This window comes from Talpa europaea, assembly GCF_964194135.1.
Source record: "Talpa europaea genome assembly, chromosome: 9".
Lineage (NCBI taxonomy): Eukaryota > Metazoa > Chordata > Mammalia > Eulipotyphla > Talpidae > Talpa > Talpa europaea.
Genome location: NC_140076.1, coordinates 102,463,933 through 102,752,290, shown reverse-complemented (window position 1 = coordinate 102,752,290; position 288,358 = coordinate 102,463,933). Strand labels below are relative to the sequence as shown.

At 34.1% G+C, this 288,358-nt stretch overlaps 1 protein-coding gene and 1 pseudogene across 6 annotated transcripts; both read left to right on the top strand.

The window, feature by feature from the left end:
* Nucleotides 1–56,602: 56,602 nt before the first annotated feature.
* Nucleotides 56,603–250,636, top strand: COL11A1 (collagen type XI alpha 1 chain; the record flags this gene model as incomplete). 5 transcript variants are annotated; one of them, XM_084242701.1, is made up of 68 exons in its annotated part: nt 56,603–56,778; nt 73,676–73,843; nt 77,093–77,306; nt 80,688–80,850; nt 105,179–105,307; nt 115,855–115,971; nt 116,233–116,385; nt 116,574–116,666; nt 118,606–118,860; nt 119,465–119,527; nt 120,966–121,007; nt 121,911–121,973; nt 123,564–123,638; nt 124,643–124,726; nt 127,074–127,130; nt 131,220–131,273; nt 133,666–133,719; nt 133,841–133,894; nt 134,103–134,156; nt 135,686–135,739; nt 135,895–135,939; nt 137,128–137,181; nt 137,641–137,685; nt 137,930–137,983; nt 138,551–138,595; nt 141,346–141,399; nt 142,510–142,554; nt 143,848–143,901; nt 144,020–144,064; nt 150,430–150,483; nt 153,625–153,732; nt 156,660–156,713; nt 160,317–160,370; nt 160,503–160,547; nt 160,692–160,745; nt 160,882–160,926; nt 164,913–164,966; nt 170,531–170,584; nt 175,488–175,541; nt 178,230–178,337; nt 178,719–178,808; nt 179,065–179,118; nt 193,642–193,749; nt 196,922–197,029; nt 198,099–198,152; nt 199,205–199,258; nt 199,761–199,868; nt 202,514–202,567; nt 205,258–205,311; nt 206,544–206,597; nt 215,151–215,204; nt 215,766–215,873; nt 216,161–216,214; nt 216,960–217,013; nt 218,079–218,132; nt 227,533–227,586; nt 227,717–227,824; nt 228,628–228,681; nt 237,090–237,143; nt 238,072–238,179; nt 238,649–238,702; nt 238,810–238,845; nt 238,940–238,993; nt 240,727–240,976; nt 246,078–246,190; nt 247,484–247,552; nt 248,988–249,221; nt 250,490–250,636. In XM_084242701.1, exons 1-68 carry the CDS (start codon nt 56,673–56,675, stop codon nt 250,634–250,636), a joined length of 5,574 nt encoding a protein of 1,857 aa, XP_084098827.1. In that variant the 5' UTR covers nt 56,603–56,672. The 5 variants fall into 5 exon arrangements, with proteins under 5 accessions (XP_084098827.1, XP_084098828.1, XP_084098829.1 ...); XM_084242702.1 differs by lacking the exon at nt 115,855–115,971; XM_084242703.1 differs by lacking the exon at nt 116,233–116,385.
* A 23,754-nt stretch (nt 250,637–274,390) lies between these two features.
* LOC311176427 (heterogeneous nuclear ribonucleoprotein H3-like) lies at nt 274,391–275,301 on the top strand (annotated as a pseudogene). The gene has a single exon. The product of its transcript is annotated as a heterogeneous nuclear ribonucleoprotein H3-like (transcript).
* Nucleotides 275,302–288,358: the final 13,057 nt, after the last annotated feature.

The window sequence follows — 288,358 nt, the reverse complement described above, 5'->3', positions numbered from 1 at the left end:
GAAGATCAGATCTCTCATACACAGGTCTGAGATAACTTGAACATGGGAAATTAGGAAAATTGACAGATCTTTACCTTATTCATATTAAACTGTGCAAAGGTAAAATTTTTATATAAAGCTCCTGCTCCTGATCCCCATTAAACCTCAGAAGTATTTACTACAGGAGTGTAGAAATGTACTCAAACCCTCATTCTTCTGATTCATCCTCAACCCTTCATTCTTGACTATATCAAAAATAGTACAAATACATTAAAAATCTAGAGAAAAATGGCAAAATAAAGTAGAAAATAAACCTATGTCTTAATTAGATTTGACTAAATGTAACATATATTTACTTTAAAATGACAAAAATAATATCTACTTCTCCCTTAAAATAGAGACCCTAAGATAAAGGCAATCTATCAAAAAATTCAGTTTTGAACAGCCTGATGATATTCTACATTCAGCATCTTTAATCGTTATATTTCTAGATGAAAATAGCAAAAACAAAAACAAAAAACAAAATAAAACCCAGAAAACTCATTTTGCTCTACTTCACCTGTGCTAAATAAATGTTTGCCCTTTATCAAAATTGAAAAGTACTAAAGTAGTGAACTATTTGCAGTAAATACTGATCTAAAAAACGAAAGGAGAAACTCATGACAAAGCCTGCAGTTCATATCTCTAAAGTGAAAATAGTTTGTACTAAGAAAGGAGAAACTTGGACATAATGCATTTTAAATCTTTCTGCCAAACTTTCTTAGCATCTGCCATGACTGTAAGGTATTCATGAAATTTTCATTTGCTGGAGTAAGTTGATAACCATGTGGTAATGAGTCTGTCACTAGATAACACTGTGTTAATCAGGTGGAAGAAAAAGCCTCTGCTTTCCAACACTCAATGGTTACTTTTGAATTTCCATGGTTGAGTTAGCAGGGAAGATGTTTCTTTTGTGATTGTTCACCCACTTGTGATATGACTGTGAAGAAAGACATTGTACAGAAAGAGCCCCCCAAAACATTATGTAAGCTGCACCTTTTCTGCGGTTTAGGCAGACTTGAGTCCCATGTCTGTGATTGGTGGCTGTTGAAAGGAGGTAGTTTCTGCGGTAACTTAATAAATTTTTTCTACCTGTCAAATATCGTGGTAAATGTCAGGGTGTCTAAAGTGAATAAAGTAGGGGATCTTCTTTCAAGGAAATTCCCTTGCAATGTATGAGATAGATACACCTACTTTTGTAAGGAAAGCAACACCTATTTTTATACGAGTTCCTGTTGTTTTTTATTAAGTCAGCAATTTATGTTAAAAAGTCATTTTTAATCCAGACTTCCCCTGGAAGACATAATTAAATTAACATAATTATTTGTAATTTTTTTTCACTAGTCTTTCTGCTCTCTTTCTGCTCTTTCCTTCTTGACCTCTTGTACCATATGCATTCCCCCCCCCATGTTAATAGCAACTCCCCACACCCCCTAATCTTACTCTGCAACTACTGAAACCCCTTTCAAAACGGTAATAGAAGGGTTCTGTTTAGAAAGTCATTTGAAAAATGTCAGGAACAACCCTTTGCCCTGTTTCCCTGGCATTCTGGAAGTTGCCAGTTAACCTCTCTGCGGTTCCCTACCTAGACCACAGTTTCAAGAAATGAACTGTGGACCCTTGTTCGGTGCCTCCTGCTAAAAATCAGAGTAAACAGCTGAGATCAAAATGGGCTTTCTGAATTCACATTTTAGCATGTTGAGCCACCACTATGGAATGCTTGGGATTCTATTAATACAGAAGCTTTATGACTTTCAAAGAAAGTATTCTTTCAGTACTGAAAAGGTAGCGGCTTTATTTTCAAGTGGCAAAAAAATGGCAGAAAAAATTGGGCTAGGATATAGCTAGTTAGAGTATCATAATTTTGTCTTAAATAAGTGAAGGATTATTTTACAAGCTGTAATTTGAAAATATATACACTTAGGTCAAAAATTATATGTTGGTAAATGTGAAATCCCAGCTATGTAGAAGGGTGCATATTTGAATGCATATGAAGTCTACATGATCTCATGATCTCTGACATTCATTGTCCAGTGCTTTCTAAAATCTCAAAGAATAAAGATCTTTTATAACAATAACTACAATTTCATAGTTATTGCAGTTAAAAATAACAATGGTATTTTACTTGCTGTAGCATTGCTCAAAACTCTACCACTAAAAATGTTTCAGTGATATTTTTCCACAGTGAAGTGTTCCTATTTTGTATTTTAACATGTCTTTCCTGGTATCCACTGCTGGAAATCACATTCCTTCCCAAAAAGTTCTCATGGCATTTTACTTGTAAAGCTTTAATTACACGCAATATATGTAGTTTGTGTTGTTTTTAATGTCATCTTCTCTATTAGAACGCCAGCTTCTTAAATGACATTACACAGTTTATAGCAGTCTTGGTGTCTAGCATCTTACTTTGCTGTCACTTATTGAATAAATGTTGGTCCTGAATCAAGGATTATCCACAATTTTAGGCACATTATTGACAGAGATGAGAAAGTCAAAATCTCCATAATCTGCCTCTTTCATTGCCAAAAGTCATTGGTTCACACTCTTGAACTGGGATATGACTTCAAGTAGTTCTAGAATTAGGGGAAAGACAAATGAACAGAACGCCAGATAATGTTATGGGATATGACAACCAGTACCATGCAAAATATTCAGACATATTGACAGTAGGAAGGAAAATACAGAAGTCTACAAAAAATATATGAAAATTTGGTTTTAGAATCCGTATCTGAAATGTTCTGAGTTAGGAGCCTACATTTAGTAAAAACTAAGTGCTCACTTAGTTTGAAGTATAGACCTATTCATTAGGTTAAATACTTTACATTGAATCATCTTGTTTCCCAGAAGAAGAGTAACAAAAAAGCTCAGCACCCCAAACTTGTTTTTGTTACCATCTCAAATATTCTAGTGCATGTTTGACTTGAGGAACCTCATTTTGAACATATGTTTGCCCCTATCTAGACAGCATGTAACTCTTTTATGCTTCCTAAGAGTTATTCCTTGTAACAGTGGCAGAATTGGCTTTAGATACTAAGACTTCTTTTTCTACACTGTGGTTATTTGTTTCAATCACTTATTCGTGACTTTACTACTGTTTGGAATATTTCACACAAGCTACTTAATAAGCTTCACAAATTTATTATTATCATTCCATTTCAGTTTCATTACATGATACTTCTGCCCTAAAAAGACAGACCTAGATCTGGAAGAAGTGTATTTCCTTTGGTGCTCCACCCAAATTGTGAGGGTGGCCAATCAAATTGACTGGTCTCTTGAACCCTCTACCATATTGAAAGCATGTGAAAACCATTCTCCTGTCAATGCTCGTCATTTCTGCCTGCAGGGCTACTGGTATGAGACATTCCAACTAACTGTTCAGATAGGAATGTGAGTTAGTCTTGGCAGGGATTGTAAACCTTGGGGTGTTTTGCTGTTATTAACCACAGCATGTACATCCTGTTTAAGTCCTCTTATTTGAACAAATGTGTGTGTTCACTCAGTCTAATTCCTTGTTTCCTTCACAACGAAAATGAAGTGACTAACACCAGAGACTAACATCTTAACAAGAATGCAGAAAATTGAACATTTCCTTCTATCACTTAACTTTCAGTAGGTCTGGCCTTATGTCACACTCCATATACATTTGTGTTTGGGTTCATTTAATGCAAAAGCCTACAAGTATAGTTGTCTTTAAATAAAAACATTCATATAAATTAAATAAGTTTCTAAATTCAGAATTCACACCCATTGGCTATCACTTTAAAATAACCCAAGTTTTTAATTCCTGCCTAGACTAACTCACATTCCTGAGTGCAAGTACAATTTGGAATGTCTAGCCTCAGATGTTCATATTTTGTGCAGTTATTTCTCATATATTTAATCCACAAACTGAACACAGTTTAAAATAGCAGCAAAATATGTTTCAAATTAGGTGACACACTTAGGATATTAACAGAGACCTTAGGAAAATATGGAGGCAGAGTACAAAGACTTCGAAATTCAAAATCAGAATTGGCAAAAAGGAAAACACCCTAAATTTCCAGCTACCATTAATACAGATTTTGCAGAAATCAGAAAATCTCCAAGGACTTTTTAAAAAATTCATGCAAATGTGAGTTTAAATTCAGAATAACAAATTTAATTTATGAGAAATATTCTTAAATAGTAAATTTCAAGAAAATTTTCTTAGGGTTTCTAAGAAGCCAGTTTATCTAATGTTTTGAATAAAGAATGTAACATGTATTTATATAAATATGTGCAAACATTACTATAAAAGACTTTTATTCCACAGAGTACAAGGTTAAATAGTTGAAAAGAATAGGAAATAGAAGATGAAGAATGAAATAACATAATTCCCTGTGATACAGTATGCCAGTTAATTTTACAACAAATTAAATGGCTAAAATTGAATTGAATTTAGTCCTTTCTTGGAGAAAACATGAGGGAGATTTCCCCGAATAAAAATCAGTGAATCAAGACCAAAGCAAACTGACCACACCTGTCTTAAATAATAAAGAAATGGGAGCTGGACCAGAGATTGGGCAACCTAAGGCAGGCTTTCAAAACAGTACCATGACTAACCATCACTTTGCAACCATCTGTATGCGGTTCTGTGTACCAGTGAAAAATAGGGCTGGCAAACTTCTACAAGTCTCCTTCAGTGCATACCCATATTACTCTAGGAACCACGCCAAGGGGAATATATAGTCAACTGTGGCTTTTCCCTTTTTCTTTGGCTTCTTTGCATACACATTGGTTACCATTGCTTATAACTGACATGTCACCAGTCCAATACTATTGAAGATATACAAATAAGTCACATTTTTTTCTGAACTAGTACATTAGTTTCTATTTGGAAGAATACCTTTGGCTATTTGGAAACAATCCACAGGTGTCTGCATTCATGCAGGACCCTTCTACATTTAGTTTTGTAACTTTTTTTTTAAGATTTATTTATTTATGCATACAAGAGCTGGGGCACAGGCCAGAGATGTGGGGAGTAAGAGAATTCACCAGAGACAGAGTGGGGAACAGAACAGGCAGACTGGCTGAAATATACTGCTGAGGGGAGAAGCAGGCATGACAGGAGAGGTTGCTGCACTATGTGTGTTGCTCCCTGGCCGGCCAGGGATCAAACTCCTTCTACAGAGGCTGCAGATTGCTTCATAGTGTGGTGCTTAATCCCTTGAGCCACCAGGGAGGCCACATATTTTTTAAACCTTTAAAATTTTTCCTCTCTTCATTTTATTCATCATAGATTTGCATAACTTTTACTGAGTTCCTGTTTCATACAGATGACTTAGTGAGTAGTTGAAGGAAGTTGACAGATAACTAAAACAACAGTTTTATTGTCTTCTCTATATAAAATGTCTGTATATAAATACTTCAAATTCCATAGTTTAAAAAAGAAATAAATCTGTCTTACACTTAAAAGCAGATAAGCTATTAATTTAGAGAAATGGTAATATGCTTTGTGAAGTTATTAATCCATGTTTCATAGTTATAACATATACACATTGCCTTAAAGGATAAAGTGGAAATTTTAAGAATACAATTTATTATACAGTTAATGATAATACAGTTAATTATCAAAATAAATTTTGGATTTTTTTCAGGTCTCTAAACTTAAGTAGAATTATTTTCATGAATACTAGCATAGCTGCCTACATGCACTAATCAAACTGCTTTCTATTCTAGAACAGAATATTTTTAATTGGGATTTGTTATAGGTTAAAAGTACAGACTAGAAAGGAGAAGATTATGCTTGCATATCATTTGGGGCAACTATGTGGAAATTATAATGTCAAAATAGAGCCCTCGAGAAAAAACAATTTCAGTGTGCATTATAGTTATCTATTTTGCAAGAAATCACATGGGATATTAAATAGTGTTCATTTTAGATTGTTTTCTTTATTTTTGCTAAGAGGTATTCAGTAAGTATTCGTATAAGAACATTAGAACAATTGGAGCTGAAGTTTAAATTTTTTAAATATTTTGAGTCCATATTTTAAGTTCCCAATGAGATCCTTAAGAAACCATTAATTTTGACTACATCAAATTAAAGAGCTTTTGCACAGCAAAAGAGACAATAACAAAAACAAAGAGAAACCCCACCAACTGGGAGAACATTTTTGCACCCAACACTAATGATAAAGGACTGATCACAAAAATCTGCAAAGAGCTGATGAGACTCAGCAACAACAAAGAAAATAATCCAGTCAAAAAATGGGCAGAAGAGCTTAAAAGAAACTTCTCTGAAGAGGAAATGCAAATGGCCAACAGGCATATGAAAAAATGTTCAACATCACTTGCCATCAGGGAAATGCAAATCAAAACTACCATGAGATACCATCTTACACCAGTGAGAATGGCACATATTAAAAAAACTAGCAACAACAAATGTTGGCGAGGGTGTGGAGAAAAAGGAACTCTTCTGCACTGTTGGTGGGAGTGCAAACTGGTCCAACCACTGTGGAAAGCTGTATGGAGATTTCTGGACCTACTAAACATAGAGCTTCCATATGATCCAGCAATTCCACTCCTAGGTATTTACCCAAAGGACACAGAAACATCAATTCCAAAGAACACCTGCACCCCTATGTTTATAGCAGCACTGTTTATAATAGCTAAGCTTTGGAAACAACCCAAATGCCCAAAAATAGATGACTGGATCAAGAAGATGTGGTACATATATACCATGGAATATTACTCAGCATTCAAAAAAGATAAACACATGCAATTTGCAGCAACATGGATGGCGCTGGAAGGGATCATGCTCAGCGAAATAAGCCAAAAAGAAAAAGAAAAATACTGGATGGTCTCACTCATAGCAGGAATCTAGAAAACTTAAATAAGGGACCAGGAAAATGAATAACTATAAGAAAGTGAAAATCAAAATCAACAAAAAACTATGAACCAGAGACACTTTTAGGGGGGCGGGGGTGGGAGGGGAGGGATTGGGGTCAGAATGGGGGGGGCTGCAATTGTATGGGGAATATAACAATAAAATTTATAAAAAAAAATAAAAAAAAATAAAAAGTCAATTAGAAAAGTGTAAAAAAAAAAAAAGAAACCATTAATTTTATATTGAATACAGTACATTAGATACATTATCTTCCTAAGCAAATACTTCATCGAGTTGTTTTATCTCTGTTATAAATCCTAAAAGTATACTTAAATGTTAAGCTCAAAAGACATGGGGTAAATGCCAAGAATGATAATAAGTAAAAACATAAATTCTGTGCTGTCTGCTAGTAATAAAGTGGACTAAAAAAGGATTCATCAAAGAAGAAAAATTTAGAAAAATTTAACATGGTGAATGGTTATTTCATAAGCTTGGGAATAGGTTTTTCTAAGATTACATGTGAAGATTACTTAGCATATGCCATAGTAATAAATTTCATTGGTATAAAGAATAAAATTAGAATTTGACTATCACAGTGATTCTGACTTATTTGTGCTGACTGATTCATAATTATTCTAGAAGGTCTGATACTGTATTCATCCCTGGAGTCATTCATAAATGTAGGCAGTCATAAGCATTCCCGATATATAGCATGTGTCTGTATGTCAGCAATTTGATAGATTAAGAAGTGTTCCTTTTTCTTAAGTTGCTCACAGACTAGAGGAAATAGACGGTGTTACTTGAACATTTGTTGAAAGAAAGATTTAAAGAGTGTCTGAGTAATTGAATGGAGATTTAGTACAGAGGAAGACAAACCTAGTAGATTCTTGGGCAAGATGGCAGAAGAAAATTCTGCTATCTAAAGTATGACTGTAGCAATCTAAGTGAGAATTATGTTTGGAATAAAGCGGCACTCAAATATATGTATCAATAGGAAATATATGTATATATATATCAATCAATAGGAATATGTAGCAATAGGAAAATAGGAAAAGCCAGATTTGAGAAACAATTCTGAGGTTGAATTGACCTTTTTTGGTAATTGATTTGATATTGAGGAATATAGAAATGTAATATGAGTTGAAAATGACTCAGAGCTTCTAATTTATAATACTAAAATAGATACAGCTTATAGAATGCAGACTAACTTGATGAGTGGGGGGATGCATGGAACTGAAAGATTATAAATTCAAATTGGGTTATAATATTATGTTTGACATTTCAGTAGACTGTTGGAAATATTTGTGGAACTCAGCAGAGCATATAGGCCAGTGACTTTCAACAAATAGTTTATATAGTTTTTACTTAGATAATAATAATTAGAATTCTCTTCTTTCTCTAATAATAATTTAATAGTTAACAAAAGGATATCAGAAAATGAACTGTTTTCAACTTACCAGAATGTAAGTATGAGGAAAGCTATCAATAAGTATAAGCATTACTATTAAAACAACTTTGCTTTTTGATTATAAAAAGAATGGGAAACATTTGTTTGATAAATTTTGTGACTAAGGAAAATATTTAACCTAAATATTAATAAATCCCTCAAGACCTAAAGTTAAGCCATGCATATTTTTCTTATAAAGGAAATAAATCAGGTGCAGAATAAGATTTCTTTGTTTTACTGAGAGATATTGTCAGAAATCATGAGACAAGCAAATATATGACTCATAAAAAACACAACAAACAAGCAACCAACCAACAAATGAATGTCTTATTGTGAGATAATGCAGAAATGAAAACAAAACTGTCATTAATCAAAATTAGTTCATCTCTTACCAGTCTCAAGTTCCCAACAAAATGTATAGAAAGTGTATTAAAATTATTCAGAGTGAATTTAAGTTAATAAATAACAAGGAGGGGCTTCCCTGGTGGCACATGGGGTTAAGCTGCAGCACTATGAAGCAATCCACAGGCACTGCAGCAGAAGGTTGATCCCCAGCCAGGGAGGTGACCCACATGGTGCAGCAGACCATTCCTGTCTCGCCCACTGCTCCCCTCAGCAGGGTATTTCATCAGTCTCTTAGAAGGGATACCAAGAAGGACAGCATCAAATGTCAGGCTAAGGTCACTATCTTGCAGATATATAATGTATGTATATATGTATGTATCAGGGTCATATTTTTAAAGATTTATTTTATTTATGCATACAAGAATGGGGGTATAGGCCAGAGGTATGGGAGGTAAGAGGACTCCCCAGAGACAGGGGAGCAGAACAGGCAGATTGACTGAAATACACTGCTAAAGGGAGCAATGGGTGCGACGGGAGAGGTCTGTGCACCATGTGGGCCCTTGCCAGTGGCTGGGGATCCAACCGGTGCTGCAGAGACTGCGGGAAGCTTCACAGCCCAGCGCTCAACCGCTGCACCACCGGGGAGGCCCTGCTAAAACATTTTTTTTTTTTAAATACATAACAAGGAAAGAACTGTTTATAAATATTTTACACAGCTCACTTTTCACACATATAAAACATCATTAGGATCTGCTTCAACCTGGCTATTTAAGAGCACACTAGCAACTAAATATAACCTGAGATATCCTTCTTGGTCTGTGGATGGAGTGGGACAGGGATGGCCTGGGTATCACTGCACAGGTCCCCAGAGAGGGTAATACAGGGAACAGTATTTGGAAGTAAGACCAAAACCAAAGCCAAAATTTGAGCAGCATGTTCAACTTAATCAATTTCAAAACAAAGAAATAGAAAAATCCTGATATAAAGCATCCTGCCCCAAAATAAGAAAATTCAGGTAGGAAGAGGGGTTTTGAGCCAGAGGTTTAAAAATGAAGTGAGAAGTCTCTTGGTTTGTATAAATGTGGTTACAGCTGTTTTTTGTAAAGCACTCTTGACTTTGAAGAGCAGGGATACAGAACTATAGGAATAATTCACTACTCGCTGTTGCTAAAATGGGTTCTGAAAGCACCCTAAGATGAATATGTTCTAAATCACACCAAGATTAGTTTACTTATTGTTCACAAGGTGCCAGCAACTGAAAATAAAGTAATGAATGGGACAGATCTGGACTTTCATAGCACAGTTAAGGAGTGTCAGGATCCAAAAAGTAATCACACACAAAAAAATCAATTTAAATGTATGTAACAAGCATATGAGTTAAAAATCATATAGGGAGGGTTAAAGGGAATAGGCTGAAGACTACCAAAGTATTAGAGTAATTTGTAGCTCTGAGGAGCACAAGGTTACTGAAGCTCCCAATGCCACTGTTTCCCAGGTTCTTTTCTAAATAAAGCAGGTTCACATTTTTCTACTCTGGAAAGTTCTTCAGATGCAAGTATGCAGTCAGACAATAAGCAGGATCTCATTTAATGAGACTCATTATCTCTGTTTTTGCTCTGGCCTAGGTTCTCTGCCTTTATTACACAATTCATTGTGGAAGCCTAACTGTCTTCAAATCCAGTGACAGATTTGTTGTCTGGCTGACATAATAACCTTTTTTCATAGGAGCTCATAATGTTTTAAACAAACTCTTGTGAAGTATAATAGGTCGCATAGGTAATCTCTGCTCCAGAACTCCTACAGTCCCCATCTGGACCACACAGTTGAACAGTTGGTTTGCTATTTATTAGTCACTATAAATACTGCTGACTCACCAACTGTGTGAGGTTTTATTGTTTGCTAATTATTTGTCCCCCATAAGTCATACTGCCACAAGTAGAATATAAACAATGTGATGTTCAGAACATTGTTTTTTCCTCTTTGTGTGTCATCACTTAGTTTTCTAAAATATCCAGGAAAAAATGTCTTTTTTAACTTGCAGTATTATTTTTCTATACAAACTGCAGAATGATGTTAATACAGTAGCCATATGAGAGACAAGTGGTAATTTCAGGAAGTGAAGCCAATTACAGCTTATATTGTGATACATCCTTATGTCTCTTTAAAAAAAAAAAAGATGTGGTTCAGAGAGAACCACATAAATCAGAAAAAGAAAACAATGTATGCTTGAGATGGGTAAAAGAGAGAGAGGAAAGACTTGATAATCAATTCTGTTTGAAATGACATATGACTTTGAAATAGGGCTGCATTTGACTTCATTATAAACAAATGCCTGCTATACTTAAATGATGCAAAATATTGGTTCACATGATTATAACTAGGATGTGCAATAGGGATTATACAATTATAATAAATAGTTGTAGAGTTAAATGATTATCATTAACTTTGTTTTCCAAAAATAAAAACTCAGGCTGAGAAGACTAAGTAACTTGCTATTGGTCACTGCCCAAATTGGTAGCAGATATAGCAGAATCATCTCTTCTATCATTCAGCCCAGTGCATACATATGATTTCCTTTTGGTAAACACAAGTTATTTTTAGTCATATTAAATTTTACTAAGATAAAACACATTGTTGTACATAGCAATAAAACTGTGTGTGTGTGGCACTGACATATTTCATTATTTTGAAGCATAACCTCCCAAGTTGTAGATCAAAAACTATTCTAATGTTTTTCCATATTTTACTATGTTAGGAATACTATCAAAAATTTTTTCAGAGTAACCATTTTTTAGAGCAATCATCCATATTTATAAAGTCAAAGTATTTCACTCCCAATTTTTTGAATACTAAATTTAGTGAAAACAAAGACATGCAGAAATAAGTATAGGATAAAGGATGGCTCTTGCTTTTTGTTGTTCTCTAAAGCAAAATACATCCCAGAAATTCAAGAAGTTGTGAAAAATTTGTGAAAATGTGAAAATGTGAAAAATTTTATATTTTCCAATCAGATTTAATATATTTTTTAAAATTATTTATTTATTTATTTATTTATTTATTTATTTATTTATTTATTTATTTATTTATACAAGCACTGGGTATAGTCAGAAGCACAGGAGGGTGAGAGAATTCACCAGAGCCAGAGTGGGGAGCAGAGCAGGCAGAAGGACCAAAGCACACTGCTGAGGGGAGCAGCGGGCGGCAGGAGAGGTCTGCCCGCCATGTGGGACCCTCCTCCTGTGGCCAGGGAGCAGCCGGGGATTGAACAGGTGCTGCAGAGACTACGGGCAGCTTTGCAACCCAACGCTCAACCGCTGCGCCACCAGGGAGGCCCCAGATTTAATATTTTAATCATTAAAAAGGGGAACCTTCTGATGTAAATTGTCCAATTTTTACTTCTAATTCTCTGCCTATTGGTAGATTTTGGATTTTCTTCTATCTTTGTGGAAAATTTATTCTAATTACTTTATAGCAATATTAGCTCATAGGTTAAAAACAAGAAAACTATTGTGAATCCCACTTTTCCTCTTAAGTAGAGAAACACTTTAAAAGGAGTCAGAGTTTTTTTTTTTTTCTGCCAATATCCAACTCATTACATTTTTCCCTTTTTATTGGCTTACCAGAGATAATGTTAGTGCATTATAACATTTGTATAGTGCATTCTAGCTTACCATTTCAGTTTTTTCACAAGCATTACTTCATTTATCCTCAAAATAAGGCTTTGGGATGTCTATTATCATCAACATGCTTCATACAAGGAAAATTCAGAGAGGCTAAGTAATGTGCAAATAATCTTCAGACCACAGTAGCTTCATGATACTGCCTTTAAAAAGTTGGATTTATTGAGAATGACATGGAAAAAGATCATGAAAATAAATAAATTAATTAAACATTACAAAGTCAAACTATGGTTAATAAAACCCAATTTTCTCCTTTCTGCACTTCAGATTTTCCATTCAAATCATTCACTAATTTTTAAAAAATATTTATTTATTCATGCATACAAGAACGAGGGTACAGGCCAGAGGTGTAAGGGGTGAGAGGATTCACCAGAGACAGAGGGGAATAAAACAGGCAGATTGACTGAAATACACTGCTGAGGGGAGCAGCGGGCAAGTCAGGAGAGGTCTGCTGCGCCATGTGGGTTGCTCCCTGGCTGGGGATCGAACTCATGCTGCAGTAAGCTTCATAGGTTGCATCTTAACCCCTTGCGCCACCAGGGAGGCCCAATCATTCACTAATTTTCATATGATTATATCTATAACATTTGTTACTCTCAGCAAAATCAACATTAACCCTTCATGCTGTGTTTATCCACTACCAAATCACTTGACAAAATTAATGTCTTCTCACTACAACTGTAAAGAGACATTTTGGTAAGAATGAAGTCAGGTTTCATCTAACTAGGTTGATTTTTTCATAAAATTATATGGTTTTTTTCCCTGCTGTTTTTTCACAAAATCACTTATTAGGTGTTTGTCAATAGAAATGGTCTAACCAGAGACTTCATTATCTTTAGAAATCCTACATTTTCACATTGTCCTGGAGAGCATATAGGATTAAAAACGGCTATGTTTATTGAATAATTATTTTGCTCTCAGTATTTTATAAAACATTATAATAGGTCAAGTCACTTAAACCTATGACACCTCTGTAAAATTGGTCTTATTTATTAAGCATTTTTAAAGCTCAGAAGATATAACAGGCAATATCTTGGTTCATAGCAGGTAAATGGCAGAGATAACTGAAAACCAGATACTTCTCTTTCCAAAGCTCCTCTGATCCTGCTCTCCTTAAATTGAAAAATGTATGAGTAACCTGAACTACTGTGACCTGAAGCTCAGCCAGTAATCTTAATTTATTAACTCTACTTGTCAACTTCCTTTATTGTTTATTTTAAATTTTAGAAACAAATTTAGCTCTCGATTCTGTTGCTTATTTGTTGATCTGTTGCTATTTGTTATTATACAGATGAATATAAATATACTTTCTTTTACTGGCTTCCATTAGCTAGTCATCTGGAGAGCTGTTGAAAGGAATGGGGAGTAAACAAACAAAAATATCCACACAGTGATAAATTCACAGTTCACTGGGCTTAATGAAGTTTAGAAATGTTAAGAATCAAGAGTCATTGGATTTATCCCAATTATTTTCACAATGTGGAATTTATAAATGGAAGAGAAATCAGATGCCAAACTTCTTTACTCATTAGACATCACAGATCTTCTTTTCATATAATGGAGGTGAAACTTTTGAAGATGCTCTCCGTTTGAGGTTTTAGGCTTTGATAAATTGCTTTGACATTTATTCAAACCTTATTTGAAAAACTGAATTATCCTCTTGTCTTTGTAGCAATAAATTCTGACCCTGCTAAATTCTCTGGAAGGTCATAGGTTTAAGACTGTAATATGTCAAGATAAAAAAAAAAGCCAAGTGTCATGTAAGAACTGAAATGAAGCAACCGCAGGGAACTTACCAGTTTGAGTATTTTCTTTATAATTTCTATATATTTTTATTTTGTAAAATCACCACTCATCACTTTACTTAATTCCATTTTTTAGTGAGTCATTTTCCTCATATTACAATCTATTCTGTTCTTCAAATTCACTTTGCTATAATACATGATAAGAATAATTTTGGAATTTGACAAAGCGTCTGTAAGATTTCACTTATTTCTTTTATTTGCCTTGAAAAGGCTGGCCATCACCCACCAGCTACTCTTTCACATTTCTTTCACTTCAAGTAGAATAGCATAAATTGCCCACTTTTATGTTTTATATGAGTTGCTTTACTTTTTGTATAAAATAAAATGTTATACTATACTTTGTGACTTTGGGATTCAAAATTGCAAATGCAGATCTACAGCGCTTTAAAGGTTCTCATATGTGAACATTCTTGGGTTACAAAGTAACACCCCCTTAGTTCCATTAAAGAGTATGCTTTTCTATGCATTTCCTATTTCCAAAAATTAAACCTTCCAAATCAAAGAAAAAGAATGGAAAAACAGAAATATTCATCATAAGTAACTTTAAATCATCATAAATACTTTGCTGTATGCAATTTCGTTCTTATTACAATGAAGATTTGCCTTGTAAGTAAAAATTTAACCTATAGATTGCCTTTATTGGACCAATTTGTATAATCATAGAGAAATTCTGAAGTTAGGGTTTGGATATCAGGGTTAGAGATATTTTTTTCTCCATTGATTTTGCTTGTTGTTGTTTTTACTTTGTTTTATTTTTTTTATTTATAAATTAATTCAGTGGAAGTTACAAAAAGAGTTCACCCAGTTTCCTCCAATGGTAACATCTAACATAATTGTAGTACAGTAGCAAAACCAGGACACTGACATTATAATGCCAGCCCTTACTCGAGCTTATATATACTCATTTACTTCTATAGCACTTTATCATATGAGTATTTATGCAACCACTACCTTAATCAAGATATGGAACTCTTCTATCACCATAAAAATTTCCATTTCCCTCAAGCTACCACTTCATCGGTTAAAACCACCCTCACCCATATTCACGATTCTTTTTTCTGCCATAGTAGTTTCATTATTTCAGGAATATGTTGTAAATGGAATAATATTGTATGTGATTTTTTTGTGATTGACTTTTTTCACTCAATATAATTTCCTTGAGAGATTTATAAGATTTGTGTGCATCAATAGTTTACCCATTTTATTACAGAGCAGTAATCTATGGTATATATTTCATGTGGATATGTCACAGTTTATTTTGATGATATTTAGTTTATGATTTTATATTATTACAAATAAATCTGCTGAGCACTTTTATGGTATATTTTTGTGTGGACATAGTTTTCATTTCTGTGGGATAAATAACCAAGTATAAGATTATTGAGTTATAGGAAAAGATTTATAAAATTTCATTTTATAAATGAAATTCTAAAAATATTTTCCAAATGGATATGTAATTTACATTTATATTCCCATCAGTAATCTCTGAATAATTCAGTTTCTCTACATACTCAAAAGATTTAGTAGTGTCATTATTTTTTTAACACATCTAATATCTCATTTTTTTAGTAATATCTCATTGAGATTTTAATTATCATTTCCCTAATTGTTAATGATATTAAACATATTTTCATGTTCTTATGTGCTTATTTAACATCTGTATATCATCTTTGGTGAAATATCTGTGCAAAGTCTTTTGCCCAATTTCTAACTAAATTTGTATGTGTGTGTACGTGTGTGTGTGTATGTGTGTGTGTGGTGTGTGTTAACTGTTGCTTTTCAAAGTTCTGTATATATACTAAATAGTAGCCCTTTTTCAGATGTATGGTTAAGAAATATTTTCCCACTGTAGATTGCCTTTTCATCCCCTTAAATAGTATCTTTTAATTTTTCTTCAAGTTAAAGCAAAATTAAAACATTTTATCAAGTGTTTTATCATAATTTTGGTGTCATTTTACGAACTCTTCATTAAACTCTAAGTCCTGAAAATTTTCTCCTATATTTTCTTCTGAAAGTTTCAGTTTTATATTAAACATTTAAATCTTTGGTTCATTTAGAGTTAATACTTTTATAAGGTATGCGGTTTAAATTGATATGTTTCTGTGTGTCTGAGGTTTTTGTTTTTTGGTGTGTATTTTTTACCTATGGCTATTCCATTGCTCCAGGAATTTGTTGAAACCATTCTCCTATAAATAGTTTTAGTAACTTGTTTGAAAATCAGTTGGTCGTTATTTGTGTGAGTCTGTATCTGTCTTACTGTTACATATTTGTATACATACATCATATATATTTCATATGTATAACACATATACATATGTTTGTTAGCACCACTCTAATTACTGTAACTTGTAGCTACATAGTAAGGTTTAAAATTAGGTTGATATCCATTCTATTCCATTATTTTTCAAAATTATTTAGCTATTCTAGTTCTCTTGCCTTTCCATATAATTCATAGAATAAATATTTATAAAACATACTACTGGAATGTTGATAAGAACTGCATTAAGCCTATAGACTAATTTGGGTAGACTCAACATCATTATTATATTGAGTGCTCCAAATTATGAGAATAGTTATGTCTCTCCATTTATTTAGATCTTCTTTGTGTTTGTGTTTTGTAATTTTTAGTGCACAGATACTATACATGTTTTGCTTTATTTATATTGAATGTCTATTTTTTGAGTTATTATTACTAGTATTTATAATCTTGTCTTTCATGTTTATTGTGTGTGTTAGTTTGTATCAACATTTCATTTTTATATAATTTTCTTACATCCTGGAAGCCTGCTGAACTCATTATTAGTTTTAGAAAGTCAGCATTTTTTGGTAGACTCCTGAGACTTTCCTTTGTAGATTATAGTGATGTCTGCAAACAGATAAAGTTTTGTATCTACTTTTTCTATTTGGATGCCTTTAATTTCCTTTTCTTTCCTCAAAAATTATCTAAGAGATCCAGTGTTATGTTGAATAAAAGTAATGAGAGTTGACGTCTTTGACTTATTCCTGATTTGATGAGCAATACAATCAGGTTTTCATTATTAAGCTTGCATAGTTTAGTGACAGACTTTTCTTTTTTAGCTTAATTTTGAATTATTATTATACTACTGTTAACAGCTTTATGTGTGGTTTGTTTTATGACCAGCAATGTTAAGAGTTCTTGTTCCTAGATTTTAGATTTCAGCATAATAAACACTCACCTGCATCCTGGCAAAACTTGTAGTTTTATTGCCTTCCTGTTACTTGGTGATTCCCTAATTTCCAGAGAAATTCAACAAAGTGGAGGAGTTAGGAGTTTTTACCATAGAGTCAATCTGTCTATACTTATCTCCCGACTCATATTACCCACTTATCTCTCAAAACTGATTAGAAATCAGTCTTTGATCCTGGAAAAGTCTGTAACAGTTGAACTTGTCAGAGGAATATTGTATGATTACAGTCAGAATGTATTACATTTTACCTAATTTGAATCATTATCCAAATCTAAATGGTAGCAGAAAGGAAAATGTAGCTATTTCCCATGAAACTCTATTTGAATATCCTCTAATAATATGAATGAAGATAACCATGCCATGAAATATCTATCAGGGCATAGATATCATATATGTTCAAAAATATATTTAACAATATATAGTAGAGTACAATACATTATGTCCTCACCTTGTATGTTGTATATATAACTAATGTAATATTTATTGTTTGCACTTTCTTAACCTTTGTACACTGTTGATAGGAATGTAGACTGGTCTAGCTCCTGTAGAAAACTGTATGGAAGTTTGTCATATTAAAAGTATCTACCTATGATTCTGCAATTCCACTTTGAGGTATCTACCCAAAGAATACAAAAATACTCATTCAAGGGGTTATGTGCACATTTATATTCTTTGCAACACTATTCACAATAGCCAGGTTATGGCAGCAACCTCAGCACCCAAGGACAGATGAGTGAATTGAGAAGTGGCGTATGCACACACACACATACCCCACATATACACTCTGGACTACTGCTCAGATATAAAATATGATGAACCCTTGCCTTTTGTGACAGCATGCATAAAAATGGAGATTAAGGCTAGTGAAAAAAGCCAGAAGGATAGGGACAAATAACAGATGGTTTCCTTCATATGTGGAATACAGAGAAACAAAACAGTCAGTCTCACAAAAACAAAACAAAACAAATTCTAGAAATCTGACTATAAAACTGAGACTACCAGTGGGGAATTGGGGTGCTTTAGAGAAAGGGGGAACTATTGCTGAGGACTATGGAGCCTTGGTGGTGTGTATGGTCTGTTCACACATGTCTAGAGTAAGGATTGTATTTTTATGAATCATATACAATGTTGTAAACCTGTTACCATAATCAAAAAATTAAGAAATCATTTGATTCACAATTTTATTGGAAAATCAGTAGATATGTTTTTAGGTTTTTTTTAAATTAATAGATGTTCAACTAAAGTTCAACTAAACTTTACAGAAATAGGTGTAGTTTAATAAGAGGTAAGCAAACTTTACAGAATTATCAGATATGCTATGGCTATATAATTCCTTTTCCTCACCAAGGAGCTAATATTATTCCTTAAGTATAAATAAAGTGCCTTGAAAAGGTATATTAGGGTTTTTTGATAGTTTTAGGGTATAACTGTAAATGTCTAAGATACAATCTTGCAGTTATGTGATAAATAAGTTTGGAGGGATATAAGGTTTAGGATGTTGACTATAATTACAAAATAAATACATTCTAATTAGTTACATTATGGGGAAGAATGCTAATTTTGAATTGGGACATCATGTCTGATGTATGGTAATACAAAAGTATATTTTAAATTCCTTGACGATATCATGTAATTATTTTTTTGAATATTATGAGATAGTCATCTACCAGGAGGTGAAGACTGGAAGACAATATCTGTCAAATATTTTTTGCAGATCCGAACATATAATTTTTTATTCAGGGAATGCAAGTGGAATTAACCTTTGCTTTTCAGAGTCTTGTATACATTTCAAAATATAGCATCCAATTTTCTTTACTCCTTGTAGGAATTTTAATGCCATGTGTACTCTTGTGTTGAACAACCTTAAAGACACAAAGCTTGGGCCTCCCCTGGTGGCACAGGCAGTTGAGTGCTGCGCTGTGAAGCTGTCCGCAGCCTCCGCAGTGCAGGTTCAATACCAGCCAACCGGCAAGGGTCCCACATGGTGTGGCAGACCTCTCCTGTCTTGCCCGCTGCTCCCCTCAACAGTGTATTTTGTCAGTCTGCCTGTTCTGTTCCCCACTCTGTCTCTGGTGAATCCTCTCACCCTGCCTCACATCTGGCCTGTACCCCAGTTCTTGTATAAATAAATAAATAAATAAATCTTTTTAAAATAATAAATAAATAAATAAAGACACAAAACTTTTAAACCTGTTTCTAGTCATTAAATCTCTCCCCACACTAACAAAGTGAGAAGTTGTAGAGGACAACTCCCCTGCCCCTCCCTGCAAGTAATTGTGTCCCAGTAATAATTTTCTGGATCTGTTTATATCAAAAAATTTCTAAGCACTGAAGAATAAAATTTATTTTTGATTGTCTTCATTTGAATCACTAATGAAAATTTTTCTACAGAAAAAATTTGCCATATTTGATAATTTGGAAAAGATCCAAGGAATATTTAGAAACACAAGTACTTTGATTGTCTGGCTGAGTTTTTAGATTTCATATTAGCTGCATAATTGTGACAAGCCAAGATAATGCCATTTTGGCCATTTAAAAACAAAAAAAGCATCTGTATATTTAAAACATATTCACCAGAGAAACAACATAAAATAGAGTATGTAGTGAGATAATATTTCATCTTTCCTTTCTAAGACAAATACATGCTCAGTAACAACCTTTATTGAAGAATGTTTCCAGATATTTGGTATTATATTTCATAAACTGTATGCTGGAAGTTTTCTTCAGATTACTAGTAACTGAGTAATAAGATAATACGTTTAATGTTATATCTAATGTTTCTGAATCTTTGCTTTCTAGGCAGATGTTAGGATTGCTCTTTTATTTTTCACTGAAGTTGGGTGTGACCATATGAATCCTAAGCAATGCATTGTTACTAGAAGTGGCATTAGTCACTTCTGGACTGAATTATTTGTGGGAATCCTTTTCCTCTGCTTCAGTTAATCACTACTTTTCTGTTAGGGTTTCTTTACTAAGTTGTATCATAGCATGAGCAGATATGATGGAAAGCAGAGATGATAAACACATAGAGCCTCAGTAAGAAAGAATTTTTCCCTTTATAAAACACTCAGCTCTGGGAGTTGTTACTGCAGTCTAACCGAGATAGTATTTACTGTCCCATTTTACACATTAAAATAAACTACACAGTAAGAGAGAGAATTAAGACACAAACTCAGGTCTATTTTCAAAATACATGCTTTCATACAGATGGCAGTTTTAATTAGCATCCTTTATCCCTTGGACTTTCAGTCACTCAGTTTCAATAGAACTCATTGAATACTTCAGGTGTTTTGTGGTATTGTACAACATGTACATCCTTTCTCAGTTTTGAATGTGTTGAAATGCATTACTTATCTAATGCTTAATTTCATAATTCTGCTACTGGTATGATTTTGCATTTGGAGAGCATTAGAAATTATGGAAAACAACATTGCCTGGTTTTGATGTTGCATAATTACCAGCTGCTGAACATATGAAGAAGCCACATAAACAATTGCAAGCCCACAATAGAGGGTTTTATTAAAAATACGTGACTCTGAGGTTGACCTATGACTGGTGCAGCTTCTTAAATGCTTTTGTTTGATTTAGCATATATAGTAAACTCTGGCATGAAGAGCTTAGTTAATATGTAGTTCATCTTTGTTTTTGTAAAATAATAATTATTGGAAATTGTTTCATTGTTCTTTTATTGTATTTTCTATTGAAATTCAGAAGTCCAGGATAAAAGTAGACATTCCTTTGTATTGCATGAGTGAACTTAGTTTATACACAGTCTATTAATTTTGCATCAAAATATTACACTGAATAATGCATTATTGGTTGCTACTTGAAATTAATAATGATACAGTTGTCATGGTTTATACAACAGCTTTAAACATTTAAATTGGGTTTTATGTCCATAGTTCTACACAAGCTAAGTGATATATGCATTTTGTAGTATATCTGTCACTACGTATTTCATTGATCACTGATATGTTTTCACTGCAAGCAATATGCATTGATTTATTTGCTTGAGTGCCAAAGGGGAGTAACTAAGGATATTTTAATCCAAAATCTGTAGTCAAGGTAATTAATATGTCAAATATTCTAAGAGGTAAAAACAAAACAAACAAACAAACAAAAAAAATCAGTCAGATCCCAAAACTTCAAATCAGAAAAAAAAGATTATTATAATGGAAAGTTATCTAAAAAGGATGTGTTTTATAGTATCACCAAGAAGCATGACCTCAAACATCATTTGAACTTCAAAAATATTCTGATTTTGGAAGCTTCTTTTATCCTCTAAGTGGTTTCCTTCTTTTTTAAAAATGTCATTATAATATCCTCCCTCTAGTGTTAATGTATCAAATACAAATATCATTGGGGCACTGAAAAGGACTGTATTTATACAAGTTACATTTTTCATAAGCTTTAGAACATTAAGAAAAGGGAACTCAATGGTAATAGCCCTGGAAGGGAGGATTCTATACTTCTAAAATTCAAGCAACAATGTAAACCAAAGTTACCTTATTAAAAAAAATTAAAAAGAAAAATATAGGATATCACATAGGAGGAATCAACTGCAAAAATTATAGCAGTGATAAAATTATATTCACTTAAATCATATCTAAAAATCAATATGATCAAACACATGTAACTTCCCAAAATGAGAAAATATGATAAATTACATAAAAGAAAAAAAAACATGGCTAATAACCCTTAGGAAGTTTCACATTAAACCACAAATGATACCATCTAATATTAGCATTAAAAAAACTAGAAGACAAATTCACTAGCATTGCCTATTCATAAAAATGTAAATGACAGCAATTCATATACATTGTTAATAACCAGTACCCTATTTTGAAAAACAATTTGGCATGATTTTGTATAGTTGAACCTGTATACGTCTTACATTCAGACAATTTCAGTTTGAGATATACCTCATGAAATCCTGCAGCATTATATTCCAAGAGGCATGCACAATAACATTTATAGAATTGTTTATAACACTGACACACTAGAAACAATGTAATATCTGTTAACCTGAGTATAAATAAGTATAATAAATATAATGTACACATTGCTATACAAAACAGCAATGCTGGGCCTCCCCTGGTGGCACAGGTGGTTGACAGCAGCGCTGTGAAGCTGTTCGCAGCCTCTTCAGTGCTGGTTTGATCCCCGCCACCGGCGAGGGTCCCACATGGCACACAGACTTCTCCTGTCTCGCCCGCTGCTCCCCTCAGCAGTGTATTTCATCTGTCTGCCTGTTCTGTTCCCTACTCTGTCTCTGGTAAATCCTCTCATCCTCCCGCGCATCTGGCCTGTACCCCGGTTCTTGTATAAATAAATAAATAAATCTTAAAAAAACAGCAATGCATGGAATGTCCCTCACATATATCAACAGAGATGCATCATATAATATGAAAACTGGTGTGCAGAAATAGTTACAGCAAGACACATTTTTATATCATTCAAATAAAGTTAAAACATAAAAGAATAGAACCCATATCTGTATAAGTATAATTTATGTGCCATATAGTTAAATCTATACTAAGTATCAAAATTTTTAAATATAACTCATAGATATTTTCCTTCTTAACTTACACTGAAGCATCTCTTGCTACTGTGCATTTTTCAGTTAAATAATCTTTTTCTTATTGAATGTCCATAAGAGCTTTATTCAGAATATTTTAAAAGTGAGAAAGTCGATCAATAAGTGACTGCAATTATAAATTATGCTCTGTTCACCCAATAGAATGCTATACTGTGATGTAAAGGGACAGATATACTCAGTGACAAGGATGAATTTCATAGATGTTGTGTTCCGTAAAGGAAGTCAGGCGTGAATACAGTTGGTATCATTCCATGTGTTCAAAATGATATGCAAAATAATGTTCAGAAACAGAAAAAAAGTTAGTCAGCAGTATGGAAATCAGAGGAAATGGTTACCTCTAGAGGGGGTAGGGATGAATACTAACAGGTAAGAGGCACAGATCACTTCTAGAAGGTTGGGCGTAGTCTACACTTTGATCTGGTGGTGATTATATGAGTTTATACATATAATCAAGTTTATTTAGTTAAGTTATTTAGTGGATTAGTGTTCTTTGAGTACTTTATTTCATCCTTCAATAAAAGGTAGAAATAAAAGTCCTTTTCTATTTAAAGTAGCCATTGGATTCTGTCAGTTAAAACAAAGAACCTCAGTTAAGAAGGATGATAATGTTCTTAATTTTAAAAATGTAATCAATGCTCATTTTCTGTGTCTAATCAACCAGTGTTTCTTGTATAGTTTAAAAGAATGCCTTATCCTAGGTTTCTGTTATGAGCCCTTGAATCCTTTATTGGAAATTGTGTGTGTGTGTGAGTGTGTGTGTGTGTAGATGGATTTACAACTGATCTCTCACCTATTCCACATGTCTCTCTCTGATAAGACAGTATCGCCTCTTCCAAGCAATAGTATATGTTGGATTCAGATGCCTTCCTGACCAAACCATGACCTTCCATTACTTCAGTTATTCAGAGCCTCCTTACTGGTCTTTGTGCTGCTTTTGCCCTTCTTTCCTTTACTGTTTTCTTAACACTGAGATCAGTTACTCAGTTATCACAATCTCAGCAAGGCCTTTTTCTGACCAACCAATGAAAATTTCAACTCAGTACTATCTATGTGCATATGTATTATTTTAAAAACATATTCCACTTATTTCTTTGTCTTTCCCTTAACTACTAGAATGTAAACAATATGAAGGCAAGGGACTCTCCTCATTTTTCTCCTCTTTTATTTTTTCTTTTTGGTGCAGCAATACTAGTATCAGCGCAGCCTCATAGTAGCATTCATTTTGAATGAATTATTCCTGAAATTTCTGGAATTGTGATTGAGGCATTAATTCATAAGAATATTGCAAAACAGAAAATATATATTAAAATAGAGCTATACAACACTCTAAAAACCATTGATACTTGTGATTCCAGAAGGAGAAAGGCCTTTGAGAAATAGTGGCAATACATCAAACAAAGAACCAGGAAACATGAATTGAGTGAATGGATTTTGACATATAAAAAAGGCACACTTAAATGAAAAAGAGAGTACATAATTTTTTGTAATTCTTTTGTATGGCATAGAAAACAAGAATGTGTCATCTGAATATGGGAACAGGAGAGAAATGTGCTGCCGATGCAGTTTTAAGACATCAATAACAATATTTGTCTCACAGCTGTACATGAAGCTGACTCTTTATGTTACTTGCAAAAAGCAAAGGGTTTTTAATAAATTCCTAAAATCTCCACACTCGAAACCACACATGAGATTTTGCGATTGATACCTTTCAAAGTTTTATTTTGATGAACTGTTATAAGAGTAGGTTTCCCAGCTACTGCCATATAAGCACAGGAAATGCTACATAATGATAAGTATCTCAATGCTATAATGGCTATTCTTTTGCACCGAAATTATGTAGTCACTAGTCATTCAGAGAGTCTGCATTCACACATGGTAAACCACAATTGAGGAGCTGCAAGAGTTTGTTTTCAGGGTGTAAAATAAATCATTTCAGGACTGTAATGATTGGAAATTGCTGGGCTCACCACCGCCTGCTTCAGTTATCAGAGCAGCTGAGGTGAAGGCACGGTCAAATAACCCACTTCCGAAAACTAAATATATGTGAAAGACTTATTGACTGTAGAACAGTCTGAACTGTTGTGTGTGTGTACGTGTGTGTATGCAATTACACACACACACATAATAAAGGTGATTAGCCTAGACTACTGGAGCTCTTTTTTAATCACATAATAGTTCTCTTGTATTTTGCAACAGTCATTTTCCAGTGGAGTATTGAACTACTGGGGTAAATTTTAAAATGTAGTCTTGGAAATTATGCCATTATTTCTTTAAATATTAGCTTAAACTGATTATGATGACATTCTTGTCAAACATTGACTGATTGCACATGATTCTAAATTTCTTTATCAATGATGGTGCCATATAGCCAGATGTTTTCCAAATAATGGGGGGATTGCATTTGTATGGGGAATATAAAAATAAAATTTATTAATTAAAAAAAAAGAAAAAAAAAGAAAATAAAAATAAGATTCGGACTTTATGACAATTCACCCCTAAACTCCTCATCATGTGTCTCCTAAGAGTAAGGGCATAATCACAGTGTTGTTATTATTCAATAAACTTAACGTTGGATTGATAATATTAAAAAAAATGCAGATAATTGATTGTTTCATTGCATTTTAGTGTCACTTGGACATAATCTAGAAACAATGTTAAAAATGTCGTAACAAAAGAGTATCATATAATTTTGATTTTAGTATGTAGTAGGAAAGGATTTGGGAACTATGTTGATAATAAAAGCTGAGAAAAAGTCTTCTTTCAGCAATCCTATCTCTCATTTGCTTGGCAATCTGTATTATCTATTCCTCTATTTTTTCCCATTTAACTATACCATTTGAAGGAAAAATAACAAGTACTGGTATATAATTATTCTTAATGTAAAGTTACATTCAGTAATTACATTAAATGCAATTTTTAAGATAAGACAATTCGATCAGCTATTGACCTTAAGCAAACAAGAGTATTTTACAGATTGTTTTTCTTTTTTCCTGTCCACAGGTTTAAGGTTTTTGGATTTTTAAAGATAAGTCACCTCTTTTAATTAAAGCTCCTTAAAAATTAGCCTATTGAGTTACAAGATAGAACAATGAGTGGTATTACTTAAAAAGAATGTGTCTTATTTTTATCATCTGTGTACTTTGAAAGCACATGCATAGAAAATTCAGCACTGTGTTCATTATACTCTATTTGACACCTTCCTACCCCCAGATACTTCTGAACTTCCTACACTACTCTGTGACCCAGCAGACTGATGTCAATAGACTGTATCACGCAGGCCCCTGAAACTTCGGCTTCCAATTAGACTTGGTTAATCAACAGCAACTCAACCTAAACACGGTGGACATTTTGGGATGGATAATTTTTTTGTTGCAATGTCTTGTACTTGGTAGGATACTTAGCATTGCCACTGGCTTCTACCCACTAGATGCCAGTAATACCCCCTTGCTCAGTAATGGCAATAGGAAATATCTCCAGACATTGCCAAATTTCTATCAGATGTCTATCATCTCTTTCTTTCTCCTTGAACATTCAATAGAAACAACACTGCAAAATTGATTTAACATCAGTTTGGGTTAATATTCCTTTTCTGAAAAGATCCATCTTTCCATTCTTTGTATATGTGCTAGTGTTCCTGTTCCCCATGACTAAATTATCTTCCTCACTTCATTTATATTCACCTTCAAAAGTTTAAGATTAATTCCCATGCTCATGGAAAGTGTTTTTAGTCCCTCCAGTCTATATTGAACTCTTGTTTATATGAACCTGTAATTGGGGCACTGCTATGAACTGAATGTTTGTGCCCCACCCCCCCAAATCATACATTGCAACCCTAACCCCCGATGTGATAGAGATCAGTACTTACAGACAATTAGTTCATGAGGGTAGAACTGTTGAGATGGAATCAGTATTCTTATAAAAAGAGACACAAGAGCTATTGCTTCCTTTCTCTGCCATAGGAAGATACAATGAAAAAAGGACTGTCTACAAGCAGGAAAATGAGTGGGCTGGCACCTTGATCTTAGGCAGCTCAGCCTCAAGAACTGTAAGAAATACAGTCTTTGTAGAGGCAGAAGTCATTTCTTTTTTAATCACTTATAGTCTTCATAGTATTTAACATTATACTACGTACTTTGAATAAGTGCAGTTGTTGAATAAGTATCTGTTTTTTGTTTTTAAATAAACAGCTGTTGAGTTGAGGACTTTATAAATATTATACATTCAGAGAAATCCTCTTAAAAGTGTAATCTTTATTCCATTTTTTCTGAACAGTTTTTGTGAGTAATAATAATGAAATGAGCACATAGATTGCTTTAGTAATTCTATTTATATAAACTAAAATTGCCTGCTGAGTAGTTCTAGAATAGATGTCGTTGATGAAAATGAAAGCTAAGAGATAGTATGAGCTGTAGGTACTAAGTTAAATAAAATTATGATATTGTTACTTTCAACACATGTTAAAATTAGAAATACCAATTTCACATTTATCATAGTTACTCTGAATTACTGAAATGAGATTATCATTTTGAGTTATATCATAATGTAGAGGAAAATGTTAGAAAACCAATATTTAATCCACAAATAAGCAGTTGCTGAATATATAATATAGCACTGCACATGGATTAAATAAAGCAAAGTCATTTCTTTTGAAGTATGCACAACCTCAGGGAATGTTTAAATGCTTTAAATAATGTAAATCATTGCATGGTGTCTACTAGGTTTGATATGGCCGATGAGATGAGTAGATGGTACCACTAGCAAGGTAGAAAACCTGTCAGTTGCTGGAACACAGGGCAACCCAGCCTTTGTGAAAAGGAGACAGGAGTAGACTATCCAATAGGATGGATACCTATTCATCCAACAGAGTACCTATTCATATAGGCTTGACTTATTCAATGAAGGTTAAAGTAGAAATGTGAAGCTTCACTGGCTCAGGGTAGCTTCAGTATAAATCATGAGCTCAAGTGCACCTAAGGAAGACAACAAGATTGATTCTAGACCTTACCCACTGGTAAAGAAGGAGTTCCTAATATACTTCCAGATAAAATGTGAATTAGCTCATGCATTTTGATTAGAATGAGCCCACATATAGGATTTCCAAAAGTTGAACTTGAGAACCAAAAGTAATGATTATTCTTTGATTTATTCATATATTTCAGGTTATATTTATTAGTAACTTACTAGATAGTCAACTCCATTCCAGGTAATTAGGATAGGCCAGTAAATAGCATAAATATCTTAATCTTAATGATGCTGACATTCTAAGGGCATGGATGGGCATATTTCTTCTATTGGATTGCATATTGTTTTCCCAGTAAGAAAAAAATAATTGAAGAAGATCTCAGTTAAAAAGATCATATTAAAGTTTTTGATTTAACCTTAATTTGTTCTTAAGTAATCTGTGATTTCCATTTTATTATACTTGTGTGTCTTTAAAACTAAATGGGATTGACCATGAAAAACTCAAAAATCAGGAAAATTTGGGTTTTGGTGCTGCTTAGTACATTTTAGTGTTCCTTGTCCTCATATGCCCTTAAGACATTTTTCAGAAGAGGCCAGCATAAGGAAATAGAAATATGGTGGTTGGGAGTTAGGACTTGCTGGATTTGAATCTGGGTCTGGCACTTAATAATAGCATCTTAATGCTGAAATATCTAGAACCTCAGTTTCTAAATATACACAACAGAGTGTGAAACTGAGATTGTGACTGAAGAGAGACGTGCAGGAGACTATTTTTCTATTTTTCTCTTTTAATAGTTAAAATTCTTACTTTAGCATTATGTTAAGAGCTTTAAAGGAACAAAAAATAGAGGGTTCAGGTATTTGAGCATTTCTAGTTTTTTAGGAAATATTTATCATTTTCTTTTTTATTTACTATAAAACTTTACTAAGCTCTCAGGTATCTCTGGAAAAGTTTGCAATATATTAACAAGAAGTGAAAGTCTCCTTCTGAAGATGAGGTTTTCTAGAACAGCTTATTTATTTTGTGGCAGAGATTACCATCACACGTCCAGGGCTTTGTTTGCCTGCAGTCAATTCCTGTGGTTCCCATAGTTGGAAAGCAATCAGAAGAAGTGGGGAAGACAGATGTTGGTCAAGGCTAACCCTTAGTTGGCGGCAATCGCTTCACATGTTTGAAATCACGTTGTGGTTTTTCCAGTTTGATTTTTACTGTCTGTTAAGTCTAAACACTTGCTACTTTTGTTGTGAAGCTCAGGATCATAAAGAACCATGTCATTAATATCACATAATTTTGATACTTTATTGTTATAATTAGTGCCATACAGAAAATTTTTGAAAGAAAGAACATATTATAATGGTACTTGGGAAAAGCTTACAGTTTGAAGCTCCATTGCTGATTTTGGAATAAATTACAAACAATTCTTTTGTTTTCAAAGAAAAATGAAGATGACTCTTTCAGGCAATTTAATTTTGTTGTGTTAGAGTTTAAAGTTTATTTTTTGTTTTATTTAGCTTATTCATTTATTTTCTTTCTTTATTTCACAAATAGATGAAATAATATGGTGTTTGTCTTTCTCCATGTGCCTATTTCAGTTAGGACAGTGTCCTCTAGGTCCATTCATGCTGTTGCAAATGGGATATTTACATCCTTTTTATAGCAGTGTAATAATCCATTGGGCATATACATAACATCTTCTTTATCCAGTCATCTATCAGTGGGAACTTAGGTTATTTCTAACTCTTTCCTATTGTCAGTAATGCTGTAAGGAGCATAGGAGTGTAAACAGCTTTTTAGATTAGTGTTCTCTATTCTTCAAGCAAATACATAAATGTATGATAACTAGATCATATATGGAATTTCTATTTTTAATTTTTGAGGAATTTTCTTACTTGCAGATAATTTTTAACATTCATGCCACTGAAATCCTGATTTATACCCCATGAAAGTGATACACAGATAATCACTTCTCTCTCAATTATTTTTACCAGTAGGTTTCCCCTACTAAAAGGCATCAACTTAGGTAACATCTGTTTTTGAAGTTGTAGTTACATATACCGTACATCTCCAATCTTTGCTTTTTATTAGCTGTGTGACCTTTAACATATCCCTTAATCCCGCTGAACCTGCTTTTCTAATTTGTAATTTGTAATAGCCAAGAACTATAAAGGAGTTGATATTTTACCCTAATTGCAAGTAATTCATGAGCATGTCTCATTTCCATGATGCTGACAGAAGACACTAAACTACTGGGTCAGAGTAAAAAGACAGTTTATTACTCACAGCAATAGCAGTAGCCAGATAAGCATTTTCCTTTGCCTTTCCCAGCCCTCAATTCCCACAGGCAACACAATGAGGGCTTTTGAGAATCCAGAGGTGGAGGGACTGTTATATTGACATTTACTTAATCTTCAAGGATTTTTTTTTTAAACACAATGTTTCATGCTAAATCTCATCCGTGGCTAATCTCTAAATACAGAAATTGTCTTGATATGTTTTTCCATATTCTTTTGCTAGGGTTGATTGTAGAATGTACCTGTTACTGTTTTGTTTTTTTTAAGAGAATTTTATTAACAAGACATGTTTGTTGTTATATACACTCCTTTATTTTGGTCCTTTTAGGTTTAAACCTATTTTGTTCCCTTATTCTCATTTAGATTAATTTATTGGACAAAGAGTCATATAAAATTTTTACAAGCATGTTTTTAGAAGTCTGTGTTCCTGAGATATTACAAATGTTTTTATACTCATTCAAGTCCCAAGCTCTTAGTTTGTATATACAAACCTGACATAAATGCCATGATATGACATTTATTTTTCCTTAACTTTTTCTCCCCAGATGTAAATTTTATATGTGTGTGTGTGTGTGTGTGTGTGTGTGTGTATGGAGAGAGAGAGAGAGAATCAGTCATGGGGTACTTGTGATACAAACAAAACATTTCTGAATCCTTAAAAGGATCACAATTATTTCATCTTCAGGGTGAAGTTAAGATCATGTGATTTTGTGTAAAATTCTTCTCCTGAGTCTCCCACTAACTGGTTGCATTGTCTGATTTTACCTTCATATGTAAGCAATCTCAGTGTTTTTGTGAGGATCCCTTGAGATATTCTATACATTAAAATTATTTGAATATAGCAAAAATATTATGTAGATGTAGAAATTACTTTAGAATCATCCATTAATCAATAATTTAAAAACTTTTAAATCAGTGCAATTTTTTCCAGGTTATTATTTTACTTAATTGCATTGTATATGCTCCAATTCCTTCATATTTGTCTTAAAATATGTAGATCCATTCTGAATGTAGCATCTTTAACAGAAATTTACTAATGCCAAATACACTGCTATCTGTTTTCATTCATTCCATTATCATGTTGCATTCCAGTATTTTGTTAGTTTTTGAAGTTTATGTGAAATTCCATTTTAACAAATACCATTATAATGTCCAGTTCTCAAAAAGGGAACATTTCTGCATTCCAAAGTAGATGAAAAGAGAGTAGGATAGTTCAAATATAATTTTATTGAGTTGGACACAGCAATCCTATTAAATTAAAAGTTCTGTGTGCAAGATAAATTCAAAATTCCTTAACTAATGATATTTTAAAGATAGATCTTGTCCTTTAAGTAAAGTATTAGATAAAGCAAATTGAAGACACTATGTTACTATTTAATATTCAATATTTTATTTTTTTATTTTTTATTTTTTTTTTAAGATTTATTTATTTATTTATGCAAGCACTGGGTACAGTCAGAAGCGCCAGAGGGTGAGAGAATTCACCAGAGCCAGAGCGGGGAGCAGAGCAGGCAGAAGGACCGAAGTACACTGCTGAGGGGAGCAGCGGGCGGCAGGAGATGTCTGCGCGCCATGTGGGACCCTCCTTTTTTTGGCGGGGGAGCAGCCTGGGATGGAACCGGGCGCTGCAGAGGCTGCGGGCAGCTTCGCAACCCAGCGCTCAACCGCTGCGCCACCGGGGAGGCCCTAATAGTCAATATTTTAAAATGATACTTTCCATGAAAATGTTTCCTTGTATGTACCTGTAAGACCATTGACTGAAGTGTAGTTAATAAGAGAGTCAATGAGAGGATCAAAAGTTGTTCAAGTGGATGTGAATCCAGAATGATTCATTTCCAACGAGAAGAACTGATTCACTTAGTGAATTGAAATCTAAAATCTAAAAGCATCCCGAAGTGTTTCACAGTAACTTTTGTACCGCACACATACTCTACCTCAAAAGCAATGAGGACAGTCTCTCTGTTACTCCTTTTGTCTGTTGCAGTTTTAAAACATTGTTACAAATTCATTGATACCTATTAAGAGATAGTATGTATGTCATGAAGGATAGGCATCCAAAATATGTCATTTGGGGGTGTATATTATATCAAACTGAGGTTAATCAAGGTCCTGAAGGCATGCACACACACACACACACACACAACCTTTTAGCACTCCCTTAATTATCTAGAAGATTAAAAATTGGGGGTCATATACTGAATCCAGGTTATTACCAGAAATAAATTTTCTGTTTCAAAAGCCTATCTAGGGGCTTCCCTGGTGGCACAAGGGGTTAAGACTCAGCACTGTAAAGCAATCTGCAGCTACTGCAGCACGAGTTCGATCTCTGGCCAGGGAGGTGACCCACATGGCACAGCAGACCTTTCCTGTCTCGCCCACTGCTCCCCTCAGCAGTGTATTTCAGTCGATCTGCCTGTTCTGTTCCCCACTCTGTCTCTGGTGAATCCTCCTCTCTCTCTCTCTCTCTCTCTCTCTCTCTCTCTCTCTCTCTCTCTCTCTCTCTCTCTCTCTCTCTCTCTCTCTCTCTCCCTGCACCTCTGGCCTGCTCCTTATTTCTTCTATGCAAAAAAAAAAAAAAAAAAAAAAAAAAGTTAAAGTTGTATAGGAAATTGAATCAAGTTTCTTTTAACACTGTTTCTTAGGAGGGCAGATCAGTCACAACACAATTCTCAGATAGTCAGACCCATCTAAGGCCATATAAGCAACTATCACAAAACCACAGGGTTTGCCCAGGATTAAGCCAGAAATAGAACTTAAAAAATTGAACTACAAGTCCCACTCTCTAACCACTAGCACCACTCCCTTCCCACAGTACATTTAGTGTGAAATAGTTTTTTTAAGTTTCTTTTCATGCCCGTAGTCAAATGAAGAAGGGTGGAAAAAATTAAAAACAGGCCATGCACCAAAAAAATGCATTTTTCTCTCTATTTAAGGACCTTGAAATTAAAATAAGAAATTTCATGGAAATTAGAAATTCAAAATGTAGTTTTCAACTACCACTTCTATGTTTTCTTTTAATAGTGATATTTTTTTTTTTGAAAGTAAGTGTGGAGGCTTTTTGCCTGTACATCTTTGAGAAATGGCATCATTTTGAGAGGACTGTTAATAAAGAACCTATTTTTCTTTAGAGTCTCTGACCAGACAAAACTTCAGGCAAAAGTAATAAAAATATGAAGATAGCTTTTAGATTCTGAGTTATATCAGACTATTAAATTGTATATATATGTATTTACTTTTCCAGAGTAAAGGTAAATTAGCATTTTTACAGGCAAAGAATTCAGGTAAAGGCAGTTTGGTGTTGAGAGAGTCAGTAATTCATGAAAGAGACTCTTTTTTCCCCTTTCATTTCCTGTTTTTGAACTCCTTCCACTAGCACCATTCAAGGAAAGCGTAATACTGGCTAAAAGTGACATTAATTATTTTATTTATTTACTTTTTATTTGTTTGGGCAGCCTGCCCACAGACAGTGGGGCTTGGCAAGCTTCACTGCCTTGCAGTTGTGCTAACTTTAATTTTTTTTCTGACAGAAATGATAGCTTTAATGACACTGATTTAAATTAGACAGGAGATTTTCCTTCTGAAATACTACTTGAAAATATTTGACTCTAGGCTAATCATTCAAAATGAAATATTCAATGGGGGTGGGTGGAACAAAAAATGAAATATTCTATAGTCATATACTAGTACATTTTGAATACTTTGGTGTCAAACCAGTGATTATATGTTTTCAAATTTCAGCAAAATATCGCTATACCCACAAAGTTCACTTTGGTATTTGAAAAGACGGTAATACTTTCAAATGCTCTTCAGTCAGTATTTCTTTTTATTCTTAAAAAGTGTATTGTGTTCCAGGAAGTATGCTTATGCTAATACTTAACAGGACCAAGCATTACATTAACAGCAAATTCACTTTTTCACTTTGAATTCACAATTTCAATTGAAGTATTTGCATCCAGAAAGGAGGAAAAAAAAGTTTTCATTAAAGAATAAATGGTACAACATTTAAGATTATGGTTACAAATAGTAACATTCAGTAAATCCTGAACCTGAAAAAGGTCATTCTAGGGTATGGCCCTTGAATTCTCAGTGTTCAGGCCTAGAGTAATTTACTTTGGTGTTTTAAACCTTACCTCAGACCAGCTGAGTTTTCAAGCCTTTTGAATTCCTCTTTCATAATTTCAGCTATTCATGATGCTTTGAAATGCATATTTTCCAGAAATAGTGTGTTAGTCACAAAGAAAAGAGTCAGTTTCATGATCAGATTCTGCCCCCGTCCATGTTTAGTTTATTGCGTAATAACTGATCTTCAATGTATTTTGAAACAATGAACCTGAATTTCTAGACTCACATATATCCTAGTGGAATCTTCCATATCCCTTTACCTGCTTAAATCCTATACATTTTGGCAACAACTTCTATACATTGTTAACTTTATCCACTCATACAGTTACATTTAATTTTCAGATTACATGATTTTTTTTAAAGATTTATTATTATTTATTTATTTATTTATACAAGCACTGGGTACAGTCAGAAGCACGGGAGGGTGAGAGAATTCACCAGAGCCAGAGCGAGGAGCAAAGCAGGCAGAAGGACGGAAGTACACTGCTGAGGGGGGCAGCGGGCGGCAGGAGAGATCTGCACACCATGTGGGACCCTCCCCTGGTGGCCGGGGAGCAGCTGGGGATCGAACCGGCGCTGCAGAGGCTGCGGGCAGCTTCGCAACCCAGCGCTCAACTGCTGCACAACTGGGGAGGCCCCATGATTTTTCCATTACAATTTATGTTTTATAAACATAGCAAAGATTTTCTGAAAATAGTAAAAATAATTTGCCAAGCAGGATGTCAAGAACTTACTAATTGCAAATGCTTTGCTTTCCTATTATTTTTAGCTCTAGGAAGTAATTCAATGTGCTTTAGAAATCTGTAATAAAAATTTGCTCAATAGGGCCTGCCTGGTGGAGCAAGGGGTTAAGCGTAGCACTGTGAAGCTATTCGCAGCCTCTGAAGCACAGGTTCGATTCCCAGCTGGCCAGGGAGATTCCCACATGGCATGAATAATGATATTTAAAAATTTCCATAATGTGTTTGAATAAATATTTTGAGATAGCATTTGATCATGGCTGATTATTATTAGAAGCATAAAATAATTCAAATTTTCCCTAGAACATAAAATTATGTTTAATGGCTTTGACTCTCAAAACTAAACCTAAAATATTTGTTACCCGTAAGGAAGGAGACAATCTTATCAACAACTATTGATAAACTTCAATATATCAACTAAAGCTTTCCTTATGATTATAAGGAAATATGATTAGCTCGATGATAGGTAGAAAGTTTTGAGGAGCTTAATAATCAGCAACTACTAATTTGAGATAATTGAAAAAACTGAAGAAAATTAAACATTGAAAATAATCAAAATCATAACAAAAATGGGTTGAAAAAACCTATGGTCTATTAATTTGTGTTCTTTCCATGCTAGGTACATATAATTCCAGAAATATATTCATTAAACCGGTGCTTAGTGATCCTCAGTAAAAATTTCAAATCTCTTTGAATTATTCCAAAGCTTCACAACTTTTATATAAAATTTCTTCTAATTTAATTTCTTGATTTGTCTCGTTTGTGAAAATAGTGTACAGTTTATCACTAACATTGATCAAATTGTCCTACAAACAACACAATCCTTTAGAACATTGTGTATTACTGAGTAGAAAAGACTGGATTCATTTCTGTTAACATTTTTATTCACACACAGAAAAATTACTGATCACTTAACCAATTCTTTTCTTGTCTCATTCATATTTACCTGGCTCTGGAATCTTTTATGAATTGTATGTCTGATCATCTGGTGTGTCTGTGTGTGTGTGTGTGTGTGTGTATGAGAGAAAGGGGGGGTACCATTGCTCATATTATCTATAGGTGGAAAAATAGTTCTCATACAGTGTAGGTCATCAACATTAATAGAATTGAACACTAATATAATCTACTATGATATAAAGCTTTAGTGGAAATTGCCTGAGGATTGGAATATATTGTTTCTTTTGCTCACTGATGTATATAGTAGTTGATAAGTTGTAGAATAGTACCTGTTATACAGTAGGCACTTAATTTATATTTGAAGAACAAACAAATAAATAAAACTTCAGAAATAAATGTGAGTGTTTGAGAAGCAAAAGTGGACAAATAAATAATAAAACAACATAAAGTCTTAATTATGTCCAAATACATTTAAGTTATAAATACATGACAAAAGTTATATTTCAAACTGAGGATAGATAAGTAATACAAAGTTTTGGATAATATATTATTTAAAAACTATGTGGTTAGATCATTACCTCAGATATTACTACTAAGTATAAGAAGTTAAAGAGAAAGACATTAAATTAAACACAGGCCTTCTTCCTGGTGGCGCAAGGGGTTAAGCACTGCACTATAAAGCAATCCGCAGCCTCTGTGGCCTCTGCAGCATGAGGTCGATCCCTGGCTGGCCAGAGAGAAACCCACATGACGCAGCAGACCTCTCCTGTGTTGCCCGCTTCTCTCCTCAGCAGTGTATTTCAGTCAGTCTGCCTGTTCTGTTCCCCACTCTGTCTCTGGTGAGTCCTCTCATCCCCCGCATCTCTGGCCTGTGCCCTGGCTCTTGTATACATAAGTAAATAAATCTTAAAAAAATTAATTAAACACAAATAATTACATATGAATATTGATATTGTGCTTTTTTGGCAAAAGCACTAACAAAAATATTGTAAAGCTTTGGTTATATAAAATGTTAAATTTTAGTCCATCAAAAACATCATAACAGAATTTAACAATATGAAAAACTGGAAATTTAGGATATATATTATATATATATATATATACATGTATATAGGGAAAAATAAGGGTTCAAATTTTAACTTATAAAAACCTCATAAATTAATAAAAAGATACAATACCACAGAAAAAACTTGACAATAGATGCTAACAGGAATAATTTCCAGAGTCAAAGGATGGATGATACATAGATAAATACCAGTGTTTATCAAATTAAGTTAACCAAAGTTTTTTAAATTAAAACAATAATGAGTGACTTTTACTATATACCACAAACATGGTTTTAATCGTAATCTAAGAGTCTTAATAGAAGCCTGGTTATAGCCTCTGTTGCTATGGATGACATGGGCTGTCTTTCCATAATTGATAGTAGTGTGTCTTTGTCAGATCTGGAAGACTCGATAGTAACATAGGATTGACCTAGGCTGGGGATCGAACACATGCTACAGAGGCGGTGGATCCCTTCATAGTGCAGTGCTTAACCCCTTGCACCACCAGGGAGGCCCATTATCTTGACCAACTTTTGCTCTCATTGGAATTCTTCATAGCCTTTTTAAGGAGAAAAATTCACCTGCAGTACCAGAGTTCAATTACCCAGTGGGATTTCCTCCCACTCAGCTTTCAAAATGACAAGCTAATCATGGATTCTTTGTAAATATCATTCATATGAAGAGCATAAGTTAGCAAAACATTTGCCTAGATTGTCAGTGATAGATGTATATTTTTTAATTGGGAAAAATACATTATCCAATATGTAAGTTAAATATATCCAGGCACATTGAAATGATGGAATAACATGCAGTAATTAAAATGTTATGCAGGATAAACACATGCTGTCAAGGGAGAACATTATTTTGATGTCAAAAATCAGAGGATAGAAATATATAAAAAACTTTCAAAATTTATTTAAAGCAAGTTATCATGTAAGATCAAGTCTGATGTATAAACATGAGTAGAAACAGAATTCTGAGGAATATACTAAACATCTTATTGTGTGCAAAAGATAGAATTACAGGTAATTTTTGTTTTATTGTGTACAATTTTTGTATTTTCTGTTTTTTTAAAATAAAACATAAAAATGTTATTTTAAGTGAGCTTCTGAATAGGTGGAGAGGCTGCTGAAAAACAGTGTCATCAAAAGCAGATGTGACTGATACAGAGCAAATGAAAAGATCGTTAATAGTCAAATTATATTCCTTGATATCAGGGATAAGAGCTCTTGAATGTTCTACACAGGAGGAAAATGAGTTACATCTTTTGTGGTATGAGTTTTGGCACAAGGAAGATAATAATTGTTGTTCTCCAAGAAATTGAATATCAGTGGCTGTTGGTGGAAAAGACCTCAGGCCATTTGCGCACATTGTTAGAGTTTACAGAGATTAAAATGTTTCCATTTTAAATCTGCATTTAAAATGGCTGCATTTGTTTGAGTAAATGGCACATTGAAACCAAACCCTTTTTCTGGATAAATAAAAAGAAGTCAGTGTTTTGCTAAACACAAGTTTGTTTAAAGTACTAAATTATATATTTTTTTAATATTTTTTATTGGTTCATACAAGAGCTGGGGTACAGGCCAGAGATGCGGGGGGTGAGAGGATCCACCAGAGACAGAGTGGGGAACAGAGCAGGGAGATTGACTGAAGTACACTGCTGAGGGAGCAGCAGGCAAGTCAGGAGAGGTTTGCGGTGCCATGTGCGTTGCTCCCTGGCTGGCAGGGGATTGAACAAGAGCTGCAGAAGTGGGGGATCGCTTCATAGTGCAGTGCTTAACCTCTTGCGCCACCAGGGAGACACATTATCTTGACCAAATTTTGCTCTCATTGGAATTCTTCATAGCCTTTTTAAGGAGAAAAATTCACCTGCAATACCAGAGTTCAGTTACCAAGTGGGACTTCCTCCTACCCAGCTTTCAAAATGACAAGCTAATCATAGATCCTTTGTAAATATCATTCATATGAAGATCATAAGTTAGCAAAACATTTGCCTGAAATTATGAAGAATTGTTATATCTCTAGTAGTTAATAATCACTTCTATGAGATTTGGCAATTTCAAATTGTTTGACTCTATGCAATTCCTATAATTAGGAAGCATGTATTCTAGCGGGAAGACCAAAACATAAAATAGATAAAAATATTGTTGGTGTATAGGGACAAATTTTTCTACCTCTTTGGGTTCTTCTTGGGTTAGACAATGAAACAAATTAACACCAACAGGTTAGTAGGAAGAAAAGAGGAAATTTAATAACTTGTAAGGAGAATTCACATGACTATAAATTATAAAGCAAATGGAACAAACCCAGAGATTTATCTCAAGATGAGAAAATAAAGACTAAGAGGCCTGGGGTATTAAGAAGAGAAGAGGGATCTCACATGTCTAGAAGGGATGATTTCATGTGACAGAACCTTACTTCTGAATATTTGTCCTCATTTAACATAATTTCTCCAATGAAAAGTTATTTCTAGAACTGTTCCTAAATCAAGGTAATCTGCATTCTTAGATTATGATAACAGCTCCTTTAGAGGCCAATGGGGCTTCCTCAATTGACCTTAAATCCACATACTAAGGTTATACCTATTAGAAAAAAGCCAGCTCTGAACATCTTGGAAAAGGGCTGTATAAATATTTTTTTGAGGTGGTCAATCCTATAATGTATATAATACATAAATTACTATAGATATATACTGAGCTATTATATTTGAGTGCTAGCATAAATACACTTAAAATATGATAGATATTGGACTCTACTTTGGCAGGAAGATCTGAATGACACAGGTTCTGTTGTATTATACAAGTCTCTTGAGGAACTCATTAAAATTTGGAATAACAGTACCTGGCTAAGTTGGTAAAAAGGTCATTTTCATTTCTAAGAAATCCAGCACAAATTCTTTTTCTACATGCTGCATTTTCAATATTATCACACAAAGAATTTTCTGAGGACAGATTCTTAGACACATATGTTTTTGCTGGAATTACCCAAAATGTAAAACTATCCTTAAGAAAATGTAATCATCTGTATAATTTTTAAATAGTAACAGTGTGAGACCTAGTCTTTTAAATCTGGACTTTTCCAAATGACAAGTCTACATGTGTATTATTTCTGTATGTGTGTGTACGTGTGTGTGTATATATTTCCCAAACTAAGTATTAGGATAAGGGCTTCAGATTACAAGGAGGCAGGAGGAGACTCATGGACAAGTACAAGGTGACCCATTTGACAAAGACCAGATGCTCTGTAATTAGATGCTTACTCTGACACATAAATAGATGTCTATAATAGAATGGTTATATCTGATAAAAATCCTAATTCTGGGTAATAGCCCTATTTTCACATAGATGAAACTGTAGCCAAAACACCCCATGACTTGTTTACAGTGATGTTTTTGTGGCCTTATTTCCAACAGCAAGAGAAACAAAAGTGAATAAAAACAAATGGAACTATATCAAACTAAAAAGTCTCTGCTCAGAGAAAGAAACTATTATGAAAACAAAAAGACACCCTGCTGAATGGGAGAAAATATTTGTTCATCATACATCTGACAAGGAGCTGATATTTAAGGTCCATGAAGAACTCACATGACTCAACAAAAAGAAAACAAATAAAAAATGCGCACAAGAGCTAAACAGACACTTAGCAAACACATACAGATGGCCAACATGCACATAAAAAATTGCTCATCATCCCTTGTCATCAGGGAAATGCAAATATATAATATGCGCTATATATATACAAATATATATATATATATATATATATATATATATAACAGAAGCAAATATATAAAACAGAAGCAAAAAGTGTTAGCTAGGAAGTGGAGCAAAAGCCATCTTCCAACACTGATGATGGTAATATAGACTGGTCCAGTCCCAACTGAAAATGGCATGGAGATTTTCTCAAGATATTAAAAAATACATCTACCATATGATTTAGCAATACCATTCCCAGGTATCCACCAAAAGAATACAAAACCACAAACTTGAAGAGATGTATGCTCTCCTGTGTTCATTGCAGCACTGACTGCAGTAGCCAAGCTATAGAAACAACCTAAGTACCCACAGACAGGCAAGTTGATTAGGAAGATGTGCTATGTATATATAATGGACTACTACTCACCTATTAAAAAGGAATAATTCTTGCCATTTGAGGCAACATGAAAAGAATTAGAGGGGATAATGCTAAATGATAGAAGGCAGAAAGAGAAACACAAATACCAGATGGATTCATTTATATGTTGATTATAAAGAAACAAAGCAAATGGTCAGACAAAGGAACCAACATCAACAAAAAATTCTAGAAATCTATTGAATTGAGGCTACCAGTGGGGGAGTGTGGAGTGCTAAATTAGTACTTTATGGCGGGTGTGGTGTGATGACATATATCTTGAAGGGATGGGGTTCTCTAACTCTTGACTCATACAGTATTGCTAAACCAATGTTACCTCAATAAAAGAAGGAAAAAATAGAATAATTTTCTGTAGATTCACAGAATTAAAAACCATTAAATATTTAGTTTTGCATATTATCAGAATAATTGAATGTGTTATATCTTAGAGTAATTTGTATTTTAATTGAATTTAATGCTCACAAAACATAGTGGAAACCAAGGAAATTCAGTTGTTGGAACATGTAGGCAGGAAACAGGATATCTGGGTTCCATTATGAACTTCACACTGAATTTCTCTGCCACCTTGAAACTCATTGAGAATTTTATTTTCTTACATATGTTTAAAAGCAAACAAACAAACAAAAATGCACTAAATCTAACATTTAGAAATTTGTAACATGCGTAACTCAAATCTGAGTTTGCATCTAAGTTATAAATAGATGTTTTCTTTGGTTCTCTGGAAAGCATTATGATATTTGAAGTGACCAGCGAGAAGTTGTATGGTCAGGAGCTAGGAACGTTTACATGGAACAGGAGTTTGCTATGTGAAGGAAACAGAAGAGGAAGTTGAATGAGAATTTGCCCATATTGTAGCACTCGTCTATGTTACATGATTTAACCCTGGCAAGAACTCAAAGATTTAGTGATAAGATAGGTTCTAGACTCATAGAAAGCTATAAAAGTGAAGTAGAAATGCTAGATTTTCTGTAGAGGCAATGGAAGAATGCATCAAAAGGTCAGATAAAATAGACATTTGAAAATGGATATGTTTAAGAATGGAATACACTAGAGAGGACTGTTTAAAAAGGACAGGAAGGGCATTCCATTTACCCAAATAACAAGAACTGCACTGCTGAAAAGTGTGGCTTCTAACCCACTAAACATCTTTAAACAGTTTTAGACAGCTAAAAGAATATGTTTCCATTTTTAATGAGTGTAGATATGAAAGTTTTATAGCTAGCACAGGTGCATTTTGGCATTGATTACATAATGACAGAAACATTTCCATATGCATGCCTTCAAAGCACTCTCTCCTTAGCATAATTTTCTATTTAAGTCATTGCTTTCTTAGCTATTCCTAAATGTCATATTTTCCTTGAAAGACTATTTCAGCACACTACATCGAATTATTTGCCAGATTGAACAACACTGACAATCACGTAGTACCAAAAAAATTTAGTGAATTCAGAATAATTTTTTGGGCACAAGTGTGATACCAGAAAAATGTATACTTTTAATTCTGTTTGCCCTGCTCTAACTGTCACCAGATATTTTTATATATTACTCTATTTATTGCGTTATGAATTATAATAAATTAAGTTTGCTTATGCAAGTTCTAATAACATTTATTTATAAAAACAGACATAACATTGCTTTCTTATACATTCATATTGAGTAATTAAAACATCTAATTTGCATATATTTCAAGCAAAAAAGGAAGAGATAGCCTATTCTACAGTCTATCTTTTTTATGAAATTACTCACGTTGATGACTTATTTTTTCTTTTTAGCTACAACTGCTTTACCGCAGTGGTTTGTCTAGGAGTAATTTTGGAAATGAATATTTCATATGGCAATATTGGTGAACATAGCTTCAAAATCATTTTTTCTTTATTGCTGTCAAAGCAGGATACTAAAATAGTTTTTCCAAAAAAATGCTATTTTTATTGAGGATTCTGTAGTACATCTTTCTTTTACTGACCACACACAAAATAACAGTATTTTCTGTTTTATTATTGAGAGAGGTTCTACTAAAATCAGAACTTGAGAAATGTTAGAAACATCTGTATTTTCCCTTCAATAATAACCCTCTGGAGCTGTGCAATTTGTTTGAATTTTTATCCTTCAAATCTTTGGCACTATTTTCTCTTTGTTCTAAAGTGCTTGCTGTTGAACAAATGCATTCTAGTTTTTGTTACATACTGTTTTGCTCATATATTTGAGACATTTTTAATATATCCAAAAAAAGCACCCAAAAATATGAAGTTTATTTTAGTTAAGGTAAAATTTATATGACATAGGCATTTTAAAATAAACAATTGAGTGACATTGAATACAACTATAATGCTGTGCAAACACCACTTCTATGTCGCTCAAAACTGTTGTCCACACCTCTGAAATACATCGCATATACTCATTTAGCAGGTATTCTTCTACTTTTCTCTCCCCCAGCCCATGGCAGCTATACATATGCTTTCTTTCCCTATGGATTTCACAAAATATGACTAGATATTGCATATAAGTGAATGATGCAATATGAGACTTTTTATGTCTTGTTTCTTTCACCTAGCTTAATGCTTCACATAACATATTGTAGTATGATTCCTTTTTATGGCTAAACAGTATTAATTACATATATATATATATATAATCACAGTGTGTTTATCCATTCATCAGTTGGTAGGCATTTGGGTTGTTTCCAGTTTTGAGCTATTGTAGCTATGAACATATGTGTGAACAAATTACAACAAATGTTTTATCTTTGGGTTTTACATACATACACATAAAATTTCTGGGCAGGGAAAATTCCGTGCTTAACTTTTGGAGGACCCAAAAAATTATTTTCCACAAGGCTAAAGAAGTTAACATTCCCCCCAGCAAAGTATAAGTGTCAATTTCAATTACTTCCACCTTGTCAACACTTGTTTTCTTTTTCTTTTTTAATCATATCCATTCTAGTGGTTGTGAAGTGATATCTCAATGTCATTTTGACTTGTATTTCCATAATGACTGATGATGTTAAGCATGTTTTCATGTGCTTATTGGCAATTTGTATATGTTCTTGCAGAAATACTAAAGTAGTTTGCCGTTTTAAAATTGGGGTGTTTGTTGTTGAGGGGAGAAAGTTCTCTATATAATTTATACAGACCTTATTCATATATCTTATTTTCAGATATTTTCTCTCATTCTCTAAGCTGTTTTTCCCCTTTTTTATAATGTGTTCATTCAAGCATGAAAGGTTTTGTTTCATTAAGTTGTATTTATCTGATTTTTCTTTTGTTATTCAGATTTTTGTGTGTCATATATAAGAATACATTGGCGATATCACCGCTGTATTTTCATATAAGAGCTTTATCATTTTAGCTCTTATTTGATTTTAGCTCATATATAATTTTAAGTTAATGGTTGTATATTATATGAGCTAAGGATCTAACTTAATTTTTCTGCATATGTGAATACATTTGTTTCCACACCAATTGTTGAATATTCCTCCCCTATTGGAGGGTCTTGACACCCATGTCAAAAATCAGTGTGTCATAAATATATGAGTTGATATCTGGTCTTTGATTTTATTCCATTCGTCAATGTAGTAAGTTCTCACATAATGTCATGGATATATTCCTGGAAACTGAGATTTTAATTGAAATGACATATGACGACACTAATTTTACCATAGATTAATCGATATAAATAAAGTTAAGTCTCTGTGATATATTTCTGGTGTCAAAAACATCACCAAACTTCTTAATAGAGATCCAAAACACTTTACTATTAAATATAAATTATGCCATCTTGAGACAGGGAGGGTCCATCAAGACCTCACCTAAACTGTGTGGAACTGAGAAAGGGCGGTCCCCATAGTCAGAGGTGAACTCTCACCCCTCAGAAGCCGGGCCTGACACTGCTGCAAGAGGGAGCCCAGAGGGGGATCAAGCCACCTCCAGGGCTGACCGCCCGTGCAGGGGCAAATCCCCCAGACACGCCATCTTTAAGATAGGGAGGTTCACTTCCGACCTCACCAAAATTGTCAGAACTTCCGACATCCCAGAAGGAGCTCACCAAAGAGATGCCAGCTAATACCAGCAACACAATGTCCCAACGCATAGGACAAATCAGAAAACAAGCAGCAGGGAGAAGAAAAACTACAAGCAACCAAGCATGCTCTCAGGAAAAGGACATACCATGAAAAGAAAATCAACCACAAGACTGCAACGACAGTGACTTGGAAAAACTTCTGAGCTTTCCCAATAGAGAATTTAAAATTGCCATGATTAAAAAACTGAAAGAAGTCAAAAATGATATGGGAAAAATAATCAATGATCAGAAGAATGAAATTGAGTCCTCAAAGAGGGAAGGGAAAGAAATACAGGAGATCAAAGGATTAATGGAGGAAGTAAAGAACTCTTGGAAAAGCAATGAAAACAGAATAGATGAAATGGAAGAACGAATAAGTGCTCTCGAAGACACAGAAATAAAAAGAACCAAAACAGAAAAGGAAAGAGAAGTACGATGGAAAAAGAATAATACCAAACATGTTCTATGATGCCAACATTACACTAATAACAAAACCAAACAAGGACAACACAAAAAAAGAAAACTACAGGCCAATCTCTCTAATGAACACTGAAGCGAAATTCCTCAATAAAATTTTAGCTATCAGAATCCAACAATGTATCCATAAGATAATTCACCATGACCAAGTAGGATTTATTCCAGGGACACAAGGATGGTACAACATCCAAAAATCAATCAATGTAAAACAACACATCAACAAAAAGAAACATAAAAACCATATGATAATATCAATAGATGCTGAGAAAGCTTTTGACAAAGTACAACACCCATTTATGATAAAGGCCCTTGAAATTCTTGGGATACAAGGAACATACCTCAACATCATATATGAAAGGCCATATATGAAAAGCTCATAGCCAATATCATTCTCAATGGTGAAAAGTTAAAAACATTTCCATTAAGATCTGGAACAAGACAAGCATGTCCACTCTCACCACTGCTTTTCAATATAATACTGGAAGTCCTAGCCAGTGCAATAAGACAAGAGAAAGACATACAAGGAATCCAAATAGGGAAGAAAGAAGTTAAACTATCACTATTCACAGATGATATGATAATATACATAGAGAACCCCAAACTCCACAGAAAAACTAATCAAACTAGTCAACCAGTTTAGTAAAGTAGCAGGGTACAAAATCAACACGCAAAAATCAGTGTCCTTCCTATACACAAACAATAAATCTGAAGAAGAAGAAATCAAGAAAACCATCCCTTTTATTATTAAAACAAAAAAAAATCAAATACTTGGGAATAAACCTAACAAAAGAGATAAAGGACCTATACAAAGAAATCTATAAAACACTGTTAAAAGAAATAGAAGGAGACACAAAGAAATGGAAATACATCCCCTGCTCATGGATTGGAAGAATTAACATTATTAAAATGGCCATTCTACCAAAAGAAATTTACAGATTCAATGCTATTCCAATAAAAATTTCAATGACATTTTTCAAAGAGATAGAACAAATATTGATGAAATTTTGATATGGAGCCACAAACAACCCTGAATAGCCAAAGCTCTCCTGAAAAAAAAAAAAAAAAAGGGAATGGAAGTATCACACTTTCAGGCTTCAAACTATACATAAGTCATAATAATCAAAACTGATTATTTATCAAAACGGAACAAGAACAGATACATGGACAAATGGAAGTGAATAGAAAATCCAGAAATAAATCCACAGATATATGGTCAACTAATCTTTGACAAAGGAGCAAAGAATATGCAATGGAGCAAAAGAAATTTGTTCAATAAATGGTGCTGGGAAAACTGGGTCGCTACATGCAAAAGAATGAAGCTTGACTACTACTCACACCATGCACAAAAACCAAACCAAAATGGATTAAAGAATAGGCATAAGACCTGAAACCATAAAATATATAGAAGGAAATATAGGTGAAACACTACTTGACATACACCTCAGTAACATCTTTAAAGACACATCACCCAAAGCACTGATAGTGAAGGCAAAGATAAACAGCTGAGACTACATCAAATTAAAGAACTGTACAGCAAAAGAGACAGTAACCAAAACAAAGAGACATGCCACCGATTGGGAGAAAATTTTTGCACACAACACTAATGATAAAGGACTGATCACAAAAATCTACAAAGAGCCAATGAGACAAAACAAAAACAAAGTAAATAACCCAGTAAAAAATGGGCAGAAGAGCTAAAAAGAAACTTCTCCAAAAAGGAAATGCAAATGGCCAACATGTATATGAAAAAAAGTTCAACATCACTTGTAATCAGGGAAATGCAAATCAAAACTACAATGAGATACCATCTCACACCAGTGAGAATGGCACATATTAAAAACACTAGCAACAAAAAATGCTGGTGAGGATGTGGAGAAAAAGGAACTCTCCTGCATTGCTGGTGGGAGTACAAACTGGTCCAACCACTATGGAAAGCTGTGTGGAGATTCCTTAACCTGCTAAAGAGGGAGCTTTCATATGATCCAGCAATTCCACTCCTAGGTATGTACCCAAAGGACACAGAAACATTAATTCAAAAGGGCACCTGCACCCCTATGTTTATAACCACACTATTTACAATAACTAAGCTATGGAAACAACCCAAATGCCCAAAAATAGATGACTGGATCAAGGAGATGTGGTGCATATACACAATGGAATATTACTTGGCAATCCAAAAAGATAAACTTTTGCGGCAACATGGATGGAGCTGGAAGGGATCATGCTCAGTGAAATATGCCAGAAAGAAAAAGAAAAATACCGGATGATCTCACTCATAGCAGGAGTTTAGAAAACCTAAATAAGGAACCAGGGAAAAGACTAATTATAATAAAGTAAAAATCAAAATCAACAAGCAACTATAAACCAAAGACACACTACCAGTGTGGGGGGGTGTGTAAAGGGAGTAGGGAGTAGGATCAAAACACGGTGGATGGGAATTGTATAGGGAATATAACCAAGATGAAAATGCATACATTGTGCAAAAATGAAAAATGATGTAAAAATATATAAAATAAAATTAAATTAAAAAACATAAATTATGAAAAATTTAGTTCGGGTTCAAGAGTGATTCTGTCAGCTCAGGATGCAAGTTGGGAAACAAAGCTCGACAGGATGCCATTTCATCACAGGACACACACACACACACACACACACACACACTCACACACTCACTCACTCACTCGCTCACTCTTATTAGGAGTAGGAGACTTGCCAGTGAGCCTAATGTGCATATCTTTAGAGTATGGGAGGAAACCAGAGTACCTGGACAAAACCCATGTTGACATGAATATACAAACTTAATAGAATCATATGATTTTTCTCTCTCCTCAATTGTTTATTTTTTAAAGAGTTTGAGTAGATTAGGTGTTAGATCCTCTTTGAAGGCTCAGTAGAATTCACTGGGTGTCTTCCTTTTATAAAGAAAGCCAGTCTTATGAAGACACCAGTCCCAGTGGATTAAATACTCACTCTTGTGACCATAATAATTTCTTTACAGAGCATATCTCAAATATAGTCACATTGATGGCTACAAAGATTTTGGGAAATTAGGTAAATATGTGGGATTCTTATCATGAGATGGTACAGATGAGGTCTGACCTGGGTAGGACCTGTGTCTGTAGGACTAATTTTTCTGAAGGGTTGACTCCTGCTTCAGTTAAAAATTCCAACAAACTCTGTTTCATGGACTATGTCAAACTTTGTTTTGATGGGCTACACCTAAAAAGTCTAATTTCATGGGAGATACTGGTGTTTCATCTTCATTACAGGTTGGTGAGAGATCCATGGTATTGCCAGTAACATCGTGGGAGTCCAATCCAACATGGGTCTCAGGGATAGTGTGACTCATATCTAATGTTCCAGTCTTTAAATTAATGGTCAAAATCATGTCTTCTTTAGTTTTTTTTTAAAGATTTATTTTATTTATGCAAACAAGAGCTGGGGTGTAGGCCAGAGATGCCAAAGGTGGGGGTGCAAGAGGATTCACCAGAGACAGAGTGGGGAGCAGAACAGACAGACTGACTGAAATACACTGCTGAGGGGAGTAGTGGGACAGAGAGGAGAGGTCTGCTGCACCATGTGGGTAGCTCCCTAACCCACATGGATTGAACTCATTCTACAGTGGCTGCCAATAGCTTCATAGTGCTGAGACTTAACCCACTGTGCCACCAGGGAGGCCCATCTTTAGTGTTTTAAAGCAGAACTGAAATACACACTTAAGGTTAAGTGTCAAGAAAAGTATGTCTATTCAAAGATATAATACCTTAATTAGATTTATGGATTTTCCTCTTTTTTTTTCTTAAAGATTTATTTATACAAGCACTGGGGTACAAGACAGAGGTGTGGAAGGGTGAGAGGATTCACCAGAGACAGAGCAGGGAGCAGAACAGGCAGAAGGACCGAAATACACTGCTGAGGGGAGCAGCGGGCGTGACAGGAGAGGTCTGCCAAGTCATGACATGTGGGAATCTCCCTGGCTGGCCAGGGATCGAACCAGTGCTGCAAAGGCTGCGGGCAGCTTCACAGCACTGCATTTAACCTGCTGTGCCACCGGGAGGTCCATGGATTTTTCTTTAGACTAAATATGGCCACAAACATTACCTCTCCTTATTTTAAGATTTTCAGTACTGGAGATCTTTTATACATTTTAATAATCTATAAGAAAACAATGCAATAGCTAATGAAATACAATAATTAAATACACTACTATGAAATACAAAAAAAAGTCCTCAAAATACTTCACTTGTAAAAATTTAAGAAGGAGAAATGGGAAAATATACTTTTTTTTACATATTGTTTCTGTATTCCTCATCTGAACTTGAGTGTCCCTTACCTCATCCTGAAAATGAAACTATTAAAACTACCACATTCCTATCTCATGAAGATGCAATGAAAATGAACAAAAAATCCATTAAGTATTTTAAATAGAAAAGTTATTGTTACAGTATTTTGCTTACAAAAGTATACCTTTCTATTAAATTTTGTTTATTATGTAACTCTTTAAGTCCTCTGTGATTTTATGGTCTTTCGAGCTAAGAGTGTGAAAACTTTTGAAATAGCCTCTATTGTTTGTCAGGCATTTGAGTGTGCAATAATTTTGCCATGCCTGTACAGGCAGAAAATATAATATTGGGAGGATTATTAAAAACTGACAATCTGCAAAACAAATTAAGCTGGAGCTATTCATCACAGATGTTTTTAAAATCAGATCTATTTCCATATTTAACCATATTCACCAGTCTTAAATTCTTATATTTGGCATTTGTTGTAGCATCAAGAGAATATATGAAACCATCATAAAAATAACAGAAGGAGTGCATATAATTCCAAAATCTGTTTTATGTAACTGACTCTTCAGACTTTGAAGCATATGCATTTGGTTTCAAGACTAAATTAATTGGTATAGGTGGTAGAAGCACAAAACAGATTACATATGCTTTTCTGCAAATAATATTCATTTTAAATGAAGAATACTGACAAATGTTATTAGAGTTAATGTATAAAGACATGGAAAAAGTGGAAAAGAACAATCTACTTATTTTAGAAAGTGTTATGTAGTTCCTAATCTTGTTGCTTTTTTATTATTTGTTATGAAATAATAGATGTCAAAGAAAAATTATTTGAATTATTTGTATTTTCTCATTTTGCTACCAAAATTAAATTAAAAAATAACTTGTGGATTTGTTCTGAGTAAATTCGTAGGAGTAAATAATCCCTTCGAAGAAGCTAAAATCCCAAACTTATCTTATTAGGAACAACCAGTGTAAATCAAGGAAATACTATTCAAATGACAGTTGCTCCTCCATATATAGTGAAGCATCATTGGGATATATATGCCTTGTGTAGTACTTCCTTTAGCCATGGGCCATGTTTTAATAAAATGTTTAAAATCCTATCTTCTACTGATTTAAATGGTGAAGTCATCCTAAGCCACTTTGAAAAATGTCTTATATTTTTGCCAACACACAGGAGCTTAGTGAGGGCTAAATCCATTCAATTAAGAAGAAAAAGATAACAGAGAAAAACTATCTTGACAGATGTCCAAAAAATATTTAAGATTTTGCTCTAAATCATTGTGTTCCCTGTACCCCCTTCTCTCTTTGGACAATTACGAACAACTATTATAGCTTCCTATGAGTATAGCTAATTAAGAATGTATAAAGATGGGGTCTCCCTGGTGGCCTAGTGGTTAAGTCTCAGTACTATCACCTCCAAGGCCTGAGTGGGTAGCCATGGAGCTAACCTCATGGCACAGCAGACCTCTTCTGTCTCGCCCGCTGCTCCCCTCAGCAGTATATTTCAGTAGATCCACCTGTTCTGCTCCCCACTCTGTCTCTGGTGAATCCTCTTTTCCCCTCATCTCTGGCCTGTATCCCAGCTCTTTTTTGCAAAAATAAATTTAAAAAATTGTTTTTAAAAAAAGAATGTACACAGCCAGAGTCCCTTTCTTGTTTGTGGTTCATTTAGATTTCATTTTACTTTAGAGTCCTTCATTTAATTTTAATCATGTAATTTTTCACATTGTGTGTGATTTAAGGACATAGTTTCATGTCTTCAGATGTATGCTAGGTTCTTTTAAACAGAGTGGGTCTGTCGTCTCTGAGTTGGCTCCTTCAGCAATCCAACAGACTAAATTTTGCATCCGAAGATTTTGTTGTGTCATGGAAATTGGGTTAAATTTGGATTCCTCTGAAGTTATGTATGCTACTCACAGTAAAAATGCTGAAAAATACCCAGTCATCACTGTGGGGTACTTGTGATCTAGGCTACACTATGGAAATAAGCTCTGTCCTCCCTCTGCCCCCACATTATATTATACAATGATCCTTCTGTGAGGTAAGAGGGACTAATTCCACTTCTAAACAGAGACTAACTTTTAGCCACTCGTGTATTACAAAAACTGTAAAGTAAATGTCAAACTGCTTAGTCATTTTTTTCCCTAAAATAATTGACCTGAAGTTCAGAAAAGGACAAGAAATTTAAGCCATTAAGCATAGTAAAAGAGGAATTGTACTCCACAGCAATTTTCTTTTGAACATTTTAAGTATTTCTGATGTAGGCAACAGTTTCCCATCACTATTAGAGTTTTTCATTCAATAAGTCAAATTTAATATCCTGATTTTAGTTATAGTAAAGTGTTTGGGAAAAAGGTATCTCTATCTAAGAAAAATAGGAAAGGATAAAGCATCAATATAAATGAAGAAAAATGACTGACAAATTATATAAAGGTGATGAATCTTTCTTGCTGCCTAATCTAATTTTTCTTCCCCTGATTCTACCAGTACTTATATTAGATTGTCCAGCTATGGACAAAGTTTCTTCAATCCTACTTTGGTTACTGAAACTTCAATACTTCAATTGAAGTTATTGAAACATTGGTGCAGAAATTTGGTTATTGAAACATTAGTGAAATCCCCTGATTCCTAAAGATTCATGGAGAAATTAAGAGAGATCTGTGAGCTTTTCAAAAGATTTAATAAAGTTCCATAAACTCTAAAAATTATCTAGTACATTCAGGTTTCCCTAGTCTGACCTCCTAATCAATTATTATAATATTATTTCAGTTTCTCTGACAAACCAATCTAGACAGTCAATTTAAAATAATGCTACAAAAGAAGTGACTATTCTCTTTTTTCCATCTTGTTTATGAAAGGCTTGCTATCAAAATGAATCTACAAAGCTGAACAAGTATCTTTAACATTGTTTTTTAGTGTGAAAAAACAGAAGATGTCATTTGCTAATTGTGCTTCATATTAAAGACCTATATCAGGAAAACTGTCATAATTTAGTACATTTAAAATTTTTGCTTGAGCAGTTATCAAGGAATGCCTGAAAGGTGGCAGAGAAAACAATAACACTTATAAGTTGTCCCACATGAATTTGAAGCTAGTGAAGTGGGTTTCTTCCAGCTTCTCTCTGCTCCTTTTATTGTTCAGTATTATCCTTTTCACTAAAGTCACCCCCTCTCAATCCATGGACAGGTTCCTGGGAGTCTTTAGATCTGGCAGCTGCTATAGGCTGGAGGGGTTAGGCAAAATTAATTATCCTTACTACGAATCTACTATATTTCTTTCCAAAGGCATTAATTCAGACCCAGGCTATGCCTAGCTGGGAAGTGGCCAGAGGAATTTAGACCACAGTGTACAGAGAGCATAAGGTAGTAATAAGTCTATTCACTCAAGACACTTGGCCTGAAAGGACCCTTTCATCACAGCAAGAAGGTCTGAGATGCGACCAGAAGGAGGGGTCTGCTTGATTGACTGCATCGTTTCTCACCTTCTAGAATAGGATCTGGTCGTGGAATTCTCAATAAATCAGGAGAGCTACTGAGAAACAATTTGGAATACCATTTCTATATGTTACTCTGAGTGCTGTAACTCTCTCTAAGCTATTGAGTTGATTAAAGATTTTGGCAGCCTCACAAATATGTATTTTGAAACTTTGTATTAAGCTCATTTAAGAGAAGATGTGGAAAATAAGCTTTAAGAGAATTGGGCAGAAAAATCAGGCTTGAGAGCTAACGTTTGAGAACTAAAAGTACATATAAATATTTTGAGAAAGTGAAAGATGAGGAGGTGGCACATTGACTTATATTTCCACTGCACAGTCCATGTTCAAACACCATATTACATTGACAGCTTGAGGCTGTAATCTGAAAAACTGGTTGGAGATATTTTTCTGCAGTTGATAGCAGGCATCTTGAACTTTCTTCCAGCAGCATTACTAATTTAAGGTACTTTTTTCAACCTGTTATTAAGGTACTCTTTAAAACCTGTAATTTTTAAAAAATATTTATTTTATTTATTTATGCATACAAGAACTGGGGTGTAGACCAGAGGTACAGAGCAGGGGGAGGGGAGTAAGAGGATTCATCAGAGACAGAGTGGGGAGCAGAACAGGCAGATCTACTGAAATACACTGCTGAGGGGAGCAGCGGGCGAGACAGGAGAGGTCTGCTGCGCCATGTGGGTCAGCTCCCTGGCCTGGATAGCTTCATATTGCTGAGACAACCCCTTGTGCCATGAGGGAGGCAAAAACCTGTTAGTTAAGAAGCAAACTTTATTTTTTTTTAAAGATTATTTATCCAAGAACCAGGGTACAGGCCAGATGTGTGGGAGGGTGAGAGGATTCACCAGAGACAGAGCAGAGAACAGAACAGGTAGACTGACGAAACACACTGCTGAGGGGAGCAGCAGGTGAGACAGGAGAGGTCTGCTCGCCATATGGGACCCTCGCCCAGTGGGCTGTGATCGAACTGGCACTGCAGAGGCTGCGGACAGCTTCACAGTGCGGCACTCAACCGCCTGCGCCACCAGGGGAGGCCCAAGAAGCAAACTTCTTGAGATGGGAATGGTGTTTGTTACAGAGACCTGTTTTCTGTATATTTTTTAATCACCTTCATTTTATGTGTTGTTATTGTGTTCCTTATAATATGTTGTTATACATATGCATTGTAATTATACATGTTCCTAAGCACTTTTGTCTTCCTCTTCAACTTAAATCACATGAAGAGAATATCTGACATAATTTGATGAGTCATGAGGCAGATTTTGATAAGTAACAGAAAACGGTTCCTGGTCTCCCTGGTGGCGCAAGGAGTTAAGAAGCAACCTATGAATCTGATCTCAGCCACTGCAGCACAAGTTGGATCCCCCTGGCCGGCCAGGGAGCTACCCACACGGCACAGTAGACCTCTCCTGACCCGCCTGCTGCTCCTCTCAGCAGTGGATTTCAGTAGATCTGCTTGTTATGCTTCTCCTCTGTATCTGGTGAATTCTCTCACCCCTTCCCCCAACCTCTGGCCTGTACCCCAGCTCTTATATGCATAAATAAATATATCTAAAAAAAAAAAAACCTGGGTTCCTAAGGTTTAGTGGACATAGGTGCCTGATGAACTTAGTTGAGAACTCTCAAATATTTAATTATGTTAAATATTCAGCATATATCCTGCCTAAAACTCCTCCAATCTTTGTCAACAGGAAAATGTATTCATTCATTCAGAACATCTCTATTGAGCACCTTAGGTATGCTGGCACCTTAGTGGGCTCTGTGCCAGAAAATTTTTGAAAGAGACATTTTGGGAAATACTGGGGAGTAATAAGGAGTCAACAGGAGGGAATAATTTAAATGTGGAAAAAGGGGCCAGGGAATCTGTACTCCAGGTTTAAGTGGATTCCTTTGAGGAGGGGTAAGTAGAAGGAATTTAGAAACCTGTTTAATTATTTTCATTGTGGAATGATGGTGTTTTCCATTCCTGAGGCCCTTGGTGTGAGGAATGTGGGCCTAGAAACTTGGAGCTCTCTGCTAGTCTTTTTTCTTTCTTCTCCTTCATTCTGGTTCAGGACAGAATCAACTGGGGAAAAAATCAAATTATTCACCCCCTTAACATACTCATCCCATACATGTCTTTCCTCTGCCTCAGAGCAGAGTTGAGCTCCAAGTGAAGAAAGTGTGAATGAAGCTAATGCAGAATCTAAACACTTACGAGAAAAACCTGTCACTTTCAGGTCTTAAGCAGTTTTCCTGCAAGATAAGGAATGGGTTTTGACCTCTTGGCTTCCCCATCCCCATTTCATCCCGTCTTTCTCATTCCTGGCTTATAAAAAAGAATAACAGTAATTTCCAAGGCAGGCAGAGCCATGAGCCCGCCGCTTCCACGTCTGCTATAAGAAGCAGATTTTTGCACAAGGATAAGGTTTCAGCTGCCAGCCCAGGACTCCAGCGGTGTGGCGGATCAGACACCCGGCTCCTCCCCTCCCCCGCCGACCAGCGAGAGACCAACAAACCGGTGCAAGTAGACAAGTAGCTGCTTTTATTGAATACAGAAGCGCCTTGAAAACTCTGTGGGCTCCGGGGCTCTCCTGCAATTCCTTTCATTCCCAAAGTGCAGGAGCCAAGCACGCGTCCCCCATAACTCCCTCCCACTTCTGCTCCGGGATTTGGGTAGACGAGGGGGGGAGTGGGGAGATGGGGGGGTGCCTGGTGGGCTGGGCTTGCCGGGAGCCCTGATTCTTGGGCAGAGGGAGTCGAGGGGGGCGGGCTCCGGGCAGTCCCAGAGGCGTCTGATTGGGTCTGACCCTCAGGCGGCTTGTCAGTTTCGCCCAGAGTTAAGGGGGGCGCTGGAGGGGGGTGGACGGGGGAGGGGGGGGCTGCCCGGAGTCTCTCGTCCGGCCCACTGACGGCATGAAGCCTTTAGGGGCACGCAGCAATCTCAGATTTTTGGTTGAAGCCCCTCATCTGCCTTCAGTCTGAAAGCAGGGCCCCTCAGAGCACGGATCGGAGGGTCCCGGCGCGGGGCCAGCCCAGAGGGCGAGAAGGGGGCGAGAGACGAGGAAGGAAGCAAAGCATCAAATTGAAAAGAAAAAGCCCTTTGACTTGGCCACCTCTCCCTCCCCAATGGCTGTGTAGCGAGCGCCCCTTACGAGACCGTGAAGGGAAGAAGTTGGTCTGCAACCGCAGTTCCGTGGGTTGAGTGCACAGTTGTGAGTTGCGGGGTTCAGAGATGGAGCGCTGGTCCTCTAGGTGGAAAACGAAACGGTGGCTCTGGGATTTCACCGTAACGACCCTCGCGTTGACTTTCCTCTTCCAGGCTAGAGAGGTCAGAGGAGGTAAGAGAAAAACGGATTTGGGGAGGTGGGAGATGGCCTTGGAGGTTTCCCTCATTCTGTACCCCTCCCACTGCCCGGCACCCTCTCCACCCCCTACCTCCCCCAGCAAGTCCCCATGTAATTCTCCTAAATAAAATCCAGATTGTGAGTGCCACCAGGTTGAAAGTGAAGACCAGAGAGGGAGATGGATGTAGGCGGGACAGTCATGGGAGAGGTGGTAGCAGGAAAAAAGATCTGTCAGGCACAGAGGCTGCTGAAATGCCGGTCACCACTTTCCAGAGTCTTTGAAAAGGGGAAAAATATTACCTTGAACACAAGGGCAGTTGTGCAAAGCTTTTGTTGGAGAAACAGTCCTTAGGCTGCCCTTTGAACACATCTGGTTTCTTCAGATTTTGAGTAATGGAAATACCTTTTCTTTTTTTTTTTTTTAAGATTTATTTATTTAAGAACTGGGGTACAGGCCAGAGATGCGGGGGGGGGGGGGCGAGAGGATTCACCAGAGACAGAGTGGGGAGCAGAACAGGCAGACTGACTGAAACACTGTTGAGGGGAGCAGCGGGTGAGATAGGAGAGGTCTGCTGTGCCATGTGGGTAGCTCCCCGGCCAGCCGGCCGCAGGATCGAACTCGTGCTGCAGTCTGTGGATTGCTTCATAGTGCTGTGCTTAACCCCTTGTGCCACCAGGGTGGCCCAGAAATATCTTTTTAAGAGTGAACCGAGGAGAAAATATAGAGAAAGTGTATGAAATGAACCTTGGTAAAGTTCTTTGGAACAAAGTGAGAAGCAGGCAGTTTAACTTTTAGGGCTATGAAAGCAAGCAGGAGGCTGAATCTAGAAGACTGAGAGCTCTGTGTGTGTGTGTGTGTGTGTGTGTGTGTGTGTGTGTGTTATTTTGAAAAGATTTTAAGTGGAGAAAATTGTCAGGGACGCATTTAGGACACAAACACTTTTCCCTGAATTTCAATCCCCTCCTCCCAATCATACGCCCCCCCCCACCTTCTTGCAGGTTGGACGTGCAGTTCTTTTGCAGAATGATGAAACTCTCCAAGCAAATGGGATGGGGGGTGGAGTAATAGGGATTGGGAGGGAAGGGGAAGGGGCGTGGGGTGGGGTGGGAGGAAAAGTTCCTACGTGGCACCACCAAATATTCAATGACTAGACCTGCTGGGAAGTCTGCAGCCCTGTCAGTACCGGAGGAGGGAGAGCGACTTCACTCCTCTTCTACTCCTCCCTTCTCCTCCCCGCCCTTCCTGCAAAGGCATCTGGCTGGAGCAGTCCGTTAGGTGCCTAGACAGGAATGGCAGCCGATCGCCTTTGGAGTTGAGAGAGTACAGTGCAGTCTGGGGTGAAAAAGCAAGCTTTGTCAGGCATGCACAGAAAAGTGGGGAACGTGAAGCAGGGTGGAGGGGATTGGCTGAGGGAGAAAGAAATTGTCAACCCAAATGCTCAGGTTTTAGCAGAAACCTGAGTCTGGCCAATGGTAGATGCCAAGATCTGAGTTCTCCCTACTGGGAGTTAGCTCTCCCGGAGGCCAAACTCTGAGAACAGGTCTCTATTTCTTCCTCACAGTTAGTGGTGTTCACCTGGCTGAGCCGCAGGCAGTGCTGGATTTTTCATCTGTGTGACACCCTGGTGACAAGTCAGATCCTTATTTGAATTGCCTTTGAATTTTGAAATGAATTATGCTATAATGAATTCTATTGAGTCATTCCTTTCTACTTTTCAGAAATAAATGGCACAGTCTTTGAACATGAAATCCATTTAAAGTTTGTGTTTTACCTCTGGTACCTGGTCACCAGCTGGATTGGTCAGTTCTGTCAGCAGTTCTGCCCTCTGCTGGTTTTATTTATTATTTGGAATTCAAGCATCTGTCTTCCTAAATGAGGCCTCTTAAAATCCTTCTAACTACAGTAATACTGGGAAGGAACACACAAGGAAGAACAGATAGACCTTTTTTTTTTTTTTTTTGCCAGCTTGTCACACATGTAGACAAGAGTATCACGATGGCAGCTATTTATTTAAAAATATATAAAAACTAAGACTATCTTCAATGGAGACAGATGAAATATAAACTCCAAAGAGGCACCTCTGAAGATGTTCAGGGATTATTTCTCTGCAGGTATTTATATTTCTTTGCCACATTGGACCTGCCTTAAAGCCCTGAATCTTTCAGAAAGATGGGATGTCTATGCTTGCAATGCATAATTTTATTTTTTTTCCATCTAGTTACATACTTGAAACATTTTAAACAAACATTTCAGTAGTGCATCAGATCAGTGTGGAAAAAGTAACTTCCCTATTGTTATAAAGCTAAATAATGTGTGAAACAACAAAATTTAAGGCTAATATGTTATTTCTGTTTGTCATAGCTTATCCACTATCTTGAGAATTTTCTGATTGCTTAGCTATTCATATTGTACTATACGGTATTTGTTTCACCTTTCGCTAGGCACTAAGTACTAAGTGGGAGGCAACTTATTTACTTCAACCTGCTCTTGTAAACATTCTCATCACTTAATAAATTTCAAAAAAGGGAAGTAATAGTATACTGATCTTTAAAAGGAAACAATGGCCAGAATCATAATAAAAGGAAAAAAAATCCATCATCCAATTCTCATATTAGCCTTTAGATTTGCAATTGAATAATGTATAGGATTTTATTCTGAGTTCTAAAAAAGGTACTACATACTAGCATCATACTGTAATTTATTGATTTCACTGAAATGCAGTGGTGTGATTTGCTTGCTAAAGCCAAAGATAATTTAAGATAGACCCTGTTTTCATCTAAAATTTTTATTTCTTTGATTAAAAATATTAAAGCCTTAAAAAGTTCTGACTCCTAATAAAATTGAATTCCAAAGAAAGTATAGCTATAATGCTGAAACATCTAACCTAACAGAGAAAAGTTTTTGGAATGAATGGGTTAAAAGAAAATTTATGAGCTTATGCAGTCATATTAATTTTCTTTACAAATCCAAACTCTATAACTTAGAAATCTTATTTGAAAATTTTATAATTTATTATGATTTAGTATAAAGTGGCATTATTTTATAATATACTCATTTGTATTATCTTCAATTTAATTTTCATGTTTGTTTATGTTTAACATAAATGATTTATCTCAGGAATTTATGGATTTCTTTGTCAATTAGTCCCTGAGATTTACCTAGAATCTACAGTGGCTATACTGTGTGTTAGCAGAGATGGCTTAGGAGTTTTAAGTAATAGCTACAATTTTGTACTAAAAAGTAATATTAATTGACATTTTTTCACTAAAATGGCACTCAACTGTTGGTGGTGAAACCAATATTATGTCTTGCAAAAAGTTGACTAATTTTATGCGGAACTTTCTAAGCCTGACAAAATTGTTAGTGAGCCCTGCTAGAGTATTGTTTTGAGTGCCCGGGATCAGCAGGTGAAATGGTGCTCGCTTCCAGAGTATGTGCTAAATCCACCTTTTTAAGGAGCTTGTCCATTTGGTTACTTAATCAGAAATTAGTTGCTTACTCACAAGCATACTTGTTATGCTTCTGACAAGTGTGGTTTTTGCTAAGATGATTAATATTGTATTTCTCTGTCCTTTTTTTATTAATAAATATGGCAACATCCAAAATAGGGAACTAAAATAGGTATCGGAGGAGAAACATCTTCCTGCATGTTTTATACAGATAATATCAATTTTAGGTGTATGTGTGTATTCAGTTAATACAGACACTTTCACATGATTATCTATTAGTTTCGAAATTAAGTTTTTAATCTAAGTGATAGTAAATTTCATAATTAATTCTAGCAGACAGATGACTTTGTAAAAATTACTCCCTAAGAGACAGTCCATAGTTTTAAACAAAATTATGAAATTACAAATGAGAAATGTGTATATTTTATGATTGCTTAAAACTTATTTTTAATTAAACTTTTAGTTTCCATGTTTTCCTCCATTTGTAACTAAAATAGAAGGACTATATTATTCAAGATAAGTTATCCCTAAAACACATCAGGGCAAACTTGTGCTCCTTTTCAGATTTATCTGACCCAGAAAAACTAAGAAGTCACCTCTCTTTTCTAAACCTTTGCTTCTATTCTGAAACAAATTCCTTTTATCCTGGTTAATTTTTTAAAGCACTGACTAGTGGTAACACATGGACTCAAATCAAGGTGGTTGAGAGTTTATAATTAAAAACTGGAATCTTTGAAAGGAAGAAAGGTGTTCATATGAGATTTTGAAAAAAGGAATGCTACAGATAAAAATTATACAAATCACTTTTCTGTTTTACCTTTTCACCATCCTAATAAGGTAATTAAATTAAGGCACAGAGAAGTTGTTATACTCCCATACAAGCATAAAAATCCCCTTTTAATATTCAAGATCTTCTCAAATGAGTAGAGTGAAACCTTGTAGTAGTGTTAAAATATCATTAAGTGATAGTACTCTGAGACTTTGTGGAATAGCCTGATATAATTTAAATGTGTGCTAGTATTTAGATTAGTGAGAAAATGGATTAGGTGAAAATGCCTTCAAAGAAAATTGGAAAAGAAATAGAATTATAATGCATACTTCAATTCCCTAAATTTGAAGAAAGGTAATTTTTGATAATTTATTTTGTTAATATTCCTAAGTATGTGGTTCTAGAAAATAATCTGTATTAGAGAAGAAAGCTTAATAGTCACTGAAATATACTGTATACTGTATTAAGTATATACTTGTAGCTATATTAAGAACACAGATTTTTATCCTCTCTAAAATTGCTAATAGAGGACCAGACAAAAACTGAATTTTCAAAAAGCTAAGAAAATTATATATTTATTGCAAATAATGTCACATTTCTGTGCTTTTCAAGTTGACTAGATTGATTAGATGATTATATATTACATATAATTATATGACTTTTACTAATACACTAGATCGCAAATATATTATTATTTGATATGGGTCAGATAATCTATTTCCAAAAATGTGGACAACTTTGGAAAGCATTTATCCATGCATATTCTGATTAAAGTGCTGCTTCTTTTAGATTTTCAAAGTAGCTGTAACTACATAGACACCTTCTACCTGAGAAATAGGCAGGTGATTTTAGGGAAGTGCTTACTCTTAATTGACTACCATGACCATTTTATTGCCAACAACTATGATAAATTTTATCACCACATGTGGACTTTTGAAAAGGGAAGAAAGACCTATTTTACCCCTCTACCTTTATTTCTAAAAGTCCAATCTTCGGGAGTGATTTAGTATTTCTAGCAAAGGAAGAGTTCTGTCTTTAGGGGAAAAAAAAAACAAAACAACTTCATGTCTTTAGGATTCTGAAAAAGATACTGTGAAAGCAAATATTTATCTCATGATTAAATCTAACACTTTATTTAAGCGTGGGATTTTACAAATACTGAGCTATCCCCATCATTTTGTATAATTTTTTAGTGATTATTTAGGTATTTAAAAGCCAGAATTCTATTGTATCCCAAATATGCCATTCTTTGCTTCCTCCCTTTGGAGAAATAATTAAGGGCAGTTGGTGTAATCATTAGGAATTAATGGCAGGCTGCAGAGTGAGGCTGAGAGCTGATCTGCATTTCTGCTTTTACTCCTCCACTTCCCTCATTTAATACTGGAGAAATGTGACCTGGGCTGGAAGTAGGGAGAGACCAGGGCTTTTTTTTTTTTAACCATTGATGTTTTGTTCCTTAGCAAAAAGAAAAGATGTTATATATAGATGCTACAAAAAGTTTTAGTCTTCCATAAATTCTCTCATTGAAAAGTCAATTTTCAATGCAAATTCCAGTGTAATCTAATGATTTCCTTCAATTTGGATTTTTTTCTTGTAATTTATTTTCAGTTTTATTCAGTCTATTTTTCCCATTTTAAACCACCTTTTATATAATAATATGTCTAAATAATTATTTCTTCTTCTGTCGAAACCCCGGTATGATTTTATTCTCATAGGTAAGTCGGTTTTGTTTTCCTACTTTGAGTTGTGTCAGAACTCCACATCGATAATCCTAGCTCACAGTGCCGATGAAAGTCAATTTTAACATGATTTACTAAGTAATATCTATTTATCAGTTGCAGTCTTTGGCCTACTACTGAGTTGGCTAGTGGTTCTTTAGACATTGGCTGATCACCAGACCTCTACTGTTATCTGGTAAAATAAACTCTTTGCTTGCTGCGCATGGAATTAGAGACAGTGCTATTAATTTAAGAGAAAGAGCTCAGAGAAAAGAAAGGTTATCATATTTCAGAGTAAGTGACCAGCTTAAATACGACTTGACAATTGAGAACTAAAACTAACCTGTGTAAAAGTGCTTTGGCACAATCAACTTTTGCAATCCCCTCAAACCTTTTTTTCCTTAAAAAGCATTTCTTTCTTATTTTAACCAAATTTAATTGCTCTTGAATGGCCCTGTACTGTACTGGCAAATGAAGGTCCCTATTCATAGACTTAGCGAATAGAGTGTCAACTGTAGCTTCCTTCCTCTGTCTGACTGGTAAACTGACATCCGGGCTTAAAAAACCAAACTTTACACTGCACAAGGAACTTTCCTTCCTTAGTAAGATTTTCACATACAACTTCCCAAAAGAATGACTGCTAGAAAGAACAGTGCTTGCAATTCCTGATGGAACTAATAAAAAGCTTTAGTGCACGTTTGTGCTTTGTGCTTTTAGGTAGCTCTGCAGAGAAAGAGGATCCTGAGATAGTACAGAAGTGTTCTTGACTTTTCTTTTTTTAGAGAGTCTGACTAGTGGAGCACAACTTACTACTTGTTATCTTTCTTCTTCTTCTTTTTTTTTTTTTTGAACTTTTTTTTTTCTTTTTTTTTTTTATAGAGGCATGTTTTTTTTTTATTTATTTATTTGTTTGTTCGTTTGTTTCGTTTATACATGCACTGGGTACAGTCAGAAGCGCGGGAGGGTGAGAGAATTCACCAGAGCCAGAGCAGGGAGCAGAGCAGGCAGAAGGACCGAAGTACACTGCTGAGGGGAGCAGCGGGCGGCAGGAGAGGTCTGCGCGCCATGTGGGACCCTCCTCTGGTGGCCGGGGAGCAGCCGGGAATCGAACCGGCGCTGCAGAGGCTGCGGGCAGCTTCGCAACCCAGCGCTCAACCGCTGCGCCACCAGGGAGGCCCTCTTCTTCTTTTTTTTAAAGATTTATTTTATTTATTCATGTATATAAGAACTGGGGTGCAGGCCAGAGGTGTGGAGAATGAGAGAATTCATCAGAAGCAGAGTGGGGAGCAGAACTGGTGGATCTACTGAAATACACTGCTGAGGGGAGTAGCAGATGAGACAGGAGCGGTCTGCTGTACCATTTGAGTCAGCTGCCTGGCTGGGGATTGAACTCCCACTGTGGCTGAAGATAGCTTCACAGAGCTGAGACTTAACCCCTTGCACCACCAGGGAGACCCTCTTTCTTCTTTCTTCTTTTTAAACACTGATGAGCTTCAAAATATTTCACTGGTATTGTCCAAAGGGCTTAGCATGATGTGAGGTGCCCTGTAGGATGTAGCCCCTTGGTATGTCCAGGTTCCTAATAACTCCAACCCCATCCAGCTCACACTGCACTCTAGTCACACTAAACTTCTTGCCCACATTCTCATCTCTTTGACATATTCACTTTTCCTGGAATATCTGTTCTCTTCTCATCCATCTAGTAAACACCTTCTTTGGCTTCAAGACTTAGTTCATATTTCCAGGCAGATGTAATAGTAAGAACTAAAACAGAATGCATCCTTATTATGTACCAGATTCTATTGTAAGCACTTTCCAAACAGAATCTTGTTTCATTCCTACAGTCACCCTGAAAGTAAACTAATATTGAAATCTCCATTTTACCCATGAGGAAACTGAAAAACAGAGAAGTTAATTATTGTGCCTAAGATCACATAGGGTTTGGACGCAGACAATCTAGCATGAGAGGATTTGTTTTTGATCACGTGTCCATGTTTACTTTGTTGTATCTTTTAATGCTTTTATAATTTTCCCTGACTGATGAGATGTTGTCCTGGGAGCTCACAATAGTGCACAAATTAGGTTGTTTTACCACTATAAACATCATATCATTTGTGTAAATGGCTTGATTGCCACCATGGAGAAATACAGAGATCTGGCAAAAGTTGGTATGATTCAGGTAGCTCTTCAGCCTGCTTTGAAGTTCATTAGTAGAAGTCATATCATTCCTACCATTTTATGGACAAACCTAACCCCTAATGATGGTGGGAATCCAAAGTGCAGTTGCTGGAAGTCTTCAAATGCTACTTTGACAACTTTATCCATTGGTGTTAAAGGTTCAAATTGGGGGTGGTGTCCTTTCAGTAAGTAACAAGGACAATTATAGAGTTCTGCTGGTTTTGTTGGGTTGTTGGAAAAGTCACAATACATTTTTGCATAGAAAAAATACATCATGACTTTTCCGACAACCCAATAATTAGCGTTCATTGAAAGAAATAACAGGTCTTGTTCAAATTTGGGGAATTGAACTACAGGACTATACGTTTTCCTTCAGTATAAAAGTGTCAGTTCTGTTTTATTAGAACTCTTTGGAATGCAATCAACTGGGACACCATAACTGAAAGATGCATGGTTTGCCAAAAATCATTATATAAAAAAATGTCCATTTATACGTTAGTCTTTCTCTGGGGCGTTAATTTTATTTTTTGCATCCAATATGTACCAAGATGTCAGGACACATGGTATATAATGTGTTCACTATTTAGATTACTAATTATCTTCTTACTTTGGAAAACTGGGAGAAAATTAGACTCTAGTTAACTTAGAGTGGTGTGACATGACCTTCTAATACCATGTTAAGAGTAATTGTGTCCCCTGTTTCTTCTCTTTCATTGCTCTCTGAAAGTAGAGTTTGGGTTTCTCTCTTGCTTTCTTCGTCTGGAAAACAGTTTGGTATATTCTCTGCAATGATTCCTCCAAATATTCAAAGCTACTCTGACTTTATTGCCTCTAAAACTATTGTTGGTATAAGATAAAAAAGAAACGACAATTGGCACCTCTATCACTTTATGTAATTGTCATTTCTTTTTTAGTTATTGAATAATTAAATGTTCATTTAACAAGTTTGATAAAGATGATCATAATATTGTCTCTATGGCCACTATACTTTGCTTTACATCTCTAGGGTTTATTTACTGCTCATTTCAAGTTCGTACCCTGAAGCAACATTCATCCTAACCCTCTCCCCTAGTATGCTGTATTCCAATATTTTAACCTCTGTTTTATGATACTGACTTCTTTTGGATTCCACATACAAGTTATAAAGGCATAGGTGCTTTGTAAATATTCACAGATAGTTTGATGCACAGCCAAAGGTTTTACAAACCTTCTATAAAAAGACATAAATATACACAAACATGAGAATGTGCCCAGCATTATAACAAGGTTCCAAAAGTCAATTTCTCTGCTATGTGCAAATCATCCGATAAATACATCATTGCCAAATAGCTGTGGTTTTGTAAAAACTGATTTAAGCAGATAAATTCATTAAGATATGATAATGTTTTCTCTTAATTCCCCTATAGTATATAGTATATAAATACCTGTGATTATTGCTCTAACATTAAAATCAAATGCTGTATTCCAAATTTAATTTTAGTTTTATAATACACTATTTTAATAGGATTGGCCACTTGTAAATCAGAAATACCATACTTTTCAAATATCAAACTGTCAATGGTTCTTGTTTTTGACATCCTTAGAGTTGTCATAACTGCAACTTTCAGTTCATATAAGTCTTTATGATATGAGAAAGTTCAAAAGTGAGGTTGTTTCATAACACAAGAAAATATATGGCTGTCTGGTTTGAGTTCTGTGGCCACAATGATAGTACGCCAATCTCCATTCTAATGGAGTAGCTAAGGGAATGCTGGAGCTAGTGGGGTGGTGAGGGGTCACATAACACAAGAACATATGGATATATTTTTCTGCACAGCATAGAAACATGTGACTAATGAAAAATTACAGGGACATTGCTAAGTAGACTGGGTCAGTGCATACTTGCATATCTGTTCATACTAGGTGGCCCTCGATTGCAACCATTGGATCCTCCAGTAACCAGAACACTGGGGTCATAGGGCATTGGGACACCATAACTGAAAGATGCATGGTTTGCCATGCATCCCAGGTAACTTCAGTAGGTTACCTGACCCCAGTGTCAGGTAACCTACTGAAGTTACCTGGGATCTTCCATGAAAATTAGTACATCTCAGTCTTTATTGAAACAATTATGGACTTTATAGACTTAAAACATACTTTAATGATCCTTCTATTTCTTAAAGGAGTACATCAAACAAGTATTTGCACATAACTATAAAATCTGTTATAAAAGAAAGAAGAAACCTAACTTTTCTAACTTATGTGTTTTTATTACTGAAATTATAGCATCATCTCAGTTATTGACAACATAAGCAGTCATGACATTCAAGCTGCAAACCTTAGTTTTGATTCCTTCTCTCATATCCTGCATCTAACCTATCAACAATTCCTGTCAGCACTGTCATCAGAATGTATGCAGAATCTGACATAGCACATCTCTCAGTCCAACATAACAAAATTAACAATATTGTCTGTGTCAATCACAGTTGCTTCTTCTCTGCTCACTGGGTCTAATCCAGTGTCCCCAGGGTCTGTTCTCAATGTAGCAGTGGCAATGATCTAAAGAGTTAGTTGGTTCATGTTCTCCTTCCCACTTAACCTTCCAGTAGGTTCCAAACTTTTTGCAGATCCAACAGGACCTACACAATCTACCTTCAGCATGCTCTTGCCTTTACTTCTCTGGCCTCATAATTTACACCCTTTTTATTTCCTTTGCTGAAAGCCTATTTTTCTTCCTGAATTTCTTTCCAACATGTTGGACCAACTCCTATGTCAGGTTGTTTGCTCACGCTATTCCTTTTGCTTTGAATGTTATTCTAACATTGATAAATGTTATTCTATAAAAATATCAAGATAGAGAAATCTCTTATTATGACTTTCCAGTCTTGGCAAAATCACTTTCTTACTGAAGCCTTTATTTTCTTTCTTATTTGATATTAAGATCTTCGATTCCTTAGCCCACGCCATAATTATTTACCGATTTATTTTTCTCTATAGTACTAATCAAATTCGTGTTATGTATAAAAATAATGATCTATTCAAATTAAAGATTAAAATTCTATATTAAGGTTTTATATAAAATGTAGTATTTGATCATTCTAAAATACAAATATTCCTTTAAATTATTTGGGCACTTTCTATGCCAGATTTGCCCAAGTACTTTCCTTACTTTTTCATTTGTTTTGCATATTTAAACATATTCATATGACAAATTCCAGGCAGTGAAGTATTTTACTTATTTAGTAGACATCATGCACATTTTATTTTAAAAGATCCTAAGTGTGTAAGAATGGTAATGAGACCCTGTACTTTGCTACATTGACAAAGCAGTAATGTAGGACTTATGGTAACCTAGAAAACACATGGAGGATGGTCCCAGCTTAAGGTCTAGAAAGCAAGTACAGAGTAAATACGGTCAAAGAAATGTTTTCACGTGTTGATAATCAAATGCAAATTCATTTATTGTTCCTAATCAATGTAATCTGTAAGATCACATGTTTTATGGACTTTTCTCAGCCTCAAGATAATTCAGAATTGAACAGTCAACAGTAGAATGTAAATATAAAAGATGTATAACAGTGGGGTGATGATATCAATTGAGTTTCCATATAGTAATGGTACATTTAACATAAAAACAGATTTGAGATTGATTTGGGTACTTAAATTTTCTAAATTTCAAGAACCACCTGTGGGATTGTATTTACTTAGAATACCATTGGAATGTGCTGGAGAGAGCACTAAACATTACATAAATTTCATGGGCAGTATCTAATGAACCTTTAGAGGACATCGGTTTTCTGCTGTATTGTACAGAGATTTTCTGAGGTAGTCAGAGGAAATGGAAAATAGGAATCAAGGGAATTATAACAAGAATCGTGGGTGGTATTCCCTGGAATGATGAGAGATGTTCAGAAAGGGAGACATTTTTTGAGAGCAGCAGTTTTGGAATATTAATTTTATTGATTGAGAGCTTTCTATGTATTAGATACTATCCTTGAAGACTAAAATTATTTATCTAATTTAATTCTGAAATTGAGGTTATTTAAGGAAATAGGTCTTAGAAGCGTTAAGTATTTACCCTGAAAGTCATACAGATAATAAATGCTGAACTTGGCATGGGAGTTAGGCAGTTTCAACTACAGAAATGGAATGATTAAAATTGTCTATTCATTTGTCAGTGCCTACATTTTAGATTCCTTATTAAGAATTATTTTGATTTTAATATGTAGCAGGCTATTGGTAATAATTAAATTATAAGAATAGTCATTTTTCTCTCATTTCTTCTTTCGTCAGTCCTGCTTTCCACTACCACATACAGGCACCCCCACACCCCTGTTTTTTGATAGTCATCTAAGAGCAGCAAAGAATTTCATGACTAGGTGGAAGACGGTTTATATATTTTTCTGGTTTACTTTATTTTTATTTCTTTCTGTGATGATACATTTTGTGTATGACCTATGATATAAGTACAAAATAGGTGGCTCACAAAGTAAATGTCTACTAGAAAACAACAGAGTCAACCAGTCTTAGGAAACTCTTTAGGGTGCTGTTGTTAAAGGTCACTTTCCCTGCCCTGCCTTTTCCTTATTAGGAAAAGAAGTTTCAACTCTCAGGCAGGATGTAGTTTCTCACTCATTCATTTACTCATTCACTTATTGATTGCTTAATATGTGTTAGTCTCGACGCCAAGAGAATTTACAGTGAACCTAAGTAGTGCTGACGTCACTATCAGAAGGGTTCACGATCTATCAGGGGAGGCAGACGAGCAATAAATTACAAGCTTGGGGGGAGAGGGAGAAATTAAATGTTACGAATCATCTGTGACAGGGAAGTCATAACTATAATTAAGACATACACTGGCCCACTTCGGGTCAATTCTGTTTGGCTGGGCGTTCGCCCGCATGACTATGGGTAATTTGGGCAGTTTTCCTGGGAAACTATTCTTTGAAATTCTTTCTTCTCTTTCTCTCTATGTACACTAAGTCTATCAAAAAATCACACTAAGAACCTGTTTCCTTTGCCTTTGTGCGTACAGATGGTTTAATCCCTTTCAGAGTGTGCACCTCTTAACAGTTTGGGGTTCCTGAGTGCCCAAGGTGATGTGCTAACAGAACAAATATGACTTCACTATATAATGTCTCCTGTTACTACTTACTGGTCACAGTAGTGTATGAAGACATTTAGAGGAGGAATTAGAGAGGAAACAGTCAAAGCTTTGTGAGATGCTATATATGAGTGATCCTTGTGGGCACTGAAGCAATAAGAAAAAAGATTAAAAGCCCTGGTATGGGCTGGTAAGATTGAATGGGGGTGTTGAAGAGATTGGTGGACATAATAGAAAAATCATCTTAGGTTATCAAAGTTTGATTTTGTTTCAAGGTAAGAGAGCCCTATAGACTTCAGAGGGACGTTGCTTCTGTATGTTATCACATATTTATGTTTCATATTCCACCGATATTTAATGTCATCTCTGTGGGTTCTGTGTGTGTGTGTGTGTGTGTGTGTGTGTGTGTGTGTGGGTGTACCTATTCTCTTCTCATTTGGTGAAAAAAGTCAAGTATGGATAAATAATTAAAGCCAAGTGTGACAAAGTGCTATGATAGAGACGAGCATATCTAATCCAGTTTTGGGAGATAGAGTTTTCTGGAGGGGGTTTCAGTGTGTTAGATCTTAATTATTCTTTTTTTAAAAGATTTATTTATTTATGCGTACAAGAACTGGGGTACAGGCCAAAGGTGCAGGAGGTGAGGGATTCACCAGAGACAGAGTGGGGAGCAGAATAGGCAGATCCACTGAAATACACTTCTGAGGGGAGCAGCGGGCGAAACAGGAGAGGTCTGCTCCATGTGGGTTAGCTCCCTGGCTGGGGATCAAACTCGTGCTACAGTGGCTGCAGACAGCTTCATAGTGCTGAGAGGCCCCTGATTATTCTTTAGGTGATTGGAGGTAATTATTTCAGACTGGGAAGGGAGATTTATAAAGGCCCAGAGGCAGGGGAGAGACATGGTGAGTCTTGGGGAATCGGTATGACTAGAGCACTGGATGAGGAAATAGGAGCAATGAGGGAAAAGCATGGAGATGCAGTAGGGTGAAACAGAATAATTGGATGTATCCAGCTTATTAAGATTTTATATGCAGTGTTTGGGGATACTATGTAGAAGTCAGTGAGTCTCTCTGAAGGAATTTAAATGGTAAATCGACATGATGCATGGAGTTTTGGAAGCACATTCAAACTATGGGGGGCAGATTGATGAGAAAAGCCATGGAAAATAGATGACTGTTGGGAGTGCACTGAGCTCTGCCATCCTGTTCTCCCAATTCATAAATCTTTAGGTGTACAGTCACAGGCAAAAAAGTATTATTGAACAAAATACTGTGCTGAATTTGATACATCTGAAATGCTAGTTATGACCTGTGCCATCAATACTGACAACATCAATGAATTGAAATAGTAAGCACATACAAGAATTGCTGTGAATATGGAATTTTCACTGTTTTAAGTATCTAAAGCTGTGATCACAATAAATTATTGTTTTTAATCTTTAAAATGTTGTAGGTCAGTTAATAAAATATGAACAATCATTCCCCCGATGTTGTTGTTTATATGTATGTATATAAAACAATAAAAACCATGTCATGAGAATTTGATAAATGTAAGATTATGAGATCAAATAATAGCACAGTTTCAGAGTGGGTAATTTGTTATTTTGCTTACTTGAAAGGAACAAATTTTAAGACTTGATGAACTGAATTTTGCATTTTTAACTTGTTATGACTTTTATGTTTATAATTGAAATCTTAATTATATTTTCCTTTATAAAGTTTTTTTGAAGGGTGAATTAATATATCACCCTTTTTTGAAGGATGATATTAATATATCACATCATGTGTGTGTACAGAGAACTTTGGAATGCTTTAACAGTAGTCCACTTATTTTAAATCCTTAGAGGGGATGCATATTTTAACTAGCTTGTAAGAAAGAGGGAACACATGTGACAAAATCTATGCTTTTTGGACAAGGTCACACTGTTAAAAGATAACCTGGAGGCAAACAAAGTTGAATTCCACTTTATTTTTTATTCTTCTTCAGAGAAGTATGGTTTTCATAGCTGTGTTTGTGCTTTACCCCTGAGCCTTTGCCCTATTCAGATATACTTTTGCTAATAGCTTCAGACCAAGATAAGATAAAATAAGCAGAGAAGATGCTGTCACTTTTAGAAACCACCTCCTTCAGAATATTTTATAACCTGAAACATAGGTTGAGTTTAATCTAAAGGATATAAAAACACCAGAAATTAAATAACTGGCTCAAGATAATTTTAGTATATTTATGCTTTAAGCTTTTTATTGATAAGGTTTTTATTTCTAGGTTATAAGCACTATGTGGGTGGTGAAGAGGAAATGTCTATACTTATTTTCAATTAGTGTTTTGTACATTCCTACATATCTACCCTAAGAACAGAAAAACACTACTTTGAAAGAAATCTACAGCTGGTATTTGAACCTGCTTTTGGAGTATCCTTAGTTTGCTCTCTGATTTTCAATTCTTTCATCTGCACAGAGCATAATGATCTGTAAGATGTGTAAGAGCTGATGCCTGGACAGATGCTGGCTTTCACTTAATTTCAAATGATGCCATTACTTGATATGATTTAGATTTTATGAATTGTAATTGAATGCATCAGAATGTTAAAATTCATACATAGGTTAAATTAGATTCTAAATATACACACACACATTCACCCGTGTGTGTGTGTGTATAAAACAAGCAAAACTTCTATTTTGCTTTTCCATGATTTCATTCCTGATTTGAGATATATATTTGAGAATGTTATGATTTGTATTCTACTTCCTGCCCCACTCCTTAAACCTCCACCCAAATGCTAGTGAAAGATGAAAATAAGATGGGCAGAAGAACTAAACAGACATTTCTCCAAAGAAGATAGACAGACTGAAAACAGGCACATGAAAAAATACTCATTATCATCAGGGAAATGCAAGCCAAGACCACAATGCAATAGCATCTCACACAGGGGAAAATGCCCCAGACCAAAAGCAACAAGTGATGAGGAAGGATGCAGAGAAAAGAGAACTCCCCTACATTGCTGGTGAGAATGAAGACCTTCCATAAGGTTCCAGCCTTTATGGAAAGCAAATGTATCTGCCATAGGACCCAGTAACTCTGCTCCTAAGCATCTACCAAAAAAAAGTCAAAGACACTAATTTGAAAGTGTTCATTGCAGTGTTATTTACAATACCCAAATTATGGAAATAACCTAAAAGCCCCAAACAGAGGAGCTGATCAAGAAGATGCGGTATATATACACAGTGGAATATTACTAACGACCCAAAAAAGCATAAACTCATGCCATTTGCAACGACATGGATGGACCTGGAAGGGTTAATGCTAAGTGAAATAAGCCAGACGGAGAAGGATAAATAGGGTATAGCATCACTACTCTGTGGAATGTGGAGAAACCAAACTAAGGGTCAGATAAAGACAAATTTAGAAACCAACTTTTGAATGCTGACTCTTGAACTGAAGCATCCAGAGTGGCAGAGGGAAGAGTAAGAACAAACGGAAGAAAGCACAATGGACAATGTGGTGGGCTGTGGTGGATATGGTGATGGGTGTACCACAGTGTCAGTACCTCATGGGGTATCCTAATATTACCTCAATTAAAAAGAAATTAAAAAAAAAAGAAAAGTGAAACAATAAACTACTCTGTTTAAAATACCCCTTTCTCTAGTAGTTTTTTTATTTAATTGAATTTTTTTTGTTGTTGTTGTTTTTCAGCTGCTCCAGTTGATGTACTAAAAGCTCTGGATTTTCACAATTCTCCAGAAGGAATATCAAAAACAACAGGCTTTTGTACCAACAGAAAGAATTCAAAAGGTTCTGATACTGCTTACAGAGTTTCAAAGCTAGCACAACTCAGTGCCCCAACGAAACAACTATTTCCAGGTATGCTCATTTTATTATTATGTGCTGCCACTTACTATTATTTCTTTTATCATGTGATGTAATGCACCACAATTGGACAGAAATATAATTCATCATCTGTCAGACACCAATACACTGTGATGACTAAGGTGACTTAATGAAAATAACTGAAGATATGATTTGCTGATCTTAATTCAGCACTTTCACAGGCATGTTTATTTGAATATATAATAATTCATTATTTTATTACAAATTGATAACACTTGAAGACATCTAACTTACTTTTGCATTCAATTTAGTAGAATTTATTTATTGGGGGAATGTGGCAATTTTTTTAAAGATTTATTTATGCATATGAGATTGGGGTATAGGCTAGAGGTATGGGGAGGCAAGAGGATTCACCAGAGAGAGTGGGGAACAGAACAGCCAGTCTGACTGAAATACACTGCTGAGGGGAGCAGCAGTGAGTCACGAGAGGTCTGCTGCACCAAGTGGGTAGCTCCCTGGCTGGGGATAGAACTGGTGCTGTAGCGGCTGCAGACAGCTTCATAGGTTGCGTCTCCACTCCTTGCGCCACCAGGAGGGCCAGAATTTGGCAATTTTAACATTAATGTCTGTGTTGCTTTAATAGGCATGCAAATTTAAGCGTGCATGTTTTTCTAAAATGAATATAAAGTTATATTGAAATCCTTTTTCTGTATTATTATAAAATCAATCGTTGTGCATTATTTTGGAATTATATTCTTATCTCAAATGGAATCACCTAACACATTTATTGGAAGACCTGAGACTAGAGATTTTCTGTCTTTATTTGGAAGATTTTCAGAATGGTACTGAAAAGTATTTGATGAATAATTTTTCTTCCCCTAAATGCACTAATTGAACTAACAGCACTAATTACCTAGAAATCATGATAATATAGGGAAAGTGGGTTGAGTGGGGAAATGGCAATGTTTGAGTAACACATTTTCTAAACAGGTAACTCATTACAGGTGATTGATTGATTGTTGTAGCGCTTACGTGGATTATTTACAACTTTACTAAGTTAAGGCCCTCATCATTTCACAGAAGAAGAAACTAGGTCATTAAGGGTCTCTGAGTTGTTCAAATTACATAGTTGTACAAATTACAAAGATTTAATACAGATCTCATATGCTGCAAGGACAGTGTTTTTGATGTTAATAATTGTTCCATTTTGTGACTTTGGGAGATTCTGAGAAATAATTCATTATTTAAATTCTTTATATTGTACTATACTGCCTCTACCAGAAAGACTAAGAGTTCTCTATTTTCACATAAAGCTGTTTTCTAATAGAAAAAATAAAATCAAGGTATTAAAATTACAAACAAGATAATACGATTTTTATGGAGAGAGATTTTAACTATTTTGAAAACACATTTATTTTTGATCATCCATTGGTTCTTCCAAAGTATTTCCTGTTTTGCAATCATTTGCGACAGAGTAAACCAACAAAGTACAAATATGAAGAATGTTAATGCACAATTTTATGACCCTAAAAAAAAGAAAATTAAGGTGGTTATTACGTCCATTTTAAATTAAATATTATTTTTTAAATCCATATTAAATGATTTTAAAATCAATTAAAAATTTTGAATAATAAAAAACTAAGTCATTTTTCTATTTATCTGTACTTTAATACAGAAATAGAAAAGGGATAGGAATTTTCAAGAGAGAAAAACAGAAAATAGGTTAATGGAAAATCTTGGGAAATACTCAAGAGTTAGTTCATAACTTTAATAATTTGTTTCAACATATCTGGGTCACTTTTTCTGACTTTCATTGTCGTAAATAATTGATTTGATTAATTCAATCATTTCTATTGTTTAAGGAAAATTATAGTGCATGATTTGCTTCTAGGAGCTCCTTCTTCATCAGTTAATAGACTTCATTTATATTTAAGTTATTTTTCACTCTCACAATATTGTTGTTAGCCTTATGATTCTAACAATAAGTATTACAGAGTGAAATAGATGCCTATGATAGAGACCTCATTTCTTCCTTACACAGATAATTAAAATCATGCCTTCTGGAGGGTAGAGCTTTCTGTAATATAATACAGAATGACAATAAAAATGACCATGACACATTCACCTTTTAAAAAATCCAAACAGTTAATATGTGGATATTATTCTCTATGAAATAAATAGAACTTTAAAATAATATTTGACATATTTTGTCTACCATTATGGGAAGACTTATAGGAACTTTTTGTTTCTAATGACCAAATTAAGCTTTAACTTTGGGGTGGGGTTGAAGGGTTACCAGATAGTCATCATAATCTTCCTGTAGAATAAAGATATCAGTCTTCCAAATGCCACATTTGAGACCTATAATATTAATATCTGAGAACTTTGTACCTGTCCACTGAATATTAGTGGTAATTTGCAAATTTTATCTGCCCTCTTTAAAAATTCTGCTGTGGACAAATACTACGTAGAAATTTTGTGTGATCTGATCGTTTTTTCATAACCACCGAGTAAGGGTACCATTTAAATCCCAGTTTCACACAATATGTAGCACATGTGTGTTGTTGCACTACACAGTAAATTCTCTTTGATATACTCAGGTGTTATGAACTTTGATTAATATCTAATAGAGAAGAATCTAAGGTGGTGTGTTGCTTAGGGTATAGTGAAAATTTCAACATCAAGTCATGATATTTTTTTTAGCTAAATTATTTATTTTTAAAGGTTATACCTTAAAGATTGTAATCTTTTTAGATTATTGTGATTGCTTATTTTTAAATTGGGAAACATTCCAATTTTTTAATGACATAGCTTTTATATGAAACTACAATGCATAAAAGTAAAGGGTGTCAGAGACTAATCATTTGAAGCAGTGACAAGAGTACCTATGTATACTTGTCTTTGTAATGTTGCTTTGAAAATTGGACTAAGAGAGAAAATACAACTCTTGTACCAAAATTGGTACTTACGTATTTACTATTGGGTTTGATATTTTATTGGCACCATGATCTGGTTTCTGAACTTCAATATTATATAATCATTGTGCTTTAAATGATTAACTTTAAAGTTTGAATATAGCTTTGACCACTCTTGCACAGAAAGTTTAATAGTGGTTCCCTCCCCATTTGTTTTTAAACCTGTGTAACTACTGTTGTAATTACTGTTTGAACTAAGGTGGCGTATTAAGGCACATAATCCACGTATAAAGTTGAAAAATAGTAGGGTAATCCAGGAATTACATGGACATTTGGAATTTATGACTCTTTGTCTCTTTCTTCTCAGGAGGAACTTTTCCAGAAGATTTTTCAATATTATTTACAGTAAAACCCAAAAAAGGAATTCAGTCTTTCCTTTTATCTATATATAATGAGCATGGTATTCAGCAAATTGGTGTTGAGGTCGGGAGATCACCTGTTTTCCTGTTTGAAGACCACACTGGAAAGCCTGCCCCAGAAGACTATCCCCTCTTCAGAACTGTTAACATCGCTGATGGAAAGTAAGTAACACAATAATTCAATGTTTTAGCTATGTTGAAAGCCATTCTTTCATTTGATCATTCAACAAATATTTATAAAGTGTGATGCACGTTTTCTGAAGACTGACAATATAGAAATGAACAAAACAAAATAATCATATAATTTATAGTCTGCATTCACAAAAGATGAACAATTATATTATAAAAATACTAATAAATAGCATATTGGGGTGAGAGAGAGAGAGAAATAGAAGTAAAGAAAATAGGAATAGCATAGAGGGAGAACTTTTAAGGAAATCAGGGAAAATTTCACTAAGAAGGTGGCATGTGAAAGAGGGATAGGTACTTGATGTGCTAATACTTAAGTATTCCAGGTGTGGGGAAGTAAGTACATTATCTCTAATTCCAGTTGTGTCTGATTTGTTCCAGACAACATCAAGGCTACCATGTGGCAGTATGAGTGGCATGTTGAGGGTGGAGAAAAAGAGGATGTCATATAACACATTGTAGGTGTTTATAAGCACTTTGGCACCTTTGCTAAGTGAATGGGAAGTCATTGTAGACATTTTAAATGGAGGAATGGCCTGATTAGACTTACCTATTACCATGTTAATGTTGACAATCATTGGAAGCTTTATATCATACTTGATAGGTACTATATATCATTCTAAACACATTATGTATAGTAAACTCTTAATTTTTTCAGAACTATATGAGAAAGTAATATGAATAAACCCATTTTACAGATGAGAAAACTGAGACACAGAGAGTTTAAGTACCTTTAGTTAAGTAGAGAATTTAAACCTAAGGGCACGTATTTGGAAAGTGGTAAAGGCAGGTCATTTCTTTAGAAAGTGCTCACAGAAGGGTTGAGCTCAGATATTCTGACTCCCCTATAAGTATCACACTCTTCTGAAAGTCACGTTCAGTTCTGAATTTTATGTTGTGAACGTAGTTTACACTTAGGGAACAGCAAAATACAAATAAATATGTATTAAGTTTGCTTTTTTTTTAAAGATTTATTTATTTATGCATACAAAAACAGGGTTGCAGGCCAGAGGTGTGTGGTGGGGAGAGGATTCATCAGAGACCGAGTAGGGAACAGAACAGGCAGACTGACTGAAATACATTGCCGAGGGAAGCAGCAGGTGAGTCAGGAGAGGTTTGCTGTGCCATGTGGGTTGCTCCCTGGCCAGGGATCGAACTCATGCTGAAGTGGCTGCAGTTAGCTTCATAGGTTGTGTCTTAATCCCTTGTGCCACCAGGGAGGCCCAGTTTGCTTGGTATTTTATTGCTGAGTCTAGGCATCTAAAAATAACTGTCTAACTTACAACATTTGGTAATGTACATAAGAAGGAAACAGCAATGTGATGGGAAAACAAAATCCATACTCTGTGTCTTTGTTAGGACTATGCAGAAATATTTGGGTCTTGGGGCTAGGAAAAACTAGATTTTCACATATAATTGAAATTATTATCCTTAATGTGAAGAGTAATGTCAGTGCTATGCATGAAAGTAAATCAGAGTAAGGGATGGAGAGTGGAATGTTAGCGTGTACAATTATACAATGTACAGTACAGTGTATTCTCCTAGGGAAGTTGACGATGGCTGTATTGAGCAAAGTTGTGGAAATGAGGGAGTGTGAGCCATCTTGGGATATGCAGGAAGAGTATTCCTTGCAGAGTGAAGGACATTTTCTCAGAGCAATAAAATTACAGCAGTGTGATTTTAGAGCAGGGAGTCCAGGTGTAGTGAGGTCAGACAGGGCCAGGAAACACTTTGAGGCAGGAAAAAAAACCTCCATCTTTTACTGTGAATATACACTGGTTTTGAGCAAGACCTAAACTTGATCTGATTTATAGTTTAAAATCATCACTGGTTGCATCACAGTGGAATTGAGATAGGTTAGGTAAGAGTTTGGTGACAGAGACTATAACTTTCACAAAGTTGAGACACTGTATTTTGCGCATATTTTGAATATAAGATTGATGGGATTTTGGGATATGACTGTAGTAAGTATACTTGAAAAAATACTTCAAAATAACTTCAAAATGTTAATTTAGTATTGTGACTATGACCTTTATACCATCATCTTGACATACCTTTATTACCACAGTTTAAAATAATTCAACAAAACATCAAATTTAGAGTCTGAATCAATCTTTAGCAAATTGAAATCATTTTCATTTTCTCTGGATAGAAAGCACAAACCTGCAATAGACGGAATGGTTTAAGTTAAAACACTAGCTTCTTGGCAGAAATAAATACAAATTTTGTTCTCACCGTATTAAGTGGTCCCTTACATAAATCTCTGCTCAATTCAAACCAAACACCTATGCTACTAGAATGTGCTGTGAAAAGACCAAAGATTAGAGGTAAATGGAAATATACTTGGCTCTCATCAGTAGTCATGCCAAGTCACATGAAGTAGACATTTTAGGAAGGCTCTAAAACTTTTTGGGTACTTTATTTGATGGATCTAGTCCTAGACACTTCTGGAATATTAATTTAGCACTTTTCATTTGGGAAAAAAACATAAACCAGAGTGGCTTGCAAAATCCATGTGAGTTACACTTAGTGGTTTCTGTTAGCACCAAATACTGTTAATAACACCTACCCTCTTACAGTATGATTAGAGTATGTGTGTTCCAAAGGCGTGGCCATGTCTCCCCCTTAGGTATGTCCTCACTGCTGTAAATTAGCTGAAGCAGTCGCTTTAGAGTGAATTGAGACTCTCACTGTGTGCACGAGATGACTGTGTTTTTTTCTAGTCTTCCCACTTTCCGCCAGCCCTGCAAAGAAGGAAAGATATTGTGTCTCAGTCTTGGATTCCACCCACAATAGTGATCTACAACTGTCTTGAAATTAAAGTGGAAAAAGAAAATGAAAGCCCTTGAAATAAATGTGAACAAAGGCAGAGAAACACATTGTACTTTACAATAAGAACGTTCAGTTGCTCCAGATGGAACAGTCATTCAATTAGTAGACATACCTTTTTACAATCAACCTCAGGGGATTTCTAGAGCAGAATTCTAAAAAGTGGAATTCCACTTTGGAAAAAGCATTTACGTACTTAGCAACTGTTATTTACCCGTATTCTACCTGAAATTGCTATCAAACACCCTCATCAGAATATGGGAGATTAAGCTTTTGTCACAACACAAAGTGAAGCAAAGGATGGGCACTTTCTTATCAACACTGACGGCCAATCCTGCGGCATCTAACATGGCATGTGTCCTTTTGAGTAGTTAACACTGTTCTGCATCAACAGAGACTTACTGATTAATAGATGAATCTGCGCTTGAACAATTGCAGCTCATTTTTACATTATGTCTTAATGTGAATGATGTTTTGGTGACAATGTCTCTGAAACTTCCAAAAGAATTATTTGGCTTTTTTTAGGTGGCATCGAGTAGCCATCAGCGTCGAGAAGAAAACTGTGACTATGATTGTTGATTGTAAGAAGAAAACTACAAAACCACTTGACAGAAGTGAGAGAGCAATTGTTGACACCAATGGAATCACGGTTTTTGGAACAAGGATTTTGGATGAAGAAGTGTTTGAGGTAAAAATAAATCAATCTTTAAGCTGAATGTTTTTAAATCAGGTGGACTGAGTTCATAACAGAAACAATCCACGTATGCTATAAAGAAAAGTTGAAAAACTTTAAAGAATGACCTATTTTCTTCCCTTTTGGCTGCAGTGGTGATGTTTTCTATTGTTCAGTAAGAGAATGACTGGACAATGGCTACTGGAATGCCTGGGAAACTTTTAAGAGATTTGTTGATTTGAACACAGGCTTGCTATTCTCCTAGAAAAGGCAAATGGCTTTCTCTTAGTACTTCTTATTATTTCCTTGGAGAAAAGATTATTTTCTTCACCTTCTCTGGGTGATTTAGAGAAATATACAAGTCAGATTTTCTACCTTTCTTTGTTCTTTCTGATTGTTTCAAGATTAATAAAAATCATATTGCAAAAGATCAACTTCAAGTTTTTATAATCATGTATGCACAAACAGTATGCATTTTCATTGAAAAATAGTATAAATTCAGAGTGTCAGCTAAAACATTGCATTCCTATGCTTATATATGTTTTATGTAATCTATGGCATAATTGTAAATATACTTATCATTTGTGAAAATTTCATATTATTTATTTTACATCCTATTTTTTCTGACATTCTCCATTAATATGTACCCAAGCCTTTGACTATAAAAACGTGTTTTAATATATTATAGCATACTAAATTAAATGAAAAACTGATTCAGGCAATGTATTAATATACTCGTTTTCCAATATCATTCATTAATTACACAGAAATAGTAATAAATATTTATTTATTAGATGAATTAAAATTGTAAATAAATTATTTAATACTTAGTCTTGCCAAATTCTATTTTAAAATAAAACTATGAGCATTGATTTCACAGGCTAAATTTATTTTTGTCACACAGACAACCTTGTTTTCCAGGAACACAGATGAGCAATAGGGAAGAACCATGTCAGCAGATATTTCATTTCATGTATTAGTCTATTACTGTACAAACTAACAGAGCCAGTGAAAGTTAAAAAAAGGAAAATTAAGAGTAGATTTTGTTCATCATGTTTGGCTAGAATATATAAAAAAAATACGGCAAAGAAAAAAGTGAATTTAATTTTCAAATTTATTTGCTCTGAGAGGTGATATTTGATATGAATATATGTAGATATTCATTAGCCATTTTCATGAAATTTCATAACATTGAGAAATTAACTTGAACTTATTTCTAGGATAAATTAATATCATTTATTTGTTTATATTTTACTCCCCCACCCTGCAAATACACAGATACACAAAGACTCCACCTCTTTCCCAGATACTATTCTCCTGTTCTCAGGAGTCTAATTTAGATTTTTTGAACTGTGGTTTCATACTATCACAGTTAATTTGTTTTCTAAAATAAATAATTAGACCTGATGTTACATATTAAAATCTGTAGTAAAACTTCCTGAATTCCTTAGACTGATATAATATCAACCCTTAGAATATTTAAAGGTGATTTCTGTAAAATATTTCTATATGTTTTCAATTATTGCCAAGGGAATTTAATAAATGTCCTAAGATAGAGGTACTGGGAGCAGAGATTATAGCATGATCTTTGAATAAGTATTAATTTTCTTATAATGCAAACCATACTCTAAATCTAGGAGTAATTTTTGAATCCTAGAATCTAGCTTAATCATATTTTTCTCTGAAATTACTATATTTAAATTTCAATTTCTCATTTATCAAATGAGACTAGCAATCTCCTTCATTAGTATTTGTTTTAAAAATGAACTTTTTTATGTAAAATTCTTGATTCACTTATTTGAATTCTTGCTATGTAATTATAGTTTATATATTATGTGCTCCTTTAATTGTGTATTAATATATAGCTTTCTTTTTTTTATAACATTACAATTTTGGCATCTCAGATGATATACATTTTTTATATGGATGACTAACAGTGATCTACTTATCAGTCAAAGTCCTACTGAATCTCTTTGTAAATAAATTCTTTCCTGTGCTACTGCTAATTTGCAACATATGTGCTGGGGATTAGATCAGTTTGCATCCTTGGAGACAGGGCCTTGGTACAGACCTAGTGAACAGAACATGGTCTAAGAGAGCGATACTTTCCTGCTGGCCAAGCGAACTTGAATCAACACCACTGGTTTCTTCTAGAATGATAGTTTGCTTCAATGTTGTGTGAAAAAACTAAATTAGAAGAAGCATGTTGCTTGTGTTCACTCTCAAGAATTACCTTGGAATCTCTCAACAAGAAATTTCTTACTAAGTAACGGTTGTAGCTATTGTGACTCACCTTTGTAATCTCTATTTCAATCTCTCTCCCTCTCTCTCTCATTGTTATCAAACGAAGGTTCTTCTGAATCTATTGCACTTTTCACGAACATCTGTTTTAAGGGAAATTTTTTCTTTTACTTGAAACCATGAGGGGAATATAGTGGCAAATTGAGTAGAAATGATTACTGATTTTTTTTCCAAATTGCTCAGAAAAAAAATTTTGGCTTTAATTTTCGGTGGAGAAATCAATGAAAAACAATATTTAAAAGCAACCTGTTTTAGTAGTTCTACCAGGCCTGAAAACTTACTTTAAAATAAAAATAGCCATCTCAAATATTCTGTGAAGAATTTTATTGCTGCCTTGTGATAGCCATATATATTTTTTACTACATCTGTTTTCCAAGGTACATGCTTTTTAAAGTAATATTGACCTTTAGGTGACATGGTTTTCCTATGGAGCAATAGAATAGCATACAGGTAGCTTCTCCATCCATTCAACTTTCCCAGTATGGATACATTTAATTCATAGCTCTTGGGGTGTTTTTCACCATTTATTTAGGAGTAAATGAAGTATAATACACTAATATTACAAGTTAAAGTTGATCTCTTATGGCTTCATATATGTATCCACCTCTGAAACCAACAACACAAAAATAGCATTGCAATTACACTCAATAGTTTCTACTTGTATCATACTTTATATTCCATGAATTCCTTACCACAACCACTGGCAATAATTTGCTCTCTATCACTATGGTTTGTTTAACTTTTCTAGAACTTTTTAATGGAATCATATAAATGCACTCTTTTTATCTTGACTTTTTCCACTCAGCATATTGAGACTTTTGAAACTTAACCCTTTTGTCTTAGGTATCACTGCTTTGTTTCATTTTTTGTTAGTAACTATATTTCAGTGTTGACTAAACCATAATCTGTTCATGCATTCATCCTGTTAGTGAGTATCTGGATTGTTTCCAGAATTAAACTGTTGTCTATAAAACAGCTATGAACATGCATGCATAAATTTTCTTGGGTCAAACATTTTTTATCTATTTTAGTTAAATAACCTGAAGTAGAATGCCTGAGTTATTTGGTAGATGCCTGTTTAACTTTAAAAAAGCTGTGAAACTGTGTTCCAAAGGGTCATTAATCATTTTATACTCCCTCCAGCAGCAAATGAGAGTTCCAGTTATTCTTCATTTTTGCCATATTGAATAACAGATTGAAGTTCTTTACTTGACATAGCCTGTATTTTTAATTTTAGCCATTCTAAGTGGCTATATAGTAGTATTTCATTGTGGTTTTAATTTTCTTTTCTCTCATGTCTGATGATGCCAGACATTTTTTTGACGGTTTTCTTTTATTTATTGGGGGGATCTTTTATGTATCTTCTTTGGTGATCTGTGCTTTGTGAAGTATCTGTTGCCCTTTTTTAAAAAAAAAAACAAAAACCTGGATTTTATGTTCTGACTTCGGAGTTTTAAGAGTTTTTTATACATCTTCATGCAGTCTGAAAGATGTGCACAGTTTTTTTCTAGCATGTGTCTTGCCTTTTTGTTTTCTACAAAGTGTCTTTCAAATGGAATGTTTTTCATTTAGACAAAGTTCAGTTTATTAATTTTGATATATTTTATACTTTGTGTTCTAAGAAATCTTTGTGAACACCAAGATCATAAAGCTTTTCTCCTACTGTATAATAAACACTGTAGTTTTACGTTCCACAAATAGGTCATGCCCAATTTTGAATTAATATTTGAGCATAGTGTGAGATAAAGGTCAACATGATTGCTTTTACATAAAATTATCTAGTTTATCCAGCACGTTGTGCAAAATGAATTTCCTTTCAGGCATTCAATTGCATTTGCTTTATGTTAGAAGTCAGTTGACTCTATGCATTGGTACTTTCCTGAACTCTCTATTATCCTATTCTATTGATTTATTTTTCTGTCTTGTCACTAATATCAAAACATATTGGTTACTGCACTTTTTAAAATTAGATGGAATAAGTGTTCCTTCTAGGTCCTTTACATTTTTATATAAGTTTTGGAATAAGCTTCAACTTCTAAAATTATAGCTTAGATTTTAATTGGATTTGCCTTGAAGCTAGGCATCAAAGTGAAGAAAATTGTTATTTTTTAAAAAGATTTATTTATTTATACAAGAACTGGGATATAGGCCAGAAGCGAGGGAGAGTGAGATAATTCACCAGAGATAGAGCAGGGAGCAGAACAAGCAGGCAGATGAACTGAAAACACTACTGAGGGGAGCAGCAGGAGAGACAGGCGAGGTCTGCCGTGCCATGTGGGTATCTCCCTGGCCGGCTGGGAATCGAACCCGCGCTGCAGAGGCTGAGGACAGCTTCACGGCACTGCGTTCAATCCACTGCGCCACCGGGGAGGCCCGAAAATTGTTATCTCTTTATAAGCATTGCATTTTCTATTTCCTGAAGATCCGTATATTTTGATTGTCTCTGATTTCACTTGTAGTGTTTAATAGATTTTAGTGTAGCAGCATAGATATCTTTAATTATTTTCTAGATATTTTTTATACTATGGTAAATTGAATTACCTTCCATTTTCATCTTTCAATATTTTGTTGCTAGTATATAAAAATTATAGTGGATTTTTAAGTCTACAACTTTGTAAACATTTAGTAGTTTAGATTTTTTAAATACAAACAATGGCATAAGCTAAATATAGGTACCATATCAGTACTTTTCTATATTTCTCTTACATGGTAATGAATAAACTTCCACCAAAATATCAAATAGAATTGATAAAAAAGGCATTTTTATCTTTTCTATTTCTGTTCTCATGTGGAAAAATTCAGCCTTCTACCATTATATATGATGTTTACTATAACTTTGTCAATTTCAAGAACATCACTCTTGGTCTTAGTTTTCTGAAAGTCTTTATCCCTGTTGTATATTGAATTTTATCAATTTTTTTCTATATTTGCTGACATTACCATGTGCTTTTATTCACTTAAATTGTTGAATTAACATTGAATAATTTTAAAAGGTTTGAAAAAGTTTTATTCCTTAGTAGTCTATACATGGACATAATGTATTATCTTCTTAGGTAGCATTAGAATGGATTTACTAAAATTTTTAAGGTTTTTGAGTCTATATTAATGAGGGGGTAATGGTGTATAGTTTTATTTGTATCAGTAGTGTCTTTGAAGTTTTTAGAGTTGGGTGTACACTGGCCACATGAAATAGTCTGGGCATTGAGCTACTTGTCTATTTTCAGGAAGCTTCTCTGTGTGATTAATGTTATTTCTTTTTTGAATGTTAGTTAGAATTCACTAGTGAAAATGTCAAGTGTCTGCATTTTCCTTTCAGAATTTTTTTCCGCATATTGAATTTCATTACTAGATCTGTGTTAATACATTTTTTCTTATATCAATTTGGTAAGTCTTTTCAAAAATTTTTCTATTCAACTAAGCTATTACATTTATTGGTTTGAAAGCTGAAGTAATTTCTTACATATTTTTTAATTGTTATAAGATTTCTGATGGCAATTGCTTTTATTTCTGATGTTTCCCCAATACCATTGATTAAAGACTTTCCTCTCTATTGTGCTTTCTTGGCACCTTTGATGTAAATTAGTGATTCATTTGTGTGTGGGATTTTTTTCTGGACTCTCTTGTATTCTTTATTTATCTATGTATGTCTGTTAAGGACTTTTGCTAATATTTAATCTGGGTATTCCTTTCCTTATTGATTTTTAAATATTGTTTGTTCATTTTGGATAGTAATCCTTTTATCAGATGTGTCTTTTGCAAATACTTTCTCCCAGACTTGTTCTTTCATTGGTTTTTAGGTTGTCTTTCACTGATTTTTATTTTAACGAAGTCCTGTTAAGCATTTATTTCTTTCGTGTCCCTGGTATTGCATCTAAAAAGGCACTGTTATATCCAATATGATGTAGGTCATCTGGATTTTTCCATTATGTTATCATCTAGGAGTTTTATAAATTTGCATTCTACATTTATATGTATAATCCATTTCAAGTTAATTATTGTGATGGATTAAGATTTGTGTTTTAATTTATTTTTCCTCATGTGGATATTCTGTTGGTCAGCATTGTTTGTCAAAATGACTATCTTTGCTTCATTGTATTGTCTTTGCTCTATGTGAAAGACCAATTGACACTATTTGGGGTATATTTCCAGGCTCCTTGTTCCATAAATCCATATGTATTTCCAAAACTACAATGTCTTGATTATTGTAGCTTTAGTGTATGTTTTGAAATTGCGTTCTCAGTTCTTTCACTTTGTTTCCCTTTTTCAGTATAGAGTTGTCTATTGTGGATCTTTATTACTTGTTTAAACTTTAGAATCAGTTTGTCAATATCCATAAAACAACTTCAGGGATTTTGACTGTAATTATTTTGAATTTATATATCAAGTTTGGAAGATCCCATTTTTGTCTTATCTATAAATATGTAATCTCTGTCAATTATTAAATTCTTTTATATCTTTCATCAAAATATTGTCCTTTTTCTCATATATAAATGGTATTGTGTTTTAAATTTCAAATTCACTTGTTTGTTGCTGGTATTTTTAAAGCAATTTACTTTTGTATATTAACCTTGTACACTGTAAACATTCTATCTTTGATTTTTAGCTCCAGAGGGGGTATTAATTTTTGGTCAATGATTTTGAATTTTCTACATAGAGGACTATGTTATCTGCAAATAAGAACAATTTATTTTTTTCTTCCTTTTCTGTATCTTTTTATTTATTATTCTTGTTTTATTGCATTATCTAGGACTATCAGGACATTTTTGAAAAACATTGGTAAAAGAGATATCCTTATATTATTCCTGACTATAGTGGAAAGCCTTAAGTTCTCACTAGTAACTTTGTTATTAGCTTTTCTTTCTCAGTGAGTTTTTATCCTAATTATATGTTGAATTTTGTTAAAATCATTTTTTATTCTATTATTATGATTATCTGGTATTTCTGTTTATTAATTTAATTAACTTTTATTGCTGTAATTGATTTACAGCATTGTATGAGATTAAAAGATTACGTTTACAACACTGTGTGAGATTAAGAATCACATCTCTCAGATACATGTCATCACACTATATTCACCAATAAAAGCCTCCCAAATAATTGATTTTGAAATGTTGAACCTGCCTTACATACCTGGGATAAATTCTACTTGGTCATGGTGTATAATTCTTTTTATACATTTTTTGATTCATTATTAATATGAGCTAATAATTTGTTGATTTTTTTCATCTTTATGGGAGTTATTGATCTCTAAATTTTACTTTTTTCACTGAAGTTAATATTGGTTTATAATAATACATAGTCATGTAATCAACATATGCATGTAGCTTTCTTTCCCTTTTATGCTTTTGTCTGATATTAGTCATTTGGGCCTATGGACTTTATAGAATAAGTTAGAAAATATTCCCTCTGACTCTATCTTCTGAAAGAGATTGTAGAAGACTGGTATAAATTTTTTTCATAAGTGGTGGCACAATTCCCCAATGTACTAATCCAAGTGGAATGTCATTAATTATCAGTCAATTACTTTGCCACTATAGGCCTATTCAGATTGTCTGTTTTTTCCTATGTGAATATTTGCACATTATGTTTTTCAAATAATTGATTCATTTGGTCTGGGTTATTAAATTTGAGTGCAGAGAGTTGTCCATGTTTTTTAAGAGTCCTCTATTATCCTTTTAATGTTCATGGGTTCTGTAGCAATGTCCCTTCTTTCAATTATAGTTTTAATAATCTGTGTTTTTAAAGGAGTCATATCTTCTAGAAGACACAATACTATACTATGCAACTATAATGTAAATTTATCTAACATTGTACAATAATCCTGTCTAGAAGCTTATTGATTTTATTGATGTTTTCAAAGAACTATTTTTTATTTTTATTGATTTTCTATATTTGTATACTATTTTCAGTTTTACTGATTTCTCCTCTAATTTTTATGATTTGTTTCTTCTGTTTACTTTGGATTTGTTTTGCTCTTCTTAATTTCCTAAAGTGGAATATAAGATTATTGATTTTTCTTATTTTTAATATATGCATTCATTGCTGTAAATTTTCCTCTAAGCATGGATTTTGCTACATCCCACAAATTTTGATAATTTGACTTGTTTTCATTAACTTCAAAATATTTTCAATTTTTTTTAAATATCATTAATGGTCCATGAATTTGAAGTATGTTGTTTGATCTCCAAGTATATTGGAAATTTACAACCATCTTTATGGTATTGATTTCTAGTTTAATTCCATTGTATTCACTGATACTTTATAACTACCATTCTTTTATATTTGTTAGGGTGTGTTTTGTGACCCAGAATGTGCCCCTTTTTGGCAAATGTTCCATGTGAGCTTGAAAAGAGTGTGTAGTCTACTATTATTGGATGAAGCAATCTATAGATATCAATTATATACAGTTGATTGATAGTCCTATTGAGTTCAAATATGTCCTTACTAATTTTATGCAGCGATATTTGTCCATTTCTGGTAGAGAGGTATTAAAGTCTTCAACTATAATGTAAATGTATTTATTTTTTATCTATTGCTAGTTTTCATCTTTCATATTTGAATGCTCTATTTTTTGGTACATAGGCATTAAGTATTTTTTTAGATCATTTAAGAACAATAAAAAAATAATAATTTTACCTTTACTTATTAATTTTATAATGCCCTTGCTTTCTTAATGTAAAGTCAAGATCCCTATCTACACCCTTTTCCTTTTCTCTGAAGAAATTGTTTTTGAATTGCTTGCAACGAAGGTATACTACCAACAAATGACCTCAATTTTTGTTTGTCTGAAGAAATCTTATTCACTCTGTGGTCTGAAAACTTATAAATTGGTGGGTGTTTCATCTCTCAATAGTAAACGTTTTGCTTCACTCATCTTTTGTGTGATTTTCTGAAGAAAAATCCTATGTAATTCTTATTTCTGTTCCTCTAGAGATAAGCATTCCCCCCACCTCCTGGTTTCTTTTAAGATTTTTCTTTTCTTGATCTCCTGAAGTTTACATATGATACACTCAGTTTTAGTTTTTGTGTCCATGTTTGTGCTTATTTAACACAAACTGCTTGGGATACTGTGAACTTCCTGATATTGTGGTTTGCTGTTTGACATTGGTTTAAGAACATTCTAAGTCAGTATTTCTTCAAGTATTGCTTGTGTTCCTTTCTCCTTTATGTCTTCTTTATTTCATCTTCTGCCTCCTTTTTTCTTTTACCCATGTGTTACACTCTTGCATTTTTTTGTTTTAAATATCCTTTTTTTTCAATTTGCTTTTACAGTTTTGAAAGTTTCTTTTGTTATATCCTTAAGCTCAGAGGTTTTTTTCCTTCTTGCCCAGTCTAGTAATTGAGGTCATCAAAGGCAATTGTCTAATTTCGTGTTTATGATCTTTAGCATTTCTTTTTCATATTTAGAATTCCCATCTCTCTGATTCCATATCCATCTGTTTTGCATATTGCCCATGCCTTACTGGAAGATCATTAGTATATGACTCATTGTTAATAAAAATCTTAGTATGATAATCTCAACATCCTGCCATATTTGATTCTTGTTCTAATGTTTGACCTCTTCAAACTGTTGAGGTTTTGTTTGTTTGTTTTTGTCTTTTTAAATGCCTTGTAACTGTTCTTTGAAATATGGGCATGATGTGTTAAGTTAAAAAAATCAATAAATTGATCATAAGTGAAGTGGTGATAAGGTTTGTGAAAAGGACCAGCATTCTATGTTTCTAAAAATAGGTATCAGTATTTAGTGATCCGGTGCCCTTGGATAATAATTTTATCAATGCTATTTAGTTTTTTCCCTCTCTTATGTGGCATAGGATAGCTGCAGAGTGCTGAAGTTAAATACTTCCCTTTCCCAGTTACCTTAGACTATAATAGAACCCAAGTGAGTTAGGTTCCAGCAAAGTATTTTCTCCCGAGAGTAGACCTTGATAAAAAGAACAGGCTACTTGTGGATATAAAAATGATTTATTTTCCTCTCCTCCTTCTAGAAGCATGAGAGGACTTTTCTCCAGTATTTACTGTGTGGACCTGATAGAACTTCTGGCTGTAGAAATCACGAAAGTGTGGGGTACTCCCAATGACTGGGTCCCCTTGGAGTTTTTTATCTTAGAATTTTGATTTTGAACTTACACAAGGTAAGTTCAGGAGCTATTTTGAGACTTGTATGGGTAGTTTTAATCTCAGTTCAATATTCTAAATCTGTCCTAAATTTATTTGAGTCCAGTACAGATGCTTAGTTCTGGAGCTAGTGTGAGATTTTTGTGGTTATCGAAAAATTAGGTAGTTTCCTTCTTCACTGTCTTTCTTCAGATTTCTTCCACACCTTCTAACTGGCAATTTTTTTTCCTGGTTCCTCTGTCCAGAAACACAGGCTTTCCATCAAGGTTTTAGCCACAGCACTGTTACAGTGCTCAGCTACTGGATTCCACCCTAGGGGCAAAACCTTGAGAAGAAAAACAAAAAGCACAGGTAACTTACACATGTGGGTTCACTAATATGAATTTTAACTGTCCTTCACAACCTACCTGCTTTACAAACTTCTCAGGTAGTAGTTTATTGCCTTTTAGTCATCATTTATTTTTGTCATCAACATGAGGGTTGGGCTGACATGGGTTTACCCTGCCATAGGAGTACTGGAACTCAGAAGATATAAACATTTAAAAGTATTAATTTTTTATCATGAAAAACCTACTTTGGAGCCTTAAGCATGGTATTTAACTGTAGCCTCATCTTCCAAGTTTCTGAAACTCTTAAAATTCTCTTATCACAAAATTTATCTCTAAAGCTTTCTCAATCTGGCTTCCTTGTAGATTTTCTTATATTAAGAATGAAAAGAAAAAGAAGTGGTTGCTATATTTAAAGTCTTTATTTATGTGCTTTTAATCTAGAAGTCAAAGCATAAAGCTATAATCACTAATCTTTCAATTTAATTTTTTGTAAATATTTTGAAGATCTTTCATATAACATGAAGTTTAAGAATACAAATGTGGGTATGAGTAGATACAGATGAAAAGCTATTTCTATTGAATAACTTGGGAATTGAAAGATGAAGACAAAGGTATCACTCAGTGTCTAAAAAGTACAGAAATGGTTCAGTGAAGACAGATATGATGATGATTATTAATATTTTGTCTTTTTAAACCATATACATTATAATTAGCAGTAGTAATTCAGGAGTCAGACAGACCTGGTTTGATTTTTCAGTTGGGAACTTAAGTCATGAGCAAGATAGTCTATCTCTCAATGTCTTTTTCTACAACTGTAAAATGGAATTACTGTTACTTCTCATTGAGTCATTTGAGGATTAGTGAGTTAGCATTTTTCAAGATCTTGCATATGCGTCTTGCTTTCTGAGTATTTTATGTTTTTTTTTGAAAAAATAACTTTGTTTTACTAATTACTTCTGAAATTAGGTAAAAACAACAGATATGGCTAACATAGTAGCTACAATTGACTTTGCAAAAAGCCCCTTTGTATAGTTTAACATTTTAAAGAAGCTTTCAACAACTGAGGGGAAAAAATGCCATTCTATAATATGAGTTTATTACTTACTCTTTCAAAGTAGCGTAAAGATAGCAAAACAGAAAAACAAGAACATTTTGAATTTACTATGGTTGTTTAGTTTCACTCATTTCCTATAAATCTTTGGTTAACATGTGCATTTGGGAATGTAACTGGGACTCTTTGTACTTGTTGAAAGCATTGGCTATAAAGCATACTCTGTAATCAGTTCTCTGATTCATGTTTCATATAATTTAGTAAGACATCAAAATTATTTTCTAAATTTCAGGACATAATAAACAATCTTAAGAGAAGTAACAAACTGTAGATGCCAAACATAAGGTACAAATTTGACAGAGTTGATGTTCAAACACAGTCCAAATACTGACTGCAGTAAACACAGATTCAGAGCAATTTAGAGTAAAAATCCCTTGGGGTACCAGACACTCATCCAGCAACAGCACAGCTTAGATTCATGGATATATGAATTTCACACACACACACACACACACATATATGTGAAATAATGATATGCATGTGCTGTTTATTTCTAAAAGCGGATCTTACGATTCATGCAGAAATAGTCCAATGTATCTGCATGACAGAATCTTGTAGCTAAAGATAAATTATTTACAAGACTGTGATAGCAAACATGATTTTCCCCTTTTGATTTCTGTTTTTAGGAGATTCTTAAATTTTACTATTGACCACATGAACAGGAGTATCTCAAACCACAACATCAGTTTGATACTTTTTTGAGAATAGATGTTCTTAGCCAAATGAAAGGAACATCTGTTTTGGGTATTTGGCATGTAGCTATATTCCTTATTGCTGCATGCAATTCTGTAATGACAAGTGTGGTGAGGAACAACACACAAAAATGTATCAGATTATTTATGACCACATTTCACTGATACCATAGGTATTTCCTCAGTTTGCTTTGTAGCCATCACTGGACTTTATGTACAAGCACAGCATGTTGTCCTCTGCCATTTGACTGTGATCATTTCCTGCAGATAGGGTACATTTTGGGGCTGTTTGATAAGCCAGCATAATGTGATGCTTAGGAGGACTTACAGTTGGAACAGTTTCAAAAAACTCAGTGTAGCTTCATGGGACAGATTATTCTTCTTGGTTCAGTTCTCCCTTTTTTCTTAGTGAATACATAGAACAATTCTGATTTTTAATTTTTTAATTACTTAATTTTAAACACTTCTAGAAATTGCTAAATAAAAGTTCTCTATTTTTTGATTAGTACATCTCTGGAGTCATTGCCAACAGTGCACAATAAAAGGTCATACATTCTATTTTGTCCCTTTCATAAATTCTATTTCTAATTACTTTGATAAAAGATGATACTTGTCTTCTTAATTTTTTCCATTTTAAAGTTTATTATTAATCTGTAACATTTTAACTTTTGAAAGAATAAGCCTTCTTTCATTACAATCTTGTCATCTCTATTATGTTGTTTTATAACTCTTGATGTGTAGCTTTCTCATGAGATAACATTTTCTTTAGAGCATTATTTATATCTCACTATTTAAATATTCCAACAATATTATCTAACACAAAGTTTGGCAAAGCATTTATAGCTAGTGGTGCTATATAAATACAATGGTGAATGAGGTACCTGGAGGTGATTATGGCTTGTTAGTAGGAAAGAGGGTAGGGATAGCTCTAGGATAGTGTATGTCATTTGGAAATTAGGTGTTCATTAAGATTACTCCTGGTTGAAGCAAAATAAATATTCTATGCCAAATGTTGTGCTTAAATTATTGATAACAAAACATAAGGAAATAGCTGTAATAAGATATAATTGTGTCCATAACAATGACATAGAAATGTTCAGGGGGGAGTCACAACTGTATCCAAAATAATGAAAAATAAAAGGACACTTAAAGATGATGACATGTGGATTTGGAATAGGCATAGCAGAACTCTTGTTTGGTTTGAGGGTATATGGGAGATGACCCGATTGGATGAGTTAGTCATGAACAATCATTTATACAACATTGAGGGTGTTGAACTTTAAATTTTAGTCCATGAGAAATTTAAGTAGAGGAATTTAACAAGTAAAGAAGTTTGTTTAAATTGAAAAAAACTAAAAAAAGAAAAAGAAAAAAATGATTTATTGAAACAGTGATTCAAATAAAAGTGCTTAGAGACAAGGCTGTGGTAGAAATGGAGAGATGGTTTTTATTCATGATGCTAAAGTAGGGAAGGACAAGTCTTGTGTCCTGACTGGATGTGAGGGGTTCCTAAAAGGAAATTAATCCTTCAGACTTTAAGTCCATAGTAAATAGTTGATGTTTCCTATTTATATAAGCTTAGAAATGTAGTTAATTTATTTTTATGCTTACAAGAACTGGGGTGTAGGACAAAGGTACAGGGGGTGAGGGGATTTACCAGAGCAGAGAGGGGAGCAGAACAGGAGGATTGACTAAAATATACTGCTGAGGGAACAGTGGGTGAGACAAGAGAGTGGGGTTAGCTCCCTGGCAGGGGTTGGAACTCAGGCCATTGTGGTGGTAGTGCTGAGACTTAACCCCGGACCACCAGGGACACCTAAGATATTTACTTATTTTTAAAAGGCTTTAATCTCTTTTTCTTTTCTATAAATTTTGAAATGCATACATTTAACAAAGATTTAAATTTACTAGAAGGCCATAGGATTAACCTGGACAAAATAATCTTAGGTCTCCTTCTTTCTACTCAACATATCCAGTTTGATAGTAAGCACAATTAATGTGAAATTATTAGCTCGAAGGTGTATAATAAGAATATGATGGATTATTTCAATTACCATGTCAATGTTTTTTAAGTGTTAGGAGAATGTCAGGTATCATCAGTGAGTGACAACTAAGTATTATCTTTTATTATAACTATTAGTCTTGTCCTTTGTATAATTGTAAATATTTTCATTGAGAACCCTACTTCTTTCCTGTTCATCTGTTACTCTCTTCTCCAAGCAACAAGCCCATGCCTGTTAAATAGCTCCAGACTGAAAGAATGCTTGAATGAGGGAATGTCAACACTGTTTAGAATCTTCTAGTGGCTTTTTATTTCATTTAGAGTATGAGCTAAAGTTCTTTCAATATTCTGCAGGTTCTTATGTCACTTGATGACACGCTCTGCCCCTTTTCATTGACTTTACCACTGAGTCTTCTCTCCTTTATTCTCTCTTCCTGTTCCTCTAGTCTTCTAGGATTCCTCTCTTTGAACGCATCAAACGTGCTCTAGCCTGGAGGGCCTGGACATCCAATAGTTCTTGCTGGAAGACTCTCCCCTGGATATCTGTGTTCCTTCCTGCTCAGTTCCTTCACTGTCTCTGTCTCAATGTCCCTTTATTGATGGAGCATTTCTTGATCACACTTTGTAACCTAAAATCCTGTCTTCTGAACACATCTCCCTTATCATATTTCATAGTTTGTATAATACCACTTTCTGGCATTTTGCTTAATTTCTGCTTCCCCTTCTAGTATGTAAGCTCCAAGAGAGTAGGCACCTAGTATTCCAGTGTCTAGAATAATATCTGCAACTTAACTTTTTAATAGTAATGAATAAATACACTTTTTAGCACCTGCTAATTCAAGGGGTATAGCTCATCTATGACAAACCAGGAAATAGGAAGGAAGGCCTCTTCTCTTTTTTAGAAATCATGTTATTTTATTGTATTGAATTATATATCTATGTAATATATGTTACATATTACATATATATTATATATTTGGTGAAATAAAGCCTCATTGGAAGTCAGCTTTCAGGATGAATCCTTGATAGAAAGTAAAAGGTAAATGTGCACTGTTGGTGGTAATATTGCACAACTTCAGCATTCTATATAATACTTGGTAAATACTTATTGAATGAATACATTTGAGTAAACTGGGAACATGACTCATTTCTTAAAACACATGTTGTCAGCTGGTTTACACACACTGTGCAATGTAAGGGCGATGTGGGGAGCAGTTCTAACTGTAATTTTGTGGTTTCCTTCATTCTTTCCTTTGAATTATGGTTCAAATGCAATCTCTGATGCATTCCTCAGTTAAACTAAAGTTTTAAGCATTTTGGCAACTTTACTCTACCACACAAAATAGTTGAGAAAGAATCATGAACCATATGGAATGTTTGAGAAAGACTATGAATATGAGGTTAATGTCTTGGAAAACCCAAATGTCTGAGTAGGCAGGAAGCATAGGTTTTCATTTAGTCTGCTGATAATGGTAGTTATTTTTTGAGACTATTTTGCCTCAGTTAGTATTTAATGTCAGTCTTGTTTCTGGATATACAATCAAAAACTTCTACCACACCCACCAGATTTTTCAACAAAGCTCTGAGCAAGTGTGAACAGAAAATTTAGAGTCTAGGAGGTGTCTATGGAAATATTGTATAATTCTGTTATACTATTGTTTTATTGCATTGGCACATGCTGGTAACTGCTTAGCTAAATGTATTTTTCTTTCTCTTCTATTATATATTTTCCTGATGGTTTTTACTTACAGAATAATTACTTGAAGACTCTTGAAACTAAACCTTTTTTTGGGAACAATTACAAATGGATTTTCCAGCAACGTTTCTTAAATTTTATAGATGTACACCTTGTCTAGTATATGAATTTTCCATTCCAAGGCATGGTCTTCTTTTACTGCCCCCCAATTCTATCATAATTATATATTTTATTTATGTGCACTTTACAGTTTAATAAATGCTTGTATATGTTTTTATTTTTATAAAATATCTAGGGGGAAACATAGTGCTTTTCTTAATTTACAGGTGATAGAACAGAGAGAGTCCTGTGATGTTGAATATGTTGGTTGCCCAGAGATCCATTTTTTGTACCAACTGCATGCAGGCCTAGTCCAGATGCGGTGAAAACTTGAGAGAACAAAGCAGACTACTATGGCCATGAAGTTTATATTCCAGTGAATTTAATTGAACTGTGTAGACTGGTTGACTAAATAGTGAACCCAGACTGTAAACTGCGCCTCCTGTCTTTTGCTAGAGATAGCCTGCTTTCCTCACAAAAGACATGTGGATGATTTGAATGTAGACTTAGTACATAATAATGGGAGGTGCCAGTAGCTATTTGGTGTCTTCAAGTTTGTGATCTTTCTTTACATCTTCTACACATCCTCTGTAACTTCATGTTAGGCTCTAGCAGGAAAGAGAATTCTACCCAAGTGACTTCAGAGGCAGATGAACTTAGTGATGGGCATCACCTTCTATAAGACCAAAGGAGCAAAGATCAGAAATAGTACTGTTCAGAATTCATTGAAAACTGAGCCCCTGCAGAAGTGCTTTCCAACAGTAGCAGTCAGGGCACCTCATTGGTGTTAGGAGCCTGAAAAGTCCGAGGAGAAACTGCTTCAATCTCCTTTTCCCACCACTTTCCTGACTTCTGGTGGTAACTTCTTTTGTTGCTCCTAAAAATCAACCCAATAAACAATCTGATGGTGTGGACTACAAGTGACAGATTATTTTGGACCCGGGCTAAGAGGGAAGAGTGTTAATGATTAGGATTTGGTGACCCAACCAAAAATACTAAGTATCCTTTTATTTAAAGGAAAAAAAAAAAACACACCAGACTTTCTTGTTAATTATTTCTTTTGTCTCTTTTGTCTCAGGTCCTTCTAGATCATTCCTCTGATTTTCCTACAAGAAAGCATGTAGTCCTTTCTACCACTTTCTTCCTTATGATTAGAAAACATACAGCATAAGTTTCATATGTATTATGTATTTGTGTAAATTCATCTGCATTCTAGGCTATGGGCTCTCTTGAGAATGGGTTCTAGGTCTGACTTTCACATGGTGTTATGGTCAGGAATGATGCAACCTATGATTACTCTGAGTCCTTAGCTATTTGCATTTATATCAGTCCTTATTGCTTCAGCATCTGCTTAATACCAGTCCCTGGGCAGAATTAGATTTTAATAATATAATTAACCAGAAATACATTTTTTGAAGTGCTCTTTTTTATTATAAAGACAACATGCAGAAGGTATCAAAAACAGGTATTAGCTCAGTCTGTACTCATTCCTCTGCCATAAAGAACACCACAGAGTGAATATCTTAAACAAAAATCTACTTTTTCATATATCAGGAGGTCAAATGTCTGAGATCAAGGTTTCAGCAGGGCTGATTTCTTCTGAGGTCTTTGACCATGACTTTCAGATGGCCATCTTATCCCAGGGTCTTCACCTAGTCTCCCCTTTGCTGTGTCTACACATTTTATTCTACTAAAGAGACCTGTCATTGCTGTAAAGCACACTCAAATGACTCAGTCCTTACTACTCATTATCATAAGAACTGTCCCTTCAACTATGTAGCATTATATGACATCTCTGACTTTGTCATATTCTTGCCTCTAAAATTTTGTGTAATATGTTTATTTTTGCATAATATTATTTATCTTCCTCATCAAGTTAACACCTGTTTGCTCATGACAAATCATCAGACTTTTTCCAAAAAGATTTTTATCAAAGTGTTCATGGCTAGGACAAACTTGGCATGTGGTTCAAGTTAATAGAAGAATGTGCTATGAGGAATTCAGAGACTGGATTCTAGAGAATAGATTTACAGCTGTGTGATTTATTCCAGCATTAAAGCAATAATTTTTTTATTTATTTTTTAAAGATTTATTTATTTATGCGTACAAGAACTGGGGTGCAGGCCAGAGGTGTGGGATATGAGAGGACTCACCAGAGACAGAGTGGGGAACAGAACAGGTGGATCTATTGAAATACACTGCTGAGGAGAGCAGCGGGTGAGTCAGGAGAGGTCTGCTGCGCCATGTGTGTCAGCTCCCTGGCCAGGGATCAAACTCACTTTGAAGTGGCTGTAGATAGCTTCATAAGGCTGCGTCTAAACCCCTTTGTACCACGAGGGAGGCCTGAGATAAAATTTTTAATTTTAGAAACTCCGGAAATTCAGTGAAATACATTAGTAATAGACCCCTGGAGCTTTCTTTTCTAGATTTTGCCCAAAGTTATTCTCTTAGAATATAAATAGCATCCAAGTTTTAATATTAAAAATTTAAGTCTTAAAACTTGCAAGCTGACCTTAGATCTGAGGCATATAGCAGGGGAAGAGGAGGGCAAGTGCTCAGAAGATGCGGGGGGAGCAGAAGGGACTGTGGAGATTGATCACGGGGCTGTGGTGCTGGAAGAACTATGGCACTACACCTAAGGGGAGAAATCAAAACTGTCCAAATTTTTATTTTATTTTATTTTTTTAAAAAAGATTTTATTTATTTATTTATACAAGCACTGGGTACAGTCAGAAGCGCGGGAGGGTGAGAGAATTCACTAGAGCCAGAGCGGGGAGCAGAACAGGCAGAAGGACCGAAGTACACTGCTGAGGGGAGCAGCGGGTGGCAGGAGAGGTCTGCGCGTCATGTGGGACCCTCGCCCGGTGGCCGGGGATCGAACCGGTGCTGCCGAGGCTGTGGGCAGCTTCGCAGCACAGTGTTCAACTGCTGTGCCACCAGGGGAGGCCCAAAACTGTCCAAAAATTAACAATGATGTAAGAAAATAAATAAAATAAAATAAAATAAAATAAAATAAAATAAAATAAAATAAAATAAAATAAATAAAATAAAAATAAAATAGAACACTTTAAGTCTTCCAAGATTCAAAGGGGATTTTAAAGTCTTAAGGGATTGTATAATTACTAGATGTAGGATTTGACATTTAAGATTATTTATGAACTGACTATAAAAAAATTAACATTTATAGTTGAACATTGATTCAACTTCTACATTAGCTATTTTGGTTGTATCTGAATTTCCTCTGCCATTTTTGTGATGATAGTATAGTATGTGCCAAGCACATAATTCATTCACAGGTCACATTATCACAGTTAATTAGTCTGGTTTGTTCTTGCTACTTTTCTGGAATCAGCTGTTGTTCTATACAATTCAGTGAATGCTCATGCTAGGTTCTGACTTCAACCAAGTATTGGCTGACTTTCTCATAGAATGAGAAATTGAATTTATAAATTCAGACAATTAATATTGACACATTGACATGAGAACTTAAGTCATTAGACAAATTTCTTATACCACACTTTCAACAAATATGGTATTTTATATATGCAAAAAGCTAGTTTTATATTGACTTGTGTATTTCACAGAGCATGATATAATTGCAGAAAAAAGAAATACAGATTTATTATATATGAACACACATAAATAAAAATAACCCAAACAAACATTATTAGAATATATGCATGCACTATTATTTACATAATTGGTTTTGATAAAAAAGGCATAGGATTCTTTTTTACTTTGCATTCAGAGGAGTCTTAACTTTATGAATAGGTTCTATTCGGCTTCTTATATTTGCTTTGCTTTCTTCCTCTAAATTCAAACCATCTATATGCAAATACTATAGTACAGACCTAGTTGAGACAGCTGTAGATGACAAGGTTATTGAATCAATTCTACTTTAATCTTGGCTTTGTAAATCATTAGAGGAGTAAAATTTTTTTTTCATGTCTGTGTGTTAGAGATGCCAATTTTGCTTCACCCCTTTCCAGCTGTGGAAATTTTTATAACTATTGAATCTAAATATTTGCAGCTCATTCGACCTGCCAGGATGCTTTTGTTTATCTACAGACTGTATCACAACATGTCATATGATTAGCATAAAACACTGTAAAATGCCTTCTGGGAAAAATAGCTCTATAGATTTTTTAACTGAATTTTCCAGTTTCTTTCCAGTAGTATATTTGAGGACTGAATATTAAACTCCTGAAATAAGAATTTATAGTAGAAAAAATGGCAAGGTTTCATTTTAGGAAATCAAGTGTCTTAGCTAGAATAGTAAGTATTTAGGAAAGCAATATTCTTTTTAAAACTATACTATTTTATTTTTAAATTGAGTTTGCATTTGTTTACATGGTTGTTTATGTTTTTGAGGTATAAGATCTCCACGATCAAGTGTCACTACACCACTCTCACCATGAAAACATCCTCAGTCTGCTCCCATAGTCCTTTGTACTTACTCCCTTATTTGTTCTCACCTCTTTCCCCTTCACTCTCCATCTGGTAGCCTCAGTGTATTATCAGATTTCTAGGATTTGTTGTTAGATTGGCTTTACCTTTTGTTTTGTTTCTCTGTATTCCACATATAAATGCCACCATCCAGTATGTGTCTTTTTTTGTCTTATTTCACCTAGCATAGCCCCTCCAGTTCCATCCATATTGTTGTAAATGATAGGGTTTATCTTTTTTGATAGCCGAGTAATATTCCATTGTGTATAAATACACATTTTTCTGATGCACTCATATTTATTCAAGTATTTGCATTGCTTCCACAGTGTGGCTATTATAGTGCTGCAATGAACATGAGTGTCTGTTCCCCTTTGAATTAGTATTCTTGTATTCTTCAGGCCAATACCTAGAAGTGCTGGGTCATGTGTAGATCTATATTTAATATTTTCAGAAACCTCCATACTGTTTTCCATAGGGACTAAACCAGTCTATATTCTGTTTTAAAAGTACCCATATGCTTATAAGATAGGCAACTTTTTTCTCTGTTTCACTAATAGCTTCTCTTGGTTCTTATATTCCCCATGAGTTAAGTGTGGAATTCTAGAATTTTTTTCTTGGAAAGGACCTTAAATATGGTCTGTAAATTTGTTCACTTTATAAATCAGGGTAAATGAATTGTGTGCTTCCAAGTATTAATTGTAAGATTGGGAGAAAATTCAGGAATCAGTATTTCTCATTGAAAACCTCAGTGAGGCCATTATTCAACAATGCCTCATTATTGTCTTTTCAAACAGGAGAATGAAGAATTCTGTATTCAAGTTTGTGATTTGTGATTATTCATTTACCTAATTCAGTTGTGGCTATTAAATGATCTAAATTGTTCAGTTAACATTTGAGAAATATTATACATTTTAAGAACTTATATTTGTGTGAGCATGTTTAAAATCAGTAGGCATAACACAATATTCAAGACTTTCCTATGTATTTATAAACATACTGAAAAAAATCTGTGAAACAATCTATGTGATTGTATTCCCTCATTAAATATAAAAATAAGTATAATATATATATTTCATGTTGAAAACACCAATCATAGCATGACCATTGTAAATTGTACAGTTTTCAGAATTAATATTTTTAATTGTACTTTATTTCATGTTATACTGGTAAATAAAATAGGTGTCTCCTTATTTAGTGTTCCTGTAACACATCACCATGTCATAATCATTTTTAAAATTCCCTTGGGAAAAAAGGCTGAATGAAATAGCCAAATAATTTGAAAAAATGTAGCAAAATATGAATGATAGAGAAATTGTTGAATTCAAAAATATTTAAGAATGACCAAATATTACATAGTATTTCATGTCAGTGGATTTTTTTATTGGTGAATATGTATTTTTGATATTTTATTCATGATCACTTTTCCCTTGATAATGAGACATTCTAGATAAAGATTTTTATCAGGTCATTGGCAATGTTTATTTAAATATCAGACTATGCCACAAACAAGTGCTAGACAAAACACTCAAAATACTTTGAAAGGTTTCAAGATACTCTTGAGGATCTAGATGGATCATATCTAGAAAAGACTTGAGGAGGCCCTTGCTTCTTGTACATGGCTGCCTGGCTACTTTTGCAGTTCTATACAGCAAGAACTGAGGGCTAAAGCAGAGACACAGAAAGCTTCTAGGCAAAATGAGAGATGCATGTTTATTCAATATAGTTAAGGAAGTCTCTATCAAATTATTTGCTGTTCACTATTATAAATGAGTAGACACATATGGCCACAGACAAAATGAATACTTGCCTAACTTACAAAATTACACTAGGAAGGTCACTAAGTGAACAAGCAGCAATAGCAATAACTGCAAAAAAAATTAACCAATGAAGAGCAATGAGGATGGAATTTAATTTCTAGAGTTGACGTTTAAAATGTTCAACTTTTGGCCAAAAATTGAGACACACAAAAACCAGGGCATTTTGTCCTATATACAGGGAATAGAAATACAAGAACTGTCCTTAACATACTAAAGAATTTAAATCAACAATTATTAATATATTCAAAAAAATTAAGGAAACCATGACCTAAGAAATGCATGAAAGTATAAGACAAATAATTTATTCCTAATAGAGTTGCCCTACCAGAAATAAAAAGGAAATTTTGATTAAAATAAAAGAACACTGGACACTAATTAAAATTCATATAGAAAAACAAAGAACACTGGTACATATGTAAATACAAAATAATATAAACTATATTTTTATAGTACTTTCTTTTACCTGATTCAAAATACAATTATATAAAGAAAATACATAAAACTATGTTGATACATGACATTGTATAAAGCATAATTGAATAATAATGATAGTACAAGAAGGGTGAATGGAGCTATATAGGAACATAGTTTTATATAATAATATTATTAAATTGATATTAATCTGAAAAGCAGTGTTTTAACATGATAGTTGCAATCCCTAGAGTAATCACTCAAAAAAAAAAAACCCTCTGAATATAGTAAAATAAATAAGAGAATTAAAATTGTTCACTATCTCTTTATCACAAGAAAAGGCCATAATAGAAGGAAACTAAAGTAATGAGTTTTAATGGTTTTAATGCATGCTTAGGTGGCTCCAATTTTTTTCTTAATAAAAAGACACGAGACCCATGCTTTTTAATTATAAGTTGGATTTTTCTGGTCTCTGCATTTCTCATTCATCTTTGTAAGCAGTAATTTTATTTTAGATATACTGATTCCTCTAACAGAACATGGTAGTTGGATCTACATATTCATTTAAAATTATCATGTAAATTTTCCTAATAAATTATTCAGATTATTGAACTCAATTCAGTTTATTGAATTCAACTGAACTCTAGTTACTTAATATTAGAAGTACAATACTTTCTATATGTAGAGTTTATAAATGTATTTGCTTTTCTTAAATCAAGTCATTACTTACATTTCATTTGTCTTATTCTGTTCAGCGTAAACTGAATACAGTAAAATGTTTTGGGGTTTTTTTTTTTTTGAGTTTTATTTTTATTTATGCATGCAAGAACTTGGTTGTAGGCCAGAGGTGCAGAAGTGAAGGGATTTACCAGAGACGAAGTGGGGGGCACAACAGGCGAATTTACTGAGATACACTGCTGAGCTGAGCAGCTGGTGAGGCAGGAGAAGTCTGCTGTGCCATGTGGGTTATCTCCCTGGCTGGGGATTGAACTCATGCTGCAGTGGCTGGTGATAACTTGGTAGTGCTGAGACTTTAACCACTGTGCCATCGGGAGGTGGGGGGGGGGCCTAAAGGCAAGTTTTAACAAACAAAAGCCTATAGATTTCCTGAATACAAAATGACAGAACAATAGCAAATATTAAGAACTGATATATAAAACAGGTGTGAGTTTCTCTCTCCTTCCTGTAAGGTATTTCAAACATTGAAATGTAAATAAGTGATTTTCTTCTGATATTTAAGAACAATTGATCTGTTATTGTGTATAAACCTTAGAGACGTGTGCACTCAATATCCACTACTTCTGTGCTTCTTTTTTGGCAGGGAGACATCCAGCAACTGCTGATCACTGGAGACCCCAAAGCTGCCTATGACTACTGTGATCACTATAGCCCTGACTGTGATTCTTCAGCACCTAAGGCTGCACAGGCTCAGGAACCCCAGATTGATGAGGTGAGGCACATCAGGCCAGGGCAGGATTTCTCATGGCTATAGTATAGACACAGTCTTGCAATTTGGAGGTTTATTTCTATTTATTCAATTTTAATGAAACTGTATTTAATAATGCCTTCATATATCTAGGAAGAAGTGATTTTCATACTTTCTCCCTCTCTTTCAAATAAAGTCAATGCATCTTAGCAATGCACCATTAAGTGATCTTGTTGATGTGCCAGTGTTAAGGAGTGTACTTACACAAACCTGGAAGGTTTAACTTACTGCACACCACGGCTGTTAGAGGAACCTCTGTCATATATACAGGCCATCAAAAACTAAAACATATTATGTGAAGCATAACTGTATTTTGTTATTTAAATGCCTTAAAACAGATATATTGTATACAATGTATATAAGCATATTGGGTTTTTTTGGGGGGGAGGGAAAAAGGGGGCACATTTTGCCCTTACTGGTTAAACAATTAACAGTCTCAAAATACGAATGACATACCATATGGGGAATTTGCTATTTTCTCCAGGCCTTTGGCAATTCATGCAGATGAAAAAATGACATTAAAGCTTTCTTAAAGCTTTCAGGCTGTGTTGAATATTTAGAGGGAATTTTTTTCTGTTTCTTATGGGGCTATGCAACATTGATATATACATTTTCTTGTACAAAATTTGATATAAAGAGCAAGGAAATGGAAAACAGTATGAACTGATTGCAGTAACTGAAACTATTCATACACTTTGATTAATGTTATGTCACATTATTGGAAATTCAGGTGTGATATCATCCTCCCAGGGTACTTTTGCAAAACAATTTCACCATCATGAAGTGACTCTATTTTCTTTCAGGCCCAAATTATTTATATCTAAGTTCGTACAGTCATGGCAATTTTACCAGACTTGAATATATCAAAGAACCAAAAATATATTTTGGACTTTCCCCCTGGATTTCTTGTGTAAAATTCTTTGACAAAGATTTTTTTAGGAAATAAATAAGCAAAGTGAAAGAAATTTATACTTTAGTTGGGAACAAAACTACATTGTAAATTTTTTTAAAGATTTATTTATTTATGATCACAAGAACTGGGGTACAGGCCAGAGGTGTGGGAGGTGAGAGGATTCACCAGAGACAGAGCGGGGAACAGAACAGGCAGACTGTCAGAAATACACTACTGAGGGGAACAGCGGGCAAGACAGGAGAGGTCTGCTGTGCCATGTGGGTATCTCCCCGGCCAGGGAGTGAACTGGCACTGCAGAGGCTGTGAACAGCTTCACAGCGCTGCACTCAATCCCTTGCGCCACCAGGGAGGCCCTTGTAAATATTTTTTCAAGATAAAAAAATGTTAAATTTTAGAAGGGAAATGGCATTTTAAAGCATCCAAATTGTCCTTATCTTTGGAAATACCTCAAAGAGTATTTTTCTTACCTTCTGAATAAAACACAAGGCAATACCTTTTGAGTTTTACTTTAGAGCCGGTTAAGATTTTATCTTTTAACTTTAATGTTATTTCTGCATGTGAATTCAATTTAGATTTTATTATTTGAGTGCATGAAATATACATTTTTCACATTACTTTTCTTTTTAACATGATAGTGAGTTCAGTGGAACTGATCTTTCCATGACTAAATATTAATGTTTCTTTTTCAAAAAACAGGATAAAGTCTTAAGCTGACAGGAAAGCAAATATGAGAGAGGAAAGAGAAATTTCTTGGATGTTTGTGTTTGCTTGTTTCACAAGTTTCCAGCACTTCATTCTTGTCATTCCCTCCTTAATTGTTAAAACATTTTTCTGTGAATTCCAAGAGAATGGTAAATTCCCATCATAGTACTATTATATCTTAGAGATTATGTGCTAATTTAAAAATTATAACATTATGTATACAGGCTTTAGAGTGATGAGATTTACTTTGCTCATGTCTTGTTTTTTTTTTTTTTTAAAGTGAGTCTTGTTCTTTTTAGCAATAGACATGATCTGATTTTTGCTGTTTTATTCCCAAGTATTAAAGCTATTAACCAGACAAACTGATTTATTTTTTTAAATAATAAATTTTATTTTTATATTCCCCCATACAATTGCAAACCCCCCATTCTGACCCCAATCCCTCCCCTCCCGCCCCTCACCCCCCAAAAAGTGTCTCTGGTTCATAGTTTTTTGTTGATTTTGATTTTCACTTTCTTATAGTTATTCATTTTCCTGGTCCCTTATTTAAGTTTTCTAGATTCCTGCTATGAGTGAGACCATCCAGTATTTTTCTTTTTCTTTTTGGCTTATTTCACTGAGCATGATCCCTTCCAGCGCCATCCATGTTGCTGCAAATTTTTGCATGTGTTTATCTTTTTTGAATGCTGAGTAATATTCCATGGTGTATATGGACCACATCTTCTTGATCCAGTCATCTATTTTTGGGCATTTGGGCTGTTTCCAAAGCTTAGCTATTGTAAATAGTGCTGCTATAAACATAGGGGTGCAGGTGTTCTTTGGAGTGGATGTTTCTGTGTCTTTGGGTAAAGACCTAGGAGTGGAATTGCTGGATCATATGGAAGCTCTATGTTTAGTAGGTCCAGAAATCTCCACACAGCTCTCCATAGTGGTTGGAAAAGTTTGCACTCCCACCAGCAGTGCAGAAGAGTTCCTTTTTCTCCACATCCTCGCCAACATTTGTTGTTGCTAGTTTTTTTAATATGTGCCATTCTCACTGGTGTGAGATGGTATCTCATGGTAGTTTTGATTTGCATTTCCCTGATGACAAGTGATGTTGAACATTTTTTCATATGCCTGTTGGCCATTTGCATTTCCTCTTCAGAGAAGTCTCTTTTTAGCTCTTCTGCCAATTTTTTGACTGGGTTATTTTCTTTGTTGTTGCTGAGTCTCATCAGCTCTTTGCAGATTTTTGTGATCAGTCCTTTATCATTAGTGTTGTGTGCAAAAATGTTCTCCCAGTTGGTGGGGTTTCTCTTTGTTTTTGTTATTGTCTCTTTTGCTGTACAGAAGCTCTTTAATTTGATGTAGTCCTAGCTGTTTATCTTTGCCTTCACTATCACTGCTTTGGGTGATGTGTCTGTAAAGATGTCTTTGATGTGCAAATCACGTAGTGTTTCGCCTGTATTTCCTTCTATATATTTTATGGTTTCAGGTCTTATGTCTAGTTCTTTAATCCATTTTGAGTTGATTTTTGTGTATGGTGTGAGGTAGTGGTCAAGCTTCATTCTTTTGCATGTAGCGACCCAGTTTTCCCAGTACCATTTATTGAACAAACTTTCTTCGCTCCAATGCATAGTCTTTGCTCCTTTGTCAAAGATTAGTTGACCATAAATCTGTGGGTTTATTTCTGGATTTTCTATTCGATTCCATTGGTATGTATGTCTGTTCTTGTTCCAGTACCATGCAGTTTTGATGATTATGGCTTTGTAGTAGAGTTTGAAGTCTGGGAGTATGATGCCTCCATTCCCTTCTATTTTTTTAAGGAGAACTTTGGCTATTCGGGGTTTTTTGTGATTCCATATGAATTTCATCAATAATTGTTCTATTTCTTTGAACAATGACATGAAATTTTGATTGGAATAGCATTGAATATGTATATTGCTTTTGGTAGGATGGCCATTTTAATAATGTTTATTCTTTCAATCCATGAGCAGGGGATGTCTTTCCATTTCTTTGTATCTTCTTCTATTTCTTTTAACAGTGTTTTATAGTTTTCTTTGTATAGGTCCTTTACCTCTTTTGTTAGATTTATTCCCAGATATTTGATTTTTTTTGTTTCAATAATAAAAGGGATGGTTTTTTTGATTTCTTCTTCTTCAGATTTATTGTTTGTGTATAGGAAGGTTACTGACTTTTGCGTTTTGATTTTGTATCCTGCCACTTTACTGAACTGATTGATGAGTTGAATTAGTTTTTCTGTGGAGTTTTTGGGGTTCTCTATGTATATTATCATATCATCTGCAAATAGTGATAGTTTGACTTCTTCTTTTCCTATTTGGATTCCTTGGATGTCTTTCTCTTGTCTTATTGCTCTGGCTAGGACTTCCAGTATTATATTGAAGAGCAGTGGTGAGAGTGGACATCCCTGTCTTGTTCCAGATCTTAATGGAATTGCTTTCAGCTTTTCACCATTGAGAATGATACTGGCTGTTGGCTTGTCATAGATGGCCTTTATGATGTTGAGGTATGTTCCTTGTATCCCAAGAATTTCAAGGGATTTTATCATGAATGTGTGTTGCACTTTGTTGAAAGCTTTCTCAGCATCTATTGATATTATCATATGGTTTTTATATTTCGTTTTGTTGATGTGTTGGATAATGTTGATTGATTTTCGGATGTTGAACCATCCTTGTGACCCTGGAATGAATCCAACTTGGTCGTGGTGAATTATCTTATGGATACATTGTTGGATTCTGATAGCTAAAATTTTATTGAGGATTTTTGCATCAGTGTTCATTAGGGAGATTGGCCTGTAGTTTTCCTTTTTTGTATTGTCCTTGTTCGGTTTTGGTATTAGTGTAATGTTGGCTTCATAGAACGTGTTTGGTATTGTCCCTTCCTTCTCAATTTTTTGAAAGAGTTTGTGAAGCATAGGCACTAATTCATCTCTGAATGTTTGGTAGAATTCATTTGGAACTCCATCAGGTCCTGGGCTTTTGTTTTTGGGGAGGTTTTTGATTACCATTTCAATTTTGCTAATTGTAATTGGTCTGTTTAGGTGTTCTATTTCTTCTTTATCTAGCTTTGGGTGATTGTAGAGTTGTAGGAATTTGTCCATCTCCTCTAGATTGTTGAGCTTGTTTCCATACAACTATTCATAGTAGTTACTGATTATTCTTTTGATTTCTGCTGTGTCTGTTGTGATTTCTCCTCTTTCATTTGTGATCCTGTTTATTTGTGCTTTCTCCCTTTTTTCCTTTGTGAGCCTGGCTAGGGGTTTGTCTATTTTATTGATTTTTTCAAAGAACCAGCTCTTGGTTTCATTGATCTTTTGGATTGTTTTTTTTTAGTTTCAATTTCATTTATTTCTGCTTTGGTTTTTATTATTTCTTTTCTTCTACTGGTTTTGGGGTTTTTTTGTTGTTCTTTTTCTAGATCTTTGAGCTTCGAGATTAGGTTGTTTCTTTGAGTTCTTTCTTGTTTCTTGGTTGTTTCTTTGAGTTCTTTCTTGTTTCTTGATGTGAGCTTCTATTGCTATATATTTTCCTCTTATTACTGCTTTTGCTGCATCCCATACATTTAGGATATTGGTGTCCTCCTTGTCGTTCAATTCAAAGAATTTTTTAATTTCTTCTTTGATCTCCTCATTAGTCCAGTGGTCTTCCAGTAGTGTGGTTTTTAATCTCCATGAGGTAGGAAAGTTCCTTGCCTTCTTTTTATGGTTTATTTCTAGTTTGATGCCTTCATGGTCAGAAAAGATGGTTGATATGATTTCAATCTTGGTGTATCTGTTGATGTTTGTCTTGTGCCCCAGTATGTGATCGATCCTGGAGAATGATCTGTGTGCGCTTGAGAAAAATGTGTACTCTGTTTTTTTTTGGGTTTAATGTTCTATAGATGTCTGTTAAGCCCAAATGCTCTAGGTCCTTATTTAGAGCTTTAGTTTCTTTACTTATTTTTTGTCTTGTTGATCTATCCATTGTTGATAGTGGTGTGTTGAAGTCTCCCACTACATAGGTATTTTCTCTGATGTCTGTTTTCAGAGAGGACAACAGTTGTCTGATATATTTTGGTGCTCCTTCGTTAGGTGAGTATATGTTAATGAGTGTTATTTCTTCTTGAAGTATTGTCCCCTTGATCATAATGTAGTGACCATTGGGGTCTCTTTTTATTTTTTTTGAGTTTGAAGTCTGTTTTATCTGATATAAGTATAGCTGTTCCTGCTTTCTTTTTTGGTCCATTTGCTTGTAGGATTGTTTTCCATCCTTTAACTTTGAGCATATTTTTATCTTTTGTAGCTAAATGTGTTTCCTGGAGACAGCAAAAGGTTGGGTTTTTTTCTTAATCCAGGCTGCAACTCTGTGTCTTTTTATTGAAGAGTTTAGTCCATTTACATTTAGAGTTAATATTGATATGTTAGGATCTGTATTTGCCATTGTGTTTGTCTTTCCTTTGATTTTATTTATTTATTCTTTTAATAACTTTTTTTTTGGCCTTCTTTTGTTGTTATTCATCCCTCTGAGGTTCCGGCTTTAGGATTCCTTGTAGTATTTTTTGGAGTGGGGGTTTAGTCGTAATGAAATTCCAGAGTTTCTCTTTGTCTGGGAAGGTCCTTATTCTTTCTTCATAGAGGAAGGAAAGTTTTGCGGGATAGAGTATTCTTGGTTGGCATCTGTTTTCTTGGAGTCTGTTGACTATGTCCCTCCACTCTCTCCTTGCCCGTAGTGTTTCTTCAGAGAAGTCTGATGTCAGCCTGATTGGTTTTCCTTTGAATGTTATCTGTTTCTTCCCTCTTGTCAGCTTCATTATTTTTTCCTTGTCCTGGATTCTTGGGAACTTTACTATTATGTGTCTTGCTGTATTTTTCCTTTCGTCGTGGAAGTTTGGTGTTCTTCTTGCTTCTTGTACATCAATTTTCAGCTCCTTCTTCGCGTTTGGGAAGTTCTCTTCAATTATCTCCTGGAATATTTTCTCTGTTCCTACATCTCTCTCCTCTCCTTCTGGAATTCCTATAACTCTTATATTTCCTTTCCTCATGGAGTCAGATAGTTCCCAAAGTCTTTCTTTGTTCTTTTTCCTTCATACTTCTCCTTCCTTTTCTGTTTTAGTTCTTTTTATTTCTGTGTCTTCAAGAGTACTTATTCGTTCTTCCATTTCATCTATTCTGCTTTCATTGCTTTTCCCAGAGTTCTTTAGTTCCTCCATTAATTCTTTGATCTCCTGCGTTTGTTTTGCTTCCCTCTTTAGGGACTCAATTTCCTTCTTGTGATCATTGTTTCCCTTTATGTGTTCTGTCATTTTTTTAATCACGGCAATTTTAAATTCTCTTTCTGGAAGGCTCAGAAGTTCTTCCAAGCTACTGTCGTTGCAATCTGGGGGGTGGTTTTCTTTTTGTGGTGTGCTTTTTTCCTGAGGAGTTGTTAGGTTGTGTGTGGTTCTTCTACTCCCTACTGTCTGTTTTCTAATTTGTCGTATGCATTGGGACACTGTGTTGCTCGGACTGGCCGCATCTTGGGTGAACTTCTCCGCTCCCCCCTGCTCCTCCAGGAGCCATCTCTGGCTTCTGAGGGAGCTTTCTGCTGGTTTCAGGAAGTCTTTACTGAAGAAATGTCCCTGTTCTAAAATGGCAACGCAGGACTCAGTCCCTGAGCATCCGGTCTCAGGCACACTCTTCTGCGCGGCCGGTCTGCCCCGGCCGTGGGTGCCTGTTCCCTCTGTGGGCTCAGACTGCTGGTCGGAAGGGGCCTGGCGTGGGCTAACTTCCCAGCTGGCCACTGTCTCCTCCAGGAGCCTTCTGCCCTTTTCAAGCATTCTTAAGAAATTTCCCTGTTCTATGGAGTGTTAGTGACTTTTTTTCTGGTAGCTAGGTGGCGCCAGAGAGCTCTCCTATTGTCCTTGGAGGGCCGTTTTTCGCCCTCCCCACCCCGTGGGACAGGGAACAGAGCGGGAATGGTAGGGTAAACCTCAACGGCTTTGGGGTGCTGTGTCTGCCTTGTGCCCCACCATCGTGGAGAACCCACGCCCCGAACTTCGTGCCCCGGGTCTCAGTTCCAAAGCCCTCAGGTCCAGGACGTGGGGTGTAGCCCAGTTCAGTGGCGCGGGAATGGCGCCTTTTGCACCCGCTCCCGTGCCTGGGCGCCTGGTTCCTGATTACTCAGTGAGGGACTTTCACCCCTGTGAGGGCCTCCGCGCGTCTCCCCGCAAGCCTAGGTCGCAGGTGCGGGGACCTGGGCAGCAGTGATCCCGAGGGCAAGCTTACCGGCCCGGCCTGGGGCTGAGTGCAGGTCTCCTCCAGAGTCTCTTTGTTCTCTAATGGGCTGGGAGCCGTTCGCTCACTGCTGCGGCGAATCCTGCAGGGTTCTCCACAGCTCCCGTTCACAGGGTGTGGTGGCTGCAATAGTTCCTTTCCACTCACAGTCCCGCTTGCTGCGCAGTTTGTTCTTGTTGGTCGTTTTAGTTTGTTGTTTCCCTCCGATCTGCTGGTCGGAGAGTGCCGACTCTGTGGGCGGGGGAGGGGAGCAGGGTTCCATGCTTTCCTCCCTTCTAGTCTTCTTTTATGGCCACTTTCTTCTTCGGGTAGTTTGCTGGAGTCACCCGTTTATCTTCCGTGTCCCAGTTCTCACTGGGACCTGCCGCTTTTCTTCCCTATTAACTTTTTTAATGGGAGATCTTACTCGCAGCGTCTCCTCGCCGCCATGTTGCTCCGCCCCTCCGCAAAAGCCAAACTGATTTATTTTTAAATCAAAATATAATTTTGATCCATCCAGAATTTATTTAGAAACAAATTTTCCTTTTCCTACTTTAGTTGTTAATATGTCTATTTAAAATTCTGAGATGTAAAACCTGTTTCAATTTAAAACATATGATGAAGAAAATAATATGTTGCTACAATGAAAATCTGGCTGGATGAGACAGTAATCAATACCATTTCTTCTCAGCTCAGTATTGATTATTTCACTATGAAAGGTTTGTTGTTTTTTTTTTAAGAGGACTCAGGTCTCATTCATTTTCCCTATTTCTAAATTACATTGATATTTCAGTTTTAAGATAATCATTCCATGTCTGTATGAAAAAACTATTGATTAACCAAAAACCTTTAGTTTTTGTTTTTATAATTCATTATAGTTGTATGTGATTCTTAAAAGTTTGCTAAGTTTTAAAACACTGAAGTTTAATATTTACTGGCAAATCTTTTTCGTTTTAATTTCAGCTGGCAACTGGTAATTATAGAAATGCAACATTTTTTATTCCAACATAGGTAACCACAGCTACAGAAAAATTACTCATTAGATAATATGTCATCTTCATTAATATCTATTTAATGTATATTTATTTCAGTACTTATTTCACTTAATGATGTTATTAATCATGCTTGCATTAACTGTCCTAGAAATAGTTAGCATTATAACTTGCAGAGGCATGAAGAAACAATTTTAAAATGTTATGTATACATGGATTTTTCTATTTAACCAAATTCTACACAAATTGTAATTAGAATAAACTTTGTTGAAGGGGTTCAAATGTATATTCATTGACAATGCTACCATTAATGGAGAGTTAAAACTATGACACTGTTTTGACAATCTTGAAGCATGTCTATGTTTGTATTTTACTTTGATGCTTAGATGGATCATCTCGAAAAGCTCTCTCTCGGAGGGTATGGCAGTAAGGGACACATTTATAATATTATTACAGGGTTGGTTTTGGTTATATCTTGTTATATCTTGAAATTTGCACACATTTGCATTGCTCTAACCAATAGATCTTATTAGATTCACAGTAATCATAGTTTTCTTAAAGATGTATTAAAATTAATAATAAATTCAAAAGATATTTATGGTATATTTGACCACTGTGCATTTATAGTTATTTTGACTAAATCCAGTGCTTGTTTCACTATATATATATATATATATATATATATATAAAGTATTTCACTATATATATATAGTGTTTCACAATATATATTCCTGCTTAGAGATAAACTTTTTGGTAGAGATATTTGATTTTGAGTGTGAACATATTTTTCCCTCATCATTCAATATGTCTGATTGTCTTATACATCCTTTTGCTAAGAAACATACCTCTTTCCAACAAAATTATTTTAATACAGAAGGATCTAGAATGAAACACTACTATCCAATGTGAGTTTAGTATAAGTAGTTTAAGATAGCTAAGTGGATGCTCTTTTGGCAGAGAAAAAGATCAATCTTAAAAAGATTGAAATTATATATTACTGATTAACAGAATTAATTGTCTTCTAATGCATCACAAGTATTCTGTACTCATTTTAATCTTAAGTAAGTCTAGAGTAAATTAGAGCTTTATGATAAATTTTAGATTTTATGTTCCCATTGGTTCCAGTATTTCAATAAATTATAGACTCATTTCATATTCCTTATATTTCCTTTCCCTGTTCCTTTTCATATGAAAATATGAAGATATGAAAGATATGAAAATCCTTTCATACTTGGGAAGCCTGTTCTCCACATTTTTAAACATGTCGCTAAATGAAATGAATATAATTGAAATGTTACAGTAAGATCTTATAGAAAAGTCTTCTGTATCAATTTTTGTAAATCAAAAATATGAATATTTAACAACTATGTCCGGGTACATAATTGCTATGTTTGAATATTCATTAATTAAAAGTTTGAATTAATATTCAGAACTTTTAGTTTCCTCATAATCATAACTACTATTCCTCTCTTAGAAAATTTCCTTTATCACTTCTATGTCATTATATTATGAAAAGACCATATAATACTTCTATGTAATAAAAATAACATTTAAATAACAGTATTTCCTTATCTCTTAACATTTACTCTAGTGCTTAAAGAAAATGATTCCCACTTTGTTGACAGCATTACCTGCAACTAACAAAACTGCCTGATATTTTTCCTTTGTAATGTAGTATGCACCTGAGGATATAATGGAATATGACTATGAGTATGGGGAAGCAGAATATAAAGAGGCTGAAATTGTAACTGAGAGACCCACTGTAACTGAGGAGACAGTAGCACAAACCGAGGTAAAATAAAGCAATGGCTGTGTATATGGTGTGTCCTGTGTTTGTCATTCTTTGGTTCCTATGTCCACTGTTTCTCAGACTGATCATAAACCTTTCATTCACCTGATTTCTGCTAACCAATAATGGATTTTTATTTGACAGTAGCTGTCCTGAAGGAAATGATGCTCATTTTCTTTGCTTTATCCTTCCTTTTGTCCATGTTCTTTATTTTCCTTTTCACTTTATTTATGTTTCCATTCCATCTTTCATCACATTTTACAGAAAAAGAAATCCAATTTCAAAAAGAAGAAGAGGACAGTGGCCACTAACTCAAAGGAAAAGCCCAAAAAGTTTACGCCCCCTAAATCTGAAAAATTTGCCTCCAAGAAGAAGAAAAGTTATCAAGCAGCAGCAAAAGCCAAACTAGGGGTAAAGGTAGCAAAGAAAAAGCAATCAAGATCTCTCCTAGATAAGCTGGAAGATCTCTGATGATGAGCCATAGTCCTAACCCAACTTGATAAAACCACATTTGGCTAATCTAATATCCAATTGAATCATGATTTCCATAGACTTGGGATTACCTTACATTGTCACTAATTGATTATCTTTTAAATTTATCTTAGGCAAATATCGTTGATGATTTTCAAGAATACAACTATGGCACCATGGAAAGTTACCAAACAGAAGCTCCTAGGCGTGTGTCTGGACCAAATGAGGTAATACAGAGTATTATAAAACACAATCCAACTTTTAATAATGTTCATTATTTTTAAATATACCTCCCCCCTGGAAGATATATAACCTCTTATAATTTTGATAGTTTTTTTCTTTTGCTGAGTTAGGAGAAGCTATAGTTTTGGGTCACTATTACTAAAACCAGTTTATTTGAAATTAATGTCAATTCAGGTTTTGCATGACCCATTGCTTCATGCAAAAGCTAAAATGATTGAACTGAATTGATTGCTATCATTTTCTTGATTGAGCAACCTTCTCAGTATGTTGTGATACAGGGTATTCACAACATGAAGGTATTCTCCCTTCCATGAGGGGGAGAATCCTGGAAAATGAAAATTGTATCATCAAATGATACGATTAGAACTTACTTCATCTGACCAATAATTTTGCATTTTTATGTCAGCAAACATTCCAAGAAAAAGTAGTCTGGGTGAATCTTAATAGCTGTTTGCATATTCACACTCCTTAAGAGTATGAAGTTGATTATGACTAAAACAATGTATCTTAACCTTTTCCATACTTTACTATGAAAATGGTTAAGTGACTATAGGTACCAATTAAACAATGTTCCTGAATTTCATATCATATATTCTGATCATGAAAAAGATGAATATATAATATAGTTTAATTTTGTTAAATACCTAGTAATTTACTCAGGTATATACCTGAGTAATTTAGTTATGAGAAGTTTTATATGACATGTCTCAATGTAGCAAATAATCTCAGAGGTGTATTACATGCATATAATTTAGATAATAGTGTTACTGAGTGAGAACAGACTTTAGATTTCATCAAGTCCAAATGAATCATTTTCTAAACATGGATAACTTAATTTAGGGTGTTTATTAAACCAACTTTCATCCTTTTTTTACTTCAGAGTTATGATTGTAGTAATATTCTGACTCTGGATAATACACAACCTCTATAAATAGTATATCCTCCTGTGTAAGAGTTCACTAACATGGATATTAGACATTTTATTTTACTTAACAATTGATGAATTAATCATTTATCCACATTTTTATTCACATAATTTTGTGTAATACTTATTTTTTCAATATTACTCTATCATCTTAATTTACTATTATAGAAAGCAAGTTATTAAAATGTGAAATAATAAAGTAGCAAGATAAATTACTTAAATTGAATCTCATCAAAATCATTATATGGACAAAGATTGCATACTAAATATGATTCAGATGTATGATACTATAAGGAGATATTTCTGAGAATAAGAAAATTATATTTGATTTAATTTTCTATATCTCAGAGGAAGTATTAGGTGATAGAATTCTTACTTTTAAGGGAATTTGTATTCTCTCCTCTTTATGAGCTCATGTGGTGATACATCCTATTTCATTTGTTAAATTTTGAAGCCTATAACTTATATTTAATTTGCCTTAAAGAATTCTGGTGAAGGGACACTTTTTTACTCCATACTCTGTATATCTTTACAGTGATAAATCTTGATTAATAGTGGCATTTTATTTTATTTTTAGGATTGAACATCTTACATGATTTCTTCTGGTAACAATTGCATTTCAAATGAAGTTTGCAAGATTTGAAAATTAAGCAATGTTTAACTATTTAATTTTATTTTTCAAATATTAAACTAAAAAGTAAACATTTAATTGATTATGGTTCTGCCAGTGGAACAAGCAAATACACATATTGATTCTATGTGGATATTTGCAGTTTATTGGGAAAAGAGCTTTGAAAGCAATATTTCTTTGTACAAACCAATGTACAAATATATTTCTTTCAATGATACTTAGAGCTGTCTTTTCAGCCTAAGACTTGCTTCAGTAGCACTCAAATAATTTTCTATCCCATGCCATCAAACTGTGATTGCAAACACTTTACTTGCTTTACTAACAGTATATTTCATGTTCTCGAATTCCTTGCAACTTAAATGAATAGCCAAATCCAGTTGAAGAGGTATTTACTGAAGAATATCTTACTGGAGAGGATTATGATTCTCAAAGGAAAAATTCTGAGGATACACAATATGAAAACAAAGGAATAGACGGCAGGGATTCTGATCTTCTGGTAGATGGAGATCTAGGAGAATATGATTTTTATGAATATAAAGAATATGAAGATAAACCAACAAGTTCCCCTAATGAAGAATTTGGTCCAGGTGTTCCAGCAGAAACTGATTTCACAGAAACAAGCGTAAGTCAGTATTACGCTGTGTCATATGTCTTATTTTTAAATACTTTCCTGTTCATCTCAGTGTCTTTTCAAGTTTAAAATACAGGTTTTGTTCTTATGTAAATTATCACTTGTGGGGCACTTTGACTTTTTTTTCCTCATGGGAATCATCAGCATTGTATCACACTAAAGGAGTCTTCATTTGAATGTATAATCTTGAATAGAATTGCATTCAGATTTTCTTGTCATTGATAAGATTAAAATATAGTCATTGTTATTCTGAATAGTAAGTTAATTTCTGATTTTTAGGCTATTTTATTAAGTTTAATTTGATAACACTTTCTGCCACATAATGACTTTGAATAATAAGTGAAGTCCACAGATGTCTTTATTTTTCTATGTTATGTCTTTAAGAAACAATTATTCCTTAATACAGAAGTCTGTATTAGTGTTCATTAGCTTTTTATTTTTATATTTTCAGCATTTGGATTATTGATAGATTTCTATTACATACACAAGTTTACGAGGTTGTTTTAAATGTGCTTAGATGGTTAAATTTCCTTTAAAAATACTTACATGATCTTATTTACTTAGAGACAGGCTGTTTGCATTTTTCACTCAACAGATAAATGGTTATGGTACTTATGGAGAAAAAGGACAGAAAGGAGAACCAGCAGTTGTTGAACCTGTAAGTACCAGTGTGCACAAATTTCAAAGTGCTATAATTAGTTAATTTATATTATAAGTCATCATCACCTTAAGTTATTAGGTCATTCATATACCACCATAAATTTTCTAATATCCAAATGTTTATAATTCACCACAAATAAATGAGGTTGTAAGTTCAAAATATAGAGGTTATAGAATTTTTGAATTTGAAAATAGCTAACCTTTGTCTAGCTATTTTAATTACTACATTTTTACAGCTGAGAAACATGAGATATAAAGGGTTTAAATAACTTCTCTGAGGTTCAAATGTTTGGTGTTTGAGATATAATCAGACTTTAGCTCTCTAGTTTTCAATCCAGAATTTTTTCCTCTAAGTTTTATGACTTGACATTTTTAGAAATCTATTAGCTGACTTGGATATTTATTTCATACCAAATTACACATACAAAATATTCATTTTAAATTCCCCTTTTTTTTTTCAAAAAAGCTCTGTTTTACTGCAAAATTGATTTTTAAAATTTTATTAATGTTATGACTGTTCAAGATTTGTTAAGAAATTAATTCTTACTGGAAAACAATTTATGCTCTTATTCCCCCATCAGAAACTTGGGAAAACTATTGGTACTATAAACTAAAGGAAGTATTTTTAACTGTTTGCTTTGGGATCATGAAAGTCACTTCAGAATTTACAAGGACATAAAAATCCAACAGATAAAATAAGGGGAATGATAACAACTGAAAACATGTAATTATCAGGATATTGTCAGCCATCTGCTCCATTACTTCCTAATCTGAGAAATCATGCCACAAACTTACCAAAGCTTTATGAATATTTTTTCAGACTGAATATACTCCTGTTATTAAAAATTACCATCAGCATTTTAAGTGATGAAAAAAATTTCAGCAGTCCAAAATCAAAGAATCAAATTTGTAAGAACTAAGTTCTCCTCAAAATATACTCTATTCTTTTGCCTACTTAAGAGTTTATCTCATAAGATTATCTCCACTTTTTTTACTCAGATTTTTTTCTCCTTACCCTTAAGTACCAATTGCTTTCATTCACACTGAAAATATTTATTAAGTCCTCCTCTGTTCCTAGCATTATTCTTTTGTTTATTTACTTTTAAGTGAGGTTGTTCTCAGCATTATTCTGGGTGCTGGATAAACTGTCAAATGCCTTTCTTGGCAACACATAGGGTATTCTTGCAATATGACTTATCTGCCTATTTATTTCTCCTCTGATTAGCACAAAGCTTCCCTGAGGACAGGAACTATGTCTTTTTTCTTTTGCAAACTGTAATTTGTTTTATGTGGGAGGAGTCGAAAATTCACTTTTTAGAATGCAGTTGTCTGATACTTTCTTAGGGTCACTTTGACAAGAGGTTGGAAATTATATTTTCATGGTAATGAGTGTACTGAGTCTCTGGTTTTTTTTTTTTTTTTTTTTTTTATTACAGGGTATGCTTGTGGAAGGACCACCAGGGCCAGCGGGACCTGCGGTATGTAAATGCCTTAAGATTTTTGTCTTGATTAAAAAAGTATATACAGGCACAATTATATTCTTGTATTTATGTATTTTAGACTGATTTGAGTTTGACTTATAGAGGCAAATATTTGTTCAGAGAACCTGTAGCCTTGAATTGCTTTCTCCCTTGGCTACCATGTGATACTCTTTTGCGAGCACTAGAATTAAACTTTTGTCTTAAATGTTTTTGTTACTTAGATAACTCTGCATCTTCTGACCTCCTATCAATTTTATGACTGAAAATTATGAAATCTTTTTATTAAAAGAGTATATTGAGTGAATGAAGAGTAGGTCTGGTTAGCTGTACTACTTATTTCTACTGCTTAATGGAGTAAATATCATTTACTATTATCACTCAATTTCTACTTATTCTAAGGTAGTTGTACTGATCTGATTTTGTAAGGACTCTTCTGGCTTTTATGGAATTAAATCTCATCATTAGAAACAAGTATGTGATACTGATGCCTTTAATTTATATCCATTAAAGAAAATGTAAAAGTGCTTTCGAGCAAAATGATTTCTGCACTTTCAATGTTGCTATCACATTGTTGAGTCCTAATTGCATAACATTTTTTCATTGAGAACTGGGAACCAACTTCAACCCCATGGACTTTACATTGGCATGCTATCCTTTCCTGATTTTTTTTTTGAATGTCTATTTCAATTTTGAGAGCAACTTTATAGCAGAAGAGTTGAGCTAGCTACAAAGCAGTCTATATATTGTCTTTTCATAGAGAGATAAATAGGACTATTGTTTGGGAGACAAGTGTATACTTTGAAATATAAATGCGCTCTTTGATTTTAGTAGGATGAATTTCCTTGAATAATAATGAGAGTAGGAGGATTTGGACTCAGATCATGATTTATTTCTCTGCAGGGTCTGATGGGTCCTCCAGGTCTACAAGGTCCCACTGGACCCCCTGGTGACCCGGGCGACAGGGTAAGTGAAAAAACTTATAACAAAAGAAGAATGTAACATAGATTAAAAGAATTCAAAGATAGTCTATAAATATAACTCACTGGGGAAGCATTCTGTGAATTCACTGTTGAACAACATTTTGGTTAATTTTTCTAACCACAATTTTATTTACTTATTTTTGTTTAAATTTTACTGACTTACCAATCACGTGCATAATTACGTGATTTTGGGAGTAGAACTTCAAACCTCCATATGTGCATGTGCTTTACTCACCTTCCAGCAAAGCTCCAGTACAATGTCCCATCACCTTCTCTCTATTTCCTCCTCTCTTTCCCTCCTCTGGTAACCAGTATATTTTTCACAGAGTTTAACAATTATATTTGTTTTGTCTTGCCAGTTTTCTTTTCCTTGGTTATTTGTACTTCACAAATGAGTGTCTTTCGTTTTCTGACTTACTTCACTTAGTATAATACCCCCAAAATCCATCTATTTGGTTCAAAAGACACTTTCATTTTTCTAAATAACTAAATAGTATTCCATTGAGGGTACACCCCACAATTCTCTATCCAATTGTCTATCCACGAACATTTAAGTTGGTTTTATGACTTGGCTTCTATAAATATAGTATTACATAAACCTTTTCATATCAGTTTTTATATTCTTGGGTAAATATCTAGCAGTCATACTGCTGTATCATATTATTTTTTGGGGGGGTGGGATTCCCATGAAGTTATCCATGGAAGAACCAAATAACATTTCCACCACCAATGAAAGTTCCTTTTTCTCCACATCATTGTCAGCATGGGTTGCTACCAGTCTTTTTGATATAGACGGGAGATGGAGGAGTGGTGGAGGGGTGAGGTGATAACTTATTGTTTTGATTTGTATTTTCCATATAATAAGGGATGCTAAGCACTTTTTAATGTGCCTATAGGCCATCTGAAAGTCTTTGGAAAGTGCCTATTTAGGTATTTTGCCCATTTTTTGATTAGGTTGTTTGTTGTTGAGTTGTATGACTTCTTTTATATTTTGAAAATTAACCCCTTCTCAGATCTTTTTTTGTGCAAATAACTTCTCCCAGTTCATAGGTTGTCTTTTTATTTTTGTGACTAACTGTAATTTTAATAGTGGGGGTAAAAGATGTAGGTGTTGTAATCAATAAAAAAACTTATTCTCAACAAATTCTATATTGATATTAACCTGTTATATTAGATTCAGTTATTTCATTTGAATCCATACACATTTTCCAGGAACATCCATAAATATTTAGTTAAGATGCTAATAGAATAAGTTAGTATTCTACTTTGAAGATAATTTAAGGTAATTGGAAGATAACATCCTGGGTCACATGTGGAAACTATTTGTGTTAAGTGTCTCAAAATCTTTTTGTAAAATTCCCTTCTCTTTTTTTCACCATCTTTGAATAGCCAGTGGATTTTGTACATTATTAAAATCACATAAAACTGAATTTCTGTACAAGAAATACAACCCTCTCTAGGTATTAATGGAGATAACTAAGGAGAAAGATGTTGACTTCTTTTATTAAAAGTCATTATTTTTATCATAAATTTGTTATTTAATTTATTTTGATGATTTCATTTACTATCCTAGGGGCCCCCAGGACGTCCTGGCTTACCAGGTGCTGATGGTCTGCCTGGTCCTCCCGGTACTATGTTAATGTTACCGGTATGTTTATTTTGTTGTTGTTGTTCTGTTATAAAGATGGAGTTATTTTATCATCATGCTGAAAAGTGTTGAATTATATAGCAGCCTAATCAACTAAAAAATAAAAAAAAAATCATGTCAACTACAGATCTTTGTGTTAAAACAGCCTTTAGAAATTAAGGGAAATTTTGCTGAACAAAATTCTGGCAAATGTCAATCTCTGCATTACAGCTAAGGTTTTATTATTTATTTACATGTTTGACAACAGATCTTGGCAGTTTTCTTGCTATTTCCTGTTATGTGCTTTATCCTGTGTATTATGATTCACATGCTTTATATGCCTTACTTGGTAGAATATTTTCAATGTATATATCATTTATCCCATCTCAATTATAGTTGACACTTTAAAAAGAAGATAGATTGTAATAACATTACCTGTTGCTCAAAACTTACTTATTTTGTCATAAAATTCTTTGTTAAAGTTACTGTAGTTCTCACAGAAAAAAATATGTCCTTTAAATATAATAACATTTCAGGGAATACTGTGGTATGAGAAATTGACTCATGCTGTGTTTTGAATTAAAATTTAAAGGGAGCATTATGATTTTATAGTTTTTGAATATAATTACTTAAGATAAAAAATGAATATATCTCAATGAAGATTTTATCTGCATTCATAAAGATTACCAAAGTTTTGCTCAAGAAAATAGTAATAAAAATAAAACCACCCCTGAACTCGGTATATTTGGAATTTTTACAAATGGCTTAATGGAAAGGGTAGAATTTTTGCAGGTGAAAATGCATAATGACTTATTCCAAGTTTTCAGAGATTATTATGCATAAAATTGGAAAAGGAGTCTTTCATCTCTTGTGAAATGGCAAAGCAAGGGGAATAGTTCTCTATGAGGAGAATTAAAAAACAATGCCATTGGAATTTTGTAAAGTCTTTATAAGTGGTCTTTCATAAATTAAAGAACGTATTTGATAAAGGCTAAATTTGAGCTTCTTTATGTTATTTTTCTTAGTTTCGTTATGGTGGTGATGGTTCCAAAGGTCCCACCGTCTCTGCTCAGGAAGCTCAAGCCCAGGCCATACTTCAGCAGGCACGGGTAAGAAAAGATAAACATGTGATCCCATGGAGTGACGCCATGTCAACTTTGTGCACACCTGTGCACGTGTGTGTATGTGTATGTGTTTGTGTGTGTGTGTGTGTGTGTACATGGAAGATGCTACTAATAGGGATAAAATACTGCTTCATGTATATTGAGTTTAGATTTAAAAATACGATTGGGCCTCCCCTGGTGGTGCAGCGGTTGAGTGCTGGGCTGCGAAGCTGCCTGCAGCCTCTGCAAGCGCTGGTTGGATCCCCGGCCACCGGCGAGGGTCCCACATGGCGTGCACACCTCTCCTGTCTCGCTCGCTGCTCCCCTCAGCAGTGTATTTCGTGGATCTGCCTGTTCTGTTCTACACTCTGATTCTGGTGAATTCTCTCATCCTCCTGCGCTTCTGACTGTACCCAGTGCATGTATGAATAAATAAATCTTTAAAAAAAAATAAAAATGCTAAGATTTTATGTGTTTTTCCAGGGGGATGTTTTCTTTAATTGAATATGATAGTCAAATTAATCCTCATGGTATTTTCATATATAATTCTGTCAATAATACATATACCTTAACACAAATTCTCTTAATTTTTTTCAAGGAGTACTGATTTATACCAAAACCTCTCACTTTCACATATCATTTTCCCTACCAAGGCATAAATCACTTATTAATTAATAAGAAGTAAGAATAATGTTTGAAATAAAGTTTTTCTTTCAAATCTTTTTTTGGGAACCTGACAAATAATCCAGAAAATTAAGTTTACTAGGTGTTTTGTATAGCAACAAAGTCTTCCCAAATGTATTTTAAGCTCTAAACATTGTATTTATATTCTATATCTTTACAAAATCTATTCTGTTCGTGATCCTTTGTCAACTAAAAGTTTCTACTCTCTGTGGAATATATTCTACAAGCTAAAAATTTAGTTTACAAGTTTAACATATTATCCTATAGAATTAACATATAAGAAATGTAATTATATTAACTTTTAAATAAGCATCATTGTAATTAAAATTTACATAGAGACTGACAAAAATGAGTCAATAAAGGGCTGAAAGTCATATAATACATTTGTTTATAGCATAGGTTACTTTTTTAAGGAAAAGGAAATAGATTATATTTGGTATAGATATGGGTACGTTCTAAATGAGCATAAATGATATAAATCATTTCTGTGATAATTTCTATTTACCATCAAAAATTGACAAATGTATCAGATATTTAAAACAATAAAAGGTTGTATTAACATATGATATTTTTATACTCTTATTACCTATTAATCGTAAAAGATGTCTTAATTTAGTTATATCACATATAAAAATGACAGTTGTAAATATTTGTTCACTTGACTTTGGCATAATGCAAATCTAAAAATATTTTTAAAATTTAATAACAATTTCTACAATTTTCTTACAAATGATGTTACTATTGTTTGAACTTAGAAATATTCTGAGGCCATTAATTTCCTCATTTCAAGTCCTTTAACCTACTTGGCAATAGGTAGCAAGCATTATAATTCCAATTTTTCAGATATTTAATCTCAAGGATTAAGAAGTGTATTGTCAAAACAAGGTGAGTTGGTAGTAGGACTTTGGTGATCTCATTGTTTTCGTCTCATACACTTTTCTAATATGACTTCACATGTTATTTTCTATCACAGTATTATTTTTTATATGTTTTGACAATTTATGCATTAATCTTTCTGAAATCATTAATATTAAAAAATGACATACCATGCTAATTTAACACCTAACAAATATTTATTCTTTGCACTCTGCTAGTTCCAACTTTTCAAATTTGCTAATTTCAAATTTCTAATATTTTGTGTAACAACAGTCCATGTAATCAGTTTATCATACCTATGATTATAGAAAATAAATGTATTTTTCCATAGCCATTAAATTTCATATCTGTTAAAAGAAGTATTTTAACATAACACTTTTTGAGCAGTTTTACTTCTTTTTATCTGGCTTTGTCATATTTTTGCTAAAATAATGCTAGAGAAATTTTATTTAAAATACCTTCACTTGTTCACCTCTGAAAGTATTTTCAATGACTGTTGTACCTACATATTTAAAGGAAGTATATACATAATTCTGAAGTACACTTCACAATAGAAAATTATCAGGTCTTTAGATTTTGTTTTACAAAATAATATATAAATTATAGTACTTTAAAAAATGTCTAATACTTAATTAAGTCATTTGTCATTCTAGAAACTTTAATTCAGAAAGTGGGTATCCTTTCTGTTAAACCTGTGTTGATCATTTGTTGCATAAGCCTGTGAAGTGAATATTGTGGTATAACCTTATCATCCAGGAATACATTTTCTAATTTGATTTATTTTGTTTCCCAGATTGCTCTGAGAGGTCCACCAGGCCCAATGGGTCTAACTGGAAGACCAGGCCCTGTGGTAGGTAACCCAATATCATCATGTTTGTTTAAATTCCCATGCTAATAGCTTCCTGTGTAAGTTGGTGCTGGCATTATGCATATATCTGGCTGGTGAACTATTCTACATATATCTACTTATGCTTGGTTTTGTTTCAATCTTAAAGAATCTATTTCAGTTTAGTCCTCAGAAAATTTTGATCAAAAGGTGCCAATGAATATTAAAAAAAAAAATGGGAAGTGTAGTCACATATTCAGCTGTAATTTATTTGCTTACCGTTCAACATTACTAAAATTCAATTTTACATCAAATATGTTTGATTTTATGTTAAGCAAAATTTTCATTAAAAAATAAAGATAATTATTTGTTGCTAATTAAATGATTCCCCAAGCCTAGGAGTAATTAAGATATTTGGCTTAAGCTGCTTGTTGCCTCTAATATTTCCCAACATGCTTAATAAATTAAGGAATATACTTAATTCTTTAGACGTTCTTGAAAAAATGTTTCATTTTTCCCTATAAGCTGATATACTCTGAATAATTTTTCTGAAATACACCAATGTTAAGCAGTGTAGACAATTCACAAGGATATTTCCCAAATCATATTTTTTTCTTAAGAGAAAAGATATTACAGAGTTCTAATAGTGTTCTCATTAATATAAAAATTAAACAAGTAATTTACATTTTAAGATTAATTTTCAATGTAAAATGTTATTTCTACTGATTGTATATGATTTATGTTTTCAATATGCTTTGTTGAAATAATATCTATAAAAATTTTTACTCTGGACATTAAAATATTATTTTTGATTTTTTTACTAGACACATACAACAAATCTGTTTTCTTCAAATTTGAATCAAATTGTCTTCTAATTATCCTACCTGCTTTACTGTCTTATTAGAATGATAGATTTTTTTTCAGGCATTTTATTCAAAGCGGTGATATAGTTTTACATAAATTTATATTTCTTTTAATTTTGAAATTTCATAACTATACATTTTGAAGGGCTACAAGTCAATAATATGGGCTTATGTGGAATTTATATTTTTGCAATATGTTCTAGAAATTTGAATTATACATTTTTCTAAACACATTATCAAGTGTTTGTCACATACTTTTACTCTTTGTCAGATATTTTTACCTTTCAAATACAAGGAAATGGAAAATTTGGCATCACTTTACAAAGGAATAAATGTTTATTATTTAATTACTATTTTGTTCTCAATTTGCATAGCTGAAGTAATTCAAATATATTCTAGTGGAATACTTTGGGTGGAAAAATTAATTTTATATTTTATTGAATATAAAAGATATTGGGGGCCCTGAACTTGAGGCTCTAGATGACAGTTTCATGTGGGAACTGCAAACCATTTTTAAAATCTTTTTTTGAGTGGTAACTTTGATTTACAACATTTCTGTTTTAGAAGAATACGATCACCCTGTTTCAGGTTGTTACCACAGCCATCCCACTACCAAAGCACCTGTCATCCAATACCATTTCCACTGTGCTTCCTCCCCAATTTTTGCTCACACCTCCTCCTTTATTTCACCTCTGAGTGTCTCAGTTCTATAGTCAGCTTTCAAGGGTTCAGTTTTTAAATATGTCTTTATCTAACCCTTTTTGATTTCTGATCAAACAGTTATTTGTTTTTGTTTTTTTAAAGGTTTATTTATTTTTGCATACAAGAACTGGGGTACAGACCAGAGGTGTGGTGGGTAAAGGGATGGGGACAAATTGGGGAACAGATCACTGTTTCTAAGTCCTTGCTTTCAATTGTTATGTACAGGTTTTTTATTTCTTCCCTATTCAGTCTCAGATGGTTGTGTAATTCTAAGATTTTACCCATCTCTATTAGGTTATTGAACTTATTAGCATATAAATATTCATAGCTAGACCCACTAAGAAAATAAATAGGATCAGAAATAAAAGAGAAGTTACAACAGACACTGGAAAACTATTTTAATGAGTGCACCAGGCTGATACTTATGTTTAAGCATGTTTGGAAAACACTTCTATGTAAGACTTAAAAATGTTAATTTAGTATCTCTAAATCTCTACTTTACAAAATAATTTGTTACTAATCACTCTGACAAACACAAGCATAATGATCTGTAGAGGGTAAGGACAGTGAAGAACAAAACCAATAAAAGCATGTTACATTAGCAGTTCCTGTTTATACCAACTAAGTTTCAGTCATTCTTAGCATATTTGTAATGAGAAACATTGACAACCATGTACTCATTCTCGACATCATATGCAAGATTAATTATTTTAGTACTTAATCTTTGTTATGGAAAATTTTTGTTCCATAAAATGTTAAAGGCAGCTACTGTAAAAAATATATTGTTTTGGGCCTCTCGGTTGGCACAGCAGGTTGAGCGCAGCACTGTGAAGCTGTCTGCAGCCTCTGCAGCGCGGGTTCAATTCCCAGCTGGCCAGGGAGATACCCACAAAGCGCAGCAGACCTCTCCTGCCTCACCCGCTGCTCCCCTCAGCACTGTATTTCGGTCTGTCTGCCTGTACTGCTCCCTGCTCTACCACTGGTGAATTCTCTCACCCTCCCGCACCTCTGGCCTATACCCCAGTTCTTGTATAAATAACTTAATAAATCTTAAAAAAAAGGGAGTGATCATTTAAAAAAAAATTCTTTTCACCATTTTCTCTACTATCTTTAATCCAGAACATCAAATTATTACTAATACATTTTAAATATCTGTTAATTTTAGAATCTAAGAAATACCTCTTTTACTTTGAGATTTTAGCAAGAAATTTTTAAGACAAAAATATGTGCATTCTTTCAATGAAAATTATGTAATTCAGTTGTTTTTCCAACTGCTTTTATAGACAAATGGAGGTCTATATTATAAAATGCAGGAAATGGATAAAATGATTGATTTTCCTGTCCTGCTACTGTCAATTATTTCATGACAGTATTTGGAAGAAGTGTTTAGGCAAAGTAATTAAATCCGTTGAGTGGTTATGCATACATACAGAGGATATAAAGTAGTAAATTAATTAAAAATAAATCGACTGTCCTAAAATTGCATTCAATTCAGTGATTACTAATCTGATTTAATGCAGACTAGAACCCCTTCCACTTTTTCTCTTGAAGAAATTTAGTTGCAAGAAATTTTAATTAGTACTTGAAAATCATCATTCTTGTACTTTTCAAGATGAGAATATTCATGTTGCTTGACATATTTCTTGGCAGTCATATTAACAGTTATTTTATTTTGGGGCCACCAGGAGGCTCTAGATATCTAACATTTTCATACAGCATAATTTCATCTTTTTGTACTTTGATTCAATGCACAGTTGAATATGTATTAATTTAAATAAATCAAAAACTTCATGAGCATACAAAGTATACTTCTCAACATGAAGCAACTATTAGTACCTAGCTTAATTGTAATGGTCTAAAGCTTTTCAGGAATGAATCACCAAGTATTTATTTTCAAAACTCCCATCACCTTTATAAATTGGTTTTATATGTTTTCCAATTAGTGTACCAGGTTTTTGTTGTACTTTAAGAATTAAGCAAAACCTAGTTAGATTTGTTGGTCTTAAGGATTCATTCTTATGGGAAAAAAACAAACCTTTCTCAGAAAAAAATGCCTTGATATTATTTTGGGACAATTATAATGATAGTATTAGCATCTGTTCTTGCCATATCTTTATCTGTAGAATTCAGTATCTGAGAAATTTCTGAGTATAAAAGCAATATTTGCCAAGTTCTTGCTGTATAAAATGGACTGTGTATAATTTCAAATCAGTGAAAATGTATTGTCTTTAGTGCTACACATCAGTGAAATAGTAAATAGGGCTTTGTGGTTTGTTATAAGTGCTCTTATGGTACTCATTAAAGAAAATTTCAAGACTGCCTTCTGTGTATTTTGTGTAAAATACAGACTTTTAAATATAACACACACTGAAAAACAATAATCTGAGAAGAGATGCACTTCAAAATACTTGAAAATATTATTGTGTTAATTATTAAAATAATACAAATTTGATGGAATATATTTGAATAATGTTTAAATATTTAAAGTGAAAGGTAGGCTATAAGTTATCAGGGAATTGTTAAATGATTATATCCTTATTTTCTGCAGGGGGGGCCTGGCTCATCTGGGGCAAAAGGTGAGAGTGGAGATCCAGGTCCTCAGGTAAAAGAAAAAGCCATTTCACCTAATTCATTTCTGACTTTTTTTTATCAAGTAGGGTATTGGACATCTGTGTTGTGAGTAAAGAAATTGCTTTCATTACCTTTAAGCTCACATCACCTCCTTTAATTGAAAAATTCCCAGTAGTGTGTTGATTGCTGATAACTTGATTAATTTAAACAATATTAAAAGAAGCTAATAAGCTGTGATGGGAAAAGTCTTGATAGTACTAGCCCTTCCGAATATAAAATCGGTTTGTGATTGTATCGAGCATAGCAGAACTATTATAATTGTACTTATAGTGGGCCTGACACAAACTCATGATGTTTTTGCTGGAAAGTAAATTTAGTATATTCTCTTAGACAGGATATTTATTAACTCAAAGGAAAACTAACTTTAAATCTTTGCAGAGGTGAGGAATTAAGTAAATTAAGAACATCTCAGCTGAAATATTTAAAGAAATATAGATTATGTTTACATGGTGCCAAATTAAAACTATCATTTTTCCTTTAATGGTAAGTAGATAAAAGCTTGTCAATATAAGCATAAGTGCATTTATCTTTCAATGTAAATGTTTCTTGATATACTCAATAAATATAAATTCAGATTGGATTGCAGGAGATCTCAAGTTGCGATCCTATTTTTAAAAATATTGTAAGATCACTTTGAATCTTAATTCCTATATAAGTAAGTTATTTATGACCACAACCACCTTTATCAGGACAGAGAACAGTTCTATTACCCCAAAATAATTTCTTGGGGAACAAGCATTTTATAGTTACATCATCCCCCAACTTCTAATACCTGATATTTGCAGATGTGTTCTTTAATCAATCCAGGTTTATGTTTTCAAGAATTCAATAATTGAAATCTTGCATTATGTAATTTTTGGGATGGCTTCTTTTACTCAGCTTTAATGCTTTGGAGATTCATTACAGGTGATGAGTGCATCAATAGTTCATTCATGTGGCTGAGTATTATTTCCTTGTATAAATTCACCATAGTTTTCTTTGAAATGAGCAAACATAATGAAAATTGAGAAAGAATTTGGAGAGATTCTGAGTGTGGGAGCCTTCCTTCTCATGTTTGGTTAACATTACCATAAAGGGATGAAAAGATTTGCAGCTTAACTGAGAATTGTGTAAGAATATTGAAATGACACTACATAAAAATCTAGGAAGCTTAATATGTTGTAGTTTATGAACTTTACAATATCTTTACAAAATAAATAACTCTGAAAACATGCTGTAGTTTTCATGGAGTTTGTGAATGTCCTTGACTCTCCAAGTCCAAAGAAATTCAATATTAAATGAAAGATCATTTTCATTTAAAATTAATGAGATTTGTTCTGCTATTATTGTCCCTTGCTTTCCAGCTGGGATACAGAAGTATAGCCCATTGATTATACTTTTTTAAATTATAATCTTTAACCTCCAATTATTAAAGAACCTTAATTTCACATTTCTATAAATAACATTTCTCAGTTATAACAAAAATCATTTGTAATTTCAAATGTATGTTACATTTTGACCATACTTGTTATATGAATACTATTTAACTTTTAAAAGCACATAATTAATTATAAAGGCATATGTAATGTTTACTCTCAAACTGTATTTGCTCTAGTATTAGCTGTGTAATTTTTAAAAATTCATATGTATCAATCCCACATGAGACATTATATATGGATATAATGTTATATTGTAATGCTTTGAGAAAAAACACATTGAGAATCTTTAACCTTTAATCTGACATGACAGTCAAGAATTAGTAGTAGGAAACACCAAGTCATCCTCCAGTATTTTTTGGATGATCAAAAGAAGTGTGTATCAGATGTTGTGCTAAGTTGTAAAAATATTACGTAGAAAAAGAAACAAATTTAGTCTAAAATTGCAGCAGTTAACAATTAAAAGGGAGATTCAACTATTTTTAAAATGGTATTACAACCCAATGTGTTAAGTACAATAAAAGAATAGAAGAGAATCTACAAACAATGAAGGGAATGCTATTGGAAAGAGAAGAGGAATAAAATGGATAGTCAAGAGTGTTTTCAGTCAAGGGAAATATAGAACCTCAAGGTTTTGTAAATAAAATTAATAGCTGAAAATTTTTATTAAAGTTAACATATTGCCTTTTATTCCTTTAGCTTAAGTCTAATCATATGTCTGTATAGACTTAATAAAATAATGTGACTCTCTCCAAGAACTATATGCAAAAATTCATTGTCTTGCCCTTTGCTTTATCTGGACATTTCTGTAAGAAATAATTTTCTCGTGTTAAAATTATTATGGTCATGCAAAAAGGATATAAATTTCTAAAACCATATCTTGCAGTATAATTGACTTTATTGATTAAACATTCTGTAAAACAAATTAATCATGATGTTTTGATATAGGGCCCTCGTGGTGTCCAAGGTCCTCCTGGTCCATCTGGAAAACCTGGCAAAAGGGTATGGTTGGTTTTCATTGCGTATTTTGAATGCATCTGAAATCATCACTTACCCTCTTCTTTTTTTAAACACTGTGCCAGTAGGAATCCCTTTGGCTTAGTTATGTTCTTGGTATTATCAGGGTCGTCCAGGAGCTGATGGAGGACGAGGAATGCCAGGAGAACCTGGGTCAAAGGTCAGCCACTCATATATTTGTTGATTCAAAGCTTATAGGTCAGTTCACCCTTGAAAATTTTATATTGTAAAATAAATTTCTTGATAGGAAACATTATTTCACATTCAAATTACAGTACAAATTTTGTAGCTGCATCAGCAGTGATGCTGCTGATGACTTGCTGGTGGTGATGAGGATGATGTTGATGATGATACTGATGATTTTATAGGGAGATCGAGGATTTGATGGACTTCCAGGTCTGCCAGGTGACAAAGGCCACAGGGTAAGATATAACTTTCTATTGCTTTTTATACAGGAACAATAGGATTATCATGAAATATTTGGGATTGATACACTTTAGAAATCACAAGAAAATTGACTCAATATTTGTGAATCTACTTAGTAAATTATTACATTTAACAGATTCTTGGGAAAAAAGAATAATTACACATGTGATGTCAATGTAAGTTGATTTTAGATATTAAATCATATAATTTAACAATGACTAAATTGTTCTTACATTAAAATTATTATTTTATTCAACCATATGCCAAGGAGAGTCTTTATGTACATACATATGAAACTATCATATGTATTGAAGAGCAAGTATGGATTATTAATTTGGATTCTAGTTTTTTGATAATTGCATAAATTTCCCTCTTGTAATTTTCCTGAAAATATATTCAGAAAAACACATCTGTTGGTAGTCTATGCTTAATATAATAATATATTAGGCATTTTCTTATACAAAATTAGATGGCTCAGGTAGAGACACCGGAAGTTATTTCATTGTGCTAATATGAGATTTAACACATTACACAAGCTTACAATTTGACAAGGCTAAATAAACCATCCCATTAAACAATAATCCAGATGATATTTTTAGTAGGAAGTAGAGAATATCTCCCCTCCAAAAAAATCAATTTTGGATCTTTACATTTTTCTTCTCCAGAAGTAAAGAATGAAGGTAGAACAACCTTTAGGAAAGTTGGAGGAGATAAAAACAGGAAAAAGAAAAGTGCACCCTATGTATATCTAGCAAAATATTTAGTATAAACCTACCACTTTTCAATACAAATGTATGTTTTTCTTTAAAAAGTCCAGAGGGCCTCCCCGTGGCGCAGCGGTTGAGCGCTGGGTTGCGAAGCTGCCCGCAGCCTCTGCAGCGCCGGTTCGATCCCCGGCTGCTCCCCGGCCACCGGAGGAGGGTCCCACATGGCGCGCAGACCTCTCTTGCTGCCCGCTGCTCCCCTCAGCAGTGTACTTCGGTCCTTCTGCCTGTTCTGCTCCCCGCTCTGGCTCTGGTGAATTCTCTCACCCTCCCGCGCTTCTGACTGTACCCAGTGTTTGTATAAATAAATAAATAAATCTTAAAAAAAAAAAAAAGGAAGCTAAAATTTAAAAAAAATAAAAAAAATAAAAAGTCCAGAATTTCTTTATTCTTCTAGAGTTGTACTGATTTTATGTATTATTTTAGAAACAAAACACAAATTAAAATCACTAAAGCATGTTTAAAACAATCTTCAAGAAAATAATTTTTAATCTTATTTAAATATCTGATAATTATTTTATTAGTTTTATTTAAACCAACTTAAATTTTATTTAAATTGAAAAACATTTTCCCTAGAGTACTAATAAATGAAATCAGTAATGTAAAATTATGATTTAGCAACAAGGTGTTCTCAAGAGGGCAAATAAAGTATGTTTTCCCACCAATCTCCTGTTATCTTTGATTAACATCTATAAGATAGATTTCTAAGCATTATTTATACCTTAATTCATATTCTAACCAAAGTTCTATTTATTTAATAGGGTGAAAGGGGTCCCCAAGGTCCTCCTGGTCCTCCTGGTGAAGATGGAATGAGGGTACATTAAGCTTCTTTTCATTTCTTTTAAGAAATATTTAAAATTAAAACATAACAGCAAAATCATGTTGAAATGATGCATTGTCTTATCAATATAAGATTTTGTCTTATCAATATAAGACTTTGTCTTTGTCTTATTCACTTTATCATTGACAGGGAGAAGATGGAGAAATAGGACCAAGAGGTCTTCCAGGTGAAGCTGTAAGCAAATTTCTTCCTTTCTTTTTAAATAATACCATGTTTGGAAAGAATAGTGACTGCTATTTCACATATTAAGTCAATAATAAACTCAGGTGACTGTTACAATTTTACCTAAACTAACCAGGTAATTGTCATGTGTAAAAAAAAAAAATGAAAATGAACACACAGTGTTCGTCTTTTGGTATAGAGAAAAATCTCAAAAAACTGAGAGGAAATATGGAATATAGCATCTTGGTCAAAAAGCCATATCTGATTTTTATCACTGTTTCTTTGCTTGTTTTACTTCCTTAATATCATCAGTAGATCCAGAATCTGTGTATTTAGCGTTAACGGATTCTTATTACCAGAAGAAACTAGCAAAAAGATGTGCTTAGTACGTGCTAGATGTAAAGATTAAATATGGTAGCTTTTATCATTTATTCCACCGAATTTTACAAATGAGGAAATTGAATTCCGAAGGCTACCCAAAACTAGTTAACCAAAGAACTAGACTTCAGCAGTCCTCTTTAATTTCAGTCCTGCTTTGCCACATAATAGAGCTGTCAACTTAAAGGCATTATAGCTAAGTAATATCAGAGAAAACAATTATTGTTGCGACTTTTCTCAAGACAGAAAGAAAGGGAAGTAGAAAGAAGAGGGAGAAAATAAGAGAAGAAATCAGTAAAGCTTAAATTATAATAATTTTTAAAATCTCAAGAAAATGGTATCTATAATATACAAGTATAGTTTCCCTACTCATTCTTTTTTGCAGTGAGTATTCTTTCATGATGGAATTTGCCCAATCAGCATGACAATGACAATCAGAACTCTTCTAGGTGTAGTTTATCTGATTCAATAATAAAACTTAATAAGATTCAGTGTTGCCATTCAAGTCAGAAGATGATGCAGAAATGACTTATTTAAATCATTAAACTGCTTCCTTTTTTTTAATTTCCCATGTGATTCAGATGTAAATTTATAGAATCAAAGATATGCAGATACTATTCTGAAGCCTCACTGTTATCTATTCTGGCTTTTGGATTGTGCAAACACTAGATGTTGGTTTTAAATAAAAATGGTGTATTAAACACCATTTTTGGTGAGTTAAAAATATATAGACATTTTTGCATTAATTTATTTTTTTTAAGAGGAAGAGGCATATTTGGAGGACATTTCTTATGAGGATGTGCTTTTATTTTTTCCTTCTAGGGCCCACGAGGTTTGCTGGGACCTAGGGGAACTCCAGGACCCACTGGGCAGCCTGTGCGTATTGCTGGGAACACTCCAGGTTTTCTAAGATTTTCTATGAAAAGTTTGCTGCAGACTTTTTAAAGTTCAGGGGTCATGAAAGCTTTAGTATACATATGGCCAAGTCTTTACTCCGTCTTACATTCTAAGACCTAATGCTTCTGCCTATCAGTTTAATTGATCATTCTACATTCCATCTCCTTTCTTTTCTCTTCAGTTTAGTTTATCTATTTTATTATTCAATGTCAGATTCCCAGAACCCAGTGCAAAGTGCTGCTGGATTGTCTTCAGTGTAGACATAGATAGGATAAAATACCCCTTACCTTTCATTTCCATTAAATCTCAAAATGATTTTTACTCACTCTAGACTAGTGTGTGTCATGCTGTTAGGTTAGCCTTTTTTTTTTTTTTTGCTACATTTAAATTCTGAACACCCCTACATATTTTGTTGTTTTTTTTTTTTTTGCATTGAAGGGTATGGCAGGTATAGATGGGCCTCCAGGACCAAAAGGGAATATGGTACGTACAAAATATCCATTAAAACACTCATTTCAGAACTATGGTTACTAACAAACCACTTGTTAAATGGAAATTTAAGATATCTCACAGAAAGAGTTTACTATGCATATTACCTTCTGCCAGCATTAATGTTTTGCAAGGTTTTCCAGATTCTCTATGGGAAAAACTTATTTCTCAATTGAGAAGAAAAAATCCTATTATGCAAAATAGTCCTACTAAAAAATTTCTATATGTTCCATGACAGGGTCCCCAGGGGGAACCTGGACCGCCAGGGCAGCAAGGGAATCCAGGACCTCAAGTAAGTTCCAGTCACTGCATTGCCAGTGGTTGACTGTGGGTGATGTGATGGTGGGTACCATGTGGTGATGATACCTGGATGGTAGAACAGTAATGTTACCACAATTAAAAGGATAAATTAAAATTATAACATAAAAAAAGATAGTGGGGTAAGATAGTGTCTTTTTTATGAGAAAGTTGACAACTTTAGTAATTTCTATGTAGGCCTAAAGGATTTATAATATGAAAGTAGAAAGAGAATTCTTTTCCCTCGATTCCCCACCCCCTCTTTTAAAAAATGTTGAGCAAATTTGCAGAGTTCTTTCTTCCAAGAGAAAAATGAGTCATTCAGTGTGCATGGAATGCTAAGACGAACAGCCACACCTGCGGAATCACATTACAGTTCCACTGCCAAAAGAGTAGCTTGTGTAAAAATCCTCAGTGTTCCAGAACTTCCTGGAGAATGTGGGAGATATATATACAGATTCTCATAACTCATTGCATGTGGGAAGAGCACTAATAATTTACTATTTTAAAGTCATTCTTATGATAGGATTACTGACATATGAAATAAATTCTTTCAAAATAGGGTCTTCCTGGTCCACAAGGCCCAATTGGTCCTCCTGGTGAAAAAGTAAGTTATTCTGTTTTTCCAGTAACATCTGGTGATCAAGTTTGCATTATCAACCTTACGTTGCTCTGCGGCCTACTCTCTGGTTTTGATAAGATAGTCAGATGGCTCAGCATATAAGGAATTAATTTGGAGTTAAACCAGAAAAGAGAGAGTGTACAGTATGAGGAGAAATCATTCAAACATCTCTGAACTGTAAATGTAGAATATTTCAGAGTTTCCATTTGGATAGCTTCCAAATGTTACAATCTTAGCTATATTAATTTCAAAAATGTACTAGTATGAGTAAATGTCTTCTCTTTATTGTGGTTCTTCCTTTTATTTCTCATTATTTAAAAAATGTAATTAGGTTTGCTTATGACAAAGGGGTTTTAGCAAGATCTGATTAAGGGAAAACTGTGCCTTTATCATTGCCACCATTTTTCATGTGTAAATGGCAAATGATGTTCTTGTTAATAACTCTGTCTGGATCAAAACAAGAATGAATTTAATTAAAAAGATATCTTTTTTCCCCTGATCTCCTCTGCCAGATTCCCCAAGCCATTTTTTTCTGTCCCCTGTAGTCATGAAGTCATAATGGTTCTTTCTATGCTGCTTTTTTTCTTGATTTCTATGAACATTCATACCTATGAATTTCTATATATGTATATTAAAAGTTAACAGCTTTATTGGGATGTAACTTCATATTTTAAAATTTCACCCATTTTAAATATCCATGTCAATGATTTTTAGTAAATTTACAGAGTTTTACACACACAAAAAAAATTATTTTCCTACCCCAGGAAGAAACCTTGTGTCAATTTATACTTCCTGCTCTACCTACATATTTAAATAACCAATGATCTTCCTTCTGTCTTTATAGATTTGAGTTTTCTGAACATTTGATGTAAATAAATTTCAGACATGAATTTTATCATATGAATATAATATGTGACATTTGTGTATGGCTTCTTATGGTTGGCATGTTTTTAAGATTCTTCCATGTATTAGCATAAATCAATACTGTGCTTCTTTTTAATGCTAAATAGTATTCCATTGAATGGACTACATTTTGGTTACCTATTCAGCAGTTGATGAACATCTGAGTTGTTCATACATTTTAGCTATTATGAATAGTGCTATGAATATATATATGTATGGAGAGTTTTCTCTTTTTTTTGTGTACACATAGAAGTAAGAAGTAGAATTATAGGATTATATGACAAATTTATGTTTAAAAGTTTAAGAAGCTGTTTTCCAAAGTGCTGTTGTCATAGAGCTTCTGTTCTAAAATAGATGGATTGATTTCACCTGATATTTAAAAAAATCATCTTATAGAGCAAGGGTTTTAGTATTTCTTGTCTTCCCTTAAATAAATAACAACAATAAGAAAAAAACTGTACTGTATTGTCACAAGGTCATTGTGACAATCTGTACTTTACATTTTGTTTTGGAGAAATAAGACTTCCCTTAAGGGTAAAGGATAATTTAAGTGATGGGCAAATATTGCCATTAAAAACTTGGTGTTTTATAATAGTTGTTACATAACATTAAGTTTCTTGACTGAATATCATTTTGTAGAGTAATGGATGGGACTAAAAGTTTAAAATTCTTTAAATGAGTTGCAATCAATCAATTATTAAATCTAATTTGTTTAATGTAAAGTTTATCTTTAATTTGCTTTTTTGTTCCATAGTGATTTCAGTGAAACTTCTTGTAAAGCTCTATACAGCCTGCATGTGTGATGTTTTTTCTAGACACTTCTGAGAATAGAAAAACCTAAAAATATGTCTAGTAACTGGACTTGCTGATATATCCTTGTCCTTTCAATTGTTCCCAAACCCTGTCTAATAACTTGATCAATAAGCATTAATGACTTGAGGCCTGACTACTTGGTAAGGTTAAGAATTCTTAGCAGAAAGCCTGATTTCCTCCTAAGAAATGACCTACTTCTTGCACTAGTCATTTTTATCATGTTTCAACTCTAGCATCAGTCAAATTAAAAGAGACTTAAAGATATAGTTAAACAAGTAATAAGCTGTTAAATAGTCACTTTGTCATTATGAGTTGCATAATAAAAGGTTATGTTTTTTAACAGCAAAATACTAGACTTATTTTTCTTTATGTCCTAAAAAATAACTGTCATACTGTAACTTATATTTCTTAAAACATTTCGATAATTATTGATGCTTCATCAATGTTAATTTATAGTTATTTGGAATGGTACTCATTAATATCATTGGGGTAATAACCAATGTTTGCTTCTTCAGTGATACAAAGCAACGTGTTTCTGAGCTATATTTTTTCCCTTTTTATTCTTTATACTATAGTTTACTGTGGCATGCACGAGCTAATTTGTTAACTAAAAAAGATACATTTAGGGCTACACTGTAGAAAATCTACTATGTTTTTGGTACATGTTAAACTTGGTTTTATTTTATATCTGTTGAAAACTTCTATATATGATAAAAAGTTATTTAGATGTTTGTGTCTTAGAGATTAAAATCCAGTGAGTGACTCAAGTTAAGAGACACTCAAGAGGAGGGGGAGAGGAGAGAGTATGGTTTAGGACCTTGGGCACTTTGGTGATGGAAAAACTATGGTAACCTCACCTGAGGGGAAAAATCCTATTTTGAGAAAAAATAAACATGGCTATTTAAAAAATACATAAATAAAAAAGGAATTTTATTAGTAGCTTATTCCTATGTACAAAATCAGACTTTTCATTCTTTACATTTTTTTAAGTAAAATATTCTCTTTCTCTATTTCATTAGGGACCACAGGGAAAATCAGGGCTGGCTGGACTTCCTGGTGCTGATGGGCCTCCAGTAAGAGTCATTAAAATTTCTATATCGTCTCTTCAAAAATAGATTTTACATGTGTTTTAGAGGTGATTTTATGAAGTCAGTAATAAAAGCAAATTGAGCCAATAATTAAACTTTGATCTTTCTAAAATATCATTTCATCATGTCATTTTCATATTGCAAAATCTTTAATGAGTTTGCAGTGGTCTTTGGATAAACTTATTCTGGCACTCTAGGCCAGAATCTCATATTTTCCTACTTTCTCATGAACCATCAGCTCCAAACAAACAGATCCACAAACTCTCTCAGCATGCTCTAAACTTTTCCATTGCTATACCTTTCCTTCAGTTCTTATTTTTATATAAAGCACTTTTCCATCCTCTTTCTTTCCAAAGTACACTTTTCTTGAGAGTCCATGAGAAAATCTTCACCTTTGTAAATTTCCTCAGACTCTTCCATGAAAATTTCTCAGTCTCCAGGGATTTCCTCCTTTTCTAAAAATATACTGATGTTTATTACATTCTGATGTGTAATAATAAATAATATAATTGTACAGTCTCTACAGTTATTATTTTTAAATGTATTATTTTGCTTCTTTTTTTGTCTTCAGACTACTTGTTCATATTTTTGGGAATTAAGATACAAAATTTTATTGAGTGATGAAACTAGTCATTATTATTTATGGATTCTCAAAAACTTCATTAACTATATTAGTATGTTTGTTCTTACTATGTTTTCAAATGTCCTTTCCACATGCTGCAGTTGTCTTAGAAAATGCATTTATGATTATTTGATCATTATGCAAATTGGAAGTCAAATTGAAACACCTTCATTTAATCTCTACTGCAGTTGAATTATTAATAAATAATAATATATGTTTGTGTATGTAATTTTCCTAAGGTCTCTCAAGTACATTATGAATTTGATGATACATACCCATCAAAAATAAATTTATTATGTTTCCTTCTAAATGCCAGTTTTCAATGTTACTTAAAGCCACATACTCTGACACATAATATTCAATGTTTTGAAACTTACAGTGTAAGACCTCAAAAGGTTTGACAAAACTTTTTCACAGTATTACAAATAACTTTAATATTGCATCTTACCAGTATATATTTGCATTAAATATAGGGTCATCCTGGAAAAGAAGGCCAATCTGGAGAAAAAGGTGCTCTGGTATGTTACAAAGTATCCATTTAAATGTATTGTTCCTGATGATTTACCTTGGTTTACCTTATGTTACCTAAGAGAATATACCTTCATTTTCATAAAATTTTATTGAATAACTATTGATTTACAGTACTGTATAACTTCAGTAGTATATCTTCAGTAGTGTCTATAAACCTCACCTCACTGACTTAACAAAATTCTGGTTCCCTTTTAACCTTTTAACACCTTTTAACCTTTTCTCCTAGTACCTATTTTGGTCTTCTCTCTGAGATGTGTGTGTGTGTGTGTATTCTTATTTTATCACTTAGAGAAGAAATATTTTCTAATATTACTATCCCCTATCCTTTTATGTTAATATGTCTTTAATGAATTTTGCCAACAAATATATATCATGTCCTGATAATTATTTTTTTTTGTCGGGGTATATAAAATACAGTTGTGTCTTTTAATTTGGTATTAGTAGTTTTGCATATTAGACTGCAACCTCTGTTTTTTAAATATTTCATGGTCAGAAATAAACTCACACTCTATTTGTAGTATATGTAAAATAACTAGAAATGATGATGAAATTGAACAAAAAGTACTGAATATCATTAAACTATGTCATTACAATTTTATTCTTACATATTAATTGCCAGTAACCTTTAAATAAGCAGTGATTAAAATCTAAGGGAAATAAGTATCAATATATCTACACAAAATATATAAATTAAAGCTTATTCAATGTTAATATTTTCGATTACATGGCAAGGGCAGGTTTTTTGTTTAGAATTATTAGTTTCGGAACTCTTAGTAAAATGGCATTAAATCATTAGCATTAGTATAGAAAGTACCTATTATGTTCTATATATTGTTTCCTTTAGGTAGACTGATTAAATAAAGACAGTTGTGAAAATTATAATTTTGATCATATTCTTGATGATGTGAATGGTGCAAATTTATACCAGTGTTTTGTTAGAATTTATTTTGTTATTTAATGTCTAGTTGCTTATTGTAGACATTGAGGAAATCACATTTTTTCAGGTTTAGAGTATTAATTATAATAATATAATTACTTCACTTTACATGCTTAAATGTTACAGATTTTTTGTAAAATATGTAAATTGTTATATGTTTTAACATGACTATGTAATAGAATATGTTTGGAGTAAGTAAAGTTTATTATGACTTATTTATCATATTCTGAATGGAAATTACCCATGATAACTTTACCAATAGAATAAAAATACCTTTTTTATATAAATTATTTGGTAAAACCTCAGTGTATTATATATTTAAATTATAGTGGATCTTTTTCAGGGTCCTCCTGGTCCACAAGGTCCTATTGGCTACCCTGGTCCCCGAGGAGTAAAGGTAAATATTATATTTTTTTCAGTAAGATTTTAATCTTTAATTTAATTTTAATCTAACCTTCAATTTAATTTTAATCTAAAATATCATAGGCATTTAATTATTCTACTCTATTCTACAGGGAGCAGATGGTGTCAGAGGTCTCAAGGGTTCTAAAGGTGAAAAGGTAAAAATATAATTTATTAAGATCATCTTAATTACTGTTATCAAAATTTTAAAATATTAAATGTTATTTATTTCCCAAATACATTGAGTGATTACTTATATACCAGACAATTCTGTACCCGTTAATTGTGTTTAAAAAATGTCCATATACTGGAGTGAGGACCAAATTATGCAATGGAAACAAAGGTATGTCATAGATAGAATTAATCTAGCATTCTTTTTTTCTTACAAATGTTTAACGTTGTAAATCATTCGTTTGGCCTTATGAATAGATTTGCTGCAGGTATTGTGCAACGTACAGTTATGTGCATAACAGAGGAATGTTTTTTCCTTTTTTCTTTACTAAAATCTCCCAGATTCATGAATTGAAACACATTGCAAAATGTGAAAATTGGAAGTACCTAAATCAATTTGGGAGAAAGGAAACCTTCCAATGGGATTTTACATGCAAAGCAAGAGTATTATGAAAATAAAAATGAGGATTAAAACCAATCAGAGGTGGATAAAAGAATGTATAATCATTTAAAGAGTATTTACAATTCAATTACAATTGAAAGGAGAACATGAAATTGTGATTTTTTAAAATATAAATATTTGATATGAATAGTGTTCCAATCCTTCAGTGATTATGTTGAAATGGAATGGCATTATTAGTGGTCAGTATTTGGTTAATTCTTACTACAATATTACACTTTTTAAAATTTTATTTTTATTTATTTATGCATAAAAGAACTGGCCAGATGTGCAGAGGGGGAGAGGGTTTACCAGAGACAGAGTGGGGAGCAGAACAGCCAGATCTACTGAAATACACTGCTGAGGGGAGTAGCGGGCGAGACAAGATAGGTCTGTTGCACCATGTGGGTTAGCTTCCTGGTCAGGGAATCAAATTCATGCCACAGTGGCTGCAGATAGCTTGATAGTGCTGAGACTTAACCCCTTGCCCCACTTGCCCCATCAGGGAGGCCCTACAATATTACATTTTAAATTTAGGGTTTAGTATATAACTTTGATAGATTTGGCAATATCTATGTATATATATATGCATATATATACTATTATTTTTTTAACTGGTTATCTTTTTTTAAAGATTTATTTTATTTATGCATATAAGAACTGGTGTACAGGCCAGATGGGTGGGAGAGTGAGAGGATTCACCAGAAACAGAGCGGGGAACAGAGCAGGCAGAATGACTGAAATTCACTGCTGAGGGGAGCAGCAGGCGAGACAGGAGAGGTCTGCCATGCTATGTGGGTAGCTCCCTGGCCAGCCAGAATCGAACCTGCACTGCAGAGGCTGCGGACAGCTTCACAGCGCTGTGTTCAACCACCTGCGGCACCAGGGAGGCCCTCTACTATTAATTTTTGTATAAAGAATAACTGCTTGTTTCCATAGTCATGGTTTTATCAAAAGCACCTAAGGGGGATTTGTTATCAATCAGGAAAGTTAACAAGAAGGAATGGAGTTATACCTTTTAAATTTATTTTTTATACTTAGATATTGACAATGTACCCAGCTAATTGTCAGTTCTATTTGTATGAAAAATGTTATGCATTTAAATTAACTCAGTTACTTTAATGAGAAACAGTTCATCCTGATCACCACAGAACTTCAGGATATAGTGTCTTACTGATTGGCAAAGAAGCACAGTATGTTTCAGTGAGTGTTGACTTGTAATTATTTTCCATTTGCCTATGCAAACTTATATTTTGTTAGTTTGGACTATTTCTTTTTAAAATATTTAAATATCAATTCAAATATTTGCCATGAATTAATGCCTACCAAGAATATTTAGAAAAGGTAAGGTTTTTAAAGGAAAGGTATTTAATTGTGGTGGGAAATATTGAACTTTTTGCGAAGAAAGTTAGTGGCAAAATGATAGAAGTAAATAAAATTATAGGTGATGAGACAGATATATAGGATATCTTTTTTTTCCACCCAGGGGGAAAAAATGTATTTCTCATATGCAAGAAAAAATAAATAAGTTAACTGACTGTGTTGAGCAGTATATTATCTCAGAAAATCATAAGTGGTTATAGAGGGAAAGAATTAATATATTAAATTGAGAATGAAAGGTTCTGAGTTCTATCTAGTTCTCATACTAATTAGACATGAAAACTAAGAGAGAGACAAATGCTGGGCCTTTTTTTAAGTCTATGTAATGAAGACATTGTCCTAAAAAATATTTAAGGTGTTTTTCAGCTATACCGTTATTTCTAGGTACAAATTTTCCATGTACTAATCTATTAATATATTGCTTATCCAGATTTAGAGAAATTTTATATAAACATTAATGGAAACTTTTTTCTAATAATCAGAATTCTCTATATTCAAATTATGAAGGATAATTAATTCCTTGTTTTAAACATTATATTGTTTTCCTAAATATTTATTATAATCAACAATTTAACCCATAAAACATTAAGGGAGCTAAAACCATTTTTCTTTTACATATACAGTTTTAAATGTTAACTAAAGGTGAACGAGCTAGTTAGCACCTGGACTGGGATTAAATTTCTTCATTGTTGGACTCAGATTTATTCCTTAAAGTTGTACACTATGCCTCCTACACCAAGTATCAGGGATTTCCTCTTTACACATCTAACATTCTGTCATTCTTTTTATTTGAATATTAATTCACACCTGGTCATTTTAGGGCTGGAAAGTTTAGTAACCTGATAATTTCATTTGTTTAAAGATTGTCACGTATTGCAATTTAAGAACCACTTAGTGAATTTCTTTAATTCCGAATGTATTGAAGAAAAAGATGTGACAGAAATAGCATCTAGTTCATTCTCTCCCAAAAAACCTTGCCTGGAAAAAATCCTAAAAGCTACTACTGCTTTTTAGAGTTAGTGTGCAGTATTCTTTAAACTAAATTTGGCAACTGTGTAATTACCTTTCTCTCCAGAGAGAAGGTAATGAAGATAATAGTCAATAGGAAGTTAAGTGGTCATTTTTAGCTCTTAAGCCTTTGTTATTGTCCATTTTTGTTCAGCACAGAGAGAATCCTCATCCCTCAAAACTGCTTTACAGACAGATGTTGAAAACATCATCCTCTTGTCTTAATCTGCCTCTGTCATAATTCTTAGGTTTAGGGAAAATGCAAGATTGTATCCTTTTTCCAGGGTTAGGTCTTTTGTATTCATAATTAATTGATATATTCTGAATTTTATTATACCTTGCCAAACTAAAACTGAAGCATGAATGATGTCCAAGTGTTCATTTAGTAAACATTTATTAAATATCATGATTGTTGAGGGTCAAAATCTACTAGACATTGGAGACCCAGAGTTCAAGTAAGCATGATTCTGCTTTTCTACCAAATGGAAAGAAAAAGACCTGTGATCTACTAAGTGCAGGATGACATCTTGTGATAATAAATGTTCAGTGGGGGCACACAGGACAGAGAGGTTAACCTTATGGAAGAAACAACAGAGGTCAAAACTTCTAGTAGAATCATTCATTGACTATTGAAAGAAGAGCGAAGTAGCATGAGGTAGATAGTTAAAAGTAAAGGATGTGTAGGTTTGTAGGAATGTGAGAGAGAGAGAGAGAGAGAGAGAGAGAGAGAGAGAGAGAGAAATAATAACCGATCCAAGAATTACAAATGGAAATACAGGTAATTCAGGTTTTCTACACATTTCAATCCCAGAATAAATATTGGGAGGTGATAGAAGGGAGTCAAGACTGCAGAGGTGAAAAAAGAGTTAAATCATGGTGTGAAGGTAAAAGGAGATGGCAATTTAAATTCATCATTAGCACTTCACAATCATGAAAATTTTTAATTTTTTTAAATGTTTTTGTGTTGATTTCCTAAAAAATTGTTTTATTCTTACTGAGGTAATGTTCATCTACTTCACGTGATATGACAGTAGGGATGTAGGCTCACACTTTTTCAAATGTATGTTACCAATCCATGCCTACCATCCAAGTACCAGTAAATTTCCACGCTGCTTCACTTTCCTCCCAATCCCTACACCCCGCTTTGGAAATCTTAATTCTTGGTCATATTGATAGGATTTATTTTGGTTTTGTCTGTTCCTTTATTTTATTTCTTCATGGTTCATATATGAGTGAAGTCATCAGTATTTGTCTTTCTCCTGATTTATTTTGCTTAGTTTAACCCACTGCAGTCCCATCCCTGTTGTTGCAAATGGGAAAATTTCATTTTTTTCTATGACTAAATAATATTCCATTATGTATTTAAACCACATCTTCTTAATCCACTAATCTGTCCTTGGACATTTATCTTGTTCTCCTAACTTGCTATTGGAAATAAGGCTATAGTGAACATAGCTGTGCATATACATCCCTTCAAATTTTAATTTTGTATTTTAAGGTAGATACCTAGGAGTGAGAATGCTATATCACTTGGTAGTTCTATTTTTAATGTTTTGGGAACCCCCACACTGTTGGTAAGGGCTGAATAAGTCTGTGTTTCCACCAATGATATGAGAGAGTTCCTTTTTCTTCACACCCTCATCAGTACTATTATTTTTGGACTTTTTGCTATGGGCCATTCTCACAGATGCCTGAAATGTCCTTTTGTCAAATTCTGCAAGTCATATCCATTCTCTAACTACTAATTAAGATACTGACTGCCACAGCAAACTTTCTCCATGTCTTTTTTTTTAAGATTTATTTATTTATACAAGAACTGGGGTACAGTCCAGAGGTGTGGGGATGAGAGGACTCACCAGAGACAGAGTGGGGAACAGAACAGGCAGACTGACTGAAATATACTGCTGAGGGGAGCAGCAGGTGAGTCAGGAGAGGTCTGCCACACCATGTGGGTCATCTCCCTGGCCGGGGATTGAACTCATGCTGCAGTGGCTGCAGGTAACTTCATAGTGCTGTGTCATAACTCCTTGCACCACCAGGGAGTTCCCACCACTTTATTTTTAAAGATTTATTTTATTTATTTATGCATACAAGAGCTAGGGTGTAAGTCAGAGGTGCAGAGGTGTTAGAAGATTCACCAGAGACAGAGTGGAGAGCAGAACAGGCGAATTGACTACAATACACTGCTGAGGAGAGCAGCAGGTGAGACAGGAGAGGTTTGCTGTGCCATGTGGGTTAGCTCCCTGGCCAGAGATTGAACTTGTGCTGCTTTGGCTATGGATAGCTTCATAATGCTGAGACAAGCCCTTGCACCACCTGGGAGGCCCCTCCAGTTCACTTCTTGCCTTATGGACAGCAACAACACCAGCATCAACACCAGCATCATTATCCTATCTGTCTTCTCCTGCTCCCCATTCTACTTCATGTGTCCCCAACAATAATACAAATGTTCTACCCTTTAGGGGTCTCCCTGGTGGTGCAAGGGGTTAAGCACCACACTGTGAAGCAATCCGCAGCCTCTGCAGCATGAATCTGATCCCCGGCCTGCCAGGGAGCTACCCACATGGCGCAGCAGACCTCTCCTGTCTCGCCCGCTGCTCCCCTCAGCAGTGTATTTCAGTCAGTCTGCCTGTGTTCTGTTCCCCACTCTGTCTCTGGTGAATCCTCTCACTCCCCTGCATCTCTGGCCTGTACCCCAGCTCTATGCATAAATAAATAAATCTTAAAAAAAGAAAAAACACCCAAACAAATGTTCTACCTTTCATGTATTGGTAAAACAAGAGCCTCAAACTAGTCCACAGTACTCTGAACAGAGTAATTACTCAATTTTTGCTACTGAGTATTCTAGAAATTTAAAATGGTATTGAAATTAAGAGATAGTAATGTCATTCACAAAATTTACTTATTAAAGTCTAGATTTCAGTAAGAATGGTAGGAAATATTCATAGTCAATATTTCTACTCTCAAAGGCTGCCCAGTTTTCTGTATCATTGGCCTATATTTATGATGTGGCAATGAATAATCTTTGTTTCATATAAAGGATAATATTAATTTGCTTATTCTTTATATGAGAAGGGATTATAATATAGAGAAAAATTTGAGCTAGGAAGCATTTATATAAAACACATGATACAAAATGCACAATATAAAGTTTTAGATGTAAACTAGTAAATTAAATATAAAGATAATTTACTTGGTATTCCATTGTCCTTGTAATCAAAGTTAAAAAGATGATTATATAAATATTCTTTGTTTAAACAGTATAGGGTTTGTATTGTTTAAAGAACATGGTTAGATCCCCAAGAACACAGAAAACTTAATAGACCTATTTGTGAAAAATTTCCAAGAGTAACATAGGAAATATGGGGGAATATTGGGAATTAGTATCAAAATAAAGAGGTTTCACGACTAGGATTACTGTTTCTTGGAACCATTTATCTTATTTATAGGATTCATATTTTATAGAGTCATATCTTAGATTTATCCAGAAACTGATTTAACATATCTTTTATTATATTTTTTTAGGGTGAAGATGGTTTTCCAGGATTCAAAGGAGACATGGGCCTTAAAGGTGACAGAGTAAGTAAAAAGGAAATTTGTATTAGCATTACTTGTATGGGTGTGTATCCTAATAATGAAACATATCAATCATAGGATAAATAATGTTTGCACTACTTGAGATTTTTCTCATTTTAGTTTTTATATGAAGATAATATGTTTAAAAATTTTGCAGATAATTTGCTTATATTGCACTAGATTTTCATATATATGTAGTATAGCAATGCCTATCTGTAGGTATTTATGTTTTTTATATTAATAGCTAGACCTCTCTGTGTAAATAGATGATAGATAGATAGATAGATAGATAGATAGATAGATAGATAGATAGATAGATAGATAGATAGATAGATAAATTTTGTAACCACCCTTAACCAAGGTGTACTCAGTGACTCCAAAATATTTTTTTAAGATTTTAATTTATTTATGCATACAAGAACTGGGGTATAAGCCAGAGTTGCCGGGGGTGAGAGGATTCACCAGAGACAGAGTGGGGAGCAGAACAGGCAGATCTACTGAAATACACTGCTGAGGGGAACAGCAAGCAAGATAGGAGAGGTTTGCTGTGCCATGTGGGTCATCTCCCTAGCCGGGGATTGAACTCATGCCACAGTGGTTTGCAATAGCTTGATAGCACTGAGACCTTAACCTCTGTGCCACCAGGGAGGCCCCAATCCCCAAGTATTAAGGATCTTGTTTTAAAAAGCTTTCAGCTATGCATGTAGGAAAAGGCAAGGAAAGCAAATTTTTGGTGTGAAAGATCTTTATTTGGTGTGTAGAGAGGGGAGAGAGAGGAAAGTAGATGGAGAAAGGAGTAGGGAGGAGATGAAAAGGCAGGGGAAAAGAATTTCCAATAGCAGACTCCTGGTCAAACTCTGAAAATTACCCATCCCCATGTGGACAACAGCCAGGCTCAGCTAAAAGTGGGGAGGCCGAGGCCCAAAAGCTTGCCACATGTCTAAGGCACCCTCCAGCAAGGAACCACAAGAAAGGGGTTTGGCAAACACCAGAAAGTCAGGACAGGAGGAGAGGCTTGAAATTTGAAATATGCCATGTAATCCTCCGGGAGGTCAAGGCAATGGTTGTCACTTACCTGGAGCATCCTCCCTACTTGTCCCTTATCACAGATATCTTCTCCAGTGTCTCTCATCTTGTCCCCTCTCGCTTCTTTGTTCCACTTCAGTTTATGTATCTACCTCCCTCCTTCCTAGCCGCCCCCATTCGGGTAGTCCAGTTCATGGCATTCTGAGTGGGAATTGTAGACCAAGGCTGCTGTATGTAAGTGGGGGCAGGTAAACTGGCACCCCTTCACTGCTCTGCGATACTGCTCCCCCTTTTACAGAGGTGCGTTCTGTAATACTTTGAATGAATTCTAACATTTACAGACATTTTCTAAAATGATGATTAAGTTACTTAAAAGAAGGAATTGTTGATAGGTTTGTTCTAAATTTTGTCCATCTATGTGAGCTTTGTTTCCTAGAAACTATATCTGAATTTTCATTATATTGAAGTCTTGAAGTTTTCATTGTAAGTGTTGTATGCTGAGTTTTCTGGAAATGAGTATCTAGAAAACAAAAAGTAATGTGAGTCACCTAAAGTAAATTAAACCTTTTATTCTGAAGACTTATTTTATACTTAATATAAGAGTACCTGATAAGTAATCATACTGCTGAATATTTTTGTTTCTCTAAAATGCACATAAAACCAAGATGGGAGCAATGGCTTACACATTCCAGTTCCTAACACATTAAAAGGGAAAGCCTAGTGTAAAATAAAAATATTTTGCTTGTGTCCCACTGATTTCCAAATTTGCTGTTGTCTGAATGCAAAACAAATCAACCCGTACCCCTCTGGATATAATCAAACAAGCATCAAAAAGATTGATGAGAGAAGAAAAGCCAAAAAGAAGTTTAATAAGGACATTTATATACTGCCTGAACACATGGGAGACACTGAGCCGAACTAAGGAACTTGCCACATAGCTTCATAGTCTATCTTAAATAGCTTTACAACATGGGAGTTGGGGGGGAAAAAATGGAAGGTCAGTTCGGGAGTTTACCAAGGAAGGCAGAGTAAACAAAGTATATAGACTTAAGTACTGTTTCTCAGGGGAAAATGATGAGATTAGATCTCAGTTTAGTGAGGGAGATGCCTTTACAGAGAGATGTTTCCATATAAATGTCTTTAAAAAACAACCAGCACCCAACCTTCAGAGCCCCCCATGAAATCCCAAACTTTTAGGAAGACTGATTTTTTATTGCCCTTCACTATTGTTGTAGAGGAAAAAATTCATTTTCCTTGTACCCTTCTTTCTAGTTCTCAGGCTGGAGTCCTGCAAAATTAAACTGTTTTTAAAACATATATAAACAAGAGAGAAGCAAACAGAAGTTTACTAGCACATCCATCACATTTACCCAGGGGAGTATTCAAAGATCAGCAACTTAAAGGATTGGTTAGTACTTGGGCTTACATAGTATTTTAGCAAAGGAACAATAACTTTTTAGAGACGTAAAAAGACAAAGGAGCCCAATTTTAAGTTGCTGCTGCTGCAAATTGTGGGAAAGTAGGTATGTGAGAAATTAATTGTAGATAAAGGCTAGTTAGTTAAGTTTGTTGTTCAGATTCCTCCATGCCTGCTTCCTGCTCTGGACTGATAAGAGTCTTGCTGCCTCTAATGATTAACTTTTGTCTTTTAAGTAGAGAGAGTGGAAAAGACACCTTTGAAAATTATGTCCTGCTTTTAGGCAAATAAGACGGGGCGGGGGGAGTTTTTCTTGTATCTGCTGCTTCTCAGTGGCCTTCGGCTGAAAATAATCCTTATGCCACAGTGGCCTAATTGGAGTGGCATATTCTCCCTCCCTGTACTATGTAATTTTTTTTTTTTTTTGGTCGTTCCACAACTCAGATGAATTAAAAGGAGTTTAATATGATATTTAGTTATATTGGGCTTCTGTAGGTTTTCAAATGTCAGACTGTACTCAGTTGTTTATTTATTAATGGAAAGATTGATGAAGTTAACATTTTCCAGCTTCTTTGTCATATATTAAACATGAGCACACAAACCAAGAGTTGAAGAATATGACTTTTTGAGAGACTCTCATCTCTGTCATTCCATCTCCAATACAGTTTATGTTACAAGGATGTTATTATTCTACATTTCAGGGAGAAGTTGGCCAGCTAGGCCCAAGGGGAGAAGATGGTCCTGAAGGCCCCAAAGGTCGGGCAGGCCCAACTGGAGACCCTGGTCCTTCTGGTCAAGCAGGAGAGAAGGTCAGTGAACAGTTTTAAATTCAGAGGTCCTTTTGCCAATGATGCTTCATGGTCATTTTATTTTATTTATTTTTTTTAACAATTTTTTTTTAAAGATTTATTTATTTATACAAGAACTGGGGTACAGTCAGAGGCACGGGAGGGTGAGAGAATTCACCAGAGACAGAGCAGGGATCAGAACAGGCAGATGGACCTAAGGCACTGCTGAGGGGAGCAGCAGGCGAGGCAGGAGAGGTCTGCCACACCATGTGGGTAGCTCTCTGGCCGGCCAGGAGTCGAAACCATGATGCAGAGGCTGTGGATAGCTTCACAGAGTGGCGCTCAACCTGCTACACCACTGGGGAGGCCCTTCATTGTCATTTTAAAATATTTTAAATCATATTAAAAATCTAGAGGATTCAATGAATTTTAAAGCATATCCATATACTATTTAGAAGTATAATCACCAGGTGGGTACATTTGTCATTTTAATTCTTCATTCTTTTCTAGTCCCTTCAGCTCTCTTTGTCCACACTGGGCCAGTCACAAATAAAACTCTTCTACATTGGAGGTTGAGAATCTGATATGATAAGTGAAGGATGAAAAAAATCAGTGAAAGGTTGTCTACTTATTAAGTTAAAACAAGTAGAATTATCTTTGTCCCTCAAACTACTCTGTATATTTTTTTCTCTTTTACCTAAACCTGTCTTTTCACAGGATAAGTATTTTAAAGGTAGTGATATTCAGACCCAAATTCAAGAGATTTTAGTATTAATCTGGGCTAACCCACACAGCACTCACTGTATTTTAAAACATACTGGGTTATATGTAATATTTCAAAAAATACTTGCAACCATTACATTTATATTTAGATATGCTACTAGGCAATATTAAAGTTATGCCTCTGGAAAGTATTTTACAATATGATAAACACCTTATAGTGTACTATAAAGGTATATTAAGAAAAACTAGAAATGTCCATGACAAGTTTTATGCCAGTATGTATACTAAAGAAAAACATAAAAAATAATTTCTCAATTTAATTCATGTGATTTCTTTTTTATATGTATATTTGTTATACAAATTTTCTATAATGAGCATATCATTGTTCTATAATAGGTGGAAATTCTATGCTATTTAAGAAAAGAACATAAGGATTATATATTGTTCAGGGATTATTGGGAATTGGGACTGCACACACACACACACACACACAAGTTCCTTATGTCATTATGACTCTTGTGTAATGGTTCTTCTGATGTAGTAGAATAATTTTGCACTGCAAGTTCCCATGCCATTGAGTTTAGGCCATAGAGAAAAAACTAGAGGAAGTTTGTAAGGCCCTAATATCATTCCACATAGAGTTTCACTTGCTATTAGATTAAGACTATCCTAGAATCTTCTTATTGCTTAACCTCTCTCTAGTCTTTGTAAATAGTCTCGGAAACTAACATGAGACCTCGAAACTTCAACTACCCCACAATTTTTCATCCTTAATGTTTCATTAGTACTTTTCCTTTATTGAAGATGCCTGTCACCACATTGAAAATACAAACAAGTTTTGTCTGGATTTATTTCAAAATGACTCCAAAATGAGTAAGAGTCTACATTCTAATGTTGTAATTAACATAGAACACAAAAGCTTTTTGATCATAGTTAGAAAATTTCATTAACCTTGAAATCAGTGGCATTTAAAAAAAAGCTATGATAACTTAATGCATCCAAGGGGACATCATTTAAGGATGCTTCTTAGAGCTTGTTTGCATATTTCACCCAAAGGCTGCTTACCTATGCAGGACTGATCTTGAATCAGCTAGCTCCTTAGTTTTATCTATAACAAGGTCATAAATTATATTTCTAATTTCTTGCCTTTCTTCATCTTGTAAAATATTTATTTTTGTTCCTAAAGCACTGTTAATCTTTTAAGATTTTATGTAGCTTTTTGGGCTTGTATTTATTCTTTTGTATGAATGTACTTAGGAAAAAATCATACTAAGTGCTTGTTAACTTGTTAATGTTGATAAACAATATTTTATATGTGCAGTGTTCTTTTAGAAGTATGTCATTAAAGAAAACAATTTACAGTAAAATTTCACAAGCATATTTGTTTGATTCATATCTTACCTTAGCTTTTCTCTACCTGTATTATTTTAGTAATTTTTTTTCAAGAGAGTAATTTTCTTAGTGTTTTAAAACTTTCAGTATTTATTAAACATCTTTGAACTCATTATAACTTACTTGTCTCAGTATCTTCAGATTGAGAGGTCACCTCATCCCGCTGGAATAAAGTAGTTGCACATTCAAATACCTACCTGCAGGAATTGCCTTTCTCAAAAAACATTATTTTGCTAAGGCTCTGAACATTTGGTGTGTTTATTAACCTACATTAATTTGGATATATGAACAAAAGAAATAATTTTGCTCAAAAATTAGGTCAGAATTTCTTGGTATAAAGATTTAAATTTACTTAATGAGAGAAGGTTAAATAGTTCATGATAGATGCTTTATATTTTCACTGTGAGAAAGGAAATAATTTTATTAAAACTTCAGCGGGAATGATAAAACATAAATGTAGTTCCAACTGCACCAACTAATTTCAAGTAGTGCTTAATGTTGGAAAAGCTTTGGTGTTTTCTTTAGTAATGCTTTAATGTTCACAGTCAAAGGTGTTTTTTTTTTTTTTTTAGCTCAAGGTTCTATGTCTTCAAAGATGGTACTGTCACTTAGATAACAGAGATTAAGTTGATTAACCTTACAGCATTAGAAATGTGTCCAAAGCAACCTTTTATCATATTCAAATGAAAAAATATAATGAAAGTAAAATATGGTAAGAACTTACAAATCTTCCTAGTGTGCAAATATGTGATAATAACTTCAAGAGAAATGACTATCATCATCATGAAACTCAATTCAATTAGAATTTCTTCTTATCATTATTTTAACTTCAGGGGAAACTTGGTGTTCCAGGATTACCCGGATATCCAGGAAGACAAGGTCCAAAGGTAAAACAGTTTTTGCTCAATTTTTATAGTTTATTTGTCTACATTTTATAGAAACTTAAAATTAATCATAAGCATTACGTTTTTAGTTTGTCACATGTAGATAATGAATCTTTAGAAAGCAATTTTGCAAAGAAAAGTCTTAGGGTAAATGAGCACTTGGTATTACAGGGAGCTCAGAGAGCCTAGTGATTGTGCAATATTTTACAAGGCTGATTCATGAAAGGAAAGTGCAGGCAACTGTGAATAGGAACTATTCCCAAGCAGCGTGCTACATATCTAGAGGTTATAAAGTGAATGACAGATGATGGATATTAGCTTTGGATTTTCTTTCTATACCTTAAAATATTTTAATTCTCATTGACTTCTATTTATTTATGTATTTATTTAATTAATAGAAGAACTGGGGTGCAGGCCAGAGATGCAGGGGATGAGAGAATTCACCAGAGACAGAGTGGGGAACAGAACAGGCAGACTGACTGAAATACACTGCTGAGGAGAGCAGGGGGCAAGACAGGAGAGGTCTGCTGCTCCATATGTGGGTCACCTCCCTGGCTGGGGATGAACTCAGGCTATAGCAGTGGTAGTGCTGAGACTTAACTCCTAAGGCACCAGGGAGGCCCCCACCTTGACTTTTTTTTTTTTTTTAAAGAATTCTTTCTTTTATCCTCTTTATTTCCCTTCATTTCTACAGTATTTATTTCCTTGGGCTACTGTAACTAATTTTCACAAACTCAGTGTCTTAAAATAATGAAAATGCACTTTCTTACAGTTGTGGAGCCCAGAGGTATCAAATAAGGTGTCAGCTGAGCCAAGCTCTCTGCCAAGGCACAAACAAGAAAATCTGTCCCTGTCTCTTTGGCTTCTGGCAGCCGCTGGCATTCCCTGGCCTGTGTCTGGAACAGCATTCTCTGCTCCCTGCTCACATGACCTTTTTCCTGTGTGTGTCTGTCTTCTCTTTTTCTGTCTTTTACAAGGACATTTGCCACTGGATTTAGGGACCACTTGGGTACTCCAGGATGATTTCATTTCAAGACATATAACTTAATTACCTCTCCAAAGACCCTTTTTTCAAATAAGGTAACACTCATAGTTCCAGATATTTACATTTTGGATATATCATTTTTAAGGCTGCCTTTCAACCCACTACACCACTCAAATTCTATTTTTGGCTATTTGAAATAGACATATTTTAAGCATAAAAAAGGGATTTTTTAAAAAATATCATGTCTAGGTCTAATTTTCTCCAAATGAATCATAAAACTTAGTTAAAAGTTCACTTGATGCATTGACTAGTTATTTTAAAGGGGCTAAGTGAATTGATATATATTTTGGTCATTAACATTTAGGTAGTTATACCATTGGTTAAATTGGCCTGCTAATCTCTTTCGAGGGGTTTCAGGATGATAATTAGACACTGTAATTTATCCCATACCTCATTGAGGTATTAAAGTCATAATGCATATTTAAAAGATACACTACCATATGTGTTCCAAAATGATAGCTATTTCAAAAATAAATTCTACTTTCTATTTTAAGATAAGGTTACTTTATATTGAAACAGTATTAAAAATAATTTCTGAAAAATTCATACTTCTTGATAACCTATTTCTCCATTAGCTTTGACTTTATGGCCTTTGTTTGTTTCTTCTATCTGAAAGCACATATTGCCTTTTTATGAAAATTGTGTATTTTGTTGTTAAATCCTTATGTGAGAAAAGAAAAAATATCCAAATAGTGCATACCGTTTAGTTACTAACATTTTTGTTAGTTTCCCATACATTTCTTAGAGCAGAAACTATAAGAAAACACATTTATTAAAAAAATTATTGCATATGAGCAATATGTAAACGTAACTATTTATTATATCAGGAAAACAATATTTATTCTCAAAGTTGATGGAATATATTATTTCCATACTCATCAAATACTAGAATAGTTGAATATCATTAATCTATCAGATGTATCTGGTTGTAGGAAAAATGAAAAGACTGAAAGTCCTTCAAAAAATGTAAATCTGCAGAGATTTTTTCCTATATGTGAATACTGCATGTCATAACAGTTGTTCTCAGATTGATCACATAGTTATCTCTATAGGGAGAAATTAGAATATATTTGCAAGTGGGCCATGAAAAAATACTTAATAGTACATACTTTAGGATATAATTTTAACCATCAGCTGCCATAAAGCTTCACATAAGTTTTCCTGACCTGTGGAGGAAATATAAATCAATAGTATCCATCCTGTATGTATCACCTGGAGAAATTATTAAAAATGTGGATTCTTGAACCCCTGCTGTCAGAGCATTTACTTCAGTAGCTCTGTACTGGGACTTGCAGATCCATATGTGGAGCAATCACTCCAGATATTGTTGATTCAAAGGAGCCATTTACCACTTGGAGAAACATCCCTGGAGGAGTAGATCAGTCCAAATGAGTGAATAAGAAAAGCAAATAAAGTGTTCAAGTCATAGGAGGCTTTGTTATGTATCCCTTATTGAACAGGGAAGCATGTGAAGTTTGAGTAGTTACTAGTCTTTGCTAGATATTTTACACATTATTGCATTTAATCCACACTGAGTTAGATGAGTGTATTTGGAATCCCACTTGTGTTAGCAACTCAGGGACCAGGTATTTGAATCCTAATCTTCAACTTTTCATGATATGATGATGAGTAAACCAATCACAGTCATAATCAAAGCACTGAGCAGTAGAAAATCTGCCTGAAGGTATGAGGTAAAGTGAAAGAATTTGGTTATTGGGAATTTTATTATATTATGATATGGTCATGTGTGGACAAAATTAAATAATATTTCACTGTACTTATATCTTAAGATAGTCATTATCAACTGTTAAGCATTATTATTATTTTTATTCATTGTCATCCTTGTTCTACTTCCCACAAATTTCAAAATACATGTAAGTTCTGTACTATTACACATTTTACAGAAGAAAAAACTATGCTGGAGAAGGAAAAGTTATATATCCAACTTACTGAGATGATGTTTAACAAACAAAATCTTGAATTTATATCTTCGGAATTCTAAAAACATGTTTTGATACTGGACTGTCTTAGACTCTGTTAGATCCAACCCAATTCAAACATCAAGCGGAAAAGGTAGAAGTAGAATTTTAGACTCCGATTTGATCAAATAGTTTTAAAATATAAAAAACTGATAATGATATTAATACAAAAATGTTAATTCAGGAATAACATTCTATAAAATTCCCATTTTAATATTGGATTATTCAGACTTGTGAAAAAATAGTATTTTTCTTCAGATTTAAAACAAGTATGCAAAATTGTCAAAAATTTATTTCATATAATTCCCCTTTGTTATTTTCTATATTGAGTATTATAATATTTGATTAAAGTTCAAACTAAAATGTCTCATCAACTCATGCTTTCAATGCTTCCGAGGATTTCACATGTTGCTCTAGGTTTATTTTCAAATGCCAAAATAGAGGTGAGGTGGTAGAGTTCTTAAAATTATATTTTAGGTTTAATTATTACAAGCTTATGAAAATCATTGTGTTCCAAGAAACTTAGTCTGTGACTAATAAACATGTTAATACCATATTTATTGGTTACTTTTTTATTTGCAGGGTTCCACTGGATTTCCTGGGTTTCCAGGTGCCAACGGAGAGAAAGGTGCACGGGTATGATACGCATGCGTAGAGTTGGGGACTATCTGGTGGAATGTTCTTGCCTGAGCATTTATCTCCCTGCACCAGACTTACTATGCACTGTGATGTACTATGTGTTGAAACTCTTTGAACTGTCTTTGACAGGGTGTAGCTGGCAAACCAGGCCCTCGGGGTCAGCGTGGTCCAACGGTGGGTGTCGATTTGCAATAATGATTTTTTCTTCTCATACTGGATTTAACCTTTCAAGATAGTTTTCTTCAAACCTAAAAACTGACACTATGCCTCTGGGTTTCCTTGTCTTTGGATCTATTTCCTCTTTTGTCTTATATGCAGGGCCCCAGAGGTTCAAGAGGTGCAAGAGGTCCCACTGGGAAGCCTGGCCCAAAGGTATAGAGGTCACTTGTACCATTTGTGCTTTGCTCTGAGAACCTCTTCCAGAGCCTGGATATTATGAGATGGAATCAAAACTGATTTTTTTTTTCTTTGTTTCTTTTTTCTTTTTTTTTTTTTTGGTTATTGCCAGGGTACTTCCGGTGGTGATGGTCCTCCTGGCCCACCAGGCGAAAGAGTAAGTATGATAAAATGTAATATAATATAAAATAAATATAAAATATTTATAATGTAATAAAATATAATATAAAATAAACATTAATATTTTACAAGTGTTTAAATTTCTGGGAAAGGGTACATGTGTCAGCAAGCATATATACATAGTCACCCACAAACTCTTAGTTAGGTTTCTAAAATTCCTATTTTATTTACTCCTTTAGAAAAACAAAACAATCAGTTATGGGCTACTAGCTTTGTGTAAAAAATGAGAAAAATATATGTAAATGACTTCGGATGTGCTTTCATTTTTTTATTATTTTTTTAGATATGCTTTTATACTCAAGCCAAAATAAAGATTTTTTTTTAAAGATTTATTTATTTATGCATACAAGAACTGGGGTATAGGCCAGAGTTTTTGGGGGTGGGGTTGAGAGGATTCACCAGAGACAGAGTAGGGAACAGAACAGGCAGACTGACTGAAATACACTGCTGAGGGGAGCAGTGGATGGGTCAGGAGAGGTCTGCTGTGCCATGTGGGTAGCTCCCTGGCTGGGGATTGAACTTGATTTGCAGTGGCTGAGGATAGCTTCATAGGTTGCATCTTAATCCCTTGAGCCACCAGGGAGGCCCAAGATTTTTTTTTTTTTTAAGATGCATACTATCCTTTACATTCCCCTCCACTGCCATTGCTTTCCATGGCCCTGTTGGCAGCAACATGCTGGTAAAATACAAGCTACCAGTAGCCATTAAGCCACGATCAATATTTATTCAAATCAAGATAAAACATCTATTCCAGTAAATAGGAAAGCTATTTAGTAAATTGATTTTCAACTGATATAAGGTAAAGCTAAATACAGATGAGCAAACTGGTGGTTTATTTATTTTCTTTGGATAAATATAGCATTTTTATAGCCAGATTTTTTGCAATTTATTCTGTATTCTAGAATAAAAGACATTAGATTATTAATATTCTGTAATAATTTTCAGTATTATGCTGTCATGTCAGTCTATTCTAGGTTTTTTTTTTAAATTTATAAGGGATGTTTTACAAAAAGAAAAGCAGAAACACTGTGATATATAACTTAAAATTGAGAATAAGTTACTTTTAATAATTCTATGAAGACAATGTCACTTAATTGCTTAAAGGCTGTAGTTCATATATAATTAAATTAAACTTTCCACAAAAGACTTTTCACTGTGAATGAACTATTCCAAATTTAAATCCATGCTTCACATTTTGAGTTCATAAATAATACTTGCTTTTAAAAATATTTTATGGTCAAAATCATCTTTACCAGACAATAGAGTTAAATTAGTTAAAAAGGCTGAATTGTTAAATCAAGTAGAACCACTTAACAAATTACAGCAAAATAAAAAGTTTTGTTTTCAGAGTATAAATTATTTCCTCTTTACACATTTTGCTTATGCATTACAAAGGTTCATGGTCAACAATGTATCTTTACAAGTGAATGCACTTTAGATGACATTTTATTTTGTAAAACAGTAGTGTGAACCTAACAGCATGATTATTTGTAATTGAGAAGTTACTTTGAGAGTAAGAAAAGTGTGTATTGAGAACCAAAGTAAAGGTTGATTAAATATTCTAGTAAGACAGAAAAAAAAATTCAAAAAACATTTATACATGTGTTAGATTTCCCTATGGGCAGAATTTCCTGTATTCTGTATAGCTGATGAAATATATTCATCCAAATATATCCTCATTTTCTGCAAAGTATTTTAAGTATTGTGAACTTAATTCACAGTAATAATTTAGTTATAAATTAGTTAATTCAGTTGCTGAATAATTTAGTTATGCCTTAAGCACAGAGTTGAAGAATGTTAGAAGTTACATCACAAAGATGTTTTCTTCAAAATTTAAGACTTGGAGAATTCAGGGAAAGAATTGTGTGTTAATGTTCGGTTAGAATGGTAACACCTGTTTTGCTCATTTCAATGGACTTAGCTATAGAGTTATGTATAATATATTAAATGCTAATTAATACATAAATATTATATCTATTTTTATTAGGACATTCTATAAGTTAAATACTTTCATACTCAATAATTGTAGATTATGGATGTTTGTTATTAGAGACTTAGTTAATGCAGCTTATAGTTGGGCTTATAAGAATATCGGACTTAGGAAAAACAAAACAAATAATCTCCTTTTGGTGTGCTTAATTTGTTTTGTTTTTCCTAAGTCCAATATTCTTATAAGCCCAACTATAAGCTGCATTAACTGTCTCTAATAAGTCTCTAAAAAGAAAAATACCAGATGGTCTCACTCATAGCAGGAATTTAGAAAATCTAAATAAGGGACCAGGAAAAAGACTAATTGCAATAAAGTAAAAATCAAAATCAACAAGCAACTATAAACCAGAGACACACTACGGTGGGGTGCAGGGGGAGAAGTAGGATTAGGATCAGAATAAGGGGGGTGGGAATTGTATGGGGACTATAACCAAAATGAAAATGCATACATTGTGCAAAAATAAAAAATGATGTAAGAATTATATAAAATAAAATAATTAAAAAACAAATTAAAAAAAAAACTAAGATACCAGTAAAATTTGAATATACCAACACAATCTATGGCATAAGTATATACCCTGCGATATTTGGAATGATTTAAAAAAATCATATAAACTTAATTTTACTAGGCCCTGGGCATTTTACCCAGTAACCTGAATCAGGGTCCAACTTTACACTGAGTATTCATGAGTTTTATACCTCACCTGGAAATATTTTAATACAGTGTTAATATGTTGACAATTTTCTGTGGAATTTTATAAAGAAATACTCAACTTTTTCTTCTTTATTTTACCTTGAGAAGTGATTTTAAACATTTTCTGCTGAAAGAAATTTAAATTCATAATCAAAATTTACTTGAAAAGCAAAATTTAGTGAGCAAATAAGTAACATTTTAAGAAACTAGCAATATAGAGCTTTCTCTATCACATACAGAAATACTATCCTTAAAACTTTATATTTATAATGAATTTATTATTCACAATTTTAAGTTATTGTGATATATATTTAAGAATGAGTTTCATTAAACTATTCAAAATTTATGAATTCCAAAATTTGTCCAGTGTTTTTGATAATTGCCCCACTGCTAATAATGACACCTTTGGGGATTAGAATTTCAACACACGTGTTTTGGCAAAACACATTTTTAACAGTATCTCTATATCTGACATTTCTTTTAAATTTTAAGATAAGATACAGATACTAACAATAATTTGTACTAATTTCTGAAATGGCATTTAAGAATGGCAATAAAATTTCCCTTGGGAAGAATAAACTGATAAATTAATTCTAGTAAAGACCAACTTTAGTAAACTTTATTTTTAATTTTATTATACATAATATAAATTAAACCTATCCTTCTTTTTCTTAATAAACCTCTATGTATTATCTGCCATTATAATGTATACTTTTGTGTGCGTGTGTGTATTTTTTTTCTTTGTTCTGGACACAGAAAGGATTATTTTTTTACCAATTCTTTTGCTGCCCCCACCACAGTCACTGTTAAAAATTGACTTTCTGCATTTTAAAGTTACATAAATATGGTAATGATAGTATAATTAATTAAGCATCAATGCACTGAATGTTAATGCGAATGATTATTAATGAAGTTCTTTTCATCTTATCTGCAAGTTTATAAATGAATAAAATATAATATTGACATACTAAAAATAAATATATTTTAAATATAGGCATTAATTAAGGCATCCATGTATGTGTGATTGTCACTTATTTTTCCTTTCAGTTTTCTTTCTATGTGTGTTTGTAACTAATGTTGAAAGTATAAAATCTGTGAAACCTCTTGATACATATATGTTCTATTAGATTCTAATATGAATTCTGAATAATCACAGTATTCTAGAGTAAGACCATTGATGTAATGTGCAGCTTTGAGTAATGAGGAGTATGAAAAATCATCCATTTTCACATGTCTTTTAAGGCATATTCTCAAATTTCTTCACTGCTTTTTATTTTCAGGGACCTCAAGGACCTCAGGGTCCAGTTGGATTTCCTGGACCAAAAGGCCCTCCTGTAAGTTTCATAGTTTTTCTTTCTTATTCTACCTTGGACAATGTTTTCAAATTTTTAAGAGCGATAGACTACATTTTAAATAATCTTTGCGTACAAATATTGATAAAATCCCCACTAAAATTAAATCACAATCATGCCATGGAACAGATATTTTCAATTTATGGAGTTTATCAAATGTTTCTGAATTTAATTAAATATTAAATATTTCAAAGTATATCAAAGATAAGACTAGCATGAAACTCTCAGCTGCTTCTCAGCTATAATGAATATCATTGATGACATTAAAATAGATACTAAATCTTTACTATTTTATGTATCTGAATTCCCTTTTTTCTTCCATTTTCCAATATATTACTCAAAATACCAAGTTCTAAACATGTGCCAACTTTCTGATATTTATTTTATATTAAATTTCTATTTTTTTACTCTTTTTTGTCTTTATGATAAATTCTTCTTAAAACTAATGATAACCCTTTCTGAATTACATCATTTGTATTATGTTTAGACAACACTCTTGAATATCTTCATCAAATATCTTCATAAAATTAATTGAAACCCTTTATTTTCATGCTTAAATAGTAACTGGATTATGGGACACAATTAATGCTCAGTTGTTTACTCTGTTTTCTTTCTTTTGTCAAAATATTCTGTTTATTCATGAGAACAAGAATTAGCTTACACGCTATCTTAGTTCATTTAGGTTATTACAACCAGAGTTTTATATAACACTTTCGGTATTATAAACACCAAAGACTGGATATTTTACAGACAAAACAAATTTATTTCTTACCAGTTCTGGAGAAAGGAAGTCTAAAACTGGGTGTCAGCATGGTTGGGTGTGGCATCTTTGGTTTACACAGACTTGCCATTATATATGCAACATGATAGAAGGGACTAGTGACCTGTCTGAAGTCTTTAATCTCTCTCAAATCCCATTCATGAGGGTGCCACTTCACAATTTATAAATCTCTTGAAGGCCCTACTGCTAGTAATGACACCTTTGGGGATTAGAATTTCAACATACGTGTTTTGGCAAAACACATTCAGATCATAGCACCCACTTATTTCACAAAGTTCTCAAAGTCTGGTCCTTAACTGAAATAGCAGCATCTCAGGGGATTTGCTAGTAATGCAAAGTATTGTCCCACTTCACTTACCTAATCAGTGAGACCAGATTATACTTTAAGTAACTCTATACAGGTAGTCCTGTTAAGTTTGTGAACTACTGTTCTAAGTCTAGAATGTAATAAGCATACAAATCACAATGGCAGCATGTTAGTTAAGGAGATTTGGATTCAGTAGGCCTGGTGTGGGCTTGAGAATATGTTACTAACAAGTGCCAGGTGATGCCAATGCTGCTCATCCATGGGCCCTATTTTGAGTGGGAATCTTAAAAAATATTTTCACTAAAAATAGAACCTACATAATTGAATTTGGATATGCTTTCCAGGAAGCTAAATATAGTTAAAATTTCAGCCTGTGATTTAAGAACCAAATGTTTCTTTCATTGTAAAGAAATAACTAATTCCCAGTAAATCATTACTAGTAGTGTTATTCACATCCTGGATGTTTTTATTTAGGACACTATGGTGTATATTTTTAGACTGAATATTTTAAGCTGGTTTTGAGCTGAATCTTCAAAATGTACCTTATAAAACCATTCACATTCATATTACAAAAGAAAATTGCATGAGACCTTATATGCCAATATCTTTAAAAAATTTACAATACAGTTTTCTAATTTATAGTAATTTTAATCAACTATAGTCCAAATACAGTCTTGAATAAAGGAACAATCCAGAAAACTCTAAGAGAAAAATTTAATAGCTATTATAGCTGATATTTTTAAATACATTGAAAATAATTTATAAATGTTCTCCAATTTTTTTGAGTTTGATAACCTTCTGTTTTCCTGACTACATTCAAATGTGACTTTAGCTGACATTTTTAAAAGTGAAATATTTGTTATGAAATACTGGCAAATTAAATGTTGCACAAACTCTTACTGTTTTTAATATTTTAGACACTGCACTTAATATATTTTGAACATAATGGTTTTACTTTATACTGCAAACATATCTAAAAAGGACTGTTACCTATATTACAGGATATAAAAGGATTAATGCAAATGGCTAGCATTAATATAGGATAAGGTTGATTTTATTTGCGCATGTTGTTTAGTCACTATCTCAATTTTGTTCTAAATATAATATTAAGTTATGCAACATTTAGTATACAGAGAAGTGAAAACACAGTTTCAAAAATAATTGCAGCTGAAAAATTAAGTTATCTGAATCTATCGTGGTAATCATTTCGCAATATATGTAAATCAAACCATCATGCTGTAGCCTTAAACTTAGACAGTAATGCATGTCAGTTATTTTCAATAAAACTAAAAATGATTATATCCACACAATTTTCTCATAAGTATTTTAAAATCATATGTATAGATCATTGCATAACAATAAAATCCAGTGATATGTATAACCACAGCATAATCATAACATTTATACTTGTAGATACTAAGAATTGTTTCCTTCAGGTAATGTAATTTTAATGTCAAAGAAAACCATTTACCACATTTTTCCTCACACTTTTTCAGCCCATTCTCTCATGTATCTTTCAACAAGTTTTGAGCCATTGATCATGCATGTATTTTGTATCTAAGAGGTATTAGAAGTATAATAAATGCCTACACTTGAGAAGCATGCAGTCTAGTTGGAGAGACATGACACTTTTAAGGAACATTGCTTTCACTGCTAAACAAAACGATTATTATACTGTTTCTCTGACAAGTGAAACATCAGAGCATGAAATAAAAGTACCTATCATTTTTCTGGTATGCAGTTTTATGAAGTTAAGGAAAGAAAAACATTCATCTCTATGATACCCAAAGGAAGACAGTTTGGTGTAGGACTAGAACCAGACTCTTTCTGCAAATTAATTGGTTCATTTCCATTGCTAATATACATGGGGGTGGGGTAGGTAAAATGGATAATGGCGTTCAAGTGTGAAGTAATGGGTAGAAACTAGATTTTTGGTGGTTGTCATCTTGAAATGTATGTAATGTTATAAACTAATGTTACCTTAATGACAATTCATTTGCATGCATATAGTTATATAAATATATAAAATTGCATATGTATACATACCAAGACATAAGGACTGAAGGCATGAAATGTTCATATTTAGAGTCTATTAATCTCATGTCAATGTTAGCATGTATTTATCTCATTTAAGAAAACTTCTCACTTCATGTGATTCAAATTTAAAACATTTCTATTTTGTGATTTATTGTATTTATAGAAGAAGAAAAATGAACACTCAGTGTTAGTGGGCAGTGAAAAAACATCCTTAACAATTATTTATGATTGTCTCTTCATGGATTGCCTCCATATATGCTTACCCTCATTTGGATGAATTTGTTTCCATTGTCCTTCACCAACTAGATCAAAAAGGCATTCTATTTTGATCAATAGAATTGTTATTTTTAAATAAATTCTATGAAATTGCTTAGTAATTAATCTATTTTACTGGTTAGCAATATGGAGTGATTACAATTATTCAGAATTTTTACTTAATAAGAGTACATACTTAATTCTAAAAAGAAAGTGATGATATGAAATCTTCATGTATCCATTCATACAGCACCATCAGATTTTCTAGAAAAGCCATTGCAAATCATGCTGGATTCACTCTTGGTGACATCATTTAGGTCTAAGATGACTGTTTTAAAGGATTATACTATTTTTTGCAAATCTATGCACCTCACACCAGTAAATACAGTGAAATAGTTTTACTTTAATATTTGTAAATATATTAGGAAACAAGTAAATAGTTTTTGGTGGAAAAAACACTATCATTTGAGATACATTTTAGTAAGATGGAAAGAAAAAGCCGACTCATATTTATTTTCCTTTAGCTGTCACCTTCTATGTTTTTAGTTGAAACTTTTACTGCTGCCCTCAGCTGACAGTACATTTATTCCCATATGTATCAAATAGTGATAAGGTACTGAAAGTGTTTTTTATTTACTGCTTTGAAATACTGTGCCTGGATGATGTCTACTAAGAATTAGCGATGTATTTTTGTGTTTCTTTTCTAAACTGAGGTCAAAACCACACCTTATACATCATCTCTTCATAATACATAGATATGTAATATGAAAGTATTTGAAAGAGAGTGATTAAATATTGTCCAAAAATATTTCAGGCCCTTCTTAAAAATATTTTAGTTTTCATATTTTGAATCATTTAAGGTGATCCTGGAAAACATGAGTCAGCCAATGTGCAAGTAATGATCTTGTGAAATGTCCTAATGTATGTTTTTAATTAAAGATGATAATTAATGACAACTGATATGCCCGTAATGATGAGAGGAAGCTGAGCTGGCACTATCAAGAAGACTTTCTCCTAAAGTATTGTAGATAGCCTAGAAAAAAAGTATTACTCTATTGGGAGAATGTATCTCTAAAATTGATTTATTTGGAAACAAAGCCCTTTGCAAATTCAATTTACAAAAATTGATATTTGAAAATGGATTTACATAAATTATGATTTGTTGAAAAATTCATTGATGTAAATAATTAACATATCATGCAATATATACCTGTTATTAAAGATTTTATTGAAATTTTCGTCTCTTCATTTATCTGGAAGAATAACTGTATTTTTGCTTTTACCTATAAACTCATTTTGATATTTGAGCCTTATACTTAATGGTTCCTTAATAGGATGACTAATCCATAAGACAGTTAAAATAAGTTATCTATTTCTATTAAGTATCTAAAACATAGGGCCCTCACTGTTGTTTACTTTAATTACTTAGTTAATTGATTCATTTATTTCTTCAGTCATGACAAAAACAACAGCCTTTATAGAAACTGGTAGCATAGTAGATTGCTCTCCAATGCTTAATAAATATTATCCTTCTAAGAGGATATTTAAGACACCTACTGGGAAAAATTGGACCTTAAAACTTCTAAAACTGAACATAATGCTGTGTTTATTTGAAATGACTGAGAGGTAAACTACCTTTGCTGGTAAGAGTTCATTTATCTTTCACATTCTTGTCAGGTAGAAGCTCAGATACCCACTAGAGGGCACTCTCTCTCTCTCACTTGGTTAGCCAAGTCTTGATGTATAGGAAATTGAATTAGGAAAAGACTACAGTGAAAAAAGGGGAAAATATTTATTTTCCAAGTACCACAGAACTAACTTTTTTGCAAAAATTAAAATACAAACCATTATTAGGGTGCTTTTAAAACAGACACATGCTAAAAAAATAAAAGGACATATGCTAATGAAGTTACTAAATATTCAAAATACGGTTTTTCTTGGTCTTACTGTTAAGCTATAAAATTACCCTAATAAGATCTCTCTCTCTCTCTCTCTCTTTCTCTCTCTCTCTCTCCAGATCTACATCTATATATATAACCATATATAAATTTTTTAAAAACTTTAAATATGATATCAAATGAAAATATTATAAGTTGTCTAGGACATTATATTCAGACTGAAAAATAATTCATGAAATATTTATGATGTGTGTGGTTGTGATTTCAGGGACCTCCCGGGAAGGATGGACTTCCAGGACACCCTGGACAGCGTGGAGAGACTGTAAGCCCCCCATCCTTCTTACTGAAATTTTCCATTTCTAATGCCTCATCACTTCACAAAGTTACTTTATTATAAACAACTCAATTACCAGTTTAAGTACAAGAAGTTGATTCCATGAAAGCTTTTATTAAATAACAGGCCCATGTTTGTGTCTAATCACTTAAATGAATATGCTGAAGGATATGGTATGTTACTTGATGTGATTTTCAGTTGGTTTGTTGTTAATAACAGCACTCAGGGATGAGCTGATTAAAAAAAAAAAACAAACAACTATTATTTTTTGAGATGCCTCTGTAAAGTTGCCCACCTTAACTTTTTTCTCAAGTCTTTGATTATAGATACTATCCATCCAACCTGATTACTCTTGCATTCGTTAAATGAAGCACATTACAACAAACCATGTGGATAATGCAATCTTCTATCCATAAAAAAGGAATGAATTATTTGCTGATGTTCAAACCATAAGACTATAATTGATCTGGAACTATGTCAAATGTATTCTTTTTCCTCAAATAGGAAAATGGAAATGGAAATATGTAACTGAATTTTATTTAAAAATGATAAAGAATATAATATTAAATAAATTGTCTGAACACCTGATGTACATAACAATGTTTTGGGCAGAGGAGAAACTAGCAACTCAACTACAGCTTAAATATCCTGGTGGGTTTGTTTATTTATTCCGCCTTTGTTACAAAACCATGTGTCTGGCTCTTCCAGAAACATGTCAGACTAATCAGAAGTCTTCAAGGATTAGCACGTTTCCTTAAAATCAATTCTTGGTTCTCACCATTGATTAATTTTATCCAGATTTCTCTAGGAAACCCAGACACAGACTCTCTTTGTATGGCTCAAATCACAGTAGGGCGATGTGCCAGCATGCAAATGTTTGGAGCTGCTTGGTGGTACATAGTAACAAATATGAAAACATGATGACTTTTTTTTAGAGATTTATTTTTTATTTATACATACAAGAACTGGGGTGCAGGCCAGAGGTGCGAGGAGTGAGAGGACTCACCAGAGACAGTGTGGGGAGCAGAAGAGGCAGATGACTGAAATACACTGCTGAGGGGAGCAGTGGGCAAGACAGGAGAGGTCTGCTGTGCTGTGTGGGTCAGCTCCCTGACCAGGGATGGAACTCATGTTTCAGTGGCTGCTGATAGCTTGATAGCACTGACTTTAACCCCTTCACCACCAGGAAAGCCCAAAACATGATGACTTTCTACATAGGAGAAACAGTGTATCAGCAGCAACCCAAACCTCTTTCACTCACCAAGTAACAATTTTTCGTAACAACGTCTTACAGTTAGTCAGATTGGAAACTTCAGATTCTTGGAATTTGAAGCAAAAATCAAGAATAATTTAGTGAAACCAAAAAGTAAAATTGTTTGGGGTTTCTCCTGGGAATGATATCTGCATGAGGAGTACAAAATAAACTCTCTAAAGGAAAATCCACACTCAAGTTTGCAAACATATTCTCATTCAAATCTTGTAGGCCATCGTTTTTACCTAAGCCATCGGGTAGTGTCATGGGAATAACTCTGGAATATTTCCAAAATGTCTTGTGAGGAAATGATATCTAAGGAATCATCACTATAAAATGCTCTTGGTCTTGAATTTAATCAAGAGCTTCTGCTTCTATTCATAGTAAACATTGTATATAAAACATTAAAATGTGTGAACTAAGAGGAAAATAATACCTTAATTAATGGTTCCAAAATGTGATCTCATTTAATAGTTTCTCATTGACAAAGGCTAGGATTATTTCTGTATATTTGTATTTCTTATTTCAAATATGCTTGTAGGATCAATAATGAAATACCCTCCAACCCCAAATCTTTCCTCGCCTTGTTTTGTACTAACTGAGATCCAAGACTATCTTGTATAAAAGTCAGAATCTAGAGGGCCTCCTTGGTGGTGCAGGGGTTAAAGACAGAGCTATCAAGCTATGGCCAGCCACTGCAGCATGAGTTCAATATCTTACTGGCCCCTCAGCAGTGTATTTTAGTAGATCCTCCTGTTCTGCTCCCCACTCTGTCTCTGGTGAATCCTTTCACCCCCTGCACCTCTGGTCTGCACCCCAGTTCTTGTATGCATAAATAAATAAATATTTTTGAAAAGAGTTAGAATCTAGAGCAGCTATGTTTTGCTGTATCTGTGTTATCTTATATTAAATAATAAATTATTTTATTATGCTTGAGATTTATCCCAGTCAGAAATTTTGAATTGAGGTTTCGTGTGACATCTTGCAATCACAGCTTTTAAAGTTTTTCAGGTAATAATTAGAAAGAGGTTCTGTTACATTGATGTAACCTAAATTTGATTCAGAAACAGTGTCAAAACCTTCATCAATCCTAAAATTAACTTACTCCCTAAGAAATGACCGGGAGTTACATTTTTGAAGGTTTTACAGCAGATTTTTAAAATTGTTCATTTATCAAGCGTATTATTCAGGGACTTTGAAAAATATAAGTTGACTTGCTATTCTAAAATTAAATGGCAATTGTAGTCTTATATGACAATATTGAACAAGTACACTTCATGCTTACATATAAGTTTTCTTGTTGGGATTTTATTTATAAAGTCCTGTTGTTAAATATATTAGATACTACAAACACTGAAAATATTACATTAACAGACATATGGGCAAAACTGTCTTCAGTATCCTCCTAAGTCCATCACCTGCTTGGGTATGCTAACACCCAAGCTTTTCTGTTCTCCCCTAATAAATATAAGTGCAAGTATGGATTGCAAAGTTTTTACAGAATTTTCTCAATTGAACATTGGATTTTAATCCAATGATTTTAATGATTAACAATTGTGATAATCATTCTCTGTGCTATTCTTGATCTCATAGTTGCTAGAACAAAGTTTTATAAAATTTTAATTTCTTTTAAGTTTAGCCTTGCATTTGCATTTTCTTATCAAACTTAGTGCTGAGAAATTGGGAGAAGTGTAATTCAAACAAAGGATATAGGCTGTGCAAAGATTTTGCATATGGTTTTTCAAGGAAAGGTAAGAAAATCAACATGGATAGAATTTAGGATATTTTCAATGCAACGACATTACAGCAGTAGCAGATTGGGCACAAATTGTATAGATGTTGGTATGTACATGGCATGATGCATGCCAACATGAATTGGTTAGGTTTGCTTTTGTGGTGTGGTGACTGGCTAATGTGGACAATTGATGAAACTGTACTTGTCAAGGAAAATGCAAATGTTAAGGAAAGTAACGATCGATCACAGTTTGCATAAGACAAGTTAACTAGAGAAAGGTTCTTTTTTGAGAATTTTCTGAGAATACACACTAAGATAAATGACTGAGACTGAGAACAGAAGGAAAACCTGGGATCTGAAGATAATCCATTGAAGAAGGGAGAGAACAGAAGAGAGGATTGAGTTAGAGAGCTCCATGTAGAAAAAGCTAAATTGAGGAGCAAGAATTAGATATAAGCAGAAATGTCTACTTACTGAATTTTCAGGCTCTGAAGAGATTTTGACGTTGAGAAATAGTTTGTTGCAAAGAAGTTCATCAATATTAGGTAACAATTGTGTTCATGGAAGTTATTGAGATAATTTAGACAGTGGCTAGGTTGTAGAACTTAACTCTGTGAAAAAATTGGTAAAAGTAACAGCAAGCTGATGGCATAGATAGACAGACAGACACATATACATACATACATATACATGTACTATACTTGCATGTTTGTGAATGTGTATATGTGCGTGTGTGTGTGTATAAATTTCCAAATCAGTAAGTTTGGAAAAGTTAAAATGAAGCAGTCAATCAACTGGATGTTTATAATATGCAAAACAAAATTCATCCATTTAGCTATTGGGAGTAGTATTTCAAGTAGAACCTTCATGGCCTTAGGATTAATCCATTTAAAAATGGGAGCAATCAGTTTACTTTCCTGGTAACATCAATTTAAATAATAATTAATATATATTTCCCCCCTTTTCCTGCTCATAAAATTTTGTAAAAAAAAACTTAATGTCTTCTGGGAGGTTGTGATACAAATATGGGGTTACCTATTTCTGTCCTTTGCTTTATAGTATTATTGTTTCCAGTCTGATATTATTATGAATTAAACCTTGTAAACACTATTTGCTTTAATTCAGTTCTTTGAAGGTTTTTTGTCCAGTATTGTTTATCCAACTATTGAATGTACATTAACTCACATGAGAAAGAAATTTGCCAATCACTGTGTTATCATGTAGAACGAATAACCTAAGAACCTAATCCAAAGAATTAGATTCTAAAATATATGCCCAAAGGCTTTGGTTAGTGAGTAGTTGCTATTAACATCTTCCAGATTTAATTTTAATGACTGTATTATTTGCAAGTTTCATTTGTAATTATATTCTTTTGCATTTAAAGAAAGAACACTGATAAAATGCTAAAATAATTATGAATCATGTTAGGTATTCCTTATAAATTTGGTTATCTGTCTTGTTTTGTTATTAGAATACAGGAGGGAAATTCATTAATATTATAGAGTAGACCTCTGTCTCAATATATAGAACCAGTAGATTGCTTCACAGAATGTCTGAATCATCATTGATTATCCAAAAGTGTTGCTAGGACAAAATTCTCTATGTTGTTTGACTCAGTAGATCAGGGATAAGAATGTTTTCACTCCAACTTAATCCCATTATCTTTTTAAAGACTACTGAAAGTAATCATTGAAGCATAATGTAAAATAGTGAAGATGCTACATTTTAAAATTTAAATAACAAAAACTGGGATATCATTTAGGTTTGAACATTGAAAAATAAGTATATTCCAATGAAATGTCAGCTTTCTTTTAAATTGAGCCATTCAATTATATCACACAATTTTAATTTATGCTTTGTGCCCTGTGTGGTTTTACAGATTATGCTTTTTTGGTTTTCCTTAGGGATTTCAAGGCAAGACTGGCCCTCCTGGACCAGGAGGTGTTGTTGGACCTCAGGTATGTTTCTCTTCTTTATTTCCCTTTACCTTTCTGTTTACATTAAAATCTTTTCCATGATGTGCAAAATATGCCGATTTTATTATGGTCAAAATAATGTATGTTATTTTTTAGATCACATTTAAATATATGCAGCAAGCCCACATCAAATAAAATTCAGCAAGCTATTACTTAGCCAAAATGATTTTTCAGTTGCCTTAACGAGAAAAGAATAAACTACATATATAAGTTAAATAAACTTATGAAAATAAGTTAAAAAATTCACAATAATTTTAACATGAAAACCTGACATGTCACCGTATAGTAAAAATACCAAAATACTTTATTAAATGTTTTCCATCATCTTTCCATAGATTGTCAAATTGAAAGTAACTTCAGAAGCCTGAGTATAAATTAGATTTAAAAGTATACTATATTTGAGATAAAATGCCTGAAAAACCTTTATTCTAAAAGTTTAATAATAGTAACTTATTATATAATTTTCTATATTTATGATGGGAATTTGATCAGTGATAAAGTATTGGTTTGTAATCTTTGAGTATGTCCAAATACTGTTAAGAAAGAAGCTTTTTCAAGATAAGTAGCAGAGTTTTAAAAAGTGGTGCACTTTCGTGAATTATAATTTGAAATAGTTTTAGAGAATAAGTCAATAAAATACACATTCTGTTTTATACTGGCAAAACATGAGCATGTTTAATGGAGAAAAAAATGTATTTTACCCAGTTGGAATTTTACCTTTGCTAATAACAAATTCTAATGAAAGATTAAGAGCAGTTGAACAAGTATTTTAATTATTTAATTTCTTTAAATAGTCTTTTCTCAGTCTAAAATTAGTTCTAATACTTTGTGACACAGAGGGAAAAATTGCATCTTCTTTCTAGGGATCTGTGTGACATAGCAAACATGAAAAATTCTTAGATTGGTTGATTATTTTACTTGAGAGGTTAATCCCAAATTAAAGGAATGCTGTTTGTTCCTTTTTTTGAGAAAACAGTGTACATGCAAATGTGTCTATTTTTTTATGCTTCAAGTTTCCCTTTTAGCTACTGATTAGTCTGGATTAAAAAACTATTCTCTCAATAATTAGTTTCCCCTAAAATACATTTTCAATTTCAAATAACTCACAAAAGTTTTCTCTGGACAACTTTAGCTGAAGGAATGATTACTATTATATTAAATATTCATGAATAGAAATGGAGTTGGAATCCAACTAGAATAGCAAAATCATGGGCATTACCTGAACACTTCAGGACCTCACATCTTTTGAGAATTCCTCTCTGCCTCATGCAGACAACTGTCTTTTGATACCTGAGATTTTTTGATACCTGAGATTTTTGTTATCTCCCTATGTTAAGACATAAAAGTAGCCAGTATATTATTGAAACACCTAATTGAATTTATTGAATTATTTTCCTTATAGTTATTTTAACAAAGAAAATCTAATTGTCTATTTTAAATGTAATCCTATTTTCATGTGAGGACAAAGGAAGTGATTTAACAGTTCCAATATTGATTGCAAGACTTGATATTCATTTATTTTTTGTCCATTCATGTGAATCATTATTCATTTTTAGCTCAGTGGTAATATTCCTTAAATTAAGATCAGTTTTACATCCCACACTTTTGAAATTCTAGCGCTTAGATATTGAAGGAAAAATTCCTCTGGGAAAAAAAGCTTACACATTCAAAGTAAGTTGAGGACATTTGGCAATAGATAGTTAAAGAAATACACTTTAAACTTTAAAGTGTACACTCAGGTTTGGGGCAAATGTATTCTTTATTCAAGACCAAAAGGTAAGATTCCATTGCATTTTAAGAAAAATAGCAAGGAGTGAGATTCCATAAGCAGTTTCTGTAACCATTCCACTGTCAAACAATCTTAGTGCCTGGAAATTTTCCCTTAATATATCTTTAACTTAAATCCTTCATTTTGCTTTATTCTAAGTGGAGATAGAGAGCAACTGGTCACCATTCTCTATTTATACTTGAAAGTTCATTAAACCCTAGCACCACAAAACAGTACCACTCAGGGGACACATAAATGACCTGACATTTTTCACTTTGGCATTTGCAGCAATTGAAGACAGTGGGCTATTTGTTATAGCCTTCAGCCGAGAGGAACTGCCAGGCCAAACTCATGGCTTGCAGGATCCCCTTGCCACATTCTCTAGACTTTGTCAAATGAATATAGATTAACAATAAGGTGGTCTCCAGTCATGGCAATTCCAAGGAGAACAACTTTGGTTGTTTGGTTTCCAGGAGACCTACACTTATCATCAAGCAGTGATTCATTTAATCGCTACTAATGTGCTACCCATGCCTCTTACTTTTAAATTCATTTGACACATTATATAAAAAAAGGGAATGGAATGAACCTGTGGCTAAAACCACGGTTTTTAACAATGCCTGGCTTGACCACGCTGTGAAGCAATTCTGGTCTGAATAAAGAAACCATCTCTTTGAACTGTATCTTTGTATACCCTTCGTACACTCAGATTCTAACCCAGATTCTAATCCTACCAGATATGCTATTTTCAGTGATTAATATGAAATGTTTTTATAGGACATTGCAAAAATAAATGAGAATGATACATTTTTTGGAAATGAAGCAATATTTAAGTTTGTTTTCGTGTTGTCATTGCCAAAAATTAAAAAGCATTCTGATGAGGTTATGTTTATCCAATTTAGGGACCAACTGGGGAGACTGGTCCAATAGGGGAACGTGGACATCCTGGTCCCCCTGGCCCCCCTGGAGAACAGGGTCTTCCTGGTGCTGCAGGAAAAGAAGGTGCAAAGGTACAATATGCTCAAGGAAGGTTTTTGGCTGAAATTATCCTTTTACTTTTTACTGTTGTTTCTTATCCCTTGGCCACAAATTCCCTAAATGTTAGCATAGTATTAAGTGAATGTCAGAAAAATGTGTCAGTAAAATATCCAGTTTATTGTACATCAAGGCATCTCTCATCAATAATAGTAGACCTGTTAATTATGTTGACCATAAAACCACCTATTTACCTTTAAATATAGATAGTGATTCACTTTAATGGTATTTTGTACAATGTTCTCGTTATGAAAATTACTTTGGCTTCACATAGAGTGGTTAGAGGTAATCACAGTTTTGTTTGTGTACATGTGCAGAAATTACTCTATTTGACAGGTGTATATTATAATCTTTAGGGTGACCCAGGTCCTCAAGGCATCTCAGGGAAAGACGGACCAGCAGGACTGCGTGGTTTCCCAGGTGAAAGAGGCCTTCCTGGAGCCCAGGTATAATCAAAATATAGATGAAGTGGGTCAATGAAATTGCTTAGTAGATGCATTTTTCTCAAGTTTTAACTAAAGAAAAATGCATGGGTTATTCAGGAGAAATATATAAGCATATGTATCAATTATTATAATATATATAACAATATGTACATTTGTTAACCACTTCCTTGCATCCTTTCTTATCAATTATACATTTCCTCCTATTAATATTCAATTCATATTGATTCATTTTCTTTGTTTTTTTCACTTTTCCCAGGGTGCATCTGGACTGAAAGGCGGGGAAGGTCCCCAGGGCCCACCAGGTCCAGTTGTAAGTATGATTATAATAAATAGCCATGCTTTCCAGGGTTGTAAATTATCGCTCCTTTTTCATTAGTCACATGCTGTGAACCCACAGTATGTTCGAGGAAAAATAAACACATGTCAATCAAACCAGTCAATGCCTGGTTTCTGCTAATTGCATGCTCTAATGCATGCAGAAACAGCAGAATGTAGAAGGTTGAAAATATTTACTCCACTGCTGCTATCAGTCCACTCCACTGCTGCTATTGTCCCTTGCAATACCTAAGGAATACATCATAATTTGTAATTGAGAGTATTTAACTTGAGTTTTGTTCATCTTTTTTTTTAAAAAAAATCCTATAAGCATCAGATAGAATATTCATTTATCCAGATTGCTTTATTTATCAATGTGATCTTATAAAATATTGGCAAATGGGGCCTCCCCGGTGGTGCAGTGGTTGAGCGCTGGGTTGCGAAGCTGCCCGCAGCCTCTGCAGCGCCTGTTCCATCCCCGGCTTCTCCCCGGCCACCTGAGGAGGTTCCCACATGGCGCGCAGACCTCTCCTGCCTCCTGCTGCTCCCCTCAACAGTGTGCTTCGGTCTTTCTGCCTGTTCTGCTCCCCGCTCTGGCTCTGGTGAATTCTCTCACCCTCCCATGCTTCTGACTGTACCCAATGCATGTATAAACAAAAAAAAAACAACAAACAAACAAAAAAATAAAACATGCCTCTATAAAAAATAAATAAATAAATAAAATATTGGCAAATGAGCAAAATTCAGATTTTGCCTCTTTTTTTCTTTTCTTGACATACACATCAATTCCTCACAGAAACTGAATGCAGCCTTCACTTTCTCCACAAATTCACCTTTGTTCTTAACTATACTCTGACACCTTACGAGCCATACCCAAACTGCCAGTTTTAGTGGTCTCTCCTCAATCTATATTTTATTTCATGAAGATGAAAAGCTTAAAGTTGTCTTAAATGCTCTCTCAACTTCCTTTTAGAGCATATTGAAGTCCTATTAGTTTCACTTCCAAAATGTTTTTTTAGCCTGTTCTCTTTATTTCATCTTCACTACAGCAGCTACAAGCAGACATTTTTTATTTCTCTTCTAGCTTAACTCATCTACTATGTTCTGACCCTCTTTATTCAGTTTTTGGCCACTAATCCTAGAATTTTAACTAAATATCCTGAACTGTGACAGCCTCTGTTTATACATTTCTTATCATGTATAAGGACCAAACTCTTTAGGACCAAACTGCCTTTAGGACCAAACTCTTTGTCTCGACTAACAACACATCTTCACAATTTGGTCCAAATCATTATATTCCTTAATACCTACTCTCTAATTCTAAATAGTCTAATGCATTGAATATCTTGCTCCTCAAAGGACTATGAACTTATATAATTTTCAGGAAGAATGGTTTTATTTTCCCTCTTTCCCAGGAACCTGATTTTTCCTTTTCTTACCTGACAGAAATCCTACTTACCCACCGAGATCAAACTTATATTTTAAATCTTTATAAAGTCATCTTTGGACAGTTGACCACTATTTTTTTTTAATTAGTAAAATTTCTTTACTTTAAGTAGACTTTGTCTCTCTTGTTAGGTTGTAAGTGCCCTGGATTTTTGTGGTTGCATTCATAGCATAGTGCCTGACATACTGTATTCCATGTATCAAGCTATGTGACTTATCAGACTTATAAAGTCTGATATCAAAGTAAGATGTGTATAAGGTAACTAGTAGTAGGAACACAGTGAGTATAAACCTTGGCAGATTATTAACATTATACTTAACATGAAGATCTTGCAAATGTTGTATCATAGTGATTCAGGTAGTATGAATATTTACTAAAAATGTTTTAATGAAAAAATATATTTATTTTGGGGCCTCCCTGGTGGTGCAGTGGGTTGAACACAGCACTGTGAAGCTGTCTGCAGCCTATGCAGCATTGGTTCAATTCCCAGCCAGCCGGGGAGATGCCCACATGGTGTGGCAGACCTCTCTTGTCTTGCCCGCTGCTCCCCTCAGCAGTGCTTTTGGTCCGTCTGCCTGTTCTGCTCCCTGCTCTGTCTCTGGTGAATCCTCTTACCCTCCTGCGCCTCTGCTGGCACCCCAGCTCTTGTATAAATAAATAAAATCTTTAAATATATATATATTTATTTCACCAACTATATTGGTCTTTCTATATTCATCAAAGCAATAAAATGATGTGGAACATTTCAAAAAAGTCCTTAGACATTTGTTTTAGTAACATTAGCATGAACAACAGTCAAGTAAGACAAAAGATTTTTTTGAGCATGAAATCTTCAAAAATTTTATTGCAGTGCAAACCATTTAAGCAGAATTTTAGGTTCCAAAGTGATTTTATTTTAGAATTTTTTTTTTAAGATTAATGGTTATTGCATGTATAAAACCTGAATCATGACAGTAAGAATTTAGGGCCCAACCAAACAATGCTGTCCCAGGTAGTTGAACAATTGAATTCAATATATTTATAGGGGACATGATATACCAGGAGATATGATTTAACCAAATAATAATCAGTAATTATCCAGTTATGGGTAGAATAATATAATGGATATGATACAAATACCTAATAGGTAATTCATTTATAGTAGTTCTTTATTTGAGAATTACTACTTACTTCTCTGTATGAAATTAAGTTTCACGGAAGATATATCTTTAAGAAACTTATAATGAGAGGCCTCCCTGGTGGCACAGGAGTTAAAGTCAGCTCTATCAAACTATCTCCAGCCACTGCAGCATGAGTTCAATCCCTGGCCAGGGAGTTAACCCCGCTGCTCCTGTCAGCAGTGTATTTCAGTAGATCTGCTTCTTCTGCTCCCCACTCTCTCTGGTGAATCCTCTCACCCCTTGCACCTCCAGCTTATACCCCGGTTCTTGTATGCATAAAAATAAAAGAAACTTAAAATGAGATAGAAAATTTTGAAGAGAAACACAACATAAACTGAGTGAGTTCGTGATTAAATGCCTAATGACAGTCAGTATTAATACTGCAAGGGTAGGGTGAAGTGAAGAGAAATCAGCAGGAGGGTCGAGAGAGAGGTGGTTCTTGAACTTGGCTTCACAGAAATCATTTAAGAGCAAGAAAGTGAAAGTAAGAAGATAATATAGCTGTTAGGGAATATTTGGTCTAACCAAAATGAAACACCTTGGGAGAAGGAATAGAACTTGGATTCTTGCTAGGATCCAGACCCTCTGCTATGTATTTACACCTTGAAAAGCTAAAGCAGGAAGATCATATGGCATGTGATTATTAAAGTTCTAAAATGACAAGTTGAAGTCATTTGAGGACTCCAAGGAGCAAGTGGAGTGAAAAATCAATGTTTTTTGGTGTAAAAAATTTAGGAAAAATCATCAGTGTGTACTACAGAGCAGAGATTGTGAGATCTGATGAGCCTGAAAGTTCAGTGATCAATGTCATCATGTAAGAGTGAACTCATGACTAGGGCGTGGGAAGGCAAAGGACATGGGGCTATAACAAACACTGGGAAGACATGGTAGAAGGGTTTATTACTAAGATCAGATATGGACAATGAGAGTAGATGAAAATTCAATGATGATCTCAAGCCTCAGTCTTTGTGGGAATGACAGTTCAGTGATACCTTCCACGGTTGCAGCAATTTGACCTGCTTAGGAACAATAACAAACACAAAGCACTTTCCTACAAAACCCCAAAACCTTTTAGCTGTCACAAAGGATTTTAAAAGCCTTTCTACTTTGATAATAGGAATGCTTCACAAATGCTTAAAATTTATTTGGAGGGCCTCCCTGGTGGCGCAGCGGGTTGAGCACTGCGCTGTGAAGCTGTCTGCAGCCTCTGCAGCATAGGTTCGATTCCCAGTGGCCAGGAGAAACCCACATGGTGCAGCAGACCTCTCCTGCCTTGCCTGCTGCTCCCCTCAGCAGTGTCTTCAGTCCGTCTGCCTGAACTGCTCCCCGTTCTGTCTCTGGTGAATTCTCTCACCCTCCCCCACCTCTGACTGTACCCCAGTTCTTGTATAAATAAATAAATCCAAAAAACAAATGAAGATTATTAAAAAAATAAATAAATAAGTTATTTGGAATGAACTCCTATCCTTATAATAAATTCACATATCCTATTCTGTAGGCATTAAATAGTTAGTATTTTTTCTCATAATTTATGGAAGAGGAGTCACTGAAAGGAAAGACATCATCCGCATTTTTTAGTTCCTAATGATCTTGCTGTAATTGCTGTTAAAAATAGTGAAGAATTTCATGACAGGGACTCCTGCATAACAGATACCAAGTCAGCCTTGGTTTATTCAATTTAAAATAATTACATGCATATGAAATTTGATTTTGAAAAATATTTATTCCAAATGATTAAGATTAAAACAAGACAAAAATGATTGATTTCCTGTATGTGAACTGTAACTTATTCAGAAAATTTATTCTTCTTATTTTTTTTTTTTGAGGTTTAAGGGATTACCTTGCAAGTGGTAATAACAAGAAATCAGGAGTAGTGAGTTTTTTGGCAAGAGAGATGAGTTCTAGTTTGCAATGTTGAAAAAGAGGTAACATTGAAATATTCAAAGAGGAATATCTTGGCAGTAGGTGAGAGACAATGAAATTCTAAGTCATAAGCATAAAGACATGAATATCCTATAGGGATCCATGATTCTCTAATAGATAGGTCTGAGTGTATATCGATCATATTAACTTCACCACTGAGATATTTACCAAGTAATGGTAAGTACAAGATTGAAATTCGCAGAAATTGAGGGGGATGGAGATTCAGCAATTATTCATATTAAGGAACAATATTAAACTAGAATTCTCTTATGAAAAGAATATCAAGGATACAGGAAATAAGTTTGAAAATAGAATAATCTTAAGAATAATTAATCTCTCAACTCCTAATGCTAGGAACTTTCTAGTCATTATTTTATTTGATTCTTGCCACCTGATCCTATAGATATTATTATTTCATTTTTAGAGGTAAGAGATCTGAGGGTTAGAGAAGGTAAACAACTCTTTAGTTCATAGACCCGTAAAGACAAAAATCCATGAAAACACATTACCTAGACCCATTTCCAGGTATATTTATCTCTTACTCTGTAAACATTGGCTTAAGTTCTCTTTCTCCCACCCTCTTCCTCTCTCTTCTACCCTCTCTTCCCTCTATCCTCAAATCCTCTTAATCCTTTCCTGCCACTGTGAACAATTTGGTGTGCAGAGAGAGGATTAGAGGACTTTATATAGCATCTGTGTGTACTTTAATATTCCTATATGTGCTCTTTATAACAGTTGCCTACTTTGAATGAATCAAAGATTAAACTGCTTAAAGACAGGTTGAATCCTTAGAGAGTATAGATGTTTGTTGTATACTATTGCCTTTGTAATCCTAGAATACAATTTTTAAGAACCGTTGTTGTTCTGTGTATTTCTGGATTACTAGAGAAATAACAAATTCCTTAGTTAAAGAAGATCTCAGTGAAGTAAAACTGAAAATCCAAGCAGAGTTTTTATCAGTGAGCAGTTCCTTCCCACAGTGAAATATGTCATGTTTGTACATGTCACTTTTATATACTTTATACACTACAGCCTTTCTATATATTCTGATGCACACAGAACAAAATATAATATTTCATACTCAACCACCCATATTTGTGTCCCTCTATTAAATTGCAAGTATATTGGCCATCCATTCTCTTTATTTGTATTCCTTTCCATCAAAAACATGGGCTGCATAATTTGTGTCACATTGCTGACATGAGAGAAGTGGGTTTATTCAACACTCTTGGGTTTAGCTGTGATGCCACTGACTTATGGTTAAAGGATCCTGTGATATGCCATATTATATTATCCGAGAGAATCTGTAGGCAGATATAGGAGATTACTTTATGTGATGAATATCCACAGAAGATATCACCTGCTAATCACAGACTGAGAAATTTTATAATTTCTTGAGTAGTTAGCTGTGTTTTTTTTTTTGTTTTTACTGATATGAATCATAAAAATTAAATTTCTCTTTTGGCTTTGGCTTATAAAAATCATAAAATCAAAATCGAGACACAATAGAGTAGAAAACTCTCTTCACTATTTTTGTATCTTTTTCAATATAATTCTATTTAAAAAATACATGTGGTGGGGCCTCCCTGGTGGCGCAAGGAGTTTAGATGCAACCTATGAAGCTATCCACAACCTCTGCAGCAAGAGTTTGATCCCAGGCCAGCCAGGAAGCAACCCACATGGCGCAGCAGACCTCTCCTGACTTGCCCGCTGCTCCCCTCAGCAGTGTATTTGTCAATCCACCTGTCCTGTTCCCTACTCTGTCTCTGGTCAATCCTCTCACCCCCACATCTCTGGCCTGTACCCCAGCCTTTTATGCATAAATAAAGAAATCTTTAAAAAATAAAGTACATGTGATGTACTTTAATATTATGTATTATATTTTATTCTAGTTATTTCTTTTAGTATTGGACATAACCCATTGCATTGACTTCATGACCTGCAATGGAGAAAAACTGATCTATAGAATATGTTTTTAGATTACTTATATTGTTGGTTCTCTTTTGTATCAATAACATTTACCTGCATATCTATTTCTCTCACTTAGTTCTTACTTATATTCTCTTGTACTTCATATCTTCCTTGTAGTCTGCTATATCTTCTTTTCATGGAAAAACTGTAATTAAATAAATATCTGAATATACCATGCAATCTATTTAACTAAAGTTATATAGATTTATTCAGTGGAAATTTCCTGAAAAGGCTTATAGCTTACAAAAGAAGATAGATATGAAATAGATAAATGTAGAAAAATGAAAGCGAGGTAAAAGCAACAGTTTTTGAAATTACAGTGGGAGAGGATTTATAAATAAATATCAGTTTTACCTATGAGAACAGTTTTTGTCTGCGAAATACAGTCTTTACAGTACTCATCACTATATTTATCTTAATAGCCAAAAACTGGTATGTCAATGGCATAGTGTTCTAGAGGTTTTGCTATTAGAAGTGAATGTAGACTGAGAAATCTTTTTTAGGGCTTCCACTCAAGACAAACAAAATTATTACAACACGGTACCGTGACTTTGGGCTTTTAAAGTCTGGTCGAAACCTAGTGCTCGTTGTATGCGTGATATTGTGCGTAAGAGCTGGTAATAGATGCCAATCAAAGCACGGCATGTTTTCTGCTCCCAGGGGTTAGGCACTAAATGAATGTCTTGCTGCACATGCACGAGGCAGAAGCAACAGGGGATTAAACAGCAAGAGAGAAGGCAGTTCGATATTTTTCTCACAAGTTGAACATATTTATGTAAACACTACCTATCTAAATATGTTTTGCCTGCACATTCTCAGGATTTTCCTCCACTGCTTATGTTTTTATAATCAAAAACCAAGGAAAGTATTTTCTCTAAAACAACTCTCCTTCATATATTATTTTTTGATATGGAATCCTCTCATTGCCAACAGCTCTTTCTCTGAAAATGAGATTAAATATCCTTACAACCACATTTCTTTTCTTCGCTGACAATGGTGGCAGTTAATATGGACAAAGAATCTGAAAGGAGACCAAAAACAGAGCTGCTAACAGGCAAACCCCAATATTTCACAATCTTGTAACACATTGGGCTCTCTCCTGAGACTGCCCCCCATGATTCTGACTGTGCTATTATTTCTTCCTATTATCATCTCCTCCTTAGAGTTCACTTGCCCTAAGGTGATAATTCCTTTTCCTTCTATTTTTTTTTTTTTGTCTACATCCTATTCCAGAGAATCTTCTTTTCAGTGAATTTTACTCAGCAAACAAGGGTCTAAACAAGTTTACTTTAAAAAAAAGATATGTGTTGACTAATTGAGTCATATTTGATATTTTTTAATTTAATGCACATTTTCCTTATTGGAATCCAGGCATCTCTTAGTGAACTATTGCCATAGCCAACCTGGAATGAATAAAGAATAGATAGAGATGATGGTGGGAAACTGATGATCGAAGATTAAGGTATTGCAAGACTAGTCTTAATTATTTAAAATGTATGTTTACATTTCAGTAATGCTTGATATTTTATCTGAATTTTTAGCTTCTGTGATCTAAAATATGTGTTACCTGGAGAGTGGAATTGCATCTATTTAATTTTATTATGGTCAACTTGGCTTTAAATAGAAAGGGGCAGAGTTTTTTGTTTGTTTGTTTGTTTTTTACCTTCTGCTTGTATGTATGGGTCTAGTTCCTAAGAACTATTGACTTGTTTTTCTGTTCTTTCCTTGGTGAGATTCCTTTTAACTGAAAGTTAATGAGATGATTTCTCTGTTTATTAATTTCATTTGCTCCATAAATACTTCTCAGAATATGGAACTCACACAGAAATACTGGAGAATATATTTACTGGGTGTTTTCTCCTATTTGCAAATAATTAAAGAAAACACCATTGTTGCCATTGTTTTGTCATCACTCCAAGAACATAAATTGATGTCTTTTTATTGTTTCATTAATGTAAGTTTTAGGGAAAAAGGCTACATAAGGGGATAAAGCTATCATAAAGTTAAAGAAAGATAGGTAAATAGAATAATGTAAGTTCCTCCCTTTTAAATCAAGTAAATGTCCATCTGACATTTGAAACAAGTAACTTTCAGTTGAAAACAAGTAACCTGTGGTGATTATTGGTAATAAAAGAACAGAATAGTTTTATGATACTGTGGCCATTATAATTGATATAACTCAAAACGGACAATTGCCTTTGGAAAACTTTTAATTTATCACATATTATTGCTATTTAAATTGTAAATTGGGAAAATTATATTTCTGTAGTTTTTAGCACCTTTTCTGTGAGTACTTCCCAGTTAAGCACTTTTTTAAAAAGATTTATTTATTTATTTATTTGTTTGTTTGTTTGTTTGTTTGTTTGTTTGTTTATTTATACAAGCACTGGGTATAGTCAGAAGCACGGGAGGGTGAGAGAATTCACCAGAGCCAGAGCAGGAGAGGTCTGAGCACCATGTGGGACCCTTGCAGACGGCCTGGGATCCTGGGGATTGAACCACCACTGCAGAGGCTGTGGGCAGCTTCGCAGCCCAGTGCTCAACTGCTGAGCCACCAGGGAGGTCCCCCAGTTAAGCACTTTTGTTGTGCAAATTATTTATCAATGCTATGGGCACATGATTTTAAAAGCAATTTAAATTAGGATTAATGCTACTTTTATGTCAAAAAGAGTTGTACCTTTTTTTTAACATTTTGAAGTTTAACATTCTATATCATCTTCTAGGTCTTCATATAAAGACGTGTGTTTGTGTGTATTTATTACTTATTTTAATTGAGGCAATATTAGGCACTCCTATCAGGTATTTCCCCCAGAGTGCACACACCACCAAATCACACATAGGTCACCACCAATGTCAACTTTCAAGTAACCTTCTGGGTCTTTGTTTTCTTTTCTATAAAGTTTCACTTTTACAGTTATTTGAGATTTCATTTCTATTTTGAAATACATAGCTGTTCATGTACGATTCTCTAACATCTGTTGTATTCCTACTTTAAGACATCGTTGAAACAAGTTTAGTTGTATTACCATACAGGTACAAAAACCTGATGCCAAACATTTTCTGTCCTCATTTTATTAATGAGAAAAGTGAACCCTGGAGAAGTGTATCACTTTGCTCAAGATGTAAGCTTAACGATTTTAGCTCAGGAAATGATCACATACTCAGTTCATGTACTTATTTAGGACCCGCTGTGTGCCAGGAACTTGAAGTACTTGAAGTACTGGAGATGAGTGGAAGAAACAAACAAAATCCCACCTTTGTGGAGCTGATCATTATCCATTTGACATTTTTAAACACAAACATATTTGTTTTAGATGTGATTGTTTATTTGACAACTATAAAGCCCTCTTCTCTGTTCTTTAATGACCAGTTATACTGCAATGCTATAATTCCCTATCCCTATAAATGTTTTACCCTTTATAGGAAAAATTACATTTGCAATATGAATTTCTCAAGGGCTGATACCTATCATAATACATTTCAAATTCCCTGTCAGAGTCAGAAGAGAGTAGAACCTCACTGTATTTTCTGGTGAATGTATATAATGTTCTCTTTTTAATATTAGGTTTAAATTTTCATTTTTCTTTTAAACAAGACTTCTCCAGTGATTCAATTGGGACTAAAAGATTCATGAGGCTTATCCTTTTAAAAGTTGGCCAGGGAATGTTTAAATAAAATTTGCAAGTTTGTAATAGCATTTGCTTAATCAGTAGATACCATCAGAGATTTTCTCTTTTCATTTGTAGATAGATAAAATAAAGACATTGCAGAGCATGCTGTTATTAAAAACATCTAGACTTATAGAATGCTTGAAAAACTAATGGAAAGGGAAATTGCAGTTGTACTTTAGGGCATGAATGTACATCGAAAAAGTCTCCTCTGGTAGTTTTCATCCACTGTTTCGAAGTTAATGAGCTGTGACAAGATCATGAGTAATATTTTAACTACAGGAAAGTTACATGTTTTGTTATTAATTTTAATGCATCTTGCACAAGCAAGATGGCAATCTGAAATTTAATCTTATGCATGCCCCAAGGGGGAAATTAAAAAAGTTAAGTTTTGTAGTACAAAAGCAGAATATAACATCCACAGAGTGTATACATTGTCATTGATTCAAATCAGCATTCTTTTTCTACTAATATATGTGAAAAGATTTCCTTGATTAATCCTAAATTATTTTTTAAAGATTTATTTATGCATACAAGAACTGGGTTACAGGCCAGAGGTGGAGGGGGGTGAGAGATTCACCAGACAGAGCAGGGAGCAGAAGAGGTGAATTGACTGAAATACACTGCTGAGTGGAGGAGAGGGTGAGACAAGAGAGGTCTGCTGTGCTATGTGGATTGGCTCCCTGCCTGGCCAGGATCCAACTAGTGCTACAGTGGCTGCAGATTGCTTGATAGCACTGTCTTTAACCCCTGCACCACCAAGGAGGCCCCAATCCTAAATATTTGAACACATTTCACTTTACAATGGAGAGGCATTCTTCTTTTAAGTAAAATCCATGTATTCTTTTAATTCTGATGCCACCCTTTTTCTTCAAACATGGAAAATTTCTATTGACTACATATGAGTACATTTAGATCCTAAATATTTTTAACATATCCATCATGGACACACCCTGTATCTCTAATTTTACTGTGCTCATATTTATTACTATTATTTATGTTATAATTATTTAATGTGCACAGTAAGTATTTTATGCATTGGAGGTATTAAGAAAACATGGAGATATTTATAGGATAAAATTCAATATGCCAATGCTACATTAATTTATTCCAAAAATAATGGTAGAAAATATACATGCTATGTTTCACTGTCTAGGGAATAGAGAATAATATCTCATGCTATAAATTCTGAGAATAATCCACCCATTTGAAAAGATGGTTGTTATCCTAGACTTAAAGAATGACTAGAATTTTAATTGTACAGAAAAAGACAAAAAGACAGTCCATATCAAAAGATAAGTTGGGCTGAACACTCAGGGGTAAACGCGCGAAACAAGAGCAAGAAAATAAATCTACTATACCAAAATGTGAGGTAAAATAAAATTCTGAGTATGTGAATATTTTTTCTAGGAAGATTAAGAATAAGCATATTCTCACTAAGATGCTTTAATTTAAACTGTTTTATGGTTCTTCATTGATGAGAATGAAATATTTAACTTGAATCAGAGGTGAAACATGTTGAAAAACCCTGTAGTGTCATGGATAACACTTTTTGAAGAGTTCTCAAAACAAGTAATTCATTGTTGTTGAAAATTAAAAACAAGTTAGTAAACAGTTATAACTAGGACAGAGATGCTAATGAATAGCATAACAAAGGTCAGGTGAACTAAATAAATGGCAGAATGTTTATTTCAACAATGGAGAATGAATTATCAATTCTTCTAAGTTTTCTTATTTAAGAAAGTGTCAATCATTATGCTTATTTTGGTAGAAGTGGCCTATGAAAGCCTATATTTCTTCTACTTATGTAAGATACATTTGATTTATTGTGGTATAAAGATTGAGGATTTTTTTTTTCCCACCATTTATGAAGTGTTCAGTATTGTAGGAAAAGACTTTGTATGAATCAGGGCATATCAGCTAAACCCTGAGTCTTATAACATTTACCTGAATAATAAATAAATTATACAGAAATTATCTTATATCACATATGTAAAGTAGCATGATACTTGTTTAATAGGCTCAAAAACTGGAAAATAAAAAAAAATTCTCTTAATACATGCTTTCACTTTCTAGTGAATCTTCCTTTTTATCTTTACAGTTTCATAGCTGTCAACCTTAACACAGCCTATTGTGATATCTTCCTTGAATAGTCTTCACACAGTTGGTGGCTTAAATTTAAGACAAGATTAAAAAGAAAAATCTTATGGTCTGACAAATCAAAATCATGTCTTATTGTTAGTCATGACAAATAAAATATCTCAACACTTAAATTGAATTTTTAGATTAGATTTGATAACACTAATGGACAGTAATCCTTTTCTGAGATTTTTTACAAGTAAAATGTTAAAACAAAAATGTAATACAGTCACCTTGCATGGACATTGATCTTCAATAAATCAGCTTTTCAGAGAAGTAGAGATTTAACTTCAGGGGTGTTGTTAGTGTTAAGCCAAATAGAACAGAATTGCTCTGATCATGTTATATATTGTATTCTGTTGACATTTTTCTATTACCAAAAGAAAAAAAGTGCTTTCCTTAAGGAACTTTTTTTGTAAATCAAGAAATACCTTTGCATTCCCCTCAATTTCAGAGCCCTATTTGTCTTGTTATTCACTACCTTTGTCCTTGCCTCATTACTTCTCTTTCTCTTTTTCTCTTTCTTTGTCCTCTCTGCCCCCCTCTTTCTCCTCACCCACTCCTCTGTTCCATCCCCTTAGCCCTTACCTTTGTCCTTGTCCTCACTCCTTCCCCGCTAACCTGCAGCTCACTAATAATACAGATCTTTATATTCCCTTCACTTTTAGGGCTGCACTTTTTTTAAAATTCATTTGATGCATACAAGAACTGGGGTGTACCCCAGAGTTGCGGGGTTGAGAGGATTCACCGGAGACAAAATAGGGTGCAGAACAGGTGGATCTACTGAAATACACTGCTGAGGGGAGCAGCAGGTGAGACAGGAGAGGTCTGCTGCGCCATGTGGGTTTGATCCCTGGCCACTGATCAAACTCAGGCCCTCCTGGCGATAGCACTGAGACTTAACTCCTAGGCCACCAGGCAGGCCTAGGGCTACAATTTTTGAATGTAAAACAACTAGAGCCCTCTGCCCTTATTTGTGCCTTCTGCACTGACCACTGGAACCACGCATACAAAGTGTGCCAAACGGGCTAACAGTTATATCACTTGTGGTTGACTTGATTTCATAAAATTAATTTAATATTATTAAAAAGAAAATTTTGACACAGGGTAGATGTTTATTATCTAAAAAATACTAACTGCTAGTTTTCTTTATAATCATTTCTTTTCCTTTAGTATGTGAAATAAAGGATAACTAAGAATTTAGTTTTCATGTAACTCTTGACTAATCATGATGCAATATAAGGAAGAGTTATTCTACACTTTGTTAAATTATGAAAGAAAATAACGGATCATAACCTAGCCATTCATCAGTAGTATATTTGAAGGACAACGGCCTTGTTATGCTTTAATAAATAAAATGGGAAATAGTAAATAGATTATACTTGAGCTTTACATGGCCTAGTAAGTGTATTTCTGAATTTCTTTTATTCTTTCTTTGAATAGTGTTTTCTTAAATTATTGCTACAGATAATTATACAGATGTGACATTCACACAGTTTTTTTTTTAATTTCAAATAACAGATATTTTAAATTGTGAAATGTAAAAAAAAAATTGGCTTCTTTCTTAAACTCAATTGGATATAACATATCATGTGAATTATTTTGCTGGTGTTTCTAATAAGCCTAATGATCCCCACAGGATTATAAGTCTTATTTTCTCGTAAAAAGTCCAAACACTGTAATAGTGATTATCAAATTGTATTATATGAAAAATTATATTTGTAGCCTAATGCAATGATAATTACTCAACTCATTTATAGGACTTTGAATCTGTTATTCAGCATGTTTGAACGGAAGCCCAGAAATCTCTTTGAGAAATGCTACTCTAGAAAGTACATCCTGCCAATCTGTAATAAAATAGAGAGAAAATTGTATAGGAAATTATTTATTGCATTTATGTTTTTTTAAGCACTGTGAACAAACTGAAAACTTTATTAAAGGCAAAAAGTTAATATTTGTGAAATGTTAAAGATATATAACTTTGACAATATTTTTCATCTTACCAGTATTTAACTCCCATATCTTTGCTTACTATGAAGGTTAGCAATTAATATGTACAGTTGTTCATATTTGCTATGTTAAAATTAACTAAAAATGATTTTTTATAATAGTTACTGGACTATGAGATTCTATTGCACAGTAAGTGATTCTTAAGGAGTATCACACTTTCCATTATTAATAACCAAAATATTTCCTTTCTCACACACCAGGGCTCACCAGGAGAACGTGGATCAGCAGGTACAGCTGGCCCAATTGGTTTGCCAGGGCGTCCAGGACCCCAGGGTCCTCCTGGTCCAGCTGGAGAAAAAGGTGCTCCTGTAAGTAATTTCAAGGAGAAATACATTATACCGCCACCCTGCACAAGTTATTACTTTTTATTCAAGGATATTAGCTCTTCATACTCCACTGCATTCTCTCTGCATATGTGTCTGGCATATAAACACATCTCTTTTTCTATTTATAATAGGGAAAATTTCAAATTCAATTAAATGAGATGACATTTTTCCACACTTTATAAAACCCTAATACCTGCAAGGGAGTTGAATATTATTAATGTAAAAGGTCTCTGATTTTGCTCCTTTTAAAAAATAAAGTTGGAGTTTTGATTAAAACTATGCCTTACTGCTGTATATTAGAAAAGAGTGCACTTTTCATTCCTCTTATAATACAACTTCATTTCCAATCACTTCCATAGTCTGCAAATGAAACCCATAAAAAGTGGTTTCCCGTCTCATGTAATTTGAAGTTCGTTCTACTGTAAGTGAGATGAGAAACATGAAACCAATTATTTCATCTTATATTTATTGAATTTTTAAATTTAAATGATTATAAGTGCTATTCCATTCATTAGGTTTATGTTTCTTAGTCAAGATTTCTTCCTTATTTTTGGGCCAGCTTTTGGCTCAATCATGATCATTTTTAAAAGGAAAGGATGTTCATTCTTCAAGAGTAAAACACAAACTCATTCAGTTAATATACATAAAAATCACTGACCACAGCATACAAAAGTCTGAGTTTAATGCTCTTATATGCATATAATCTAGCATAAGCCTATAATTTTTGAAATACTTTTTTATCACTAAGACTTTATTTTTGGCAGGTTGATTCATTGTCTGTGCATGTTTTGTCATCACTGTGATATTATTAAAGTGTTTCCAAATTAAAATGATTGTTTTCTGTTATACATTTCCTTGCAGAATTATTTAGAATAATAGAGTGAGGTCATGCCACTGTGGATAGTATTTTTGGGTAACAAAAAAGCATCTTTAATTACTTGGAACTTTTTAAAAAACAATATATTTCCAGCTTAGTAAACCTGTGGAAATTTAGGTATTTTCTGAGATGTTTGTAAACAATGAAAAATTATTCACTGTCTTCCTCTTACAAGTTATGTATTTTTCTGCTATCCTCAGAATCATTTTTCTATAAAACATTTATAGTATACTGTGCACTGGGTGGAAAGAGATAAAAAGATACAAATTTGAGTCCTTTCATAGAAGTTTATTTAAAAATCCAGGGCACCTGTATCTTGGCACAACACAATAAAGAATGCATGTAATGGAAAAGGATATATGTTGCTTTTTATACAAATCAATAGTCTACAAACATGAGAAGTCAAGAATCTCTTGACTGGTCCTTCCCGGTGGCGCAGTGGTTGAGCGCTGGGTTGCAAAGCTGCCCGCAGCCTCTGCAGCACCAGTTCAATCCCCGGCCGCTGGGTGAGGGTCCCACTTGGTTCACAGACCTCTCCTGCCGCGCCCGCTGCTCCCATCAGCAGTGTATTTCCTCACTCTGCCTGTTCTGCTCTCCACTCTGGCTCTGGTGAATTCTCTCACCCTCCTGCACTTCTCACTGTACCCGGGGCTTGCATAAATAAATCTTAAAAAAAAAAAGAATCTTATGAAGATAATAAATTAAGGCTGGGTTTTAAAGTGGTTAAATACCTTGACTTTATGAAGAAAAAATCAAATTAATGACATGCATAGAAAAAACTGAAAATGATAGCAAGAAACTAGCTTTTTGTGGATTACTGAATTCTGAGAGCTGTTAGAGTAGGTTTTCCTTGGGATTGATAATATTCTGACTAGCAAGAGAGAAGGAACACTCTGCTTACCTATCCTCTCTCAATTATTCCTGCCACCCACAAAAGTTTCAATGTGTTCATTCTATTGTCCTTTTATTCAGCAAATAGTTATTGAGAATAAATGGTGTACATTGTCTTGGGTAGTATTTTTAAAGAAGGTGTCTATACAAGAATAGTAGCATAAAATAGATACTAAAGAAGAGGGGAATAAACATAGATCTGAGACAGGCAGGAGGTTATTTCAGTAGTTCAGATGAAGACTACCAGTATTTTGGAATAAGGTGTTAGAGGTGGAAATAAAATGAAGTGTACACATATATATATATATATATATATATTTTTTTTCCTAAGAGACAAAACAGATGAAACTTAAGTCACTGTAAATGAGTAGGGGTGTGAGGGGGAAAAAGGAGTAAAAAGGTATAATGCATATGCAGGGACTAATATTTGTAGAATCCATTGTTTGTGTTAACAGGAATAAAGGTGGAAGCTCTGAGTGCTATCAAGAATGCACTTTGTGCGAAACTGATGAAATCTTGAGCATTAGGAAATTATTTGAAACTCTGGATGGATTTGTTTTTATGGAAATAGAATTCATTTTCAAAATAGAATATGGGAAAATCCACAAAACATTGTGTTAAAAATAGAGAAAGCCTATTGTAAAGTTGGGCATATAAGCAAATGCATTTTATGACTTTTTAAAAATTTTTATTTATGTTTTAATTTTTTAGATCATTGTTCATTTTGAAACAATATTTGCTCCCCCCACCCCAGGTTTAGTCCCCATAGAGTTTCCTTCACCAATGCACCCGTGCACCATCACCTCAGTCCCCTGTGCTCCTCCCTCCCTCCCACTGATCCGTCTCCCACCTCCCCTCCTGCAGGATGTCTCTGGTTTATAAATGTCTGTTTTTGCTTGGTTGTGTTTTGTATTGTTACTAGGTTGTTTTTTTTTTTTTACCACTAATGTCTTATTTGGTACATTTTATGTCATTTAAAGCCTATTTTCCACTGTCCAACTATTCATTAGCACCAATGAAGACAAGTAAGAGCTCAGAAAGTTTTCATAGAGATCAAGCATCTGATTTATCCATATAAATACTTGATTAGAAAATGTGTGTTTGAAAGAAAACATTTTAAGTTGGGTCATTTCATGAACCATAGCCTGAGATTCATAAACTGTTAACAAGAATAACCTGTTGCAGCATGAAAAAATATAGTGAATATTTTGTGCCCTTATTTGGTTACTAGAAAATATCTTTTTCTTAGGGGTATAAAACAATGTCCTTACTGAATAGGAAATTAGAGTAGGAATGACTATTGTCACTGTACTTAAAAATTGCAACAAAGAGCTAATTTACAAGTTTCTTACAACAAAGTAATGATCTGCTGGATTTTTGATACAGGGTGAAAAAGGGCCCCAAGGCCCCGCCGGTAGAGATGGAATCCAGGGTCCTGTGGGTCTTCCAGGGCCAGCTGGGCCTGCTGGCTCTCCTGGAGAAGATGGAGACAAGGTCGGTGTCCTTAATTCATGTTATTATATTCTGTGAAAAAATAATTTTTCTCAAGAATCCTAGTTTCAATCATTTTAAAGCTGAAAAGCCAAATGAAAGGATATAGCTTTCAGGTCCTCCCTGGTGGGGTAAGGGGTTAAGTCACTGCTCTATAAAGCTATCTGCAGCCTGCAGCATGAGTTCGTTCCTCAACCAGAGAGCTACCCACATGGCACAGCGGACCTCTCCTGACTCACCTGCTGTTCCCCTCTTCAGTGTATTTCAGTGAATCCACCTGTTCTGTTTCCCGCTCTGTCTCTGGTGAATCTTCTCACCCCCCACACCTTTGGCCTGTACCCCAGTTCTTTTATGCATAAATAAATAATGTTTTCAATGTTTCCTATATCTATTATATTCTCAAAAATTCTTTTAAGCAAACTAGCATTTTTATTCTCCAAAGTAATAAGACATTTTTTAAATGTGTTTCTGAAATAAATATAAAATGTATGTAATTAATTGCTTGTATATGTATAGCCCTTTGTCTTGGCTATTGCTGGGTAAGATTAAGAATGAGCTGCATCCATACTTGATGATCTTTTTCTCTGTCTTACTAGCATATAAAGTAAAGATTTGACGTTCTTGGTTCTGCTTATTAGCTGGGTTGTGGTATTTGAATTTTGTATATTTTCTTCTATGAGTAAGTGCTATAATGAAATCCGTGACCCTGCACTCTGATAATGTACATCATTTTAGCATTTGGAAACTAGGGGAAAAAGTAATTGTTGATGAATAGAAGTGCTATTATTGTATAAATCAATGTATTTCCACTATCAGTTTATTTTGATATTTCAGATAAAATTGATTTATTAATTAAAAACCCAATTGCAGCATTCCTTAAAGATGACTTATATTCAACTAAAAAATGGTAAGCAGTGGGAATCTAAGCTTTTAAAATATAATCAGTTATATGAAAGGCTCGCAGGAGATTATTTTAAAGTTACACTTGTTTACTAATGAGAACATAGTGATGACAATGTAATGCAGCTATGGCTTAATGGAGATAAACTTTAACTCAATATTTCAAATACAGGGTGAAATTGGTGAACCAGGACAAAAAGGCAGCAAGGGTGACAAAGGAGAAAATGTGAGTTTTCTATATTTTACTGACAAGGCATTATTCTTGTAACTACTTTTCTTAATAACCATGGATATTTCTTTATAATATCACTTACCTATCTGAAGATTCTAACCTCTGTATTACCTCTCTGGGAACTCTTCAATTTGGAACTCAGTTAAATTCTAATAAAACTGTTTTCAAAGTTATGTGTTAACTTATGCAAAAATGTCTAAAACCTTCAGACTGAGGCTAGCGCACCAGCTGTTTCACCTTCGATTGCTTTTGCATCATTAGTTCAAAATTCCACATGGTATAAAAGACAAATGATACCTAGTGTTGTTGTGGAAAGAATTTTGACCTGTTAGAAAGAGTCCCAGGTATCCCTAGAGTCCATGAGCCTCCCTTTCAAAGCATTTGCCTCAAGCACCGTCCCAATATGCAGCATTTATAGCAAAGACATATAGTCCAATCATTGCGCTTTCTTTAGTGCCTGGGCCGGTGCTTGATCTTATCTATGTAAAAAAAAAATACATTAAGAAAAAATATCTATGCATTCATACTCATGATGGCTATTGAAATCTGTTGCTCAAAATAAGAAATTTTGATATACTAAGTATAACACCGAGTTTTCATGTGCTCATATATGAATGACATTTTTAATTTTCATATCACTACTTTTTGGCTGTCTAGAATCCTCAGATCCTAAAATTAACTTAAAAGATAATGTATAGACAAATTTTCATGAGCTCTTACCACTCATATTTATCTCTTTAAAGAAAACTAATATATTGGAAATTTTCAAATGGAAAACTTCATCCTGATTAACATTAGCATAGAAACTTATTTTTAAATATTCCTTGCATTACCAATGAGAGTGCTTTCAATAACTGCCAGTTTAAAGTTGATTGCAAATATCAGTTTCAAACAGTAAAATAAAGAACAGTTGACTGCACTAAATGCAAAATATTTTTTTCCAGCAAAGATGCTTAATAGATTTTGATCAGCCAAATGTTCTGTGTTATAGAGCTGAGCCTTTTCTCGTGTCAGTTTCAAAATTACTGATTTTTATCTCCTTGCAGGGTCCTCCTGGCCCCCCAGGTCTTCAAGGACCAGTTGGTGCCCCTGGAATTGCTGTAAGTATTCCTCTTCAGCAAATCTAAATTCTTATAGTTCCCTTATTCCATTTATGAGCCATCAGAAAACAAGTTGATTTTTCATGGTGATAAGTTTGTTTGTATGCTTAACATTGAATCAAATTTAAATGATCTAAAACAGCTTGCAGATCCTCTCTTTAAAAATGAAAAACATTGTGACTTCATTTGAAAATGGGTAATAACCAGTTGAGAAATACTTAATTTGCGGTAAATGCTGAACATCATTTTTACCTTGTTAGACAGCTTTTACTTCATTTGGTAAACATGAGGAAATAAAGGACAGTCGTATTTCAAAAACAATGTAAACAAAGCAATCAGGTTTGTGACACGATGGAAATTTAGTCAAAATTTTCCTTGGTTGACTTTGTAAATAGACCTGCTTTATTTGAATATATATATATATATATATATATATATATTAACTACAAGCTTCAAATTCATGATTTTTTGATTTGTGATCATTTGTGTTGCTTTTCTGTAGGGAGGTGATGGTGAACCAGGTCCCAGAGGTCAACAAGGGATGTTTGGCCAAAAAGGTGATGAGGGTGCGAGAGGTTTCCCGGGACCTCCTGGCCCCATAGGTCTTCAGGTAAGACTCTCTGCATTGTGCACATCATTCTACCTGCTTGCTACACCAAGCTTTCTGGTGGATGTAAAACAAACCAGCTTTCCTTTTCCTGTGCAGGAAATTGGGTACAGTGTTCTATTAATTATGCCACACTGGCAGTGTCAGAAGTAGTTAGATTAACTGTACTTAAAGGTAGGCATGGTGTGATAAAAATACCTGAAGAGGTAGGATACTGTATTTGTGTATCATGTAGCATATGGTACACCAATGCTACCTGAATAACAAAAATATTAAAAAACATGAATTTGTAGGAAAGTAAAGAGAAGCTGAATTTATATAAATTCAGTTTTTACCTTTATTTTTAAGTTATAAACTATTGATTTTCACTATTATATAGCTCCTGTACTTAATAATACATTATAATCAGTAAAATTAATATATTATAGTCATTATTGTTATAACACTGGATGTCTGCTGGTGGATATAAGTTTTCTGTTCTTATTTAAATGCCAAAATATTTCTTTAACATGGAAAATACAAAAACTTCATTTTAATATTTGTGTTTAACTGTTTTATATTTATTTTATAATAATGAATAAGCAATCATAAGTACTGTGTCAATATGTGTGCTAAGCACATATTTGATAACAACAAGACATTAAAAATTATATAGCTAATGGATACACTACCACTCACTCTCTGCTTTTTCATTTAACTGATTAGTCAGGATCCTATAAGGATGTAATTTAGGAATTTCATTCTCATGATTAAAGAAGATACCTCACAGATTATATTTATAAAATATTAAATAACATACTACCTTCATTTCCACTATGTAAGAAATGTGCTCTTTGATGAGGATGACTCAAGAAATCATTCATTTAAAAATGATTATATTTTCCCACAGCTACCTCTTTAAATCAGGAATCAAAAAGATGGTAATGTAATTAACATGTTCACAATTGCATCTCCATCCTTTAATTAAGTCTTCGTGGCAGACTAGATATTAGCAATTATAATAGACATAAATAATAATAATCTAGTATTCTGGTTCAGTGACTTGAGTTTTCAATTTGATATTTACTGTTTGACTCCATAAAAAAGAGACATATGTAATGGGAGTTCTTGGCCTAAATTCATTTTTTGATTCATCACTTAAGTGGCATGTGATTTTAAACTGACAGACCTTAAAACAGAACCTCTTCTTGCATAAATTACTCCCTAGGAGAAAGTTAGGACATTTGAAAGCTGATTAACGCTGGAGTGGCATTTAACATGTTTAGTTCCTTGCGACAAGAGAATTTGACTCATTATGTCTCCATTATTTTTAATAAGAAGAACATTCTGTCTTAATCAACTCAAACTATTATCAAACTTCATCAAAAAGAAATATTTCTGTCTTTTCTATTGGGAGCTTCCTATTAATCTAATATTAGGAAGAATCATATGCATATAAAAAGATGACAATGCAGAGCTGGATTTGCTATATATATATATAAAAAAAGAAAACTATGAATATTTATGTTTCATTCATTTTGGGGATCAAAAATGAGATCCACCCTATATTAAAGGAAGTGCAAACCAGGACAAACGGTAAGGAATATGATTGTTGATTTATATGTAGCATATAAGAATTATGTTTAAGTTAAATTCATGTCATGTTAAGTCATCTTAAATTCATGACCATTTAAAAATGGGACTAAAATGAAATGTTTATTTCATCTGTGTTAAATTTTACATGTATAAGAATTTAGATACATGTGTTCCATCAAAAACTAGAATCTCTGAAGTTGTGGACCTTGAAATCTAAGCTTTTCTTGTTGATTTTTTTTCTAAGAATTTATTAGTTCCTCATTTAATCAACATTTTATTAAAATCATTTTGTTGTGTCTCTGCTAGCTGCCAGAGATAAAATTTGACGCCTAAAAAAATTTTGACACTGCTCCAAAGTAGCTCATGATTTTAAGCATATCATTCAAACATGTGCAAAGTATTATGATATAAAAGAGGAAATATAAACAATTTTGCATGAGGGAACTAGTTAGGAAAGTCAAGAAGTAGTCAAATGATTTTACAGAAATATATAGCCTAGTAAAATTTGAATGCAACTTGTTTAGTGAGTTTATTCTGTAACACAGAATCTCTCCTAAAGCAATTACACTGCAATTGAATAAAACAGAAATGCAGTTGACAAAATAAAAATTCAGAACATATTTCTAACTCTGGAAATGTATTAGAATACTTATTTTCAAAGAATTTTGTCAAAATGGTACCTAACTATAAAAGCCTTACCTGGGTAGGGTGTTCTAAAATAATTTGAGGTAATATTCTTCAGAAAATCTTTGCAAAAGCAGCCCTATGGGCTACTCACAAAAGATGGAGTGAATGACAAGGTTTTCTAAATTCCCAGATCAAATTATATATTTTAGCTGTTATAATTAAAATCAAACAGTATAATATTATAAAAAACATATTTGTAAATATAGATAGAAGATTTTATCACATATTGTCAACTCCTGCATTGTAATTATTTTTGCAAATGTTAGTTTCTGAATGTTAATTTCCATGTCCTTGTTTGTCTTTATATTTAGCTTTTGGTTTTATATTAGAAGTTTCTTCTTAAATACATGAGTCACTTTTATTTTTTTCCTATTATATTTTTTTAGGGTCTGCCTGGCCCACCTGGTGAAAAGGGTGAAAATGGAGATGTGGGTCCTATGGTAAGTTCCTGGGGTTTCGTGTTTAATGGATAGTGTGCATTTCCACATTACCAATATTTTGTTAAGGTTGTATAATATGAACAAACTAATCCTAAAGACTATTGCATTTTAGACTGTTGTTTACCATTTCCCCCACTTAACTTACCTCTGCCACCATTAAAGTCTTTCATAATCTTGCATCTCTATCTGTTCTCTTTTTCACTTTGGAATAATGTTACAGAAATGCACAACATTCACTGGTTTATATTATGTCATGTATTTTTTATTTCTTTGTGTGCATGTTAATGGGTTGTGTATAAACTGTCATACTACAGTTATTCATTAGTCTTTAGCCCTGGAATTTAATTTAGAATGGGTATAGATAGATAATAGCTTCCCAAGATTTGGATAATTAGCAGATATTAAACATCTTAAAAAATTGATTATTTAATGAAACAAAATTTTAATTCAATAAGGAATTCTGTCTTTATAAGAATGCTATGGCATAATTAGTTGCTTTTATCGATTTGTGTTTCTTCTCCAAGTGTATGTCAAATAGCTCAACTGAAAAATTTGAAATGCATGTGTTTATTAAGCACTACCTTAGGTAAAGAAACAATTGGCCAAGGTAATTGAAATCTGTAATGAAATGTAGTGAATACATTTCCTATATGAGCCTTCCTTTCAATAAACATTACCCTCAATATTTACTCTCTTAAGAATGTATGTTTCAATATTTTTACACTTGATTGTTTGATTTTTACATCTTTAAATAATAAATACTTGTTATTATAATGAACTTAAAAATAGGGAACATAATCAGCACCACTGATTCAAATAACTGAATAATACTTCAATAATTCTCTCCAACATTAGACACATAGCAAGCTCCCATCTAGATATTATGGCTTTCGTTCCCTGACTCATTAATACTTTCTCCTTAACCTATAGTTAGGGAGAAAGTTAATAGTAAATAAACTTTTCAGTAATGGTATCAGAATAATCCTGACTTTAAAAAAATGACTAATACCTTAATATTCACTACACACTAATTGTGCCATGACCTTGGAGTAAGGAGTCCAGGCCATGCCTATTTTATAAAAAGGTGTCCAAACATAATTTTTATACACAATCAGAAAAAGAAATTCTGTTTTAGGAAGAAAGATAACTAACTAGTTAATCTTATTTCAATTCTAGTATGTAAAGCATAAAAATTGATACAAACTCAAAAATACAATGAAAAATGTTTCTATAGGATTAATTAGTAAGATTAAAACCTACTGAAACACAATTCCTTGTTCCAACTTTCTATTCCCTTTATACTACGGCATTCCAGTATAGTCTAACATAAAATATTTCTAAATGTATAATGATTCATTGTACCAGATATTAGCAATAGAATTTTCTGATTTTTTATGAAATTGTTTTTCTTGAGTCCTAGTTTTCCCATAGCTTTATATAGTCATTTACTAACATGATCTGTCAAAAATTACTTTTAACTTTAATATACTTCCCTGATTATGATTTCACAGGCTGAAATGTCTTTTAGCTTTCATAATCATAAAACAAAAATATTAAGGAATGGGGCCTCCCCCGGTGGCGCAGGCGGTTGAGCGCCACACTGTGAAGCTGTCTGCAGCCTCTGCAGTGCCGGTTTGAACCCAGCCAGCCGGCGAGGGTACCACATGGTGCGGCAGACCTCTCCTGTCTAGCCCGCTGCTCCCCTCAGCTGTGTATTTAATCAATCTGCCTGTTCTGTTCCCCGCTCAGTCTCTGGTGAATCCTCTCATCCTCCCGCGCATCTGGCCTATACCCTCATACCTGTGTAAAATGAATAAATAAATCTTAAAAAAAAATAAGGAATGCATTTGACAGCCAATAGGCATATGAGAAAATGTTCAACATCACTTATAATCAGGGAAATGCAAATCAAAACAACAATGAGATACCATCTTACACCAGTGAGAATGGCACATATTAAAAACACTAGCAACAAATGTTGGCGAGGTTGTGGAGAAAAAGGAACTCTCCTGCACTGCTGGTGGGAGTGCAAACTGGTCCAACCACTATGGACAACTGTGTGGAGATTCCTCAATCTGCTTAAAATGGAGCTTTCATATGATCCAGCAATTCCACTCCTAGGTATCTACCCATAGGACACAGAAACATTAATTCAAAAGGGCACCTGCACCCCTATGTTTAAAGCAGCACTATTTACAATAGCTAAGCTATGGAAACAACCCAAATGCCCAAAAATAGATGACTGGATCAACAAGATGTGGTACATATACACCATGGAATATTACTCAGCAATCAAAAAAGATAAATTCATGCCATTTGCAGCAACGTGGATGGAGCTGGAAGGGATCATGCTCAGCAAAATAAGCCAGAAAGAAAAAGAAAAATACCAGATGGTCTCACTCATAGCAGGAATTTAGAAAACCTACATAAGGGACCAGGAAAAAGACGAATTATAATAAAGTAAAAATAAAAATCAACAAGCAGCTATAAACCAGAGACATACTATGTGAGGTGGGGGAGAGAGGGAGAAGGATCAGAACCAGGGGGGTGGGAATTGTATGGGAACTATAACCAAGATGAAAATACATACATTGTGCAAAAATGAAAAATGACGTGAAAAATATATAAAATAAAATTAAAAAATGCATTTGAACTTGTTCCTCATAAATCTTAATATTCATCTCTTACAGGGTCCACCAGGCCCACCAGGCCCAAGAGGCCCGCAAGGTCCCAATGGTGCTGATGTAAGAACTGTGAAATGGATATTTTTGTTTTATGCAGTGTTGGTATTTAATGGCACATGATGACTAAGATACAATGGAGATAACACCATTAACTAATGTTAGCAGTGGAAAGCAAATCAAGGATCATGTACTTTATTTTGTTGGAAAAGAAACATGTTTTAAGGGAAGTAGTTACAACACATATAAAATAGGTAGAGGTACACATTCAATATAGATTCACTGATAAGTGAGAAATATATTCCGTATTGTAATAAACGGCACTTTCAGTTCAATATATTAAAACTTTACCTTGCATGTAATAACTGGCCAATGAATAATTGCTGAATTGCTTCAAATTTTTTTCTCTCTGACAATATTGAGAGATAATTTGTAATTGGCTTTTGATTATATTAGTCTAAGTCTAGACTCCTAACACTCTATGTATGAATCTATCACAGTGGCTTTTATCTAAAAGGTTAGTCTATAAAATATGGTAGAGTAACATGTGCACTATAATTAGTGTGCCTTTTACCATACAAAATGTTTCCTCTCAATTTCATAAAGATGATTTCCCCAAAACGAAAATCTTGACTACTATTCTAATATTATGGAATCTTGAGATATAATGCCATGTTTATCTTATAGTTATCACTAGCGAGTTTATCAGCTTTTTTTCTGACTTCACCTTTACATAATGGACAAGTCAGTTATTTTTGTCTTTATTGATCTTTGTTTGCTTGTTTTTCATTCTGGGCTAGACCCAGATAGAATAGAAGCAAACTAGAAGCAGATGAACTAAAATAACCTTTAGGTTTTAATTCCCTTATGTAATGTAAATGCTAAGTGATGACATAGTTTTTTTTCATAGATTGCATGATTCTTAATCAGCCATTTTCTGTTACACCACAAAAGTCTACAAAATCACCCTCTAAAAGTGACCTAGTGGGCAGAGAGGTTGAAATTATGTTGCGAGAATCAGCTGTCATGACTGGACTTGGAAAAATTCATGCTTTCCCTTCAAATTTCTGGCAAATTTGAATATCAAAGTAATCTAATAACTTTTTAAATTAAATTTTTGGCTGCCCAGTAAATTTGACAACTCAGTAAAAGGCATCATTTTGTCCCATCCTTCACATGACTTAGAATATTCTTGTTTATATTTCTTTCTTTGAGAATAACAAGATATATACTTAAGAACGCATTAGTTCATTACAAGAATATGGATCAATTGTAATCCTTTTCCTACACTGCAGGGACCCCAAGGACCCCCAGGATCTGTTGGTTCAGTTGGTGGTGTTGGAGATAAGGTAAGGAATGTAGATCTATAGTTTAGAATAGCAAGAATTGAGGACTTTGATAATAGCTAATATTTTAAGTGTTTTTAACAATACAGTCTTTTAAGAAGAGCTATGAATCATAGCTCATTCTCTGTCCATAAAATAAAATGCTTTTGTGATATCTTGCTTTTGATTGCTAGGTATTGTGCTGATTGATGCACATGAATGATTTCTTTTAATCAATATACCTACCCAGTGATAATAGCATTATTACTCAAAATTTTAAGCTGAGAAAGCAGAAGTTTTCAGTAATTTCTTCAGTGTTTTGTATTAGAATATGACTCATGTCAATGCCTCTACAGCTGACTAGTCTGTGTATGTAATGACTTTCATTATTGAAAGGAGTAAAAGATTTGTAGATGCAGTGACTTAAAAGAGAAAAGAGAAACATTAAAATTACAAAAGAATTAATCATTTATTTTATTATATTTTGAATTATATTTTCATTATTAATATTATGACCTGTCTTTGACACTTTTCAAAATCGTTGGCATGTGCCATAACATCTGAGTTCAAAATTGCTTTCTTTTCTCATAAACATGACTCACTTAAAATATCTGCTCTTCTTTTTATAAAAATGTCAAAATGAGTTTCTGATTTCTTATTTATGCATTCATGCTCATTTTTTAACTAGGATTTTCAAGAAGAGCATTGATATTTGCAACATTTAAAAACAAATTGTAGGGCCTCCCCGCTGGCGCAGCGGTTGAGCGCTGGGTTGCGAAGCTGCCCGCGGCCTCTGCGGCGCCGGTTCGATCCCCGGCTGCTCCCAGGCCATCAGAGGAGGGTCCCACATGGCGCGCAGACCTCTCCTGCCGCCCGCTGCTCCCCTCAGCAGTGTACTTCAGTCCTTCTGCCTGCTCTGCTCCCCGCTCTGCCTCTGGTGAATTCTCTCACCCTCCCACGCTTCTGACTGTACCCAGTGCTTGTATAAATAAATAAATAAACAAAAAAATTAATAAAAAAAAAATCTTATTAAAAAAAAAAAAAAAAAACAAATTGTAGAACTAGGCTCCAGAAGGGTGGGTTTGAACTGAATGCAGTGTGGGAAGAGAGCCCAATGGACCTCAGTAGAGGTGCCAACTCCATCGGTGCCAACATTTTTTTAAGGATTTATTTATTTATGCATTAAAGAACTGGGGTGTAAGCCAGAGGTTCAGGGAGTGAGAGGACTCACCAGAGACAGAGTGGGGAGCAGAACAGGCAGATTTACTGAAATACACTGCTGAGGGGAACAGGGGTGAGATAGAAGAGGTCTTCTATGCCATGTGGGTCAGCTCTCTGGCCAGGGATCTAACTCAGGCTGTAAAGTGGTGATAGCGCTGAGACTTAACCCCTGCACCACCAAGGAGGTCCCAATGCCAACTTTAAATTGGTAGTTAGTGTAGTCTGGTAACATACTTCTAAAGAGCTGAGAACCTGTACATCTGGACCATGTAGAGTGTGAACCCACATTATATCAATAAAAAACTAATACAAAAATTGGGCCGCCCTGGTGGTGCACGGGGTTAAATCTCAGCACTGTGAAGCTATCTGCAGCCACTGAAGCAAGAGGTTAGATCCCTGCCCAGGGAGCACATGGGTGCAGCAGACCTTTGCTCCTGTTTTGCCCCCTGCTCCCCTCAGCAGTGTATTTCAGTAGATCCGCCTCTTCTGCTCCCCATTCTTGTCTCTGGTGAATTCTCTCACCCCCTGCACTTGTGGCCTATATCCCAGCTCTTGTATGCATAAACATATAGCTAAATCTTTAAAAAAATACAAAAAAATAAATAAATAACAATCTCTTTGAGAGAATATTAAATTTCACACCATAAAATATACAGTGAAAAAAAAAAGACATTTTCTGAATTTGCTGATTATTAATTAAATGATATCAGAAGCATAGCTTTATCCTAATCTCAAAAATTATTTGTTGCTTGGTCTTAAAACTTCTTGATTTATCAAATGTTTAAATTCATTTATTTAATTAAAGAATTTAAGCCTCAGTGAAAAAATTGTACTAAGGATAGAATGTAGTATTTTGATGTTTATTTCTTTTCATTATCCACATTCTAGTGTTTTGATTGTGATTAATCCTATATGATTAAATAGTTTCTTAATTATTAAATGAGAAAAATTTTAAAGTTATCTATTGCTTATTGCATGAACAGTCTAGTTCCCCCCCGCCCCCTCCCCATGGACCTAGTTATACTCTTAAAGCTTTGTGTTGAAAAGGTGCGCAGATTGTGATTTAATCCTATATGATTAAATAGTTTCTTAATTGCTAGAAATAATCTAAAGTTATCTATTTCTTATTGCATAAATAATCTAGTTTCCCGTCACCCCACCCCAGAGGACCTTTTTATACTCTTAAATGTAAAGTTTTGTGTTGAAAATGTGCACGCGAGTTAGTGGTGGAATTGAAGGAACCCCTTTTATGGAGGTCAGTTGTCATGAGTACAACCAGGGAGATGACTGGTCTAGGCTGGTGTGGCTGTGTTAGGTGAAGACAGTCCCCAGGCATTCTCTTTCTTCCCTTTGCATCACTTCCTGTGGACTCTAATGTCCTTTAAATTGTTGTGTGAGCTAATTGCTAGTTTTAGTTTTGCCTACATAGCAAATTCTAAAACCATTTAATCATTTAATAGCCTTTTTAGCTTATTGAACTTGTTCCCTTAAGTTTTGGGGTGTAGTGGGAACATTTGAAAATACTTTGGTTGCTGCTTTTATGCTTTTATTGTATGTGTTACTCTGGAAGATAGATGTGGATACCAGATGTTTGGAGTTTTGGGGAACTCCCTTTCCATACTGTTTCCATTTGTTTAAAACCTATCTGGTAATAGTTTGCCAACTTTGAATCTTAAGAAAATGATTTGGTCAATCAGAATGGTGATTCAACTTCTTAAAATTCAACTGTACCTGATTTTAAACTTATTACACAAAAAGGCATAGTGTTAATTTTTCCTTATTTAAAAAAACTCTATTTGACAAAGAGGCAATAGATAAACTTGAACTTTTTTTTTTTTTCTCTACTCTGGGCTAATATAAATTGCTATAATTTCCTCATAGACTTTGATTCTGGCCAAATGCTCTGCTATTTCTATTTAGGAAATGTTATTCCAAGTTACTAATTCAATAAAAGAAAAGAAGGGAAAAAAATACTGATATCCTTTAGTCATATTACATTTTGCATAAATATGTTTAATCAGTTTTTCATGTAATATATATTTGCTCTGGCTGGTTTTGTACTTCAATGACCTTCTTAAACAAGAACATATATCAGGGCCTCCCCAGTGGCGCATTGGTTGAGTGGTGGACTGTGAAGCTGCCTGCAGCCTCTGCAGTGCCAGTTCAATCCCCAGCCGCTGGCGAAGGTCCCACATGGCGCACAGACCTCTCCTATCTCACCCGCTGCTCCCCTCAGCAGTGTACTTCATCAGTCTGTCTATTCTGCGTCCCCATACCCAGTGCTTGTATAAATAAAAAAATAAATATTTTAAAAAAAAGAATATATATCAGAACATTACCTAAAGATTTAAACATATTTGATGATTTAGGTATACAAAAAGTTATTGTTCATCTGTATTTAAAAAAATGAATATGAATGCATTATTCTAAAATGAAGACTATTTAACAACCTGTCTTTAACTTTTGACAATTTCTTAAACCCGCCTTTTTGTCACCTACCATGACCCTCATTAAAAAAGTTAAAGTAATCCCTTCATAATCTGTTTAACTTTGTCATGGACACCAATTATAGGGGAACAATGAAATATGTAGTGGGTGGCTATTTTCTTTCAACTAGTAAAGTTATTTTTCTGACTAAATAGCAGGTAACTAAAAGTAGTTATTTCTCTTTTGTCCTAACTTCTGTGATTATCTGTGGGTCATGTGGTGCATAAGAAAATATTTCGTACATGACCAATTGGGTTTTGTTATTTTTTCCTAATATTTATTGAGGTATAATTGACAAATAATAATTAAATGAATTTAAGGTGTACAACTTGATGTTTTAATATATATACAAAAATGCATCGTAAAATAATACCACATTGCCGGTAATTAGCATACCCATCACCCGATATCTTTTGTTTCACTGTGTTGGGAGAACACTTATGATCTATCTATCTGTCCTCTAGTAGATTTTGAGCATATTATTCAGTGTTGTTAACTATAGGCATATTGACCTCCTTTATTTATTTTTTTAAAGATTTATTTGTTTATACATACAAGAACTGGGGTGTAGGCCAGAGGTGTGGGGGGGTGAGAGAATTCACCAGAGACAGAGTGGGGAACAAAACAGGCAGATTGACTGAAGTACACCGCTGAGGGGAGCAGTGGGTGAGCCAGGAGAGGTCGGCTGTGCCATGTGAGTGGCTCCCTGGCCAAGGATCGAACTCATGCTGCATAGGCTGCGGATAGCTTCATAGATTGTGTCTTAACCCCTTGCACCACCAGGGAGGCCCATATTGGCATCCTTTAAATGTCCAGAATGTATTCATCTAGCACAACTGAAATTTCATACTTGTTTTGACCGACAGCTCCCCATTTTCCCACCCCTAAGTCCCTGGGGACCACCACTTTGCTCTCTGCTTACTTGAGTTTAAATATTTAAATTCCAAATATAAGTAAGATCATGAAGTATGCTGTATATGTTGATATATTCTATACATGAATTTTTTAATATGAAATTTTGCAATTGAATGGCAAACTGCTGAAATTTTATTTCAAAGATGAATAACAGGGCCTCCCCGGTGGCGCAGCGGTTGAGCGCTGGGTTGCGAAGCTGCCCCCGGTTCGATCCCCGGCTGTTCCCCGGCCACCAGAGGAGGGTCCCACATGGCGGGCAGACCTCTCCTGCCGCCCGCTGCTCCTCTCAGCAGTGTACTTCGGTCCTTCTGCCTGCTCTGCTCCCCGCTCTGGCTCTGGTGAATTCTCTCACCCTCCCGTGCTTCTGACTGTACCCAGTGCATGTATAAACAAAACAAACAAACAAACCAGCAAACAAATAAATAAAGCATACCTCTATTAAAAAAAAAAAGATGAATAACAGCTTATAGAAATTGTACTTATATATCATTCCATCATGCTGAGATAGCTGAATGATTCATTGCTTTATAAATAATGCAAATGCAATATTTTACTTGTAAGGTTTATCCAAGATATTCACTCGGAAATATTTGCTACTCATCTTGAGGAGAAAATAATTCATAAACAACACAATTAATAAATTTGATAGTGTCAACCATTACATAGATAATTCTGAAAGTTAAAACACATATATATATTATCAAAGATTAAGAATTATGTACATAAAATGTTCTGTGCCCTGGTAGTATGTTTATGTTCACAGTAATACATTTCAAACCAATTTATGAGCAATAGTGGGGATATCGAAAATAGCAGATTAATTACAGGAATTAAAGGAAAATTAATTAAAGTAATTAAAGGAAAATCAGGTCTTAACATTTTATAAAATTTCCTCTTCAAATTTTCTGGTGCTACTGATTTTGTGTAGAAACATGGTAAATGAATATACTGTGTTTTTTCAGTTGAAATATTACTCGTGGAATATGATATTTTTATTCATTTCTAAGTGGGAGGCATTAGTGACAGACCTTCATAAATAAAACTTACTAGTCTAAGAGATTTATTTGTTTGCTGAACTATGAAATAGCCTTCCATATCTATACTGGGAAATAATAAAGGCTATCAAATTTGTAATACCATATCCTCAGATATATAGGATTTAGAAGTTGATTTGTAATCAATAGTTCATAAGTTCAGAAGAGGATTCACAGCTGAATTGTAATCATTTAATACATGTATTGAAAAGCAAGCAACTAAAGACTTTTAGAAAAAAATAGGAGGGATTTAAGCGGTAAAAATGAAACAACTATTGAAATCACTTCATTTTGAAATTTCAATCAAGGCAATAAATGTATAGTGACAATGCTAATATTTGTATATCCATGTATGTGTATTTGTATGTATGATATAAATGTTTGTCAATGCTTGACAAATATCTGGTTAATAGAGTCAGGTAATTATAGTTTTCAAAGTTAACATCAAGATGTGAATAATGAATTTAACATGTGTCTGTTATCTCCTAAGCCACTTTGATGCCAATAAACATTTATTGGCATGCATAATAATACAATGTTTTTCTTAAAATCAATATAAGAAATCTCCCACAAACATGACACTTAATGGTGAAAATTCCAAAACTTTTTTCTCAGCTTGAGACCAGCCAGACATAATCATTATTTTATAGTATTGGAGGTTCTAGGTAGAAAAATTGGGGGAAAAAAACAAACAATAGGTAACTCCTGGCACCCAAGAAATCAAAAGCAAAATAGAGTTTGCGATTGTAAGGTCGTCTTTTTTTTTTTTCCTGGCAAACAATATAGATGTGATGTAGCAATTGCAAAGGAATTACATGCAAAGAACTAGAATTTAGCAAAATTACCTAATTGAAGACCAACATAAAATATAATTTCATTTATATATATTAGTAACAAATAGAAATTAAAATTTTAAATATTCCATTTTGCAACAAAAACATCAAGTACCTAGCTTAATAAATCTATGAAAGAACCCTATACTAAAAATAACATCATTGTGTTATTAAGGAAGATAGAAATAAACAGATATATTATTCATGCATTAGAGACAAAATTTATTTAGATTTAGTTGTATAAATCCATCTCAATCTCAATGAAAATATCAGGAAGTCATTTGTAGAAATGGCAATCTTTAATAATATTTATATAAAAAATAATAGTTGCAACTCTATTTCAAAAAACAGATGAGGAAGACTTATTGTACCTTACATCAGATTTATATAAATCTAATTAAGACCATTGGTATTGACTCAAGGACAAATAGTCTGATGAACATAAGAGAGAAACCAACCCTCTCCTCCAAAGATAACATACATCTGCAAAGGTATAGCCCTATTTCTCTAAATCATATACAGTATTGTAAAGCAATGTCACCTTGATAAAAAAAAAAAACACACAATTTAAAACTAAAATAAAGATAGCAACTTTAGAAAAATTCATAAAATATCTTTTGTGGGGCCTCCCCAGGTGGCGCAGGCAGTTGAGCGCCATGCTGTGAAGCTGTTCGCAGCCTCTGCAGCACCGGTTCAATCCCGGCCGGCTGGCGAGGGTCCCACATGTCGCGACAGACCTCTCCTGTCTCGCCCGCTGCTCCCCTCGGCAGTGTATTTCGTCAGTCAGCCTGTTCTGTTCCCCACTCTGTCTCTGGTGAATCTTCTCACCCTCCTGCACATCTGGCCTGTAACCTGGTTCTTGTATAAATAAATAAATCTTTAAAAAAAATTTAAAAAAATTTCTTTTGTGACCACACTACCTCTAAAAGAAAAAGAAGACATTATGAACTTCATTTTATTAAAAGACACCACTAAAATAGTGAGAAGGAAAGTTTGACCATGGTATAAGGAATTTCCAACTTATATATCTGAAAAAAACTCATTAATCAATAAGAGTTAAAGTGTAGAAAAGAAAAATGGGCAGAAGTCTTGAAGTTGTATTGCACAGAGCATATCAAAATGGCCAATAAAAATATGAAATAATAAGCATGTGAAAACGTGGAAATTTGAAGGCAACTTAGAAGACAGTGCAAATTAAAAGTATAATGCATTAGCACCACATACTCACATGAATGATTAAAAAAGAAAATAAGGCCTCCCCGGCGGTGCAGTAGATTGAGCACAGCTCTGTGAAGCTGTCTGCAGCCTCTGAAGCACCAGTTCGATTCCCAGCCGGCCAAGGAGATACCCACATGGCATGGCAGACCTCTCCTGTCTCACTCCCTGCTCTGTTGCTGGTGAATCTCTCACCCTTCCTTGCCTCTGGTCTGTACCCCAGTGCTTGTATAAATAAATAAATCTTAAAAAAAAAATAGACAGATTGAAGTGTTAGCAAGGATGTAGAATCAACTGAACTTTTAAATACTTCTCTGGGATGTAAATTGGTACACTTATTTTGGAAACTCTTTGGCAATATCTACTAAACTGAAAACACACACAACCTATGACTCCAGAGTTCACTAAGAAAAAGGTACACTTGCATAAATACAAGCAGACAAAGGAGCATTTTTAAAAGGCCATGTGTAGCCTTGTGTATTGTCCTTTGTTGGGATTTCAATTTGGTGGAATAATCAATTAATCACAATATGAATATTGATACAGTACAAATACACAATTGTTAGGGAATATGCAGATATATTTTTGTGCAGTTCGGTAATAACCTGGATTAATAAATTAACTATTAGCTGCTTACTGAAATTTGTAGCACCCACCCTATCTAGTTCTGCCTCTTTACTAGAGAAATAAGTGTATTGAGGTCAGTCATGGAAAAAGTTCTTCCTCTTATTAAAGTGTCTCAAAACCTTTTAAATACTACAATGATTTCAGGGCTAGTCTAAACTCTCATGGTCAGCCATGAATGTAATTTTACAAATGTCAAACATCTTTTCTGTGTTCTAATATTCTTTCTGTCTCTTCTTTACATATAGGGTGAACCCGGTGAAGCAGGGAACCCTGGGCCTCCAGGAGAAGCAGGCACAGGCGTAAGTGCTGTCTTATTGTCAGTTTAAGGTGTAATTGATGCAGGTGTTTATTTCAGCACACTTGAAACTTGTCACATAACTCCTAGCCGCAACTCAGTTATTTGCTTTCCCTGTCCGGTCCATTAGGACTAATCACAAATACAGAGCTTTCTTGTTTAATATTTTTGTGTATCTTCTGTATATTTTGACTGATATAAAAAAAGTCACATTTGGCTTAAGTTAGGAGTTTAATATTATAAGCTATTTATTGTCTAATTATTTTTGGTGGACTGTTTACAAAAGAAACCAAAACACCAAGTAAACATAATTATATAGTATCATACTATTATTTAGGTTATTTTCAACCAGATGTTAATTCATCCCCAGGAAACCAAGACATATTTGCTTGTCAAACTAGGAGGGAAGGCAGCTGTTGATACTTCATTAGTAGAGATCGGGGTGCTGTTTTCATGCACAGGATAGCCCTCCATAGCAAAGAATACTCTGTCCCAATAGACTGAAGTTAAGAAAATCTTACTTGGAGCTCATGAGATATTCTTTCTTTTTTCTTACATTGTATAGGGCCCCAAAGGAGAAAGAGGGGAAAAAGGAGAAGCTGGTCCACCTGGTGCTGCTGGACCTCCTGGTGCTAAGGGGCCGCCAGGAGATGATGGCCCTAAGGGTAACCCGGTGAGTGAGCTTGGTCCTCCTGTAAGTGGCATCTATGTCAAAACCATTATGGAACTTTTTGTAGAAAGATTAGAAAGCGTAGAAGCTGGCCTATAGTTGGTGAAATCAACTTATCATTATTTAATCTATCCCTAAGCATCTCAGTTGACTTCATTTTTAATGTGCTTTGTAGCAGAAGAAATACATTCTCATGTAGTTTGCATGACTTTTACCTCTTCAATTTCAAAAAATCATGATTTTATAAAAATGTTCCATTTATTTCCTTTCCTTTAAAAATATCATACCAGGGTCCTGTAGGTTTTCCTGGAGATCCTGGTCCTCCTGGGGAACCTGGCCCTTCAGTAAGTATCATGGAAAAATAAAGGCATTGTTTTGGTGAAGATGTTTCTATGTCTCAGTGATGAATTGTTAAAGAAATGTCTTAAGTGAACACAACAAATAGAAAAAAAAAAGAAAACATAAACTGCTTTCACAACTACAACAACAAAATTAATGTAGTTGGAGTCTATTAGATCTCTGCTGCATGATTATTCTTTTCATTTGGGTTAGCTCCCCAGACTTGGTTGGGTTGCACAAACTAATTATCTAAGTAGCATTTTCAGAGTTATGGGTTCTTTGCTTTCATCTTAGTCTCTTCTGTAATGCAAATCCTACCTTAATTTTACCATATTTATTCATAACAAAAGCATGTATCATCCCTGAATACAAACAACATCCTCTCCTTTTCTTATATCTAGTATAAACTATATTTTAAATTTAAGATAGTAACTTCCCAAATCTTTATTTGTGAGAGATATAACACAATTCTTAAAAAGAAAGAATATACTTTTGTATTTACCCATCTGGTAATAATTTATCTTGAGAACATTCTAAGACTGTAGTACCTCTTTTTCTGATAAAAGTCAAGCAATAGTATAAAATATCTGATCCTTAAAAAGAAAAAAAATATAGTACATTTTTTATTTCTCCATCTGGTAATAATTTATCTTGAAAAGGTGCAAAGATAAGACTATAGTACTTTTTTTCTGATAAAAGTCAACTAATAATGTGAAATATCTGAATTCACTTTCTACTGCCCATTTATAGGGTCAAGATGGTGTTGGTGGTGATAAGGGTGAAGACGGAGATCCTGGCCAGCCGGTAAGGAAGCACACCAATTTTATTTCATCTTTCATTGTCTTGAGGCACTTTATAGCAGTAACAAAATATGATCAACCATTCAAAAGCATAACAATATATGTAATATTTTTCCAAAAAATCATCAGTTATTCTTGAATTCCAGATCAAAGTTGATCTTATGAAGTATTTACTTGTTACTTTATGTAAACAACTACAATAAAAATGTAGTTACTTGTTATTTAATATAAACAACTACACTAAAAATGGTTACTTGTTATTTAATATAAACAACTACAATAAAAAATGTAGTTATACATTCTATCATGCTGTATCAAAATCATCTATCCATTTGTGTTTTTAAAAAAAACAAGTTATTTTAAAAATAAAAATAAGACAGAAGAAAGCCAAGTAAAACAGCATATCGTTAGTATGAATACTTTAAACACTAACTTAATTTACTGAACATAAATGTAGGACTATTTTTTTTCAATGTGGGGGTACTTTGGCCACATAGATTTTTTAGACAAATAATGGAGGACACTAATTTATGTAGGTGTCACACTATACTCCTAACACAACACAGCTTTGTCTCTAGAGCCTTTCTCACTGAATATTTGCAAAGAGATCTAGGCTTATTCTGGGTGGAGAAGACTCGAAGATCATATCCCAGTGGGACACATACACCTTAGCATAAAAACTTTGCTGGTGCTGCACAAGAAGAACTTTCAAGGCAATAATTTTATGATTTCATAAATTATGAAATATGAGTGGAATTATTGGCCACATGATTCCATTAAGTGGTATGTCTCTTAAATGATTTCCAGATAGAAGTTAGCACTTTTTGAAAGAACACAGTTAAACAGGAGTCTGAGTCACTTTTTTCTAACTAGCAAGAATTTTTCTTATGAATTTACTTGTTCTAACTATAGGTATGCAGAGGAAATTTAGATATCTGAAGTAGGGGTGAGATTTTTCCAGGTGAGACAGATGTGGGGAAATGAAGAAAAAAAATTGGTTTTAGTTCAGAATTTTAAAAGAGCTATGGGCTATAATAATTTCTTTAAAAACATTTTTTACATTTTGTAGGGTCCTCCAGGCCCATCTGGTGAGGCTGGTCCACCAGGTCCTCCTGGAAAAAGAGTAAGTATTAAAAATTCTCTATTGAAGCATCTATTCATTATCTGCTATCTATGGATAATTTGCATATATGTGTATAAATTTAAATATAAGTAAGTTATAGGTAACACATTGTAATTCCTAGAGATAAGGGTAATTTTTAAATTTTTCAAAACACTGATTGAAACAGAACACAATTTACCCATCTGTGTCACAATAAAAGTAGTTTCCCACCTCCCTGTACTAAGGTCTCCCCTTGGTACAAATATCATAGCTGTTGTAAAAGATCCTATGGTACCCTGTATATCAACTCAGGGTATAGGGGTATAAGATGTAGCTATACAGTGGTAGATCATGCATTTTTTTTTATTTTTTTTTAAAGATTTATTTATTTATACAAGCACTGGGTACAGTCAGAAGCACGGGAGGGTGAGAGAATTCACCAGAGCCAGAGCAGGGAGCAGAGCAGGCAGAAGGACCGAAGTACACTGCTGAGGGGAGCAGCGGGCCCAACAGGAGAGGTCTGCGCACCATGCAGGACCCTCGCCCAGCGGCCCAGGATCAAACTGGCTCTGCAAAGGCTGCGGGCAGCTTTGCAACCCAGCGCTCAACCGCTGCGCCACTGGGGAGGCCCCAGATCATGCATTTTAAAACAGTTGAATGCTTAATTTTTTTAAGTAAGCACGATCTTGGCGAAATAGAAAACTGTGAGCGCATCGAAGAGACAGGTAGAAAATAAGGAATTAAGGTAAAGTATTAGCAAAATTTTGCATTTTTATATTAACTTAGATAGGTCAATGGTTTCAATGAAGAGAGCCTAAAAAAAAAAAAAAAAAAAAACTCAAAGAATGTAGAAGCACAATTTGATACAAATTAGACATGGCAGGTCAATGGATAAAGGATAAACTTGAATAAATTATGCTGGGAAACCTGAACATCTATATGGAAAAAAATTAAATTGGAACTTACCTCTCTCTGTTCACAGAAAATCAATTCCAGTTGAATTATAATTTAAATATGAAAAAAGCTTTGGAATATTTTAGCAAAGATTATTGGACAATAAATGTATGACCTCTAGTCATAGATTCTAAGCACACAGATTTGGCCAGAATGGAAAAGATTGATGTGTCAAATATATTAAAATTAAAAGTTTCTTCTTATCTAAAAATTTGAAAAAGAAAATATCCAATTAGAAGAAAGTATTTCTAGAATATAGAAAACTTGCAAAGAAAAAAATATTTAAGTATGTCCAACAAATTAAGATCTTCACAAATAGAATAAATATCAGCAAAAGTCAGGAAGTTATATGACAGAAATACTCCGCAGATACATGAAAAGATATGTGTAAAAGTTCAGATAATTTGTGTTAGAAATGATATTGAGATACCATCTCATATCCATGAAATGACAGAAATTTAAGTGTAACAGGCCAAAGGTTGGAGAGGACAATTTCAAATGTATAATAGAGATTAGTGTGCAGTTATTGTAAGTTAATAGATACAACTGCTTTAGAAAAACTGCTGTATGTTACCTGGTAGAATTGATCATGAAATTTTCCTGCCATCTTGTAATTTCATTCCTAGGTACACATTCTAGGTGATATCTACACACTTTCACCAAGATACACATGTATATATGTGTCTACGTATGTATGCACGTGTGTATATATGTATAAAACAATTATCTATATCACTTTTTCATGATACAGTAAACTATAAAAGTACTGTGATATATCAATAAACTAAGATATTATACAGCAATGAAAGTGAATATATTGCAGACTCACAAATCAATATAAATAAATTACAAATGGCTGATGTTAAGGAGAAAATGTTTATAGTATTTTTCCCCTACTATCTCTTATGTCCCCATTTTTTTCCCCTTCCCCCCTGCCTCTTAACCTCAGAGCCTTCGAATGTTAATATCTATTAGTTTTGAAAAGTATTTTGAGTTGTCTAATTGTGTGCTATGTAAATATCCAATTTTTTTAGTATTATTTTTTTCATTCAATCATCCATTTATTTTTTCATTTTTTATTTATATATTTTTACATCATTTTTTTCATTTTTACACAATGTATGCATTTTCATCTAGGTTATAGTTCCCATACAATTCCTACCCCCCTTGTTTTGATCCTACTCCCTACCACCCCCCCCCCCAGTGTGTCTCCGGTTTATAGCCGGTCAACTAATCTTTGACAAAGGAGCAAATGTCCAGTATTTGTTTTTATTATTCTGACTAGGCTGCACATAATTCTCTCAAATTCCCTCCTTTTTGCTGAAAGTGACTGCACTGCATCCTTTTTTATGGTTGAAAATATAATAACATCGAGCTGGAGATTGTACGTTCATGTATTTCTATAATATGCAAAAAAATCTGCAATACATGATGTAGCATTTAGACATCAGTGGTAAAAAATGACAAAGAAGATTAAAGCCATGATTAATCAAAATTTAGGATGGCATTCATTTCTGAAAGGAAGAGGGTGACAATTATTGTGAGGGAAAAATGGGAAGTAATGCATTTACATGTTGAAAGAACTAGTAAAATACTTAATTGTCTCATTCTCTCTATTATATTTTTTCTTCAGCATTATTTAAAAGTTCTTCATTGGGAATTCTCCCTTTTTGCTTTTTGATGAATTTTTTAAATAGTCTCATAAAAAATTGTGGGGATGTTCTATCCTCTCATTTTAAACAATTTATACAAATACAATGAGCTATTTTAATCCACTCCAGTCACTGTAAACAAAATTAGAAGACTCTGTATCCATGAATTATTAATGACTTGAGAATGGTGATGACTGTGCATTGCCTACAAAGCTATTTACGTTCATTTTAATACAGCAGAAAAATCAACCTTAGGTCAGTCTGACTGAGCACCATCGTGCAGGCTTTTCTCTTTACAAATGTGTCATCATTAAATCTAACCTGAAAGCTATTTAACATGTTGTGTTCAATTGCATCCTATATTAGATTTGGATAAACTGACGGGCTTAATTGACTTTATATGTTTTACACAATAGTCTGTTTTCATCAGCAGAGTAAAGTATATTTTTAATGGTGTGAAAGATTATTCTCGTGTCAACAATCATTGTTAAAACTATTATTTGCTCTCATTTAACACTAACAATTAATGCTTGTACTCTTTTAAATTGAAATCAACCAAATTAGTTAATTTAATCAAGAGTACTACCTTAGCCTGAAAAATAGCTGGCTTAGCTAAAAAATATAAATGCAAATTATTTATTTAGATTTTGCTCAATTTATAAGCTGACACTCTTCACAACTATCAACACATAGAAGAATACTGAATACTGTTGCATTAGAATCTAACAAAACTGGTTTCAAGTCCTTCTTTGCTACCTAGATTTATAACTTAGAGTAAGTTCATTTCTTTGAATATCAATTTTCTCATTTATAAAATAAGCACACTAATTTTTGCTGAAATGAGGACTAAATTAAATTAATAAAATTATATTTGAAGCATCATGACCAATATCTGTATTTATTTGGAGCTTAAGGAATGGCAATATTTAGAAAGTAAATGAACATATTAAACAAAATATACAAGTAAAAAGAAGATTCAGGCATTTTCATTAAATTCCTGAGTTGTGTAAATTGAAATTTTATTGGTAATAAATTCATAATAACTTCCAGGTAGTTTACTTTTGTTTATTATTGAATTTTTCTTTGACAATAAAATGATTCATATTGAACTAACTGGATGACATACAAAAGTCTATAAAAATTAATTACATTTTCAAAGGACTGTATTTATTATGATTCTGTTAAATTGATACATATTGGTATAATGTACATTAAATTTGTACTATTCTTTGGTGCATGTTTATGTAAAATGCTGTATCAGTGTAAAGGAAGTTCATATGAGAACTATTGCCCAAAAAGGGAGGATTTAAATTTTTGATAATTGCATATATTTTGATAAAGTGGATTTGCCAAACAACAGGGTTTAGGACTAATTTGAAAAAACTAGTGATTTAATGGAGTAAAGAAGAAGGAAGTACTTGGGAACTTAAGTGTACTGTACAAACCTGAGGTCACTCTTTTATTCAGTGGGCAAACAAATCATCTTAATCCCCAGGGGAATAGTTCAGTGTGAATTTGTGAGCTGAAAGTCATGGGAAGACTTCTGTTCTCACCAGCCTTTGTTCTGTGAGCAGAGTGATGTCTTTGATGTCATAGTCAACTAAATGTCATCTTAATAGAAACAGTAAGAACAAAGTCTTATGAAATAATGTACAATATATGATCTACACACATGTGATTTGAGAGAATGAACAACTGCCTTACCATATATTTCCCTTTACATGGTTGAGTTAGAACATGTAAATTTCGGTAAGCTTTGTATATATTTTGTGAAAATGAATATCTCTTCTGTCGTTAGGATTAGAGGCAACAGAAAAGTAGACTAATTTAACAGTATTGCTATAGCATCTTATAGCAGAATAGTAATGATTAAAAAAAAGTGTTAAAAAATATTATCACTTTTTTTCCATGAGTGAATATTACAAATAAATGTTAACAAACCTTCCTAATAGACTATTGATCAGAATGTTGTGAGTGGCAGTGATATTGAAAAACAACATTTCAACAGTTATTGAACAAATGGGAAAATTATTTGTCATTTAACGTGCATGAACATTTGTCCTGCATTTGTAAAACTTAAGAATAAATGTATATCACCTTAAGGAACTAGAGTATTATAAAGTTAGTATTGATAAGTCAAGTAATTTTAATACTCAAGTTATTATAGCTGTTTGAAACCAAATTTAATTTCATGGCCTTTTATTGAAAAAAATTTTAGAACAGACTACACTAATTTAAACATTGCAAATTGAAAATTCACATATTAAATAGAATTTTATGAAATCTAACATTTCCAAAAGAAAGTTCAAAATAAAATTAAAATAATAACTGATAATGTTTATTGTACAAATACAGAGGAAGCTTTGCTATATATGTGTAAATATACATATGTATATACATATTTGTAGTTTATGTTAAAATTCTCTAGGATTTTCAAATTTTCTTGTATTTTCTCTTCTCATTTGCAAGAAAGCAGTATTTTTATCATTTTTTAGATAGTTGATGACTTGCTTTTCAAAAGAAAAAAACCCCAGAAATTTATAAATGAACTATAAAGCTCATGTGTTTATATGCAATCATTTCAGGATAAGACCCTATATTTTTATGTCACTAGTGTAAAGAAAAACTTTTAAAAACTAAGGAAAATTCTATTATTCAGATGAATTTAATAATTTCTACTCCTTAATTCTTACTCATTATGGTTGTTTTAGCCACTTTGCATTAGGTTAATATTTTAAACATCACACCAAAATAAAGTGTGACTCAACATTTTAACACTAGGAAATATTTGAAGCCTATGCTTCAATATAGAAATCCAGTTGCATAAATAGTATGAAGCTAAAAAGATGCACTTCAATTTCAATGCATATATTAACATATTGTTCCTGCTTCAACACACTGGTTATACTATATATATTTTTATATAAATGCAATTTCTTAATTTGGGGTTGAAGCACAATGAAAGTCTAATAATGTAAGAAGTTACGGTGATGATGTTGAGAAAATAATTACTAATGATGTCTTAATTTACTCTCTCAGAGATAAATGAGTTCACAGAACTCTGTTTGATGAAGTGCTTGATATTCATTTTAGAAGTATATTTAAAAGACCATATGAAGGTCTAGCTTATATTCACCATTAGAATATTAATACAGCATCTGAAAGAGAGAAAGTCATCCTCTTGCCTCACCTTATTCTCACCAATTAACACCACAGTGACCACTGTCCCCAACCTCTAACCCCAATCTCAGTTGATAATTTTTATTCCAATTCACTGCAAAAATTGAAGTAGACAAATGAAAACAAGAAGTTCTAAGGGAAAATGAAATGCAGTTTCTTGGAGATCATTAAATTTCTTTTTTAATCTTTATATCTGAACTTTCATAGAAAATTTTAACCATCAGATTGAATCTTGACCCCTGTTAAATACAAACCAAAAAATCAAGTAAATAATGGAAATAAAATAAATATTTTAGTCTAACATTGAAATTTTGTATTTCCTGGTATGAGTTATTGTTATGATATATTGAACAGATTTACAGGCCAAAAACACTCTTATTTTAGTGGACTATCAAATCAATGCCCTGCTTATGTTCAGCTGAAAGGGCTGCCTAAAATGGCACAAATACAGTTATGAAGCACTCAGTGTAATTAAAAAACCCAAAATTTAGAAATCATGCTGATTATTATATTTCATTTCTACCTTGAAAAATTATTTTATTTGATTCTCTGAATATTACATAGTTTGTCATTCATTTCTGTTATTATATTGCAAGTTTTAGAATTATCAAGTATTATGTTTCATATATGGCTGCATAAATGTAAGAAGGAAATTAGAATATCAGATATCATGATACAATTCTGTTATAGGCTTGTACTATACAGTATATTTTTAACCTACCTGAAATTTTCTATTTCAGACTGGTTTTAAACATGGAATTTATTTTGTATAATGAATAACATTATAGGAAAAGTAATTCATTGACAAGGTGTCGACAAATGTATTTTGAAAGTCTGTTTTGTTAGATTTTGTTAGATTACTGATATGTTGAAAAGTATAGATAAAATACTTTAATGAAGAATAATGCTGTTTAATAATTTTAGACAATAATGACAGTGTCAATATGTACACAGTGTTTTCTGTGTCTTGGGCACTGTCACAAGCCATTTGTACTTATCAACTCATAGAATTCTCACAATGACTATGGAACACAACCTACTGTTATTAGCAACATTAGGGCAGAGAAGTAAACTGAAGCACAAACAGGGCGTGCAAGTTCTCCAAGACCATGCAGGTAGTGACAGAGCCAAGATCTGAAGTCAGTTATTCTAAGCCCAGCCTTTACATGTAAATTTCCATACCTTTCTTTGATACTGCTACATTAGAACATTTGAAAATATTTTAAAATGTGTGATAGCATTTAAATTTAACACCAATTCTGGGACTCCCCGGTGGCACAGCGGGTTGAGTGCAGTGCTATGAAGCAGTCCACAGTCTCTGCAGGCAGGTTTAATTCCCGGCCGGCCAGGGAGATGCCCATATGGTGTAGCAGACCTCTCATGTATCGCCTGCTGCTCCCCTCAGCAGTGTATTTCAGTCAGTCTGCCTGTTCTGTTCCCCGCTCTGTCTCCGGTGCATCCTCTCACCCTCCCATGCCTCTGGCCTGTACCCCAGCTCTTGTATAAAAACAAATAAATCTTCTTTAAAAATAATAAATAAATAAATTTAACACCAATTTTATAGAAAGAGAATTTTTTTTCAAGATTTTATTTTACTTATGCATATAAGAGTTAGGTTGTAGCCATAGGTGTAAGAGGTGAGAGGATTCACCAGAGACAGAGTGGGGAGCAGAACAGGCAGATTTACTGAAATACACTGCTGGGGGAGCAGTGGCTGAGACAGGAGAGGTCAGTTTGCCATATGTGGGTCAGCTACCTGGCTGGGGATCAAAGTCATGCTGCAGTGGCTGCCAATATCTTGATAGTGCTGAGACTTAACCCCTTGTGCCACCAGGGAAGCCCCCAGAATTCTTTTTATAACATTTGATACCTATCTGAAGTTCAGAAATACTGAAGTTCAGAAATACTAAAAAATTAAGAAATACTAAAAACTGAAGTTCAGAAATACTAAATATTTAGTTGCTAAATATTTGTTAAATGTTTAGTCACAGAGACAAAAAAAAAGAACTAAAGAGAACTAGGTAAATAGAAACTTTACAAAGATAGAAGATTGTATCACTGAACCAATACTTTCGACAGTGTGGGTCTATTTTCACAGGATATTTTTTTCCTCCTCATAGGTTCCCCAGTCAGGGTTTAAACTAACTCTGGATGTCAGATATCTGTTGGCTGAATACACAGATTTGGAACCTGCATATACTATAAGGCTCACTATAAATTACAGTCAACTTTGCTTTATGATTAGTCCAGTACAGGGTCAGCTTACTTTAAGATGAGTTCTTCCTCTTGAAATATTAATCACTTCATGATTTAATATTCACAGAACTATTGCTACCATCTAGACCAGATGGGTGGGCCATTTTGGGTGGGGTATTTAAATAATTGTTAGTCCATGAGCCAATCACAACATATTTATCAGTTTTGTGAACTTTGTGTCACACAGGAAGACACTTTATTTTAGTATAGATATGTTTTGTCCTTTAGTCTTTATGTAGACTTTCATACAAGTAGTAGTTGTTGAAATGCATATACACACTATGCTAAACTGTAACCCTGATTCCTAAAGTACATATTTTAAAAATATTTCAATAAAATTGAATCAAGAAATTATGAAAACACATTGAAGGTGACGGTATGATAATTTGGTTTTTCCCACCAGCTCCATTAGAAATCACTAAGTGATTTTTAATTAACCTTTTCCAGCTTTAGTTGTTTTACTTATTTTTAATTTTATCTTTTTAATGTCAATAAAATGAAATTCAGTATTTTCATTGTTTTATTGCATATATCACAGTATTAGATAAAAAAGCATAGTTGTAACATTTTAAATTATGCCATTTAGAATGAATTATGCAATGTCAATGTATTATTGGACTCATATTTTAATTATACAATTGTGTCTATAGAAGGGATTAGTGTTGCCATTTAGGGATCTGCTATATACATGGATTTTCAACAGGCTGTGGGTTAGCACCACAACCCTTGTATTGTTTATTTAACATTTCTCCATCCATCCCAGCTATGCAAGAGTCATGAAAATAGCAGACCATCTTCTTCAATGCTTCTTCTGACTTCTTAAGTGTGAATATTTTTTTCTGCTCTGACTCTCATACTAGGCTTTAAAAAATGATACTATTCCTATGTCACTTGTTTATGTGAATTACATAGTTCGATCAAGATTTTACATGCTCTGTTCTGGTTTAAACATAAAAATACATGACTATGTCCATGCTCTAAGACTTAGAAAGGTGACACTCATAAAACACATGGAAAGATAGAAGTGAAATCCAATACAATCAGTCCATTTCTATTGACACAGCAAGATATATGGTTTCTGATTATTCAAAAGACTAATTGTGGCTAAGTTATCAGCAATTCTTTAAAAACTCTATCTTTGGTGTTTCCTTACACTGGTACAATGTGATTATCTATGTTCTACCCAATCTGTGGCTCACTTATTTATAATAGTCTTAATATGCTAATTGGAAATATATAAAGGGTTTGGCTTTTCCTTGTGTTTTACACCAAAGAGCTATAGGAAACTGTGATTTATTAGAAACTGTTATAATTTAAATTGTCCTCAACTGTAATACTTTTACTCAATACATATTTTAAATGGAATATTATGTTTTTAGGGTCCCCCAGGAGCTGCTGGTGCAGAGGGAAGACAAGGTGAAAAAGGTGCTAAGGTAAGATATGTTTTAAAGGAATTATGTTTGAAAAGTTTATGCATACATTGACCATCTGTAACAATACTTTTAATAAATCAATGACATCTTCCTTCATTATTAATTGTTTGCATATTTTCTTTTCCAAAAGGGTGAAGCAGGTGCTGAAGGTCCTGCTGGAAAAACTGGCCCAGTTGGCCCCCAGGGACCTGCTGGAAAGACAGGTCCAGAAGGACTTCGGGGCATCCCTGGCCCTGTGGTAAGCATCTGTCCTAAAAGGTGCTTTAAAAAAAAAATTATTTCTGAAAAAAAGTGAATGGGACTTTTTATGGCAGCATTATAAGTTATAGAGTAAATGTTTTAAGGGAATTCAATAAATATGGTGTAATAATTATAGTCCAGATACTCTTAAATGACACATTCAAGTGTGTCATTTTGTTAATAAATTCATCACAAAATTCTAACTTATAGAGTAAGACTAGAAAATTGAACCCTACAATCTCAAAGATGTGAAATTTTTATGCATGAATAAAAAAGGATAGAATTCTTATGTCACTTGTTTGTGTGAATTACATAGTTCCATCAGGGTATATATGTAGATATACTCACATTAAAAAGGCTCAAAATTGCTTACAGTATTTTTTAAAGATTTATTTATTTATGCATACAAGAACTGACGCGTAAGCCAGAGATATGGAGGGTGAGAGGATTCGCCAGAGAGAGTGGGGAGCAGAACAGGCATATCTACCAAAATACACTGCTGAGGGGAGCAGCGGACTAGACAGGAGAGGTCTGCTGCACCATGTGGGTTGCTCCCTGGCCAGCCAGGGATTGAACTCTTGCTTCAGTGGCTGTTGATAGCTTGATAGAGCTGTCTTTAACCTCTGCGCCACCAGGGAGGCTCTTCTTACTGTGTTTGTAGATGTTCTTCATCTAATGGAATTCAAAGGTGATGATTACTTTCTTTCTTGTAGCTCTAAAATTAAAATAAAGAAATAAATATGTCTGTTTTTGTTAATAATACTAATAGTCCTAATACTAATAAATGTTGATTTTCTACAGGGAGAACAAGGTCTCCCTGGAGCTGCAGGCCAAGATGGGCCACCTGGTCCTATGGTGAGTAACATCCTTTCTGTTGCTTAGAAAGGGAAGATTTCCAACACAGTGTTGTTTCTAAGCAATAAGTCAGATCATATTATCTTATCAATTGGTTTATGTTTTGTACAATATTCAATGTACTATGTTAGACTAAAAAGAGGGAAATAACCCCAACTAATAGTTATTTGGAAATAATTCCCCTTAATCAGAATATCTTTCTTTTCTTATATCATTTATATATAAAAAATGGTTTTCATTCAGAGTGAAATACCACTAATGACCCAACAAATCTTTTTCCAAACATGGACAGTTCCCCAGAATGTAGGCAATTACACTGAGTTTCCTGGCTCTTCATTTAAAAGGAATAACATTGGCTCAAATATCCAGTGATTCTTCACTGGATAAATTGTTCTCTTCATGAGTCACACAGGCTGAAAGATAAAATATTAAGCCCCATAAGTGAGGAAAGATATAATTATGACAATACTGAAACTTGATCACTGTCATAAACTATGTGTAAACAACCTGCTTGAACAATGAAATAAAGCATTTCGTTGACCAGCATCTGGTCATAGATGAAGTTTATTACAGGAATCAAGATTAACCTCATGAGAAAATTTTGAAAAAAAATGAGCATACAAGTTCTACTCTTTAAATCACGTTTATTAGATGATATGTTTGCTTTATAAGCAGATTCTATTTCATGGTAGACGTATTTGAATTTAATTGTCTAAATCCAGTTATGTGTAAAAAGGATAAATGAAAACAGTAAAAATTTCATACAGCACTACACAGATGGAATGCTTATTGTTGTAAATAGTTAAGTTCCTCGGTGTAGCAATTTAAATTTTCCAAAAATGCCTCTCATATCATGATTATAGCAATCAACTCAGAGATATATACATACTCAGAAAATGACCAAAACTGGATTCACAATCCTAATTACTCAGGAGGAATTTTAGCCATTCCTTTTAGTAAAAATGCCACACAAAAAAATTCCTATGACATACCAAATATCCCCTGTGTTACAGAGATTAATTTTAAACTTTCACTAAAAGTTAGATATCACTTATTCTCAGAACTGGATAGTAGTTACCCATTTTGAGTGACATCAAACAGGAAATGATTAAATCTGCACCTTATTCCATAAGTCTGGCTGAAGCAGGATCTCCTTAAATAGGGTAAACTCCTAAATGCACAGAGTCAGCGGCTGGAAAAAAAAAAATACTTTGCCTTAATGTCACCTTAAAATTTGCCAGAGATTTTTTTCTTATTATTTCAGAATTTTCCAATAAGTAGTTTGACCTTTCTCTAGATGAAATAAAAAAAAAGCATAATGCTGAAGATTTCCTTCAGCTAATATTAAAAATAAAACCATCAGACACACCACCTGATTCCAGCTTGCAAAAGTTTATGTTTCTGACTCTTAGGTAAATGTGAGTTTGTAGTGTGAGGGGATGAATAACCCTTTATAGCAAAAGTGAAATGAAAAGCATCAGGATGGAACAGCATAGCTTCCTTTCTCTGCTGCTGTTTATTAGAGTACTTATAATGTGAATAGACTGTAGCTTCTTGTAGCTTGTGATATCTCAATTAAGTGAAAACGCTACTTGATCCTCATGAGGTGATGGTGGGCAGGGAAATCATCTTTAACATGCCTTTTACAGCACTTTAATAAGCTTTTCCAGTCAGGTAAGAAGTTTTCTTTTAGTAGATATTTTTTTGTCAGAGTGAGAAGTAGCCTATTGTGGTTTCTCAAGGGTAAGTTCATTGACTCTCAAGCCACACTACTTGAGTTTTATCAACAAGAACTACCCTCAGTTCTCAGGTGTGTTTATTCAGCTCACAGACTCCAGAGTACTGAGGGGTTTCTGGGGCTTGGTGCAGCCACCCATGGGTCTCACCAGGGCTGGGACGGTGATTGCTGTGGCTGGGGAATCCTTCCTCTCCTGTCTTTGGCCCCACACTCCCACAGACCCTGATGGTGTCAGCTACACTGAGTGACTTGGCTTTGGTGTGACTAAAGAACAGTGGAATAGGGGCCAGGACTGCAGTAGCTGCCAGAAAGCGTGGGTGTCTTTCCTGGGGGGCAGGGTGACCTTTGAAAAGGTGGCTGTGTACTTCTTCTTGGGGGTATGGGTCTCCTTGATGAGACTGAGTCACTTCTGAACCACCATTTGATGCTGGGGAATTTGCTTCTCTGAGGTCCTGGTTTGACTACACACTGACTGATGGGCTTGGGGACAAGCACTGGTGAAATCATCATCCTGAATAAGATGTTAAATCTAACTGTCTCTCCCTTCCCTTGATTGTCCCTCTCCCTGTCTGCCATGGTACATTTGTATATTTTAGTATAGATTGCCTTTCCAAAATTTTGTATAAACTGACTATTCTGTTGTGTAGTTTTCTCCTACCATATAATCATTCTGAAGTTCATCCTTGGGTGTAAGGCATACAAACAGATTTTTGTTTGGTTTGGTTTTAGCCCATTTAACTTTGGCATTTGGTTGTTTTCATTTTTGGGCTATTAGAGAAAATGTTGTCACAGACATTTGTATCAAGTGTTTATATGGAAATTTGTTGAACTTCTTTTGAGTTAAGATCTAGGATTATATGTATTTGTCAGATTACGAGTGTGTCTATTGATAAGAAACTGTCCAACTGTGTTGTAAAGTAGTTGAACAATCTTGCACTCTCAAAGAGTAGTGTTTGAGAATTTCAGTTTATCTTGATCCTCTCTAACATATGGTTGAATCAATTCTTTTAATTTTCACCACTTTTATCTGTGTTTCTTGAATCCCCTTACACAAAGAAGGAAGTATAGTATCTCATAGTATCTCATTTGACTTCATGACAAAGCTTTTTCTCTGCTAGGAATTTAATTTTTTTTTTGAAGATTTATTTGTTCATGCATACAAGAACTGGGGCGTAGGCCAGAGGTGCAGGGAGGATGGGATTGAGAGGATTCACCAGAGGCAGAGTGGGGAACAGAACAGGCGGATTGACTGAAATACACTGCTGAGAGGAACAGTGAACAAGACAGGAGAGGTCAGCTGCGCCATGTGAGTCAGCTCCCTGGCCATGGATCGAACTCAGGTTGTAGCAGTGAGAGAGCTGAGATTTAACCCCTAGGTCACCAGGGAAGCCCAAAGTTCTTATTGTTAATAGAATGAATTAATTTTAAACCACTTAGACAATTGATGGCACTAGTAACACCAAAGAATTTTTAAATGAATGAAATAATGATTTTTTTTTAAGGATTTATTTATTTATACAATCACTGGGTACAGTCAGAAGCTGGGAGGTGAGAGAATTCACCAGAGCCAGAGCGAGGAACAGGACAGGCAGACTGACGAAATACACTGCTGAGGGGAGCAGTGGGCTGCAGGAGAGGTCTGCACGCCATGTAGGACTCTCGCCGGTAGCCGGGGATTGAACTGGCGCTGCAGAGACTGTGGGCAGCTTCGCAGCCCAGCGCTCAACCACTCAACTGCTGCGCCACCAGGGAAGGCCAATGATAATGTTTTGAAATACTTTCATAATCCTAATGAAAAGTAAATGTGACCTCATTCATGCATATCTATGATAAATAAACTAGTTTCTAAATCATTGACATCAACAGATCAGCAAACACAGTTAAATTTACTTATAGCAGTTAGGGTATATGAAAAGCACAGTAATAGATCACACTGAGTAGTACTGTTTACCTGCCATCTCTGGCACCCTGCCCTCCTTAGAAGTAGGGTGAGATGATTAATCAAGGGAAGGATGCTCTTCTATGGGAGGCAAATGTAACAGAAGTTTGAAAACTCCAAGTTTACATTAGTCACTAAAATTAATGCACATGGTTCATCTGAATACTTCCTACACAATGTGCTTGTTTTCATTATAATTATAAATATATTTATACCCACATGCAAGTCTATACTTGCTTCCAACTGTATATTATTAGAATCTTGCAACTAGCAGTTGAGTCTGTTGAGTCTCTTTTCCTCTTCTAGAAGTAGCAGGTAACTTCCAATTATGTGCCACACTAATCAGAAAAAGCCTCCATGCCATTACCCTCCTCACTTTAATGTAAAACTTAATTATTCAACACATACAATTCTTCCATCATTCATTCCAGATTGGCAACAACTAATTTGACAATTGAGCTCTCTAATAGGGCAGAGGGAACAGTTAAACAATTTTATATTAACTTCTGGAGATAGTTTAGGATGGAGTAAAACAAACCTTTTTAAAAACTCTTAAAATAATATTTGTTTCTTGTCTGCACCCTCTATGTAATTTGCTCTGCTTAAGTTCAAATATGATATAGTATTTATTTTTTACTTTAAAGGTTACAGATTTCTCATAATAAAAATTAGCTTAAACTATTCACAATTACTATATAGAACTGAAGATAAATAGTATATGTGTGAACTAAAGAAAAATGAAGAATGATGGAATTTAATACATTTTTTAAATTGGACTGATAATTTTTTGAGTCATCAACAAACATTAATTAAGATTGAGTGTTTTTAAGTAAAGAATAGTGTTGGCTACATTTATCCTCTTCTGCATAGTCAAAATTATCATGATTGAATCATCTTACACTAACATTTATTTGATTTTTTGAAGGTCAGATTAATAACTGTTTTAGCTTTGTTTTTATTTTGTTTCATATTCCTTCATTTTAGAAACCTATTTGTTCTAATGTATCAAGAGCTGAAAAATGTTGTGTATTTATCTTTCAACAAGTTTGCCCCTTAGTATTATCATACATTTACAAACTAGTAAATAAAAAATGTGATAGCATTATTTTTCAAACTATATATGCCTAAATAAGAGATAGAATGGGTATTTGAAATGCAGTTTTTTTAATGCTACGTATAAACTATCTCAAAGTGAGGTTGAGATGTGTAGCAATCCATAATAATTAAGCAGACTTAAAGAACAAAGCATTTGCTTTTCACCAAATTAAACATATTTCACAATTTCACATTCTAAATAGACTGTAGTTTCTTTAATCTTCAAGGCCCTGGAGTTTTGAGATGCATATCAAAGCAAATATTCTGTAAAGCATAATACTGCAGGGGACAATGATTGTGCATTCCAGACAAGAATGGATCGTCTGTTTTCCTTTTCACTTTATTACTTATGAATTATATATTTCCCTAGGGTTTTTCAATTTACTGTATCCTAAAGATGAAATAGAAAATATGTTTATTTGGAATAACATTTTTATATGCAGTTGATATTTGTGATAGGTTCCAGGTTTAGATGGTTATTTATAACTGCTATCAATATAATAACTTTACCAGTTTCTATTTTCAGCTGATGAAAATAAAAAACTGTTTTTTCTTGAAAATTCCTCCTTATAGTTCATAATTTCATAAGAAATTATTAGTTTATAGGAATCATACTTATTTCCTCTTTCTTAGTGAATAAAACTGTAGAAGTGATTTAAAACGTGTAAAAAACAAGTGATGTCTAGTATATTTCTCATTAAGCCTAAGCAATTAGAATTACTAATATTTCTTCTTTTTTTTGCCATTTCAATTCATACTACTAGAATGTGATGAGGAAGCTAACAGATGCCTCTGTAGCATATCAGAAATGAATGATAATAATATACATTTACATTATGCTTCATTATGCACTGATTTTATAGGCCTGATTTTTCTTTCACCATCACATTTCTATGACAAAGTTACTATCATTAGAATAATTTTATAAATAAATCTCAAAGATAATAAATAGTAGATCCATGTATAACCCAGTTTGTAAGTGTTAGATTTGGACTGAATGAAATACTTATTGGAATATTGATGCCCAGCAAGAAATAGCCCCACCATCTCCCACTTACAGCAAAATTCCTGTGAAGTATAGTATAGGCCTGAGAGAGTTTGCATGTAAAGTGAGAAGTGAAGAAAGAAAAAGTGTGGCCTTTTTAAATAGTTTTGTTCTTTCAATTTAAGAATGTATTTACTTTTAACTTATTATGCAATTAATATATGTCCAGTATAACCAATATTGTTAAATGGTTTTTGTGAATTTTAAAAGTATATGGTTCTTTCATGCAGTTATGTTTTTATTAGAACTATTTTTTTCATGTCTTGTTTTTATGTCACCTTTGTCTAACATGTAGAGTTTTGGCATCCATCCTGACGATAACAGGAACTCAAGAAATTATTGCTTCCATTACTTATTTACATTAGTTCTTTAAGACTATGAGATTGGGCAAGATTGTCTTCCTAATTAATTCACCAAGTACTTCTGATGAGATCAGAAAGCGGAAGATGCAAATTATTCCCTTAATTTTAAAATTATTAAACTACTAAGACTGAATATGTAATGTTTTGATTTTCAACTAATTGAAACCTTTTATGCTGTTCTGATTTGCATATTGGATTAACTGCATTTGGGAGCTGTTTCTCAAACTTTAATGAAAAAATTGCTGGTCTCAAAATTCAGTGTTTCTGTTTCAGTTGGTCTGGATGATAACGAAGAATTTACTTTTCTAAAAATTCACAGATGATGCCAGTGCTGCTGGTCTGAATTCCACACTTTGAGATCTGCTATGAGAGGGTATTAGTAAACTAGATGAAAGTTCAATATTCACCCTAATCTTAGGATATATTTGAAAGTGAATTTATCAATTTCCTTGCAGAGTTTAAAAAAGTGGCATGACTGTTTATTTTTTTGATAAAAGAGACTATAAACTGAATTAACATATTTTTCTGCAAATATTTTTCTTATAATATTTTAAGCACATTCACATTTTAAATCATACATAATTGCTGTGAAAATTTTTGTCTATTGTTAATTGACTGATGTAAGAAAATTGCCCCTGTCTATATCAATTCTTACAGAATTTCTGAATCATTCATGAATTAAAACAAATACAAATAAATCTAGTAATAGACCAAAATACTACTGTTACACAGAACTAATTGATACTAACACAATTCTCATTTTCTCCTGATGGTAAGATTTTCAGTTTGAGAAATAGATTTGAGAAACTAAGGAAGGAAAGTGCCCATGTGTTCAATCTAATAGAAGCCCCATGCAATAAGAATTACCTTATATATCTCTTAATCTTTGCTTTATAGATGACAAAACTGAAGTCCCCTTTGTCTAGCTGATTTACGTTGTTAATAAGGAAGGTTAACTGTTCTTCCAAGTGTATCCCATCCTAAACCCATAGATTTCATATTGCATCATGCAGCTTGGATCATATCCACAGTTCTTAATAGTTTAAATTCATAAAAACTCATGGGCTGGGATTTAAAGTGCTCTTTCACACTAAACACTTGAAGTGTTTAGGTAGAAGGGGAAAATTATTTATGGTAGCCTTGTAAAAATTATAGTAGTAAAGACTCATGCTATAGCTTGGTAAAGTGAAAACAATTTGCTTTCTGAGTGATAGGCTAAAGATCATTATTGAAATAATTCATTTCATCTAATAATTCAGACTCAGAGGAATAATATATCTTGCCTCTGTATCTTGAGGCAGGCAGTAGTTACCTACATTTGGAAACCATCTTTTAGTTACACTTCTGATAGATCAGATCTTTCATCATTTCACTTGCTATAATTTCAGAACAAGGATATTGTTTTGTGTTGCCTTGAAGTTGGGGCACATTGATTTTTACATGAAAAAGTTTGTTAAGAGTCATCAGTATGCAATATTTCCATGAGCAGAGTCAGGACAAGTGTTAATTGCTAAAGTCATGCCATGATTTCCATAAAAATATAATTTAGCACAAAGGGATGCACAGGTTATAAATGGAATGTAAATGTATGTCACATTTCTAAAATAGAGATGATTCTATGAAAAAATTAAATTACCTTATTATTAAATATACAAATCATTCAGTTAAGATTCCATTCAGGAATTGCGGTTTAAAACACTTTTTTGTGAGTTTACTTAGGAAAAGTGTTTATTAGAGGCCAGTGTATTGTCAAAAGTTTTGGATGTTATTGTTTTAAATAACTTATTTATAATAACATATTTCAAAATAACATATTTTAAATAACATATGTTTTAAATAACATATTACCAGAAATATGATTACTTTTGTATTTGAGTTTAACTTCAGAATATTTGGTTAACTAGCTGTATGGTTTGGAAACTTCTTGCATTAAAAAAATTCCTATAATTAAAAGTATTTTTTATCGTCTAAACTGAAAAACCATATACTCCACATCCTATTTCTAACTTCATATTTATTTAATCAAGCTATTAATATTATATTTTAATATGGTTAAGTATTAAATCATGAAGTTTTAAAATAAGTTAATTTGGAATCATAAAAAGTAAATTAACACTGATCATATTTATTATTTTAATTCGCATCATATTAACAATACGAAACATCCTGTTAAAATTAATGCAATTCTCTAATTCATACTTACTGTGGTTATTATTTCTTATTATTTAGGGACCTCCTGGCTTACCTGGTCTCAAAGGTGACCCTGGCTCCAAGGGTGAAAAGGTGAGAACAAAGAATATGCTGTTATAATTTTGATGTTCAAATGGTAGAGGCAATAATTTTGAAGATTAAAATAACTCAAAAGGAAATTTCAAAGAATATCTTGTCATTATAACAATGAAAAAAAAGTTGTCAATTCTTAGATAACCCACTCCAATGAGTTTAGAAAAGACAAAATATGTAAGTAATAGTTAAAAAAGTACCAGAATTCAGTGCTATATATTTTTAATGTCCCCTTGTAGGAACCATATGGTGAAAGCATATGGTTATACTAAAATAACTATTCAGAAAATAGACAAAGGGAATAATAAAATGCCCATTTTTATGTTTTTAAGCATGAAAATATAAAATTTAAACAAGAATATCTTTCAAATAATAATATTTGAAATACACTGTCTTTTAAATTGATCTTCCAAAATATATTCTGAGTTGTATAAACTAATGAAAGAAAATAAGTCTTTTTTAGAATGGCACTCATAGTTTTGGATTATTTTTAAGTATGCAAATAGCTTTTAATGATTGCAGAGTCTCTGAAGAATAGAAATTATTTCATAAAAAATGAGATGTTTATTAAAATAATGATTTTCAATTGTTTGTTTCATGACTATTGCATAAGGTCATATTGATCATAGTTGAGGGAATACTTTTTAATTAATGAAACACTGGGGATGATATTTTAGAAAAACAGCTTGTTCCATAATACTCCCAACTCTTGATAGAAATATCACATAAGCAGTTAACAGTTCTGTGAGATTAAGAGGAGGAGGTTCTTAATCATATATTGCATTCACAAAGTGATTTTAGAGAATTTTATATAAATTTTTCACTGTAATGCTTCACGGTTTTAATGTGAAATTATTTTATGACTTTCACTTAATGAAATGGTTGTAATTTATATATTCCTAAAATTTCTTTTCTCTGCCTTCCACAGGGACATCCTGGTTTAATTGGGTTAATTGGTCCTCCAGGAGAACAAGGTGAAAAGGGTGACAGGGGACTCCCTGGAACTCAAGGATCTCCAGGAGCAAAGGGAGATGGGGTGAGTAAGATATGGGAGATTTCCTGCTCCTTTCCAATCATAGGTACACACACTCTTCACACATACCTTTAAAGATGACTAACAAAATGATTTAGAGCATCTTTATTCTAATTTCCTTAAATCTGTGATGTTTCAGAAAGAAATTCATTTAACCTTAAATAAATTAAAACTGTGACAAGTGAGAAATCATAAAAATTATAGCTTAATGGTTAATCCTCAATACATGCAAATTTTTAAATACAGACACACACACACACACACACACACATTCCTTCAGCCTTCAGAAATGCAGCAAAATAAAAATAATTCAGATGATCTTGCAAGAGTTATTTCTTAGATTCACAATGGAAAAATTTAGACTTTTCTTAAATATTTTTGAATTCTTTAGATTTTGCAATGTGTGTTGTTATGCAAACCATGCAGTGGAATAGCAGAGGAAATTCTTTAATTTGGATGATTCTCTTTTTAGGGAATTCCAGGTCCTGCTGGTCCCATAGGCCCACCTGGTCCTCCAGGCTTGCCAGTAAGTACAGGAGTACAGGAAACAATTTTATAGTTAACTTGCAAATATATCAGAGACATCAATTCTTTAGATATTTAGCTGTACTTTTTTCTCTTTGCATTGTATAGGGCCCTCAAGGTCCAAAGGGTAACAAAGGCTCTACTGTAAGTACTTCTCTTCAGTGTTTGCATTTTTTCAGTGAAGCCTATCTGAATGCTTTGTCCTCTATTTATTTTGTTCTTTTTTTCTTTTCAACAGGGTCCTGCGGGTCAGAAGGGTGATGGTGGTCTTCCTGGACCTCCTGGGCCTCCTGTAAGTGCATGGCTACAAGAGTAATATTCTGACAATTAACATCTTGATAGTGTCATTGATTTTTCTGAATTTATAAAGATGAAAAATCACATCCCCTTCAAAATACTGATTGTCTAGGAAATAACAGCTGCATTGATTAAGTAATCAGTGTACATGCCAAGTCTTGTCTATTAATTGTTTTACTCTTTAAATGTGATAGTGCCTGATTGATTAATAGATAGATAGATAGATAGATGGACAGATAGATAGATAATAGATATAGATAATAGCATTTTTATTAGTTTTTCAAGAAAATAATATATATATTTTTCTGTCACATTTTCATGAAACCAACAGGTTGTGCTCCACAGCGCTGCATTTATAACTAACACTAAGAATAAAGATAGTTCAGATACTTGATATTTTTTCCTACCACATATAGTGATGATAATAAAAGCAACAATAATTGCTCCCATTTATTAATGGTCACATTTTCCAGGCTTCGTGCAATTACTAATTGTAGATCCATGTGAAAAAAATAGTTTCTTCTTGTGCTAAACAGTTTCCAACTATATGTGTATTAGTTTGTATTAGTTTGTTAGGGTTGCCATAACAAAGTTGCACACACAAGGTGGCTTGGACAACAAAAAAAAAAAAATGTGTTGTCTAAGAAGTCTAGAGCCAGAAGTCCTAGAACAAGGTGTTAGCAGCATTTGGTCCCTTGTAGAGCTAAGGGGGGAAAAATTGATCCAAACCACACCTTCACGTACAGATAACTGTCTCTTCCTCACATCTTTTCACATGGTCTTCAGCCTGTAGGTTCTCTGTGTCCAAATGCCCCCTTCATATAAGAACAGTAGCCATATTGGATTAGGGCCAACTTTGATGTCCTCATATTAGGTTTACTAATTATGTTTATAGCAACCCATTTCCAAATAAAGTCATATTCTGAGCTACTGGACTACAGAACTTCTACATGTGAATTTTTATGGTACACAACTCCACCCATAAGGATATGGATTAATTATTTAGTGCAGATATATTCTTGAATGTGTAAATTAGATCTGGTTGTATTTCTTTTAAGTATGTTAATTTTGAAAGATTTCAGTTATAAATATTTGAAGCAAGCTAATATATTTTTTTTTTTTTTTGTGGGACCCTCGCTGGTGGCCGGGGAATTGAACTGGCGCTGCAGAGGCTGCAGGCAGCCTCGCAACCCAGCGCTCAACCGCTGCGCCACCAGGGGAGGCCCAAGCTAATATATTTTTAAGTTTAATATTTCCCAATATAATTCATCAATTATAATCAACAGATCTTTAGATAGTACAAGAAGCTTAAAATGGTATGCTAAGAGACTTTTGAATCTAGTTGTGGAGCTAGAGCATGCAAATAATAAAAAAAGTAACACATGTTATATAAAGTAACGTATGTCCATACAAATTTGAGTGACACTATTATATAGAAAAAGGGCCAGAAATCATCTGATTTTTATGCTTCCCTCAGTATCTCTTCTATATTCTTTTTTAAAGAACTTAAAAAGTTGCTTAAATATAGGTATATATCCATAAACATACATAGCCTATATGTAAAACTAGCAGCTAGTAACAATTAGAGAAACCAAAACAAATATGTGGAGAACATTGTAAAGCTAAACCAACTATAATTTCCCATAACAATGATATAACCACTACAAACTAACATCTGTGGAATATTTACCTTAGGACACCATTACATGCACATCATCTCTTTTACAGGGTCCACCTGGTGAAGTCATTCAACCCTTACCAATCTTGTCACCCAAAAAAACAAGAAGACATACTGAAAGCATACAAGCAGATGCAAGTGATAATATTCTTGATTACTCGGATGGCATGGAAGAAATTTTTGGTTCACTCAATTCCCTGAAACAAGACATTGAGCATATGAAATTTCCAATGGGTACTCAGACCAACCCAGCCCGGACTTGCAAGGATCTGCAGCTCAGTCATCCTGACTTTCCAGATGGTATGTTAATAATACATGACAAAGCAAATGTACTGAGTTTCTAAGTTACTGAGGTGCATTGTCAGCTCATTAATTCCAGTTAAATGTTTAATATAGTCTCGAAGTAAAACTAAAACAAACAATTATTAATTCCAGTCTTGTCAACAGAAAAGGTAATTTGCACTGCATAATCAAGATGTGCTTTGGAAAATCTTTGTTAAATAAGGTTTCATTTAATTATGACAACATCATTTTTGGATGCTTATAGGTAACACAAATGCATTTTGCGTTGTAGTGACTGTCATGGAATGGGTTTTATGTGTGCGCACACATGAGCATATTTCTATATAATTATGTATGTCTTTTCTCCTAACTTGCCTTACATTAATATAGGCAAAATTGACATTGTTATATAGTGTAACTGAATCATATTTTAACTATCAGTTTAGTAGTACTATGGTAAACAGAATATTTAAGAATTGGGATAGCTGGAGACAAAGATTTCTTTCTTTGATCCACAAATAACCAGAACAGATATAAATAATTTATTAGTGAAACTAATGAGAATAATTTATTATACCTACTGTTTAAAAAAACCTTCATATACCTATTCTGAGAAGATAAGAGTTTCGACTATCCAAGTTAGTTATCTCAGACAATTACTAATTAACATGAGGCAGATCTTTATCTGATTTTTAAGCTCCCACTTTATGTTGGTATACTTTGCCCCACTTTTTACTCTCAAATACAGTTTTTTTATATTATCAGTCATATACTGAATGTTTACAACATAGCTAAATAAGTCCCTACAGATAGAAAAGTTTAATACAATTCAGAAACAGTCACCATCACACAGGAAGAATGTCACAAAAAATCCCTTATCTTAATCAAACACAGCCTGTTAAAACTAAAACACAAATATTTTTTTAAGAGTCCTATGCAAACTGCCATACAAGACCTTAAAATAGATGTTTAATTGAAAAAATATGTTTAGTTTGATATCAATTCCATGATTCTTAAGAATGACTCACACTGATGTAGCTAAGCAATTGCAACTGAAATGTTTAAGATGCCAACATGTACTGAGTTATGAAACAAATATAATGAATGAAAACCTCAAGAAAAAAATATTGTATATTTGGGAATTGGAATGCTCACTATGGACTACAGTGCCTTGTGGTTTCCATATTATGATGAGCTTTAATATTTCATTAATGTGTTATTTATAATTACTGTTTTTTTTTTTTTAACCTACTGACCTACCTTACCTCTTTAACAGTTCCAGGCACTGATTATCCCAGAGACTCACACATAAATAGAAAGAAATCTTTGAGTTAGTTATGTAAGGATGGAGACAAGAAAACCAAAAGTATTGAGAATGGTATACTATGACAGATACTGGGGAAAAAATTGGTATTTAGATAATTAAAGAGCCATTCTAGTTTGGATAAATAGAATGTTAATTTAAGAAGGTGACATTTAAGTTGAAATAGTAGTGAGATAGCCAAAAGTTTATTCCATACAAAGGACATGGGACATTTGCAAAACTTTGAAGAAAAATCTTGTCTTCAAAGAACTGAAAGAAGGTCATTATGATGAATAATAGTGAGCAAAGTGGAAAATGACTTGATTTGGAAGGAAGATGGAATTAAAGGAGACTGTTTAAAAATAAATGAATTAAATAAAATAAACCAAAAATAAACAAGTGAAACTAAATAAACCAAAAATAAACAAATGAGTGAACTAAATAAACCAAAAATAAACTTTTAAACTATAAGACCAATTAGTAGTTACCAGAGAAAAAGGAAGGAGTAGGTAAGTCAGGCAAAGGATCAATTGTATAGTGAAGGGAAGAAATGGACTTTTACTGGTAAATTTAATGTAGTGTATATATCTATATAGATATAGATATATACACATATATGTGTGTGTGTGTGTTTTGATTTTTTAATGATGTACAGTTGAAACTTACATAATGTAATGCAATGTTACTTCTTCAAAGAAATAGAACAAATAATGATGAAATTCATAGGGAGCCAATAAAAACCAAATAGCCAAAGCTCTCCTGAAAAAAAAAAAAAAGAGAGAAGGGAATGGCGGTATCACACTCCCAGACTTCAAACTATACTACAAAGCCATAATAATCAAAACTGCATGGTATTGGACCAACAACAGACACACAGACCAATGGAACCAAATAGAAAATCCAGAAATAAACCCACAGATTTATGTTCAACTAATATTTGACAAAGGAGCAAAGAATATGCAATGGAGCAAAGAAAGTTTGTTCAATAAATGGTGCAGGGAAAATTGGGTTGCTACATGCAAAAGAATGAAGCTTGACTGCTACCTCACATCATGCACAAAAACCAACTCAAAATGGATTAAAGAACTAAACATAAGACCTGAAACCATAAAATATATAGAAGGATATATAGGCAAAACACTACATGGCATATACCTCAGTAACATCTTTAAAGACACATCACCCAAAGCAGTGATAGTGAAGGCAAGGATAAACAGCTGGGGCTACATCAAATTAAAGAGCTTCTATACAGCAAAAGAGACAGCAACCAAAACAAAGAGACACCCCAAGGACTGGGAGAAAATTTTTGCACAACACTAGTGATAAAGGACTGATCTCAAAAATCTATAAAGAGCTGATGAGACTCAACAAAAACAAAGTAAATAATCCAGTCAAAAAAGGGCAGAAGAGCTAAAAAGAAACTTCTCCAAAGAGGAAATGTGAATGGCCAACAGGCATATGAAAAAATGTTCAACATCACTTGTAATCAGGGAAATGCAAATTGAAACTACAATGAGATACCATCTCACACCAGTGAGAATGGCACATATTAAAAAAAAAAAAAAACTAGCAACAACAAATGTTGGCAAGGTGTGGAGAAAAAGGAACTCTCTTGCACCTGGTGGGAGTGCAAACTGGTCCAACCACTATGGAAAGCTGTGTGGAGATTCCTCAACCTGCTAAAGATGGAGCTTCCATATGATCCAGCAATTCCACTCCTAGGTATTTACCCAAAGGATACAGAAACATTAATTCAAAGGTGCACCTGCACCCCTATGTTTATAGCAACACTATTTACAATAGCTAAGCTATGGAAACATCCCAAATGCCCCAAAAATAGATGACTGGCTCAAGAAGATGTGGTACATATACACAATGGAATATTACTCAGCAATCCAAAAAGATAAACACATGCAGTTTGCAGCAACATGGATGGAGCTGGAAGGCATCATGTGCAACGAAATAAGCCAGAAAGAAAAAGAAAATATCAGATGGTCTCACTCTTAACAGGAATTTAGAAAAGCTAAATAAGGGATAGGAAAGAGACTAATTATAATAAAGTAAAAATCAAAATCAACAAGCAACTTTAAACCAGAGACACACTACGGGGGGGAGGAGGGAGTAGGATCAAAACAAGGGGGGGTGGGAGTTGTAATTATATGGGGACTATAATCAAGATGAAAATGAATACATTGTACAAAAATGAAAAATGATAAAAAAATATAAAATTTAAAAAATAATATTTTTTAAAAAAATATTTCTCATACACACAAAAAATAAAAACAAACAAACTAAATAAAACAAAAATAAACATTTAAACTGTAAGACCAATTAGTAGTTACCAGAGTAAAAGGAAGGAGGGGTAGGTAAATCAGTTTACCTAAAGGATCATTTGTATAGTGAAGGACAGAAATGGACTTTTAGTGGTGAATTTAATGTAGTATATATATATATATATATATATATGTTGATTTTTAGTGACAGTAGAAGTAGGAAATTAATAAATTGGGGATGAAATTAACATAGTACCTATAATATATTGAATTTATTGAACAAAGATATCTTACTGAATAAGATATTAATATATTGTTTGAAATGTTTAATGACAATGTTAACTGAATAAAGCAAGATAAAAGTAATGCTTACCATATAATTCAAATTTATATATTCCTAAAAACCATAAGAAATATCAAAAATTAAGATTGTTATTCCAATTGATAAACTATTACATGATTTTTTGTATTTTTTTCCTGAGAATTTCAACTTATTCTAGGTGGGATTGCATTGATGGTATAACTAGGAAATGTATAAATATTGTGGTACATATTATATTCAAATTATCTGATATAATAGAAACTTAATCATTATTATTTTCTAGTTATGCAGTAACAGTAAAAATAAAGAAGATTAGCATTGGCTTTTCAAGAAATCCAGTACTAAACTAAGCAGTGGAACTTTTAAAATTTTGAAAGTTTATAACCAATGGATTGGCATAATTCAAATATGTGACAGTATGAAAAATGATAGGCGGAAAACAGAATAGTCACTATATGTGTATCAATTCTATACCAAATAACTCATGTTAACAAATACCACTTTGTCAATTATTTAAACAATAACTTCACTACTCCCACTACTGATCATTACTCATGTCGTACCAAGTTAACAGTCATGATTATTCACATGACAAATTTGTTCTGCAGTATTTAAATGATTGTATTCACAGAAAACTTCATTTAAATATATAAAACAGGCCTTCCTCTTAGGATCCCATTCAAATGTAGAATGCATTTATTTGCAATGCATTTATTTGCTATAAAGTAATGCAAAAATGTGATTCTTGAGGCTAAGTAGATACTATCCCGTCCATTATTACAGATTAATAAACCTAGAAAAAATATATTCATTATTATTTTCAGATTATTTAAATATTAATGCATATGGTATTTACATTTGTGTGTACCTGATCCTAATATGCATACAATTTATTACACATGGATAAATACAATGTTAATATTTGAAGAGGTGACATCTAAGCTGAAACCTAAATCCAATCGGCAGGCTAAGAAGAAAAAAGGATGTTCCAGGGAGTGTGGGGGGCATTTGCAAACTTTGAGGTGAAAGACACAGTGTCACTCTTTAACTTTTCAAACAAATATCCTCATATGACCAAAAGCATAAAAGGAATTCATGATTCATGTTGAGAAAGAACTATGAATACTCATTTTTCCTTATTTCTTTCTAATTAAATGTGATAGATATACATTCGGTTTTTGATATGTTAACATATAGATGACATATTTTTCTGCCTTCTAGGTGAATATTGGATTGATCCTAACCAAGGTTGCTCAGGAGATTCCTTCAAAGTTTACTGTAATTTCACATCCGGGGGTGAGACTTGCATTTATCCAGACAAAAAATCTGAAGGCGTAAGTACCAGTCCGTTTTGATGGTGACTGCTGACAGTTCCTGCCATGTTTTTGCAATATTGAACTAAAAAGGGAAATTATACTGTCATATTTTCATTTATCTGCTTTTCTTACAGAATAATTAGAACATTTCATGTGCATAAACATGAGTAAGTCACCAAAGTGACGTACAGAGTTGACAATTACTTCTCTCCTTTATTTCTCACCCAGTTGTATTTTTTACCCAGTTGCACTTGCTTGTTCCCTAAAATGTTCTGGTTTCCCATGACATGGCACAGCTGATTCTCAGATTTAGTGCATGAATCTAGTATTCTTCCTTCCAATTAGAATGTGGTAGAACTCACAACTATATAGTATATTCAAAATATGCATTTTTATAAAGAATTAATCTTTACTATAAAAGAAGAGCATTCTCTGAATTTGACTATTTTTTGACTGCATAAGATCTTCAAACATATTTCTTTATTTTCACATAGTAGTATCAATTATTTGAGGTCTATCTTTAAAACTACATGCAAATTAATAGCATAGTAAATCACCTTCTTACTAAGTGGTGTGGATGTACAGAGAAATGGAAATTCCTTAAGGTAAAACTACTAAGTTTCTGTGTGGCCAATAACTTGTAGGAGAGAAGATTATAAGCAAAGGGTCAATAGTAGGGATAGGAGGCAAAGTAATTGTTTTGCAACCACCTTGGCATACAGCAAAGCCTAATAAAGCTTCTCTAGTCTCAGAAGGATGTGGAAAAATGGAAAATGCCTCCCCTCATACTGATGACTCAAATTCCCTATAGTGAGCTGATATACACCCACGTATATACTGATTTTTGCAAAAGTGCAGATCAATAAAAGATTCTAAATATTCTTGCATCCTGCCAATGACTTTTCCATAAAATCCCTTCCTTTACTGGCTGGTTACTTTCAGGATGACTCCTTAGGCTGTGGAATACAGATGGTACCTGAATTGATGACAATGATAAATGCTGACTGGTCTTGTGAGGGTTTCCTCTGCAAGGCCTAAGAGTTCCACCAGCATCCCCTACGTCCTTAGTATCCATTTACAATGTTATTTTTCCTCCCCACCAACCATCTCCCCCATTCAGCCTCCCCTAAATTTGATTAGAATTCACAGGTTCTACCTCAAATTTTGCTTCTTGCCTCATTCTGTATATATCAAGGTAGATGCCTCTTAAAAGTGCTTTAGTATCTTAGTCAATGAAAATTACTCTTGTATACATATATATTATTGTTCATGGCTTTTACCTACCTTCTAATTTTCATTTCTATGCAACAGGTAAGAATTTCATCATGGCCGAAGGAGAAACCAGGAAGCTGGTTTAGTGAATTTAAGAGAGGAAAGCTGGTATGTTATTACCTCCTAATGAAATGGTTTATCTTGAATTTCATGAATGAAGCTAAGTTATATAGGTCTAAATATTGTCTGTAAAAGTCTAAATTTTACTATGCTCCCTAGTTTACTCCATCTATAGTTTTTACCTTTATATATTCTAGAGAAGTCAAAATGTTTGTATCACAATTAATTGAAATATGCTAAATTATTAAAATAAAATAAAATAAAGTATGCATTTCATAAAGAGCAGAGGTAGACATAATAAAAATAGATTGTTATTAATAACAAATATAGAAAATATAATATCTAGTTGATATCTTTGATTCCAATTATTTAATTTTCATTTCACTTGAATCTTAATTTATTTTTTTGTTACCTACTTCAATAAAAACTTTTAGAATGCAATATATTTTTCTGATAACTATATTTGGAAATAATGTGAATGATGGGCTTGTGCATTTATTTGTTTGTAGAACAATTTTATTTAGATATTTCTGTCCAATTATGAATTCATTGTTTATAATTTTCTAAGATTAAGATTATGCCAAAACTAAATTTACATTTTAAAACTTTAAAATAAAATACTTAATTGTTTAATTGAAATGTATTTAAAGTTTTACACATACTGATAATTATTAATTTTTTAATTTTCTTTTAAAATGATATTATTTTCCAATGATGATTATTCAGTTATCCCTATACAAGCTTATACATATTTACAATGTCTGGTGAATTTCTCCACTTGACACTATTCACTAGATCAGTCTTCAAGCTACATATTAAGTATCCATATTACATTCTTATTTGTATGAGTCAATAATACAAACACAGATGGAATTGTGTTTATAGATTTATTTTTTGCTGTTTTGTATTCTTTTGCTTAGAGTACATTTCCCAAATATTTTTTTCTCTATCCTCACAAGGATCCTCATCATCTGAGTCCCTAGTCAGTAAATGAGAATTGCAGAAATATATTTAAAGGTTTGAGCCAAATATTAATATAGCTACACGGTGATATGTTTTTTAATGGACTATACTATGTTTTTTAATGGACTATACTATGCTATACACTGTAGCATTGCACTGACAGTTCTCTTGTCAGTGCTGCCTTATTTCATTAATCTGTTACATACAAAGATACAAAAGTTTTTTTTTTTTTTGTGCAGGTTTTACTGATTAGAAAACTGACACATAGAAAATAATACCACTTTTTTTTTTTTTTCAAATATAAGCAGTGCATACATTAACTCCTGCGGGAATACAATTCTAATTTCATAAAATCCTGTCTCCGTCTTCTGTTGCTTAATGCACATTTTCTTTCATTAAGTTAACATGGGTCCATTTATCTGCATGCTTCTGGGATCATGGTTCACTGTCAACAGTTATTTTGTTTTTTATCACATAACAGAAGAAGCTAATCTTAATGCTTTTATTCCTTTATTCACAGCTTTCCTATTTGGATGTTGAAGGCAATTCCATTAATATGGTGCAAATGACATTCCTGAAGCTGCTGACGGCCTCTGCTCGGCAAAATTTCACCTACAACTGTCATCAGTCAGCAGCCTGGTATGACGTGTCATCAGGAAGCTATGACAAAGCACTTCGGTTCCTGGGATCCAATGATGAGGAGTTATCCTATGACAACAACCCTTATGTGAAAGCGCTATATGATGGCTGCTCGGTGAGTACCATTTCTGCCTGCCTCCTCTCGCAAAGGTGAGAGGGAATGCTGGTGTGAGTCAAGTTTCTCTCCTGAAGTGGTTGCCAATTGTTATTAAAATGTCAGCGCTTAACACTGACATTTTAAAATCCAGTATGTTAGAAGTCACTAATGTAACACATGCAAACACAGAAATTCGGAACCAGAGGCACATTTTTTGAATTCATAGCAGAAGGTAGTGTTGGATCATGTGATGTTTCATGGACATTTGAATAGTATTGGAGCTGGTTATTCCTGAAATAAAAAAAAAATCAAAAAACCTATTTCATTTGCCTCCTAACTCCTTGCTTTTAAGATGATAGATAAATGGATCATCATTTATAGAATTTACACCTGAGGGGAGAAACCAATTACTGTATCAAAATGAAAAAAATGTAAAAAAAAAATAGGAATATAAATAAATTAATAAATAAATAAATATAACAGATAATTGCCCTGCTTTTTTTTCATATAGGGCTTGTTGATATGGGTCTATCTTATGCCACTTTAGGAAACTGCTATCAATTTTGTTATTTTACCTTCTGGAACTCTCTTTCTCAGACATGTAAGAATTTTATATTAAAAATGATGCATAGAGCATCCTAAAGAGCTACTTGTTTTGGCTGTCTTTGACAACTGAAGAAAAGTCACAATTATAAATTAGCAGGCCTATGTCTTCAGCAAAATGAATGGAATACAAGTAGAATAAAGAAGAGTAAATAAAGCAAATTAAAAGAACAAGTGTTTTGGAAGGATTTCCTAATGAGTATTAAGAATTATCCACAAAATTAATAGATAGCAGCAGAAATTTTTTGACTTTTGAACTCTATTATACTTTATATACTGTATTCAAATTTTTCTTACTATTTGGCTGTGTATATATAATTATAATTATAGACAAGGATATATTATTTACATAGGAGTATGTTATGACCCAATACCAGAATCAGTTTTCATACTAAACTGTGTTTATCAGTCTAGTAAGATTTTTTTCAACTATGCAATGTACTAGAGTATTATAGTTGGGTAATTACTATTAAATATAAAATGTAATTTTCAACACTCAAGATTAAAAACTATGTATGACAGTAGTGATAAAAAGAAAAGTTAATTACCACAGACAGTGAAAAATTTGCCTTTCACTCTTTTTTACTTTCTAACCTTCATTCAGAGGCTTAAGAAAAAAAGTGATATATATATTAAAAATAAGAAATGATTGTATAACTTCTCATTTCTGCTTAACTTTACAGTCCAGAAAAGGCTATGAAAAGACTGTGATTGAAATCAATACACCGAAAATTGATCAAGTCCCTATTGTTGATGTAATGATCAATGACTTTGGTGATCAGAATCAGAAGTTTGGATTTGAAGTTGGTCCTGTTTGTTTTCTTGGCTAAGATTAGGAAAAAGAATACATGAAATCAACAGGAAATTTACCATGGTGCCACCAACCCATTTTATGCCACATGCAAGTTTTGAATAAGGATGGTATAGAGAACAACTTGCTACATATGTTGTGCCAATTAGGGAATACTGATGCCCTTGTGGGGACAGGATGATGTGACAAAAGTTTTGAAAATCATAAAAACTGAGATAGTGTGGCTGAGATGGAAACAGGCCTTTTTCTTTATTCCCAGTTCTGATCCCTTCTTTTTCTATTTGGATTTCTTTGGTGCTGTAGAAAAAAAGAGAGAAAAATATATATTCATAAAAGATATGGTGCTCATTCATTCTCATCCATCAAGGATGTGCTAAACAGTGTGTTTAATAAATTGTAATTATTTTATGTACAGTTCTAGACTGTTATCTATGTGTCCATTTCAAAAACTTGCACGTGCCTATGAATTCCATCTGACTCTAATTTTATGACAATTGCAGAATTATGATGGCAATAAATATATGTATTATGAAAAAATAAAGTTGTAATTTCTGATGACTCTAATTTCCTTTCTTTGATTAATAATAAAATGCCTTTGTATATATTGATGTTGAAGAGTTCAATTATTTGATGCCGCCAACAAATTTCTCAGAGGGCAAAAAACTGGAAGACTTTTGGAAGCACACCCCGATCAACTCTTCTACTGACAGTAATTGCTGAATTTCATCCAAAAATATCATGCATTTTGATGCTTTATTTAATGCTATACCTCAACCTTTTTTCTTTTCAGAACCCAAGCTTTTAGAAGATACTTGTATATATGGAAAATAAGCAAGTTTATATTTTTGGACAGGAAAAATGTGTGTCAGAGCTATTTTAACAAATTTATGCTTCCAACAAGCAATCAGATGTACAGTTTTTTTACTACCTTCTCTCATCTTATTGTTTTCAGTGTGCTTCAATGATGCAGGTTAATATGAAAAGATGAAAAAAAGCAATTATTGATGAATTTGTGCAATGTTATATTTTAATCAACTTCTTGAATTTGATTCTCAGTTGCATATTATAATAGTCTCAAATATTATTTTACCTGCACCTGCCCAATAAATAATGGTTATTTCAAAATAATATCAAACATTATTTGACCTATTAATTGCTAAATAACATAAGGGTGGACTGTACTAACAGTGATTGTTTTACAAGTCATTCTTATTAAAAACAATCAAAACATTTTTTTTTCTGCTAAGGTATTTTCTTTCCAGTAGCTTGAAATAGCAGTAAATTTTTAAAATTACAAATTGAACTTTGTATCTATTTTAAATAATATATGTAAGACTTGAAAATAAATGTTTTATTATTTCTTATATGAGTGTTAAATTAACTGATACCAGACTCCTCTGGAACATTTTCAACTGATAATTTATCACAAAAGAGCATACCTGTAATATTGAATTTAAGAAGTGAACATTTGTCATTCAGAAGTTCTTTTATTTTTGAAATCAAGTTTGTAAATGTCCTTTGAAGAAGGGAGATATGAATCATATAAATAAACTCAAGTCTTGTCTACCTGGATTGGTCATTCTCTTTCTTAAGTAGTTCTAAATTATTCTCTATTGCGGAAAATATTTCCAAATCTATTTCTTGACCATCCAGCTTAGAGTAGCTTTACACTTTTTAGTAAGCATATTTCTTTCAGAGATGTTTAATTTTTCCACATGTCTATAATAATAAAAACCATTTGATAATACACTATTTTAGGTAGGTTAATATATTACCTTAATAATGTAGGTTGTATGTTAAATATCAAAGCATATTTTGTAATTAAACATTTTACAATGTTTTGATCATTTTAGCCTTAGAAATATTTCCAGAACTTTTTTATTTTAAATATAATCTCTATTGTATCTCTACTATAAAACTGAGGGTACAGGGCAGGGGGGAGGGAATGGCAGGGAGGGAGCACAATGGACTATGGTGATGAACTGTGGATATCCTGGTGGTGGGTGTGACTTGGTAACAGTATCTGAGGAAGGAGAGCATATACTTGTAATATACAAACAATGATGTGAACCAATGTTTCCACAATTAAAAAAAATGCATATATACACCTGTTCTATATCTTTACACATATATATCTTATAGATCATAGATAAAATATTGTTTTTCCAGAGGGATTCTATAAATCAGACAATGAAATGAATATAAGAGAATAATTTCCATATTGACTTGGGGAAGTTGTATCATTTGTCCATTCAAACAAAATAGACTCAAATTTGGCACTCGATCAAATTAATGAATATACTATCATCTACCAATTCCTATTTCTTTCATGAGTCATATGTGATTTTGAATAACACAAGATGTTTTTCTCCCTTAGAATTTAATCTGGACAACGGGAAGTTCAGTTATTTTATGACACCCACCATAGCCCACTGTTACAGTCCATTCAGTTGAATGGGAAAAAAAGGCTGATCCAAGTATGTGTCATTTATTTACTGTAAATTCTGAAAAATAATATTGGCCTTGAAAACATGGATAGATCCTGGATCTGACACACACAAAATTGGTTGTCTCTTTAAGAAAAAGAATACAAAATTACAAAAAATATATAGAAGTTACTATATAGAATGAGTAAAAAAATTACAACAAATAATTTAAAATGAGCCCATACCAAAAGTATTGGAAAATATCAATGATTGATTAACTCTCTGAAATACTTTGGTAATATTTTAATCCTATGTGGTTCCTTTTAATTTTTTTTTTTTGCTTGCAATCAGTCTCTTTGAGTGCCCTTTTTATGAGAATTGTTAAATTTGAGTTTCCGTAGAAAAGTTTAACAGGTTGTTGTTGTTTTTTTTTTATTTTATTGGTATAGAGATGTTTCTTTCAGTTTTGTATCTTATTAATGGTAAGTATTGCAAAATGTTTAGGTCATTTTAAATTTAGTAAGAGCTTTATCTCATAAATGCACTGTAAATTTGTGAGAGTTTTCCACAGACAACCTCCTGATTATGTACATTTCATACCTTCTTTGTCCTCCACTATCATTAGATTCTTCAGGTTCAGGGCACCATAAAACATACTTGTGTCCTGGTTCCAACTCTGCCCTCTTTTTTTTTTCATCTTTGTAACATAGTGGGTAGTAGGATCATTTCAAAAAATAATTTCTATGCTAGAATTACTAGCATCTATTATACATAAATATGAAATACAAGCCATACAATTATAGTCCACCGAGGAAACATTCTACTAACTCCAAATAATCCCTAATCAAATATCACTGGCTCCTTCCATGCCACCTAATACAGAATAGAATGTCAGAGGGGAATTGAAGTGGGATGACAAGATTCTTAAGCAACCATTTTTAAATAATCTTCTTTTGGAAGGTTTTACCAATTGTATGACCACATGAACATAGTTTCAGGATATTCCTTGAGGTGTTAAGTGCTGCCCAGGCAAGGGAAAAATCCTGAAGCTTAAACTTTAATAGTTTCACAGTAAATAGTCTTCTGCATGCTTAATAATTGCAAAATAAATTAGTTGATTAAGGATCTAGTACACTGATAAAGACTGAGTTCAGTAAACAATTGCAACTGTTTTAGATTTCTTATTGCCACAATTACTAACAGTGCGTAAGTTCATTTCCAAAATGTAACAAATGACACCTGTTATACCTCATCCCCTCTTTATAAATACTTGATTTTTATAAAGTATTACACAAATTGCATGATCAGAGGCCCAAATCAACATACTCAGTTAAGTACAAGCTTTACTAATGATTTACAAATAAAACAGAAAAGCAGCAGCAATGGAAAAAGAAGTAATAATTTCATTAGAAACAGTTTCTCAAATCCCCTTTTACCAGGCTATATTTTATTTTTCAAAAGGATGAACTTAGTAGCTTTCAGGATCTCTAATATTTTATTCTTTGTTACTCCTATATCTGTTTATATAACTGACTCCACAGTGCAACCGAAATCCAGAAAGCTAGATATTGCATCATTTTTGCTATTACAATTCTTAAAAAAAAAAAAAAATCCCACTAAAAGCATTCCAAATTCAGTAATCAATACACAGCAGCCCCCTAAAGGATCCTCATTTTATTTATTTTTTTTAAGACTTATTTATTTATGTGTACAAGAGCTGGGCTGTAGGCCAGACATGCAGTGGGGAGGGTGAGAGGATTCACCAGAGACAGAGTAAGGAACAGAACAAGTGGATTGACTGAAATACACCATTGAGGAGAGTGGGGGTCAAGATAGGAGAGGTCTGCTGCACCATGGCTTAGCTCCCTGGCCTGGGATCAAACTTGTGCTGCAGTGGCTGTGGATAGCTTCATAGTGCTGAAACTTAATCTCTTGCACCACCAGGGAGGACCTCCTCATTAAATTTCTATCTTATAAATCCATCAGTCAATATTTATAAATAATAATGATCAAGGTCAAAGCAGAGAAAGAAAAGTAGCAAAAGGCTATTGTTAATTCTTTTCAAAATTATAAATTGAAATGATTGCAGACACTAGGACATATAATAACTTTTATGGCATTTCTGCCTATAGTAACACTTACATAAAGTATATAAATATACTGATTCTTATTTTTATATATTGTCTCTATGTACCTAGTAAGAAATAAACAAGTAGGCCTTCTTTCCATAATGGAAATATTTGCCTTTCATCAAAATCAAAAAGAAAAACCCAGGTCCCCATACCAGCTCTGACTCTGATAACTGCCCCAGGTACAGAGTAAGCTGACACATCTACTAGCTTAATTTGCCATCATGCTATTAGCTCTCTGATATTAAAAAAAAAAAAAATTGTTTGTCTGCTATTTTTTTGGTTCTCTGAAGGAAATTTGTATTTCCAAGGCCCACGGGAAAATCCACAAAATGACATGCACTTTTGGGCTCAACCCTGTGAGGGGTGGCCAGGCAATATTAAATGGAACAGACAAGCCTCTGAGATAGACACTGATGTGCAGAGCCCTCAGGTCAACCCAGTGGAAAGTTCTATGAAACCAATTCCTTAATAATATGGACTTTGTCTTCTTGTCTATTTAAGGAAAATAAAATTATTGCGTAAAAGTTACTATCACAGTTTTTCTATGAGGTAAAATTTATTTTTAAAACCCTGAATTGTATTTGTACGTAACTAAAGTATCTTAGCTATATAAAATGAAACTAAGTCATGTTAGATAACATTATTACCTTCTATATAGCCAGCAATTTTTTTTAAGATTTATTTATGCATGCAAGAAGTGGGGTACAGGCCAGTGGTGTAGGGGGTGAGAGGATTCACCAGAAACAGATTGGGGAACAGAACAGGCAGACTGACTGAAATACACTGCTGTGAGGAGCAGTGGGTGAGACAGGAGAGGTCTGCTGTGCTGTGTGGGTAGCTCCTTGGCCTGGGATTGAATTTGTGCTTCAGTGGCTGCGGACAGCTTCATAAGTTGCATCTTAACCACTTGTACCACCAGAGAGGCCTTAGCTAGTGATTTTTATGTGACCACTGAGGGAAATAAGAATCAAAAAGGAGAAATAATAATGAAACAAACAAAAGTTGAAAAGCATTGACTATTTAACCAAAGATAGAAAAGCAATATGACTAGATAAAAACTTTTTTTATATATTTTGGTGAATAATTGAAAGTTATTTCATCAGGATATTGAATATTTCTAAAGACAGTCAAATATTTCTGAATGATTGAATCATAGGCCATCAATGCCTGAAAATATGATTATCTAATTGCCAATTAATCAGTGATCAAGAATGAAATATGAAAAGATCATATTTTACCTTAAAATATTTTAGACCAGTCACTGAATTAATCTTAAAATAAGTTATAGTTGCCTAGCCTTTAAGAATATATATTAGGAGCATCCCTGGTGGCGCAAGGAGTTTAGCACTCCACTATGAAGCAATCCACTGCCTTTGCAGCACATCAATCCCCGGCCGGCCAGGGAGCTACCCACATGGCACAACAGACCTCTCCTGACTCACCCGCTGCTCCCCTCAGCAGTGTATTTTGGTCAGTCTGTCTGTTCTGTGCCCCACTCTGTCTGGTGAATCCTCTCATCCCCCTGCATCTCTGGCCTGTGCCCCAACTCTTGTTGCATAAATAAATAAATAAATATTTTTTTAAAAAAAGAATATATATTATAAGACAAATTTAAAAAAGAAAATTTAACTTTACCAAACTCTAAAAACCCAACTGGTCTCAGTGAGATAAATGTCACGTGGCATGAGTTTATCAGTTGACATTGTAGCTCCTATTGCATCACATACTATTGTAAAGAGTAAATGTGGGGGCCTCCTTGGTGCCCTGGGATTGCATCTATGCATTATTACCATGAGAGCCTGAGTTCAAAATCCCTGGTCAGTGAACTAACACATATGGCGCTGTAGACCTCTCCTGTCTCACCCGCTGCTCCCCTCAACAACAGAATCTGCCTGTTCTGCTTCCCACTCTGTGTCTGGTAAATCTCACCTCCCCCCACCCCGCACCTCTGGCACCTCTGGCCTACACCCCAGTGCTATGAATTTTTTTTTTTAATTTAAAAACTGCATATGAAAATAATTTGTGATTGTTTAAAAATACAAGTTTGCAAGGTTACGGGCAAGTGGCCTATTTCCCATAGAAGTTCATATACGTTAAAGCCCAGAAGATACAGATTTATAGGTAAATTAACTGCTAAAATTTTGTTGTTATGTAGTTGTGTCTGCTGATATGGAAATTTTCATAAAGAAAAATTAGCACACAAATAAATAAAAAAGTCTTGGAAATAATGGTATATATTTAATATGAAAATATTATCTGGCTGTAAAATCATCAGGTATTTCAGACATTCAATGTATGTTTAATATACAAATGCAGCTGTCATATCTTTATGTCTTCCCTTGCCTGTTCTTCAAAGTGAAACTTCTTATAGGTGGATTATAAACATTGCCTACACATTCTCACCTGTCATGGGGCAGCAGTGTTGGAAGGGGTGCTTGATGAGGGAGAGATTACTCAAAATCCAAGAGGTGCAATGAGAAGCCTAAAGGGGCTACATCCAAAGTAATGTGCAGCCCCAATTCAAAGGCAGTCTTGTATTTATGAATATCAAGTACAAAGGTGGCACAAGTAAGTAGGGAGTATAAGTGTATGGGAAGCAGTTATTGGGGATGTAAGCTAGGGGAGAGTGACCAGAGACTATTGCCTGGGGGACTCCATTGTTCCTGCAGGTCAAAGCATATTATCTCTATTCTAATACCTGCCTGCTCTTTTCAGCAGATACTGGTTTCTCAGTATATTCCTCATACCAGGACTTTTGCCCTTGGTAAGAGATCCCCTGATGACCCTACACTAGCTGACAAGCAAGAATTATAGGCACCAAGACAATATTCTTGGGAACAAGGAGGCTGGGGATCCTACACTCACCCACCATTTATACTTCTATCCAGTAGTATAGAACTCATACCCTGCACTGTATTGAAACTTTTTGACATTGTAATAATGGAGTATTTATTAAATCCAAAATGCATTTTCTCAGATGGCAAAGATATTTTGTTTTAAACAAAATATCTCATATGTTTTGTATTGATCCCAGCTAATGGCACCACTACCCACACACTCACCTGGCCAATTGAAAACATTTGAGTCCTTGTCAATTGCTTGCTATTCCAGCAAATCAATCATGTATTTCTGGCGATTTGCCTTCTTAAATATCTTTCACACATGTTGAAACTTGCACGTATAAATTTAGGGTAGTGATGTTTTTTCTTACCATAAAATTTTAATAGCTTCCATATTGTTTCCTACTTCCAGACGCCTCTATTCACAGATCTTTCTACTGAGACGATTTCTCTTCAAAAAATGCAAATGCAAGTAGAGTATTGCCACAATACAATTCCTCAAAGGTTTCTTATCACATTTTCTTTGACATTTTTGTTTTCCACATATAAAAAAATGCATTTACTCTCTCTCTCTTTCTCTTTTCCACAGATAATTGTCTCACTTTTTCATTTTTTGCACATATAAAAATTATATTCACAGACTCTCCTAGTCTCTGTTTTTATCCATAGGTACCTTACACAAAACTAAAACAATTTTGTAAACTTATTCACTGTGTTGTTCCAGATATATAATTGCAATTCCTTCCAGAAAATATCAATTGTATCCATTAGACTGACACATTATTTATTCTGGACAATACTGGACAACAGATTAAAGGCCAAATAACTTGAACTATTGAGCAAAGTTCTTTAAAATGCTTTTCTCCCACACTCATCTGTTGGAGAGGAGAGAAAATTTCCTTTGGAGGAATTCAGAGTTGGCTAAAATCCTCTGGATAATTAGAAAGAGTTCCATAGGGACAAAGTCTTTTCCTGGTAGATAGTCCCTCCTTCTGAAAGGGTGATCCCTTTTCCTGTCTTTTTGGTTCCGTGCCAGTGTCTCTTGGTTCCAGCTGTATGACTTTCAGTTTAAATTCATGCCCTGTCACTTCTGTAGAAAAAAAGCTCAAAAGGTAGCTATTCCAAGTGGGGGTAGAATGGCCATAGTTTCAATGTTGGGTTTTTTTTTTTTTAAAGATTTATTTATTTATGCATACAAGAGCTGGGATACATGCCAGAGGTACAGGGATGAGATGATTCACCAGAGACCGAGTGGGGAACAGAACAGGCAGATCAACCGAAGTACACTGCTGAGGGGAGCAGCGGGCAAGTCAGGAGAGGTCTGCTGTACCATGTGGGTTGCTCCCTGGCCGGCCGGGGAACAAACTCGTGCTTCAGAGGTGCGGATAGCTTCATAGGTTGCGTCTTAACCCCTTGTGCCAACAGGGGGCCCCTAGTTTCAGTGTTTTAAACAAAATATCTAAAGCCAAGTCTTTATTTTTGAAAAATGTTTGATAAGCCACATATCCTATAGAAATGTGTTTTAGTTTCCCTTTATTATAACTCCAAATGATTAGATATATTTTGACAAACTAATAAACGAATTGCAACGGGGTGGTCCCCAGGAAAGGGGGAATTTTGATGTTTCCTGCCACACCCAAAGGAGGGTGGAGCTGAGCAAGGAGAACAAGAAGCTGGAGAAAGGACTGGGAAGGAAGGAAGCAGGATGGAGCCAGGAGACCTGGAGGAGGCACATGGAGCAGAGAGACACGTGAAGAAAGTATGTTTGCCTGTTTGCCTTTTGGTCGTGGACTGATTGACACAGATGTAGGTGAGAGACCCGTGGGGAGATAACAATGGCAACCTTTATATTGGTTTTGATTTTGCTCTTTTCTTCCCAAACTTTTCTCGTTGTTTCTGACACTTTTTTGTGGGTCCCCACCGAAAGGTGCTTTAGACCTGTGGCAGGCTTTTGGGCCTTGCTCTGGGCCAAACCTTTTGGGTGGACTTTTATCCGCGAGGGGATGGGTACTTGATTTAGAAACTATATTCTTTGCCTTTCCTGTATTGTTTACTAATTGTATCAAAGTTCCTTTTCATTAAAGTCTCCTATGTTTTGTGTTGATGCGGCGGATGGCAGAACCTATTTAGAGCAGGCAGGTTTGCGGGGTCTGGGCTGCCCCTCTACCTGCCCTGTAACAGATTGACTAAAAGAAATTTCTCATTTGATATATAAAAATTCACCTTAGAAAGATTTTTAGGTGAAAATAGCAAAAGGTTATCATATTTCTGTCAAAATACAAATGAAATTTTTAATTCTCCTTCCCCTCCCATTTTTTTCCATTCACAAGGTTTACTAGTCTTCTCCAAATGTTTTCATGACTTCCTTACTGTATAATTTGATTACTGTAACAAGGTCTTCATTCTGTCTTAGATCAATTTCCCATCAATAACTTATTATAATTGCCCACCTCCACTTCCTACTTCACTCACAAACACTCCAATCCATACTACTATTGCTGCCAGTTTCATCTTTCTTTAATTACTCGAATGTCACGTTCAAATTATCTTCTACTACAATAATATTGCCTAACAACCAACTGCAAAACTTAATGATTTAAATATTATGGGTTTATTAATTTTCATGAGTCTATTGGTTAGAGGGGAGGCCAGATCTTGCTTGGGCTCACTCATGTGTCTGCAGGCAATTGACAGTTAAGCTAGCAATCAATTATTGCCTCATTTGTCGTGAATTTTCTTCAATGGTTTTCTATCCTCGAATAAAGGTACACCAAACTTCTTCAAATTTTGTGTATATTCGAGTGTATATGTTTGAGAGGTGGGGAGACATAGAAACAGAAAGAGATGGAAAGTCTTAATTCACTAATTTCAGGCCAAGGTCAAAATGGCTATGCTATTAACTAGGACATATTCAATTGGCCAAAGTCACAAGTCAGCAGATTCACTTGAAAGGGAAAATAGTCGCCACCTCCTGAAGGAAAAAGCTGTAAAGTCACATTATAAAGTACATGGATGAGAGGAGGAATTAAATATTTTGGAACTTTCTGTATCCTATCTGTAAACTTTCAATCACTGTCAATCTGCTTGTAAATTTTCAAGGACTAGCTATTTCATTTTCTGATCACGTAAAAACTCTGCTCCCAAGATATCAAATCCAAAAACTGTGTCCATAAGCCTAACCTTCATTTTTCATTTAACTTAGCCTTTAAAATTTTTTTTCTTCAACATGTTACTTCTACCTGAGTCAGATCATCTACTCACTCTGACATAAATATGCCTTACATTTTTAATCATTTATACTTCTGTATTCCCACCAAGTTTCCTCGCATATGCCATTTTCATGTTATATATATGATATAAATCATATACATATATTCTATTTTTAGTAAAGTCTACCTTTATTTTTACTAAGCCTCCATTTTTCTTAGAGTCTGGGATGTTTTCTGATTACACCTAGTGCACAATGCTATTTTTATTTTTAACTCCAACACATAAACACAATCAGTACAATTTTGACCCTTGGTTACATAGTTCTTTATATCATAAACTCTTTAATGAGTGTAGTTAGGTTTACCCAACAAGTGTAGGCAATGTATGATCCCTGAGATCTAAAATTAATTATATTGGGCCTCCCTGGTGGCGCAAGGGGTTAAGACGCAACCTATGAACCTTTCTGTAGCCACTGCAGCACAAGTTTGATCCCTGGCCAGGGAGCTACACACATGGCGCCCCAGACCTCTCCTGACTCGCCCACTGCTCCCCTCAGCAGTGTATTTCAGTCAATCTGCCTGTTCTGTTCCCCACTCTGTCTCTGGTGACTTCTCTCATCCCCCATACCTCTGGCCTGTACCCTAGCTCTTGTACACATAAATAAATAAATCTTTAAAAAAATAATTACAATTATATAATAAATGTTAGGAGCTGAATTTTGTCCTCCAAAAATTCATATTTCTACAATATGGGGATTAGATCTCATATGCTAACATCCACTTGTGAGTCAAGCCAATTGCATATGATTACATTATGATTTATTAGAGAAAGCCCATATTACAATAATGTAAGCATACAATTCAATGACAGTAATAGGAGGGAAGTTATGAACCACAAGGGCAGGGTTCTGGAGACATGTGTAAGACCGGCCACATTCATTCAGATCCAGAGTTTCCACTTGGGTCTCAGTTAATGGGACAGGGAGGATTGTTCTGGGCAAAGTCTCCAGGGGCGTTGCAAAAACCTGGAGAAGCCTTAGAAGTCTTCAGGGGCAAAGTTTCTCAGACTGGCTTAATTTACCTCCTCTATATATATGACAATCAGAGATGTATTATCATGGCTATATGTTAGCTTTGTGATTGGCCTCTAGACATAGTCAGGTTCTTATCTATCCTTGTGTCTAGGGCATCTGTTTATCAGAGTCATTTTAAACAATGGTGCTTTAATTGATAACATAATTCTTTTCAGTTATAGTCATGTCTTCCTCAGTTATATAGTATCAATACATAGAATAAGCCCTAATCCCCACTATATTAGAATGTGACCATATTTAGAGATAAGACTTTTTATAGAGCTAATAAAATTAAAAATGATTTGATTGAAGGACATGACCAGCATCCTTATAAAAAGAAATTTGGACACAAAAGCAGACATGCAGAGAAGAAAGACAATATGAAGAGACACAGGGAGAAAACAACTATCTATAAGGCAATGAGAAAATGACTGAAACAGTTCTTTCATAACCCTGGGAAGGAAATAGCATCTTGATTTTCTTATGGTTTGCTTTTTATTCAGGTAATGGGGGTTTATCACAGTATGTGTAATTCAGATGCATAGGATCATACCTGGGCAAAAAACAAATAAATAAAAATTAAAAAGGGTGGTCAAAAAAAAAGCCCTGATAGCTGTTCTTTTACTTTTGGAGTATGATTCAGCATATTTTTCACTTTTCTTCCCTCTCTCACCACACCCAAAATTTGTCTGGTGTGGTTCTGAAACTTTCTGTGTAACAGCCTGCAGCTCCCACAGGCTACTGCCCAACCTAGCCTGACACATTTGAAACAAGGAATAAAATAGTAAGACATGCCTCTGAGACTTGCTTAAGCTTCTCTGGTAAAGAGAAACACAGACTGACCACTGAAATTGAAAATCCAAAGCAGTACTTCAAAGATAAAACGATACCAGAAATAGAAACAAGCGATCATCAAGAGAACGATTTAAAGCACCTGCTGATGATTTAGTCTCACAACCCAACTCAGGCAGAAGAAAATTCAATAGAGTTCAATGAAGTAAATAAAGTATTCAGGAAAATAAAATCCTAGTGCCTAAGATAACAATAGTATTGATGTCTACAGAGTCTGTATGACAGATGCTCTGGACTGCTATTGCAGGGGTGGCTGCAGAGCCATAGACCAGCTTGTGGCATCATAAACTATTCAATATAGACAGTTTCATCCCCAGGACAGAGTGATTTGGCAATTTTCCTGTGTTCTGTTCTTGGGGGAGCCCCAGTGTACAGCGAGCAGTCAGCTGGGCAGTGCTTCTGTGAGCCAGGGGGAGCTGTTTGCCAGACGGAGCTGAAAAAGACATGAGATGATTCTACCATAAGCAGGCTTTAAATTGGCCTGCTCATCAAAACTATCTAAGGGGTGATAAGTGAGCCACCAGTACTACTTGTGTAATTACCCCAGCAATCTGGGGAGAAATCATTAAAGAGATTATGGAAGTCCAAAATTGGTAACTAAATAGCCAAATCTATCTCTCAAACCCGTGATGTTGGTCTGAATAATGTTGACTCACAAACATCATTTTTCAGTTTTGGAAAATTAGATTCTAACCTTTAAAAACTCAGGTATCTGGCTTCTCTTGAAAATTTGGGGAAACTGAAAAAAAATGGAAGGGCTCACTCCTTTTTCTAGGGAGGCAAAGCTTCTCTTCCATGCTGTGCCCTCCAGCGCACCTCATTGTTTATTCATTTCTCACTTGTATCCTGTTGATGTGTTGATTGGCCCCTCTTTAGACTTTTGAGAACTAAACTGTAGGTCTATTATCTTGAACAATAAGAGGTGAAGGACAATGGGAATTGGGAAATCTTGAGAGAGTGAATTCATTGTTCTGAAAAAACAAACACCAAGAAGAGTTGTTAACTCCCCATATGAGGGGAGGGGTGAGGGGCAGTAGAAAAGAGAGAGAAGAAGCTCTTATGTCTCTTATAAGAGCACTTATCCCATCATGAGGACCCCATTTTTATGATCTCTACTCTCCTTAATTTTCTCCCAATGGTACTATTTCCAAATACCATTACAATGGGGGGGGGTGCTAAGACTTCTACACATTAATTTAGAAGGGGAGCAAACACCCAGTTCATAACAGTCTCCATTAAAGTTTTTACAAAGCTACTTTTACAAAGCTACTCTCTAACTTGACCCCATATGGTAAGGAAACTGTATTAGTCAGGGTTCTCTAGAGAAATAGAACAGATAGATAGATAGATAGATAGATAGATAGATAGATAGATAGATACTTTATTTGTAGAATTGGTTTATGCAATTATGAGGCTGAGAATTTCCATGATCTGTCTACAAACCAGAAACCCAGGAATAAGGGCACTGTAGTTCTGTTGGGGGAACATTATGCCCTGAATAAACTCCACCTACTGATGTTTTGTGGACTCCACCCCACCTCCAGGCTATAGAGATCCCAGGTACCAAGGACTACATATCCCATCATGCATAGACATGCTATGACTCTTGATTTTTGAAGTGGGGATTGCTGGGAACCAAAGGTGGAGTTAAGCAGCCATACTTGATACAAATCTGAAAACAGGTGGGCCTGTGGGTGCTCTTGGTTTTCCCTGCCTTCAGCGTTTACCCAGGTTTCCAGCTCAGACGGCATTACCGGTAGGACATATTGATCAACTAATCTCTCTCTCTTTCTCTGGGCTCCCCTCTTCTTATTTCCCTGGAAAATGAACCTTTTATTGACTTTACCCTGTGTGTTTGCCTTTGAGTCTTGTCCTGAGCTTAAGGGGAGGACCCACCTTCAGGCCATCCTGTTTCCCTTTGGGGTAGGCAGCCCTGTAACAGTTACATAACTAAGTTCCATTTATATAATAGCCTTGAAATGACAAAATTATAGAAATGGAGACCAGATGAGGAATTGCCAGAGGTTAAGGAAGGAGTAGATATAGGAGGGTGGTGTATGTGTCTCTAAAAGGGCAGCATGTGATCCTAGTGAAGATGGAAATTTTCAGTATCAAGTTATCTTTACTGCCACTGTCCTGGTAGTGATACTATACTATGTTTCCCAAGATGTTTTCTTTGACAATAACTGTACATAGGATCTCACTGAATTATTTCTTATAGCATGAAAATCTATGATTACTTCCAAAAACAATGTTTAAAAAATTGAATGATTCATATTAAAGAAATAATACAGAAAATAAGGTATTTATGAATCCAACCTCCAGACTTAATACATATTAATTTATTTCATAAAAGAGAGAATAAGAAGTTACAGGTACAGCAAAACGCATGACCGAATTTCTTTCCTTCCTAAGTTGGTAATACCTTTCCCATACATGTGATCCTGTATTTATCTACTGATACAGATAACTAAGATTGTATATACTATTGATTTTTTAATCACCTTTGATAAGGTATAACATAGTGTTGTTTTGTTGAGTTGTGGGATTCATTGAGTAGCGTCCTTGGGTTGTGTCTGAGAAAAGTTTTGGCAGAGCTCACCCCATTTCGGCAGCACAAAGAAAGTTTTACCCAGGAAACAAGGACTTTGCAGAGACACAGGCAGGCCGGGGTTACATTTTAAATGGACAGGTTTACTGGGAAAGGAGAAAAAAGAAGCACCTGTGTTGTCACAGGTGGGCAGGAGAGCTGCCGCTCCTGCTTTGCAAAAGGAAAAAGGTTTGTAAAAAGAAACACCTGCAAAGTCAGAGGCAGGCAGTAAAACAGCATTTTGCCAGAGCAAAAATTGTACTTATACAGTGTTCATTTAGGGCGGGGTTCATTCCTTTCTGGATTTCTGATCGTTTATTATATGAATCACTTGTAGGGTGTGATTGGGTCAACTTGTAAGGACCAGTGACTCTCTACAGTGGCCCTTAATCTTCCACCTCTGGTCTGGGTCTTCAGCTTTCAAAAGTATCTGATAACTTGCTATAGCAGTTTGTCTAAGGATTTTTAAATTCTACAGCTGGTTTAACAACTGAGCTACTCATTTCTACCCTCACCTCCAGTTTCCAGTCTCTAAATTTTCTACTTCTCCACCCTAAATTTTCTACTCTTAGCCGCCAACATAATGTGCATAACGTACATATAAATATAATGTCTGATAAGCTGTGGCAAATAAATAGATTAATAACCACTAACTCACAAATAATATGGAACAGATCTATGATCAAAAAACAAAATTTTTAACTCTTCCAGTCCATCTCCTTCAATCTTGGCCCCACAAAATCATGTGTAACATTTTTTTTTTAGTATGTAAATAGGCATGCAACAGTGTTATATGCATAGAAAAGGGAGGTTTCAGGTTCCCTGCACCACCCAAGGTAGGGTACAGCTGAGCAGGGAGGAGAAGCTAGAGAAGACAGAAAGAAGACCAGGAGGAGGAGGGACAAGGAGCAGAGGAAATTGTAAAGAAGAATTCATGCTGGTTTCTTGGTCTTGGACTTGGGCCAGGGCCTGGGGAATGTGGAAGAAGACATTTATTTTTTAAAGATTTATTTAGGCATACAAGAGCTAGAGTACAGACCAGAGATGTGTGTGTGTGCGGGGGGGGGAATGAGAGGATTCACCAGAGACAGAGTGGGGAATAAAACAGACAGACTGAGCGAAGTACACTGCTGAGGGGAGCAGCGGGCGAGACAGGAGAGGTCTGCTGCACCATGTGGGTTGCTCCCTGGCTGGCTGGGGAATCGAACTCGTGCTGCAGTGGCTGCAGACAGCTTCATAGATTATCTTAACCCCTTGCGCCACCAGGGAGGCCCCTCATGAAGAAACTATTTTAATTTTATTCTTTCTCTACTCTCTGTTGCACTAATTGTATTAAAGCTCTTTTTCATTGAAGTTCTTATGCACTAAGAGTATGTTTGCCTTTATGCCACGGATGGCAGAACCCTTTTAGAACAGGCAGGTTTGGGGATGCCCAGGGTGCCCCTCTCATTCTGCCTGCTAACAGTTACATAGCATACTGGGATCTCTTTTTGCAACTTAGTGTATGAACTAACTTGTCTCCTCATAACGGCACTGCTCAATTTCTCACTTTCTCTCTTTTTCTCTCTTTTATTCAAAAGCTGTGTTTTTTGGGCTTCCCTGCTGGAGGAGGCGGTTGAGTGTCACACTGTGAAGCTGTCCGCACCTCTGTAGTGCAGGTTCCATCCTGGCCAGCCAGCAAGAATCCCACATGGCACAGCAGACCTCTCCTGTCTCGCCCGCTGCTCCCCTCAGCAGTGTATTTCATCATTCTGCCTGTTCTGTTCCCCATTCTGTCTCTGGTGAATCCTCTCAACCTCCCACACATCTGGCCTGTACCCTGGTTCTTGTACAAATAAACAAATCTTAAAAAAAAAAAAAGCTGTGTATTTTGAATTCCTGAAGAACTCACTGACATTGAAAGGAGAAAATTTCCTTTTCCTTGAACCAATTTTGATGTTTTAATTAGGAGAGCAAAAAATACTTGTCTGCAGTCTTCAAATTCATTGGCATAAATTTAGAGATCTAAGACAGCAGAAACAGACTGTAGGAGCTGTACAGTATGGAAGTGTTTTATAGTTTTGTCTCAAAATTTTATTTTTGTATATCAGATTTTCTTAAAACTCAGCAGTCTCCTTTTTTTTAAATGTGGAATGAAAACCTTTGTTAAAAGGAAGTCAAATACACACTAAAGTAACTTAAATAATGAGAATCAATATCCTTACTACTGACGTTTTCAGACACATCTACCAAATAAAAGGCAAGTTGTGACTTTCTAATAAAAGCAGTACACATCATTAAAAATAGAAAGAGAGGGCCTTCTTGGTGGCGCAGCGGTTTAGCGCTGGGCTGCGAGGCTGCCTGCAGCCTCTGCAGCCCCCGTTCGTTCCCCAGCCCCCGGTGAGGGTCCCACAAAAAAAAAAAAAAAAAAAAGAGAATGAGACAAGGTTATTAACAAAAGAAATATTATTTTAGGCAAAACCAACTTCCTCAAGGGAAAGGATAAAATGGGAGGTGTTGGAGGGCGATATGGGGTGGTGAGGGTAGGGTAGGGTGTGGGAGGTGCAGAGAAGGATTTTTTTTAAACATTAATTTTATTTATGCGTAGATGAACTGGGGTGTAGGCCAGAGGTGCTGGGGGTGGGGGTGGGGAGTGAGAGGATTCACCAGAGACAGAGTGGGGATCAGAACAGGAGGACTGACTGAAATACATTGCTGAGGGGAGCAGCGGGAGAGACAGGAGAGGTCTGCTGCGCCATGTGGGTCAGCTCCCTGGACAGGGATCGAACCCATGCTGCCAATAGCTTCATAGTGCTAAGACTTATCCCCTTGTGCCACCAGGAAGGCCCTGTGGGAATATTTTTTCTATCCCTTGTTAGGAAGGAGGAAATAACTCATAAATTGGGGGCCCATGACATCAAGATTCTTATCATGAATGGCAATTGCAGGACTGAAAGTGGCTCTGGGTGTCAGTGAGTGAGTAGTAAAGTGAGAAGCACATAAACTGTACACTTAGGCTATACCAAGTTTATAAAAATAAAGTTTCTTTGATGAATAATCAATTGACCTTAGCCTACTATATTTACTTTATAAATCTTGTAAATTTTCTATTTAAAATTGTTTTACTCTTTTGTAATAATACCAAGCTTAAAAATACAGACTGTAAAACTTTGCAAACAATATTTTTATATCTTTATTCTATAAGCTTTTATCTATTTTTTTAATTAATTTTTAATTTTTTTTTTTTTTTACTTTTGTGATTGTTGTCAAAAGCTTAGATACAAACACGCACGTTAGCCCAGGTTGCAGAGTCCAGGGCATCAATATCACATTCTCTACCTCCACACTTCATTCCACTGGAAGATCTTCAGGGCCAATTACTTCCATGGAGCTGTCATCACCCATGAAAACACAGTTTCCTCTCGAATATGGCCTGGAGGGCCTGCCTGAGGCTCTTGTGAGGAGGTGTTGGCCTTTTCCATGCGGTTTGCGTGGTTGTTTCTTTTTTTTCTTTTTTTTTCTTTTTTTAATCATAGGTGTGCTTGTAAAAAATAATGTGCAATGAATGTTCCTTTCTGTTAATGAAAACCTTTTGGTCTTGGAGTCCATATTTTCAAACATTTTATAGAGCTCGTTGAAATCCACACAAGCTTTTGCTGAGTTCTTCACTTGAATTTTCTTTGGGATTCTTTTTTTTCTCTTGCAGTTTCCTGTTTCTGTTTCAGTTCCAACAACTCTTAATTAGTCAACTCTTTAGGAATCACCTCTGGAGTACTTCAATGGCATCCTCATTTATACCATTTAAAGTTGATAGTCGGTTGATTTTTGCACTCTTCTCATCCTTGGCAAGTGCTTTGCAGTGTCTTGAATATCTTCTTCAAGATATCACTTAAATACTCCCTGGTGACATTGCACCATGCCCAAGTGAGTTTCTTGATACAGTCATAGACATTATAACCCATCCAAAATGGCATCAGTGTCTTCCCAATTGCAGCAATAGCCTAGCAAAGGTCCTTTTTAGGTAGCAGCCCTTAAAAAAGTTGCTTTAACTCATTGATCCATTGGTTAGTTGCAGTGTTTGGAAGTAGAAACACACCGTGATATTGCATGAGGGTTACCAATAAAAGGTGAATGTTAGGGAGCATTATCAACAGTAAACAAAAACTTGATGGTGATATTATTCTCCATAAATTTCTTCTTTATTTCACTAGCATAGTTATTGGCAAGAGTATCTGGGAAAAGGAGTTGGGTCACCCATGGTTGCTTATTGTTCCTGTAGTGCATTGGCAGTGTGTGCTTATTGGTATACTTAAAGTCTTTGGGTTCTCAGTAAGTCAGATATCAAAGGGTTTTAATTTACAGCCCACATAATGCTCCTTAAAAGCTTTATAACCTGGTATTGAGTTGGCCTTCTCACAGATGAAAGCCCTTGCCGGCATCTATTTTCAGAATAAGATTTCATCCATATTGATGATTTGCTCTGGCAAACTGCACAATCATCTAGAGTTTGAAAAAAAAATTTTTCTCTTACCTTTACACCAGTTCTTGCATACTCAACACTCATTTTCACATTTTCTAATAAATGATGATGCTTAAATTGTTTAAAACTCCCAATGGTGGCAGTAAATTCTACACATTAATGGGTCTCCCTATTTCTGTTAACATCACAGACTTTTTGCTTTGGTCATGATTTTGATGTGCAGAGAGGATATATTTGTTATTCTGATCTTCAATTCACATCTGATATAGACTTCCAGCATCTTTGTTAGTCTTTTTTTTTTTTTAATAGAGGCATGTTTTATTTATTTATTTGTTTGTTTGTTTGTTTGTTTATACATGCACTGGGTACAGTCAGAAGCGCGGGAGGGTGAGAGAATTCACCAGAGCCAGAGCGGGGAGCAGAGCAGGCAGAAGGACCGAAGTACACTGCTGAGGGGAGCAGCGGGCGGCAGGAGAGGTCTGCGCGCCATGTGGGACCCTCCTCCGGTGGCCGGGGAGCAGCTGGGGATCGAACCGGCACGGCAGAGGCCGCGGGCAGCTTCGCAACCCAGCGCTCAACCGCTGCGCCACCAGGGAAGCTCATTTTTGTTAGTCTTATTGCTTTCATTGAAACAGATTCTTTATTAGCTACTGTCATGTTGTTCTTGTTCTTCAAGATCATATTTATGGTGGGATGAGACATGGCTGACTGGTGAGCAATAACCATTACTGATTTTCTACTTCTGTAGTCCTTAATCATATTTAATGTGATTCTAGGTCAATCAATCAATGTGGCTTCTTACTGGCAACTTTATCAGTGGATTTTGTAAATTTAGTGTCATGACAAATGAAATAACATGAAATTAAATCCAGAATAAGGGAAAATGATGTTATCAAGAGGAACAGTAAATAGGAGATGTCTCAGGCTACTGTCAGCAGGCTACCACATCAACAGGCAATAGAAATCTTGGATTACCTTTGTCTACATGGCCCATTTGTTGACTGAAATGTTCTTATGTGGTGTATGACTATAATACTAGCTATTCCTTACGATGATTGTGATGCATTATATGTATAGTACTTATGAGATAGTCTATTCCCAATGAGACAAACTAAAAGTTAACCTGTTTGCTCTTTGTCTTGCTCTTTCCTCCTACAGGAAGTACTGATCCACCACTTTGCTCTTTCAAATCTCACTCTTACTCACTTCCTATCTAAGTTTTTATGTGCTCCAACTTTCATTCTGGATTCTAATTCCATTAGTAGGCTTGGCTTGGAAATTCCACCCAGTGTGTGACATTGCAGACACTCACTGATAATATTGTCTTTGTGTGTGGATGGCAGGAACCCCAAGAATGGGCAACATAGGGTTTTCCCTTTAACAGCTGGGGGGGGGTCCCTGGGGACCCCTTGGTTTCATCTGGTAAGATATGGGAATTTGATATTTTAGTTGATTGTGTATCTTTTTCATGAGATTATAATGAGCAATTAGTAACTATATCTCGTCAATGCCTGAAGCCTAAACATTAACAGTGCCTGGTGTAGAACATATGAACACTTTGCTGATTTGGAGTAAATGAATTACAAGTAATTTCAGGAAGTCTTGCCTTACTTTATTACATGACTCCATGCTGGCTCACTTTGGTGCTTTTAATTCTACTTTTCTCTCTTTAGCTTATAACTTTACTGCACTAAGAAGCCTTTGTTTCATTTTTAGATGTTCTTTAAGAACACAATGCATGTCACTGAAATCCTTAAATTCCTTGGGTCTGTAATACTAGCAAAATTTCTAGTGTTTAATGGATGCTCAATGATAATTTGAATAAACAAATGGGTGGATAGTTGAATATCTTTAGAAATCAACACTTGAAAACTAGAAAAACAACATATAATGACTGTTCACCTTTTAAGTCAGATTTATAAATTTGCTATGATATAAAATGTAATGTGTTTTTCATTTATGCTTTATTTGAACCATAAAAGGAGTAGACAAATGATCAAATATAACTTCTTTTTTATCTATCAACTGCTTCCTCTATCAACATCTTCATCACCTTCAAATCAAGTTTTATGTGTCTTCTTATTTCTATTTCACAACTAATGTATTTTACTGACTTTGGAGGGCTGGAGAGATCTAAATTTCCTTTGTCATAATAATGCATTCATTTGGTAGTAAAGACAATTCAAATCTAGTTTTACAATGCTCTTTACATTAATACCAACATAGATTTAAATATGTTGCATTTACTGTTCATAATGTAATGACAGCCCATCCACATAGATAATTATTTAGTGGTTTAAGTCATTTCTTCCCAAATCTAATATGATCATGTTATAACTCAATTTAAAACCAACTGTTATCATTATTCACTGTAGAAGAAAAAAATCAATACAAGCTTCTTAGCATGGCCTGCATGGTTTTTCACAATATCATCGTAAACCATTTCCAATCTAAGCTTCAAAAGCTCCTATGTAATAACTACCCACTCTTCTCACCATTCTTTTTATTTTTAAGATTTATTTATTTATGCATACAAGACCTGAGGTACAGGCCAGAGGTGTGAGGGTAAGAGGATTCACCATAGACAGAGTGGGGAACAGAATAGGCAGATGTACTAAAATACACTGCTGAGGGGAGCTGTGGGCAAGTGAGGAGAGGTCTGCTGTACCACGTGGGTAGCTCCCTGACCTGAGATCAAACTCACGCTGCAGTGGCTGCAGATTGCTTCATAGTGCTGCGTCTTAACCCCGTGTGCCACTGGGGAGGCCCACTTACTATTCTTTACAAACTCTTCAAAAAAAAGGATTATGCCACCTACCTTTCATATCTACTTCTATTTCTCTAATTCAGAAGTACATCTTGTTCTACCTCAATGACTGCAGAAGCTCCCAATTGGTCTATCAGCATGATTTTTAGTAGTTTATAATTTTTTTTTTAATTTTTAAAGATTTATTTATTTATTTATACAAGCACTGGGTACAGTCAGAAGCACAGGAGGGTGAGGAATTCACCAGAGCCAGAGCGGGGAGCAGAACAGGCAGACTGACGAAGTACACTTCTGAGGGGAGCAGTGGGTGGCAGGAGAGGTCTGCGCGCCATGTGGGACCCTCTCCAGCTGCCGGGGATTAAACCAGCGCTGCAAAAGCTGAGGGCAGTTTCGCAACCCAGCGCTCAAACGCTGCGCCACCGGGGAGGCCGGATTTTTAGTAGTTTAACAGAATATCCAGAGTAAACATTTCAAAACAAAATTCTGAAAATTACTTATAATGCATCAAAGAATTCCTATTGCTGGTAGAATAAAGTCTAGTAAGGTTCTAGACCTCATGTGACCTGCCCCACTTCCCCAGGCTCTCCCACGTCCACCTCTCTAGACATTAAATCTTTGCATAGCTACCCTGCCCTCATGACTTCTTTTTCATTTGCTTGAAAATGTCACACTCCCACATAAAATGACCATGTTTCCTGTACTCCAAATTCTCTTTAGGCCTACCCCCTTCACCTAGTGAATTTATTCATCTTTCAAATATCAGTTTAAAAATCATGCCTTTGGACTTCTGCTCTCTTCTTGACATGAAGAGAGCTAAGAAGATTGCCACTCTCATCCTTATAAAAAACAAAAATTCCAGACAAGTTGCACCTTCATGACTTTTCTTGAACCAAAGAACTGAGGCCTTGGTGTGACCAATTAATCCAAATAAAAAAACGAGATTAGTATCTTTAGGTAAAGATAATGAGCACTTCTTCACCTGGGATGATAAAATGAGTTTCTGATAAGAGGAATGCAGCTAGAGGTGGCCAGAGAAATTAGGCAAGAAAAAAAGTAAATCCAACCAAATCAGAGAGAAAGAAATAAAATTGTCTCTATTTGCAGATGACATGGCATGTATTTAGAAGACAATGACTCCATCTAAAAATTGTTAGAGCTAATAGTGATGTCAGAAAATTGAATATATAAAATCAATATGCAAATATTAGTTGCCTTTCTATGTACTAACAACAAACTATCCATAAACCAAATGTTTAAAAATCTCATTTAAAATTGCATTGGCCGGAGACAGTTGAGAGTACTGTTGCAGGGAGGGCCACACAAGGCGGGCTTCTGCTCCCTCCTTAGACTGGACCCCACGAGCATAGGAGTTGGCACTACTGTCACCCAGCAGGGTATCTGAAGTAAAAAGGGGCATTAAAATCAAACAGTATTGAGATGGATTGGGTTATGATACATAATGGTCCAAATGACGCTAGTGATGGGACAGTATGACTTCGTGGACTGCCATTTGGTTGCAGCAAAGAGGAAATAGTTCAGTTCTTTCAAGGTATATTGAGATCTTCAGAAGTAGCAGGAATGAAATCAAAGGATTTTATGATCCTCCAAGAAGATTGCTGGGACAGCGACTGGGACCATATGATAGACCAATAGGCGGAAGAGGGGGTTATTATGGAGCTGGGCGTGGAAGTTATGGAGGTTTTGATGACTATGGTGGCTATAATAATTATGGCTTTGGAAATGATGGCTTTGATGACAGAATGAGAGATGGCAGAGGTGTGGGAGGGCATGGCTATGGTGGAGCTGGTGATGCAAGTTCAGGATTTCATGGTGGTCATTTTGTACATATGAGAGGATTACCTTTTCGTGCAACTGAAAATGACATTGCTAATTTCTTCTCACCACTAAATCCAATACGAGTTCATATTGATATTGGAGGTGATGGCAGAGCAACAGGAGAAGCTGATGTAGAGTTTGTGACACATGAAGATGCGGTAGCTGCCATGTCTAAAGATAAGAATAACATGCAACATCGATACATTGACCTCTTTTTGAATTCCACTCCTGGAGGTGGCTCTGGAATGGGAGGTTCTGGAATGGGAGGCTACGGCGGAGATGGAATGGATAATCAAGGCGCTTATGGGTCAGTTGGAAGAATGAGAATGGGGAACAATTACAGTGGAGGATATGGCATTCCTGATGGCTTAGGTGGTTATGGTCGTGGTGTTGGTGGCAGTGGAGGTTACTATGGCCAAAGTGGCATCAGTGGAGGTGGATGGCGTGGGATGTATTAAAGCAAAACCATCAACATAAAAGTCCTGACAACAGCATCTGGTCTACTAGACTTTCTTACAGATATAATTTCTTTTGTATTTTAAGAACTTTATAATGACTGAAGGAAATGTGTTTTCAAAATATTATTTGGTAAAGCAAGAGATTGTGATGGGAAATCTGTTTTCTGTAGGTTTTATTTGTTGCATACTTTGACTTAAAATAAATATTTATATTCAAAATAAATAAATAAATAAAATTGCATCAAGGGCCTCCCCTGGTGGCGCAGGCGGTTGAGCACTGTGCTGTGAAGCTGTCCACAGCCTCTGCAGCGCTTGTTTGATCCTGGCTGGCCAGCGAGAGTCCCACATGGGGCAGCAGACCTCTCCTGCCCCTCCCTCTGCTCCCCTCAGCAGTGTATTTCGTCAATCTGCCTGTTCTGTTCCCCATTCTGTCTCTGGTGAATCCTTTCACCCTCCCATGCATCTGGCCTGTACCCCTGTTCTTGTGTAAATGAATAACTAAATCTTAAAAAAAATAATAAAATTGCATCAAAAGGGGTAACGTACTTAGAAATAAATTCAACCACCCTAATAAAACAGAAGATAAACATGTTAGATGATAGATGTGTTAATTACTGTAGGGGAGGAATACTTTCTCAAGGCAATGTTTATCAAATCACCGTAATACAGACTTTAAATATCTTGCAACTGGATATTCAATTATCTCTCAATAAAGCTGAAAGAAAAATAAAAAATAATTCTATTAGTCATATGCCAGTTATATGTCATAAAATGGATCCCTCTCAGTTTTAATAAATTGCTATAAAATCTCTGAACTGTTTAGCTCTATACTTCTTTTACTCTGTTCATATGATTGAACTATTAATTTGGTTATTTTTAAATATATACAGCCATTTTTACTTTGCATTGATAACACAAAAACAACGTAGGAAAACTTTAAAGTTGGTGTGGGCTTCATCAAATTCTAGTTCTCTCTACAATTCATTTGTAAGAAGATTCAATGGAATTTGTAATGTTCAAGTTCTTTAAAAAACAGGAAATAGTCACAACACAGAGCTATGTAAGCTCAAATGTGTCAAAAGGTAAAATTATCATTAGCATTCATATCCGTCCTTCACAACTCTTTAGCAAAGTCTGCTTATTTTAACAGATGCATTTGTAATGCAGCCCATGCCTTGACAGATACTAACAAAAGTAAATCAGCAAAATGATTCTCCCTCTTCTTCTACCCTCAGGCTCCGGGCAATCACAGAAACTATGAACATCTGTTTGGATTCTGATTGCCATGTTCACTGATTCAGTGCACCCAAATAAGCAACAATTAGTCTGTTTAGCATGTGTCAAAAGATCCATCAAGTTAATTCAAATTAAGACAGGATAAATTGAATCCAGTTGGCATCATGCATATTTGTATGCAAAGTTTAAACAAGCATCAACTGTGTGATGTTATGTTTTATTTACAAGCAAAACAAGAATATATTGTTACATAATTTCAGAAATAACTATTTCTCATCATTTTACTTATGTCATTGCCTGAATGTATTTTCTTGGAGTGGAAAAATTTTCAAATGAATTTGAGTGGACTTCTGTATTCCATTGGATTAAAATTTTGTCCTTTTTTGGTAGACTTATCTTATTTTCATTAGTTAGCTTCTAGGTACACAAATGGTTCTTGAAGTACGAGATGCATGATTTTAATAAATCTGGTACCATCCAGGAGTAGCAGGCATAGAAGAGTGTCAGGGTTGTAGGCAAGCAAAGATCATCTCTAGTGACCATAAGAATTCAAACTTCCTACTGTGCTGTAGGTACCAGAGTTAGGATATTGGTATTTACAGTGATTCCTTCCTTCCAGTGTCTCTTACAATCTCATGTCAGTTCCCATCTTCAGGCTATTTTTTTTAAGATTTATTTATTTATGCACACAAGAACTGGGGTACAGGCCAGAGGCATGGGGGGTGTGGTGAGAGAATTCACCAGAGACAGAGTGGGGAACAGAACAGGCAGATTGACTGAAGTACACTACTGAGGGGAGCACCAGTCGAATTAGGAGATGTCTGTTGCACCATGTGGGTAGCTCCCTGCCCAGGGATCGAAATTGTGCTGCAGTGGCTGCGGATTGCTTCATAGGTTGCATCTTAACCCCTTGCGCCACCAGGGAGGCTCCAGGCTATTTTTGATCATGACGCAGCACTGGCATGGACTGCAGTTGAGATATGTAGTCACAGAACAGGAGCTGTTCTCTATATTTTCCAGTATAGAGTCTTATCCCAGGAAGTTTGCTTCTGCTATTAACAGGTGCATAATGTGGTTTGTGCAAGTATTCATTTATCACATATTATGTCACTTTTTACACTTCACTGACAATGAAAGAGGGAAGAGACTATTTGGAAACTATGGTTCTGATTGAAGTTGAAAATAAAGAACTAAAAAAAGAAGGGGAAGAAGAATATCACATTATTACAGAACACAAAAAAATGTGGTGTGAGAGTTAGCAGAGAGGAAGTTCAGAATGACAGCATGCACCAAGATGCTTGTAGGCCTAGGTATAAGTTGATATTTTCCAGGATGTTATAGCAGCACAACCTTTAGAAAATGTCTCCATTTTTACAAAACAGAAGATCTATATCAGTGGCGGTTACAGATGCTTCTCCTCTTCCTTCCATCTACCAAGAATGTCAAGCACTAGGTTAAGAAAACATTGACTGATAAGACATTATACACACAGGAGCACACATTTTAATATGTTTTGACTTCTAGAATTGGTACTGCAAAAAAAATATATTTCCCAAATGGTTAAATTATTCAATTATTGTGACAGAGATCTGCTGCTAAAAGCTGATAAAGGTGAAACTGTGTGTGTGTGTGTGTGTGTGTGTGTGTCTTTGTCGTTAAAAAGAGCTGATATAGCAGATGAAATGATGTCTGGCCTTAGTGATATACAGCACAAGTTTATTTTGTACAGAGTTGTGCTGTGCTCTGTGTGTGTGTGCATGTACATCATTGGGTGTATATGTGAAGAATAAAGCAGAGAAGTATTGAAATCTAGTTATATTGAGCTGTACTGTAGACACTTTTTTTTGTCAAAAAGTTTTATAGTCATTGACTGTTTCCAAGCCACAAGGTCCTTATTGACCCATACTCTTTAAAAAAAAAAAAAACTTGTAAGAATTCATGTTTGGTTTGAACTCCCCTATAAAGATGCTATTTTGTCTCCTAGATGAAAAATATTTAATCTAGTTGTTTGCATTAAAATAACATAAATTTGAGCAATTTGAGTGCTTGATAGTTACTGGAATGAGTGTCCACATGTAGTTAGATTTACTCAAGCACTCTTTTTATACAAAGGAATAGATTCCAGGAAAAAGATGTCAAGATGAGTTCCACAAGAGTAGTTCGAAAGTCACATTTGTAGGGTGACTCTTTTCTTCCTCCTCTTCTTCTTATTTATTTATTTCTGTGAAATACAGATAATACTATTCACATTAGAAGAGTGAGTGTACAAAATTTTCAGGACAGTTCATATCATCAATTTCTGGAAGTCAGATTTGAGCTTTGAAAAATAACTAATTCAAGTTCTGTGTAGATTATCCACAGAATTTTGCATGTAGCATTCTTCTTTCTGCCCAAAGGTAAACCACTATCCACATTTGCTTAATTCCTCATTTTTGATGTTTCAACTTGATTTTGAAACCCTGGTCATTTCACTATTAGTATAAGTTTACATTTCTTCCATGCTCCATCTTTTGTGAGCCTTATTCCCCCCTCTTTATGTTCCCAGTAAATCTTTGTGATGAATAGGATTCCTTCTCAAGGTTTAAAAACTAACAAAAACCAACTCCCTCAAAAATGTCACTCCTTTTAGGGCCTTCCTGGTGGCACAGGGGGTTAAAGTCTAGTACTATCAAGCTATCAGCAGCCACTGCAGCAGGAGTTGGATCCCCAGCCAGGGAGCTACCCACATGGCACAGCAGACCTTTCCTGTCTTGCCTGCTGCTCCCCTCAGCAGTGTATTTCAGTAGATCCACCTGTTCTGCTCCCCACTCTGTCTCTGGTGAATCCTCTCACCCCCCCCGTACCACTGACCTATACCACAGTTCTTATATGCATAAATAAATAAAAATAAATCTTTAATAAAAAAGTCACTCCTTTTAAAGGACTTAACTATAGGAGGTTTAGTGATAGCTTGGATTCTTCTTGGCCATTTTCTTTAGCATTCTCTTTTATTTTGTCCACTTCATTCTACATGTCCTCTCTTTTCTGTGATTGTGGCCATCACACTTTTACCCTGAGGACAAGAATGGCAGATATCATGGGCATATACAATTCCATGATTTGCACTGGATAGTCTTTTCTTGGTCTGCTGACTTGCTCTTCTCTACTTTAGCAGCTGAAAAATCTTCACCTTCCTTAGCATCCTCACAGGACAATTTTCTGTCTCTTCATCTTTCTTGGACTGGAAACTTTCTTCCAGGAGTCAGAATCCAGTAAAACATGGATCCACAGAACCTCTCTGGTGGTGCAAGGGGTTAAGACGCAACTTATGAAGCTGTCTGCAGCCACTGCAGCACGTGTTTGATCCGCAGCCAGGGAGCTACACACATGGCACAGCAGACCTCTCCTGACTAACCCACTGCTCCCCTCAGCAGTGTTTCAGTCAATCTGCTGGTTCTGTTCCCCACTCTGTCTCTGGTGAATCCTCACACACACACACCCCCACACATCTTTAGCCTGTGCCCAGTTCTTGGGATGGATCCACAAATATTCCCCAAGCAAGCCCTCCCTTTACAGATAATATCACCTTGTCACAATTTGGCTTGTGGGTAGGATAAGGGTTTAATAGATATTATTGAATATGTCTGCACAAATTTGCTATTTTCAAATTTAACAATTTTGCTCTTTGCTATTTTCAGAATTTTAATTTTTAGATATGAACATATATTAAAAATATGTCATATGCTAAGGAGTCCTGACCTGTTAAACAGCACTGATAAGCATCACTATGTTCAGAAATACTAGTTGGGCAACTGTTTTAAAGTCTGGGGATTCTATATTAGCTAAATATGTAGTACGGCATTTCTCATGCATGTTCAAAGAGGAACAAAAATGTTACAAAGTTGAGGGCTTACTTGCTATCTGAGTTGTCGGCTCCATTTCTGAAATCAAGAAGTCAGGTTCCATAGCATAAAGCCCCTCAACCAACCCTGCTGTTCCACCCCTATTTAAAGCAGAACATCACTGTGAATATTGAACACCCCAGTATTCCTGTTGTGAACTGAGTCTCTCAGCAATTCCTCCAACCTAGTATCTGGAGTGTTCTTACTCTGACTTTTAACTTGCTATAGAAATGTTTAAAAACTTTGGGGATACTTAGACTAAGGCTAAGAAATGAGATAGGAAGTGGAAAATTATATAACCTGTTTCTTATTTTGTATTCAATTACATATCTACTGCTTTTATAGTCAGTGACAGAAACTCTTAAATAAGCAGTCTTGCGTAAGACGAAAAAAGATAGGAATTGACAGTTACACATTTATGCCATCTGTACTCAGATGCAAACACAGTTATTCTGAAACAGCTTTTTTCTATGAGCTTAGTAGGAAAGCTGGGAATAACAAAGTCTCCTCTCAGCTTTAAGCCAGATTGGTCTTTGTCTTTCTTTCAGGTCTTCCAGGAAGTAGCAATAGTTTACAATACTGTATATGAGTTAGGGATATAGAATCACACCTCTTTAAATATATGCTAACACACCATACCCATCACCAAGGCATCCACATTCTTCCACCGTAATCAATTAGACCCTTCGGTTTTGCAGTCAGACTTCTACAATTTATTCTCAGTTTAGTTTTTTCTGCAACATACTTTTAAAATTTATTGCACTTCACTATGATAATGGTGTACTATTTACATATTTCCAAAATAATTAATGTTTGGTATAAGTTACTATTTGAATTGGCAGATTTAGCCATAGTAAAGGTTAGTAACAATGAAAGCAATGTATCAATATTTTAAAGTTGACAGTTTCTTTTCTTTTTAGTGTTGTTATATTTTAGATTTTTGTTAAGGTGGTCATCTCCACAGCAACTCCTCTTATTCCTGTCCCCAAATACTAGTTAAGTAGTAGCCGAATATTTTGTTGTTAGTTTTCTACCCTGAAGATTGGCAGTTATTGCCTTCAGTTATTGCTTTTTAATGTAAATCTACTGAATATATCTTTTGAAAAGACCAGAGGAAACTTACATGAACTTGTCATATTTTTTATCTCTTGTGTTTTTTCCTAAACACAAGACTAAACCTGCCAATTCAAATAGTAATTATCCCAAACATTAAATAATTTGGAAAGTATATCTGAGTGTTGAATTACTATTGTTTTAAATTGTAAAACTGATGAGTATTTGATGAAATAAGATTTCATTTTGATTTAATGAAGAAATTGAAATATTACATTATACTGAAAATAATTGTGTGACCTATGCACAATCTGGATGATATTTTATAGCAATTTTGAGAATTCTAATTAGATTGAAAAGTACTTACAAACCAAATGTATAATACACATTTTCTTACTGACCATATGCTACAGGAAATAAATATCAAAAGATAAAATTATGTTTTATAGGTTCAAGTACAATTCAGAGATATTGATTGTAGTCAGCCCTTAAGAATGCCATCTTAACCAAAATGATTCATAAAATGGTACCTTGTGCAAACACTGAAATGAATCCATCAATTGTGTCTAAATTAGATTGCAGAGAAATTATAAGTTTCTCTCATTTCAATTTGAAACATTAGGACAGTCTTTTGCTTTGTAGATTATATAGACACTGAATTTGCTGCAGGTGATCCATCTTCATTTATAGATGTTCTCAAATGCCTTTAGCACTTATTGCTGGTAACAAGAATGCAGGCTATCTTAATCCACTGTCAAAAGAGATCAGGAAGAGTTGGAGCAGAGGCCAAAGACAGAAAATACACAAAATAAAAGAAGATCATGGAAATAAAAAATGCAAATAAAAGATAAGATTTACTCTCAATGAACTTCAAATGTAAACACATGTACCATCTTTTACATAGGATATTTCAGGGAGTCAACCACACAAAAACTCATCATGAAAATATCCATAATTATAAATTTTGTTGTATCCTTATCTGTTATGTTGGTTATTAACCCAAAGTCTGAGTTATTAAAACATCAAGAGAATTGTATATGATTTTCACCATTGAACTCAGGTAAATTAGTATTATCTATAAACTTGATGTCTTTTAAGCTGTTTTATGGGGACTGTATTTATTATGAGTTTTTTTTTTTTAACTGAGATAGGAAAATCTGGCAAATATAATATTCTTGGTCACCTCAGAACTCATTTTAGCACTTCAGCTTTACTCATTAATTCTGACGTTGACCTTCCAACCAAAATTCTATGAGTTTGTCTTTCTGTTCATTATGTAATATAAAACAGACCTTGTACTTTGTTTTCTATGAAATATATTACTAGGCTCTGTGAAATGAAATTATTTTCACCTCATGATTACAGTGATAATATTATTTATTCTATTAAATTGCAAATTCCTGAACAAAGACCTATGAGAATGGGTGGACAGTGTGATGAATAACTGTACTGATAGTTTGAAAAATCAGTAGAATTTATTCAGATTAAGCGAAAATAAAGCATTGATTTCTCTCACCTACATCATTTCATCAACATATATCATTTTTACAAACTACTTCATCCACATCATTACACTTCCATTATCTTTTGTTTCTAACTATATCACTACATTTTGCAATCCATATCATAATTTGAGTTTGATTTTTGGGAAAATCAATTTTTTTCTAATTCTATACATGCATTTTAAAATAAATAATTCCCTGAGGTTTAAATGAAAGGTTCCATTTGTATATCCTACTGGCAGGCTGATGTCAAGCTCGCTATGAGGTATACATTTTTACTCCTTACTTCATTCCCATGTTGTATATTTTTGGTGTCTTATTGCTTCTAGGTAGAATTTCTTTTTAATTTATAGGAGTTCCTTTAATATTTCTAGAAAGGCCAGCTTAGTGGTGATGAATTATTTTAATTTTTGTTTGTTTGCAAAATTCTTTCCCTCCTTCTATTCAGGGTGATAGTTGAACAGTAAACTCTTTTTAAAATATATCAGACCATTCCTTTCTGCCCTGCAAGATGCTTTTAGTATTCTCTCCTTTTCTTTAGTTTTGGTGTTTACCACTTTTATTGTAATAACTTGAAATGTGTCTATGTAGTTCATTTTGTTTGGAAATCTGTTAGATTCCCCAAATTAGGGAACTTCTTGGCCATTACTCAAATATTGGTTTACCCCTTTGTCTTTTCTTTCTGAGACCCCTTTGCAGACTTTGTACCTTTTGATGTTATCCTATATGTTCATACAATATCATTGTTGATTTAAATTTCTTTTTCTCTTTCTCGTATGTTTGTGTGTTTTCTTCTGCCCTGTGGTCTAGCTCACTGATTGTATCCACAGATTGTAAGAAATAATTCTAGGTTCTTTGCCCAGGATTTTAAAGTAACTGTTACTTTATAGACTGAGATCTTTGCACATGTTTGAATGTCTAGAACCCTAATTTCAACACACCTCTAGATCTTTAGAAGTGGTAATTGAAGAGATTACTGCTAGAGAGTACCATGACTACAAGTCTCCCTACAAACTATGGCTACAAAGCTGAGGCAGATATTTGCAATGATACTTTCCTCTAGCTCGCTTCTCAGAAGATTCCAAGCAATTTCAGGCTAACACTGTCTCTCCCATTGTTGTTCATGGGTGGTCCATAGGTTCTTTCTGCACCCACAAATTTCCCCAGGTGTGCAGGCAGGGCTTAAAGTGATCTTGGAAGTTCAAGAACATCTCAAAATAAAAATCCATAGAAAATGCTCATGAGAAATTGTAAGAATAAATCAAGCATGATATAAAAAGGAAGATATCAAAGCATGAGAGAATAAGAGAAAAAATATCTAAAAGAAATGGTAAAATTACTACAAAACATATAATAAAATGACCAATACATATTTATATCTCAATAGTTACCTTAAATGTTAACAGTCTAAATTTGCCAGTTAAAAACTAGAGAGTCACTGAATGGACCAATAAAGAAAATTCAACTTTTGTTGCCTTTTTTTTGCTAAGGGAACTCATCTTAGCTCTAAAGATAAACACAGACTCGAAGTAAAAGTCCGAAGGACAAACCTATAGGCAAATCATAACCTAAAAAACTGATGCAGTCAGTTAAAGATGTCATTAGATATAGGAATGGACATTCTATAATAATTAAGGGCTTATATAACAAGAAGACATAGTACATATTTATATATGCACACCAAATAATCTAGCAACAAAACATATTAACCAATTATTAATAAAACTAAAGATAACATTTTCAGCAACACAATAATAATAGGATTTTTAACATTCCACTTACACCCATGAACAGATCAATCATACAGAGAATAAATAAGAAAACAATAACCTTAAATGATGAACTAGACCAGATGGGTCTTAATAGACAATTACAAAACATTCCACTACGAAAAAGCAGAATTTACATTTTCTCAAGTGCACATAGAAGATTCTAAAGAATAGGCCATATGTTGGGAGATAAGTAATTGTTAGCAGACTTACAAAGTTTGAATCATTAACAGTATTTTTTTCCCAATCACAATGTTATAAAACCACAAAAAAAGAAATAGGCAAAATCCTAAATATGCCTTTCAATAACAATTTAGTCAATGAGGAAATTAAAACAGGAATTAAAAATTACTTGGGGATAAGCAAAAATGACAATGCAATTTATCAGAACCTATGAGATGCAACAAAAATTATACCAAAAAGATATTTAGTAGCAACACAGGCCTATATGAAGAAACAAGAAAAATATCAAATAAATTACTGCTACACCTAAAGCAAATTGAAAGAGAATAAATAACAAAGCCAAAAGTTGGTAGAAGGAAGGAAATACTTAAAACCTGAGGAGAAATAAATGAAATAGAAACAGAAAAGAAAATACAAAAATTCAGTGAGACCAAGAATTCTTCAAAAAGATAAACACAATAACTCTTTAGCTAAGTTCAAAAGAAGAAAGAAAATTTAATAATCAGAAATGAAAGAGGAAAAATTATAACAGATATATTGAAATGCAAAAGATAATGAGATGTTACAAACAATAATGTGCTGATGAATTGGATAAATTTTAGTAAAATACAGTCACTAAAACTGACCCAGGAAGAAAAGGAAAACTTTAAATAGACAAATCACAGTTATAGAAATTGAAACAGTCATGAAAAATTTCCCATGAAACAAAAGTTTAGGAAAAGGTGTTATCTAGTGAATTGTACTGAAACTCCGCAGAAATTAATGTCTATTCTTCTAAAAATCTTCCCAAAAATTAAAGAGGAAATACATTCAAATATATTGTATGAGATTAACATTACTCTGACACCAAAAACAGATGAGGATTTTAGAAAAAAAGAAATTTTCTGACCAATAAATTGGCCAGATGAATAAATTCTTAACAGAATAGAAGTAAACTGAGTTGAACACACATTAAAAGATTCAAACACCTTGACCAAATGGGATATACTCCAGGGATGCAAGAATGATTTTACATATGCAAATTAATGTAACACACTATATTAACAAAAGGAAGGACAAACTCTTGTGATTATATCAATATGTATGAAAAAGCAATTGACAATGGTACTGCACAGTCTTTAAAACTCTCAATAAAATGGGGATACAAAGAACATGACTCAACATAATAACGGTCATATACTATAAACTGAATAGTGGAAAACTAAAAGCTTTTCTTCTTTAAAAAAATTCATTTACTTATGCATACAAGAGCTGGGGTACAGGCCAGAGGTGCAAAGTCATGAGAGGATTTACTAGAGACAGAGTGGGGAGCAGAACAGGCAGATCTACTGAAATACACTGCTGAGGGGAACAGTGGGGAGAAAGGAGAGGTCTGCTGCGCTATGTAGGTTAGCTCCCTGGCCAGCTGGGGATTGAATTTGTGCTGTGCTTCAGAGGCTGTGGATAGCTTCATAGTGCTGAGACTTAACCCCTTGTGCCACCAGGGAGGCCCCCAAAAGCTTTTCTTTTAAGATCAAGAAGCAGATGAAGTTGTCAACTTCTATCACTTCTTTTTTTTTTAAAGATTATTTATTTTTATTCAAGAACCGAGGTACAGGCCAGATGTGCGTGGGAGGGTGAGAGGATTCACAAGAGCCAGAGCAGGGAACAGAACCGGCAGACTGACGAAATACACTGCTGAGGGGAGCAGCGGGCGAGACAGGAGAGGTCTGCTTTGCTGTGTGCAATTCTCACTGGCCGGCCAGATCAAACCCGCACTGCAGAGGCGTGGACAGCTTCACAGTGCGGCGCTTAACTGCCTGAGCCACCAGGGAGGCCCCAACTTCTATCACTTTTATTTCAATTTGGTATTCGAAGTCTTCACCAGAGCAGTTAGTCACCAATACAAGATAAAAGGAATCCAAATTGGAAAAGAAGTAAAACTATCATTATGTGCAAATGATATGATAATGTATATATAAAATCCTAAATATTCCACTAAAAAATTTGGAAACAATAAATGAGTAGAGTAGGATGGTAGGTTACAAATTCAATAGATTGATACAAAAATGTGTTGCATTCTTATAAGCAAACAATGAGGAATACTTTAGAAAGAAATCCCACTAAAAATTGCATCAAAAATAATCAAATACCTAGAAATAAAGTTAACAAGGAGGTAAAAGTCCTGTACATGATAAGTAAAATAAGAAATTTCCAACTTAAATAGAAAGGGTAAATGACTTGCAGATAATGAATGCCCTGCCATATTACCCTACTACCTTTTCTTAACACTCTAGTGTCAAGCAAGCTCTGCAAATGTTTATGCCTCAAAGTCAAAAGCAGCAAGTTCCTGAGTTGAGTATTTTTTTTGCCAGACTTTCATCTTTGGTGAGTGTTTCCCAGCTGTTTCTGAAATGACTCCCTCTGAGGATATTGTTGAAATGTTGTGTGCATGGCTGCTTGTCAAAGCCAAGAAATGATGCAGAGCTGCTCACATGAGCTCTTCTAATTGTTCTTGTACTAGCAACTGAGGATTTCTCACAGATGGGTTTATCATAACACTTTGTTAGCATTTTTGTATAACAACTGCCTTTTCATCTGAAGGAAACCCTGGAGGAAAATACAACATTCAGGAACAGGGCTTGAATATTAATTAATTGGTGCTTCAAGTTGGAAGTTTTCTTTTTTTTTTTTAATATGCTAAATGTACATAGTGAAATTTGTTTATAAAATATAACATTTAAACTTTTTTGAGTTGTACACAGAAGCCATAGTTTCTAGATTTGTAATATAATATTTCATTGGTATTTCACTATTTCCACTTAGAATCTTTCTCTTTGATATCTGCTATTCTATAGATGATTAATTTGAGATTTGTTTTGCCTGTTTGCTGCTGTCATTAATATTTCTAACTGACGTCATTGGGTGTGCAGATATTTAATTGCAGATATTTCAACAAGGGATTTACAAGCTCTAGTGGGATAAATTGTTAAATGAGAACATGGTCCATTGACTAGGATTTTGGTTTGCATTTTTAGCTCATTGCCTGAAAGTGTAGTGACTTTTTTTTAACCAATGCATATTCTTTGTTTAACTTGTCATAAAGATTAATGCTAAAGTTAATAAGGTCCTGAAAGAAAGGTGTTGAATATAAAGCTGCTCTCTCTCTCTCTTTCTCTCTCTCTCTCTCTCTCTCTCTCTCTTTGGTTTCAGTTCTATCCAGATCTTCAGTTCATTTTGAATTAATGTTATATATGGAGTTAAGCATGTGTTACCTCCTTTTTTTCCATGTGACTATCCATGTTTCCCAGCACCATTTGTTAAAGAGAATTTCTTTTCTCCGTGTGTGGTTGTGGCTCCTTTGTCAAAAATGAACTGTCCATATTTGTGTGGGTTTATCTCCAGTCTTTCTATTCTATTCCATTGATTTTGAGTTTCTCATTTTGTTCCAATACCACACTGTTTTCATTACTATTATTTTTTAGTATAGTTTGAA